This window comes from Eleutherodactylus coqui, chromosome 1, assembly GCF_035609145.1.
Source record: "Eleutherodactylus coqui strain aEleCoq1 chromosome 1, aEleCoq1.hap1, whole genome shotgun sequence".
Classification (NCBI taxonomy): Eukaryota; Metazoa; Chordata; class Amphibia; order Anura; family Eleutherodactylidae; genus Eleutherodactylus; species Eleutherodactylus coqui.
The window spans coordinates 378,302,642-378,542,884 of NC_089837.1; the positions used below are offsets into that span (position 1 = coordinate 378,302,642).

At 43.6% G+C, this 240,243-nt stretch overlaps 3 protein-coding genes and 1 long non-coding RNA gene across 7 annotated transcripts; 2 read left to right on the forward strand and 2 right to left on the reverse strand.

The window, feature by feature from the left end:
* Positions 1-693: 693 nt before the first annotated feature.
* On the reverse strand, positions 694-207,189 carry NF1 (neurofibromin 1). Of its 3 annotated transcripts, none has more exons than XM_066578842.1 (57): positions 206,988-207,189; positions 188,263-188,406; positions 183,877-183,960; positions 179,038-179,228; positions 173,295-173,401; positions 173,133-173,200; positions 172,894-172,969; positions 171,433-171,590; positions 170,900-171,073; positions 170,017-170,145; positions 165,370-165,444; positions 159,035-159,157; positions 151,332-151,466; positions 149,385-149,498; positions 147,635-147,714; positions 145,123-145,246; positions 144,745-144,991; positions 143,058-143,131; positions 142,861-142,944; positions 140,326-140,766; positions 139,984-140,123; positions 135,781-135,903; positions 134,527-134,610; positions 134,325-134,441; positions 131,738-131,919; positions 131,096-131,307; positions 130,449-130,610; positions 128,798-128,901; positions 127,680-127,815; positions 112,940-113,002; positions 98,797-98,955; positions 96,683-96,780; positions 84,759-84,905; positions 84,461-84,607; positions 83,546-83,656; positions 52,057-52,489; positions 51,220-51,560; positions 49,240-49,442; positions 40,590-40,783; positions 39,566-39,706; positions 39,208-39,487; positions 36,785-36,999; positions 34,644-34,705; positions 34,445-34,559; positions 32,175-32,276; positions 30,873-31,013; positions 28,862-28,991; positions 27,409-27,540; positions 26,062-26,197; positions 23,600-23,757; positions 22,981-23,121; positions 22,769-22,899; positions 17,145-17,245; positions 16,517-16,659; positions 14,048-14,094; positions 12,742-12,958; positions 694-4,956 (listed from the first exon to the last, which is right to left on the reverse strand). In XM_066578842.1, exons 1-57 carry the CDS (start codon positions 207,045-207,047, stop codon positions 4,814-4,816), a joined length of 8,379 nt encoding a protein of 2,792 aa, XP_066434939.1. In that variant the 5' UTR covers positions 207,048-207,189; the 3' UTR covers positions 694-4,813. The 3 variants fall into 3 exon arrangements, with proteins under 3 accessions (XP_066434939.1, XP_066434936.1, XP_066434941.1); XM_066578839.1 differs by having other exon boundaries at positions 12,742-12,961; XM_066578844.1 differs by having other exon boundaries at positions 22,981-23,103; positions 206,988-207,188.
* Positions 53,822-60,610, forward strand: EVI2A (ecotropic viral integration site 2A). The gene is made up of 2 exons (XM_066578826.1): positions 53,822-54,049; positions 58,575-60,610. The coding sequence occupies exon 2, from the start codon at positions 58,600-58,602 to the stop codon at positions 59,347-59,349; it is 750 nt and encodes a 249-aa protein (XP_066434923.1). The 5' UTR covers positions 53,822-54,049; positions 58,575-58,599; the 3' UTR covers positions 59,350-60,610.
* OMG (oligodendrocyte myelin glycoprotein) lies at positions 70,491-81,778 on the forward strand. Of its 2 annotated transcripts, XM_066578828.1 has the most exons (3): positions 70,491-70,590; positions 74,898-75,609; positions 80,238-81,778. In XM_066578828.1, exons 2-3 carry the CDS (start codon positions 75,547-75,549, stop codon positions 81,552-81,554), a joined length of 1,380 nt encoding a protein of 459 aa, XP_066434925.1. In that variant the 5' UTR covers positions 70,491-70,590; positions 74,898-75,546; the 3' UTR covers positions 81,555-81,778. The 2 variants fall into 2 exon arrangements, with proteins under 2 accessions (XP_066434925.1, XP_066434930.1); XM_066578833.1 differs by lacking the exons at positions 70,491-70,590; positions 74,898-75,609 and adding an exon at positions 79,214-79,944.
* Positions 207,190-210,859: 3,670 nt separating the features above from the next.
* LOC136578667 (uncharacterized) lies at positions 210,860-214,972 on the reverse strand. Its single transcript, XR_010786649.1, has 3 exons — positions 214,511-214,972; positions 213,302-213,409; positions 210,860-211,549 (listed from the first exon to the last, which is right to left on the reverse strand). It is a non-coding gene; the product is annotated as an uncharacterized lncRNA (long non-coding RNA).
* Positions 214,973-240,243: the final 25,271 nt, after the last annotated feature.

The following is a 240,243-nucleotide window of genomic DNA, read 5'->3' on the forward strand; positions in this document are numbered from 1 at the left end:
GCATTCAATGAATGGCTGTGATTGGTTCAGCGTCAGTCAAATCACAGGCAGCGCTTCCAAGAGGCAAGGATTTTTCAATCCCCGGCTAGAAGAGATGAAGGAGAATAGAGTCGAGGACCGGGGAGGAGATGCGGCCGGGCTGACATCACTTCTAAGGTGATGTATACTGTTTTTTTTTCCCCTGCAGCCAAGGATAGGGCTTTGACAGTAGGATTTTTCTACTGTCAAAGTGGCATTGCACCGCACAAAAAACACGTTTTCATGCGATACGATAGAGAGGAAGGCTCCATAGAGAAACATGGGCTACAAAACCTCACAAGTCATGTGCATATCGCGAAACCCGTGAGGTTTGTGTGTCGGGATGTCGCATGCTACAAAACATCACACGTGAATTAAAGCATAGGAAAGCACGGGCTTAACATACATGCGATTTGTAGCATTGTTGCAACGCGACAATGAAGGAGGCCTTAAGGAAACTTTTGGAGGAAGAACATCTATACAACATCTTAGTACTTGTCACGTTGGTGTCATGGTTCCGTTCTGTTGAGTTTCTATTTCAGTAAAAAAAAGGAAGCCGAAACCTAATGAACTAATTAAGTCAATGGACAATTTTGAAGACCCAACAATAAAATGGATGCCATGATACCAGTGTGAACAGAACCTAAAAGTAATAAAGGCACAAAGACAAAAGAGCAGGTTGAATTTACATTTTACTTCAAAAAAGGGGATGTACATACATGAGGGAACATTGGGTAGAGAACAGTTATGATAAATCATATCTGCTAATTGTATCTAGGTGCCAGTTTGGCTGGCGGTGGCAGTTTTATTCCTGCTGGCATACACTTGCTTACAATATTAACAGGATATTGAGTAAAGGAACATTTGAAATTGTATGGCCTGAAAGGAAAGAATATATCATACACAGTGAGTTTTTAGTACACAGCATCATTTTTTTTCTTCATTTAAATGAAATACTCAACAGCAGGAAGGAGAGAAGTTAACAATTACTAACACTAGAATAATCAAATTTTGTATGTTATACATGTACAGCAACTAACTGCTTTACAAAAAAAAGCAAAATAATACAATATATTGTCACATGTATTTACAGTGTAGTAAATATACTTTTCTGTCAAATTTTACACAAAAAATATTTACAGATGAATGTACTGCATTAAAAAAAGTAATGTCGCTAACACTTAAAAGTGACTTTTTGTGGAAAAGTCGGTTGCATAACATTGGATACCACATGCTTAAAAGGTGGGAAAGTTCCCAAAACTGAACCCAAAAAATCATACAGGCTGCCCACACCCAGCACTGGGACATCATCAAGGTTTGTAAATACAAAGAGACTTTGAACCAAATATGCACATCAGAGACTCTACAGTATGTGACTGCCTCATTATAATGGAGCCAGGAAAAACGCCCATGTTGTACAATTTTGTGTAGGCTTTGTTTTTGAAGAAAATATTTAATTTTTGAGATGGTCACCATCTAGACAACCCCATTATCCACCCCAGGGATCAACTAATGTGGAAGGTGTAACATGATTTGCAACGTTATTACTTTGCTATTGCAGAATGCCGATTTCCAGCTCTGAATGCACAAAATAAATTCTCATGGGATGAAAATGGTAGTAGGTGCACAAAGAGGTCCTAAAGACCAGTTGATTGTATAAACCTGTTAAATTTGATAGACCCTCGTCTTAGGATGGGAGAAACATAAATCAGGTTCGATCTTTAGAGAAAAGTCTTGCTGCTTCTGTGTAGATGACAAGTGCTTCGTTATCTATGGGATGCCTTAAGCACCTTTTGTTGAATAGGGATAAGTGGACATTTAACTAGGAATCTCAAAAAAAAAAGTGACCCGTTTTTAAGAATTGTTGACTTTTTTTTCTTTTTAATTTCCATGTCACTTAAAAAAAAAAAAAACCCCAAAAAAACCACAGAAATCTTGCATTTGTCACTTAGCCTCATAACAATGAAACGTTCTGCCCTGTAGAGATTACAGTAGTCAATCACAGGCAGGATTACAATGACAGGTAACATCTGTACATAGATATGATCTGCCACGGAACATAGAGCTCACCTCCTCCCCCTCCCTGCACAGGTGACAGAATGCCTAGAACACTCTTCCACAGAAGTTAATGCAGACTACAGGATCTATGTCCCATGTGGCTGAGGGTAAATTATATCTCTGATATGAACTGTTAGCAGCTCAGGCAAGGTGGCTGCCCTTGTAACTATGTACAAAAAAAGAGAATAAAGTTTAAATATCAGCTTTTAATTAGCCAAAAAAGTACATTCCCTTCAAAGCTAGTACTGACACAGACTAGTCAGTAATAGGATCTCCTAGACCATCCATTCAATAATGGTAGAAAAGGTCCTGAATGCATTAAAACAACTGGCTCCAGATCAGGCAGCGCAGTATTCTACAATCTCTGATGTGCATGTTCCATTCTCGCATCCATCGCTCCATAATGACAAGTAAACCTGTGTGGTCCAGCTCACTGGACAGTGTTGACCCTCTGAAGAACACTCCACCTGGTGAAATAGCTAGACAGAAGTACAACAGGAATTTGGCAGACTGTTTGCATAATAGGTTTCTGTCCGCAGTTTTCTTTTTCCAGGACTGTAAACAAAATGAAACGACAACAAAAAAATCACATAAATTAGGAGAAAAGGGGAAATAAAAGCTGAAAAGAGAACCGATTTATATCTGTGAAATGCTTTATAATGTGAATAAATGCAGATTATGTGCTATATTTATAGTAAATCCCAACACATATTGTACCATTGTTAGTTTAGCTGTGGAGTTTGATTTACTGAAATACACTTAAATCACTCTATAGTCATTACATAGAATTATACTTTATTTATATTGTATCTTATCTTAAAGCCATTCTTGGTTCTCAGACCAAGATCTAAGTTGTAGAAGAGCATCATTTCATTTTGTGTTTCATTTATACATATGTTCAGCAGTTAATATATTTGAGCCCTAAAAGCAAGCACCTAGATGTCTTTCCCTTTTGCTCAGAATGGTCAAAAAGGATACATTTTCCTCCGACTTAAGAATATACCGGACAGAGTCTTAAGCCCTGTTCTATAATCGGCTCACCTTGGTGTTCACAGCGATACAATGCCGAGAAGCCTGGATATAGCGTTCTCCTCTATTTTGCATGTTACTTGCAAGACAGTATCAAATGATTAGTCAGTCACTGTAAATACTATATGCTAATCCCGAACTAATGTCACAGTGAGAGAATACGTTCAGTTTGACTTGCATGACCCCGTACTAATCCAAATAACTTATATTTTAGGATTCCATATATATATTAAAAAAAAGTTGGCCATCACTGTGATTATGGGAAACACATGTTTTTGAGGGGCAGAGGCTGTCATCCAGAGCCATTATACTGTACTTTTATGTTGCTTTTGGAAAATCAGCATTAGCACTATAAATATTTGCAGCAGATTTGACATTGTATATGCCAATAAGAAATACAAGGATTTTAAATAGCATTTATCTAATATGATTACAGGTTCCTACATAATACAATATGAGACTACTCCTTCAGAACGGCTAAAGTGCATCCAGGATTTCATGATGCAGCTCCTCCCAGACACATCTTGGAAGATTCTGTCAGTTTAAGAAATGTACCGTTTCATTATGACCTCAACAAGGCCTCGGTATTTTTTTATTATTTCAACATTGCACCCCGAAGGGTGAATGTTTACCCCTTTATCCATTGCAAATGATGCCGCAATCATAGTGAGGGCATACATCTTTCCGAAAGACTATGCCCCTAAGTGCAAGAATTCTTTTAACACCTCTCTCTGGAAGGGTTGAGGAAACGATCGTCAAGCAGAAAGGAGTAAAAGCCCTTATACTACTCAGATGCAAGCGATTTACTTACCACAATTTTACCTTGAAAACGACACAGTTTGTCAAATTAATACAAACACATATTTACATAACATTTCAAATTATTCTAATTTCAGAATACATTCTGCCTTTTAGAAATAGTGCATTTTAAGGACAGAACTCACTGGTGCAGTTCAGATGACAAATGGTTCAATACTTTTAAACAGCGCAAACAATGTTTGGAATATAGATCTTATATATTTTCTAGGAATAAAAATAGAATTAGAGAAATTTATTGCAAGTACCCAAAAAATCTTAAATTGGTATGGTGGCCCCTTTTACACACCGACTCATATTTGCTTCTAGTACCATTACAAAAAAAATCCCAAGTGGGAAGTTAATATTAAGGTAAAAAAAATTCCACAGCTAAAAGTAATTTCCAAGGGGGGGGGGGGGGGTTAAATAAGACTCTTTTCCCACCAAAGCCACTAGAAAGGATTAGCTTTACAATTAACGATTTGTTAAATGCAAAACAAACACAAACAGTAATAAAAAAGACAAGGCAAAAAGACTCATGGAAATGCCACTAAATGTTTGAACAGTTAATGCAGTAAAGGCTGGGCCACCATTATCAAAATTACAAAATCCTTCATTCCGAAATTCACAAGTTGTTGATATGCTTGTGACCATGGTCCCCTTTAAAAATGGAAAGAATGGGAAAAGGAAACAACCAAGGAGAAAAAGGCTGAGGAAACCAAACGGTGTTGAGTTCAAGCAATGTTTTCAATGTGTTGATCTTCTGGCGACATGGCTGACTGCATGGGAACATTAAAAAAAATTAAGTGCAGCATCATATTGTGCGCGGGGCCACTGGAAAGCCAACCGCTTAGGTAAGTCTTTTTTAGAAAAGGAACTGTAAAATAAATAAAAAGGGTAATTAAAAAAATCTTCACACAATCTTTTTGATGCTGTGACGTTTGAAGCTGCCAGCACTTCTCTGCTTTTGCACTTGGCTCGCTGAACCATGGCGCGTTCTACCGCTGTTTGAGTGGCCGGTGGTGGGGGACAATTCCACGTTCTCCTTGTCAATTCCTGAAAAGGAAAAACAGAACATGGAAGGTGAACTTAATACTCTGTCTTACTATTCAAATGGATACTAAAGTGAACATGTGCTTTTTAATGTGCAGTGTGATTGTTCTCGGTGAGAGAAACCAAGTAATTTTGCAGATATGGTACCTTTTAATGGCTAACAAAAATACATGATATTACAGCAAGCTTTCGAGTTCTATCGACCCTTCGTCAGGCTGATGAATGAAACTAGTTTGGATGGCACACAAATATAACATACAGATGCAAAGGGAAGGGGGACACCCCTCTTGATCTGTTCACACACAGAAATTTGAGACTTAGAATAACACAAGACAGGCCGAGCAGAGAGATAATCAGGAGTGCATTGCCACAAAAAGGAACTGCAAGACCGTCTCACATATACTGACTGCGGACAGGATACGGATCCCCAAGACACAGCAGGACTATAAGATCCCAGGGACATTCACATGTTCCACGTCCAATGTTGTGTACCTGATCCGATGCAGTAAATGTCCTGATGGGGGGCTTTATATCAGGGAAACAGGACAAAAACTAAGAGCTAGGATGAGATCTCATCGCCACTCAATTGCAGAGAAAAAGACGGAATTACCTGTGGCAAACCATTTTTGTGGTCACGGACATGGCATAAAGCAGATGAGAGTTATCATACTGAAGGGCAACTTCAAATCAGAGCGTCACAGAAGAATTTGGGAGTATAAGTTTATGGCCGTGTTTGATACCCTCAAGAATGGAATGGACCTCAGCCCGGGATTCTTGCATAAGTGGTGAATATGAAAGTTCTGGAGGAGGTCAAGACGGGTGTCCTCTTCCCAATCATTGTTTTTTTTTGCATAAAAATTCAGAAATTGATTGAAGAATGTTGCCATCCAATAGGTGGTGTTTCCATCTTTTTTTATGTGCATTAGAGATAAGAGACATCATAAAACGGTCACATTCCTCAGCTCAGTGGACTGATTGAGTATTTATCTCTCTGCTCAGATTGTCTTGTGTTATTCTAAGTCTCAAATTTCTGTGTGCGAACATTTATTTAGATCAAGAGGGGTGTCCCCCCCTCCCCTCTGCATCTGTAGGTTATATTTGTGTGCCATCCAAACTAGTTCCATTCCTCAGCCTGATGAAGGGTCAATAGAACTCGAAAGCTTGCTGTAACATCATGTATTTTCGTTAGCGATTAAAAGGTATCATATCTATAAAATTACTTGGTTTCTCTTACTGAGAACAATCACACTTTACTCTACTGGCTAACATGGTACCAAACCTTTTTTCCATATTAAATGTACATAACGGCGCTACTTAAGGCTGGAGACACATGAACGTTTTAAGGCCACATTTATGCGTCTGTTATATGGATAAGTGTCCCAGCCCATCTGTGGATATTCTGATCAAAATTCCAAGAACATAGGCATCTATGATGCTCGGGGTTCCAGTCACAATACTCACAGTCAAGCCTGGACACGGATACGTAATACAGACGCATAAATGTGGCCTTAAAACAATTGTTGATCTCCGACCTTAACTAAATATTTATCTAGGAAGAGAAGCTTTTACTAAAATATCAAAGCTACTGAAAACTTGAAACATAACTTTATATAAATATAAATGTCCAGTTTATTACAGGACTTCTTGATGACTACAGACCAAGAAAGAAGGTCTGAACAACTGATGGCATCAACATAATCTGCAGTTTGAAAGGTGAAGGCTTTTTGAATAACTGTACAGTCTGCTGTCCTATGCAAACAATATACACAATTTGTAAAAAAATTAACTATATCAAGCGCCTAGAAGGAGTTGTCATTTTGCAGCAAAACTCGGCATGCAGCTACATCTTAGCCAGATATGTAAATGATCCGACTTGTGATGTGATTAGATGAACGGTCTTGCCACCTGAGACTCTAAAAGTGGTTCCACTCTTGGCCTACATAAAGGTTCTCAGCTGCTACTGGTGTGTAGAGTATCTATTTTTCCGCTTGTTCACTAGACACGCCTTTGAGACACAATCAAAGATTTCACCCAGTTAACAGAGTTTGAGAGGGAGCTCATTATTGGAATGTGAGAAGCTGGATGGTCATGTTGACAAACTGCTTACCACCTGGGCCGTTCTGACCAGACTGCTAGCGGTGCTGGAACCAGTGGATACACGCGCACACACACACGCATGCACAACCTTAGGCCGCCCTCGCAAGAACACTAGTAGAGAGGATCATCCGACAAGCATGAGCAACTCTACTAGTGCAACTGTTTAGTTGCCTGCCATCCGGAGATGGCACCATCTTTCTGTAGCCACATGTGTTGCCTCTCTTGGCAGGGCCTCCAAGAGGCATTTTGAGTAGGATAATGCTCGGCCACACACACAAGGGTGCCGCGGGAATGCCTACACAACATTGTCATACTTCTGTGGTCTTCCCGGTCACCAAATTTAAAATCGCCAATAGAACATGTATGGCGCCATCTGGGACACCAACCATCGTGTTTGCACGATCTAGAGGTTCAATTACTGCAAATGTGGACTGATATGCCAGAGGGCACCTTACAGAACCTGTATGTCTCCATGCCCACCCGTATCACATCTTGTATCCAAGCTAGAGGCGGTACAAAAGGGTACTAGATTCTTTATGCCAGCCCGTATCACATCTTGTATCCAAGCTAAAGGCGGCCCAACAGGGTCCTAGAGCCTTCCTTCAAGTGTTCAGTTTTCCACAATAAATGTTCCCTTTGCAACAATATTGTGATCTCTTATTTATATTAATATTACAAATCACATACAGAAAGTTTCATTTGATTCCGACAACTTCTTCTAGGTGCTCGATTCTTTTTACAATGAGTGTATTTAGAAAACTACTGTGAAAAATATTGACTTTCACAAAACTTATTTTATTAGCAAGTAAGAGAAGAACGTGTGTTGCAACCAACACAGAAAGCGCCAACAGTTAAAGCTAAATGACCCCCAAATTCATGCACTTAGATGATACAACAAGCACATCAGTTTAGGTTTCTTCAGTGGTTCCATAAAAAAAATTGTGAAACATTCCAAGCAACGGCATGCATGCACAGAGACCCATAACAGCCATTGAGGCCATTTTAATAGGCGACTGATGGGCATCTCATGTGGAAAAAATTTCAGCAGGTCTTATTCTTGTCCATTTTCACAGACTAGAATAGGACACGGAATAGTGGGACTCCATGACCATCAGAAAGCACCCTGACACCATCTATGTGATCTCCAATGTTCATTGCTCCCAAATTTTATATCTTTACGGGCGCAGCACGGCCATGGCAGTGTGATTAAGCAATAGCACAGTGCACAAGTTTTCCCCAGATTGTTTCTTTAAAGGTGGTATTTTCATGGAGCGCTGAACAAAGGAGCAGGCGATCCAAATCGCAGATATTTTTGGCATATGCTGTTGATATGCCATAAATCTCTCAAATGAGAATACTTCAAAGTTTAAGTATGACCCTTCGGAGTGGCCCGTGACCAGAAAAGGTTGAGCATTCCTGATATAGAACAACTGTTACAGAAACATTTACAAATGCTGATTAAGGGGTTGACCAGGATTAGAAGACCATGGCTGTTTTTTCCATATGCAGATATTCATTCTTTTCCAGAAGGAAAAAAAAAAGCTGTATCGCAAGTGCCACCTAGAGCAGAGGCAGCTACCTTATAAGTCAATGGCCAACACTCTGGCTCTAAAGGAGAAGAGAAAACGAAAGAAGACAGACTAGTGGCGTAACTAGATTTCTATGAGGCTCAGGACAAACTTTGGAACAGCCCCAGCTCAAGCTCTTTTCTTAGATGCATGTACTACTAGGGTCTATAGAGATATATGCTTCCCCAAAATAAATTCAGATGTGTTTATGTATGTGTATGTAAGTAATTATAGCACAGTTACCTCCATTTATCACAGGTGTCTTCCTCTCTGATCAGATTTGTTTCACTTTTATTCTGCATCCATCCCAGACCACAATGATTATTTCTTTCAGCCACATCTTATCTCTACAGAATTTAACGCATAGACATTTTTGACTCCTTTTTTTCCAGAAAATGTCCACCTTGCTCCACATCTACACAAACACTCTACCCATAGTGATTCAGATAGTAATAGTGCACCCCATGGCACTCCACACTAACCTTTGTGCTCCATACAGTGCTGCTATAGAGTAATAGTGCTCGCACATAGTATATGTGTTTAAACTGCTTTTATATACACTAACAGTGCCCCTATACAGTGATAATGCCCCCCATAGTGACCCCATAAAGTAATAGTGTCACCACTGTGCCTCCATCCACAATAGCATTTCCGTTGCACCTCCTTTGTATGAATGAAAATGAAAAAAATAAAAACTCACCTACTACTTTTCTATGAGGAGCAGGTCTTTTCTGATGCGTGTAGCCCAGTACAGGTGGCGTGATGCAGTGACATCATCACACTGCCAGAGCTTGGTAAAAGTAAGATACAGCAGGGCATGGATTTAGACAGCTCTCTCTACCGCCGAAGTAACTGGATCCGCATACTGAGAACAGGGATCCAGTTGAAAGTAATGCCTGTGGATATCTAGGAGGGCCCCTTTCACCTCAGGGCCTGGTCAAAATTGCACCTCTTATGACCATGATAGTTACGCCCGTGAGAAAGACCCATCCACAGCCAATCGTTATTGGGGCCCCCAATTAGCAGAGAGCAGTGTGTTTGGTTGGCTAGGTGAGATGCCTTTGACTTAGATTTGGGGGGTTATAATTTCCTCTTTGCAGAGACCACCAGAATTGGTGCAGAGAGAATTTGGGAAAAGGAATATGTAGATTAGCTCTCTTACAATAGAACTGAAAATTAATCTCCACAAGGAGAAACAGTATTCCCCCACCCCAAGTCCAGAATCAGTGCTACATCCATCTAAGGAGTTGTGTCCGAAACTGCAGCTAAACGTCATTGAAGTTGTGCTGGTACACCACACACCCCCCTGTTAGCAAGTGTATCCACTGAAGTCAATGGAAGCCGTCCGATCAGTGGCCTGTCCGTAAGTGACATTGCAGACAAGTCACAGACTCCGTGTCTTCACTTAGCAACGGAGTAGGAAAGAACACTTAAAAAAAAAATCTGTACTGTCAGGGTCAGATTCCGCTGCGGGCTCCCTTGAATTTACCTGTAGAAGCAGACTCGCACTAATATAGTTTTCTTACAAGTTCAGTATTTATAATGTACTGAATATAGTGTAAATGGTAATTATATTTCAGACTTGTAGCTTGTTCTATAGAAATCAATGGAGCCTTAATAATATGCAGTTATTTTTGATCTGTATTCATGCCTGTATTTGACTCAAGTCAGACTGGTTGTGAATACTACAAATGGGCAAATAACACAAAAACTGACAATACGCAGGTAAATACAACAAAAAGCACAAACTAGCATTTCAGATCTTGTGACAGGGAATTAAGTGTTAAAGTAGGTTACTAGGAATATGGTGCTGAAGGAGGCAACAGCGGTCGTGTACAGCCTGTAAAGGCCATTTTACACGGGCCGACAGTCATTTCAGCGACTACACGAGCACAGACGTCCCCGTTTGAACGAATTTTGAGTGATAATCATTGCGTGTAAAGGGCCTTTAGGCACATATATCTAGACTGAAACTGTATACACACAAAAGTATTTTTTAATCAAGACCATTTCAATTTCTTTAAGATGTACTGCAGCAATTAAAAACTATCTGAGCATCTCCAGTGCCCCAGAGTCATCTCACCGCACGCCGGCCGGCTTGTTATGAAGGCTGCATTCCTCTCATTCTCTTCCTGCCAGATCAGTGAAGGTCACGTCCCTGTGACGTAGTCTTCACTGGCTAGGAAGGAATCCTGATCTATTGCCGAGACAGCTCGCATGAGCAGTCTCTGCAGCAGATCGGCACTCCCCCTGCTGGCCTGTGACGTAACATACATTAGCTGGCAGGAAGACGACAGCCTGTGAATATACGTAACTTCATAAGGAGGAGAAAAATCAGCCAGCTGGAGGTGAGGTGACCCCCAATCTCCCTCCATGCAAACCCCTTAACACTCCATGACGTAAATGTATGTCCTGGAGTGTTAAGGGGTTAACAATACATAAAGTATGCATGTATATCCAGCATGTGTCTGATTACTAGTAAGACTGCTATTTTAAATGTCCAAGTTACATAGTAATGCCCATAACTTGGCACAAAAAGCTAGAATACAAATGCATAACACTATATACCTTAGGCACTAACTTAACGGGATTGTGCCATGATCACAAATCGGAGTGGGTTTCCCTGCTCTGTATACCTTGATGACTGGAGAAAAAAAGAGCCACCCTGTAAGAAAGGCTCCAATTCTGGCAGACTTTGTGCCGTCTTTGTTGCCGACCTGAAGGTTGTGAGTTCAATCCCCGCTTGGTTCAGATAGCGGCTCAAGGTTGACTCAGCCACCCATCCTTCCGAGGTCAGTAAAATAAGTACCCAGCTTGGTGGGGGGGGGGGGGGGGTAATAAATAAATTACCTGCAGAATAAGTTGGCGCTATACAAACAACAAGATTTATTTATTGAGAACAATACTCTATAAAACTCAAATGATGCCGAGAGAGAAAATGGAAGTTGGAAGCGAGCTGTATTCAGCAGATCACCAAAAGTCCTTCATTTCAGAAGCGTTTTATAGGTCACAACTGATGACAACTTCCAGCATTGTCCTAAGACACTTCAAAGGTTTCTTTTCTTTTAACATGGAGTGGAGCCTTCACCTCTCACACAGAAGCCATCATATGCATTGCTCCCAGGTGTTATAAAGTTAGCACACAAATGCTCATGCCAAGCGCTGAAAGCCTTTGCACATGACTATGAACTCGTGCATGTAGATGGAATAGAGTACCTTGATGAGGGAGCGGCTGCATGAAAACTGCGGATTTAGAGCAAGGCAGAGAAGCTTCACAGACACAGAATGATAAAGGAGGGAAGTAAAAACATAAAAGAAAAAACATGAATGGTGTAAAATAAAAAAAAAAGAAAAAGACAAATGGACGACACAACAATATAATCTACAGCCCATATGTTTAATAACAGGAGCATGGAGAAATGAAATCAAAGGTTACCTGGCGGTACAAGGTTGGGTTATGCCACACATGAAAAAGATGAGAAATGACTGTTCAGACAAGAACGTTTGCAGCACTGTGTAACGTTAAGGCGTATGTTCACCAATGAACACCAATTTACAGTTTTATATATTTATGTACTTTCAACATAAAAAGTGTATTAACTTTGTAAGTGCATTTCTTTAGCATAACAGCCCACAAAATAGTAATCTCCAAAACCAGCTCCGTGCAGACGGTAAACCAGGAATGCTGGGAGATTTCAGTTCTGAAGTCTACAGAACTGTGAATGCAGCTCTGAGATATGATACAAGCTGTAACTCAGGATCAGTACAAGTCCTCTATAGAAATGGTGTTAATTAGAGAAACTACACATTGAATGTTTTCCCTTACTTTTTGTTTCATAGTACATTTTCTTTTAATTCTGGCTTCTATGGTGAAAAAAAATCTATTGTTTATTCAATCACATATAAATGGTTTGCTCGGCATGAACGCCAAATGGCCCCCATATTACAAAATAGTCCATGGGTGTATCTTCTCAATAAGGGCTAAGAATTAATGTTTGGTTCAATGATGAGTAAACCGCTTCCTAAACAATGAAGACACTTCTTTCCACAATCATCTTATCACAGTAACACTAAATGGTCTCTTTGGACAAATATGCCTTTGATTGTATCATGTGCAACCAACCTGGGGAATGCTGGGAAGTGGCAAGGGAGGTCATGGAATTGGACAGGTTAAGGTTAGCAGTAATACTCAGTTGGCTCTGCACAGCAGGAGGGTATGGAGATGTAGGCGTCAGCAGTGACTCCTCACTGGCTTCTTCATCAATAACAGGTAAGTACTTGTCAATCAAGGCATCAAGAAACTTCACTATAAGCTCTGCGTAGTCCGGGATTTGGGTTTGCTGCTGAAACAAAAAAAAGGATAAGAGATCATTAGTTCCATGTGCATTTAGGACTACAGGTGTGGGCAGCATGAAACAGCAAGTACAGCAAGTACTGATTCATATGAGTAGTGCATGGTACCAATCAGTGTAGTTATTGTACTGCTAATAGAGATGAGAGAGCATACTCGCTAAGGGCAATTACTCGAGCGAGCATTGTCCTTAGCGAGTACCTGCCCGCTCGGAAGAAAAGATTCGGGTGCCGGCGGGGAGCGGACAGGAGATCTCTCTCTCACTCTCTCCCGAAACTCACTGCTAACCCGCGCCGGCACCCGAATCTTTTCTTCCGAGCGGGCAGGTACTCGCTAAGGACAATGCTCGCTCGAGTAATTGCCCTTAGCGAGTATGCTCGCTCATCTCTAACTGCCAACCATGCCAATGCAGATATTTGATGCACACTGTTGGTACTGCGTAAATAGGTTGGCGGCTGTTAATGGCAAATTGGAGAAGCTTAAAGGTGTTTTCCCAGGGAGTATACTATTGATTGACTGGGGTCTGAAGCTCAAGACACTGACTGATTGTGCGTCCGCTGACAGCGCTGCAATTACACAGGGGTTAGAGTGGAAATCTCTGCTCCGACCTCTGTGAATTGGCCAGCGCTTGTAACTGCAGGCGCAGCTTGTGTTGATTTCAATGAGAGCTGCACTTGCAGTTACAAGCGCCGGCCACTACACAGAGGTCAGTGCAGAGACTTCCACTGCTTCCATTTAGACCCCTGCGCATTTGTGGCACTGTTAGCGGGCGCATAATTAGCTGATAGGTCAGGGTCCCAAGCCACAGACCCCAGCTGATCAACTATTGATGACCTATGCTGAGGGTAGGTCATCAATAAAATTCTCCCTGGAAAACCTCTTTAATTATATCCTACCAGAATAGTAAATATTATGCCACCAAAAGCTCATTTCTATTCTTTGTTCTATTACATAATCTGAATGGTGCAATTCTACTGAAAATCTAGATTTATGAATAACTCTACATAAATGGCATAAGATTTTGTCATGTCATGCATAGCATACACATTGCACTGAAGTACACATTGATATGCTTTACCTTTGAGAAAGGACCAGCAAACCTCCACAATCCATTAAATCCAAAACCTGCAACAGAAAAAATAATCCTGAGCTTGATATAAAAGCTATTAAATGTCTTATTGCATTAGAAAATTGGTTACAATGATCATTCAATTACATTGGTCTTAAGGCCCTTTTACACAAGACAATTATCGTTGGTGGTAGTTCAAAACCCAGCACTCGCGCAGGGTTTTGAATGTCCAATATAAATGCATGCAGAGGCTGAATGACTGAGCGAGAGTCGTTCAGTTTCAGCATGCTTGAAAACGGAACAAGCAGCCGTTTAGTGTAAACAACAGCCGTTTAATACTGAACAACTGCTTACAGAGAATGGGGAGGGACATGAGGAGAACGCTCTCCCCCAGCCACCCTACCTCCCTGTGAGCAATCCACAGACAAGAACACATGCGCTTTGCTGGAAAATCAAACCAACAAACCAATGAGCATTGGCATTTCACTTTTAAAACCCCTGTATAAGTGAAGTGCATGCACTGATTGGCTGTCGAGTAGCGCCTCTCTACAGTAGAGCGTGTTACTACATGTTCTGTACTGCTCTTTACCTGCGCACCAGGATGAGCTGCACCTCTGGGCTCCATCTGATTGTCTGGTACCTTGTGTGCTGTACAGGACCCTGAAGCAGCTCTTGTCCTCTACATAAAAAGTGATTTGCATTTTCCAGCAGCTCTGACATTTATACTTAAGGACTTGCTTTATTTGTATCACTTATCTGCTTAATTTTCTTTACTCTCCTTTTGTAATAATTTTTGCTGAAATTACCCAGCTAGCTTCAAATAAAATCAACATTTATAACAGACAACACGTTTCAACTCCAAAATAGGATCTTCCTCAGGTATGTGTGGTGCAGCTCCATTTCCTTTTAATTGGACTGCCGGAGATCATTGTCTTCAGTCTCAATTGAAATGAATGGAGTGGTGGTGGTTATTGTCCCATTGGCACTTATAGCGGCCATTACAGTATGCACAGTGAGGACAGACGCTAATGAAGTTGTCATTACCCCAATTAGAGTGAATTACACCTGAATATTATCACTAAAAGCAAAAACTACCAACATCAGGGGCAGGAGACATCAGAAAAAGCTACATATTCTCCCCCCCCCAAAATAATAAAAACAACATAATATGGTAGCTACTCCAAAAATCTACCATAAGCAACCCAAGAAAGGGAGCACAAAGCCGACACTATACAAGCATGTCAATTTTATTTAAATATTCAAACAAGAAAAAGACTAAAACAATAAGCAGGTAAACAGGGAGAATTTCAGTAAAACAGACAGCAGGAAAGCAATAGGTACAGTATTCATCAACAACATAACATCTATTCCAAGGACCACTGGCAAATAATCTGAAATCTATAGCTCAATATGCCACAGGTGTAATAAATATAGCAATAATGCAGCGGCCATTTTGACATGCTTACGCGATGTTATTGTAAACTCATTTATGCCTCACTACTATATTATTTGTAACCATGCTCCTGTGCTTTCTTTACTTTAAATAAAAAATAAATAAAAATGTTCAAAACTAAGAAATAAGGCCGCCTGCACACGGGCAGGAATCCCGCGGTGGGATTATCGCCACTGAAAGCCTGCATAGGAGTGCATTACAATACGCACTCCTATGCAGACGGCCGTGGTTTGGCCGCGCGGCAAACAAACCACGGCATGTCCTATTTCTGTGCGGGGCTCGCAGAGAAACGTCACTGCCCCCGGCCGCCGGCTCCGGTCTGCGCATGCGCCGGCTGCCGGCACATGAAAGTGCCGGGGCCACCAGGCGTGGGTGAGTACGCGCTCCTCCCTGCAGGCACTGGGGTCGGGTCCCGCGGCGAGAATTCTCGCCGCCGGATGTGACCCGCCTGTCTGCAGGCGGCCTAATGCAAGTGGTCCAAAGAATATACCCATGTAACTGTGGACATGGGAGCCGACACACGTTTCACAATCTTCTTCAGGGAGACATTACTGCTGTCCAAGCCTCTGCTTAGATACTTTCCCATATTGCCTCGACATAACTACTGTCAATACAAAGAATGGCGATACTTGTATAGCGGCATGAACGCCCGACATCTATATATCACCCCTGAAGAAGGCGGCGAAATGCGCGTTGGGGCTCACATATCCACAGATACATGGGTATATTCCTTTGACCACTTGCATTATGGCTATATTTATTACACCTATGTGACTTACTAAGCTAAAGGTTTCAGGGCGTTTGTGAGTGGTCTTTAGAATGGGTGTTACATTATTAATGAACATTATACCCATTGTTCCTCTGCTGTATGTGTTCTTCTGCGATTCTCCTTGTTTAGCCGATTATTGTTTTAGGTTTTCATTTAGTTTGAATATTTAGTTAATTACAATTTACATTTTTCTCTCTGTATGTTTTATACCACTTGACTGACTTCTGGGAACAAATTCCAAACACTTGAAGCTTACTTTGCAGGTAAGACGGTTGATACTGTGGAGGAGACTCTTCATGGTACACCACACTTTGTACAATCCCATGTATGGGATTCAGTAAATTTGGGTCTTGACACAATGAAAGAAGGGTGTTGATCTTGGAGTCTAATAAGTTGTGTCTGAAATCCAAGAAGAAGTTAGAACACTTATAGCTGAAGCACTTCTAACACAATGAGGAAACAATTCTTAACCCTTTCATGATCAAAGGCCACAACAACAGTGGTTTATTGGTTCGCTAGGACCTATAGTGATCTGAACGTTATGGCCACTGAAGACTAAAAGGTGTTAATTTGCCTATGAATAGCGTGGTATAGACTATATGCTGTGCCATAATAACTTTATTCTCCCCCCCCCCCCTTTAAAAAAAAAAAAAAAAAAAAAAAAAAAAGGTTGTAAGAAAATTGCTCAAGTAGTAACTTCAGAGGTACTAATACTCAGAATAGTTTATACTTGTGGTGTTACAGAGGTGAATATAGCCTTAAGAGGATCACGTTCTTGTTTTTGACCTTCCTAAAGTCTAGAGACATGATGTTATTTTTTAATCATATTTTACACAATTGAGATAAAACAGTAAAATGACTGTTTGTAAACGTGAGATACTTACACCACAGGAAACACTTTGGGGAAGACCACACTGGCTTCAGCTAAGTATTCATAAAGGATACGCTGATCAAACTCATCTGTAGTGTATTTTACAAGTGTAGCCTAAAGACAAACAATTCAAGTCTCAAATAATGCACAGCCAGAGGCGTAAGAGTTCCTGAACATCAGATATGAGCAAAATCCAAGGCACTACAGCACAAAGTATATGCAAGACGCAAGGAGTGGAAGTGATGCTTATAATAAAACAGGGTAGCAGCAGAACATATAGAGCTGCAACAGACGAACACGTTACGCAATACGCTCGCTCCTGCGTAGAGAATGAGTGTATTTTGCGCTTGTGTCTGCACAAATACTGAGCGTATTCGCACAGGCACTGCTCGTTCACATGGGCGGGTGAATCACCCCGCCCTGATTTAAAAGGTGTCGGTGATCGCTGGCATAAACTGTGTTTAATACATACTCACGTGGGCAGATGTACGTATTTGTGCACCTCCCATAGATCTCTATGGGATTCTTTGCAAACACGCACAAGATAGAGCAGGTCCTACTTTTTCGTGCATGTGCGAAAATGGGCACACGAAAAGAAGTGAGAATGAACCCATTGAAATCAATAGCTCTATTCTCCGCGTTAGGTGGCGTCACACGTTTGTCTGTTTAAGCCCTTAGTCTGTATTTTGTGCATGGAGTTTGGGCAGAGACACCATCCAGATTCTATTCTCTACACACTAGATTCACATAAAACAGCAGCTATATTTTGCTGATACCTCCTGCATGTAAAAAGTGCAGCAACAACATTGCATTAAGGGAATGCTGACAATGTAAAGTTGGACCTTTACTAAACACGCTGCATTAACCCCTTAACGACCAGCCCATACTGTTTTTACGTCCTCCCGAAGTGGGCTTTATTCTATAAGGACGTAAAAACATGTGTCCTGCAGAGAATAAAGCCCCTTGGGCTGTGGACATGACAGCTCCATGCTGTCGGTGTCCGCAGGTAGCCGACAGCATGGAGCTGTCATCCCGGGCTGTTCGGGACCCCCCCCCCCCCCCCCCGGCATTGCGATCGGCGCTATGCAATGGATAGCGCCGATCGCAAAAAAGTAAATAAAACTGCAATAAAAGCTAAAGATTCAGCTGCTCTGATGGATCGGATCCATCGGAGCAGCTGAAATTACTCACCGAGGTCCGCGGCACGGCTCCCCGCTGTCCCGATGCTTCGGGCCCCGTAGCCGTCCTTCTGCGCATGCGCGCTAGGCGGCATTACGTCAGCCGCATGCGCAGAAGGCCCGGCGGCGCGGGAAATTTAAAATCTCCTGGCTCCCGGCTCCTGTAGGTAGCCGGGAGGCAGGAGATGTCAGCGGGGACCGCGGTGAGCGGTCCCCGGTACCGCAATCGCCGTTATACAATGGATAACGGCGATCGCGGAAAAGTGAAAAAAAGTGTAAAAAAAGAAAAGTTTCACCTCCCCTCATGGATCCGATCCATGAGGGGAGGTGAAACTACTCACCTCAGGTCCGCCGATGTCCTCCGGCCGGTGTCGGGACCCCCCGCTGGCTTCTGCGATGTGCCGATGTGGCGCGCATGCGCAGAAGCCGGCGAGCCCGGCAAATTCAAAATCTCCCTGCACCCGGCTGTCCTAGATAGCCGAGTGCAGGGAGATATGACTGGGGACCGCTGTATGCGGTTTCCAGTCATATGATCACCGTTATCCATCGGATAACGGTGATCATATAAAGTTAAAAAGTAAAAAAAAAAAAAAAGTTAAAAAAAGTTTAAAAAGTTAAAGTTTCATCTCCCCTTACGGATCGTATTCGTAAGAGGGGATGAAATTACATACCCAAGGTCCCGGATTTGTTCCCTGATGGGATGTTGATCCGCGGACCTTACCCAAGCTTCGGCGCATGCGCGCGTCAGCATGATGGCGGACGCATGCGCAAAAGTGAAATATTGGCCAAGAAATATAAAATCTCCCTGCTGCTGGCTACCAAAGGTAGCCAAGAGCCTGGAGATGTCACGGGGAGCCGCGGTATGCGGTTACTGGTCACGTGATCGCCGTTATCCTATGCATTATGGCGATCACGTAAAAGTTCTTTAAAAAGTGGCAGTTTCATCTCCCCTCACCGATGCGATCGGTGAGAGGAGATGAAACATCTTCTCGGAGGCTTCCGCATTTGAATCTAGACGCGATTATCCTCCATGGATCCTGCCAGCTACTGGGTATGTGCCCGCCGGCAAAATGCCGGACACATTCGCAGGAGCCGGGGAGCCCAGGAAATTTTAAATCTCCCTGCTCCCAGCGGCCAACGGTCGCTGAGTGCTTGGAGCAGTGACCGGCGGCCTTGCTGAACGGTCCCTGGTCACGTGATAAAGTAGCGAACTAACATTAGGCCGGTCACACATGACCGGAGAGGAATTACGGGTTCTGCATGCGCTTGATCAGCGGTAATCCACGGATCAATCGCATGCATTGGATTACACAATTCCCCCCAATTGGTGGGTCGGAATTACGGAATCCACTCGCAGAAAACAGAACACGGCATGCTATATTTTACCGCGGATATCCGCGACCTAGAGCCCATTGTGCTCTATGACCGCAGATATACCCGCAGCCCATATGCAAATACATTGTGAACGGGCTGCGGGTACCCGGGTCATCTCTAAGTGACGGCACGGGAAATATAAACAAAAAACCGCCTGTGTGAGTAGGTAGTTATGCGCAGTACATTACGCGGCCGTACGCAGGGTCACAGCCGGGCTCACAGCTGGAATCCGCTGCGCGCCTCCGCAAGCAGATTCCGCCTACGGCTACGTGAGCCCGGCGTTATTCAGACCGCTACCTGTAATCCGTAATTTACAAGAAGCCCCGGGAACGTTCGCCTTCCTGCAGTTCCAGGAGCAGCTTGTTGAGCGCCTTCTCTGTGAGACCGCCGCACCGCAGCAAAATTACAAAGCCTCACAGAGCGCCACTTTTTACACCCCATACCCGCCGCTGAGGTTATGAAATACCCCCTAAAATACATGAGAGGAGGGGGGGGGGGGATACCGGGTTTTCTTGCCCCATGTGCCCATCCCAAGCAGTCTCCGTAATTACCCCTGTCTTCGGACATAAAACGCAGTTTATATTATTACCTTTATCTAATATTTAGGGAGTGCCAAAAAATGGGGATGGCGGGGGTGGGGAGGGATTATTTTTAGGAAGTCAATTTTTTTTCTGTATAAGTGGGCAATGGGGCCTTGAATTTATTCAGTTCTGCCCAGAAATCCAGCGGGCATTCCCTCCATTATGGGCCTAGCCATGTGTCCTGTAAGTAGATTAGGGCCTCAATTGGTATGTTTCTGAACATGGGACAAATGGGGGTATCCATTTTGGGGTGAACGTCTTCATTCCTATGTACACGGTCCAAAAAAAAAGTTTTTAAATTGACACAATTGCCAAAAAAAATGAAAATCATAATTTTTTCCTTCTGCTTGGCTTAGATTCATTCAAAAACTGTGAAGTCAAAAAATTCATCATACCCCTAGATAAATTCGTTAGGGGGTCTACTTTTCAAAATGGCGTCACTTGTGGGGGTTCTCCATCGTTTTGGTCACTCAATGACTCTACAAGTGGGCAATGGGGACTAAATCTCCTTCAAGCAAAATTTCTGTTCCGAAAGCCACCGGTTGCTCCTTTCATTTTGGGCCCCATTGTGCATATAGACGTAATACTAGGGCCACAATGGGTATGTTTCTGAGCACAGGACAAACACGGGTGTCCATTTTGGGGTGCAAGTCTTCATTCATATATGTGCGGTACAAAAAAAACAAACTGCTTTTGAAATGACAGAATTACCCAAAAAATGAAAATCGTATTTTTTTTCCTTCGGCTTGGCTTAGATTCATTCAAAAACTGTGAAGTCAAAAAAGTCATCGTACCCCTAGATAAATTCGTTAAGTGGTCTACTTTCCAAAATGGGGTCACTTGTGGGCGTTCTCCATCGTTTTGGTCACTCAAGGGCTCTACAAGTGGGCAATGGGGACTAAATCTCCTTCAAGCAAAATCTCTGTTCCGAAAGCCACCGATTGCTCCTTTCATTTTGGGCCCCATTGTGCATCCAGACGTAAGATTAGGTCCACAATGGGTATGTTTCTGAGCACGGGACAAACAGGGGTATCCATTCTGGGGTGCAAATCCTAATTTTCATGTGTACTATAGAAAAAAGTCCTGTCTTTAAAATGACATATTTGCAAAAATATGAAATTTTAGTTTTTCTCTTCTAAATTGCATTGACTCCTAAAAAAAACCCTGTGGGGTTAAAATACTCATGACACCCCTCAGTGAATACCTTAAAGGGTGTAGTTTTTAAAATGGGGTCACTTGTGGGGGTATCTATCATTTTGACTCCTATGAGCCTTTCCAATCTTGGTTTGGTGTAGGAAAACAAAGTGTTCCTCAAAATGCTGAAAAGTAATGTTACATTTGTACGTCTCCTAAATGGTTAAAAAAACGAAAGTTTTTCCAATGTGCGCCAAAAATAAAGTAAACGGATGGAAATATAAATCTTAGCAAAAATTTCTATATTATGTTTGCACATATTTGAGATATTGCAGTTGGAAATGTGAAAAAATGACGATTTTTTCAAAATTTTCCCAATTTTGGCGCTTTTAATAAATAAACACAAATTCTATCGGTCTTTTTTTTCCGCCTAGATGAAGTACAACATGTGGCGAAAAAACAATGTCAGAATCGCTTGGATATGCAAAACCTTTCTGGTGTTTTTCCATGTTAAAGTGACATATGTCAGATTTGCTAAATTTGGCCTGGTCATTAAGGCGTAAACAGGCTTGGTCACTAAGGGGTTAAGGCTCAGTCAGACAAGCGTGTTTTTGCGCACCTATGTGCGCCAAAAAAAACCCCACCAAAAAACACTCTACACATGTTAAAAATGCGCGTGACCAAAGCTCCGTGTCCATTACTTTCAGTGGTGCCGGCGCCACTGCCGCTGGCCCCATTGAAAACAATGAGATGCTGGCAACCCCCACAGTGATTTTCTGGGAAGGGCTTGAAATATAAGCCCTTCCCTGAAAAATCATCCCTAGCTGGTTTAATAAAAAAAATAAAAATACTCTGCTCTCCACCGCTGTCGGGGCTCCGGCACGCCTTGTCTCTGCAATCCCGGAAGTGTTCTGAAGCTCTTTAAAATCCCCGCCTCCTGAAAGGGCCGTGTCTGACTGGCTAAGCGCTCAACCAATCAGAGGCAGTGCTCAGCCATTCATTAAATGACAGCTGAGCACGGCCTGTGATTGGTCAAAGCGCTCAGCCAATCAGAAGCAGCACTCAGCCATTCATTGAATTCATTCCCATGGGGAGTCCCCTTGTCACTGAACACTGTGACAGTGCTGTCACGGTGTTCAGTAATGAGTGGACTTCCCGTGGGGAATCTTTCCACGTAGCACTAACCTATCTTTTGCAAGTGCAAGTATTTTGTGCCTGTAAAAGATGAACATGTGAACACACCATTGGAAACCAATGGTTCTATCAAATGCGCCTTTTTGTGGGCACAAAAAAAAAAAAAGCTCGTCTGAATTCGCCCTTACACAGTAATGAAATAAAATCATTAAGCAAAACGACAAAAGACATCTTACAAGCACAGTCAGCAACAGAGCTTGGGTTTTCGGATCGGTCAGAACTTCCTCATCCAAGAGCACATTTGACTCTGATACAGATACTTTCCGCAAGTGAGGATGCTGCTGAGGGGATGATATTCTCGGTGTATCTGAAATTGAAGTAACAACTAAGACTTGAGAACAGGGTGAGTTTTACAGATGTCAACATTTCCTGTATGTAACATACTTACCAATATCATAATCGTTCTCTGCTACTCTCCTCATTTTGGGAGGTGTAGTGATACCAGATTCCATCTCCTGCCTTTTAGGAGCCTTAGTGTCAGATATTAAATGGTCAAAGCTTTTTCTTGTGCCTAAAACATGGAGCATAGCTGAATCTAAAGTAAAACTGGATTGTTTTTAAAGCATACACTTCACATAATAAAGGGGTTCTCCAGGAATACTGATGACCCTAGGATAGGTCATCACTATCATGATGGTTGAGGATTTGCCGATCAGCTGTTTGAAGAGGACGCAGCTCTTGGGTGATTGCTACAATCTCGTCACTGCATACCAGGCACAGTACCATTCATTTTGCCTGGTATACCAGCTCAATGTCATCACTTGAGACTGTGATGCTCAACAGCCATGTGACAAACAAATCATGACATCACTGGCTAGAAAAGTGGGCCTCTTCAAACAGCTGATTGGCGGGGTCCCAGGTGGTGAACCCTCATCTATCTGATGTTGATGACTTATGCTTCAGATAGGTCATCAATATTTTAGTCCTGGAAAACCCCTTGAATATAAAAAAAGAACCACACACACAGAAAAAACACCACCACATTCTTGTACTTTAGTTTGACCTACCTAGAAGTTTTTTAGTGTTTGCTTGTGATGGCTGCCCCATGTCTAGACTCATAGACTTTCTTGTCCGTGGGCTAACCTGTCCAACTGTGGGGTAGCTTGCAGCGAGGTGCATTCCAGACCCTTTTGGAGATGACCATGGTTGATTTTCCTTCAGCGTTCTATGAAATTAAGGATATATGTATTTAATTGGAGTAACAATTCTTAAACTGAAACTGAAGTTTGATTTGGATGCCTAAACAAATTTACCTAAAGGGAATCTGTACATTACAGTGAATACGAATTAATACTTTATTCTAATCTCTTGTCTGAGCCGCTGCTCAGCTCTGTGAACTCTTCTAGAGATGTGCTTTAATACGGAAGTAAAAAGGATTCAATTGGGTAGATTGATTAAATCTGTCTAACGAATAAGCAACCAGTCACACTGTAACTTTACTCTTGTACCTATAGTGCTCTTAAAAAATGTAAACTACATCGGGTTTGGTTGTTATAGGCAAAAGGGCAGTTTTGTAGGCTTTTTTCCCTCTAAATTCATATATTTTTATATAAAAATATTTGTAATTATATGTTACTCAAAATTTCCAACTGTTGACTCTTTAGGCTTGCCCTGTGTCCCATTACAGTGATAGCTGGGGGGCTGAGACTCTTGTACAACCCAGCAGCCAGGCAGACTGTGGAACTAATGACAGGAAGAGGGTAGATTTGTATATGAGGGGAGGAGATGTATGGTCTACTGCTACACAAGGGGAGGGTGAGGGAAGAAGTGCCCAACAGTCGTGCCCACGACGATCGCTCTTACTGCAGTTGTTCAGTGAGTGGAGGCGGAATGCACCAGAGATCTCTTCTCACGGCCATCCTCCAATTATGAAGAATGGGTGGTTGTTTAAAAATAAACTCTCTGTTTACACTTAGGGCTCTCTTACACAAGTGTTTTCCACGAGTGTAATGCATTGCGTACTGCTGCACACCGATAAACCCCTATACACTATCTTGGCGTGTACGCGAGTGGAATAAGCGGCAAAATAGAGCATGCTGTATTCTTTTTTCCACACGCATTTCGCACTGTGTGAGAAGCACCGGTGAAAGTAAAGCAAAGTTAGTTACCGTGTATTACACACGCATAACCCGTGTGCACAATACGTGGTAAAAAACGCTCGTGTGAGAGCTCTTAGTAAGAGGGATTCACTAGTCACTGTTTTCAAAGAGTTAAAACAAAGTGACTAACGAGGGCTTTCTCGCTCAGTACCTGAGGGGTCCGCAAGTATTGGTGAAAATTGTTCGCAGAACGATCTTTCAGCCAATAGTTGTCTTGCGTACAGCCATCCTTACTAATTATTCACGCTCTTATGACCCCAGCTAACCTGTACTTCTAGTGATGTCAGCCAGCTCCGTAGAGTGAAGGAAGTGGCGCGGCTCCCATCAGTGATGACTCATTTATTGTTACTGCTCACAACGCCCTAATGTTCAGCGGTGGAAGAGATGTGACTGATCAGGCAGCAGTGTGAGCACTAACTTGGATTTCCCATGTATCAGAACGAAGATTAAGCCATTTTCAATGGGGCAAATCCACATATGGATTTCCTGATAAAGAATCTGCATTAAGAAGAAATATGCCCTTTTTTCCCCCCCCCTATACAAGTATTTCAAATGTGTGCATGGAAAAAAAATGTGTCATATAGACTAGAGGTTGGTGCACTTCTTGGATGCAGATTTGGTAAATAATGGCGTGGATTCCACGTCAAACTATACCATGTGCATGTAAATAGTAAGTCATCACCAATATGCCATGCTTTTTATATACTGGGATAGTTTTTTGGTTTTGTACAGTGCAAAATTGCCCTCTTCAAATGAGGGGGTGAAATCTGCATCAAAAATCCCCATTAGGCTCTTCTGACATTTTGCTCATTCCTCTAAGGGGTTGAAGGGGAAAATAGACAAATTTTTGTGAACCAGTTAATGACAGCTCTCCCTCGAGTCTTGGCTCTATTTGCTCTCCACTTCACTATGGATTTTGGTGTAGATGCCCATTAAAATCCTCCTGTAACACACAGATTTTAAAACAAATTCACACCAAAATCTTCAGCGGTGTGGAAAGCAGGGAAATAAGCCAGGACTTGGGCAGCCCTGCCACTGCCTGGCGCTCATCCCGTGAGTAAAGAAGAAGTGAGTTATCACTAGTGCGCCTTGTGTTTGTATATCAGTTGGATAGGTGTTAGCTTACATTTGCCTGTAATGATAGTGAAATGTCTACTGAAAAGTGGCCTACAGAACAGAAATTCTCAGGCTAATATTAGGCTTACTGGTCACTGTGAAAACTGCTGGATTTCAGGATTTTCATTTATATAGTAAGAAAATAAGTAAAACCAGAATTACTAACAATCCGATGATACGAGAACTTTTTATAGGGAATGTAACTTTATTGTACATTGCTGATGACCGGTATAAAGTATAGATAAGACAATAACCTGCAGGTGGGGTCACTGTGGTGCACTGGATATGTATCCATAGGAACATTTTCCATTGAAACATCTGTCAGCAACAGCGATTTTCTGTGTTTCAAACTGCAGCGACTCCTCACCTCCTCAGACACTGTAAGCAATGCTAGAAATAACCAAGAGAACATCAGTTAGAACACAAGCCTCTAAAAAGCAAAGAAACTTAACATGCAATTTTATTAGTAGTTTTTTTTACAACTATTGAACATTTTTTTTCTCCAATTCCTCAGTCTAAAGCAGTGTTCACATGCAAAGTCTGCCATAGATTGGGATAGGTTTTAGATGTTCTAATTTGCACATAAAAAGATAGGCATTTGTCAATCGCCCATCCATATTGACTGTACTGTAACAAATGTGTCAATTGTGAATTCTGCACTGTGGGAAAATACAGAGATCCAATGATGACATGAGAAAATACAGATCTTATGCCACCTGCAGACAATGCTCCCACTAGAACCAACAGAACTTATTCAAGTCCAGCTGATCTCATTGTGTGTGCTGTTAGCCCAACTGGGAGATGCAGAAGACTCCAATGTAAGCTGAAGGGGAACAGCATTCTAGGAAGTATTAGGAGTCCCAACTCCTGGACTAATCATCCGTGAATTGGGACTACTCGCAATTAGATTAAACTAGTTATAGAGGACAATATTCTTTTAGAAGCTATTGCTGGGCAAATGAAACAAAAACATTCCAGAAACATCAGCTGTATTCCAGTAGATCCAGAAACTTGAATGACTTGGGGCTCATACACACAGTCATAATATAATTTATTTTTTTCATAGCCATGGAGAAGTACGAGTTCTCTTCTGTGCCTCCGATTTAGTGAAATGCAGAGAAAAAAAGGTTGTGGCATGCCTTATCATACACCATATGTATGAACGTATTAGGCCGGTCTCACATGGACGGGTCGGATTCTGCAGATTTTTAAAAAATCTTTTTTTCCCACCCCATCACTAGGCGGTGACACAGGAAGCAGCGACCAATCTGCAATGTCAAATGTCGATGAGCCGCGTGTCGGACAGCTTCCACTGAAGTCAAAGAAAGCCTTCTATGTGGAATCCGCAACTAAAATAGAACATGGTGCGATTCTATTTCTGCAAGCATCTATGCGGGTGGCGATCGTGGATTCCGCAATTTAAATCTGGTCGTGTGAGACTGGCCTTATCCTTAGAAGCACTGTTTCTAGGGAAGAATATCTTTTTTACCCATGGAGTCCAAAAAAGAATATAGAGCAGTACACACAGATCAGAGTTCTCTACCAGAAGAGTCATGCAGGATCTGCACTAAGTGAAACAGCATAAACAACTAAATTCTTACCTGCTAAATAAGCAACACTCTGAGTATTCACTTCAAACTTATCACAATTGCTGTGTTTGTTTACCAGTGCAAGCAGAGTGTGAAGGATCCTCACTGTTCTTGCCACAGTGGTAGGAGAAGGATGTCGATAGCCTAAAAAAATGCAAATGTACTTAGAACCTTATCAGTTTAGCTTAAAATGTAATGGATCACCTATATATTTTTACTAATTGGAATCATACAGTAACAGCTCTTTTCTAATTGTTTGAAATGCATATATATTTTTAAGTTCTATTTTCTGTACATAACTATAGTGTCCCGGCTGTAAAAGGCTGACAGAGGAAGGGGGCTCTCTCTCTCACCCATTAGACTCCCCACGATGTAATTGCGGGGTCCGACAGATTGCTATGGCACTTGGAGGGTTGAATACAGCCTCCGGATCTGCCAGCTACATTGCCTATGAGGCTAAACCTCTGTAATGAAAAATATGCTAACATTTGGTGATATTCAAGTCCCCTAGTTGGACAAAAATAAAGTTAGAAGGGTATAAAAAAAAAAAGTCAAAGCCTATTTCCATTTATCCCATTCCTGGGATAAAAAAAAAAGTCACACATGTGGCATCGCTGGGTTTGTACATTATTTAACTTGCACGGTGCATGTTGTGGAGGAAAAAATGGCAAAAATAGCTAATCCAGTTTTACAAAAAAACAGGTAGAAAGTGCACAAAACTTCACATGGATCAACAAAATGTACCATTAAAAAGTACAACTGTTGACGAAAAAAAAATAAAAATGTTAGGGGTTTATGAATGCAGCGATAAACAAAAAATACATTTTCTTTTTTGAAGTGTGAAAGTTGCAAAAAAAAATACAAACCTATTTGAATTTGGCATTGACATAATCACACTGGCCTGCAGAATTAATTTAACATATCATTTATATTACATGGTGAACGCCGTTAAAACTAAAAATAAAAAACATGGCTCCTGGAATGCAATGACGAAAAAATAAAAAATGGAAAACTAGTTGGTCATTAAGGCTCAGTCACCAAGGGGTTAAAGAAAGAAAAAATACCATATACATTCTTTAAAATGTGTTAAACATAAAAACTTGATTTAAACAATAGGTAATTTTCAAACAATTCCACATACATAATCCCATTATTACAGAGTAACATCAGCTGGTAAAACCTCATATCCAATGCACCACAGTGACCCAACCTCATTGTATAATCTCTTTCTTGTACTCTTCATACTGGACACAGAAACCATGGGTAAAGGCTACTGCCTCTATGAAGCTGACAGTAAACAGTCTATTCCCTTGGTTTCTGTGCCCTCCAACAAAATTAATCCGTGGTCAGCCTTTATACTTTCATGCCGATAGTGCTAATTTACTAGTAATGGTTTTGAGGCATTGATTTCTTCATTAGGCTCATTAACTACCCACTCCGTGTTGCAATCTTAAAATCTTCGTACCTTTTAGCAAGTGTCCAACTAGTGCAAAGTTAAAGTTAGAGTTGAAATTGAGGCCAACAAAATGGTCCATTTGTTTACAATGCCATTCCTCTAGAGGGTTACGGATCTCCATAAACACTTCTTCTGGGCTCTGCAGAAGAGAAAACAAGTCTTCAATTAATATTTACAACTCAATCATGTACATTCCCTCCACAAAGTACAGTCTGCACGCAACAATAAAGGGGGTTTGCCATCACTTAAAATTGCTTCACAACCACTCTATACTTTCTGCCATGTGACTGATGCACCCAATCACAGCAGTTACCTTCTATAGCCCGTGATTGGCTGCAGCAGTCACATGTCCTGGTTAGCAGTAAGCAGAAATGGCAGAGTGGTTGTGAAGCTATTTTAAGTACTGGGAAAACCTCTTTAAAGAGCACTTGCCTTTAACCCATTAGAGACCGCAATATATCTTTTTACTGACCAAACTAATGGGCTATAAACCTGCACATACATCTTTTTAAGGCAGTGGCTTGGCTAACCACAGACAGCCAGACTTATGTTTTAACAGCCAGTAGCAGAGAAACCTCAGATATTGGCAGTTTAACCCTTTACATGCCACAATTAATAGCTTCTGAACTATGTAAATAGATAGACAGAGCCCCCTCCCCCTGTCACCCCACAATGTGATAGCAAAGTACCAATAGGTTCCCATGGCAGCCGGAAGCCTGACAAAGGCTTCCATGCTTGCCATGTAACTCCGCCTGTGGAGTTGAATAGGCTGCTGTCATAGGCTTAGTAGAATGCACTAATAAAGTCTATAAAAACTTGGTATCGCACTAATACTGCTGATCCACATAAAATTATCGTGTTCTCTTAACCAAATGATGAACGCTTTAAAAGCAAAACTCTAAACCGATGGCAGAGTTTCTGGACGTTTTTTTTCCATCCCTCCCCTTCCCCCAACAAATAAAATATTATAGAAAAATTATATAGCACATTATATGTACCCTACAGGGTGCCATTAAAATGTACACCCATTCCCCCACTTCCCAGCCAAAAAAGCCCTCATATGGCTAGGTCAACAAGGTATAGCTTTTATAATGTGATGATGAAAATCCTTCGGTCCTTAAGGAACAAAATAAGCTTGTCACTAAGGGGTTGAAATGAAAAATCATCTCCAAAGAGGAGTTCTCTGCCCACATAGAAGGAAAAATACATCACTTTATTATTTAGGATATGAAATATGAACCCGAAAGTGCAAGATATTTGGAGAGCTTCTAGTAATTGGAAAATGAACATAATTCTTAGCTCTGCAGATGTCTCCGTTCAACTTGTAGCTGGTTTCTTCCTCATAACTATGTACTATTTTGTCCAGTCAACAATAAATACGGGGCAATGCTTTGCTGGCATTATACAATTGACTCAGCAATGACACACTATTTTCACCTGCGCCTCTGACCCTCACTGTCCTCCGCAGTCACATAACCCAAGATTGCAGTGTTTATCGCTGCAGCAAGGCATCCCCTCCGCTGATCACGTGGCATCCCCTCCAGATCGCCCTGCCCCTTAGATGAAATATAATATCGCCTGCCATACATATGCTGTCTGCATCTGCGCTGTAGTAAAGAGCAGACAGTATGTGCACATGGCAGGCGCTACATTGCGTCTAAGGGGTGAAGCAAGTTGGAGGGGAAGCACATGACTGGCAGATGGGACGACATATCACTTGGTGCTTTTGGCGTGCTGTTGCATCTTTTGCATAGATATCTATTTGCATCATCAAAAGTAATGGAAACCCCCGACAGAACCCCTCACAGAATGTTGATAGAACTCAGATGTGAACATCTTTTTGCTGTATTTCCCTTAAACAGAATGAAGTATCCAATGATTCAAGACCGTATCATTACTGGGCAGTGAGTGGTTTTTAAAATATACAGAAACGTATCTAGAAACCTACCGAATGTGAACATGTTTAATAACCAGTCACAACAATACTTGCTCATCCACATCACAATAATATTTAACTTACCTTGTCATTAAATACTCGAAGGCCGTCTAATGTGTGCAGGTTTTGTTCCAAAAGAGCTGTACCCGCTGAATACAAATTAACTTCATCCAGCTGCAGTACTGCCATAGCCACCCAAAAGAGGGCTTTGTGCATAGGGGAATCCTAGGAGGAGGTTGACAAGTCAGTAACTAGTCCCAGGTGTGCTTAGTTAATACTTACGTTAGCCAACAAATACCAGTTCATCCTGGTGACTGCACTTGGTGAATGGAGTTATTGGACAATGACTTAACTACATTTTATAATTAGTTATGTGAACAGTTGTGAAATCTGTGAAAACATATCAATTGTTTCTGCAGTCTTTACATATGGATATTAAAATGTATCAATACAAGTTCTGAAGTGAATCACTTTTACTGCATGCCCACAGCAAAGATGGCTCAGCAGTAACAAGTGGCTATTTTATTGCCAAGCTATTTGAAACATGAGCTTGTAAAAGCTAAAATATTTCTTCACTCCATCCAAACTGTGTAAAGTGAACTTAAAGGGTCACCCAGCATTCAGCAAACTTTTCATAAATGAATACTGCAGGCAAACATAACAAACTTTGTAATACAACTTATCAGAATTTAATGCTTCTTTCCTCACTTAACGGACTCCTCCATCCCTTATACTATTCATTCACGCTAAAAATGGCTAAAATGCGTTTTGGTAGAAAAGGCAGGTTAACAGATCATATTACATGCTGCCCATAGAAGTGTATGGAGGGTGGGGGAGGGGGTGCGAGGAGCTGAGAAAAAGAGGAGCAAAGAGACACAGATGTCGCTGAACTATTAGTGATCTACTGTCTAACAGCTGCTGGAATCACATCTACACTGCTCAGTACTTCTCTGCAATGTTTTCTATGCTGCTACTCTGTATATAAGAGATAGAGATAGGGAAGCAGAAACTCCTTTTCTCAGTGTGCACTGTATGGGAGACATCATAGCAACTAGTCTCAATCCTTAAAGCTCAGGGAAAACGTAGAATTAGAAACGGCACTTGCAGAGGGAAAAACTGGTGAAAAATGCAGTCATAAGGGCCAGAAATAGTGCTATTCCTCATGTACAAACGACAACTTCATTCTAAAAAGTCATTAGAAAGTTCATCTACACTAACTTAATTTAAAAGAAAGAAAGAAACTTCCTATTCAGCGGATTTGGTCTGCTGCAGGTGGTGGTAAACCACTCCTTCACATTCAGAATAACTGAAACAAACCTAAGTTGACAGTATTGTGACTGCTGTAAAAGGCTGCTGCAAAGTATTTCTGTTTAGAACAACTCTTACCTTGTTAAGAAGCGGCTGTAGTTTGGTTAGTGCTATCACAGTGGCTTCTATTAAAACTTGGCTATTGTAATTATCAGGACCTTTTAAGCAGCTTTCGAGTCCCTAAAATAAATATATTGTATCAAAGCAAAATACAGAGGACTAAAACAAAGAATAAAAAAGGAAACTAAGTTACAAGCACAAATTATGTGCAGCTACTGCAGCTTGTAAGTTCTGATAGGCATTTAATATACCCTTATGAAATGTACTTCTCCCTTAGGCCAAATGTCCACAGGCAGATATGATTTGCAGAACCCACGTGGGAGATCAGCAAATCAAACTGCACATAGAGAAGCATTAGTATCCGCAAAATAATTAAAAGCTTGTGGATGTCATTGTGGATCACACGCACGGGAAAAAGAAATCGCAGCTTGTTCCATTTTTGTGTAGATCCCGCACTGACTGCTTCCACTGAAGTCAATGGAAGCCGTCCAATCCGCAGCACACCCGGAACTGAAAAATGTAGAAGAAAGTAGATCCGGCAGTGGGCAGAGAAGACCCGCAGTGGCTCCAAACAAGTAAGAACATTTTTTTAGGCCTCGTGGCTGCGGGCACGGGTGGAAACCGCTGCGGAATTCCACACTTGGAAACCATGCGTGCCCGTGGACATGAGGCCTTAATGTGGTTCCCCCAAAATTATATCAACATAAAGTAGACACACAGTAAATGTTCTTTACTAACTATTTTCTGTGGTTCGATTGTCTTACAAGCAAAAACTAAAAAAAAAAAAAAGAAAAATGCACATTTTTAACAATTTTCTCTCATTTTTTTTTCTAAGTAAAACACATCAATTAAAATGGACAACTAAAAATGTGTAGCAAAAAGCAATCTCAGAGTCACTTGGATATTCTTCATTGCGTTATCTGCGGAGATAATCCGCATGTGGGTAACGCATGAAACGCTTTCCATAGGATAACTATTGAAAGCACAGCCCGATGTACATGAGTGGAAATCCGCTGCGATTTTCCACTATGAACCTATCAATTATAATAGGTTCATAGTGGAAAATCACGGTGACTTTAGTGTTCTGCCGCAGCGGAAATCCGCTTGCCTGTGGGTGGAAAAACACGGCGGAAAAACGCGATGCCAGTTGACAGGCGGCCTTATAGCGTGAAATTGAAGAACCATGAATAATTCACTTTAGGGCAATATACATGCCCTAGCCCATGACTCCGGACAAGGGACAAAAAGCAGAAAACAAAACAGCTTTCTAGCAGGACGTGATGAATAATAAACATGTTAATACATTACCTTTTATTAAGCAGATACACATTAAGTACAGCTCTCCGCTTTATTTTTTTCTGTTCTTACTTTAACACCTTCCCACTATAGGACGTACAGTTACGTCCTGCAAGGTCAAGTATGTATGAAGAGCGATCCCGCAGCTATCTATCATCATACGTCGTGGGTGCAGGCTGTTTATTACAGCAGACACCCGGTGGCAAAAGCGAAAACGGGGGGAAAAAAAGGCCACATCATTAAGGGGTTAATCATAAATTTAACCTGAAAAACTGTTGATGAGGCGTGTATATACAGATGGGAGCTGTGGTTAAGGTATAGTACAGGCTACTTCTGAATCAAATCTGCACCAAATATAGCTTTTCAGAAGACACAAATAATTGTTTTAAAAAGTTTTTTTCCTGATTTAAAACACACTGCAAATCTAGACAAAGTCCAAGATATGATGCTTACTTTGCTCATGGCCGTTTTCATTGATTGTTTTTATATTTCTCTTTCTGTGATACATTTATAGCACAAAAGGTGAGGAAGCTTGACGATTGGCTTGTGAGCGCAAACATTTTGGCCAAAATCCAACTAACACCTTGCATTTATTATGCATTATTTACATGCCGTACGGCTTTAAACACCGGGGGAGCCCAGGGTGACAGTACCAATGTGGTTCACTGTTTGAGGTGCAGGGCAACCCGCCGAACTATTATGGCGTCATTAATAGGTTGCTTGTTTGCATGGTGTACTACATGTATCAAAAGGTCTGCTACTTTGTATCCACTCTGTGCAGGAGTATACACCAAGCAGCCACCCCCTCTATATAGGAGGTTGTGTGTGAGTGGCTGTCTCATCAGTGTCCTCCGCAGGTGTAATTGGCTCCCTCATTTGGCAGTATGGCTGCCTGCATGCTGAGGTTGGTGCATGTTTGCCCTCATGTGTTAGTAAGTATATGGCAGTTTCCACTGATTGTTTTTATATTTCCCTTTCTGTGATACACTTACTTTGCTCAGGATGCGAATGATCTGTTTGATTTGTCCATGAGAAACACGTTTGCTGATGCACCCAAACACTACAAGTGCTCGAGGCTGAAGAGATGGATTATACTGGAATGCAAACCTACAGAGAGAATATTGTGAGGAAAACTAGAAGACTGGCATAAAAAACATAAACTGGATGTATTATGGTGCATGTCGTACTTACTTTTGAGCAAGCTCAGTCCACTGGTCCAACCACTTACAATTTGGGATATCTCTCATGCAGGCCTACAAATTAAACACACATTAGACCCAGCATACAATCACAGAAGGGAAGTAATAGATACTGCATTCATTGGGCGATCTTGATATCATCTGCAGAATGCTGACCAAGGTAACTTACCTACTATTTTGTACTGCATTTTGGGAAAATACTACTAATGACTTATCCTCAGGAGAGGTCATCAACAGTTGATCGTCTGGGGTCTGCCGCTCAGGACCCCCGACTGACCAGCTCTTCCATGAGCTGTGTCTAACAGTGCCACTCAACACCAAATAAGTCCATGAAGCGGAGTATTTTTGCAATACCCAAAACTTCCTATGGACAAGACTGGTGCTGTTTTTGGTAATACTTGATATTACTTTAACTCTTTCCAATCCACTGTCGGACATCTTCAGACATTCTGATTGAAGCCTGTACAGATACAATGTTGCAAAACGTCCAACAGGGTATTCTTATTGTATAATACGGGCCGCTCACTGTCGGAGCTTCTCTGGCATGTCACATACTGTAGTACTGGCTTTAGCCAGCAGATGGCGCCGTTTTATAATGTTGTGAATCCAAAATTGGATTGGAAAGGGTTAAAGCAACTCTCTGGTCTCAGACAAACCAAGATAGTTTCATTGTTTCTCTGATACCTGATGCAGACTCTACATTGGCAGTGCATTGGTAACTTAAGATACTACACACTACTCACACACCAGCCAATTACACCAACGTGTAGCTTCTCAAACTACCTATACACAGTGTGCATCAGGTAGTAAGAGAAGCAAAAAGACCATATCTGTTTGTCTGTGACCAGAGAGTTGCTTTCATAAAACCAAGAACACACTTAATTCTGATTTTTATCCCATTCCTGACATCCACTGTACTCGAACAGCAGAAGTCGAAAAGGTGCCAAATGTGGAGGCTGTGTTACACAACCGACACCTGCCTGCAACAGCTTGGATCAGAAGATGACAGCATTGGCACAATACACTGCAACTGCAGAGTATTGCACAAGTGATCAAACTATCACATGAATGAAGAAAAACCCTGGTTTTATTTCAAGATAAGACAGCAAAGGCAAACAGACCCTCAGTATGCATAATACTGTCCTAACCAACGCGTTACTGAAGAGTTCTTAATCATGGCATTATTCAGAACTCTTCAGTTCGAAACGCGTTGTTAGCATGAATACCAGGGGACGTTTGTCTTTGATGTTTTTATTGGATTTTTAAAAAGGCCTGGATTTTATCCTAAAACTAGGGATTTTCTTCAGTAAAATTTTGTTCCCCATGCTGGTGCCTAGCGCTTCTCCGGGATGGATTTAACTAATCAGGGATGGTGTGAACAGCAGCTACTAACATGAGAAGAATATTTTTTTCCCTAATCACATGGTTAACTCCCCTTGTGAGATCAATCAAAAAAAAAAGTCGAACACCTATTTTGTTGCTTGAAAGATTTTAAAAAGTAATTGATTCTGCAGTGGCCAAAAATCCAAACTATTAAAATATACAGTAAATTTATTTTGCTTGTTGAATGTCAAGGTAAAAAAAAAACACACAATGCTAAAATTGTTTTTAGGCCACTGTGCAAATCCCCCTCCAAAATAGGACAAGTGATCAAAAGTGGTTCCAATAAAAACAACTGCTTATGGCACAAAAACCAAGCCCTCGCACCGCTCCAACAGAAAAAACAGTTGTGGGCCCAAAAAGAAGTTTTGTTTATTGTTAACATGTATCTTTTTATTTTTAAAATAGTAACACATATAAAAACCCTTATAAATTTGGATACTGACCTGCGAAATAAAAACTATGTCTTTTACTGCTCACCAAATGCAGCGAGTACAAAACCCGAAAAACAATAGTGTTTTTTTTCCCCTTTTCTATCCAACTCAAAAATTTTGAATTATTATATTGTACATTAAATTATACTATTAAAAATACAACTTATCCTGCAAAACAACCCCTCATATGACTAGGTCAAGTGAAAAATAACAGTTATAGCTCTAGGAACAGGAATGAAAAAATGACAATGAAAAAAAATGAAAAATTGGCTGTGACCGAAGGGAACAATTCCTCCAAAATACAGAATCAGTATTATACCTCCATGATTTCTAAAAGTGCTTCTGTAACAGTTTCCAATGACGTCAGAGCAAAGGTCTCCCTCTCATAGGAACCAGGTGAGAAAGAGCGGTCCCGATAGCTGGATCGGAAGGCTATAACTGCTGCAGACTTGACTTTGCTGATCCCAAACAGTAGATAGAATTTTGGCAGAGAGAATTCCGTCAGGCTGAGCCGCAACACTTGCTTAGTCTCCTCTGAAGGCAGAAAAATAAACAGGGTGAACACAGCATACATAACATTTAGTTTATCAGATGTGCCCACCAGAATATGAATCTGTACTACATTTCCTATGTATAAGGCCAGGCTCACACGAATGGATCGGATTCCGCATGTAGATCTCCGCAGTGGAAGACCTGTGAATGATCGTCAAAGCGAATTGTGAATGGTCACGTATGAGTGCGGTTTTCCGTGCGAATACAAATTAATGAATGCAAGCAGGAAATGACATCAGAAAGTTCCCAACCCCATGGAAACACCCTCCTATTGCTCAGGTGACATTCCCTTGTGCTGTCGTGGTGAGATGTTCTAAGAGCCTTTAGAACAGGATACTGCTCTCTAGGCTTGGCTGGTTTAGGCCTCATGTCCACGGGGAAAATCAGATCCGCTGCAGATTCTCCATGGAGAATCTGCAGCGGGTCCCTCCTGCCCCGCGGACATGAGCGCTGAAAATAGAAATTTAAAAGCATTTACCTTTCCGTAGCGGGCGGCGAAGGTCAGCTGTTCCTCACGGCCGGATCTTCATTTTCGGCCGGCGGATGAATTCCTGACGCCGGCGGCACGTCGCCGACGTGCCGCGCGCATGCGCCGGGCACATCCGCCGAGCCGAAGCAAGGGAGATGCGGCCGTGAGGAAGAGCAGAGCTTCGCGGTCCGCTGCGGGTGAGTAAATGCTTTTAATTCCTATTTTAGGTCTCCCGCGGATCCGGACGGCTTCCATAGGCTTCAATAGAAGCCCGCGGGAGCCGTCCCCGCGGGAGACCCGCATGAAAATGGAGCATGGTCCAGATTTTTTCATGCTCCATTTTTTTTAAAATGCCTTTTATTGACGATCCGCGGGTATTTATCTACCCGCGGGTGGTCAATGCATCCCTATGGGGTGCGGATCCGCGCGCGGGAGATCCGCTGCGGATTTTAAATCACATTTTGCCCGTGGACATGAGCCCTTATACTACTTATTTTGAAAGTAGTATAAACCATTTTTTTTAAAAACAAACACTAAAGGCCTCATTAAGAAACAACGATTATCGCCCAAAATTCGTTCAAAAGCTGTATTATGAGCGATAATCGTTGCATGTAAATGCTACCACTGTTAGCTTTTCGGCCGAACGATGACTTTTAGTTCAGCATAAAAACCATTGTTCCGCTGGCCAGCTGTTGGCGGGGACCGCATACAGCGATTCTCCACGGGAGTGCTGATAACATTGTTTTCAGTTGCTGTCCCGTGGGAAAACAATGGAGCTGTATGCAGATAACAGACCACCCGCTGTTATCTGCATACAGCAAAGGGAGCTTCATTCAAATGCAAATGAAGCTATTAAGCTACTAATAGGCATTAGTGTCCTTTAGTAGCTATGCAAAGTGATCTCTCAAAACTGTCACTCAAACTGTCTTTTGAGCAATCATCTTTGCGTGTAAATGGGGATTTAATCTTCTGGAGGAAGAGCCCAGAAGAATAAGCAGAGGTTGCAGACAGCAGTCTGGATGCGTATGTTGCTCTGTAGACTTTGTCCTGCATTGTCTGCCCACAAATTCCTGCTTTCTTTATTCCATTTGCATTTGGTCTCCTAGCAACGTGCGTACAAATCCGCATCCGTATGCTTTTTTATCTTTTATTTGTATAGCGCCAACATATGGCAATGTAATTGTGTATGCACTGTGAATTGAATGCATCCAAAGAGATCAATGGAGCCCATACACGCGGAATCCGCTGTACAATCTGCAATTCCTACCCACAAGTGTGAGGGAACCAGCGAAAGTCAATGCATTTTTAATGCTTACGAATCACCGCGTATCATATACGTGGACGGTGATCGCGAAAATGTGTTATTCAAATCCGTTCCTGTGAGACTGGCCTTACTGTACAAAAAAGTATTACACTTTAAAAAAAATTTAAAAAATCAGTTCCATAGCTCCAAATGGGGTGTTTGTTTTTTCAAATTTCTGCAAGCCCCCTTCAGGACAGTGGCAGACATTTCTGCAACAAATATTGCCTAGTGTGCATTCCCCCTAATGCTTCTCCAATAGCTAGTCAAGGGAAGGGCACCCCCAGTAATTAGGTCATCATCAGAACTCCCATATGTACAGGATTTAACTAGATTGATGGCTGCTACTGATTAGATTCCACAGATTAATATAAATCTAAATTATGTGCACAGTTACCATAGCAATAATAAAAGTACATACCACTGAAATGTAGCTGGGAGCAGGTGCACAACGAGTGAATGATATTGATTACAAGTCCATGGGTGGAAGCTCGAAGAGAAAGAGGACCTGTGGCAACCAATAACGTGACAACATGAAAGAGGTAGGGAAGATGAGCGGCCACGTCCAAGGAGTTATTGAAGGACAGCATAAGCATGTATCGGGCCAGTATGGCAATATCATCCCACATGAGATGCTGCTCCAGCGTCGGCGTGGGAGAAAGGCAAGTCTTGTCGATTATTTTACACATCCTTCCAATAACCTGGAAATGAAACCTGATTGTTATTATATGCACAAACCAACTATCACACTGCCTTATATAGCACTGGCACAGACAAACCTTGCTCGACACCAGTTTGACATTGCCAGATGCTAGAGCAACTGCTGTATCTGCCATAACCTCCGCTTTAATGGATCCCAGTCCACCCGTTGCACTGGTTTTTATGAAGCTGTCAAGAACGACATCCAGAAGATCTGTGATCTGGTTAAAAACAAAGAAAAATAATTGCATTTCTAAAACGTTAAAAAATTCAACTCTAAACTATTATCTATATGCTAATAATGTAGCAGCAAAGAACAAACAGTCCGTTAGTAAAATGGATCGGATGCAGTTCTTTCTATATTCTGCATCTTAAGGTGCATTTAAACACAAGGATGATCGCTCAAAAGATGGCTTTTGAGCGATTATTTTGCATAAACTAATACTTGGTACTAAAGGCTATTAGTACTAATTAGTAGTGTGTGAGCCGCCGGGAGCTGTATTAAGAGAAGAGACCACCCGCTGTTCTCTGAATACATTTGTTCTGCCACGGGGCTGACCGCTGAGACAATATAATAAGCGCTCGATTTCATCGCGAGAGTCCGACGAAGTCGCAGAGGGAACAAGCTCCCTTTACATGCCACGATCTACATAGATCATGGCATGTAAAGGGTTAAGAGCGGGTATCGCTGTCCCGATGCACCCCCGCTGTTGCAGCAGTAGGCTGGTTTTCTGTGACAGTCGGCTCCTGCTGTCTGATAGTGCAGGATCTCTTATGATCTCGCGCTATCCCCAGGACGTAAATGTACATCCTGTTGCGTTAAGAACCCCTCTGCCAGGACGCACATTTACGTCCTGTGGCGGGAAGGGGTTAACTTTTTAAAAATGTTCCTTTAATGCACCAATTTAGTTAAGTCGGTAACTATTGGATTGATATTGGCAGTCATCGTGACCACTCATACGAAGAGGGGTGACTCTATAGGAAGATTAACACCATCAAATTCACACATGGTTTAGAATCAGTCTTTGAACCGTTCAAGCAGTAAATAAAAGTTATTTGCAAAGAATTCATGTGATTTTCCATGAGTACCCGCCGCTTGCTTACCTGTCCCAAACTGCCCCAGATTTTTGCTTGTATGGAAGGATACATTTGTTTCTCATTTATGGTCATAGTAATTAACTTGTCCAAGATTGCACTGACACGTTGCCGCTTAGCATCATCCGTGAGTTTACAGAAGCGGACAAGATTTAGTAACCAAGGGGTCATGTACTCCAGACACAGATGTTTCAGTTCAATACCTAGAACACAAATGAAGTTCTGTAAGGGCTCACCAATACAGGTTTTTGATATTCCAAAAGCGCCCTCTACTAGAAAGCTCAATGTAAAGCAATAACACGGTCAATAAATAGGAGAAAAAAAATCTTATTTCCATAGCGCCAACTTGCATTATTTGCATCTTATAAGGTGATGGTATGTTACTAGGATAGGCTATCAATTTATGATCTGACCCCTGAGATATCCACCTGGCCAATGTTTTGCCCACCCGCTGTGCAGGCAACTAAAGCATGACCCCCTTTCAGCACTGCGGCTCATCATTCTCAGTATCGTAAGAGGTGTCAGAGGTCAGTCCGTCACGGATCATAAAATGATGGCACAACCTTGCGATAGGCCACCACTTTTTAAAGAATTATTTCCCTCTTATGTTGAGATCAGGAGAGTGGGCTTTAAAGGGGTTATTCACTCTTTAAAAACTGATGGCCTACCCTCTGAATATATCAGGATCTCCTCAGGCTACCGATACCCGATTGGTGGGTGCCACTCTGGAACCCCCGCTGATCAGCTGAGTGAAAAGGGCCATGGTGAGCTCTGCAGCCTCTTCAATGCTGATCTCTGGGCACGATTCGGTCAGTGCTCAGAAGGTCATATTTTTCAAAGTGGCTGTTCTATTTGTTGATTTGTGCCAATGAAGTGAATGGGACAAGCCTGCAGTACTCAGAATGGCCACTAGTAAAAATACATAATTCTGAGCACTGACAGAATTGTGCTCAGATGTAAGCATTGAAGAGCTTGCAGCGCTCACAAAAGCATAATGGCCCCTTCAATTAGCTGACCTACAGGAAGCCCAAGTGATGGTCCCCCACAATCAGATATTGATGGCCTATCCTAAGGATTGGCCATCAATTTTAAAAGGCTAAGCCCTTTAAATCGGTTTTGCTGAAAGCAAGTTATAATTCACAACCAAAGCAAGTGAATGTGTTAGGCCACGCTCACACAGGCTTCTTTTTACAGTGTTTAGTGGGTGTTTGAAACCGCCGGCTAAAAACGTTGTACTGAACCTGCATTGATTTCAATTGGGTTTCTCAGATGAACGTTTAACGCGTCTCTAATGCGTGCTAAATCGAACGCTATATGTTCCATTTTCGTGCATTCAGCGTGTTTTTAACGCACCACATAACTCATTGCAGTGATGGCGTGCATTAAAAAGGCCATTCTAAAACGCTGCATTTACAAATGCCCGAGACAGTGCAACTATCATCGTGCTGTATGTAGCAGACCATATTGAATCCACATAATTCTGTGTAAATTCAGTGCCGTGTTTTGTTGATAAACCCCCCCCCCCCCAAAAAAAAACAACAAACTCTGCCATACTAGGCGCTTAGAAATCAATGTATGTGGGCCTGTGCCTAGCAGTTGGAGGGTCCACCCTATGTAATCCATTAATTCTACACAAGTTTATAATTGTACAAGTCTTTCTTTAGCAGGACTGGAGATATCCCAGGAGCCAGGTAGCCATTGGGCCTAAAGGTTTGCTGATGGTACAGTACTTTTTGAGCAGTTTTTAGTACTCTCTGTGAAAGTCCTTTTTTGGTTGAACCACTTAAAATTAGGCACTGCAGTCATCCAACTGGCACTTGCGTAGTGATTTATCCATCCTTGTTATGAGCCAAGGCCACCATGCTCAAAACATTCCTCTGTATAAAATAATAGTCAACAATTAAACTATGGTGTACGGTATGAAAACGGACTTATTCTGACCAAATGTAATTCGTTCCATTAAGGAGAACAAGTATATAAACTTGCTTTAAAGCTTACCTAAGTTTTCTAAAACATGACAGGCTCTCCTTACCCTCTTATTTGCTGCTGTTTGCATGCGGTTTCATGTCTTTAAGATCTGATTTTCAGGTGATCTTCCCCAGTTATCTGTTGCCCTGCTGTTTGCAATCCACTTACAGGTGGGAAGGTGGGTGTGTAGCAAACTTAGTATTCTGCCAGTAGTTCACTGTTCTGCAATTGTTTACCTCAACTTCCTACGGTACACTGCACAGTCTGTGGTGCAATGAGCAGGGGGACAGTAAATGAATCCTGGCCTTCTGCTCTCCCAGGATGACTTATGCCCTATTTACACAGGACGAGTTGTTGGGCAACGATGCTCGACACTCGTCCCAGCGATGCTCACTCCTGTGCTGTTACAAGAAAGACACTTGCTGGCATTGCTCACAGCGCTGCTGGAGTAGAGGCGGATCAGGTGGGGGAGTGTTCTCCCCCCGTCCGCCTCCATTCATAGTAAGCAGATGGTGGTTCAGAAATGAACGACTGCTGTTTACACTGAATGGCACGTCACTCAGTCGCTGCATGCATTTACACGGGATGATTATCGTTCAAATTCCCGTGGGAGCGTGGGAATTTGAATGATTCTAAGCGATAATCGGCCCTTGTTCAGAGAGATTCTAGCCAGTTGATTAGTACCCAATTAATGTGCGTACATGAACACACACCCTGAATAGCAAGAGATTGTGGAGATACTTATCACAGTGTCTGCAAAATTATTAGTGTGAGTGCAGGGGAGGGCCCCTGTGAAAGTAACTCCTCTCCATGTTGCTAAGCAAATGTCCCAGTGTCCTTGCTAAATGTACCAGTACTTAAAGATAGTGGACTGCAGAGAAGATGGAAGGGAAACCCATAGTGGCAGCCATTTCAAACATGATGTACAGTGGTAAACGAATTACATTTTTAATGTAAGTATGTTACAGAAATGATGAGAGTAATACAAGCTAGCAAATGTGCAGAAGTTGTCTGACAAGTTAGTGACCCTTTAAAACCTCTCAGTAGTTCATTTAATTCAAAAGGTTACTTAATCATCAGAGAAGAAAATACATGTGCTTCATTTCCATTGTTACAGATATCATTCAAAATATCTTATCTAGTGTTCCATAAAGGGAACCTGTCACGTCTCCACAGCACCATAAATTAGTTAATGCTGCTGTGGGGACGTGACAGGTTCCCTTTAAATGACTGTGAAGTCTTTTTACATGTTCTACAGCTGGATATTGTTCCTGCCTATAGGTTGACAACCCCAAGCACTGAAATTCTGGACCACTGAAATGGGTATTTATTTCTTTTAAAAATTCTTTATTTAAAGACCTGCGGTAGGAGTGAAGGGACAGTCCTCCTTAAAACAGAGCAAACAGTAGAACCTAAATGGGAACAGGGGCAAATAAGCCCAAAGTAGAAGACAGAAAACAGAAGAAAAAGACAGAATGGAAGAAAGAGAGAGGAGGAAAGGAAAGTAGAGAGGGGAAAAAGAAGGAGAGAATAAAACAAAAAGAAGGAGGCAGAGAAGAGGATATAGGACCATGGCAGGGGTGGTGTGTCATACATACACAGTGGGCTGGCTCATGCAACCGAAGCTTGTAGAAAGGCAGGCGAGAGCTGAAATTTCATCCAGTTAAACCAAGTTTTATAAAACAGAGCACAGGAGACATGATTAGTAGACGCAAGATCCTCCATATACATGATTTAATTCATTTTGGATACCCACAAAGACATGAATGGAGAACTCTTTTTTTCACACATTAGGAAAGCGTAGTATAGAGCATTTACGTAGCCAAAGGAATCTCACACTGATGGAGAAGGGCCTGTCCAAGTGGATCGAGCAAACTGCTAATACATGGATAATATTTTGGACCTTGTCCCAGAAGGGTCTGAAGCCTGGGCAAGACCAAAAAATGTGAAGAAAAGAACCACCTACGCCCCCGCAATGCCAGCATATTGGGTTTACTGAGGACACTATGCAAACGGGTCAGAACTCTATGACACAGAGACAAGACCTTGTAATTGGCTCCTTGGAATGGAGAACAAATAGACGTCTTATGACGCCAGAACAAGCTTGAAGCCACTGTCCTAGGGACAGGAAGAAGCAAAGATCAGTGTCCCACCACAGAAGAAACCGAGGGACAGGGAGACTGATCCAGGGAAGATTGCAGTAGCAAATAGGACAAGGAAAAGGTATGCCACAGAGGACCAGAGTGTAGACAGAGTTCTTCAAAGGCAATCTTAGAAGGCGAGAGAACGGACCTGGGAGTCGAAGAAAGTGATGCAGTTGAAAAGCTCTCCAAGGGCTGGGATTCAGACATTCAAGCAAGTGAGAGCCAATCTGAGCCCACCTCCAAGAGCAGGATTCTAAAGCAAATGGCCATAATCCAAATTTGGAAGATAGGGTCTTCTACTCCAGTTGGAACAGAAAGGTTACCAAGGAACGGACAAAGGGATGAAGGCAAGGAGAGAATATGAGAGTGTATAAGTGCATTTGTGCAAAGAGCAATAGTCGCATTAATAGTGGGATTTTCTTTAATGCAAGTAGTTTAGAGGGATGCAGCCAGGAAACAGCTTCCAGGGAAATCATTGAGCAGCTTTGTTTCTGCAGAACCCAAGGTCAGGAAGGACCATGACGGCACCAATCCAGCACATTAGACTAATGGGTAGCTAGATATTAAGATTTAACCTTAGGGAAACCTATACCACCCTGTTCCTTTGACTTACAAAGCACAGATCGAGCCACTCTAGGTGACTTATTAGGCAAAATAAACTTTCCTGGGATCGAGATCAATGATTTGAAGAACAGGTAAAGCACCCTAGGGAGAATATTCATTTTAAAGATGACACAGAGGCCGAATCAGGTAAAAGTTCCTTTTGACCACCTGGAACAGTCATCTTTGACAGACTTCAGCAAAGGCGACAAGTTTAACTGGAAGGCGAGGCTGGGGTTTCTATGAAGTTTAATGCCCAAGTAGCGAATGGACAGTTTAGCCCATCTAAGACTGAATGATTCTCATACGGTGCGCCTTAGATGTTCCAGTAGTGATATGTTCAAGGCCTCCGATTAACTGAAGACAATTTTGAAATTAGAGACTAGGCAGTAAAGGAAAAAATCCAGCATTAGAATGATGAGGGAAATTGAGGGTCCGGAGGTAAAAAACAGGACATCTTCTGTATAGGCTTCAACATTGTAAAAGGAGTCAAAAACAGAAATTCCTGTTATGCGAGTTATCAAGACAATATAGCAGAGAAAGGGCTCAAAGGTGAGAACAAACATAAAAGGGGAGAGGGAACAGCCCTGTCAAGTGCCATTGCCTGTGTAAAACTCATCCGGAGGGACACCATTAACCCAGACAGAGGGGCAGCTATATAAAAAGAAAATCCAGGTCAGCATTTTATGCTTCAGGTCCACAGTCCGAAGAGTCTGTCCCCATGAAGACCCTACTGACTATCAAAGGCATTCTCTGCATCGCTGGAAAGACGCACAAGAGACCTGCTCTAAAACGAGCCTTATGTACAAAATTGAGAGCCTTAGTCGTATCATCACAGGCTTTCCTGGCAATCAAGAAACCTGTCTGGTCTGAGTAAATGACGCCCAAAAGGAGAAGAGCCAGCCCAGCAGCCAAAATGATAACCCTAAACAAAGGGTTTAGGGTTATCATTAAGTACAGATATGGGTCTGTAACTAAAACACATAGAAGGGCCCTTACTGGATTTATGGATAACAATGTGAACATGTAGAGCGCCCCTTGGGAGAGCTGATCCTTGAGCAACTGTATTGAACAAGGCCAGAAGAAAAGGGGATAAAATGTCAGACGAGGATTTATAGTAAACAAAGTGGAAAGCCATCCGGGCATGGAGTCTGTCCTGAAGGAGAATCTTTGATGGCGGCCAAGAGTTTTGCATCAGTGATGGGAAATTCTCTACTATGTTCCTAGGTTGAAAGAGAGGCATGCCCAGGCTGCAAATGTAGACCTGGACCCGCACACAGAGGTTGTGCCATAGAGTTTCAGGATTAGAGGCAATGACCGAATACAATGAGGTATAGCAATCCTTATATACTGCAGCTATACCCACAGAGAGACAATTATGGACTCAGTCAGGTGCAAGAACCTCAGGGATATACTTGAGGTTTGCTGGTCTCTCAGAGCTTTAGCGAGAGACCTACTAAATTTGTTTCCAAACTTGTAGTAGTGGCGTTGACACTCAGCAAGAGTGGCCTTGGATTTATGAATTAAAAGCACACATAGTACAGACCGTTTTTGAGTGAGAGAGTGCTTATGTTGAGTTTGCAGACTAGCGATTTTTGCAGAAAACAAGACCCCCGATAGCTACTTTCCTGGAAAAATAACATTGCTATCCATCTTAAAATGCGATTATGCGGATTCAATTGTTTTTCTTTAAAAATGTGTTATTGTGCAAAAGTAAAAAAAAAAAAAAAATCTATATAAACTTGGTATCGCAGTTATTATGCTGATCCAGATAAGAAAGTTATCATGTTATTTTTATTGAATTGTGAACACTAATAATAAAATCCAAGTACAATGGTAACATTTTATGATAGGTTTTTCCATCTTCCCCATCCCAAAAAAATGTAACAAAAGTTATAAAATACATGTGCCCCAGAATGGTGCCATTAAAAAAGATAGAACTTGTCCCCCAGAAAACAAGGCCACATAGTGCTATGTCAGCGAGTTATGACTTTTGCAGTGCAACAATGACAATCGCTTGGTCCTTAGAGCAAAAAACAGGCTGATCATTAAGGGATTAAGGAGGATCAGCAGGATGGAGCACTTTTCAGGGCTGTGAAGTCCCTTAACCCCTTGAGTGGCACGCCCGGAAATTTTCCAGGACAAGCTCCACTGCCGATAGTGATATAGCCCGGAGGATTTCCGGGCTATGTATCACTATGGGAGCTGCAGAGCACACTGCCACAAGCTGTGGCAGTGTGCTCTGCCTGCACAGACCCACAGAGAACATAGCAAGGGCTTTGAAAAAACAGCAGAAGATATTGCCGATATGCCGGCAATCTCCTGCTTCAGAGTCCTGCTTTGTTTATAGGTTGCCATAGAGACCATCGGCTTGTCAGAAGCAAGCCGATGGTCTCTGTGGCAGGGAGAGCTTGGTGCTTGGCTGCCAGAGGACAGCTAGGTACCAGCTCTTACAGCAGAGATCAGAGAAAACCTCTGATCTCTGCTGTGTTAACCCTTTACATGCTGCAGTCTATGTGACTGCAGCATGTAAAGGGCTGTCACCGCAGCATGTAAAGGGCTGTCACCATCGGACCCGCGGAATGTGATCAGGGGGTCCTGATGGGTCCCTGTGGAAGTCCCCTAAAGGGACAAAAAAAAAAGTTAAAAAAAAAAACGTTAAATTATTTTAAAAAAATTATAAAAACACTTGTCTCCCTTTACTTGGTAAAAAAATCAAAAATAAAATCACACATGTGGTATCCGTGTGCGTCGTAATGACCCAGAGAAGGAAGTTAATGCATTATTTAACCCCTTAATGACATGGCCCCTTTTTTTCTTTTTTCCCCATTTCTTTTTTTCCTCCGCCCTGTTTAAAATAATCACAACTTGTCCCGCAAAAAACAAGCCCTTATATGGCCATGTCAATGGAAAAATTAAAAAGTTATGGCTCTTGAGATGCAACTGCAAAATTAGTTGAAATTCAATGATTAGACCATTTTAAAAAAACCTGCCCTGGTGGGCACGACAGGGTGGTAGGAAACCCGCCACTCAAGGGGTTAACATTCAGACCAGAACAACTCACAGAGGACATCATGTGAACCACTTCATGATAGCACCAGGTTACCATGGAGGATATTTGCTCTCTCACTCACATTCAGGCACTCTGGTGTTTCCAACTACGTAGTGACCAGAGCAGTAACGCATCTAATCACACTATGAACCAGCAAAACATTTGCTAATTTTGCAGCAGTTTAGATTTTTTTACTTGCACCTATTTAGATTAGAGATTTTGGCTCGATTTAGTTCTGGTACACACATGACATTATGGCTATGTAGACAACGGCATAAGGGGTGTGTATGAATTCTTCGCATCCTGAACTTTTCTTTCCGAAAGTATAGCAGATCTTAAGCTCAGCCTGGGTCAGAATTTAATTTCTTTTTTTTGCTTTTACACAAAATGTTATGTTTTGATGCAAAACTGCACAAACTGCCCATGAACATTGAAGTGTTGGTTGGTATTTTCACATCGTGCTAGTTGTCTTAAAATATATGCCTACGAGGGCATAATAAAATTCTTCTTTATTTCTATAATTAAATTTTAATTTATGAGCATCAAAAAGTATGAAAGTTCCCCAGCAGCAAAAGGTTTTAAGGCCAAGTTTATCTTTGCAATATTTTTTGGTGATACAATGCATCTCAAATGAAAGCTGAAATAATTTTAAAACAGGTCATGATTAGAAATTACAAACAAATCTCGCAAAATTTAGCTTGACTGCGAAAACTTTCCGTAACAAATAATTTTAAGCCATTAGAAACATATTATCTCAAAAAACAAACAACAAAAAAAACGATTGTAAAGCTATTGAAATGGCAAAGACTGTGGCATGGAAAGTTAAATTATGCTGCATATGCAAACAGGACTGGAATTTGTACTACTACTAACACGATCAAGATGAAGTACTCACTAGATTTGCTGAAGCCAGAAATGCACTCTTCCAAAAATTCTAGGGTAAGATGTGGTTCATTAGCTGCCAACGTCTTGCTAATGGAGACGATGAAAAGTGTATTGTTGGCTGGGATGCAAAGACCCGAAGTCTCCAGTAACTGCCCTTCAATCTTTAAATTAAAGGTACATGTTAAGGCACACAGAAGGTTATAGGCAGCAGACCTGAAAAAAAATACAGTACACAAGTCAATACTATCCAGAAATTTTTTCAACAGAACTTTGCATAGGTGAAATAAATACACATCTAATTACATGCAAACATTTATAAATACGTACGCCGCAAACAGTTTAAAGGAAACCTGTCATATTGCACACACTGTCCAAGCTGAAGGCAGCAGCCAAGCAAATTGATAGTTTTGTGGGGAAAGATTCATTAAAAGCCGCCTGCAGAGGGCGGGTCTGATCCCGCTGCGAGAATTCTCGCAGCGGGACCCGATCTGAGCCCCTGCAGGGACCACTGCCGGCGCATGCGCAGAGCAAAGCCGGGGCGCCGGGTGAGATATTTCTGTGTGGGCCTCTGCGAGACCCACACAGAAATATCCGCCCATTCTAAACTTAGGAGGTTCAGGTAGCCAAACCTTTTCCCACAACCTATCTACACACGTGTGCGAGCGCAGAAGCCTCTACTCACATCTGTGTCATCTCATACATCAGTCAGATTACTTGAGAGCTACTTAGTCCCCGTTCAAGCAAAAAGGACCAAGCTACAATACAAGGCACAACCACTACACAATGTACAGCGCTGTACCTGGTATAGATTAAAATGACAACAGTGTTTACCCCAGCATCACTGTTATTTCAATAAGCTGACCAGCACGAACCCCAAGCGGACCCCCGCCAATCAACTACTGATGTCTTATGCTCAGGACAGGTCATTAATAGTGTAGTGGTGAAAAACCCTTCAAAGTTTAAAGCCATTAAAGCTTTCCCGTCTCATCTGATAATGGGCATGGGGAGATGAAAAGGCACGCTGGGTGCTACAGCGGAAATCTAACATTGGTCATATTCTAATTAATAGGACCTGAGCACAATACCGATTAGGTCCGGTATAATTTCCTTAGTCACTATACCGCTCAGTCTGCAGTTGCATTTCTCCAAATCTGATGTCAGATTGAGCGGCATTACTTTAGTAGATGCAAGCATGAACATGTCCTGACAGGTCAAGGGTTATTTAAGGGCCGTTTCACTTACAATGAATTTCGGACAAATGCTGCAGTTTTTTTTTTCGCGCCAAAACCAGAAGTGGATTCAAAAGGTATGGGAAATATAAAGGAAGGGCTTATACTTTTATGTCTGAATCCACTTTGGCTGAAAAACCTGCATTAAAAAATGCTTTGGTGCTTTAAATAAATAAAAACTACCATGTGAAACCACTCTTAGAGCTCACTGACACGGGCGTATCTCAACCGTGTAATACGTAGTGCTAAAAAGCCCTTTGATTTTCCACACCTGTGGCTTTTTTTCAGTGAGCCCCTAGGGTAGTTTTAGAAGGCATGGGGTGGTTTCAGAATCCCATATGCACACTCTGCCATAGACTTGTATAGGGCATGGCGTACAGAAATCTAGCTCTTTCCAGAGGGAAACACCGCAGAAACCAGGAAGTGGGCGAGTATAAAAAATACATCACCCACCTCCAAGTCATCTTCTCCAACAGCACCACAACTTAGTTTATGGTGCTCTGGCAAGGTGACAGGTTCCCTTTAAGAAAGGACTTGTACTTCCTGCTGAATCCATGTCAGATTTGAACTAAAATAAAAGCTGCCACAAAACCTGCGTGACGTCACTAACAGAGTTCTGCATAAATCAATCAAGTGTTTAAAAGCAACAAAACTGAAACGGCATTTGCAAAGAGACTAAACAGAATACAGATATCGCTATATTACTTTTTACTATGTGTAAAGATACATATACAGATGAGAAAAATAAAACAAATGTCTACCGTAGACTTGGATCGGAACTCCCCAAGTTAAGTAATGCAATGTTGAGTAGTGTTCCCGGGACATCCTTTGGACGGATCTTAGTGTGTTGGGGAATAGAATCTGGTTGGGACAGTTCCCATCTAGTCCGTATGTGAATTATAGACTGGACGATGGCTTCACACTCCTGATGCATGAATGTGAGTGGGGTTCCTTGGTTGGCAATGGTTAAGGTGAATTGATTTTCATCCACTAAACAGATTTCTTCAATTTCAGACGCATAGTAAATATCATTCAAAAACACAGACTGTCCCAAAACACGCGTCCTCTCCGCCGATGTGACCTGGACAGCTGTAGAACCAACCTATAGAGACAAAAAAAAGAATCATACAATCAGTGAATCAAAGGTAGATGAAAATATATACTAATAAAAAGGAATGTTATTGCCAAGAGAAATGTGCATGAAGTCTGTACGTTTGAGCTCTGGCCCTGATCACGTGACGTTGACATCACAGGTCCTGTAAGCACACGGCTGCTGTCAGGCTCTGCATGTTTTAGGACCTGTGAGGACATCCCCGTCATGTGATCAGGAGCAGAGCTCAGAGCCCCGGTGACTGATCACATGAGGGTGACATCACCACATGTAAATCACACAGACAGGTGGTCGTTAGCATTTTGATATAGTTCTAGATCATGTATGAGCTGTAACTTATGCTAACAGTAGCTTTCTACTACACAGTTCCTACAGCATCTTCAATTCTATAAGTGTGGAACAGAAGTATGTAAACAGAAAATGTATAAACGCCATCCCATTCTTCGAAGGGTTACAATTACAATTAATTATATAAACCACCACTTACTTTTATGGACACTTTAGTGTCTTTGTGGGCCAGTTTAAGTGCATTATGAAACAGCTTCAAGTCCTCTTCCAATGCAAGTGTGGCAGCTGGGAGTTTTTGCTGATCGTGTTCTATGTGCTCGGCCAACTTTCCCGATGGATCAATGAAAATCAGCCTCTTGCTGCCTTTTAGTCCAGTTAATAGCCGCTCGTGGTATTTTGTATATTCCCTCACCCAGGAGTTACAGTTGTAGATATAAACGGCTGTCACATTTTCATAAGCAAAGCCAGGAAAAACCACAAACCATTTCGAAAGGAAGTCTGTCTTGAAACGATTGCTGGGCCCAGCGTGTGTGAGATCTACCACTATCTCATATGGCTTGGCGTAGTATGGCTTTAAAGTCAGAAGGACATGGTAGATCAGTAAATCACCATTAATTTGACCTGTCTTAAACCTGAAAGAAACAGAAACCAGAAGTTATAAATAAATAAAATTAATCTTGTTATTTGTATAGCGCCAAATTATTCCGCAGCGCTTTCAGGTAATTATTATTTATTACCCCCCACCAAGCTGGGTACTCATTTTACCATCCTCGCAAGGATGGAAGGCAGAGTCAACCTTGAGCCGGCTACCTGAACCATGCAGGGGTTGAACTTGCAACCTTCAGGTCGTGAGCGAGAGCTTAGAACTGCATTTCTTCTGCCTTAGGCCTCATGTCCACGGGGAAAATCAGATCCGCTGCAGATTCTACATGTAGAATCTGCAGCGGGTCCCTCCTGCCCCGCGGACATGAGCGCTGAAAATAGCAATTTAAAAGCATTTACCTATCCGTAGCGGGCGGCGAAGCTCTGCTCTCCCTCACGGCCGGATCTTCATTTTCGGCCGGCGGATGAATTCCTGACGCCGGCGGCACGTCGTCGACGTGCCGCGCGCATGCGCCGGGCACATCCGCCGAGCCGAAGCAAGGGAGATGCGGCCGTGAGGAAGAGCAGAGCTTCGCGGCCCGCTGCGGGTGAGTAAATGCTTTAAATTCCTATTTTAGGTCTCCCGCGGATCCGGACGGCTTCCATAGGCTTCAATAGAAGCCAGCGGGAGCCGTCCCCGCAGGAGACCCGCATGAAAATGGAGCATGGTCCAGATTTTTTCATGCTCCATTTTTTTTAAAATCACTTTTATTGACGATCCGCGGGTATTTATCTACCCGCGGGTGGTCAATGCATCCCTATGGGGTGCGGATCCGTGCGCGGGAGATCCGCTGCGGATTTTAAATCTCATTTTGCCCGTGGACATGAGCCCTTAGCACTCTGCGCCACAGTTATGAGGTATGCACTGACTTGATCATGCACAAAGCAGCTATGTACTATTAGAAGTGCTTGTAATACACAAGGACTCCACTGCTTATTTTGTATCATTCCGTTTTACCCATATACCCAACCACTTCTCACACATACACACTTTTGATTTATATATCTGCAGGCTCATTTAATTGTATACCAGCATTTCATTTCCTGTTAATCACCCAGTACACAATCCAATATATTAAACAAAAGGATTAAAGAGGAAGGAACACCACGTAATTATGAGAAATGGTAGCACTGTGTCATTGTGCTATGCATAGAACTGTGATTTTTAGAGAGTAACAAGATCCTACTTGCCCCCCACTTCCCTAACCTATAGCTATTGACTCAGCACTGACACACAAACAACTCCTCATAATCCAATCTTCTCTGCTAGCTGTAAAAAGGACAAAATCCATTTAACAACTTTCCGCCATAAACGTTATCTAGTGGATGACAACACCTACAGACTATTTACTCAAGGCAAGGGGGTAGGTCTTTATTCTAGGCATTGAGCATGAGCAAAAATGAAACAGGAAGCCTGTCATATCTGTGGTTTTACACTAAGGAAACAGCAAGAAGGCAATCTACAGAGCACTAAATATCAAGAGCAAGGAAGACTGTGAATTCTATGCATCGCGGATTGACCAAAGCGCTAAGCGAAGACCACCATTGAGGTGAGCAGAGATTCTATCATTCCTCTGAGTAATTATTTCAGTCCGTTAATGATATATCTAGGCACCTCGTTAGGAATCAACTAAAGTTCGGTATTAGCCAGTAGAGCAAAATGTGATTGTTCTCAGCGAGTGAAACCAAGTAATCTTGTAGATAGGATACCTTTTAATGGCTAACAAAAATACATGCATTCTTGTTAGCCGTTTAAAAGTATCCCATCTACAAGATGACTTGGCTTCTCTTACTGACAACAATCACAAATCACTAATTTCAACAATCTGTAAAATGAATCTATACTGTCTGACAGTATAAGGGACAACAAGCTAGCAATGCCAAATTTCATGGCTTGTTAAAATCCAAAATCAAGTTAGTAAACCGAATTATTTCATATTAATGAATGACAGAAACAAACATGCATCAGCGACCATAATGTAGCAATCGCTACAAGTAATACCAGGTGTTGTAACTATTACTTGGTCAAAAAAAGTCATCTTCAGAAAAGAGGCAAAAGTCATTGGAAATCAAAAGAGATCATTATGTGCCACTAAGGCCTCATGTCCACGGGGAAAATCAGATCCGCTGCAGATTCTCCATGGAGAATCTGCAGCGGGTCCCTCCTGCCCCGCGGACATGAGCGCTGAAAATAGAAATTTAAAAGCATTTACCTTTCCGTAGCGGGCGGCGAAGGTCAGCTGTTCCTCACGGCCGGATCTTCATTTTCGGCCGGCGGATGAATTCCTGACGCCGGCGGCACGTCGCCGACGTGCCGCGCGCATGCGCCGGGCACATCCGCCGAGCCGAAGCAAGGGAGATGCGGCCGTGAGGAAGAGCAGAGCTTCGCGGCCCGCTGCGGGTGAGTAAATGCTTTTAATTCCTATTTTAGGTCTCCCGCGGATCCGGACGGCTTCCATAGGCTTCAATAGAAGCCCGCGGGAGCCGTCCCCGCGGGAGACCCGCATGAAAATGGAGCATGGTCCAGATTTTTTCATGCTCCATTTTTTTTTAAATGCCTTTTATTGACGATCCGCGGGTATTTATCTACCCGCGGGTGGTCAATGCATCCCTATGGGGTGCGGATCCGCGCGCGGGAGATCCGCTGCGGATTTTAAATCACATTTTGCCCGTGGACATGAGCCCTTAGAAAGGGTTAACAATTAACATATATTTCAGGAGTTCAGAGAAGCAGCGTGATAATCTTTGATTAAAAGGAAGTAGTATCATATTTAACACATTAACTGCTGGGGACAATTTATCACATTTTATGAAGGTTCTGTCTGGACTGGAAAAATATTTCGTAATACAGGGGAAAAAATGGTCCATTTACACGCAAAGATGATAGCTGAAAATTCATCAGAAACTGACAGTTTTGAGCGATTATTTTGCATTAGGTACTAATGGGCTAATCAGTCCATTAATAGCTAACTAGTTTCATTTGCATGTATTTAGAGAACAGCAGGCGGTGTGTTCGCTAAATACATCACTTTTGTTCTGCCAGGCTGTATACAATGCTATCAGCGCTGCCCACGGAGAACACGGCATGCCATTCGTCTTAGGGACCACAGATTTTATGCGGAGCTGAACTCCGTGATGGACGAAGAGTGCACAATATGTGCATGATGGGCACACATTTACACTCAACGACTATCGCTTAAAAGCCATTGTTTGGACCAATTTTGAGCGATAATAGTTGCGGGTAAATCAGCCTAAAGTCTAATTAAGTGTTGCGCTGAACCTTGGTTTTTAGCCCCGCAGGCGACTCCAACAGGTGAGTAATTTCCTGCGAAGTGCCCGGTTGGCGGCAACATGTACATGGGACAATTATTGATAGAATTCGCTGCATTCAGTGAGAATTCAGGCGATATTGCCTCGTTTAACCCCTTGAGTGGCACGCCCGGAAAAGTTCCGTGACGAGCTCCACTGCTCATAGTGACATAGCCCGGAAGATTTCCGGGCTATGTATCACTACGGGAGCTGCAGAGCACAATGCCACAAGCTGTGACAGTGTGCTCTGCCTGCACAGACCCACACAGAGCAGTGCAAGGGCTTTGAAAAACCAGCAGAAGATATTGCCGACATGTCGGCAACCTCCTGCTTTGTTTACAGGTTGCCATAGAGACCATCGGCTTGTCAGAAGCAAGCCGATGGTCTCTGTGGCAGGGAGAGCTTGGTGCTTGGCTGTCAGAGGACAGCTAGGTACTAGCTCTTACAGCAGAGATCAGAGAAAACCTCCGATCTCTGCTGTGTTAACCCTTTACATGCTGCAGTCTATGTGACTGCAGCATGTAAAGGGCTGTCACTGCAGCATGTAAAGGGCTGTCACCATCGGACCCCTGGAATGTGATCAGGGGTCCTGATGGGTCCCTGTGGAAGTCCCCTAAAGGGACAAAAAAAAATAAAAAAAATGTTAAAAATGTAAAAAAAAAAAAGTAAAAAAATTATTAAAAAAATAAAAAAAACACTTGTCTCCCTTTACTTTGTAAAAAATCAAAAATACAATCACACATGTGGTATCCATGCGTCGTAATGACCCAGAGAAGGAAGTTAATGCATTATTTAACCCCTTAATGACATGGCCCCTTTTTTTCTTTTTTCCCCATTTCTTTTTTTCCTCCCCCCTGTTTAAAAAATCACAACTTGTCCCGCAAAAAACAAGCCCTCATATGGCCATGTCAATGGAAAAATGAAAAAGTTATGGCTCTTGAGACGCAACTGCAAAACTAGTTGAAATTCAATGATTAGACCATTTTAAAAAACCTGCCCTGGTGGGCACGACAGGGTGGTAGGAAACCTGCCAGTCAAGGGGTTAGGGCAGCTTGCCTTGGAAGAGCAATCTGCACTTTATATAGGTTAAACGAGACAACCAAAAGAAGGGGGAGACCCCATCTGTGCACTCCAGTGTAAGGCCATCTATATACATAGTGTAATCGCTGCGGGTAATCTGCAATGGAAAACCCTCAGCAATTACGCTGAAAAAGTGCAGTGGCCAAATACGCACCTAATCGGTGTGGACCTGGCTGCAGTTTTTTAGGTAGATCTGATCAGGAACTTAACCCTTGTATTTCAAGGATGGAATTCCATAGCATAAATCCGCAGCACAAACAGACCTGTTTGGGCTTGAAAAAAATCCCAGCATTTAAAAAAAAACAAAAAAAACCCGCTGTGGATTAATTGCCGAAATTTTCCGCAGCCTGTGAAGGACATTTTTGAAATCTCTCCCATATGCCTACTTCTGTAAACTCTGCAGAATTTTCTGCTACAATTTCAGCAGCGCAAAATCTGTAGCATATCTGCCGTGTGTGAAGATTGCCTGCGGGTGCTATTACACGAGCACCAGCATTCACGTTTTCCCAACAGTTGCTGGGCTGGCTCGGCAATTTAGCACTATTACATAAGCATTAAAGGCTAATATAATAGCAGCCTGATTCCGATCAGCATCAGGTATATTGCTGAAACCTCTCTACAGCAACTTGGAAATTTCCCTCAATCACAGACAGTACAGAGTATGACCACAATAACCCACATCAGATACACCTACTTCCGCACAGACAGATACGTATTGTCTGTATGAATAACTGACAGTCCAGCAGCAGACCAAGAGTCAAATACATTGTATTTCAGGATGTTGCATAAGGAGACCTAGAAGACGGAGGTTGTGTGCAGTCATCATTGGTTGAATGTTCTGAACTCAATTCTTGGCCGGCATCATACACACTAGTGGTCCATAGTTATAGGTATCATAAGAGATGCCGAAGCATTAAATTAAGTCCTACCTACTTGATTTTCACATTTTTTGTTTTGTTATACCTGCAAAGGTACCTACAAAGTCAAGTCCAAGCTTTTGACAAGAAAAGCTTAAGCAAATCTCTAGGGATCTAGAATCATTTTTGGAGCTTTACGCTTGCAAACTTGTATGTATCATGAGTTGTTGGCAATGTTCACCATGGTAGTATGAATAAACTGGGCCAACTGAAAGGTGTATGACCTATTATTCTATTTCCGATATTGTCAGTCAAGGCCAGGATTGGATCTGGTGGTGTGAGGTCAGAAGTGCCTGTCCCAGAGCCTCCTCTAGAAAGGCTCACATGCTTAAGCCCTAAAATAAAGCATTTCTTAAAACTTTAGAGAATATTCAGTTGAGTAATGATTAGAGATGAGCGAACGTACTCGGATAGGCACTACTCGTCCGAGTAATGTGCCTTATCCGAGTACCGCTGTACTCCTGCAGAAAGATTCGGGACGCGCTGCGGAGCGGGGAGCTGCAGGGGAGAGCCGGGAGGAACGGAGGGGAGATCTTTCTCTCCTTCTCTCCCGGCCGCTCTGCCCCGCTCCCCGCTGCGACTCACCTGTCAGCAGCGGAGCGCCCCGAATCTTTCTGCACGAGTACAGCGGTACTCGGATAAGGCACATTACTCGGACGAGTAGTGCCTATCCGAGTACGTTCGCTCATCTCTAGTAATGATGCTTCAGTTCCTCGGTGACTTTTGCTTCAATATCTATTATGTTGATTATGTTTTCTTTACTTGGCAGATAACGAGAGAGTTAAGAGAGCCGCATGAGGAAGATGCAGTCTTCACTGCGTCTTGTGATACTCTTTCTTTATGTCAGTTGTAAAGCAGAAGTAGCCAACAGCTATTTGCAGAGCCCCACTGATAAAGCAGTAGTAACTGAAATGAAGAACACATCTGATGCTCCAAACCATTTCCTGTCATTGCATGAAGGCAATGCTACGAACACTACATATAAAAGGCTTCCGGAACTGAAAGGGCAAGATTTAACTACAAGTAAACCCACTTTGATAAGAGTTCCTTATACAGTTATCCAACAAAGAACAAGTAAGGAACCAAGAGGAACCAAAAGGAACCATACTGTCAAATCCCATACCCCAAACATCACGGCCAATGCAACATGTACTGTTAACGAGAAATATAAGACTGGCATAATAATATGTGTCGTTATAATTGCTGTGTTAGTGTTCATTGTTGCAATGTTAATCATATGCACTGTGGTGCTAGTGCAAAAAGTATCCAGTCTAAAGGCAAAACTAACGCAATCAAAGCGCCAGGCAAGAAGCAACGGAGACTTTCTAAGCGCATCAAGCATTTTGTGGCCATCAGGAATGGAAACGTGGCAGAGGAAAGCTCAAGAAGCCAATCTGACCATGGATGAGATTTCCTTGGGAGATACTAGCACAATTGAAAAGGAGAAACACAAATTGATGGAAACTCCTGCGCTACAGGCTACAGAAGAGAACATTGACTTACAGAGTGCAACAATGACAGCCATATCCACAGTAGAAGTGTAAACACATGCAATTGATCACATTCACATTACCAAGTTGTATCACATCCTCTTAATCTGAAGTGGATGTATGGTGTTACATCCATCCATCCATCCATCCATCCATCCATCCTGGCTGTTATTTACAGTGTGATCATAGAAAAACATTCAGATTGCATTTTTATGACAAAAAAGGGCTTTGTAAACCACATATAAGACATATATAAGTGTACATTCTTACAACCAACTCTTATTATTCAAATGCATCTTAAAGGGGGTTTCCATGACTTTTCTATTAATGACCTATGCTCAGGACAGGTCATTAATAATTGATCAGTGGGGGTTGAATTCAATGGGAGCTACACATTCCATAGCAACCCAGGTCGCTGCAATATGGACAAAGCAGTCTGCTTACGGCTGTCGGCCATGACAGAGGGCCCAGTGATCAGCAGGGATCCTGAGCGGCAGACTCCCATCAAACTACTGATGACCTATCTTTAGGATTGGTCATCAAAAAGCAAAGTCCTGGAAAGCCCCTTTAAATAAAACACTAAGCAATTTTGCAAATACGCTTAACAATATATTATGGCTTTGTGTATATAGCTACTATAAAAACCAGTGCATCTCAATGGTTACAGTCTATACTTCTCTTCCTCACCAGCAGGGTACTAGTGTAAAAAAAGCTACATTGTACAACTGCAGGATGAGACGACAAGCATGGTTTGTAGTCTGTAACCATGGAGACAAACTGCTCCGCATAGGAGCTTTATACACAAGACAGTAGGATATTGATTATCAGCATCTGAAAAGTTGTTTTATGTTTTAGATGCATTGAATAAAAAAAGCCTTTTTTTCTCTGTACTAGCGATAGTGCAAAGAAAAATCGCTTTATTTTGCAAGAGGTACTTAAAGAGGTATTCCCATCTTGCCCTCGTAATTTCTTTACTGGCTGTGTCATGTAGTCTAAAAGGTTGACTGGTTTTACAGGAACAGCCGACCACTGTTACATTCTTCCAGTAACTTCAGAGATGCAGACCCTGGATGATGAGGATGATGATGAGTCGAGCCAGAATGGAGTCCTTATTAAAGGGATAGATATGTATGGCACATCCTTTGGATATGCCATAAATGTCCAAGATGGAAATACAATTTTAACTTTAAACCATTGGTGGATATATCCATCATGGGCTGCAAGTGTGGTGTGTGTTCATGAAGTGGGCTCAGTAGTCGAGCCTACTCCACGCCTGGCGGATATCAGCTGTATTAAATGTATGTATATTATAAAAACTGCTAATTAAAAAATACATTTAAAAAAAATTACTCTTATTTTCAGGGGGAAAAAAAGGGCCACACATGTATAGGAAGGTCTTAAAAGGGTTGCCTGGTCTGCTAAAATTCTAATCGATGTTAGTGCGGGCAGTATGTGATACACGCGGTTCATTTTGGATGCAGACCCCCACCTGTTCCTAATGGTCATGTGACAAGGAGAGCCGCATTCATTAGTTGTAGCAGAACATCCTGTCTTCAGATCATGTGACCTCCCTCCAGATAACCCAATCCCTTAGACAGAATGTGACACTACCCATGCTCTTTAACCCCTTAAGGACCAGACACTTTTTAGGGATTTTACACATGTGGTGGTTTAACTGCCGTGTATTTTTTCCTTCAACTACCAAAATTATTTTTGCTGCAGTTTTTTTCTGTGACATATAGGGCTATATTTTTAATATTTTTTTCCCCGTTTTTTTGTTTTATTGGAGGTAAAAGCTAAAGAAAAAAGGATTTTTTTAATATTTATACTTTTTAGCTTTAATATATTTATGCTAAAAAAGTATGGGAATGGGTTCTTCATTTTGTTTCGGGCGTTTTGATATATAAATATTTTGGGTTATGGATTGCAGGGTGCATACGGCGATTGTTGTGGTTGGCGTCTGCTTTGGGTTATTTTCCTTTGCATGTATATATTTTTATTTTATTCTGTAATTTTGTTTTACTTTTGAATGTAATTATTATTTTTTTTACCATCTATGTCCCTCATGATGCCATATAAGACCTCTGGGGGACAGTCACAGTTTTTTTTTTTTATCTGACACTTTCCCACTGCAGTTGGGGCATCCATAGGAGCCCCAGTTATAGGAGAAAACATCCCCTTCGGTGACATTAGTCACTGGCAGAGCTGGTCAGGGTCTAGTATGACCCTTCAGCTCTGCTGTAGCAGGGAATCCCAGTGGTCACGTGATTGCCGGCTCATGTAGTGGAAGTTATACTTCCACTTTCACTCTTTAGTACATAGCACTTATTGAGAGCTGCATCTTAAATACCTCTCCTGCCTTTTCCTCCAGGTTATCAGCTGTGACTAACAGCTGACAACGAAGCGGGGGTTTTAAATCTCCACCACATTTTTACTATCGGCTGGGTTTAAAGCCCAGGACCAAGCGTTGTAAATTTACTGTGCTTGGTCCTTAATGGGTTAAACAGCTGAGGCATACATAACACGCGCGGTCACGTACCGTCTAAGGGCAATTTGGAGGGAGTGAACATTCATCTCATTTTACATTTTATTACACATTTCCTAGACTAGCCTCAATTTATATTTTCAGGTAACTGGACAACCCTTTTTAAAGGGGTTGTCCCGAGGCAGCAAGTGGGTCTATACACTTCTGTATGGCCATAATAATGCACTTTGTCGTGCCAGAGAGCGGCTCCGTGTAGCTCCGCCCCGTCACGTGCCGATTCCAGCCAATCAGGAGGCTGGAATCGGCAGTGGACCGCACAGAAGAGCTGCGGTCCACGAAGACAGAGGATCCCGGCGGCCATCTTCAGCGGTAAGTATTGAAGTCACCGGAGCGCGGGGATTAAGGTAAGCGCTCCGGTAAACTTTCTTTACTTCCCTGCATCGGGGTTGTCTCGCGCCGAACGGGGGGGGGGGGGGGGGTTGAAAAAAAAACAAAACCGTTTCGGCGCGGGACAACCCCTTTAAGTCTTATGGGGTCTTTTTTTGTCAGATTCTGTACAAATCTAAAAGAAAAAAATTTGTGGTATATTCCATTGCATGCTATATGGCTGAGCTATTCTCCCCTATGAGCACGATCGATTACATTTATCACTCATCGTTGATCATCCCCTGAATTTACAATGGATATACTGGAAACAAGCTAAGTTTGACGATAACTGACCCATGTAACTCTTTCGCTACCAGCAGTTTTTGGACATTCAGTGCCTCTTGCAGCCAGGACAAGTCACACTTTTGATATGAAGACATAAAACCTAAAATTACTAAATAAAAAAGGTCAGAGTAAACCCCTATACGCATGTAATTTTCGGACATCTGAAAATGTCATTCAGCACTCGATACACACAAGGACCTCCAAGCAAATTTGACCAAAGTGTATTTTTCACAAAAAAAAAAAGGATTTCAAATTGATACTAGACAAAAGACTAAAGGGATAGGAGAGTACTTAAGACTTCACGCAAAGAGAGTTTCTTTATTTTATATCCATAGGATTTCGATAAAAAGTAAAACCATTTGGATATAAAATAAAGAAACCCTTCATTAGCATTAAGCTTGGTGTACATGGTTTAACCCTTTCCAATCCAATTATTTTTTCTCAGCCATTCTCCCCAGCTCCAAATAAATTGGAGCTGGTAAGAATGGATGAGAAAAAATACATTTCTCCGCACCCTCCTGATCTGACAGAGTTCAGGAGGGTGCAGATGCTCACTGCACCATGGGGGGGCCTGCTTACCTGTCCGGCGTCTTCCGCATTCTCCCTCTGCCTCCTGGCTTGGCGATCATGTGACCGCTGGGGTCAGGTGGCACCCAGCGGTCACATGATTGCCGAGCTGGGAGACAGGGGGGAGAATGCAGAAGACGCCGGTCAGGTAAGCAGCCCCCCCCCCCCCCACCCCCATGGTGCAGGCTCCCGGCTCGGCGTTCATGTGACCGCTGGGGGTCAGGTGACACCGGCGGTCACGTGATCGCCGGCCGGAATCTTCGTGCATGACATAGGGCTAATTGAGCACTATGTAATGTGTAAAGGAGAAGGCAGAAAAGGTTAAAAACCCTTTCTGCCTTCTCCTCGGGGGTCCTCGATGAGGACTAGTGCAGGAGTGCATCTGCACCCGATGTGTCTGATGATCGGGTGCAGATGCACTCCTGCACTGCAGTATCGGGCCTGCCCCGACATTGGAGCTGTGGAGGGAAGTTATGATGTCGGGGCAGGCCCGACATTGGATTGGAAAGGGTTAAGGGGCAATTTGGTAGAGGCCAGGAATCGCCAGCACACAGCAAAATAAATTTTTACAGTAAGATGAATGTGGCTGCATGTTATAAAAATTGATATTAGTGGCTAAAAGTGTGACCCATGCTTAAAAAGAAAAAAAGGAAGATGCATACCACCTCCTAAAAATTAAAGTTCAACGGGACCGATACCACATATCGTGGATTGGAAGAGTGAACTCCATAAAGATGTCATTCCTTCCCAAACTTCTCTATTTTTTAGAGCTCTTCCAGTTCAGGTTCCTGGGCATTTTTTGAAAACACTTCAACAGATGACCCTCCGCTTTATCTGGAATAACTTTATCCCCAGAGTATCACGTTCCACTTTGTACAGACATAGGCGACAAGGAGGTTTGGGAACCCCACAGCTTACAAAATACTACCAGGCAGCCAAGGTGGCCCAATTAGCCTCCCTACATTCCACCATTATTGCCCCTCTTTGGCTTTTCATAGAGGCCATGGAAATCCACCCCCTCACGATAGATTCACTATTGTGGATTCCCCGACTCATAGGCCCGCAATGTCTAATCCAATTATAAAACTTTCTCTCAGAGTTTGGGACACCATAAAATACTCCGGGAATCTGCAATCCACTCATCTACCCCTGCTACCACTCTTACGTAATCCGCTATTCCCACCAGGTCATGACTCCCCTTTAGCTTTTCAAAGTTGGACACGGAGAAATTACTAAGGTTCACCATTTACTCTCTCGGGAAGGCGTGACTACGTTCCCCATCCTACAGAAAAACAAGAACATACCATCCTCGGAAATATTCCGCTATTTACAGTTAAAAAACTGGCTGTCCTCCTTATTGAAAAATACGAAATCTCCGCACACCCTCACCCCCTTTGAATCCTTTTGCCTTAAACACCCGCAGGCAAAAGGTCTCATCTCTCAAATATACTCGAATCTTATCTTATTCACACTACATACCACACACAATCTATATATATAAAGACGAAAGCCCTGACTGACTGACTGGCCAAAAGTTCTCCAACTTCCCGATGGCGTAGAAACATGAAATTTGGCACAAGCATAGATTATCTCCAAAATAGGAAAATTAATTGGGTCCCAACTCGATTATTCAATTCTAGCGCAAAAGAATTGGCGTCGAAATTTTACATACATAATCTACATCTCTCACTTCCCAATGTCATAGAAACTTAAAATTTGGCACGCGCATTGAATATCTCATAAATAGGAAAAGTTAATAGGTCCCAACTCGATTATTTAATTCTATGCGCAAAAGAATTAGCGTACAAATTTTACGTACGGAATCTAATTCTCTCACTTCCCGGTGTCATAGAAACGTGAAATTTGGCACGAGCATTGACTATGTCATGAATAGGAAAGGCTAATGGGTCCCAACTCGATTATTCAATTCTATGCGCAAAAGAATTAGCGTCTAAATTTTACATTCGGAATGTATTTTTCTCACTTTCCGGTGTCATAGAAACGTGAAATTTGGCACGAGCATTGACTATGTCATAAATAGGAAAAGCTAATGGGTCCCAACTCGATTATTCAAGTCTATGCGCAAAAGAATTTGCGTCCAAATTTTACGTACGGAATGTAATTCTCTCACTTCTTGGTGTCATAGAAACATGAAATTTGGAACAGGCATTGATTATGTCATAAATAGAAAAAGTTAATGGGTCCCACCTCGATTGTTCAATTCTAAGCGCAAAAGAATTAGCGTCCACATTTTACGTACAAAATCTAATTCTCTCACTTCCCGATGTCATAGAAACTTGAAATTTGGCACGGGCATTGATTATGTCATAAATAGGAAAAGCTAATGGGTCCCAACTCGATTATTCAATTCTAAGTGCAAAAGAATTAGCGTCCAAATTTTACGTAAGGAATCTAATTCTCTCACTTCCTGATGTCATTTTATATAAAGGAAACGTCGCATGGTTGCCTCCCCGTGGTGTTTCCTGGGTAACGCAAAGAACCATACAAAATGGTGAACATATTTTTTTCCCGGTATCTCTAAAGTAACCACGACTTCATAAGATTTTCTGTGTGAACACCAGATAAACACCAGTACCAAATTAACTCGGGCGAAGCCGGGTATATCAGCTAGTTATCATATGTAACCAAGTGGGAACGGGACTTGGGGGACGTTCTAAGTGAAGAGGAGTGGTCCCAGATATGGAGATCTACCAATCAAGGGGTCCGTAACATATTAATGTTGGAAACTTCATATAAAATCCTTTTACATTGGTATTTGGTCCCCACTCGAATCGCGCATGCGGTCCCTGGCTATTCTAAAGAATATTTCCGGGGTTGTCCTTCCCCCGGAGACATGCTCCATATATGTTGGTTCTGCCCCAGAGTCAAAAGATTTTGGATTAGAACATACTCTCTAATCTACTCAGCAACATACCATAACCTGTGCAAAAATCCACGGGAGGCTTTGTTGAACAAAAAGATTAAGACTGTATCCCCAAGTTCCAGTACTGAGAGAGGGAATACTCCCCTACCCCACCATCCAACCTTCCCCCTTGAAATACTATTTGGCCCTGGCCAGGCCATTGTTATCTATTGTATAATGTTCTTCCCGAAAATAGCACTGAAAACTGTGTACTAAGATAACACTTGATTACTTTGTTATATACTCCTTTTCAGAAGATACAAGGCTCGTAGCTACATTCTTGCATATGGTATGGAGATCTTTCCATAATGCTGTGCCTTTGTATGTATAAATGAAAACTCAATAAAAATTTTTGTTATAAAAAAAAGTTCAACATTTGTAGAGATTACATATATCACTTGGGCCTATGTCCACATGCACATATCTTTATAAAATCTCAAAAACTGGAAAGGGCAAACATTTGGTTTTTAGCTGAACATTTTAAAACAGTAAAGCCCCATTTAGATGGGACGACTGTCAAACAATGCCCGACACCCTTTCCCACATGTACTGGCTCCTGAGCTTTTGCACAGGAGCAAGTATTGTAAGGCTCACAGCAGGGAGGCTGTAAACCATTTCACTACCATGTGTAGCCAGGAGCAGAGAGATGTCACCAGGGACGTAATACTTTGCAATAGCTCATTAGAGAAAAATGCTTTTTTCTCCACTTATCAGCCCCCTCACCTCCTGTACTAACTATTCACACTGAAGTCAATGAAAAACTCTATACACAGCAGTCTGTACACAAAGATCAGGTTACAGATGCTGCCGATAGAGGTCTACGGAAAGCAGAAGGGACGCATCTGCAGGAAGGGGGGGGGGGGGGGCGGAGGTATTTTTTTTGCATCTCAGGCTATTTTGGGCATAAGGATGCAATGATTTTAGGGGGATTTTCATTTCCCCTTTTGAAAAGCCATAACTTTAGGCTGCCTGTCCACGGGCGTTGCCTGTCCCAGAAGCAGGTGCTGGCAGACGGTCAGCCTACCTGATAGATAAGCTGACCGCGGAGAATCAAGGCAATTCGAAGCATGCTGCGAATTGACAGCCGCGAGCGGAGAATTGCAATGGTTTTCCACTCGTCGACAGGGGGGGCGGCGCTTTCCATAGCAACGCTATGGAAAGCTTTAGACAGCTTGATTTGATGGCGATTTACCACTAGCGGAATCACGCCCGTGGACAGGCAGCCAAAGTTTTCCGTCAACATAGCCATATGAGGGCTTGCTTTTTCTGAGCAAATTGTAGTTTTTATTGGTGCTTTTTTTGAGTAAATATACTATATTGTAAAACTTTTAGTGATTTTGTTTTGATAGCAGGTGGAGAAACGCATCAATTCGGCCATTGATTTTTTTGTTTTATTTTTACAGTGACAATCATGCTGCATAAATGACATGATACATTTTCTGCGGGTCAGTATAATTACAACTATAACTAAATTCTTATTTTTTTAGGTTTCTTCACATCAAAAACCCTTTGATGGAATTTTTTTTCTACATCGCTTGTTTTTTGTGACTAGCTGTAGTTTTTATTGGTATCATTTTCGGTACTTTTTTGATCAATTTTATTGTGTTTTTTGGGAGGCAAAATGAAAAAAAAAAAAGGAATTTTTAGGTTTGTTTTTTTACGCTATTTGCCATGCAGGATAAATAGTGTGTTCAATTTATCATCACGGATATGAAAATACCAAATGTGGGATTTTCATTTCTTTTTATACTAATAGGGGAAAAAGCTCACGAAAAGTTTTTTTTTTTTAAGGGCACTATTTTTATTTATACTATTTATGCCCCTGAAGGGAACCTGAACTTCTGTACTGCAATGCCTTATCGCTTGTAATAGTGATCATAGGTAGTGACAAGCATCTGGCGTCCTGTTGCCATGGCAACCAGTCAGCCCTCCGTGATTACATTGCAGGGGTCTGATGACATCACAGATTGTGGCATGTAGGGGGTTAACACCGGGAGGCGCTGTCCTTTTGTACCCCTGCAGTTGCAGCGGGAGGTCGGCCATCGGGAACAGCCAGCTCCCATTGCAGGATGGCACTGGCTCAGCTTCTGATCCCACACCATTCACAAATTGTGTTAAGTACCACGCTGCCATGACATAACCTTACGTCCTGTGGAGTACAGAGAATCTGTCCCCACTCATGGGGGCTACATTATAATTAGCAAGTTCCAATCTAGAAAAAAGAAGGCTCATAGCAAACAGCAGGCTGCAAAGGGTGGGGGGCAGGTAGATAAGAAGAGGGATTAACCTCCAATAATCAATTGGTCATCAATGATTCATATAAATAACTATGGTTAAGGAGGGGACTGATTGGCAAATGAGGTAAAAGAATGGCAAACATAGCTAGGTTAAGGAGAGATTGTATCAAAGACCAGTAACATCTAGACCAGTGTTACCCAACTCCAGTCCTCAGGGACCACCAACAGGTCATGTTTTCAGGATATCCTATAGTAAGAACACCTGTGGCAATGTCTGAGGACTGACAATAATTACAATAATTGCACATCACCTGTGCAATACTGAGAAAAAAACTGAAAACATGACCTGTTGGCGGTCCCTGAGGACTGGAGTTGCGGAACACTGATCTAAACAACACATCCATTGTTGCCAAGTATTAGAGAAGGCAGTCATGGTATCCGTCCACATTGAATGAATCTTTTCGAATAAGACAATGGTAGATATTCTATCGACAATAGCAGAAAAGGCCGGGGTGGGGCGATTCCATCTAGAAGCTAAATGAATCCTTCTAGCCATGCATACACGTTGGATAAGCTTGGTATTTAAATCTAGGAGGGTGGTCTCCCAGAAGGAAGACTGTTGGAGACCTGGGAACCAGACCTATGAACAGGCCATTTAACATATTGTGAACCTGGGAGCACAACCTCACAACTACGGGGTCGGTCCATTAAATATGTAGAGGAGAGCAGACATCTGAGCAGCCTTAACCCTTTCCAATCCACTGTCTGACGTCTGAAGACATTATGACTTAAGGCTGCACAGCTCCAATGTTGGAAGACGTCCGTCGGGGTTCTCTTACTGTATATTGCAAGCCTCTCTGCTGTCAGAGACTATCCAACGTGTCACCTCATGCAGTACTGGCTTTAGCCAGCATTTAGCGCCGTTGTATAACAGCAGAAAAAGAGTAAGCCTCCTAGGAAAACCACGATACAAATTGGATTACAAAGGGTTATAAACACAGAGGCGAACAGGAGTGATAGCAAATATGAAGTCAGTGGAGGACTAGATGGGTCCTATGAATACTTTTCTGAACATTTCACAGAAGTGTGACTTGATGACTGCCCTTGCACAACAGTGGTGCCATGTATCAGACTATCTAAAGACAATTAAACCAGCAGGTCTGATTCCCGGCTCTGCATATTGAAGCATCTTATGTTGCAGAAGCTGAAGAGTGGGGGAGGGGGGTATTTGGAAGGCGCATACATGTTTACAATAGCTAGGATTGATCGTATACGGTTCCCTTTTACAATACGGAATCTGCCTGCAGAATCGGATTCTACTGTGTCAACCTGAAAAGGAAGAGAGGGTTTTTTAGTCTTTTTTAATTGTCGTCAATGGAGGAGTACACATAGAAAGTCTTGCATTTGTATCCATTATTTGTTCCGTTTTCATATGCGCATGCAGTGAAGGATACTAGAAAAACATTCACACTAGAAGATGGATTGGTAAAAATGGATGGTAATGACACCAAACTGATACAAATGGAGGCTAATACTTTCGTTTTGAACTGATACATCGGATTTAAAAAAAAAAAAGGAAACCGTAGTTCATTAGCTACTGTTTTAGATTAGCATCCGTTTTTGAATTTATTTATGTTATTATAGGTGGATCAGTTAAAAACAGAAACCCAAATACAGGAGTACAGGTCAATGTAAAATAGCTGCTCATGTAAGTGCAATTCTAAAATAAATACAAAGGGTGTGCCCATCTCGGTTAAACATGGCTGGATGGATGAAACCAGCTGAGCACAATACGCCGTTTCGGCAACCCCCATATAAGTCAATGGGAGTTACACAAAGTTTTCTGCACAAAGTGTCCCGTTTAGGCTGGGCCCCTTGACTCCACTGACCTACTAGATCATAGAATGGACTCCCATATGCTGCAGAACGACAACCTTATAATAAGGGTTTGTGGTAGGTCCCCTCCAATATCAGATTGATAAAGCTCCTTTTCACAAACTAAGTACATGAAAAAGCTTTCACAAGCTTGCTCCACACCATTATTAGTGCCCTGTACAAACCCATGAACCACACTGCTAGCAGAAAAACGTAGAGACTGAGGAGTTTATACAGAAAGTAGATTGGAAAATTGAGAAACTTCTATGTACAGCGAATATCCTTTACTTGCGAAAACTGAAATACCCTTTCAGTAAAGCACGTCTTGACAAATTTCTAACATCACAGATCATTGCACTTCCTGCATTTCTTACCGTACCTACTTCCGTTTTTATGCCCGACAGTCTATATACACAGCACTAAAGCAACCAACTTTTTCTATTCGCCTTAACGTTTTTCTACATATGTGGAGCTGAGAAAGCCACCGACAACTGCTGGTGAGTACATTTTGGCATGCATCACTATACAGAAATCAATGAATCCAGCTAGTTCACGGTAATTCTTATTGCTATGTAGTTTACTTTAGGCGACCCTTGGGGCTTGGATAAATAAAGAGGACTCTGATTGCCTGCTGCACACTGTGCACTAGTATGCATCAATAGTCTAAGGCCCTGAACGATAATTATAGTTCTGATTTCCACCATCTGCAAATGCCAGCAGAGACTCAACGAGGAATGATAATTCGTTCGTCATTCAGTTTCTGCAGGCTTAAAGCTCAAACAACGATCAACCTGTGTAAACAGGGAGTCGTTCATCTATGGGTGACTGCCTGTTCACTGTGAATGGAGGCGGGGGGGGTTTGAGCGATCTCCGGGCCGCTGTATATCCATTCATTAAGAGATCCTTGGTCCTGTGTGAAAGTACAAGAGCAATTATCGTTGGGACGACTGTCAGGCACTGAAGTACCTGATAGTGGTGCTGTGTGAAAGGACCCTAAGACACTACATGCTGCTTTGACCTGCCAGCAGTGCTCATGTGACACCACCGACTAATCAAAGCAGCTGTAGTGTCTTAGGGCTCCTTCACAGCGGCGATCGCAATACCACGAGAAAATCGCGGCAAAATCGCAATTGTGTTCACGTGATTTTTGAGCATCAGCGATGCTTTTAATTGTGAAAAATCATGCAGCACTGCCATCTGCCATAAAATCGCACAATTGTATTGCGCAATAGTGAAATAATGCTATTCATGGTTAGAACTTCATTGTGGTGTTGTTTCATATGTCTAGCTTACATTGGAATCCAGCATGTTAAAGGGGATTGTGCCACAATTAAAGATTACATTTCTCTATTCAATCAGAAAAACAAACATTCTTTCAATTGTAAACACATTAAAAAGAGACATTATTGTGATTTGATGTCATCTGGGCTGGTCGCTCATTCCTGAGTTTCCTTGATACTCACCCTTGTTCGTCCCTATGGGTTCTTCTTAGAGCCAGCATCTGAAGCTGCCAATGTGCAAAGTGGGCAGTTTCCTCGCTTACTGCCATCACCCCTCGACAGAGCGGAGGAGACCGTTCACTTACAGAAGCTGGATCAAAAAAGAGCCCATATGGGCGAACAGATGCATGTATCAAAAAAAACACTCAGCCAGAGAGCTAGCGAGGCCGCGGCTGAAGAGCTGCGCAGTCCGCCAGCCCTGCTGACAAACACAACAGGTCCATTTTAACCCTTTAGTGACAAAACCTGTTTGCGCCTTAATGACCAACTACTGGTACTGGAACTAATTGTATTTTTTTTATTGCATCATTTTTGGATAGATATAATTTATTGTATAACTTTTTTTTAATCAATTTTTATTGCATTTTTTTTTCTAGAGGCAAGATAAACACAATCTGTAATTCCGGCTTGTTTCTCATTTAACAGGGTACATCGTGCAATATCAATACTACAAGACAGTGTCTTATATTAATTTTTTCTCCAAGAAATGTCACTTTAACTGTATAGCTGCCTGGACACTATTTTAATTGACTTTTTTTTATTAACTGTAACTAGGGCTTACTTTTGGAGTAGGGCTTATATTTCAAGCATCCTCAAAAATCCTGAAAAATCATTCTGCATCCTCAAAAATCCTGAAAAATCATGCTAAGGCTTATTTCAGGGAAACAGTATATTGTGTGTGTATGTATGTACACACACACACTGTATATAATGTAACCATGCAGTGCTAGTGTTGGCCGGCAGGCGGCCTACGGGTGGGCTGCAGAAAGAATCTCCAGTAAGGAAAGGATTCTTTTAGTTACTTAAAGGGGTTGTCCCGCGCCGAAACGGGTTTTTTTTTTTTTTCAACCCCCCCCCCGGTCGGCGCGAGACAACCCCGATGCAGGGAGGTAAAGAAAGCTTACCGGAGCGCTTACCTTAATCCCCGCGCTCCGGTGACTTCAATACTTACCGCTGAAGATGGCCGCCGGGATCCTCTGTCTCCATGGACCGCAGCTCTTCTGTGCGGTCCATTGCCGATTCCAGCCTCCTGATTGGCTGGAATCGGCACGTGACGGGGCGGAGCTACACGGAGCCTGCATTCTGCACGAGCGGCTCCATAGAAGACTGCAGAAGACCCGGACTGCGCAAGCGCGGCTAATTTGGCCATCGGAGGGCGAAAATTAGTCGGCACCATGGAGACGAGGACGCCAGCAACGGAGCAGGTAAGTATAAAACTTTTTATAACTTCTGTATGGCTCATAATTAATGCACAATGTATATTACAAAGTGCATTATTATGGCCATACAGAAGTGTATAGACCCACTTGCTGCCGCGGGACAACCCCTTTAATGTGTAGACACAGGTGTTTGTCTATATGCAAGACAGAAATACCATAAGCTGCTAATCTCAGGGTCCACTTGGTCCCTGAGAAAGGTCCACGGAGAGACCTAAGAGCGAGCTCTTGCCGGCTGAACAGCTACAAACCTGATAGGGGTGGTCGCCCCCTAGCTTGACACCCTGGAAGGGTATAACGTGTTAGACTTTCATGCTATGTCTTCTAACACTAGGCCTGTGAGGTAGATAGGATTAAAGTGTTCTTTAGCTGCCAGACGGCCAGGGACTTGTATGTATTCGTGTATACTGTGATGAGTAACAGCCGTATGAAGATTGTATTACGACTGCTGTTGATTTACCACAAGAGGACAGATTGACTAAACTTCTCGCCTGGACATAGTTTACCGCAGTGCGGACATCCATCTGGTGGGGGATAGATGGTGATCCCACACATACATACATTATACATACATACACTTATGGGTTGTTAGCTCGTCGGATCACTTCTTTACTCTACCAAATGGATGTCCGCACACCAGAAGTTTACTAAATCTGTCCCGTATTGTGGTAAACCAACAGCAATCATAATGCAATCTTCCCACAGTTGTTACTATCTATATCACACACAAGATCTGCACAGAACTGTTTAAGTGGTGTAACAATGAGAAAATTTACTTCCAATGGTTGAAAGTACTAATCGGGAGGGAGGCGACTTTACGTGATGTAGGAGATATTTTTGGTAGCCATTTTGAATTTTGCCATATTGAATTAAGCTAATAAGGTATTTTTTTCCTTTAAGTGTTACTATGGTCTAAGATCAGGTCCTACTTTATGACATAATGTACATTTATACATACAGTAAAATATTTCAAAAGTTCAAAGACACTTCACAGTTTGAAAGACCCCTTACCCAGCATGTGAAAACGAGTTCTCAACAAAGGGGCATTTGGGAGATTAAAATAATCCACCAGATATCCAAAAGGGTTAAATTGCAGAAGTTATTTGCTATACATTTATTAGAGATTCAGCTAGGCTATATTAACTTGATGTTATTATGTATTTATGCTAATTACAATGTAGTGATTGGTCCCTATAGTTTTTCATTTTTTGTATCCTGAGACCAGGAGCTCGTGTGCAGCTCGAAACGTGTAAGCATTGCTCTGTGTTATGGACTTTTAACAGATGATATAATAAAGACTTTCCTTGTATTAATGCATATAACCAGGTCTGTGGAGTAGAACAGTTGGAGTCAGTTTTAAGTGAAGTTTAAAAAGAAAAAAAAGTAGCGATTCTCTCAGTCTTCAAAATGAAAGTATTAAATATATATATAATATTTTACTAGAAATTTGTTATTCGTAACTATTATACACAAGCCATTAATGGGCAAAAGTGAATTGTGGAATCGGCGCGGGTCACCCAATGCGAATGATCCGCTGTTCAATATGCCCATTGACATGCATTGGGCATCCGCAGGTAATTAAATACCTGCAGATGTAATTTTATCCCGATGTCCGGATCGTGGAAGTCAATGGAAGCCGTCCGCGTGGCGGCACAGGCGCAGCTGACACTGTGTCCGTGCCGCAGATCCACGGGAAAGCAGGACATAAGAAAAAAAGAATGCATGGCGCATGCACGCAGCAGGCCGCCGGCGTCTCGAGTGCATCCGCTGTGCAGAAGAAAAAAGATCCGGCTGCGACGGAGGAGACCCGCGTCACGTCCGGATAGGTGAGCAAATGTATTTTCTGGCCTCATGTCTGTGGGTGCGGCAGGAATCCGCTGCAGGATTATGCACTGGGAAACCATGCGTGCCCGTGGACATGAGGCCTTAGAGTTTGCGTTATCAAACGCACAGCCCTGCATATAAAGAGGTCACTTGCAAAATGATTGTTATGTATGTGTCAAAAAAAAAAAAAAAAAAACGAGTAAAAACAGCTAATGGAGTGAAATACTTGAAAGAACTCTTAATAATTTTACCCATTATTTTCAGATGGACAAAGCACCACAACGTGGGAATGGCCCTGCAGAGGACGGATCAGGCCAGTACCTCTGGCTGGCTGGCGCATTTGTTGGAGGGTTTTTAATACTTATGCTAATCCTAATAATGGGCATTATATTATGGAGGCATATTAAAAAGCAAAACATGTCAATTGACCAAAACTGGGCAGGGCCGGCCCCACTGGCAGATGGAAATATGCAAGAAGATGGAAACTGTATTAACAGCAGCATCTTCGGTAGAAGTATGTCGCTCTCACATACTACCCTAATAACTAGTGATGAACACCAGACTGCACAAGAGGTTCATGGAATGTGGGGGCCAATGCAACATGAACATAGTATGGAAAAAGAAGAAAATGAGAAAAAGTTATCTCCTCTTAACACACCAATTGTACCAGCTGCGCCAATGGAAAATGAAAGTCTTGCAACTGAGGCCAAGATATCTGCACAAAATACTGGAAACAGCTTAAGTGATGACACATTTCCACCACCTCCACCGGATCTTCAGGAATTTCCACTACCCCCAGAACCTACTGAAGAAGAGGTAAAAGACGACCACCCAGAGACCCTTCCAGAAATACAGTCACAGCCAGACAGAAACAGCAATCAAGAGCCATTTAATCTCCAAATGAGTGACATGGATGCCCCTCATATCACAAACATGGACGACCAACATCTCCCACCACCTCCGCCAGACCTTTAAGGTAAACCGGATCGCACATTTGTAACTTCACTTCATAATGTATGATGCAAAAAGAAATCCATTGATAAATAAATCAGCCCACATAAGGCTGAATGCACACGGCCGGGTTGGAGTCCGCATGCAAAATCCCGCAGTGGAATCCGACCCGGTGCCTGGCAGGTGACCCGAGTACCTGTGCGCAGTTGTCTTTTCTGTGCTGTGGATGTGACCGCTGCGGATCAGATGGCTTCCACTGACTTCAATGTGAGCCAGCCGCGCAGAAACCGTGCTTAAATAGAACATGCTAGGATCCTCCCTCCACAACCAGAAATCACAAGTGATTTCCACTCGTGGACATGGAAAAGTGATCTTTCACAGCGTGTCTATGGGCAATATTTGATGCGGAATCTGGAGGCGGATACCCGCTCCAGATTCTCCAATGCAAATATGCCTGTGTGCATTGAACCCAGCAGCCAACTAGAGCACTGATGTGTACAACATACACAAGACAGACACACTTCAGCATTTGGTTGTGTTCACACCTAGAATACTCTGCACCCTTTATCTGTTGCAGCCTGAAAACCACAGAAAACAAGAAAAAAAGGGAAGATACAAACTAATGACTTTTGAAGAGAGATGGCGGTTTCATAACTGCGCTCGGGATTCCGCTTTCCTGCTTCTGCGCCAAACAGACCTCGTTGACTAGAATGAGATCTATTCGGTTTCCGCTCAGCTGCCTAGCTTTTAGATGGAAGGAAAAGCATTTTTGCATTTGGCATTTCGAGCCAGATCTGCGGCGGAACCGCCGACCAACGCAGATGTGAAACCGGCCTAAATTCGCATGTTGTGGCTATTGTTTGTACAGCTATAAAGATGCTGTGATAATCTTATTACAATGCATTTATTCATAGAGCTCAATTACAGTTGTCAAGCCGAGGAACAGAAGGGAAGCGTTAAGAGAAGAGAAAAAGCGCAGAACACGTATCCGATCCACATTACTTTACGGCAGTTTCAAAAAGCCGCATGAAATTGAACTGAATTCTTAACAAGTCTACAGGGGGGATTTAGCAACAGCTTTTAGCAACGTATTTCCACTAAAATGAGCAAATTTTAAAGTCTCTGTGTTTCATGTAAAGTGGGGTCTCGAAAAATCAGCAGATTTACCCTAAGGTGCTACAATCATGACATATATAAATATATATACCTCCTCCTAGGTTTATTCCCATGAGGTTATAGTCTGCATCATCCAGGTTTTTCCTCTAAAGAAAAGAGCCTGAAATTACCTTTAGGGCTCTATCACATGGCTGTCTTGAAATTGGGTATACATGCATGTATTATGTATGTGTAATAAGCTGTAGCAAGCAGCCATAGACTTACATTGTGCCGCTCACACATTACCGAAATACACGCACAAGATAAATCGCATCATGTTCTATCTTAGCGCTCCTGGGATTGGTGTCCCGCAGCAAACACACAGGGTTCATTGCGTACTTGCTGCATGCTGTGCGTGCATATTTCGTGGGCAGCACATCGCAAATTACAGCCGTCTGAGCCCGGCTTCAATGGGGTTGTCCAACAAATGAAGTAATTTCTTGTTTACAGGATACCCATCTGATCAGCAACGGTTGCCTGCTGCAGCCCATAACGATCACAAGAACAGGGGTCCCGGAGGTCCAAGAACAAACAGAGAGGTAGTCACAAGTGCACATTACCTCTCCAATCATATCAATAGGGTTGTTGGAGAAATCAGATTGCTTGAACTCTTATGTGGAGCAGTCCCAAAAAGTGAATAGAGCGTTAATATGCACAGGGGATCATTGCTACATCCATTGTGAAAGCTTTGGGACCCCCAGTCTCATGAACGGTGGGGGTCCCGGTGGTTGCACCCCAACTGATCAATATTACCCCCTATCCTGTGGATAGGGAATAACTTTTATAGGACAGACCCTTTAAAGTTGAACTCCAGTTCGGTCTGTTAGGGAATGCTTACATTGTATTTCGCAAATGGACAGCTTTACGTAGGGCAAAAGCAAGAGGGAGGGGGGGGGGGGGCTTTTGGAAGTCTCAATGAACCATGATCCTCTTTCTATCAATGCTGTTGGAAGTAAATACGCAGACGTTAGTGAATAACCAGCCTTTGCACTGCCAGATAAAACTGGGCCAACAGGCTCTGTCCTATAGGAAGGCAGTAGACTAAAGCTCTAGTGATAGTCATTTCAATGTTGCTACAATTCTGTTATCGGCTTTTTCCCTCTATCCTAGTTTTCATATAGAGAGAATGCCAGGACTGAATACAGCTATTAGCCGCTGACATTTTATGAGACGTGAAGAGCTGACTGTTAGGCACTATATCATCAGATGTACTACAGGCTTGGGAGAGAAAATGGAATCTACCATCACTGGTGGTAGCACTGATGAAGATGGAGTGCTGTCCAGTGCCCAAATTGCTTAATCAATATGGTGGCCTACAATACAGACTGATGCATCACCAATTTAGTCACCTATTTTTATTGCCTAAAATATAACTTTTATGCAACAATCCCAAAACATATCTAACAATGTGAACTTCAGTACATGAAAATGACCAGTGAGAATGGGGCGTGTTAGCCAAAACTGGTAGCCTGACAGAATTGGCTTGCGACAGTGCCGGAGAAGTACTGTGTTTCCCTGAAAATACGACCCTCTATAATATAATTTTTTTGCACCAAAAGAGGTGCTAGGTCTTATTTTTGAGGGCTGTCTTGTTATACTTACGTAGCAGGCTCTGTCTGGGTCCCTTTCCCTGCTCTCTGAAACTCCGATGCACTGTGCTGCGGCATTGATTTGCCAATTCATAAATCCCGCCTCCACAACATGATAGCTGTGATTGGTTCTTCGACCGCTGCTCAGCCAATCACAGCAATCGTATTGGTTCATCTGGCGCTGCATTGATTGTTTCTCAAGTGCTGCTCAGCCAATCGTCGCCATTGCTTCTTGGAGGTGGTATTTATGAATCTCAGAACCAGGAAATGATCCTCTGTGGGCGGCGGCGAACTGCAAGAAGTGTGTTGGAGCTCCGAAGGGCAGCGGGAGGGACCTGGACCGAACCTGCTAGTTAATGTTTTGTTTTTCCTTAATGTAATGCAGCTAGGGCTTATTTTCAGGGGAATGGCTTATATTTCAAATCTCCCCGAAAATTTCAATAAATCAAGGTAGGGCTTATTTTCAGGGAAGGACTTCTTTTCGGGAAAAAACAGGTTATCTACTGTTAAAGAGGAACTACCATCTAACCCTTCCCCCCATAACACTCAGCAGCAGGCAGCCTCAGAATGTAAAAACTCGCAAGTTATCTTGAGATTGCACGTTAAAAAAGAGCTATTAAATACTTTATGAAAGCAGTAATTGATAAATAACATTAATCAATGTTTTGTCAATCAATTACTGCTCTAAGAGCCAAATAGCACTCTTAATCAGAACAAGACATCTCGCGTCCCAAGATTATCTAGGGGCTCATTCACACAGGCGCACGAGGACAATGCTGCCAGTCTCGCAGCGTTCACTGTGCATGCCTGAGATGACATCATGGAGAAACGCAGTGCAACTTTTTTTTAAAATCTGTATTAAACCCTGCTCTCTCACAGGCATTGCGAGGGGGCAGTGTTTCAATATACAGCCTTCAAGGGCGCCGCATGAAATGTAGAGAAATAGAGCATGCTGCGATTTATTTTTCCTGTGTTTTATACGGATGTCCCCTCGCAGCTCCAATGCAGGTGTGAATGGTAGAATGAAAGTCCATAGACTTGCACTGCCTCCATTCACCTCGTGTTACATGTGCATAATACGCAGTGAGTTTATGCCTTTGTGAATGAGCCCTAATGCCACGGGAAAGAGCGATTTGCCATGCATTTCTAGTATAAACATTAAAGCGCATTTAGTAATAAAGAATAATAGTCATTTTTTATTGCGCCACAATTCTGCAGCACTTTACAAATCAGAGGGAGTATTTAGCTTCCATATAATTAACAGTGGAAGGAATAACTAAAGCTATTTCTGAGCAGCACAAAGTTACTGATCCTGTCCAAAGTGTGAGAATTCCAGCATGCATCTCCCCCTCCCAATGACTGCTAACAATTAGGCATCACCCTGCCTGCTGGATTGGCTAGGACATACTCCCAATAAATTTGAGTCAGCACTAGCTCCAGCTCTGCAGTCCTGCGAATAGCTGATCAGATGTATGCAGAGCTCCAGCGCACAGTAGCACAATGCAGCTGAAAGGCACAAGCAGCAAGCAACTATAGGGGGACAGCTGGAACAATGCCTGCCAGTTCATAACTGTCTACATTAACTATGTATTGATTCTGGATGGGAATACCAAGTGGTAAGTCTTCTTTATGACTACAATGTTAAAGGTCATAGAACGTACTGTGCATGCAAGCAATTACTGTATCATTGCTGCAGTAACATTAAGCAAGTGTGCTTCGGGACATTAACATCCCAGAGCAAAATGTAATATATATGTTAATACACATGCTAGTACCTATAATAATGCAAACATTAAAGATTAGTAAATAGCATTTTAATGAAAGCATGCTAAATAGAACATTTCTCTTAAACCTAGTATTTAATGCAATGTTTGCAGTGCCAATGATAAAAGGTTGCTTTTAATTACAGGCAAAGATGGGATATCAAACACCACCCTCTCGAGGACTTCTAATTATATTGTGTTCGGTACCTAATATTTTCTGCCTCTGCCCCTTTAAGTGCTCATGCTCTATAAAGGACAGAGATGTGGACTGTTCTGGCAGAAGCCTGACTGCATTGCCATACGGACTGCAAGACAACATCACGCAGCTAAATGTGTCTTACAACTACTTGTCCAATTTAGACCACCAATTGTCTCGATTCACCAATTTAAGAGTACTTGACCTCTCGCACAACTTGCTCAAGAGCCTACCTTCTCACCTGCCAAGATCCCTATGGGAAGTGTACGCGGCACATAACAATATAACCATGCTCCATAAGCTGGACACGGCTTACCAGTGGAATATGAAGGTGCTAGACATCTCCAGGAACAGCCTGCAGAGGACAGTCTTCATTAACAATACTCTGATCAGCCTGCAGCTACTGAACCTCAGTCATAACCAACTCTGGACTGTTCCGACCAACATGCCAAGCAATGTGTTAACAATTGATTTATCCCATAACTCTATAACTCAAATCCTACCCAGAACCCTGGTGAGAATGCCTAAACTACAAACCCTATACCTGCACAATAACAGATTTACCTATATACCCAACCATGCTTTTGACCAAATGGTCCATTTAAAAAAGATCACTCTGCACAATAATCCATGGTCCTGCAAGGACACCCAAAACATGGACTACCTGATCAAGTGGGTGACTGCGAGGAAAAATGACAATCCTTGTGCCAATGACACCACGGAAGAGATTACGGATCTCCTTTTAACCCCATATGAAGCAACTAGTAAGGCAACTACTGATGACATTCCAGCACTTCCTACAACTCATTCTCATTTTCTAGAGGTTCAAGAAGTAAAACTGCACAAAATAGTACAATTCTCAGAGGTTCTACCTACAACCCCACTCATCACCACCGAGGACCTTTTGCTTGCAAGCACAGAAGATTCGCAGTTCACAGATGAAGGCTCTGCAGATGGGATGATCCATTTAGATTTCAACAACTTCGGAAAAGAAATCGATAATTTCATAAGCTCCAATGAAGTAGAGGAAATTGAACTGTACAGCCCCACCATGATTGTGGGCACCGATCAGGTCATATCAGACGTGAACAGTGATAATGATGTACCAGACAATGGTCCAGAGGTAGCCAAGCCAAGCACAACTGTATCGGTGGAGATACACAGTACAACTGTAAAACTCAATTATGTACCTTCGTCTGCGGCACGGAAAGCTGCAGCCCTTACAATCCCCTTTTTATTCGTCCCTCTAACGCTTAGGATTGTATAAAGGCATGCGTGTAACAGGGCAAGGTAAGCATTATGCTGATTTTTAACATGAGCCTGGCACAAATTTTAGCAATGTAGTATCCAACTCTTTCAAAGATGTCAAATTTGTAATACCAGCTTAGCTTGAATACTGAATGAGAATGAATGTCAATGCACCAAATCTCTGAACGCTGCTGCTGTTATGCATCTCTTATACAATAAATGCTCAAGACCCATTTTATAAAATTGCAGTTGAATGTTTCCACTTAATTGTTTGTTTTTTTTCTTCTCCATCATACTTGTAAAATAATATAACTATTTAGAATAAAATTTATGTACATTACAGGCATAGATTTCGACAATTATCAGTATCTTTCCAATTTCAATGTCAATGTTGTGTAACAGAACAAAAACTGAAAGTGAGGATGAGATTTCACCACCACACAATTAAAGAAAGATAGACCAAATTACCTGTGGCCAAGCACTTTTCTAGTCACGGACACAACATAGAACATATGAAGGTTACTATATTAAAAGGCAACTTCAAAACTTATCATAGAAGAATTTGGGAGTATAAATTTATAACCATCTTTGACACTCTCAAGAGAGGCATAAACATCTCAAGTGGGTTCATGCATTAGTGGAAAATATGAGAAATCTGGAGCAGAGATAACACGCTGGCCTGGTGACCCCCTAACACCAATTTAGAGACCATAAAACTTTCACATCATTATCAGTGGACTATTTACTCCTCTACTCATCCTAGTCTGGTATTTTTTTAAGTGAAAATTAATCACACCATTTCTGTGTCCTTTTATATGTAAGGATTGTAATAATGTATATTTCTCTGGATCTATTCCATTTAGCCTGAGGAAGAACCCCGAGAGGTTCAAAAGCTTGCTAAAACATCAAATATGTTTGTTAGTCATTAAAAGGTATCATTTCTACAAGATCACTTGGTTTCTCTTATTGAGAACAATCACATTTTTCAAATTTCTATAAAGAATGACATTTTAGACCCGAGGTTCTCAACCACTGGTACATGCAATGTCTCAAGGGGGAACTCACACTTAACAGCTGCAGCAATGTGCATAATTATAGCCCTTGGGATATTTTGACGTCATTTACGTAGGGGGTTTAGAAACAATGAAAAACTTTGGGAGGTGCCGTGACAGACTCCGCTGCGATATTCCGCTGGCGGAGTCCATCATGGCCGTGGGCATGGGCCCTTAGGCTGCATTCTCACATGGCAGAATCGCTATAGTCATTCTGCAGCAGAATACCAGCAGCAATTTCGCAAGAATTGCATGGTGGCCAGAAACGCACCTAAATGGCGTGGATTTGGACGCATTTTCACTTGCAGAATTCAACCCTTATATTTTAAGGGTTGAATACCACAGCACAATTCTGCAGCATAAATAGACGACATGCTGTGGATTCAGAATCTGCAGCCTTTTACAGAACTATCTGCACAGTAGCAAGGTGGAACTATAGTCACTATGGAAATAATATACATCACCTCTTTAATGGGACAAGCCTGCAGTAGTCTGAGAGGATGCTATAAAAGATGCAGCATTCTGAGTACAAAGAGGATTGTGCTGAGGTGTAAGCACTAAAAAGGCTGCAGACCGCACAATACCCCTATGGCTCCTTTAATCAGCTGATCAGAAGAGGTCCAAGAGCGGACCCCGACACTCAGACATTGATAGTCTATCCTGATGATAGGCCATCATCTTTTAAAGCCTGGGTAACCCTTTAATTTTGATGCTACTTATGGTACCTTTATTAGAAACTTTGCTGCAAGAAACAGTAAGGAGGAATAAAATATAAATTTACACAACACATATAGACAACAACGTTTCCAATTAGAAAGCCCAAAAAACCACATTGTAACCAATTTCCTTGTAGGCAATAAGGTCCTGCATGGTGCACAGCTTCATCATATCAATAAAGTATGGAAGCAAGTCTATTCTGCTGTATACATAGTGTTTTTTCCACAAATATTTTACTTACCGCCTTGCAATGTAGTAGAAAACCGGATTTCCAGCCTTTGAGGTCCCTGCTTGGTAAAATATGTTTAGAGTTTTTAATGCTTTAAATTCTTCTTTTTCGTGTACCTGATGCCTATAGAACAGAAAAATATTTATATATACACACACATTAAATGCAACCAATTTAAAGGAAAGCTGTCAGGTAAGTTTATGGGCTTACAGGACAGAGGTGGCTGAGGTTGGGGGGGGTCTTCTCTATACTTACTGGCCTCCCTATTCCCTTGCAGTCCGCCCTGGAAGCCAGCGCTTGGTCTGTGCATTGGACTGATCTCTACATTCAGTGTGTGTGCAAAAACATAGTGAACCGTGTGAGTGCACTGAATGCAGAGATAAGTCTGATGCGTAGACCAAGCAGTTGCTTCCAAAGCAGACTGCGAGGTGAACACGGAGGTCGGCAAATATATATTTAAAAAAACACCACACCTCTGACCTCAACAGCCCCTGTCCTATGAACCCAAAAGCTAATGACCCTTTTACACACTACGATTATCATTCAAAAGCCATCTTTCACTTTTCTGCCGAACGATGATTTTATGTTCGGCATAAAATCCATCGTTTGGCAGAAGAGCTGATAGCAGGGACTTCACTTTGTCTCAGCTGTCAGCCCCGCGGCAGAACAAAGAGACCGTGTTCAGAGAACAGACCACCTGCTGTTCTCTGAATATAGCCCACACGAATGGCTCACACGCATTAATAGGTTACAAATTGGCATTAGTACCAATTAGAGGTTTATGCAAAAATGATCACTCGAATGCCATCTTTTGAGAGATCATCTGTGTGTAAAAGGGCCTTTAGTTTATTATGCTCATATGACCTGACAGTTTGCTTCTAAACAACAAAGTTAATCATATGAATGATGATGGAACATATCCGGTACCTGGTCATAAATTCTTCAAACTTAGAACTTGTGAGATTCAAACTTGACCAATGTGTGTCAGCAACGGGTTTGTGTTCTGGGGGTCCAAGATAAGCAAGCAGAGTTGCCATTTTGTCAAATGGTCGCCTACCAACAGCTTTATGATCCCTTTAAACATAAAAATTAAGAACATGTACATGGTACAGACCAAGATACAGTTGTAACACAATGTACCAGTGCCAAACACAGTCTTGATCAGACATGGCTAAGCTCCCACTACTTTGTGCTAGGTACATGCGAAAAAAATATGAGATTGTACCGGTTACTGGAGAGGTACTGTCCAATCTTCTCTTGATTGTTCCAGAGTAACCGATGTAAGGCAAGAACATTCCCATCCGTAATGAAGGAGAGGCTGTGATTAACAGTATCACTGGGAGGGCAATTATTCGCAATATCAAAGAAAAACCTATTTAAAAGGAAAGAAAGTGAAGTCTTCTTGGAATTTGTCATTAAAGGGGTTGTAATAAAATCTTAAATGATTCAAGACTGCAGTGTAGGAATCTGTCTCCTCCTGAAATAGGATGTCCTCCTAAGGGCTGTTTGAAAGCCCTTTTACATGGGCCAACAGTCTTTCAAACGACTGCACGAGCGCTGATGTCACCGGTAAGGTCGTCAGCACTCGTGCAGAGCATTCAAACTGAAAGACTTGCCGCTAGCTTCTCACTCAGCACTTCAGATCCTATGGGAAGCGCTGAGCGGGGAGTGTTTACATGGAACGACAAGCCAGTGCGCTAACAAGGTTTTTTAAGCGGACAATCGTTACATGTAAATGGGCCTTTACACAGAGGTTTTTGTGGCCGTTTCATGCGTTTAATGTTTTTAGAGCCAAAGCCAGAAGTGTATTAGCAAGGAATGGAAAATATAAAGGAAGGACCTCTACTTCTCTTCCCTGCTGGATCTACTTCTGGCTTGTGCTGAAAAATTGCATCAAAACCCACCAAAAGACTGCCCCAAAAACCTATATATGAAACAAGTATAGGTATGTCAACATGCAGCAAATTTCCCATAGCAGAAAATTAACAAAAATCCCATTAGAATCCACATGCAAAAAGCGGATTTCGATGTGGATTTTAGCCTTGCATTTGCAGCACAAATTGACATACTGTGGATTTAATCTTTTCTCCTTAAGGAGAGTACCTAGACGGTGAGTGAGGAGACTCAAATGGCCATGCATGCTCCTCTGGGTAATATGCAAATAAGGGAGATGGAATAAAACCTCCACAGTGCCACCTATTGGAAGGCAGCATTCCTTCAAGCCAAAGTCAGACTTTTTATACAAGCCTGGTTACAATGACCAGGAATTAAAAGCAAAGCTAGACTCCATTTTTAATTGCTTTTAATTCCCGGACATTGTTACAAGGCTTACAAGGCTTGTATAAAGAGTCTGACTTTAGCTTGAAGGAATGCTGCCTTCCAATAGGTGGCACTGTGGAGGTATTATTCCATCTCCCTTATTTGTGGATTTAACATCCGCACCACAGATTAATTTATTTTCTCATTCTTGCTACTGGGACCATAAGATACTACAGTTTCTGCAGCCCATTTCACGCGGAAAATCTGCAGCATTTCTGCTACATGTGAATGCAATCTAAAGGAGGTTTTACTGGTGAGCTTCACCCTACATTGAGCTGATCACCAGAGATCGGGCTGCTGGGACACCCAGCAAACATTTTATCACTGGGAGACACTGCAAGCACTTACACATTTCTACAGGGAAAATGTGGCATCACAAGACATCAACTGAATTCAATGGACCTCCTAATAGGTAACATGGCCAAAGGTTGTCAAACGAAAAAAGACTTTAACCCCTGCAGCTCCTTAGCTTATATTAAAGGGGGTGTCTGACACTTAATATATATTTCAGCCCCTTCACTCCAAACTATATTTTAGCAATACACCTACCAGTAATACCACGGCATGCAACCCGTGACGTCACCGGTTCTCTGGCCTTGTGACATCTCTTTAACAAATCACATAGGCTTCTGATGTAGAAGCCCTGGCTCATGTATGGGACATCACTGATGACATCTCGTTTTGGGGCCTCCTATTAGCTGCAGTGGTCATGAGGGTAAACAACCACGCAAAAGCTGCAGACGAAGTCAACAGACCGACCAGAGGACTGGAGCAGCAGTGTGTTAGAGAAAGGTGAGCTTTTTTTTATTAACATATTTATATTTTACCTCCTCCACTGCTACCAATATACATATCAGAGGATTCCTTTAAGTATATTGTATAGGTATAAGTATGGACAGATTTGGTGCCCATACACACTGATTAGTTTTTTGTTGTTTATTTATAATTTCACAGAATTGCACCAAAAAAACTCTATACTTTCCCAAAAGTGCAGCAAAATCAAATCGTATGCGAACACAGCCGAACACACCTACATGAGCCATACTTTACAAATCAAACAATATTTGGTAAAAATGACCAAATCTAATCTAACTGGAAGTCCCATTGAAGTGAATGGAGCAGTGGTGTACGTGCACAACCACCGCTGTCATACACTTCAGAGATGAGTCATGATTGGACTCTGTCAAACAAAACCTGTCATGTGACAACTAGAGATGAGCGAACGCGTTCGTCCGAGCTTGATATTCGTGCGAATATTAGGGTGTTCGGGATGTTCGTTATTCGTGACGAACACCATGCGGTGTTCTGGTTACTTTCACTTCCTTCCCTGAGACGTTAGCGCGCTTTTCTGGCCAATTGAAAGACAGGGAAGGCATTACAACTTCCCCCTGCAACGTTTAAGCCCTATACCACCCCCCTGCTGTGAGTGGCTGGCGAGATCAGGTGTTCGCCTAATATAAAAGTCGGCCCCTCCCGCGGCTCGCCTCAGATGCGGTGTGAGTTAGATGAGGGACAGTGCTGTTTATACCGGAGCTGCTGTAGGGAAAGAATTGGTAGTTAGTGTAGGCTTCAAGACCCCCCAAAGGTCCTTATTAGGGCCACTGATAGCTGTGTGTTGGCTGCTGTTAGCAGTGGGATTTTTTTTTTTTTCTCAAAATCGCCTCTGCAGACCGTTGCACCTGGCATTAGGGACAGAAGTGCTGCATAGGCAGGGAGAGTGTTAGGAGTGAGTGTAGCCTTCAAGAACCTCAACGGTCCTTTCTAGGGCCATATTTATCCGTGTGCAGTACTGTCCAGGCTGCTGTTGGCTGTGCTGCATTTTTTTTGGGCTTCTCAAAATCGCCTCTGCAGAGCATTGCACCCTCCATTGATACTGCAGGGAAAGAATTGTATAGGCAGGGCCACAACACAGTTATTATTCATAGAATATACGCAGTGCTGCCTGTTGGTGGGAAAAAACTGAAAACAAATCTATTTGTCCAGCCTGTGTCCGTCCTTACGCCTGTGTAGACGTGTGAGCTGCGTGAAAAACATTGCTAAATCATACGCAGCCAGCTACGCTTTACTGCTGGGTTCGCCATTTGCTTTCCTTAATTGGGAAAAAAAAATACCTGCTCTCCAAGAGTTATAATAACTCTGCTACCCTCACGTTCTGTGACACATAAGCAGGGACACAGCGCAGTTATTAAACTTCGCAGGTTCATTGAATATACGCAGTGCTGCCTGTTGGTGGGAAAAAACTGAAAACAAATCTATTTGTCCAGCCTGTGTCCGTCCTTACGCCTGTGTAGACGTGTGAGCTGCGTGAAAAACATTGCTAAATCATACGCAGCCAGCTACGCTTTACTGCTGGGTTCGCCATTTGCTTTCCTTAATTGGGAAAAAAAAATACCTGCTCTCCAAGAGTTATAATAACTCTGCTACCCTCACGTTCTGTGACACATAAGCAGGGACACAGCGCAGTTATTAAACTTCGCAGGTTCATTGAATATACGCAGTGCTGCCTGTTGGTGGGAAAAAACTGAAAACAAATCTATTTGTCCAGCCTGTGTCCGTCCTTACGCCTGTGTAGACGTGTGAGCTGCGTGAAAAACATTGCTAAATCATACGCAGCCAGCTACGCTTTACTGCTGGGTTCGCCATTTGCTTTCCTTAATTGGGAAAAAAAAATACCTGCTCTCCAAGAGTTATAATAACTCTGCTACCCTCACGTTCTGTGACACATAAGCAGGGACACAGCGCAGTTATTAAACTTCGCAGGTTCATTGAATATACGCAGTGCTGCCTGTTGGTGGGAAAAAACTGAAAACAAATCTATTTGTCCAGCCTGTGTCCGTCCTTACGCCTGTGTAGACGTGTGAGCTGCGTGAAAAACATTGCTAAATCATACGCAGCCAGCTACGCTTTACTGCTGGGTTCGCCATTTGCTTTCCTTAATTGGGAAAAAAAAATACCTGCTCTCCAAGAGTTATAATAACTCTGCTACCCTCACGTTCTGTGACACATAAGCAGGGACACAGCGCAGTTATTAAACTTCGCAGGTTCATTGAATATACGCAGTGCTGCCTGTTGGTGGGAAAAAACTGAAAACAAATCTATTTGTCCAGCCTGTGTCCGTCCTTACGCCTGTGTAGACGTGTGAGCTGCGTGAAAAACATTGCTAAATCATACGCACCCAGCTACGCTTTACTGCTGGGTTCGCCATTTGCTTTCCTTAATTGGGAAAAAAAATACCTGCTCTCCAAGAGTTATAATAACTCTGCTACCCTCACGTTCTGTGACACATAAGCAGGGACACAGCACAGTTATTAAACTTAGATAATTCATTCACTAGAGGCAGTGGGGCCTTTCGTTTTCCAAAAAGGGCAAAAATTATATTTGGCCTGCAGTCTTGCGCCAATTTATTTCCTGCCTGGGAAATCTAATCACTGGTAATACAGCATGCTGAGGGGTAGGGGTAAGCCTAGAGGACGTGGACGTGGACGTGGCCGAGGACGCGGAGGGCCAAGTGAGGGTGTGGGCACAGGCCAAGCTCCTGATCCAGGTGTGTCGCAGCTGTCTGCTGCGCGATTAGGAGAGAGGCACGTTTCTGGCGTCCCCACATTCATCGCCCAATTAATGGGTCCACGCGGGAGACGGTTATTAGAAAATGAGCAGTGTGAGCAGGTCCTGTCCTGGATGGCAGAAAGTGCTTCGAGCAACCTATCGTCTACCCGCAGTTCTGCGCCGTCCACTGCTGCCAATCCGAATCCTCTGTCTGCTGCTCCTCCTTCCTCCCAGCCTCCTCAGTCCACTACAATGACACCTGCTCAGGAGCGGGAACACTCCCAGGAACTGTTCTCGGGCCCCTGCTTAGATTGGGCAGCAGCGGTTCCTCTCCCACCAGAGGAGTTTATCGTCACTGATGCCCAACCATTCGAAAGTTCCCGGGGTCCGGGGGAAGAGGCTGGGGACTTCCGCCAACTGTCTCAACAACTTTCTGTGGGTGAGGAGGACGATGACGATCAGACACAGTTGTCTTGCAGTGAGGTAGTAGTAAGGGCAGTAAGTCCCAGGGAGCAGCGCACAGAGGATTCGGAGGAAGAGCAGCAGGACGATGAGGTGACTGACCCCACCTGGTGTGCAACGCTTACTCAGGAGGACAGGTCTTCAGAGGGGGAGTCAAGGGCATCAGCAGGGCAGGTTGCAAGAGGCAGTGCGGTGGCCAGGGGTAGAGGCAGGGCCAGACCGAATAATCCACCAAGTGTTTCCCAAAGCGCCCCCTCGCGCCATGCCACCCTGCGGAGGCCGAGGTGCTCTAAGGTCTGGCAGTTTTTCACAGAGACGCCTGACGACCGACGAACAGTGGTGTGCAACCTTTGTCGCGCAAAGCTCAGCCGGGGAGCCAACACCAACAGCCTCACCACCACCACCATGCGCAGACATATGATGGCCAAGCACCCCGCAAGGTGGGACGAAGGCCGTTCACCGCCTCCGGTTTGCACCCCTGCCTCTCCCCCTGTGCCCCAACCTGCCACTGAGATGCAACCCCCCTCTCAGGACACAGGCACTACCGCCTCATGGCCTGCACCCACACCCTCATCTCCGCTGTCCTCGGCCCCATCCAGCAGTGTAGTTCAGCGCACCGTTCAGCCGTCGCTTGCGCAAGTGTTCGAGCGCAAGCGCAAGTACGCCGCCACGCACCCGCACGCTCAAACGTTAACCGTCCGCATCGCAAAATTCATCAGCCTTGAGATGCTGCCATATAGGGTTGTGGAAACGGAGTCCTTCAAAAGTATCATGGAGGCGGCGGCCCCGCGCTACTCAGTTCCCAGTCGCCACTACTTTTCCCGATGTGCCGTCCCAGCCCTGCACGACCACGTCTCCCGCAACATTGTGCGCGCCCTCACCAACGCGGTTACTGCCACGGTCCACTTAACTACGGACACGTGGACAAGCACAGGCGGGCAGGGCCACTACATCTCCCTGACGGCACATTGGGTGAATTTAGTGGAGGCTGGGACAGAGTCAGAGCCTGGGACCGCTCACGTCCTACCCACCCCCAGAATTGCGGGCCCCAGCTCGGTGCTGGTATCTGCGGAGGTGTATGCTTCCTCCACTAAAGCACCCTCCTCCTCCTCCTCCTCCTCTGTCTCACAATCTAGATGTGTTAGCAGCAGCATGTCGCCAGCAGTCGGTGTCGCGCGGTGTGGCAGCACAGCGGTGGGCAAGCGTCAGCAGGCCGTGCTGAAACTACTCAGCTTAGGCGATAAGAGGCACACGGCCCACGAACTGCTGCAGGGTCTGACACAGCAGACCGACCGCTGGCTTGCGCCGCTGAGCCTCCAACCGGGCATGGTCGTGTGTGACAACGGCCGTAACCTGGTGGCGGCTCTGCAGCTCGGCAGCCTCACGCACGTGCCATGCCTGGCCCACGTCTTTAATTTGGTGGTTCAGCGGTTTCTGAAAAGCTACCCACGCTTGTCAGACCTGCTCGTAAAGGCGCGCCGGCTCTGCGCACATTTCCGCAAGTCCCACACGGACGCTGCCACCCTGCGCACCCTGCAACATCACTTTAAGCTGCCAGTGCACCGACTGCTGTGCGACGTGCCCACACGGTGGAACTCTACGCTCCACATGTTGGCCAGGCTCTATGAACAACGGAGAGCTATAGTCGAATACCAACTCCAACATGGGCGGCGCAGTGGGAGTCAGCCTCCTCAATTCCTTTCAGAAGAGTGGGCCTGGTTGGCAGACATCTGCCATGTCCTTGGTAATTTTGAGGAGTCTACCCAGGTGGTGAGCGGCGATGCTACAATCATTAGCGTCACCATTCCTCTGCTATGCATCTTGAGAAATTCCCTGCAAACCATAAAGGCAGCTGCTTTGCGCTCGGAAACGGGGGCGGGGGAAGACAGTATGCCGCTGGATAGTCAGGGCACCCTCCTGTCTATTTATCAGCGCGTACAGGAGGAGGAGGAGGAGGAGCATGAGGAGGAGGGGGAAGAGACAGCTTGGGCCGCTGCTGACGGTACACCGGCTGATTGCCTGTCATCCTTTCAGCGTGTATGGCCTGAGGAGGAGGAGGAGGAGGAGGAGGAGGAGGATCCTGAAAGTGATCTTCCTAGTGAAGACAGCCATGTGTTGCGTACAGGTACCCTGGCACACATGGCTGACTTCATGTTAGGATGCCTTTCTCGTGACCCTCGCGTTGCACGCATTCTGGCCACTACGGATTACTGGGTGTACACACTGCTCGATCCACGGTATAAGGAGAACCTGCCCACTCTGATTCCCGAAGAGGAAAGGGGTTCGAGAGTGTTGCTATACCACAGGACCCTTGCGGACAAGCTGATGGTAAAATTCCCAGCCGACAGCGCTAGTGGCAGAAGGCGCAGTTCCGAGGGCCATGTTGCAGGGGATGTGCGTAGATCGAGCAGCATGTACATCCCAGGCAGTGCAACAGTCTTTAAGGGCCTGGCCAGCTTTATGGCTCCCCACCAAGACTGTGTCACCGCTCCCCAGTCACGGCTGAGTCGGCGGGAGCACTGCAAAAGGATGGTGAGGGAGTACGTAGCGGATCGCACGACCATCCTTGGTGACGCCTCTGCCCCCTACAACTACTGGGTGTCGAAGCTGGACACGTGGCCTGAACTAGCCCTGTATGCCCTTGAGGTGCTTGCTTGTCCTGCGGCTAGCGTGTTGTCGGAGAGGGTGTTTAGTGCGGCTGGGGGAATCATCACAGATAAGCGTAGCCGCTTGTCAACCGACAGTGCCGACAGGCTAACACTCATCAAGATGAACAAAGGCTGGATTTCCCCAGACTTCTGTTCTCCACCAGCAGACAGCAGCGATACGTAAGCAATACGTAGGCTGCACCCGCGGATGGAAGCTACGTTCTCTCTCACCATCCAAAACGGGGACATTTCTGCTTCATCAATCTGTGTCTAATATTCCTCCTCCTCCTCCTCCTGCTCCTCCTCCTGAAACCTCACGTAATCACGCTGAACGGGCAATTTTTCTTAGGGCCACAAGGCTCACTCAAATAATTTTTCTGAACAATTTTTATAAGTTTCAATGCGCTTAAAAGCATTGGAACTTTAACTTGAACCAATTTTTCGTTACACTGGGCTGCCTCCAGGCCTAGTTACCACTTAAGCCACATTAACCAAAGCGATTAATGGGTTTCACCTGCCCTCTTGGCTGGCCATGGCCAATTTTTGGGATGTACATTAGTACTGTTGATACAGCAATTTTTGTGGGCCCTCGCCTACAGTGTAATCAAATTAATTTTTAGCCCACCTGCATTACAGCTGACGTTACCTCAGCTGTGTTGGGCAATGCAATGGGATATTTTTATGTACCGCCGGTGGGTTCCAGGGAGCCACCCATGCTGTAGGTGCACACTGAGTTTTTAATACTTCTGTACACTTCTAAAGAACCCGTCTGACTGGGGCATGCAGTGTGGGCCGAAGCCCACCTGTATTACGCACGACATTACTACCTCAGCTGTGTTGGGCAATGCAATGGGATATTTCTATGTACCGGCCGTGGCTTCCTGGCACCCACCCAGGCAGTGGGTCCACAGGGAGTTAAACCTACATGTGTCCACTTGTAAAGAACCCCAGTCTGACTGGGGCATGCAGTGTGGGCCGAAGCCCACCTGCATTACGCACGACATTACTACCTCAGCTGTGTTGGGCAATGCAATGGGATATTTTTGTGTACCGCCGGTGGGTTCCAGGGAGCCACCCATGCTGTAGGTGCACACTGAGTTTTTAATACTTCTGTACACTTCTAAAGAACCCGTCTGACTGGGGCATGCAGTGTGGGCCGAAGCCCACCTGTATTACGCACGACATTACTACCTCAGCTGTGTTGGGCAATGCAATGGGATATTTCTATGTACCGCCGGTGGCTTCCTGGCACCCACCCAGGCAGTGGGTCCACAGGGAGTTAAACCTACATGTGTCCACTTGTAAAGAACCCCAGTCTGACTGGGGCATGCAGTGTGGGCCGAAGCCCACCTGCATTACGCACGACATTACTACCTCAGCTGTGTTGGGCAATGCAATGGGATATTTTTGTGTACCGCCGGTGGGTTCCAGGGAGCCACCCATGCTGTAGGTGCACACTGAGTTTTTAATACTTCTGTACACTTCTAAAGAACCCGTCTGACTGGGGCATGCAGTGTGGGCCGAAGCCCACCTGTATTACGCACGACATTACTACCTCAGCTGTGTTGGGCAATGCAATGGGATATTTCTATGTACCGCCGGTGGCTTCCTGGCACCCACCCAGGCAGTGGGTCCACAGGGAGTTAAACCTACATGTGTCCACTTGTAAAGAACCCCAGTCTGACTGGGGCATGCAGTGTGGGCCGAAACCCACCTGCATTAACCCTTTCCAGTCCACTGTGTGACCTGTGAAAACATTAGGGTTTAAGGCTGTACAGCTCCGTTGTTGGTAGACGTCCGTCGGGGTTCTCTTACTGTATATTGCCAGCCTCTCTGCTGTCGGAGCCTATCCTACGTGTCAGCTCATGCAGTACTGGCTTTAGCCAGCATATAGCGCCGTTGTATAACAGCAGAAAAAGAGTAAGCCCCCTAGGAAAACCATATACAAATTGGATTGGAAAGGGTTAAGCACAACATTACTACCTCAGCTGTGTTGGGCAATGCAATGGGATATTTCTATGTACCGCCGGTGGCTTCCTGGCACCCACCCATGCTGTAGGTGCACACGGAGTTTTTACTACATCTGTACACTTATAAAGAACCCCAGTCAGACTGGGGCATGCAGTGTGGGCCGAAGCCCACCTGCATTAAGCACGACATTACTACCTCAGCTGTGTTGGGCAATGCAATGGGATATTTCTGTGTACCGCCGGTGGGTTCCAGGGAGCCACCCATGCTGTGGGTCGACAGGGACTTCACAATAGGGAGTTGTACCTGTCTGTGTCTATGAATTAAAAAGCCCGGTCTGACTGGGGCATGCAGACACCTTGACAGAATGAATAGTGTGTGGCACATAGGTTCCCCATTGCTATGCCCACGTGTGCAGCTCCTGATGGCGGTGGCACAGGATTCTATTTCTCATTGCTTCTGTACAGCATTGTGGGCTATCGCTCCGCCACTTTTAAAGAGGGTCGCTGCCTAGCCGTGCCAACCTCTGCAGTGTGTGCCTGCGGTCCCTCGTCATGGCAGACGCAATTCTAAATAGACATGAGCGTGGTGTGGCATGAGGGCAGCTGAAGGCTGCGCAGGGACACTTTGGTGTGCGCTGTGGGGGGGAGGGGGGGCGGTTGGGCAGCATGTAACCCAGGAGAAGTGTCAGTGGAGTGTCATGCAGGCAGTGATTGTGCTTTGTTGGAGGTAGTGTGGTGCTTAGCAAAGGTATGCCATGCTAATGAGGGCTTTTCAGAAGTAAAAGTTGTTGGGAGGGGGGGGGCCCACTCTTGCCGGTATTGTGGCTTAATAGTGGGACCTGTGAACTTGAGATGCAGCCCAACATGTAGCCCCTCGCCTGCCCTATCCGTCACTGTGTCATTCCCATCACTTTCCTGAATTGCCCAGATTTTCACACATGAAAACCTTAGCGAGCATCGGCGAAATACAAAAATGTTCTGGTCGCCCATTGACTTCAATGGGGTTCGTTGTTCGAAACGAACCCTCGAGCATCACGGGAAGTTCGTTACGAATAACGAACACCCGAACATTTTGGTGTTCGCTCATCTCTAGTGACAACCCCTTTAAATGAAATCTATACAATGCTTCATTTCCTCTACAAAGGCATTATAGGGGAACTGAAAACTTGCTCCCACGCTCTCCCACAGAGGCCAACTGAAGGCAAGCAACACGGCCTCCAGTGATTAGATCAATCAGGAGACTGCTAACTAAAGGGACATCTTTTAAAGCAGAAAATGCCCTTTAGTGGGCATGAAATATATTGCTGTCAACTGGCTATTTGTTTTAGGAATAACTAAAATCTGGAAGTATAACTAGAGACACACAAGGGCTGAGAAGAGAAACATACAGGAGGAATAGCAATCACTGTGTATAGAGCATCAGCTCATAGTCCCACTATTAGCTAGGAAAGGGCAGCATGTACACATGACCTTTAAGAGCTGGGATTTAATTAAAGGAGTGTCCAACTCATTAGATGAACAAGACTGCTATATGAATCACACTCCATGAGTATCGAAATGGGCTCAGAAATCACAACTCTTACTTTAAAACATGACATCAGTGTATATGTACACTAGATGATATACCCATGAATAGCAGTCCTGGAATGTACAACAGAAAGAAGCCCGGCACCGCACTGTTATGAAAGCTGTCCAGAAGAAAGTCTGTGTTGCCCATAGCAACCAATCACAGTGCAGCTTTCATTTTACCTCAGCAGTATTAAAAATGAAAGCTGAGCTGTGATTGGTTGCTATTGGCAACAAAAATGACAGGGGAAATCTATGAGTTTTCAATTGCGCCAGTATTTGTCACCTGATGAAGAACGGCCATGCTAAATTTAACCCAAATTGGACCAGAATACGACACAAACAGATTTTGCGTTTTATATATAAAAGATATAAACCCCATCATTGCATCTTACAATTCAGAAGAGAATTGGAGTAAAATTATGTGAATGTCATTTTCGGACTAGAAAGCCCCAATAGGAATAAATAAAAGATGCAATGGAAATAACACTGGTAAAGAGGCCTAGCGGTGTGACCAGTACACGGTATGTGAGAACAATCCTTTGTTACCATCCTCTTGGCCGCAGCTCTGAGTAATGGGAAGTTATATTAGTTAGCATTAAAAACCATTCAAAGGTCGAAAACAGATTTTTTTTTACCTTCGTGCAGCATCAAAGTTGCTCTTTACGAATTCATTGAACGGACGCATGTGCTCTTCCTTCGTAAACAAGACGTGATTGGCAATACTTTGGAGAATCTGCATTACAGAATAGTTGATAATGTACCAAACTGAAAATGTTGTTTATTTGGCTGACACATTCCCATCAATCCTGATCCCATCAATTAGATTGGCTGACAATCTAATTCACCCTGCCCGAACATGCAGATCACACACACATAGGACGGCCAGCTTCATAGGAAGCCAATTAACCAATCAGAGCAAAAACTAAACTAATCATTAATCCGCAATGTACAAGCCACAGACTGGTCCAGGTGGCCAAACCACGCCCGGTACTTCAAAGTCACGCGGCTATTGGCATCTGCAGACGGGCATGGCATGTCCAAGTGTAGACAACCAGACTATGTAACGTTACCCTTAGGCCGTTATTACATGGCAGTATTTTTGTTTGCGTGTATGAGCACACTGTGAAAACCGCATAAAAAATGGGTTTTTCAAAAAACACATATGCATCGATTTTACATGTGCTTTTGGTGCATCCTTAAAAAAAGCAGACCTAAAAGCACGCAATATAGTAGCCTTAAGGGCTTATTCCGATGTGCGTCTATCGGCTGGATTTTCACGCCCGGCCGATATACGCTGTCTCTGCAGGGGGAGCAGGTGGGCCGGAAGCTAGTGCACTGAGCTACTGCCCCCTCTCAGCCCCTCGCATAGGGAGGGGCAGAAAGGAGGCGGGGCTAATTTCCACCCCATCTCGCCCCCTCCCATTGCAAATAGTGGCGAGGGGCAGAGAGGGGACGGGAGCTCAGTGCACTGCTCCCGAGCCGGCCTGCCTCCTCCCCCTGCAGAGAGAGACAGCATATACAGGCCAGGCGTAAAAACCTGGCCGATATACGCATCTCGGAATAAGCCCTAAGGCTGCGTTCCCAGCTACAGGTACTGGCTTACACCGATAGGTAGGAGGTGGCAGCCAATAGAAGTGCGATTTTGCCATTAAGGCCAACTTATGCATCCCAACTATGAGTGCAAGCATTCCCCATCATTGTGCACATTGCCCTCTAGAGTGGGGACAATCTATATAAGGAGGCCCAGATTTTATTAAATTTCTGTATGCATTTATTGATTGCTGTAGAGCAATTTAACATAAGGAAAAATCTTATTTAACCATTTAAAAACAAAGTGCAGTAAATTTACGGTAATTGGTCCTGGGCTTTAGGGTGCATTCAGACGACAGTATATCGTCCGGGTATTCATGCCGGCCGATATACGGCGTCTCTCTCTGCAGGGGAGGAGGCTCGAAGAGCCGGAAGCAGTGCTCTGAGCTCCCGCCCCCTCTCTGCCTCCTCTCCGCCCTATTTGCAATGGGGGTGGAGATAATTCCCGGAACTTAGCCCCACCCCCATCCCGCCTCCTCTCTTTTCCCTGGATTTTCAGGCATCTTAAATATATAAGCCCTACTCCGAAAATAAGGCCTGATTGCAGCAGCAAAAAGAAAAAAAAGAAAACTACAATAAATCACCTAACAGGCGCTGTCAGCTCCTCTGCGTGTCCCCTCAGCAGCTCCAGCAGACTTGCTTGTAGTTTTCAACCAGCACTTCCTGGTCAGAGGTTCAAAATCCCCGCCTTCAGGAAGCGCTGGCTCGGATTGGTTCTCAAGTGCCATGGCTCAGGCAATCAGAACCAGTGCTCGATGAACCAATCACAGCCATCGCATTGAATGGCTGTGATAGGTTAATTGAGCGCTGCAGTGATTGGTTGTTAAGCGCTGTGGCTCAGCCAATCACAGCCAGCGCTTCCCGGAGGCGAGGATTTTGGACCTCCGAACCAGGAAGCACTGACTGAAAACTACAAGCAAGTCTGCCGCAGCTGCAGAGTAAACGCATGAAGGAGCTGACAGCGCCTCTTAGGTGATTTTTTTTTTTTTTTAATGCAGATAGGGGTTATTTTAGGGCATAAAGTTGCATCACACTGCATGGAAACCGCATTTTCATGCAATGTGATACAACAGAAAGGGAGGTATAATAGGGAAACATGGGCTACAAAACATAGCATTAAACCTTAACCGTATGTACAAATAATAAAGCAAAGGGATACCTTAGACATTAACTTCAAGCCACGTTCAATTCTTGGTGGTGGTTTCTTGTCCAATATCCCTGCTTCATAAGGAGACACGATGGCCGGATTAATGAACCTAAGGAACATGGCACTTCCAACTGCACCAATGCTGTTCTGTGGAAACCTCTGGCTTACAACCTGCAAAACAAGACATAGCAAAGATGGAATATTTAGAAAGGCATGAAAACTGAGACAGTATTAGCAATAGACAGCTGGCTTTTCAACATTGCAAACCATTATTAAAAGCAACATCCTGAAATGTTCATTACTTCAGGGGTGGATCATGTATAGTGAGGCACTCAAGCCATGGTGCAGTTAATAAGCAGGTGTCATTTAGGAATTCTACCAATGAGACGCAGTGAAATTAGTCCACTAGTAGATCAATCAACAGAAAACCATTAACTAGTGCAGTGGAGTCCAACTTTTGGCCACGTTCATGCTGCGTTTTTCATTTTAATTGCTTTCTCTTTTTAAATCAAAAAAGGCCCATCCTCGATGCTTTTCCTTTTAGTGTAAAAGACTGACCAGTAAGAAACTCTTAGAGGTGCATAAAACACGAAAATCAGGAGCGTTCTTAAAAAAAAAAAAAAAAAAAAAAAAATTAAAAAAATAGATTTGAATAGATAGAGCCTACGGGTGCGTTCACACGCCACCGATTTGCTTCGGATTTTGCTGTGTATGTGTAGCGGATTTCACCCTTCCAATTTGAACTCCATTGAAAGGCTGAAATCTGCTGCAGATCTGCAGCAAATCAGCGACGTGTGAACTAGATCAGGCAGGTGGATTACAGCCTTGTAAGATCATGTCTTCCAGGCTCCAGTGACCCCCATAGATGATATATCCCCTCTACCAATACTACCTATATGAAGGCATATAGCAGCTATTTGACTGACATTTAGGATGGGCATTGTATTCTATTTCCCCTAAATAGTTAAATCTAGTGTGGCACAGATCACCCTGCTGAGCACCATCAGGACGTTTACCGGCATTTGGAATACTGAGATTTACGGTCTATTTAGTTCTGATGAATATATGAAGATATGGGCATGAAGACAGATCTAAATTGCTCGTTTGAACTCTGCACATCCTGAACTTTATTTTTAGGTGGTCTTCTGCTTTTGACTTTTCAGGCATTTTTTATTACAAAACTTTACATTTTGATGCAAAATTGCATGAAGTCACCCACGGTTGAAAATTTCACAATGTGCCACGTGCTTACTTTAAGAAATTAACTAGGTATAGGGGTACAACCTAATCCAGGGTTTGTGTTTGAGTGAAAATTGTACTGGCAGCAGAAGCAGTTTAATAAAATGTTTTTACGTGCAAATTTTGTCATCTTTATATCCACACTAGTTATTAGTATTATGTACAGCAATAAATACTAATAAGTAGTTCTACTAATTCACTTATAATATAGTGAATGGCATCATCACATGTAACTCACTGAAGGACCTGTGATGACGGTTGGAGTTGGTCAAAATATTGAAGGACCTGTGATGACTTCACAATCATGTGATCAGGGGCAGAGCTCAGAGCTCCATTGATTCAGCTGCTCATTGAGGTGAAATCATAGCTGAGATGAAGGACCTTTGATGATATCACTGTAATGTGATCAGGGGTGGAGCATGTAACTCACTGACGGACGGACAAGTGGTCATTAGCACTTTGATTAATAAATTCCCAAATATGTATGGTGAATGTCAGGCGTCACTGTATAGAGAAGGCTCAGCAGTCGTCGACTAACACAATTTTTGTGCAGTGTCTGCATGGACGGCTTTCCCTGAAATCAATAGAAAACATCCAACCCGCGGCTCGTCCGCAACTGACAATGGGGATAGGTCGCGGGTACCTGCGTTATTGCACAGCGGCGGTGCGGGACAAGCACAGGTTTGAAAAAAACAATCTGTACTGCACATGTCCAATGGCGTGCCGCTGCAACCATCCATCAGATGAATATGAAAGAAAGCAGGTACACAAAGTCACAGGCCACGGTTGGAGCCAGATTCCACTGTGGGCTGACGCATGCGGAATCCGACCTGCTCATGTGCAGACAGCCTTAAAGGGGTTGTCCCACAAAATAAAGTAAAGTTAAACACTTCTGTATGGCCATATACATGCACTTTGTAATCTACATCGTGCATTAAATATTGGCCATACAGAAGTTATATACTTACCTACAGGGGTGGCGTCCCAGTCTCCCTGGCGCCGACCGAATCCTTCTCCTGGCTCGATTAGACGCGCTTGCGCACTCTGCCTCTTCTGTCCCGTTGAAGGGGCCGCTCCAGCGTGCTCGCGTCGGACAGGTCGTCTAATCGAGCCAGGAGAAGGATTCGGTCGGTGCCAGGGAGACGGGGACGCCAACACAGGGGGGGGGGGGGGGGGGGGGATTGGCAGACCCCCTGTAGGTAAGTAAATAACTTCTGTATGGCCAATATTTAATGCACGATGTATTATTACAAAGTGCATGCATATGGCCATACAGAAGTGTTTAACTTTACTTTATTTTGCGGGACAACCCTTTAAGCAGTGCCTAAGACATGGATTAAAGAGCTATGGTAAAATATAAGGTTATTCCCTATCCACAGGATAAGGACAACTTTATAATTGGTGGAGGTCCAACCACTGGAACCCCCACTTATTCTGAAAACATGGGTTCTGAAGGTCCACTAATGAAAAGAGTAAACTCCACCATTATCCCTGGAATGAATAGAGCAGTGGGGCTTATGCACGTCCTGCACTCCATTCATGCAGGGACCATCGGGACCCCCATCATTAAGATCAGTGGAGGTCCCAACAGTCAGCCCCCACTGATCATAAAGTTATCCACTGCCCTGTGGATAGAAAACAACTTTAGTTTTTGATACAACCCTTTAATAGAATGCCTGCAGAAATAACGTATTGCAATACTGAAGTATTGCTGTACGTTGTAGCAGTGATCACATGATCGCTAGTTAAAAATCCACCAATGCAACAAAAAAACAAACAAAAAAACACTAAAATAAGATTAATTATTTAAAAAATTTGATTTTTTAGTCACACTGAAGCGCTGTGAAATATGTTGGCGCTATACAATTATTCATTACATTAAAAATAAAATTTAAAAAATGATATCACCACATCTGTAAAAGTCCAATTTATTAAAATATCACACGATCAAGTCCTATGTACCCCAAATCGATACAAATAAAAACTGCAGGTCACCCAGAAAAATGAGTCCTGACTGACAAATATAAGCTTATAGGGGTGAAAAAATGGCAACAAATCATTTTAACTTAATTGTTTTTTTGTTGTGCTACTCGAAAAGTACAAAAACAACTGAACAAAAATTTGGTACTGCACTAATCATACTGATCCACAGAATTTAGATAATGCCATTTTTACAGCATTAATGACCGCCCCCTCGCCAATATGGCAAAATTGTGCTTGTAGCTATTCGCCCAGTATATTTAAGTGAGCTACTGTTATCTTGGTTACTTATTCCTTTCTATCTGATAACCCTAGCCTTTTCCCCTCAGATGGTCATGTTATTTTAATTCTGACCTGATTTACTTGGAGTTATGCTGTCTGAATAGAATCAATTTCAGTCTGAGTGATGTCATTACATGCACCCTACCACAAAAACTACCTAGAGGACGACTACAGACACCCCCTGTCATAGTTAGTGATGATCACACAGGTATAATAGAGGAGATCATAGCTTATCCTCCTGTGTACTTATGAGCTGTAGCTTATTTAGGTGAGTATAATAAGTAATGATAATTAAACTATCCCCCCAGCAGGCGGAAACTGAACAACCTCTAGCTAACACTGTGCTGATGCATCATGGGAATGATTTGAGTGTTAAAAAAAAAAAAGACAAAAAACAAAAAAACTCAATCAAGATGGTGCATGATAATCATCAGACAGAGGGCTGCATTGCATGAAAGTGGCTGCACCATAGGATTATTGGGGTGCACAAATGCGATCCAGATACCCATGCAATTGCACAATGAACTGAGCAATTTTGAGGGGAACTCAACACACCGAGGACTAATTAAGGGAGCACAGCCTGTAAAATCATGGCGTGAGTTTGTCTGGCGTTAATGTGAACGGTCCACAGCAGCGCAAAAAATAAAGAAAAGTGTGCATATACGCACGCGGTACGACGTCCTTCACTGCGCAAAAAGTCAGGCTTTTTACATGAAATGATTTCTGTTCAAGTCGTTGAATTGGGTGAAAATGCATGATGATTCAGTGTAAACACGGCCAACAATTGAACGATAAGCAAACAAATTAATTTGTCATTCATTTTATGCAGGTATAGAAATTATTTTTCGTCTCCCAGTTCTTCCGTGTAAAAGGCAATTTTTCAGTCATTCACAAACCATTCCCAGGCATTTCCAGACTCCCCTGACAGCCCAACGACGGGCCCAATTTAGTAGAGGATCAACCATTAACCTACTTCTATACAATGCGTGTGGCCACCTTAAGACTTTCCACTCATTACTATGAAAACTCTTTATATGGCGATTCTTTTTGCATGATGCATGCACAGCTATTTGTAAAGTTGGCCAAAGACAGAAAAAAAAACAAAAAAAAAAAAAACTTTTAGACTTGAAATCAAATTGTAAAAATGGTTGTCAGCACAAAATATACGGATTTAGATGGGAAAAAAAACAGCGTTAATCATGCCGCATAAATTACATGCTAAATTGTTTCTGGTACAATTCCAACAATACCAAAACTTTTCAGGTTTTCCCGACTTTTGCACAATAAAAAAATTTTACTTTGGATTTTTTCTTTTTACATCATTGCATTTCAAGCTCAATAACTTTTTAACATTTTTCCATGAATGGAGCTGTTTGAGGGCTTGTTTTTCTTTTGGTGATGAACTGCAGTTTTTATTGGTACTGATTTTGGGTACATACGAGAAAAAATCCAGGTGAATTTTGGAGTGCATACTCCGAATTTGGAGGAGATGCGCCATACCTCGGACCAGAAACCTGCCAGCACCGGGCATTCCCAAAATACATGTAATAGGGCCCCTTGACATGTGTCGCACCTCCAACAGAGAAGGGAAACAGCGGGCATCATTTTATGAAGTCGGGAGGGCACCCTGTACCAATGTGAGAGGATTTTGAAGCCTGTCTCCTGAGTCTTGGTTGAAATGATGAATAAGGATTTGTGCAAAGGTGTATATTTTATTTAGCTGTTTAGGTGTAAATGATACTGACAAGTCCCTTTCCCAGACAAGAACCTCAAGAGTAGAACATATTGTAGCGCGAGAGCTGGCCTCCAGGGGGATGTCTCCCTGTATCCAAGGTAAGGCAGTCAGGGGTACGGAAGAGAAGGTTTGTTACAGCGAGATCCACAGCTTAAACTCTGTGTGCCTATGTCAGTCGATCACTTGCAGTAGGTGGGAGGCCTGATGATAGGCCACCATACCGGGAAGGCCTAGTCCCCCCATCTCTTTGGGCCTCGACAAGGTGCTACGAGCTACGCGGGTAGGTTTGTCGGCACAGACAAATCTTGAGAATAGGGAATAGTATAGATGTTGGAAAAATAACCTGGGGATGTGGATGGGTACGGCTTTGAAGATGTACAATATTCTGGGAATGACATTCATCTTAACTATTGAGCATCTACCAAACCATGAAGAAAGGCCTTTAGTCCAAGAGGTAAGATGCTTTTTGATCTTATTTAGGAAGCTTGGGTAATTGGCGGCATAGAGAGGAGGTATCTGTTGTAAGATAGACCCCCAAATACTTGATATTGTCACAGGACCAGCAAAAGGAGAATGATAAGGATACATTGAGTGCAACTGACTTAATCTTGAAATTCGATAACATGCCATAAAGGAAAAGTGCGAAAATGGGTTATTTTTTTGTTGTTTACACTTTTTATTTTTTGTTTTATACATTTTTTGTGTGTTTGTAGAGGACTTGAACCTTAAAAGCTCTGATCACCATGATAATGCATTGCAGAACAGAAGCACTCAATGCACTATCGCTCACAATAGCCATGGCAGAGTATGGTGTCCGGTTGCCATGGCTACCCATCGGCCCTGCGTGATCGCATCGCTGAGTGCCGATTACATCATCCTTTACATGCCGTGATGTACAATGATTGCAGTGGGAGGCTGGCTATCAGTCACGTCTCATCCTGCACCATCCACAAGACAAAGCGTCACCCAGATAGGATGTAAACTTATGTCTTGTGGCGTTAAAGGGGTTTAAAGGACTTTTACTGGATTTAGATTATTCATGCCCTATCCTTAGGATAGGTCACTGTTACCAGACCAGTGGGCATTTGAACTCCAGTACTTGCCAGTTGTTTGAAAGGGCAACAGTGATCATGTGAGCTCTGCAGCTTCTTCCTTGGCCTGTGTTGTCAAGTCCAAGGGTCACATGTACTTTTTTGCAGATCAGTTCCATTCAAGTAAATGAATGAGCTGCAATACCAGACATAGCTGCACCACTATATATGGTGCTGTGCTTGGTATACAATTATGAGTGCTAAGATCCATTCAATGAGCTGATTGGCAGAGAGTCTGACACCTGCCCTCATCTGGATGTGATCGATATTGATGACCTATTTTAAGGTTAGAGCGTTAGTATCCAAGCCCCATAAAACCCTTTAAAATACTGCATTTTTGCTTGACTGTAGGACACAAAAAGAGAGAGGAGAGAGTTTGTATTCTAAACACTTAATAAATTCAGTTCAAGATTAGGAATAAGCACCACCTCCTCAAAAGATCAAAAGGAAGTTCTGCCCTTACATATACATTGGTATTTAACAAATCCTCTGAAACAAAAAATAATAATAATAAAAAATGGTCCCAAAAAATGGTGCTGTCCAAAGCAACTAGTGTTATTTCCATTTATTATAATTAAAGTATCGACTGGTGTCCAAAAAGTTGCAAAGAGTAATACTGCATTAATTTACAATAGTATTTTTAGGTACATTTTCCCCTAAAGAAGTTGTAAACTGTAAACTTATAATATATTACATATCATTAACTAGCAGCAATGTATAGATTTGAAATTGATCACACCCTGTGTACAAAGCTAGGAGAGATAGCTAACAGTAGAGAAGAGAAAGAGGGGATTCAAAATTATCTAAAAAAGATTGAACAGCGGACAGCGACTAAAAGAATGTTATTTAACAAGGAGAAATGTCAAAAGTGCATACAGAATGGGAGGAACTGGGCTGAGTAGCAACACATGTAAAAAATAGATCACACAGTGAACATGAGTCAACAGTGTGATGTAGCAGCAAAAAAGGCAAACACAATTCTGGGATGTATTAACAGAAGCAGAGAGTCTATATTTTGCAATTATCTTCTCTACTCTTCCTTAGTCAGACCTCATCTGCAATACTGTGTCCACTTATAAAGATATTGACAAACTGGAGCAAGATCAGAGAAGAGCTACCAGGATGGTGAGCAGTTTGCAAATCATGTCTTATGAGGAACGGTTAAAGGATCTGGGAATGTTTAGCTTGCTAAAAGGAGAGGAGACCTAATAGCGGTCTACAAATATCTGAAGGGCTGTCACTGTGCAGAGGGATCAGCCCTATTCACATTTGCACAAGGAAAGACTAGAAGCAATGGGATGAAACTGTAAGGGAAGAGACACATTAGTGGAACAGATTGCCACAGGAGGTGGCGAGTTCTCCTTCAATGAAAGTCTTCAAAACAGAGGCTGGACAAATATCTGTCTGGGATGATTTAGTGAATCCTGCACTGAGCAGGGGGTTGGACCAGATGACCCCGCGGTCCCTTCCAACTCTACGACTTTATTGTATACTCTCTTTTTATGACAGATTACTGGAAACTCATTGTTTGCTGACTAGTTTCCCATGAGCAAAGGTTTAAATAACAATGATTTTGGGGTTTTAAAAGGAACCTGTCAACTTGACTGTGCTGTCCAAACTGCAGGCATCATGTTATAGAGTAGGAAGAGCTGAGCAGATTGACATAGTTTTATGGGGAAAGATTGTGTAACTTGTATTTTATGCATATTCTGAGCTTAGAGAACCAATGGGCAGTCCTATCTGTGACTGACAGCTGTGTGCATGACTGTGCATGCAGACATAGCTGATCATGACTCATAGACCCAGCTTACTGGACCACTAACCTTAAAAAAAGCTGAAATATAAATGACAAACAATCTTTTCCCATAAAACTATATATCAATCTGCTCAGCTCCCTCTGTTCTATAACATACTGCTGGCAGAATGGAAGTATTTTCAACAAGTGAGGAAGAAATGTCTCCCACCAGTAAAGGAGCATCATGGTTGCCTATCAACAGCCAAGTGGAACTGTTAGGCCTCATATCTACGGGTGGGTCGGATTCCGCATACAGGAGCCCGCAGCAAAATCAGACCTTGCCCGCCGCATTGCTTACCAATCCGGGTCTTCGCTGTGGATGTGTGTCTAAGCACTAGCCGGCGTGCCGCCGCACATACGCAGTAAAGATGATTTTTTTAAAAATATCCTACTTACCCCGTAGAATCCACGTCCCATCCGCAATTGAATTGCGGACGGGCCATGGATCGGACGGCTTCCAGCAGCTTCAATGGAAGCCGTTCGCGTAAGAACCGCAGCAAAATGGAGATTGCTGTGATTTGTTTTCCAGACCAAGCTGCAGAAGCTTATGTCTCCCAATGGGTGGCTTGAATTGCAGATCATCCACATGGGTGCCCCGCACAGACTCCGCAATTCAAATTGGATCATGGACATTGGGCCTAAGTGTCACCAAGAAGCTTTTTTTCACATTTACCAATCATGCCACCAATAGTAATTTTTTTTTAATGACTTATTACCAATATAGGAAAAAAGACCACCACACATGCATGGAGAATTCAACTAACTCCATAAGTCTGCAGTATTAAAAAAAAATAACAAATTTGAAACAAACATTAACTGGAAAAATAAGGCAAAAGTCAATACAACCCCTCTAAACTCCAGTGAGTCATTATAGCCAACAAAATTAGGAAAAATCTATAACTTATAAAATACATAGTTGTTAAAATAATTAACACAATTAAAAAAGTCACACCAGGATGTAGCCAAACCAGCAGGAGCGCCTATAAAGACATGGGATGTACTACGCTGCTTAGATAATCACAAACATAAACTAGCACTTTATACAAGATGTACAGAATGATAGAACACACAAAGAACTACCATACCCAAGTTTAGACTGCTGTAATAGAATGTTGCAACCCCAACACGCATTTCAATGAAACCTTCACTAGGGGTAGACTGTGACTAAAACCGGTTTTAGCATGGCGTTTCTAACACAGCGATAAAGCCGGTTTCATGCGGCGTGATTCTCACCAGAGATTTGTGCATTGTACATCCTATCTTTGGGCGTCCCCTCGCATTGCCCATTGTTGTCAACGGGGCCAGCGGCAGCATCGCACCACGTGCTAGGTGCATGTGAAAACAATGGCAAAACACTCTGCAATCTGTGAGACTGGCCTTAGAATATCATACCCTGTTTCCCTGAAATTAAGACCTATCCCGAAAATCAGACCTAGCACGATTTTTCAGGATTTGGGGGGATGCAGAATGATTTTTCAGGCTTTTTGAGAATGCTTGATATATAATCCCTGCTCCAAAATTAAGCCCTAGTTACAGTTAATAAAAAAGGCAATTTAAATAGTGTCCAGGCAGCTGTACATGTAAAAAAGTGAAATATTTTGGAGAAAAATTAATATAAGACACTGTCTTATTTTCGGGTAAATACGGTAATATGCACCTAAAAGTGCTAGTTTATTTTTGAGATACATCAAATACTATTAAAAGGCATCAAACTTGATACTATGTACTTTAGCTGTACAACACTGTTTTTTTCACAGTGCATTCCAGTATATAGGTTATGTCAGATCTGTGTTCAATAACATTTTCATACTTTTTTCCCTTACTTTTGTTGACCATAATGACTCAATGGTGTTTACTGATGTAATATTGATGGCAGCATGATCAATGATGACAGTTTTTATTTTCCCTTTTTATTGGGTCATCCTTGTTTTCAACCCAATCATGGGGCAGTCAACAAGCAAAAGCTTCTGATAGTAGAAATGCATCAAGTTATCATTACACAAAGCAACTATCATTCAGATGGTCGCTCAGAAAAGTCGTTAAAAAATCATCACTCTGTGTAAATGTAAATGAAAGATGTACACTTCATTACTTGCTTACCAAAATTTTGTTTGCAAATTGTTCAAATATGAACAACTAACTTTACACAAGACTAATTTTGAGCAATCTGTGACTTTTTTGGGGTAAGCTGAAGTTATATGACTAGCAACTTAAAGGGGTTGTCTCGCAGCAAACATCAAAATTTTACATTACCCCATTCCCCCTGTCACCCCCCTGGCATAAAATAGCAATTTAAAGCGGTTTTTAAACCGCTTGCTACTCACCAATCCGACGAAATATGAAGTTTAAAAAATCTTCTGCCTAAGATGGCCGCCGGTCCTTTCCCAGGGATGCACTGCTGTTTTCTCCCATGGTGCACCGCGGGTCTTCTCCCATGGTGCACCATGGGCTCTGTGTGTTCCATTGCCGATTCCAGCCTCCTGATTGGCTGGAATCGGCACACGTGACGGGGCGGAGCTACGCGATGACGCTTAGAAGGGGGTGGAGCCAGAATGCCGCTCGTGCCGGACCGAACAGAAGGGGAGAAGACCGCACAGCGCAAGCGCGTCTAAAAATGCCAGAAGACATCAGAATTAGACGGATCCATGGAGACATGGACGCCAGCAACGGAGCAGGTAAGTGAATAACTTCTGTATGGCTCATAATTAATGCACGATGTATATTACAAAGTGCATTAATATGGCCATACAGAAGTGTATAACCCCACTTGCTGCCGCGAGACAACCCCTTTAACTCTCAGCTGTTGGTGCCCGTGTTAATACTGAAGGACTAGCGTTTGAATTAGCTCTTTTAAGCGATTATTCAACTAATCGATACCTTAACGTTGACCATTTCCCCTCTGGTGTTTGGGATTATATAAGAAAATTAATAATTAACTGCAGCGAATAATATACTTCACTGCTTTACGTCAGTATGGAGACCTGACAGCATCTGAGAGCAAAATGGGTTCACACTGGTGTTATCTGCTGTTTTTTAAAAAATAAAGATGCTTATACTTGCCATGCCTAGATCTATGATCCCTCTCTCTTTCTCACATGCTCTCCCACCATGGACCCCTCTCTCTTTCTCACATCCTCTTCCACCAAGGACCCCCCTTTCTTTCTCACATGCTCCCCCACCATGGACCCCCCCCCTCTTTCTCACATGCTCCCCCACCATGGACCCCCTCCCCCTCTTTCTCACATGCTCCCCCACCATGGACCCCCCCCCCTCTTTCTCACATGCTCCCCCACCATGGACCCCCCTCTCTTTCTCACATACTACTCCACCATAGAACCCTCTCTCTCACACATACTAGTCAACCATGGATCCCTTGTTACCCTCAGGTTAGCAGTAGTAGGGGTGAACTTTTCCCTTCCTCTCCAGTCTTTTTTACAATCTTAACCCTGAGTGCGACAGAATCTATGACATGTGACCATGATGTAAATAAAAATACTCTGCCAAACTTCTAGGTACAGTTTTACTGTGGTTTTAATGCAGATTATGTAAATCCAACCAACAGTTGTGCAAATCACAGTAAAATCAGCCCGATTTTGCACAAATCATAGTGAAAATACAAAGTGTAAACATATATCCTCCTGAGGCAATGAGAGCATGTGGCCTGGAACTAGTGCTACAATGATAATCCAGCCCTGGATACATTTATATGGCCTGGTATCTACACCATGGTCTGACTATACCCATTGATGTGGCATTCTGTCATGGTTTATGTTTTTACACTTCCATCATTTACATTCCATTGTAAGCACAATACTTAGACCTTGTATCTATCATTATCCAGTGACAGGTAGGTGAATGTCACTTTGCGTAGATTCTTGTATACAGTTTTAGCCTGTGTTCACACACAGCGGAATCCCGACGTAAATCTCGAGGTTTGGCCGCAGCTGAAAAACCGCAAGATTTGCGCCTGGAGAAGTGCTGCTTCCAAACCCGCGGCGGGTTTTGAAGCGGCCTGGCCGCTCGCTCTTACGCTGTGGTCGGCGCTCCCATAGAGGCGAACGCGGCCGCAGTGGAAGAAGAAAAAAAATAAACATGCTGTGGCCGGCGAATCCGCGCTGCAGCGGGATTAGCGGCCGCAGGCGGATTTGCCAGGGCGAAATTTTGCACGGAATTTCCGTGGCAAATCCGCCCCGTGTGAACTCAGCCTTACAGTGGTGCTTTTTAGAATATATTTTTACTCTTTTGCTTTATGCGTGCCAGAAGAGTGTTTTATAGCTTTATAGTGTTTATTATAACTATTTGGAAGCCTGACCCACCATCTGTCTTCTGTGAGTTACATATGTTGCATAGGATGTGTGGCACTATCCAATACTTATTAAAGGGAACCTGTCACCAGTTCCCAGCATGTAAAGCCGTCCATATCAGCATGACGGTAGTGCTTTCCAAATCTGCTGCTTGTATAAGTGAAGGCAGCGGCATATCTTGGAAAACGATTTTCAAAACATCCCTGAGCTGTATGGGGACGCAACGGTCTGATGGGCGGGCCAGACTCCTGCTGAGTTCTTCATGTTGGTATAGACAGTTTTACACACGCTGTTTACTGCTGACAGGTTCCCTTTAACAGAGATGCCTACCCGTCCCTTTATACAAACGCTTGTGCTGCCAGGATTTTGTTTATGTCTTTTTTACTACGTTTGTGTATGTTGTAGAAAAAAATTCCTTTGCCTGAAATAGATCAGACGGTGTTACACCGGTCATATTCTGTGAGCAGCTTTCCTGCAGCATTGAGTTCTATCAAATCTCCAGCGTTCGGACCACATTCGGATCATGAGTGATCATGAGGACAGACGTTAGCAGTCCCCGGGAGTACACCTATATATTAAACAGGGAGGCGCATCTTTTTCAGATGATGGAGTTTTTTTTCATGCGGATCATGAAATTCTTTGGCTTTGTGGATTGACATAGAACGGTGAATATATTCGATTTCCAAACTGTAAATAGTTTTTTTTCTATTAATGAAGAAACAATGTTAAACAATGTTCAGAATTAGTCTAACTGCACCACTAATTGATTCTGACTGACGTGAACCAAAAAATTTAAAAAAAAAAATCCTAGGGAGCTAATTATTGCTAATAAACTGTATAAATATGCTAAGATTATTAACAGACAGAGTGGGTCAGTCTAAATGGAGAAGGCAGGCTTCAAAAAGTGCACAAAACACAAAGAAAAACTGCTATAACCCTGTAGGGGATTTTTCTCTAAGTCACAGCATGAAACTAGAGGAGGCTCTAATTCTGTCTAAAAAGTCACTCTGATAGTTTCTAAAGATCGAACCCATTTCAATAAGTCATTCACTTCAGGGGTCAATAGTAGAACATTTCAAGTCATACTGCATTTTCTTGCATATCCGGCATTGATGCCAACCACCTGCCATGAATCATCTCACAGGGCACTGCCCGCGCTGTGCGAAAAAGCACAGAAATAATGCTTTTCAAATACTGTACATAAAAAGTACTTACCTTGGGAAGAGTGCTGAAAAAAATTCAAGTAAGTCTATAAAATCATATTAAATAGGACATCTTAACACCCTTCTCCCCCCTCCCTTTTTTTTCCTTTAAGAAAAAGGGTAACATTCTAGAAAGAACAAGCTTTGAGTCCCAAGCATCTAGCAAGTAGCAGTCCCCACATTTCCTCAAGTGTAGAACAATACAAACCATCCCCATTCTTAAAGATCAATGCTCCTCAAGCAGTAAAGCCAAAAGTTAAAACAACCCTCTTATGTCAAACGCTCACACAGAGAAGGCGCAAAACGCTATAGAATTTCAGTGTGTTAATTGAAATGAAAGCTATTCTGTGCCAGAATTAGTAGAATGATTTTGACAGTGAAGAACTGGAGGCTGGAGTGAAGATGTTTTAATAGCGGAGAAATAGAGAACATAAAAGGTTTGTTTAGGTTTATTTTTTTGCTTCAAAAATGGTCAATTTTTGTTTCTTTGGGGAGAAAATGGCTGATAGAAAGTTCTCCAGACTTACTGATTTTTTGTTTTCCTTTTTTTCTTTAACGGTAGCTTTATTCAGTAGGGAGTGGCAAGTTGCCTACAGGACAGAGATGAGCACAAACAAGTCACAGCACCAACTACATATAGCAAAGTAAATAAAAAATTGAATTAATGGAAAAAAAACACAATGTGGACTCACACATACAACTTCACAGAAAAGAATGCAACACATAGTAATGGAATACAGGTCATGAACACTGTGGTAATTCTCAAGCTGCTCCCAAAATCAGTTCTACTATTTCTGGTATCCTAATTTGAAAGGCAACAAACCAGCCAAAAGATAAATGGCATTAATTTAACAACACTGTAGTATAATATTAAAATATGTATAATTATTTTTTTTTTTTTTAAGTGAGCAACCATAGAAATTAAAACTGAAGAAAAGACAAAAAAAATATATGGCTTTAAAAAAAAAAAAAAACTGTAAAACTTACTGTAAATAATTTCATGGTTTGAAAATAGAGGAAATTATAATAAAATATTGGGAGCTAAAAAGTATTTAGTGCAAAATCAAAGAATTTTACCTGTATGTAGCAAGTATATTTTTAAATCTTTTTTTTTCATTACATAGTCGCAGTCAAAAGTTTGGACACACCTTTTTATTGCATGTTCCTTACTGGAGTGTAAAACCAGAATGTTTTAGCATTTTAGATTCTTGCTTTGATGACAGCTTTGTACACTCTTGGAATTATCTCATTCAGCTTCATGAAGTAGTCACCTTGAATGGTTTTGAACCAACAGATATGGCTTGTCAAGAGTTAATTTGTGGAATTTCTTGCCTTCTTCAGCTACATTCACATGGGCAGGCACCAGTGAAACTCTGCCCGATATCATGCTTGCCAACGTGTTTTTACGCCGATGCAAGGAGTTTTCATTCAAAAACGCCACGCATCACTTCTGTGAAATTGCGATCCTCACGCGTCAGAAGATCACAAGTGTTTCCCATTAATTTCAATAGGAAACATCACATTGCACTCACATACACATCACAGTGTTAGAAGGTCACATTGAAAACAAAGGGCGAGACATTCTGAGGGAACGTTAAAAGATAGAACATGCGGCGATTTTCATAATAAAAAAAAAATATCGCTCATGTGAAGTCTATTCAAAAGAGTGGAATTCATATTCGTTTGAGTTTTGTGCGTCTCAACGCACAAAACTCAAACAGAGATTCTCGCCGTGTGAATAAGCCATCAATGAGTTTGAGGTTGGGTTGGTACATAGATCCATACATTGTTTAGCTCTATATAACCATGTTCTAATCCAGATTATAGCAAAATCACTCAGCTCAAGTAATGGATTATTGTTTCTCTTTACTTAAAACAAGGTCGGTTAATCCAGAAGATGTTAAGAACTTTAAAGGTCTCCTTAAAGGGGTGGTCCCGCACTGAAACGGGTTTTTTTTTTTTTGCATAGGCCCCCCGTTCAGCGCAGGACAAACCCAAGGGATGTGTTGAAATTAAAAAAAAACATTTTACTTACCCGAATCCCCCCTCTGCAACTTCTTCCTTCTTTTCCTCCAAGCTGACCGCCAGGATCTTCACCCATGATGCACCGCGGGTCTTCTCCCATGGTGCACCGTGGGCTCTGTGCGGTCCATTGCCGATTCCAGCCTCCTGATTGGCTGGAATCGGCACACGTGATGGGGCGGAGCTACGCGATGACGCGTAGAAGGGTGCGGAGCCAGAACGCCGCTCATGCCCGGACTGACCAGAAGGGGGAAGACCCTTCTGCGCAATTGCGTCTAATCAGGCGATTAGACGCTGAAATTAGACGGCACCATGGAGACGGGGACGCCAGCGCGGGGAAGGTGAGTATATAACTTCTGTATGGCACATATTTCATGCACGATGTATATTACAAAGTGCATGTATATGGCCATACAGAAGTGTTTAACTTCACTTAAAGGGGTTGTCCCGCGATGACAAGTTAAGTCATGAAAGCCATCAAAGGCTATGATGAAACTGGCTCTCATGAGGACCACCTCAGTAAAGGAAGACCAAGAGTTACCTCTGCTGCAGAGGAGAAGTTCATTAGCGCTTCAGAAACAGCAAATTAACAGCACCAAAGCTCCTCCGATCAGAGCCTACATAAAAATTCTTCACAGAGATTAGTACCAGACACACCTCAACATCAACTGTGCAGAAGAGCAATAATTAGATGTTTATGATCATATTGCAGCAAAGAAGCCACTGTTATTGATACATAAACAAGAGGAGCATTAATTGGGCCAAAAAACACAAACAATGGACATTAGACCAGTGGAAATGTGTACTTTGCTCTCATGGGACAAAATTTGAGATTATTGTGTTCCAGCCACCATGTCTTTGTGAGATGCAGAAGAGGTGAGTGGATAGTTTTTACATGCGTTGTTTCCACCATGAAGCATGATAGAGGGGGTGTAATGGTGCTCCACTGGTAACCCTGTCAAAATGTATTCAAAATCAAGGCACAGTTGACCAGCACACTACCTACCATAGCATCCTACAGTGACACGCCATTCTAACTGGTTTGTGCTTAGTGGGACCATCATTTGTTTTCAATAAGACAATGACCCCAAACACATCTCTCCAGGCGAAGTAACATCCGTGTCGGAAACCTCCAACCAGAGGATCCGTTGCTGAGCTGGCTCAAAATACCGGAAGAAAAAGTGCTGCAAACAACACTTTTTCTTCCATCCAAAAGGCAAGCAACTGGGCGGGAAGCAGGTGCACCCCATTAGAGTCAATGAGGTCCGTCCGACACTGTTGGGTTTTCTCCAGAGACCGAACCGGTTGGCCGTGAGGATTCCCCTTCCCGAATAGAACAAGAAAGCAGAATCCCTTCCGCAGATGTGAAACCACCCTCTCAGGGCTACTTAAAAGGAGAGTGATGGACTGCTACATCAGATGACATGGCCTCCACAATCAATCATTTGACCTAAATCCAATTGGGATGCAGCTAAAGAAAAGCCGCCATCAAGAGCTCAGCATCTTTGAGAACTCCGACAAGACTGTTAGTCACCTGAAATGGTTTTCCATCTCATGAAGCTGATTGAGAGAATGCCAAGAATTTACATAGGTGAGGTCTTCAACAAAATGGAAAATGAAAAAGTGTAAAAAAAAAAAGGAAAGAAAAAACATTTAACGAAAAGATGTGTCCAAACTTTTGGCCCGATACTGTATTTCATTTTAGCATTTTGCCAAATTATTTTCACATACCAACATGTTCAGTGCTAAAAAAAAAGTTCATGTAAGCACTAGGGAAGTGTGACCCCCTCTATGCAAACCATCAAGAGACACGGACAGGATTCTAAATTCAATCCGTTGTTTATTAGAGAAGAAATTCTGAAATCCATCTCTGGTCGAAACCGTGCTTCAGGCTGCAGCTCTGCGATCGCCCATGTTTTACAATAAAGGTCTCTGTACAAACAGAAGTCCACTACATGCTCACCAAGTCAATGCACGGACAGCAGATTTACACTTTTACATGAATCACAAAAAATAGGACACCTATGATGAAGTCAGGACACGTCTACCCATATACTTTGTCAACGAAGCCTAAATAAAAGGAAGGAGTCTAAAGATTTGCTTTCATAGAGAATCAACTGTGTTACAGCAAAATATCTGGGACACACAGATTTCTTTATATGCATGCATAAAATCATGTATACAGATTTACAAATACACAGAAATAAATATATGCACATACTCCTTTCCGAGGTCCGCCATATACGTACAATAGATGCTAAGGGTCAAAGTATAGCCTTCCATAGGAATTAAGATAAGTAACAACCAAATGCCCTTGACTACTTGATCAACAGAAGAGTGACCATCTCGATAAGGGCTCCTTCATACTGGTGATAAAATCGTGCAAGATTTCTGCGTTGCGAGACGCACAAATATAAAACCCATTCTTTTGAATGGGTTCACTCACATTTTACGATGTTTTCCTGCATGGCACCGCATTGCGATGAAGAAACCAAATAGCAGCATGTTCTTTCTTTTGGTGATAATCGCCACTTGTTCGATTAACCAATCGCAGCCATTCATTGCATAATATCATTGAAAGGGTGTGATTGGTTCATCGAGCACCTCGTCAGCCAATCAGAGTCGGTGCTCGATTAACCAATCACAGCAACTGCATGCTGGAGGCGGAGTTATCAAGCCCGCTACCAGGTAAAAATGCTCTGTTGGCACTCAGGACTACACGGCGCTGCAGCCCAGTGCGAGGGACCCGAACGTCGGCTGCTAGGTGAGTATTGCCTTTTATTTTTTTCATGTAGTGAAGCTAGGGCTTATTTTCAGTGGAGAGCTTATATTTCAACCTCTCCTCCCCCCCCAAAAAAAACTAGGGTAGGGCTTAACACTGTAAAACATTGCAGTATATTGTAACTGCAATAAGCTGATCGCTAACTCAAGTTCCCTGGGGACACTATAAATAATTTTTTAAAGAGATTCAAAAAACTTTTTGAAATGTTCAGTAAATTAAGTTTAAGTCAAACATAAAAAAAACCCCAAAAAAACCTTTACACAATCAAACTGACATTTATTTAAAAAAAATCTATAATAAATCACATAAATTCTGCAAATTCCTAACTAGCACAACATGGAAGTCAAAAGAAGACAGCAATCTTTTAGGGCATTATTAATTTTTTTTAAGTAGTAGAACACTTAAGACTATATAAACTTGGTATTGTTGTAATCATACTCCCTCGAAGTACAAAGACAATGACTTTACTGTACGGTGAATGCTATAACCCTCCTTCATCCCCCCCCCCCCCCCCAAAAAAAAGTGGAATAGCTTTTTTTCCATTTCACCTGATTTAGACGCCACTTCCAATGGGTGTGGACGATCATCCAGTGTGTATTTGGGCCTCTGCACTCTTTGATATCAACTGCCCGATCCTTTTGATCTTGGGGAAAAACGCCACTACTAGGGCTGTCTGGAAGCAGCTTTCTCCGCCCTCTACTTTCAAAACACGCACACTCGGCTGAGCATGTATATGGCGATATTGGCCAAGATAGCCATTGGATGCACTAGCACAACCTTAGATCTTGTTCTATAGCGCAGAACTGCATTATAATGGGTTGTTGGACTTTTAGGCCGTATGGATATCATACCCGAAGATACTTCCGGCAAGAGCGGAGAGTAAGTGGTCACATTTTGTTTTTGTTTCTTTGCATGACCATGTGTGGTGCCTTTTCGGAGATGGGTGTATCTTTACCAATCTTTGGGAAGTGAGTAGAAGTCAGAAGGAGGCGACTTCTTGTAGTAATTGAATATACTGAATAAAAAAAAACTGCAGAGCGACTTTGCATGATTCAGACATTTACTATAACCCAATACTTTAGTTTTTAAGAAAACTACAAAGAATTTACTGTGTAGCCCAGGTCCCAGCTTTATATATTACGTTATCGTGGACTCAATTTTCAGTTACTTAACAAAATAAACTATGATGCTAATTATCATAACAGACATTTAGCTTTTTGCTGCTCTACAGTATTACCCATTATATGCACAATGGTAGTCCCAATCAACTGAGATCATATTACAGGAAAGGATGATATTTAAGGACACACTATTCATGTAATATTCATCACAAAAGGACCTGTTAAAATTCCCATGTCGTCTCAATAGTCTGCGTTTTTTGAGTTGTCAGCAAAACTACCTGGCTTCTGTTAAATGAATACAAGCACTGACTGTCAGTACGACCACAGAAGCCTATAAAAAATCTGTATTTACGATAAGACCAGAAAAGAAAAAAAACAAACTGCTTCCATGATTCCCAAACTATTTCAAAACCTATTAAAACAATGTCAGACATAATTTAAGGGTCTTCTAAATGTTCCATAATGGACAAATACAATTTCAACTCTTTTGCATAAATGAGACTTCTGTATAATTTTTTATGGCTGTATAATTTTTGTTTTTCGGAAATTGAGGGTTTAAACATAAGAAGCAGAGCTAGGGCCCGTTTACATCGGCGTTACAAGTACCGTTTAGAATCTCCATAGCTGAATTCTGTTAATCCCTTCCCGCTATGTGACGTACATTTATGTCATGCAGCATTGGGGTACGTATGAAGAGAGGTCATGGGGCGACCTCTCTTCATACAGTACGGGCATCAGATGTTTATTACAGCTGACTCCCATGGGCAATAGCTGCAATCAGCCACACGACCAGTCGCGGCTATCAACCCTTTAAATGCCGCTGTCAATTCTGACAGTGGCACTTAAATCCCCCAAACGATGTCCGGTGGTCTTGTATGCCCCCCCCCCCCCCCCCACAGTGAGATCGCAGGGAGTCATGAGGGTGTCATCGCAGCCAGGCTCCTCCTGAAAGGCCCCAGGGCTGTCTTAGCAGACTGCCTATCAAGCCATCCCTGTGGGGTGGCTTGATACGCTGCCTGTCAGATTGCAGTATGATGTAATTCTATAGCATTACATCATACTACAGGAGCGATCAAAGCATCGCTAGTTGTGGTCCCCTAGGGGGGACTTGAAAAAAAAAAAGTGAAAATCAGATCAATAAAGTTTTACTAAGTGTAACAAAAAAATAAAAGTTATAAAAGTTTGTCACCCCAACTTTTTCCATATCTATAATAATAAATATCTAAATCATGAAACAAAAATACATATTTGGTATTGCTGCGTCCATAAAAGTCTGATCTATCAAAGTAATGCGTTATTCACTCTGCACAGTGAGCATAGCGACGTCGATGGCTAAATAAAGGAGTTACGATTTTTTTAAAAGGTGGGGAAGGAAAAAACAAAATTTTTTTTAAAAAGGGCCGCGTCATTAAAGGGGTTGTCTCGCGAAAGCAAGTGGGGTTAAGCACTTCTGTATGGCCATATTAATGCACTTTGTAATATACATCGTGCATTAAATATGAGCCATACAGAAGTTATTCACTTACCTGCTCCGTTGCTGGCGTCCCCGTTGCCATGGCTCCGTCTAACTTCGGTGTCTTCTTGCTTTTTTAGACGCGCTTGCGCAGATCTACCTTCTCCATTCGGCTCGTCTCGGCATCACCGGCATTTTGGCTCCGCTCCCTTGTACGAGTCATCGCGAAGCTCCGCCCCCGTCACATGTGCCGATTCCAGCCAATCAGAGGCTGGAATCGGCACATGTGACGTGGGCGGAGCGTCGCGATGACGCGTACAAGGGGGCGGAGCCAAAATGCCGGTGATGCCGAGACGAGCCGAATGGAGAAGATAGATCTGCGCAAGCGCGTCTAAAAAAACAAGAAGACACCGAAGTTAGACGGAGCCATGGCAACGGGGACGCCAGCAACGGAGCAGGTAAGTGAATAACTTCTGTATGGCTCATATTTAATGCACGATGTATATTACAAAGTGCATTAATATGGCCATACAGAAGTGCTTAACCCCACTTGCTTTCGCGAGACAACCCCTTTAAGGGATTAAAATACACAACGAAATAGGGCTGCATGGAGCTCTATTCTGTCCTTTCAAATCTTGTGTGATTGTTCTCAGTAAGAGAAACCAAGTAATCTTGTAAATATGAGACCATTTAATGTGTAACAAAAATATATGATGTTTTAGCGTGCTTTCAAACCTACACAGGGTTCTTCCTCAGGCTTATCGAGTAGATCTCAAGAAATATGCATTTAAACATACATATGAACAGGCACAGACCTTATGTTACATCCACTGGGTGCACTAAAGCACCGCACCCACACGGACGCAAGATAGTGTCCCAGTAAACCCGCAAACACACTCACAGTATTTGCAGGGACAACGTACACCAGTCCAAGCATGGATAGAAGGACACCTGTTCCTTAATAATCAGGAGAAGTGGGGAACCCCTGCCTAGAAGCGGGGTGATCGTCCCAATAAGGACGGCCCCACCGTCTTCATCTGGTACCTGACTATCCCTGATTAGGAACCGGGAGAGATGCACAAACCACAGGACACGACACTGTTCACACACACAGACATACAAAACAATACATGACATCAGACGTCTGGAGGCCACCCCTGTCAAAGGGGAAGGGAGAGGGGGTCCGCATAAGAGGATGAGACCTCATCCTCGCCTTTCAGTTTTTGTCCTATTTCTCCAACATAAAGGATGAGGTCTCACCACTACACAATTAAAGAGAGAAAGACAGAATTACCTGTGCCTGAACATTTTTCTAGTCACGGACACAACATAGGACGCATGCAAGTTACCATATTAAAAGGCAATTTCAAATCTCTACATCACAGAAGAATTTGGGAGTACAAATTTATTACAACCTTTGACACTCTCCAGAATGGAATGAACCTCGGAGGGGGTGATCTACAGATAACACACAAGCCTAGTAACCCCCTAACACAAATTCAGAGACCATAAAACTTTCACATCCTTATCTGCGGACTATTTACGTATTTACTCCTCTACCCATCTTGTACTGGTATTATTTCAAGTGCAAATTAATCACTTCATGTCTGTGCTTTTTCATTCTGTTTTTGCACTGATTTAAGGGCAAAATAATCACACCAGGTCTGTGCCTGTTCATATGTATGTATAAATGCATGATTCTTTACATCTATTCCATAAGCCTGTGGAAAAACCCTGCGTAGGTTCGAAAGCTCGCTATAACATCATGTGTTTATGTCAGCCATTAAAAAGGTATCATATCTACAAGATATCACACTTTGCTCTACTGGCTAACACGCTACCACCAAACCTTTTCCATTTTTTCAAATCTAGTGAAACACCAGTCGGAAACCAAATGGACCCCATTATAGTCAGCTCAGCGCCATTCAGTTCCATTATATACGTGTTCTATTTTCCTGCTCCCATAGTGCTTACAGATCTCCAGTTTTATTATGTAGCTGCCTCAACAGACAGAATTGAGTGGTTCCACCATAAGCATATTAAGCTATAGGGGGTTAAACTGGAGTCCTCCCCAACTCATCTTTTCCTTAGACAAGTCAGCACATTGAACCAGACGCTACATGTGATAGTGTGGTAGCTGAGATTTGGATAAGAAACGCAAGTAAGATGGCAGATGCCATAAAATGGAGGGCGTAAATATGCCTATTTTAGGAGGAGGAGATGAGACAGCAATTGTAATGTTAAAGAGTTACTGCACCTGTGTAATACTGTAGTAAACCGTAACTAATCAGTTTGCTTTTAGATAACGAAGGAATGTCTGTGTGGATTGTATAAGAGAATATGCTTCCTTTTGTTGGTTTTTCAGTCTTTTTGAACACATGTACTGGTACAATAAAGTGTCTATGCTTTCTGAAGAAACAGCCCGATTATTATTGGAACCTGCATCAATAGCACCATTCCTCATAGCAGAAATAACATTTAAAATATGCATGTGTACTGTCTTAAAGACAGCAGACAGCCCTTTAACACCAAGAGTAGGCAACTGAGATCTATCCAGCCAACTAGCTTATCCAACCGCTCACTTTTTGCCATATCTATAAAAGGTTCTTTAACTGGTTACCTAAGATTAAAAAAAAACATGGGCAAAAACAAAAAGAATTACTCAACTGTTAAACGGCCTACCAGCCAGCACACCTCAGAAGGATCTGCACCGTCATCTGCCATCCATAGTCCACATGACCGTTGCAGACAATCACTGGCTTCAGCAGCAATTCTGTCAAGTATGGCATGTGACTGCCGAAGCAGGAGCATCCAGGTCCACAGCAGCTGCGCTGGATGGTTAGGGAACATTTTAAGAGAGGAGTGCTTTTTTTTTTTTTTTAAACTTCTACTTCTTGACTATCTATAACATTTTTAAACTTTGAAAACCCTTTAATACATCTCTCTGAAGCCTTAAATTGAAGTAATCCCCGAGGCTGCCCATTGCACAACTAGCATCCTGCAGTACATTCTGCTAAAACACTGTTAAAACACACATTATCAACTGTGTTTTCATAGAACTTTCACGCCTTGACAGACCCTATGTATCAATGAGGGGCCACTCACATAATCTCGTTGATAGATTACCTATTCTTACAATCTTTTGACAATGACACACATTGCTACCAAACTAGCTGGGAAAAAGAACTGAACCACTCCTCCTCCTCCAATTGGACTAGAGCATCCATCTTGTATCACAAAACCTCTCTAGTCTAAGGCATCAATAAATGACGAGATCCTAAATGTATGATACAGGTTTCCAACTCTACATCATACACTTTATCTGACAGTTTCAGATCTATGTTGGCTTGGGAGACTATGGTGGGAAGGCCAACCTCTCCATGCATTTTGGGCAAAAGTAGTGGACCTTATTCACATTAACATGCGTGTGCCTACATGTAATGAACTATTAATCCTACTACCCTCTATGCTGCTAGGTTCACTCTAACACAGAGCTCGCGACACTGCTTTATTGCTACGAGAACAGTACTTCCCAAGACTATGGAAAAGCAGTCATCCCTCCACTAGAACAAACTGGCCTAAGGAAACACATCACCTCAAATGCATTAAAGGGAGCTAGTCACCTTAAAAACGCACCCTAAAGTAAGTTTATGAAACTAAGGGATGCATTATTTTTTAACACTACCACACCACCCTCAGCCGTGGCCTGGATGAAGCGGCACCGTGACTCGAGCCGTTAAATGCAGACCACGCCAACCTTGGCTCACGTCCCAAACGCGCTTCATCCGGCGTTGCTCTAGGTGCGCCGGGCGGCTGTGGAGAAAGTTAAAGCTGCCCGCAGACTTCCTCCACTTCAAATTCATGCTTGAAACTTATAACCTAGCCCTTCACCATTCAAAACAAGTTTATTTCACCTCCCTTGCCTCCTCAGTATCCCACAACCCCAAACAACTCTGAGACCTTCCACTCCATCATCAGCCCCAAAGAACAGGCCCCTGTGACAGACCTGACTGCTGGAGAACTAGCTGCCTATTTCAAAGAAGAAGAAAAAAAGCGACAACATTCGAAAAAACAAATTCTGAAAACTGCATGGCTAGCCCCAATCCCAGTTTCCTTAGCACTGTTCCCAGAACTTACTCACTTTCTATGTTAGAACCAACGACAGAGGAAGAAGTCTCCAGGCTCCTTTCCGCTGCCTGCACCACCACCTGCGCTAGTGACCCTCTCCCCTCTCACCTCCTCCGGTCCCTTTCCCCAGCTCTTATTGCTCACCTCACCACAATCTGCAACCTTTCCCTAACCTCTGGCACTTTCCCCTCCTCATTTAAACACTCCATCATATCCCCTCTGCTTAAAAAACCAACCCTGGACCCAACTGATGCTGCCAACTACCGACCAGTCTCAAACCTCCCCTTCATCTCCAAATTACTAGAACGCCTGGTTTACTCCCACCTTACACACTTTCTCTCTGACAACTCACTCCTCGACCCCCTGCAGTCTGGTTTCCGCGCTCTAAACTCGACTGAAACTGCCCTTACAAAAGTAACGAATGACCTGATGACTGCAAAGTCGAGAGGTGACTACTTCCTACTACTCCTCCTTGACCTGTCTGCTACATTTGACACTGTCTCTTCCTACCTCTCTGACCGCTTTTTCAGTGTCTCTTTTGCTGGTTCTATCTCCGCTCCACTTCCTCTCGCTGTTGGGGTACCCCAGGGCTTGGTCCTTGGTCCCCTTCTCTTCTTTATCTATGCTGTCCCAATTGGACAAACCATCCACAAATTAGGCCTCCAATATCATCTCTACGCTGACGACACCTAAATATACACCTCCTCTCGTGAGATCTCTGGACCATTCCTCCAAAATATCACCGACTGTCTGTCCACTGTCTCTAACACTATGTCCTCCCTTTTTTCTTAAGCTAAACCTCTCTAAAACTGACCTTGTCTTTCCAACTTCCAACCGACCTCCCCTCAACATCTCCATTCCAGTGTCTGGCACCATCATAACCCCCAGACGGTATGCCCGCTGCCTTGGGGTCACACTAGACTCTGACCTCTCTTTTATCCCCCATATTCAATCTCTGGTCCAAACATGCCACATGCATCTCAGAAATATCGCTAAAATACGGCCGTTCCTCACCATGTAAAGACACTCGTGGTCGCCCACGTCCACACCTGGCTTGACTACTGCAACTCGCTACTCATCGGCATCCCCCACACGAGACTCTCTCCAGTCCAATCCATACTAAATGCGGTAGCTAGGCTCATTTTTCTATCCAGCCGTTACTCAGACACCTCTGCACTATGCCAGTCGCTGCATTGGCTGCCCATCCACTGCAGAACTAAATTTAAACTCCTCTACCTCACCCACAAAGCTCTGCATGGCGCTGCACCAGCATACATCGCCTCCATCCTGTCAGTACACCACCCAGCGCGCTCACTCCGATCCGCTAACACACTCAGACTAAACACCCCTGTAATACGAACCTCACATGCTCGCCTACAGGACTTCACCTGAGCAGCACCCATCCTCTGGAATGCACTACCCCAAGGCATCCGGACAATTCCCGATGCACAAAATTTCAGACATGCCTTAAAAACGGGACCTCTTCAGGGAAGCATACCAAATCTCCTGACCTCCCTATGGTGCCCCACCCCGTTTGCCTTCTAATAACGGATTTCCACATGAAATCCCCTATTGCCTGTGTTCCCCATGCCTTTCTCTCCCCTCCCCCTTGCACTTCCTGTACCACCCCCAACATATTTGTGTCAAACCAAATGTACCTCACATTGTAATTGTTGTATTGTTTTGCATTTATCCATGCCTGAAAGCGCTGCAGAATAAGTTGGCGCTATACAAATAAAGATTATTATTAATGCTTCCCTGGTGAAGTCCATGCACGGTCTGAAAATCTACTGCGAGTGCTGTGTGCGTGCACTCCAATAAAAGTCTATGGAAAATTTCGTACACAGCAGTCTGAAAAGAGTTACATTTTCAGACTGTGCATGGACTTGACTGTGGGACAGTGGGAGAACAGATGACTAGAGAAAAAAATAAATATCACCCCCCCCCCCCCCCCCCAGCACCATAACTTAAAGTCATAAGGTGTAAGGCTCCCTTTAAGTATCTGTCTGAATAAAATGCCAGCACATGGCAAGAGTAGATGGCTTTTGCTTCATCTTCTATATGTAGGTTTTACTCTGACTTAACAAAGATAGTATGTATTTATTTTTAACAAAGAGTTGTTAAGACCCCCGTCCTGTGTTGGATTACCCTTAGGCCTCATGTCCACGGAAAAAAACAGGCCCGCTACGGATTCTCCATGGAGAATCCGTAGCGGGTCCCTCCTGCCCTGCGGACATGAGGCATTAAAATAGTAATAAACTCACCTGCTGCGGGCCGTGCGTGTCTTCCATCCGTCGCAGCCGGAACTCCTTTCTTCGGCCCGGCGGATGTGCTCGGCACGTCGGCTGCGTGCATGCGCCAGGCACATCCGCCGGGCCGAAGAAAGAAGTTTCCGGCCGCGAACGAAGGAAGACCTGCATCTTCCAGAGCAGGTGAGTTTAATTCAGGCACGGGTCTGCCGCGGATCCGGCCGGCTTCCAAAGGCTTTAACAGAAGCCTGCGGGAGCCGTCCCCGGTGGGGGACCCACGCCTGAATGGATAAAATATAAAAAAAAAAATTATTTTTTTTTAAAAAGCAGCACACAATAGGTATTAACGCATTTTTAACAAAATATATTTATCACACATGGTGAACACCGTAAAAATCATTTTCGGCTCCCAAACAACACAATAAAAAACAATCCAAAATTCCCATGTACTGTACCCCAAAATGGTACCAATACAAAACAAGACCTCACAGAGCTTCGTCGCCAGAAAAATAACAATGCTATTGTTTTTAGACTGTGGCAATGCAGATTTAATAGTTTTTCTTTTAAAATGTGCTTTTATTGTGCAAAAGTAGTAAAAGATAAATAAATCTCAGTATAGAGTAATTGTGCTGATCAAGATAAGAAAGTTATGTTATTTTTACCAAATGGTTAACGCCGTAAGAACAAAACTCTGAAGCAACAGAGGAATTTCTAAAGGGGTTTTTCAATCTCCCCCACCCCAAAAAAATGTAATAAATGTTATACAATACATATACCCCACAGTTAAAAATACAACTTGCCACCCCTCCCCCCCCCCCAAAAAAAAACAAGCCCTCATACTGCTATGTCAACTTATGACTCTTGCAATGCAACGATGACATTCGCTTGGTCCTTAAAGCAAAAAGTTGGCTAGTCACTAAGAGGTTAAAGAAAGTGCAATACTGCAGAATTATCAAAAGGTTTACAGGCCTAATTTTGGTAGAGACTGAGCTAAGCATATATAAACTTTACAATTAGTCAGAGGTATAAAAAAGGATGGGTGCAATTACAGTACATCAGCATGTACAAGACATTCGTTTAAGGCAATAAATTACACATAATGGCAGCACTTCCAGATTTCTGTACACAAATCAAGCCAGGACACATCTCGTCTTCTGCATTTTACACTTTATAAGTATAAGATGTATGTCGCTGAAGGCATGCGCCCACGGAGGGGAAAGGTCCACCTCCAAGTAGCGTGCAAGTCAGAGGGATTGAATTAACAGAAGTTTCCTCGAAAATAAAAAAAACGGATACGATTCAATTCTGAACCTGCAAATGTAACCGAGCTGAGATTCTTGTATAATAAGCATTAGTTAGAATCCATACAAAAACACAAGAGGAAACAAACGAAAAAAAGTAAATAAAGAGAAGAAAAACTGTGTCAAATATCTGGACAAATTAAAAGAAAAAAAAACAAACAAACACATCTGGTGTTTGACTTTAGAACGGCGCACATGCTGTTTTGCCTACCTGGTACAAACAATGGCACACACTCCGCAACTGAGTCGGGAATTCATGAGTAGAGTTTATAATGGCATGAAAGAACTTCTCAGTCATCTGCAGAAGACAACGTTGATTTTCTTCAAGGACTTCAACTCCATCCAACCTTAAAAGTCAATTACAATACCAAAACAGAAGAAAAGATTCATTTTTCTAAAGTCATCAATTGAATGTAACAGATGGTATGGCATGACCAAGTACAATAAGTCCTAAAAGGGGGTCTGTCAGCAGATATACGCTAAGCGAATGACTCCCAGCTCTTGGTAGGGCACTTAAAAACATGAGGACACAAAACACTGGTATCCCAGCAGAACATCTTGATTGCAGAACAAATTAACTTTATTTTAGTATGCAAATTAGGAGTAAACAACAATGAGGGCAGACTTAATCCCATCAAGGGCTTCAGGTCTCCTTGACAACATTGTCTCCCCTTGATTGACAGCAACAGCTTCTTTGGACAATAAATATGGCAAACAAGTGGATATCATTGACAACAGTAAAGGCTTGTGCTGTCAATCTGTGCAAAGGGAAAGGTGGGAAAAGGGGAGCCAAGATAACGGGAGCAAGAGAAATTTCACTGGCGGATCACAGAAAAATTAGGGCTTCTCTGTGCCACTTTGCCTTCGGAAGAAAGGGAACCAGCAGAGAAGGTGATCGGGGGATTCTGTTACCCTGCATACCCTCAAGTCCAAAAAATTGCAGCAAAAAGGTCTGCCTCCTACAGACACTATGCTAAAACTTATTAGGTCAGTGTCTACAGGAGGGGTATAGCTGGTAGGAGGAGTTAACTCTTCTTTTGGTCCGCCTCCTAGTGGCAGGAGCTATAACCAGGGACACACCCAAGACCTTGAATGACACAGCCGAGGAATTACTTTTCTAAGTTCTGTAACCCTTCAAATAATAGGAAATGTTTAGACATTTTGTCCTTCAATAGTCTCTAAAATAATGGCAATGTCTGCCTGATGCTAACTGGTGCGTGTCTAATTAAAGTCACATGTTTCCACATAATAGAATTATTTTCAAGCACAGTAAAAGTAGTAAAAAAATAATATTCCACACCAATTTATTTAAAAAACAAAACCTCAAACCTTGTAGAGTCGACCTCAAAACTGACATGCTGCCACTCTGGAGATGTAATGATTACTCTCAGTAGGGGTTCCAATAGCTTCTGAAGGTAGGTAGCCCCATACACCTAATGACAGAACGTGAATAACTGCATTAAAAAAACTGTACAAATTAGCAAAGTAAAAACTAATATTCTTGACAGGCACCATGAATGTAAGCCATTTTAGTCAGTGAAAACACTTGAGCTTTACATTTGTTGATTTATAATACTGCATAATGATTTGTAAGCAGTTACACAGGAGCAAGGATTGAATCCTAAAGTGTAGACCAGCTAAAGGTACCCTTACATGGGCAATTATTACTTGAATAATCACTGGAAGCAGTGAATTTGGGCAATAGTCGTCTTGTGTACACGTGACCACCGACAGTGCACCGAGTGAGAAATCACTCACTTGTCGGAGTTCACCTAAAAACCAAGCAACTATTTGCCAGTGTAAACAGGCAGTCATTCATCAAAGTACTAATGACCACTTGTCCGCGAGTGACTAAGTTACATGCTTCACCCCTGATAACATGAAGGTGACATCATCACAGGTCCTTAATCCCATCCACAATTTCACCTCAGCGAGCAGCTGAATCACCGAAGCTCTGACCTCTGCCCTTGATCTCATGACCAACTCCAACTTTCATCACAGGTCCTTCAGTGAGTTACATCTGATAAGGTAATTCACTATATTATAAGTGAGTTACATGCTTTGCCCCTGATCACATGACTGTGACGTCATCACAGGTCCTTCATCCCGAGTTACATGCTCCTCTCTTGTTCACATCATGTGACGTCATTACAGGTCATGCAAGCACATGGCTGCTGTCCGGCTAGGTGTTCGTTAGTATTCAATAGCAACTGAGGCCACAGGGGGTTTGTAGGAGATGTAGTCCGTCCATAATCAGCACAGGGATGAAAGACCTGTGATGACGTCACAGTCAAGATCAGGGGCGGAGCATGGAACTCACTGTGTGTAGAATCTGTGATGACGTCACCGGCATGCGATCGGGGGGGAGCATTACTGTGACGTCATGACAGGTCCTTCATCCCAAGTGCTGTGCTGCTTGTGATCCCTGTTGTATGGGATGAAAAACATATGTAGCAGAGTTTTATGTGATGTACATTTAGCAGTGCTGTGTGTGTGTGAGACAAGCATGTGGCACGGCTGTGTGGCGCATTGCGCCCCCAGAAACACCAGTACTATAATTTTTTTAATAATTACTAGTCTATGAACGACTGCCTGTTTGCAGTGACTTGAGGCTGGTTGACGAAAGAGATCTCTGGTGCACTCCACCTAAACTCTATGAACGACTCTCTCTCCTTTGTGCAAGCAGAGGAATGAGTGTCATTCCGTGTACAAGTACCTTGTAAAATTTTTAAAAATGGATGCCTCTGCTATGAAAGCAGGTGACAAACCTGCCATGTTGGCACACTGAGATGCACGCAAAAAAAGAGATAGCTTATAGTTTGAGAGGTCTGCAAGTAACATGTAATATGCCATAAGACTTGAAGACTTTAGTCAAAGGATGACACAGCAGGGCAATCATTTATGCTACAAAGAAAGTGCAAAGAGACCATTGTGCTGTACTAAAAATGTTCAAGCAACATCTAATAGGTTACATACACACCTTAAAACAAAAGGTCATAATTTTACTAGCCAAGCTGTTTCCTCTGAAAAGCGTCTGCATAGAGTCTGCTAGCTCGACCTCCTTAGAAAACATGTTCCACAGAAGCTGATACAGGAGATGTCTGGAATCAAAGAGCGTCACAAGGACACGTGCGAGCTCATCCTGTGGAGGGCAAAGGAACAAAACATAGAAATTCAAAGTCCAGAAAGCAAAATTAAAGCAGACAGTAAAATGAGATCCATTAATCTATACTTAAGATATTGTGAAGTTATAACCAACCCAAATAAAGACATGTAAAAAATAATACGTTTTCAACAAAAATATCATTGTTCAGCAGTTTTTATGCAGCCCTCCAAATTGAAGATTCAAGGGTATATTCATCATTGTACTCCAAGCATGCTCAGAGCGTTGAAAACCTAGAAACAAAGACTGATGAGAGGCGGAATACAGCCAGCCAACAGTGGGAGAGATATTGCTGACCGCAGTCACTGCGCTGTACTACAGTCCTGGTTTCTAGGTTTTCTACACCCCAAGTATGCTGAGAATGCAATGATGAATATGCCCTAAGAGACATAGCTTATTTCAAGTTCCATATACTTTTTTAGGAAAGATCACAAACACTACGAAGCAATAATGGTCAGACTAACCCACTGTGAGCAGGGAACGACGTTAGCTAGAGCCATAGCAATGGGTAATTCCCCATGGTCACCCATCATGGTGACCAATTCTACCAGTCTTTCAAAGCGATCAGCCAAAACAGTTTCAGCCAACGTGTCAAATTCTGTCCCCTGTTGAAGGATTTTTGTAAGGACTTCCATAAAAGTAGCTCTTGTCTGTAGATCCTTATGATAGCCAAGGCCTAGAAATACAAATGTTGCCGTGAGGAAATAAGCGCCACATAAATCTATACACAAATAATGACTCATTGAACATTAATGGGGTTGTCAGAGTTTAAAAAAAAATAATAAAAAACAGGTCCCTTATGTCAGAAAATAATAAACAAGCTGATACTCAGCTCTCCCAGCTCCCACAGATCCGGTGTAAACAATATGTCACAGGGCAGACTGAGTTGCCGGCAAGGAATGTACAGGGAGCCAGAAGAGATGAAAAAAGTTAATTTACTATTGTCTGCCATGGGGAACCTGTTTTTTTTTTATATTCTTTTTTATCTCTTTTAACTTTGTTTTATTTCTGCTGCCTCACTGAAACACTGGGTCTATGTAAGAGTTTCTATATATGTTCAAAACATACATTTTTAAAGACAACATAAGAAAATGCTGGGAACTCACCTATAGAATGCATAAGGCCGCTGTCTACATTGGCATTTAACAGATTTGACATAGCCAAGACCGTACAATGTCTTAAGGAAGCCAATCGCCGTGACATTCCTCTCTTCCGGCCCCCAGTCTGGGTCCCATCATCTTCTACCTCACTACAGTCATTTAGTAAATTCATGAACAGGGTGAAATATCTAAGAAGAGGGACCAAAAGTTTGAGTCAAACAATGGGCCCAACTGCAATACGAATACATTAGGAGATTACATTAACTCTAACATATGCTCTCACGTGCAGAGTAGGTCCCACATTGAGTTTGGAAGATTTAATATTAACCCCTTAGTGACCGCCCTAAAGTGTTTTTACGTCCTGCTATTGCAGGACATGTATGGAGGAAGATAGCGCCGCTATCTACCTCCATACAGCGCGGGCGTCAGCTGTTTATTACAGCTGACACCCGCGGGCAAAAGACACAATCAGCCGTTTGGCGGATCGCGGCTATTAACCCTTTAAATGCCGCTGTCAATTATAAGAGCGGCATTTAAAGCCCCCGAACGATGCCGCCCCCCACGGTGAGATTGGGGGAGCCGTGCAGGTGTCACGGCAGCCGGGGGCCTTCTGAAAGGCCCCAGGGCTGCCTTAGCAGACTGCCTATCAAGCCATCCCCGTGGGGTGGCTTGATAGACTGTCAAAAAACAGAATGATGTACTGCTATAGAATTATGTCATACTACAGGAGCGATCAAAGCATCACTGGTTGTAGTCCTCTAGGAGGACTAAAAGAAAGTGTAAAAATAGGATCCATAAAGTTTTAGTAATTCTTACCCCCCCAAAAAAGTAATAAAAGTTCAAAAAAAACCCAGCTTCTGCCATATTTGCAATTAAAAAAATCAAAATAATAAACCAAAAATACTTGTTTGGTATCGCTGCGTACGTAAAAGTACGATCTATCAAAGTAATTATTATTTACCCCGCACGTTGAACGTTGTCGGGAGAGAAAAAAAAAAAAGAACGCCCGAAATGCACTTTTTTGGTCATCCTATCTTTGAGAAAAAATGGAATAAAAAGCGATCAAAAGACAATTGTATGCGAAAATGGTACCAACGGAAACGACAGGACGTAGCGCACAAAATGAGCCCTCATATAACTATGTCGACAGAAAAATAAAAAAAGTTATTGTGCGCAGAAAATGGACACAGAGTAATTTTAAAAAATTAAATATCTTAAAAAAAATACAAGTAGTACAGCAAAAAAAACACTATACAAGTTTGGTATTGTAGTAATCGTACTGACCCATAGAATAAACTTATCGGATCACTTTTGTTGCAGTTTGTGCGCCGTAGAAATAGGACACATCGAAAGACGGTGGAATGTCGTTTTTTTTCCATTTCTCTCCGCTTAGAATTTTCAAAAAGTTTTTCAGTACATTATATGGTACAATAAATAGTACCATTGAAAAATACAACTCGTCCCGCAAAAAACAAGCCCTCATACAGCGACGTCGATGGATAAAGGGGCTACGATTTTTTAAAAAGGAGGAAAAAACGAAAATGAAAGAGGAAAAAAGCTCCGTCACTAAGGGGTTAATAATAAAAATAATCTTTATTTGTATAGCGTCAACTTATTCAGCAGGGCTAATGCAATAAATCGGAAAGGAAGCTCCATAGAAAATTTAAACAGAATTTGATTTTTCCCACAGGTTCCTCTTGCAGTTCTCCTGGTGTGAACAATTCCCTAATGCATTCCCAAAAAACTTGTTTGCAACCACACATTTTCTATATTATAAGGCTCTAATTTAAATGAATGAGCCACCATGTAATTTATGGATAGGTTAAAGGGCTTTTCCGAGACTCCAATATAGATGACCTTTTTGGGTCAACTTTTTTGACCTATCCAAAAAGTTAGGGATCACCACTTGGAATTCCAGCCGATCAGCAGAGAACTTTATTGCATACCAGGCACAGCACTGTACATTGCTGCTTCGGCCTGCCTCGTAGAGCAGCTCATTCCAATTCACTTGGAGGGGTCTAAGCTGCTTTCAGGCCATGTGATGTCAATGGCCTGAGAAGAACACTGTGGTCTCTTCAAACAGCTGATCAATAGGAATCCCATGCGCCACACCCCATAAATCAGATATTGATGACCTATCCTGAGGGCAGGTCATCAATATTTTAGTCCCGGGAACCCCCCTTTAAGCTTTCCAGTGTGAGCATTGGTATTTTCAGTGGCTCTGCTCCCTGGCTAACAGATGGGATTCCTGAAATCACAAAGAGAAACAAGCTGTGTGTGAGAAGACATGGAGTTCATCTGACAACTACAGGATAGTAAAAAAAATGGAAACTCATTGGAATTGAGCTTTCCCTTTTCCTACAGAAATAGATTAGGTTGCATAATTGTCAAACATTCTGGTGGAAGAAGCGGACCTTCACAAATCCAACCTGAAAAAGTGAATTATGTTTCCTGCAAGGAAAACCATCTGACATATTAGCAGGGATTCCAATTCATTATTACCACAAAGGAACCCCTGAAAAAGGTTTCCTCTCCTGCCTCAAAGAAATCCCCGGAACCCCCGAATCATTGTTACAATAAACAATACACCTACTTGAGAAACAACTGTGATTTGGCTTCCATCAACTCTACTCCATCTCCTTCCTCAGGTTGGAGAGGTAGTCCAGCCAGTAGAGACACCACAGCCTCCATGCTTGCCTGATCTAGGTCTCTGTAGAAGACATAACATTATGGATCCAATCTTCACAATAAACGTGTGTCTCTTTACAATAAACTCTAAAGATAAAGTTCCGTACCTGGTCAGGCATTTAACATCTTCATCAGCAGCTTGGTTGGATGTTCCCATTACCCAGTCAGTCAAATATTCTACCATCTTATTTCTAAATGCACAGAAATAGTAAACATTAGAATGTACAATATTTATTGGGATATTGCCAACATATCACCACCTCAGAGGAGGAAGCTACCCTATGAGAAAATACCAGACCTTTTAACAGGCCTTGCAACATGACAACATGCAAGCCAAACCCTTCATCAGTGCACAGTAGGTTAGCTAGGCTAGCCTTCTCTTACTCCATGATGCTGCTGTCTATAAAGCCGCTTTTACTAAAGTAGTAGGGATGAGTGTCCTGGCTCAAACACTGGTCCACTGACATGAACTCAAAGCATCATAGAGCCCTATGAAGCTGTGAGTTTGGGACAAGCACATATGGAAATATCATCATCATGGAAGACAATAGAGAAGTACTGAGCAGTATAGGTGCAATTTCAGTAGCTGTAATTCACTACTAGCTGCCGATAAGTTTGTGTGAATCTGTATCCCTGCAGTAAATCACGCCCCTCCACCTCTCTATGAACTTCTATGGGAAGCATAAGTGTTCACCATCCTCCACTTCCTGTTCCTTGTCTTATCTCTGTTACTAGAGACAGGCATAGGTTGACAACAGGCAGTGAACAGGAATTTAGAAGAAAAGGAACACCCATTGTGGCCAGCATTTAAGAGGGATTTTTCAGCACAAAAATGTAATTTGAGGTAGTGATTTGCACATTTGTTAGTTATCACATAAGTGCAAGTTGTTTAAAAAATTAGTGACTAGAGATGAGCGAACTTGCTCGTTTAGGGCGTTTTCTGCACTCGAGCACTGTTTTTTCCGAGTAACTGACTACTCGGACGAAAAGATTCGGGGGGGGCAGCGTGATGGAGCGGGGGATAGCAGTGGGGGCTCTCCCCCCCCCCCCCACCTTCCCCCCCCACTCCCCTCTGCAACCCCCCGCTCACCCCCGAATCTTTTCTCCCGAGTAGTCGGTTCCTCGGAAAAAACGGTGCTCGAGTGCAAAAATGCCCTAAACGAGTAAATTCGCTCATCTCTATTAGTGACCATTTAAACTTCTATCACATTATGTAATACGTCTATACTAAAACATTAATACAAGAGTAATGTTATAACATTTAACTAAGATAGTATGCTTTCATTTTGTGTTTCCCAATTTGCCCTGCACCTCTTATCTGAGGTTTTGCTGCACTATATCGATACAACTCTAGTACTTACCTGAATTTCATTTCTTGACAAAAAGAAAGATCGTCCCTTCGTTCCATCATCACTTCCACAAGTTGACAAAGCTTTGTCTTTATCTGAATGGCATGTACCATGTTCCCTAGTACACGAACATACCTAGAAAAGATTTTTTGGCACGTAAGACTACACAAATACATTTACGTTTATTACGGCCAGCTGCACACAAACGGAAGCCCGCAGCGGAATCCGGCCCCGACCGCAGCCGGCATTCCCGCGTACCTATCTTTTCTGTTCTCTATCTGTACTGCGGATGGTCGAGGCAAGCCGCCGTCAGTCATGCGCAGTACAGATTTTTTTTTTTATGTTTATTTTACCCACGCCGTCGCTAGGCGATGACGCGGAATCTGCAAACTTTCCACAATGTCAACTGCAGATCGACCGCAAGTCAGCAGCTTCCATTAACTTCAATAGGAAGTTAAAAATACGATATGCTGCGATTTTCCCTCGCTCGCGAAAATCGCAATTCAATTCCGCGAGTGTGCAGGAAAAAGCGATTTTCAATAGCATGTAACGAATGGTATTTGCAGTGGATCCGTGGTGTGGATCCCGACTGCAGATTCCGCAATGCAAATCTGTTCGTGTTCAGCCGGCCTTACACAGAAAATACTGTCTATGAAAGTGTACAGGAAGGTCAGTCCCAACAAACTCCCAACACCTACCAAACTACCATCAACTTTATTTTTCATAGCAGAGATGGGGATCCACAGCTGTAGTTACCAGCAACCTGGGCGGTTACCATGAAAACAGCCAGTGATTTGGCGCAGCACAGTTTGCGTAGCTACCACTGGGGTGGACGGAAGCTACGGAAATAGCGTAGAAGAGCGTGCTACGCTGTTACCGTAGTGCTCATGCACTTGCACTTCAAGAGCTACGCAAACAGCACTGCATTGAAGAACTTGCCCGTTTCCAACATATGGTCGAAAACAGGAGGCCCTGGAAAGCCGAGATGGAAACACCCTTTTAACAGCCTAACTGCTTTTGCCAAAAAGTTTTTTCTGTAGTAAATTTCAATGGTTCGCTTCACTATGGGTGAAATAGTTTAGCATACTATAATTTCTCGTCCATATCATTGGGGGACACAGCTTTGAGATTGGGTATATAGCACTTGCTGACACTAAGCAGACAAACAAGTTGGCTCCCCACCTGCTATATACCCTCTGCAGGAACTCAGCTATTCAGTTTTTAGCTTAGTGTCTGTAGGAGGCAGACCTCTTCAATCAAGGTCTTCAGGACTACAGGGATATAGGGACAGGCCAGGCAGCTCCCTACCTGTTCCCCACGAGGAGGGCGGACAGCAAGTGTCTGTCCTCTTCCAGGAAGCAATTGCAGGTCGACTGAGCAGCATTGCTCTCTGATCTACCCTTACGCAGGAGGGAGAACGGCCAGACATTGCTGTCCGTTGTCTGCACTACCTGAAGAAGAAAAGGTGGCATGGCTGGGGTCCACTTCGTTGCCCGCCAGCCATAGGTCCCCCGGGAAAGCTGCCGCTCCCCTCAAAGCGGGGTATGGGGAGCTGGTCGGGGAACCCTGCTGGAGACAAGGAAGGAAGAAAGAAGATACATGAGTAAAAAGGAGTAGGTAAGAAAATTGCTTCCCTTGCTACCCTGTCCCTGTACAGGAGTCCCCTCCTGTGTCATGCTGCCTGACAGGCTGTGCATTTGTTGCATGCGGGAGGGTATTTGCTGCCATGCTGTGTGTTGCACCATCTGGCTTGTGTTATGCCTACACTGGCCGCCTTGGGGCCACATTAGAGCTTGCTGCTGGGATGGTTCTGTTTTCTCAGGCCCCTTTATGCTAGGTCTCGGAGCATGCTGGATGCCTAGGCACCCATTAACGCTAGTCTCGGTTAAAGAGCCAATTAGGCTTCTTTACACATACATGCGGCTTTCCTACCACTTGGGTACTACTATTGAACCTCCCAAGGTCAAAGCTGTGTCCCCCAATGATACAGACAAGATAGCTAGATTTTGTAAGGAACTTACCATAAAATCTCTTTCTCGTCCTGTTCATTGGGGGACACAGCACCCACCCGATAGGGGTTCTCTTTTTGTTTTCAATGGTCACACTGGTGCCCTCCTAAATTATTTTAAGCACTACTGTTTCTAACAAGCCCCACTGGGGCGCTCCTACTGCTTGCATACAAAATTGATTAGCTGAGTTCTTGCAGACGGTATATAGCAAGCGGGGAGCCAACTCATTTGTCTGCTTAGTGTCCGCCTACAATCAACAGGCGCTATATACCCAAGGGCAAAGCTGTGTCCCCAATGAACATGACGAGAAAGAGATTTTACAGTAAGTTCCTTACAAAAATCTAGTTATTGTACTTAGTCTTAAAAGGAAAGGGGAGGCAACTCATTTTAAGTGCTTAAAAGACTATCTTTCACAGATTTTTTTTTTTACATAGCAGTGGTTACATTGAGTTAAAAAAAATAGTAATAAGTTTTAGACTGCAATCTCCATTTGTCATCATTCTCAGACCCACTCAGGGCTCTTCCACACTGGCGATAGATTTTCCTGTGATGCAAGAGTGAGTAAAAACACATGATTTTGAAACCAATGATTTGTAATGGTTTCATTGTCATTTGTGATGTGTTCACTCAAGCCAAGTTGCGATTAAAAAAATCTGCAATTTCGCCCATTGATTACAATGGGGTTGCCGGCCCCAATGAAAACAATGGTAGAAGATTGCGCAAGAGCTTTGGAATCCCCCATAGTGGGGAGGAAGGGGGGGGGGCATATCTACAGGGGATCTCTTACAGGTCTCCACATATTTAGAGAGATAAGTGGCAGGGCTAGAGTGCTTTCACGAGAGCAAGGGGACATGTAGTGGGGCTAGAGAGGTTCTCATAGGGATTCTTTTCTAACCAAGAGGTGATCCGCCCTCTAACCACGCCCCTCTCTAGCCCCAACCCCACTCTCTGGGAAGTCCTCTAACACAACCCCCTCCCCCCAACTCTCCAATTATTGGGAAATATGTAAGAGATCCCCTGAAGCTCCGCCCTCCTCTCCTCACTATGGGGGATTCTAAAGATCTTTCGCGATCTTCTCCCATTGATTTCAACGGGTCCGTCACTGCCGCCGCCGGCCCCATTGACATCAATGGGCGATATTGAGGATTTTTTTTTTTATCACCAGTTGGCTTGAGAAAACACATCGCAAATGAGAATGAAAGCACAGAAAATCATTGTTTTCAAAATCATGCGTTTTCATCATCTCTCACATCACAGGTAAATCTATCACCACTGTGGAAGAGCCCTTATATTTACTTTGCAGCCTGCTCCTAGGTTTTAGACTTGAATGTACACGGGCGGATTTGAATTGTGGAATCAGGAGAAGGAGACCGCCTCTGGATTCCGCAGCAAACACGGCCCATAGCCTGCAATGCAAAAAGGATCCCTCATGCACACAAGCAGAAAACAATTGAGGTTTCTGCTTGCCAATGAAAAATCGCAGCATGCTCCAGTTTTCTGCGGATTCCGCATGGACAGCTTCCATTGAAGTCAATGGCAGCTGTCCGACTCGCGGCCCATTTACAATTGACATTGCAGACAGGCTGCAAATTCCACGGGAGAAGAATACTGCGCTTGTCCGACAGCGAGCCATGCAGACCATCCACAGTACAGAAAAGAAGAAAATACAGGTACACGCAGATGCCAGCTGGGCACAGGGTCAGATTCGCCCGAGTGCATGCAACCTAATACATGGGAAATGTGATAACGATCACATTTTGCATTCCCTTAACTAGCTCTCATATATCAGCCCAGCTTAATTTTTGGGCTGCTTACTTCTACAGGCATTGAGGAATACCCTATCCCTTGAGTGTCAGACACTGATTCTGCATAGTTTCACTTATCTGCCCTCTCTGAAGACTGAGAGGTTTCCTCACCAGACCCCCAGGTCCACACCCAGATCTGCAACTTCCTCATCCCTGTTGACATCTTTAACAATGCAGTGTTGTTCGAGCAGTGTGCCATCTTATCGATGCAGAAGCAGCAGAACAACCACTCATGTGAAGAAGTTATAAAGTTTTAACATCAGAAAAAAATGGTAGGAAACTTTTAATGAAGACTATTTATAAAATGGTTTAACTTTACATTTAGGAAGCAAAATCAGTTCAAAAAACCAATTAAAATTTACATCAGACTAATAAAAAAAGAGTCTTGTATTGCGGATTACCTGACTAGATTTAGCATCATAGTCTCAAGACTGGCTTGCCCCAGATGTTCTGAACTGCCTTCTGTGTGATTGTCAAGCAAGTTCTTCAGAATAGTAATTGTCTGTTCAACAAACTGGGTATTGGTGTCATTCAGTAAAACCTATAATGCAAAAACAAAGCAAAACCAGGAAACCTCAATATATTAACAGCTTAACAGGAGAGACGCAAAGGGACATGCAGAAGTGTATGCACAAGAAGGGTGTAGGCAGATGGACTGCTGCTTTCTGGATAAGACTGCCAAACTAAGATGTAACTGTACACATGTGTAAAACACATTAGAGCATTAGAGTCGTCCTCCTTACCTGCCCCTGGGAGTCAAAGAACTTGCTGATATTGTTCTTCATTTTGTTAAATAACATTGGATATAACGCAGGGCTTAATTCTAAACCAACCAAGTCTTTAATGTTTGTTCGTATCTGCACTCCAACTTTCTCATTGTTGCACACCATCAAAGATAAAAGCCTGTCGAGAAACTTGCTGACAGGAGTTTCTGCGTTTCCCTCAGTAGACACCATTGAGATGACAGAGCCTTTGCGTTCATTTATAGCCCCCATGGGTGGACTGTATGTGACAAGTCCAGCATTGCTGCGATGCTGCAAACAAACTCCACCAAGGGCAGACAGAAACCCGGTCATGTTTATCCACTCCTGAAGAGAGTCCGTATCGGAAAGATCTATAGATCCTCCTCCGCTCACATGAGACATTCGCCTCTTCACAATGGTTTTATGAAGGCTTTCTGCGACCTGGAGGCAAATGCATTAGAATGAATCATAAGCAGACAGACATAATATAAACTAGTCTGAAGGCGAAGGAGTAACTGAACTGGTAAACGCACTCTACAAAAGTCCCCAACAGAATATACATAGAGAAGGTCAATTCAAGTATCTGAAACAATGCACAAACAATAATAAAGAGGACCCGTCACGTCTTCCAAGAGGCCAGCTTTAGTGAAGAAGTGGATTCCCCAGAGCAGTTTTGGAGCATCTGTTCTTCTAATTCTGTGTTACACCTTTACCCTGTTATTCCTCCTAGTAATTTAGGAATACATTGCCATCTGGGTGACAGCAGTTAGGAGCCGACTGTAGCAGTCTGTGTAGTGACACACCCCTTTAACAAGAGGAATGGTAACACCCAGTTGACAATTTAAGAGCCATTTACATTGGACGGTTATTGATTAAAATTAGTTCAAACGAATGAAATTAAGCGATAATCGTCCCTACAAGTGCAAAAAGACTGTTTACCATTTGTTCACCTCTCGCTATTGCTGACTTTCAGTTAGCATAAAAAGCAAGTATCGCTGGATTCTCGCTACATGTAAACGCACTCTTCTCAGTGCTTCACATAGAAGGTGAGGCGCTGAGCAAGAAGCCCGCGATCCAGTGGTGAAGTCTGCCTGTCTAAAACGCTCGGCACAAGCACAAACAACCTTAGCAGTGACATCAGCGCTTCTGCAGTTGTTTAGATGACGGTCGTCCCGTCTGAGTTATTTCATGTGCACTGGAAGTATTTATTTACGAACAGCCATGTCAGGTTTGATGAAAGGTCCTCTTTATTAACCCTTTCCAATCCAATTTGTATCCTAGTTTTCCTAGGGGTCTTACTCTTTTTCTGCCGTTATACAACGGCGCTATCTGCTGGCTAAAGCCAGTACTGCATGAGGGGACACGTTGAATAGGCTCCGACAGCAGAAAGGCTGGCAATATACAGTAAGAGAACCCCGACGGATGTCTCCCAACATTAGAGCTGTAGAGCCTTAAATCATAATGTCTTCAGAGGTCAGACAGTGGATTGGAAAGGGTTAACACAATGAGGATGCCAATATTTTGGGCTTCAAGAGGCATGATAAATTTTTCCAGGATCAGTGGCATTGTTAAGGCCCATTTACACGTAATGATTATCACTTAAAATTTGTTCAAACGACCGAAAATGAGCAATAATCATGTAAACGAGCACATTGTGCAGTTTTCGTTTGAACGATGATTTTTAAAGTTAACTTAAAATCCATCCTTCAGCTAGTGACAGATAAAGCAAACATTTATCTCTCAGACTGCACACTGTTACCTTAACGGCAGTCGTCAGATAACATTGTAATCTGTTAGCAGAGCAATTCAGCTGTGTGTACAACTGGGTGTGTAACTAATCCCAGGCTTTGCTCTGCAAACAGCTCCTGGAGGTCCTTTTACATGCAAATGAAGATGTAAAGTGTTAATGGCCATTAACACTTTCTGCAAAAAGATCGCTAAATCTTTGTTGTTTGAAAGATTATCTTTGCGTGTAAACGAGCCTTTACTGGCACCATTTTGAGGTACATATAATGTATTTAAGAGACTGTACTAATTTCTTTGGACAATTGAGTAAACCGTTAAATATACCATTACCTCTTTCCTAAAGGAAGGGGCAGTTTAAAAAGTTATAGAATTCATGGAGCCACATCATCAATTCAAAAGCAAAGTAAAGACTGCATGGCAATTCTATTCTCAAAACAGTGGGCGTTTCATTGGTCGAACCTCTGCTGATCATATCCTAGGGATAGGTCACTGTGCATATCCCAGTGATAACATCATTTGTCAGAAGAATCCGTTACCCGAGAGCTTTATTTAGTATTGAACACTAGACATTCCAGCAAAATACATCTGTGACAGTTAGATTAATGACACATACATAATATCAAATGCCAAGAAGTCCCCTCAGATGCTAAAATCTCCAGCCAGTATGTAGCGTTATACCTTAAATACGGATTCTGATCTTTTTTTGTTTTTGTTTATTTTAAAGTGGAAATTATAGTACATTTCATTTTTAAAAATTCTAAGAAAAAAGTACAATAACCATTTCTCTACCTGACCATCTTCCAGTTTAGTCTTTGGGAAATTTAAGATTAACTTTGTTGCTTGCTCCCATTTTGCATATGTGTCTTCCCAAGCCTAGAAAGAAAGAAACATTATAGTATTTGGAAGTGTTACAGAACAAGTCTAACAAACCAACACATTGTGAACTACACTAACATAGCTTAGTACTGTATGGCAGAACATCTCACCTCTGTGTTTCCAGCTGTTGGATGCTCTATTCTCCTAAGTAAGGCCATAACGCGCTTCTGTAGAGCTGCTCTGCCTAAAACACAGCATAGAAAATATCCATGGCAGTTACTCACTGAAGAGAAGAGGTCTGCTTTCCATTTGCTAGAAGGACAGGTTATGGGCCATTTACACGGGACGATTATCGCTCGAAATTCAGTCAAACGAACAAATCTGAGCGATATTTGCGCAGTGTAAATGCACGGAAATCGGTCACAGGTTTTCAGTCAGCTTAAAAACCATCGCTGGATCGCAAGCTTTTCATTAAGTGTAAATACTCCCCGCTCAGCGCTTCACATAGCAGCACGCGATTCAGCGGTGAAGACTGCCAGTGTAAACGCTCTGCACAAACACTGATGGCCTTAGTGCTGACATCAACACTAGTGTAGTCATTTACTCAAATATCTGCCCATGTTAAAGGGCCATTAGTGACAAGAAACGGTTACCAAATCCCCAGATAAGTAAGTTATAAATCAGATCTACGAAAAAAAACCACAAATCTTGCCAAGCATCGTCATATCCCATCAAGCAGTAATAGGGGGGGTATACTGCTGGCATGGTAGCCCATGAAATTGAACATTCGTTCTTTGAGGAGTATGGATGATGGCAGACACTGGAGTGCTAGTCAAGAACACCATGTAGCTTCACATTTGTGCAAAGCATTTTGTTTCATACAAAACCCTCTCTCCAGCTTAATTAAAGCATTTCCCCAGATGAGGAGAACAGCCTGAGAATTATTGGGAATAACCTTGAAGTACCCTACCATTTCATTATACTGCACATTCTAAAATTAGGCATGTGGCAATGGAGGGGGACAAGTTGGACAGTACAACTGCTAAGGCCCAATGTGCACTGGCGGATTTGAATTGCGGAATCCGTGCAGGGTGTCTGCGTAGAAGATCCGCGGTTCAAGCCGCCGATAGGAAACCATGGGCGTCCACACTGAATTTTGAAATGTGGATCTGGTTTCCGGATTCCACATGCAGATAATAAAATCGCAGCATGCTCCATTTTTGTGCGTTTCCCGCACAGACGGCTTCCATTCCAGTCAATGGAAGTTCTCCGATCCATGGTCCATCTGCAACTGACATTTCAATGGGCTGGTTCTCATTTCCCTTTTTTGCATGCGTGGGGGGTTGGGGGGTGGGGGGTGGACAGCATATTCCACTTCTGTGCACATCTGCGCACCAAAATGCCCCTCCAGAAGTCTAGAGAATTCGGAAATGCAAGCATAATCCGCAGCTGGGATGCGCAATACACTCTGCAATTCAGAGAGAAAAAACACCTGGAACTCATCGAGCTAAATAGCCATTTAAATGGGGCATGGTTGTGTCCCTTGCACAAAAAGACACACCCTGAAAGTGTAAAAAGTACAGTAAAATGTACCTGCTACACATGCAAAAAAGGCTCGCTAATAGCGCAATACATTGCGCTGAGTCGCACGTAATTGTGTATACGCCCACGTGAAGCCGCCCTTATTACTGACAAAAGAAGCAGACAGGTCAGGCCTTGGAAACTTCACCATCCAGCATGCTCCCGGCATCTTTAGAGGGAGTTCTGAATGATTAAACTTTAGACATTTCTTGTAATAAATGACCAATACTACGTCCATCCTTAATACACTAGTGCTCATCCAATATATGCCCCTACCAGTTGACATCATGTTGCTAACAGATGCAAACTCCATGAATGTGTTGTAATTTGGCAAGAAATTGTGGACAGACACTTCATCCACCCCACAGCGGATTTCAGCCTCTTCACACAAGCTCCGGAAGCAGGACATCGCCACAAGAACGGCTTCAATATCTGGGCTCCAGAGAAACATGTAGAGAGAAACTTCCAATTTAGTCTGAGCTTGCCGGCATATTGGGATTCCACTTCCAGCTGCAGCACTTTCCTAAAGGAAGGGGCAGTTTAAGAAGTTATAGAATTCATGGAGTCACATCATCAATTCAAAAGCAAAGTAAAGACTGCATGGCATATCAGGGAGACTTGCATGAAGCACCAAATGACAAATCTGAAAAATACCTTATACTTGAGAAGAAATTTATTTCTGCATATCAGAATTTCTCGCAGCCATTTAAGGACTTCTGTGCTGTTGAGCATTTGGTGGCCTGTCAGCTTCTTACAGATGTAGAAAATCATTTGAGAACTAGGAGAGAAACAGAATTTAAAAAAAAAAATCAGATTATAAAATAAACTATCCACAGCCAGAATTTAAAGGGATTATCCAGATAGCAGCCGCCGGGATACACCGGGGGTGGGGCAGAAGCACTGCTCCAACCCCTGCGTAGCAGCCGGCAGTCATAATGGCAATCATTATAATTCCTGTCTGTACAGAGATGTATATAAGGTATATAAAGCAAATACTAATAAAAACAGCCACTGTACCTTATATAAATTCCTCTCTCCCCAGGAACGGGCACGGGTCAACCATGGAATATGGATACAAAACTCTTACATAACCCTTATAGACATATTTCTGAGATATCTAACAATCTTGCCAAGCATCATCGTATAGCATAGAGCAGTAATAGGAGGGGTATACTGCTGGCATGGTAGCCCATGATATTGAACATTGGTTCTCGAGGAGTATGGATGGTGGCAGACACTGGACTGCTAGTCAAGGACGCCAGGTAGCTTCAAATTTGTGCAAAGCACTTGGTTTCCTACGAAACCCTCTCTCAAGCTTAATTAAAGAATTTTAGATTTTAAAGGGTTTTTCAGTTCCAATATGATTTTTTAGTGACAGAGGCACCTGTTTAAAAATAGCAAAACTAGCGATACTTGTCATTCGTGCCTTGGGAATCCTGGGCTGTAGCCCCGCGGTCGTTTTTGGGTTGGAACGGCAACTAGATAACGGCTGCAGCCAATCAGAGGCCTTAGCAGACAGATGTCATTCTCCGGTCATATCTGCTTACAGAATCGGAGCAAATATGCCAGGAGATCGGTGCCTGGGTGCTGAAGCCATCAGGTGGTAGCTATTCCAAAGCAAAGACTGGGAGGACCGTGGAGCTGCAGCGCTGAATGGCCAATGCTGAGGATGGGCAAGTACCACTGGTTTTGTTATTTTGAAACATGCATGTGTCATTAAAAAAAAATCATATTGGAACTGGACAACCCTTTTACGTTCTCTATGGCTGGGAGGTTCCGTCAGCGCCCAATAAAAGGTCATCAACTTCCTCGCTTGTAACAGAATGCAGGATATTGCAATAGTCACTGGAATATCCTCCATTTCTAAGGTTATCAAACCTAACAGGCACACTGTAGAGCGAAACTATAAACCTCCAATACAAGGCGCAACTTTTCCCTCTGGTAAGAACCCAAAGCTACACATTCCCATAGCATGTGCATTAGATGCGCATCCTCTATATTACAGCGTGGACAATTGCTGTAGAGCAAGCAGAATAGATGTAATTGTTGAGCCTCAAACATGGATAACTTAGACCTACTAACAAATCAATCATAGCATATAAAGCCCATAGTAATCTATAATTGGTCCACGTTATTAAGGCCTCTCTCCTCCCAAAACCTAGGCTCTTCTAGTTTGGTATAATTGATCACTACAAGAGTTTCTCAAACGAGGGTGACTTGAGAACACCCAGTCTCCTGTCATTTTCACGGCCAACATAGGATACCACTTTTGTAAATTAGCAATACCACCAGTTTCCAAGGTCTATAAAGGATTTTCCATGTACGAGGGGCCCTGCTGCCCTTACCCAGATGATACTGACCTGATAAGCGCCCAACCGCCTAATCCGTGCTACAGGGTCTTTACATAGAAGCTGAAGATAAGGCAGCAATCTAGAACCAAAACCCATCTTTTTAAGTACAGTTCCACTCAACAGTACTAAAAGGCTTGGCAGCATAGGGGGAAAGGACTAAATGTGGAGCTGGAGCTCATCTGCAAATTTAGGAAAAGGCACAGAAGGTTTATTGCGGTTGATTTATTCGGTATAAAGCCAGTTTGATCTTTGTGAATAACCTGTGATATTCTCCAACCAACGTATTTGTATGCACTTTAGCTAACAATCTGACATCTAATGGGAGCGACGAAATTCACCAGCATGATTCTAGGAGAGTATGATCCTCCCTAGGGTAGGCAAGACTACGAAAACTGCTTCCCTCACTGAATCTGGTCGTTGGCCCTTCTCCAGCGCCTCCTGGAACACATTTAAGAGACGTGGTAAAAGAACAGCTTCAGGGTTTTTTTCCACCCGGGAGCCCACCTAACCCAGTGATTTATCTCATTGGCAATGATCAGTAGTTTATTCTCCAGCTTCTCAATGGTTAGAGGTCTTTTAAGCGCAAATCTGACAATTTGAGCATCGCTACTGTAGAATTATTCTATTCAATTTCGCCATTCAGGGGTCTAGAGTAATATAATTTACTATAATATATGCTTAAATTGCAAAGGATGTCTACACTATCCTTAAGTATACTTCCAGCTTCTGATTTGTTAGTGGAAAAACATTTAAATAATAATAAAAATAATTAAAAAATGTAAAAAAAAAAAAAAGAGCTCGAACTAATGTATTACCTTATTTCCCAAAACGTTTCTACTGGTGCATCCGGATTCCACAGCTCAATACTGTCTGGTTGATGTAGAACCAGCAATGCCTATTAGACAAAGAATACATTCATTACGACAAAATGGGGGTGGTTCTTTGAAGCTGAATTCAGGTGCTGAAGAGGTATTCCCATGGCAGACACTTATGGCCTATCCAGAGAATGCGTTTGATATATGTGGGTGTCTGCTTTGGATAAAAGAAAAAAAAAAAGGTTTGGTGCGGTGTTAACCAGTAGAGCAAAATGTGATTGTTCTCAGTGGGAGAAACCAAGTAATCTTGTAGATATGATACATTTTAAAAGAGATGATGTTATAGTGAGCCAAGTAGGTTGGAAAGCTCGCTAAAACATCATGTTTTTTTGTTAGCTATTAAAACGTATCATACACGTTTCAGTCTAATCTAAATCACTAAAAATTGTCTGGTCATTTGGGACCGAAGCATTCTGGTTGTTACCGAAGTAAATGATCTCAGAAAGGTGCCATCCTGTAGATACAAGATTACTTGGTGTCTTTTGCTGAGAACAATGACATTCAGCTTTGGAAGTTATGAGTATGTTAAACCTCATGCCACATCCAAGTGAGAATAGAGGTTGCCACGCATGTGCATGAATATATTTACTTCCATCAGAATTGAGCGAGTTCCATGTGCCATAAATGTCTGATCAAAATCAGACATTTGAGAGCTTTTTAGTTCACAGTTGAGATGTGGATCCTTAAGGCCTCATGTCCACGGGGAAAATAAGATCCGCTGCAGATTCTCCATGTAGAATCTGCAGCGGGTCCCTCCTGCCCCGCAGACATGAGCGCCGAAAATAAGAATTTAAAAGCATTTACCTATCTGGCGCGGGCGGGGAAGGTCAGCTGTTCCTCACGGCCGGATCTTCATTTTCGGCCGGCGGATGAATTCCTCACGCCGGCGGCACGTCGCCGGCACGTCGTCGACGTGCTGCGCGCATGCGCCGGGCACATCCGCCGAGCCGAAGCAAGGAAGATGCGGCCGTGAGGAAGAGGAGACCTTCCCGGTCCGCTACGGATGGTAAATACTTTAAATTCCTATTTTAGGTCTCCCGCGGATCCGGACGGCTTCCATAGGCTTCAATAGAAGCCCGCGGGAGCCGTCCCCGCGGGAGACCCGCACGAAAATGGAGCATGGTCCAGATTTTTCCATGCTCCATTTTTTTTTAAATCCCTTTTATTGACGATCCGCGGGTATTTATCTACCCGCGGGTGGTCAATGCATCCCTATGGGGTGCGGATCCGCGCGCGGGAGATCCGCTGCGGATTCTAAATCTCATTTTGCCCGTGGACATGAGCCCTAAGGCTGCAATGTAAACATGCAGTATAACAAGGGGGAATCAACACTGGCCCTCCAAATGAACAGTGCGCCAGTTTCCCCAACAAGTCGTAAGCTAGGACACTCGTTTCATAGATAGGACGTTCCATCCAGAAAACTGGTATAAATACATTGATAAACACGACCCAATCGATGTGCCTGGTTCTTGTTTACTTCCTTAACAATCAGAGTGCTTTGGTCCCAAATGACCAGACAATTGTTAGGCATTTAGATCGGACTGAAACGTGTAAACAGTTATGTCCTGTCTCTCGCCATAGGTTTTAATTTCAATTCTCAACAAAGTCCTGGATTTTATAGTGGATGCTGGATCTTCTTGCTGTTTCTTCTTAAAGAGCAATGTAAGTAAAATGAGGAACTCAAGCTCACCTCCATGGCCTCTTGTGCTATCTCCGGCATGTTTGTCTGTGGGACCAGCTGCACCAAACCATTGATTAACTCTGCAGTGCTGTTCTGTGTGTCAGGTCCTGCTTTTCCTGCGTTCTGGAAACACAGAAAAATAAAGAAAATTTCTAGATTATGGCTTCACCTCTCATTGGATGCAAAAATAACCAGAGTCAGCAAATATAAAGTTCTAGATCAGTGTTCCCCCAACTCCAGTCCTCAGGGACCCCCAACAGGTCATGTTTTCAGGATTCCCTCAGTATTGCACAGGTGATATAATTATTGTCAGTGCCTCAGACGGTGCCACAGGTGTTCTTACTATAGGATATACTGAAAACATGACCTGTTGGGGGTCAATAAGGACTGGAATTTGGAAAACACTGTTCTAGATACTTCAATAAAATAATTACATGCGTTTAACTGAAAATAAGTCATTATTGTCCAATTGTTGGGAGATTCAACCCTCGGGCCTCCTCCTGATTAGCAGAGTGACTGGGTTCTGGGGGGTCCTCCAGGAAGCACTGTGTCCCCCTCATTGTTTACACAGGCACAGCAGTTTGCCCTTATGGGTGTATGTACCTAGTAAGGCCCCCTGTCCACGGGCGTTGCGAAGTCCCGTGGTAGGGAGCATGAGCCACCGCCAAATCTCCACTGGTCAGCCCTATCTGATAGATAGGCTGGCCGCGGAGAATCGAAGCAATTTGCACCATGCTGCAAATTGCCCGCCGCGAGCGGAGAATCGCAATGATTCTCCGCTTGTGGACAGGGGCCGGCCCTTTCCATAACAATGTTATGGAAAGTGACGGCCGGCGTGATTCGCTGGTGGCTTACCACCGGCGAATACACGTCCGTGGACAGGGGGCCTAATGCAGCTCAGTTCAATTTACTTGGGGAATTAGTGATTATTACAGATATTGAGGAAGAAGCCGCTTTCTCCAAATAAAATAGGCCAAAATTTCAGATCTACTACTGATGGATGAAAAATCTAACAAATAGGAAAAATTATCTAATTTTGGAAAGATCTTTCAGACAGAATACCTATTAAGTGCTGTATACACTACATAGTCTGTTTGACTTTTTAATGTACCATATTGCTGTCTCAAAATGACATAATGCATCCTGTGAAGAATTTGTCAAATTAACAATATGAGCAAAAATGTCACAAGTTTTGGCAATGCCTGATTTACGCGGAAAAATTATATTTTCTATTTGCGCATCGCTCATGCCATTTTTTTAAAATAGCGGGCAGCTTAGTGGGAACTGGCATGCGTCATAGATTTAATTATAATTTACAAGACAAACTCATAGCTGGCACACATTTCTTTTTGGACACACAGACAGCCCAAGATGCACATAATGTAATAAGAGACGTGCATCTTTATATTATCCACATTGGCATAAGATGTGCCTAATATGTTAAGATTGGCAAGTAAAGCACCAGACTCACCTGATGATCATATTTGCCTTGGCAGTAGCTGCCTGACACTGGTTGCTCCAGTAAAGCCTATAGTTAACTAGAATCCCCTAAACCACGTCAGTGTTACCCAATGGTTTCCTATTTAGGGTGTAATGATGACATGCATTTCCTCTGCCCATGTGCATAACCTTACATTTATCAGTGTTGAACCTAATTTGCCACTTTTCTGCCCAAGCCCCCAACTTCTCCAGATCCTTTTGCATTTAGAGCAGTGTTCCCCAACTCCAGTCCTCAGGGACCCCCAACAGGTCATGTTCTCAGGATTTCCTCAGTATCGCACAGGTAATATAACAATTGTCGGGGGTCCCTGAGGACTGGCGTTGAGCAACACTGATTGAGACAACACCTGACAAATACTACCATATTACATATATTTTATATCCATTGTAATGTGACTTTTTATCACAGCCATCAAGATACAAAGGCAAGTGATCTGTGCAAAATCAGTTACTTACATATAAAAGCAGCTTTGGGTCCCCATGGATGAGTTTGACCATAGACAGCAACAAGTACTTATAACTTCGGGTCTCCAGGTCAGTGGGCTTCTCTTTAAATTTAAGGTATGGCATTTTCTCTTTAAAGGTAAGACTCTGAGGAAAAATTCCAGCACACTGTCAACAGAAGGAATTATATACTATACATTTGGCATAAAACGCAGCTAGGAAACATACTCTCATTATCCCATGTGTACAGTAAATAAAGCTGAGCTAAGCAGGGGGTCTCCCACCAGTCATGACGAAAATACAACATTACTGCAACTTGTGTGCATTGCTTCCCTATAGGGGGAAAAGTTTACGATTATGGTAAAAACCGTCACACTGTAATACTACATGTGGTCTATTGGCAGCTTCTTCATAGCGACACAGTGACACTTGCTAAGCGTTGCAGTAATGCTACATTTATACCGCAAACTTGTATTGCAGTGGAGTTATGCCCTAAGAAAAAAAAAAAATCTGAGTAGCTCCTAATTGGCGAATCTTTAAGAACAAAACGTCCGATTCCCTTCCTGATTATGATCTGGTTGGATAAAATTGCGCAGCCAAGAACACTGCATGTCATGAGATGGTGCAAGCAACAGTGTCAACTTTAAATGTATCCGTAATATCTGCCCCATAAACACATCCAGCATACTACAACCACACTTGTACTGTATAAGGGGAGGTTCACAGTACCTCGGCACGCTGACGATTTTGGTTCAGTTTGGGTTCTTTTTGTTGTTTTTTTAAAGTTAGGTTTAACGTAAAATACAATAAAACGTCACAATGTTTGTCGGTATGAAGCTAGCAAATAAAGAGCAAACATTGGATTTCACCCAGGACTGATCATACATGGTGCGGATTTTGGCCCGGATTCCCCATCCTCATTTGAATAGATGAAATCTATGCTTAAATTCCCCATCATAGATTGAGATGCCAGAGAGGATATAACATCTGCACTGCAGGTCAGCTTCTACTGCAGATATTTTTCTGCAGTGTGTGGATAAGACTTCCAATCTACACTGCTGGTAAAAATGTGGTGAATGTTCTGGAAGCCATTCTGCTACATGTGAACCTACCCTTCGAGTACCTTCACACTCAGGGCATCCGCTGCGGCCAGTCTACAGCAGGAAACCCGCAGCAAACACGCTGGAAAGCTGCATGTGGTGGGGATCTGGCCACGGTTTTTGCTGTAAATCTGCTGCGGATTCTAACCTTTGTAAAGGCCCATTTACACGTAATGAGTATCGCCTAAAATTTGTTCAAACGACCGAAAATGAGTGATAATCGTTACATGTAAACACGGGCATTGTGCACTTTTCGTTTGAACAATGAATTTAAGGTGAACTTAAAATGTATCATTCAGCTAATGGAGATAAAGCAAACACATTTATCTCTCAATAGACCGCATGCTTTTCTATTACACTAGCTGGGAGATAACATTGTAATCTGCTGTCAGATGTGTGCACAGCTGGGCATGTGATTAATCCCACGCTGGGCTCTGCAAACAGCTCCTGGAGGCCCTTTTACATGCAAATGAAGATGAGAAAACTGTTAATGGCCATTAACACTTTATGCAAATAGATTGCTAAATCTTTCAATCTTTTAGTCATTTGAAAAATGACCTTTGTGTGTAAATGGGACTTTATTCAAGGTTTGAAATCTGCAACATAAATAACGCAGCACAGATAGGCATGCTGCGGATTTAGAACCTGTAGCATTTTTTGCAAAAAGGGTGTGGCTTCGTTGCAGAAAATATCGGCCCCATGTGCAGGACATTTTAGACATCTCCTTCACATGGCTTGTACTGTAAATGCAGTAGAATTTCTGCAGGAAAATTCACAGCATTTACGGTGTGTGCGAAGCTGGCCTTAAAGGAAAAAAAAACATGTAAAGGAAATGATCATGTGACAGATCTGATCCGTTCACATGGGATGTAAACTGAAATAAAAAACTGTTGTGATTTTTTGGGATCAACTGTACACAAAAATGACCAATGAGAACTTCACCTAGCGTGCAAAAGAAAAAATCCTTAAAGGAGATGTCCCGAGGCAGCAAGTGGGGTTATACACTTCTGTATGGCCATAATAATGCACTTTGTAATATACATTGTGCATTAATTATGAGCCATACAGAAGTTATAAAAAGTTTTATACTTACCTGCTCCGTTGCTAGCGTCCTGGTCTCCATGGTGCCGACTAATTTTTGGCCTCCGATGGCCAAATTAGCCGCGCTTGCGCAGTCCGGGTCTTCTGCTGTTCTCTATGGGGCTCCGTGTAGCTCCGCCCCGTCACGTGCCGATTCCAGCCAATCAGGAGGCTGGAATCGGCAGTGGACCGCACAGAAGAGCTGCGGTCCACGAAGATAGAGGATCCCGGCGGCCATCTTCAGCGGTAAGTATTGAAGTCACCGGACCGCCGGGATTCAGGTAAGCGCTGTGCGGGTGGTTTTTTTAACCCCTGCATCGGGGTTGTCTCGCGCCGAACGGGGGGGGGGGGTTTAAAAAAAAAAAAACCCGTTTCGGCGCGGGACATCTCCTTTAATTCTAAGGATTTCAGGCAAAAACACATAAATTAAATCTATAACAGCACTATACAAAATCATAATAAAAACCAATGAAGTATACATAAGGTTCCATTCAAACCGTTGACAGGATAATCTGTCAAAAAAAAAAAAAAGTGGCATGCAGTGCTATTTTTTCCGGTACATAAGCATCCGATGGAACCTATTACAGTTATTGGGGTCTATCAGACGCTGTTTGTGTCTGTCACATAACAGATCAAACATGCCAATTTTCACATTTTTTGTGAGAAAAGACAAGAACTCATTTTGACGGAGGTGTGAACAAAAGCATTACAAGATGTGTTATGGCCTTTTTAGAGGAGCAGATTTATCGTTGAAATGAGCAATCAAGCGTCATCGCTCGCTCATGCACTCAGACGAGAAATCGATAATTCTTTCACATTCGCTGTAGAAGTGACTGAGAACAACTGAGCGATTGCTATTTAAACCGAACGAGAAGTGAAAGTCAACAATGATTTTTGTGCATGAACAAAATGGACGAGGTAAAAGCGAACGATTACACTGGCCAACACGTATTTTGGTGCAGAGCGTTTGATAGCTGATATAAGGTATATTTCCTGTGCTAGGTTTTCATATATGCCATCCATTTTCCTCTATCAGCCCTAGTTTCTGTGTTATAGGCACTGACTGAATGTTATTACCCTATTCCATATTACACATATGATGGATATAATTAAACAAATACCGTACAAATTAGGCTGGGGATTTGTCGTGGAAATTGCGTCCGGAATTTCGCCGCGGCAAGTCCGCCTGCGCCGCTAATCCGGGGATTAGCCAGCTATGTGGATGAGATTTCTCAGAAATCTCGTCCACGCGGGACGGCAAATCCGCCACGGCAAAGCCGGCACTGCGGCGCGGATTCGCCGGCCGCAGCATGTTCATTTTTTTACTTCTTCCGATGCGGCTGCGCTCTCCTTTATGGGAGCACTGGCCGCAGCGGAAGAGCAGGCGGCTAGGCCGCTTCAAAACCTGCGGCTAAGTGCCGCGGGTTTTGAAGCAGCGCTTCTCCCGGCGGAAATCTCGCGGGGTTTTCGCTGCAGCCAAACTGCGAGATTTCCGCTAGGAATCTGCCCCGTGTGAACTCAGCCTTTTACAATACAGTTCTCTTCTACAATATTGTGATGCAAGGAACAAAACAAAGTGGACTACAACAATTTATTACAAATAATGAAAATATAACCATAAATGAAACAGACATTAGTTGAGGAAACTTCTTTTATGGGACATTCGTGAATGAACTCTGGTAGGAGAGTCTCTTTGTAAATTCCAGCAGTAATCAGCCATCATATGTTTATCACATCGTCACTGATAACGATCTTCCATGGTCCTAATGTCTTGGTGAAATCTTTCACTTTGTTCTTCACTGAAGTCACCCAAAGTATCTAAAAAACGGTCCAAGTGGCTGTGAAGGTGGTGAACCTTAATCACCTCACAGCCGTCTCACACAGACCCCCACTGGCAGAGCCAACAGCAGCTTCCAGGACCTGTGATGCCACCAGTGTGGGAGTAGTCAACGATCACACAGTACCTGTGTGTGTGTGTGTGTGTGTGTGTGTGTGTGTGTGTGTGTGTGTGTGTGTGTGTGTGTGTGTGTGTGTCCTAAGGGGCTGCAAACAAATTTTCATGTAGCGCAGGAAATGCGTCATATTTGGAAAGATTACACCAAGGGGCTAGATCTTGTATGGAAATTATTTTTGCAGTTGTGGGGAGCACGATTTAGGAAGGATGGCGTGGGGGGGACCAAGCTGAACTTTTGCACCCGGGGCCCTAAACCTTTAGGTACGCCCTGGAACACAACGATTGTATAGCTACAACACCCCACAACACCTCGAGCGACAAATGTACACAACCATTCCTCACTATAGCTGATGAAGAGAACCTGTTTGCATATTTGTAAATAATAGGCCAAATATACACTAAGGCCCCCTGCATGTGGGTGGAAATTCCCTAGCGGGAAATTCTGCAGTGGAATTTCCCACAGAATTTCCGCCTGTGCCCACCTGCATAGGATTGCATTACAAACCGCAATCCTATGCACACAGCCACACACAAACACGCACGGAAAACAATTCGCGGCATGTTCTTTTTCTCTGCGGGGCTCGCAAAGGCCCGCACAGAAAGGTCAGTAGTAACAGGCCGGCTCCCCTCTGCGCCGGCAGCTGGCGCATAGCAGAGAAGTAAGACGCCGGGAGCGGGTGAGCTGCAGGTCTCTGCAGGAGCACGGGTCCGCATCCCTCTGCAAGAATTTTCGCAGCGGGATCTAACCCGGCCGTCTGCAGGCGGCCCAAATCAGTTGTAAAATTCCCGGCTCCAAAATTTTTTTACATTTTGTTGGCCAGTGTCATCGTTCGGTCATTGGTTCATGTTTAGACCAAATAACTGTTAACTTTCACTTGTTTGAGCAGTAATCATTCCATTAGTGTTCCCTACAGCAGCGAACCAGTTTGCAGTTTTCATTTTTAAATATCAGGTTTCGAATTGTAAGAAGTGATTTGCTTGGCTGCTTAAAGCATCACTGACACTTCTTCCTGGGAAACCTTTTAGACCCAATGTGCTATGTTTTAGAAGACTTGATAACGTAAACAAATGTGGTAGGTATTGAATTAAGAACATCTGAATGTAAAGACTGTAATAATGTAATGTTCTTAAAGGGGTTCTCCATTAGTATTAAAAAAAAACCTTAATAGTCCATGACTTTTCAAATAACTTGTGCTTATGTAATAGCCAGAGTGATAACTAGCAAAAGTGTAAATCCCCATCTAAAAAGACCTTTTTTGTACTGACAAATCACTCTAAAGTGTCGGTCACTAGGGCATGTCCCTTCCTTCTAATTTTTTGCCCACTGCCTGTTGTCAAGTGATGTCCTGTCTCTTGTAACAAAGATAAGACAAAAAGTGGAGAATGGTGAACACTTGCGCTGCACATAAAGGTCTATGGAGAGATAATGGTGGGGGTGGAGTAACAGACTCACACAGACATTGCTGTTCAAGCTAAGGGCGAGTTATTTACCATCTCACAGCTACTGGAATCACATCTACACTGCTCAGTACTTCGCTAGTATCCTAAATAAAGCCAGAAAGCAGAATCTGCTGTTTTCTCCATGTGCAGTTTATAGAACACATCATAACATTTACATTCCGTCCTCTATTGCAGAAAGCTGAAAACTAGATATTCAGCTTGTACAGGTGGAAAAATGGTGAAAACACAAAATACAAGTCACATAATGCTCAGAAATAGTGCTGTTCCTCATGTAGACACAGCAGCTTATATGGAAAGTTATCTGAAAAGTTACTTTAAAGATGTTGTATTATATTCTGTAGCGCTTCAGTAACCCAAAAAGCACATCATCTCCGAAGGTACAGGAACTCTATGTTCACATGACAACTGTGCAACAAAACCCTACGCATACTTTCCGTACTTCTAATTTCTGATTATGCTTCTATCTGCCTATGTGCAGCCGTGGTCCCTGGAATCTACTTTTGGGGACGGAACTGCCAGATTAGAAAAAAATAAATAAAAATGCAACACTTGTACAATAAACAAAAAAGCTATAAAGCTTTATTCAGTGAATAATGCAATGCTTTAACCCTAAATGGCTTTTTTTAAGCAAGCAATTTGGGGGCTAAACTGCTACGAAGAATAGATTAGGTGTCTGTATGTGTGCTCTTTTTAATTACATTTCCTAAGGAGAACCCCTTTATATAAAACATGGATTAAAAAAAACACTATTTAATCATCAATGGACATGCCTCAGGGAAAGAGACTATTGACAATGAATAAATCATCAGTCGCATGTGGTGTTCAGTCTACGTAAGGGCAGTCACTGCAGTAGTAGAAATAGGACAATCTTTTCTTTAAAAAAACATAATTAAAACATGGAATCAAATGTTGACAAATAAGTGCAGGGACCATGACTAAAGTACAGCTATGTAGTTTTTTGCACAAAAAGTACTGACATACGGTATATAGCGGCGTGCCTCGTTACATAAAAGCACTAGTAAAGACATGCTGCTTGCTGTATTTGAAATGAAATGACGTGACTATCGTGGTAACTATACACAGAAAAGTCAAGCAAAATCAGAAGCCTTTTCTGCGGTAGTTACAATGGGTCATACTTACAGCAACAGAAGCCCACTGCCATGCAAAACAGTGACTGGTTGGCATCTGATCATGTGACCGACAGCAGCCAATAAAAACAAAGCAAGCAGAAGACAAAGCACCACCAATCAATGACAGTTGCCACATACAACACCCACTCCAAGACGATCATATCTCAATAACATTAAATCTATTTCAAAGACTTGATACTAAAAGACGATTACGTCTACAGTTACCGGTATCTTTAGAAGAATCTGATTGATAAGAAAGAATGGGATAGAAAATGGGTTGACTGCTGCCAAACTGCTAGTCGCCATCTCTGCAAGCAGCATGGTGACAATCCAGTTTTTAGCTTAACCCCCGTGTGGTACCAGTGGCAACGGACAAGCCTGGAGCCAAGTGGACCTCATGGTACCACACGAGGGTTCAAGTCCAAGTCATGGTTAACAGCCTGGTTGCTAGAGTTAAACCACTTAACGAGAAGTCTGTCCAAGCACATTAGGCATCCAGCTCAGGCCAAATTAGCAAAGGGTTGAGAATAGAGAAGGGGCGGACTACACCTCCCTCTTTATGCCATGTTAATTATACTTTAAATGTGAAGTAAACTTAAAGAATACCCAACTAAACAGACAATAAATCTATATCATATGATTGGAATAAATTGCAAACGGAAAATTAAATATCTGTAGAATCCAGTAGCATCTCAGAGAGTAGTAATAAAACGGCTCTGGATCACTATTAATTTCGAACACATGCTCCAAAAACGTGAACAAAAATGTATGAACTGGGACAAATATCACATAAAACCAACATTTTACAAGCCTACAGCATTAAAAAGGAAAAAAAAACAATGAAAACCTTAAAAGCATGAACCAAATAAAGAATGCATTTGTCTTTAGTGAGAAGATATGAGCTAAGGAGAAATGATATGGCCACGAAGAATATGTAATGAAGGCTCCGAACACAAAACTAAACCCACACACTTAAAGGACATAAGTTACCGGCGTCAGACGGATTGCTGTATGTAACTGCATGACAATTTTTAGCGTTTCAGCAAACATGCTGCGGAGTTCTCCTGAGTAGCAATATACAGCATCGATCTTGGGCCACCAGTCCAGTGCAGACTTCAGGGATGAAACAGGAGAGATAAAAGGCAGGGTTACATTCTTCGAGGAAAAGAAAAATCTAATAAGTAGATAAAAACCTAATAAAAGAATAGCACCTTCCTCAGCACAGAGATTCATTGCTAAACCCACTCATTATCTTTTACAGTGGTTTCACACAGTGTTTTTTTTTTATCTTAAAAAAAAAACAAAAAAAAAACAGCATTTTTTTCTGGCAGTTTTTTGAGCCAAAACCGGAATTGGATTCAAAAGAAATAGGAGACATAAATGAAGGGCTTGTATATTTCTCCTTCCTGCTGGATCCACTTCTGCCTGTGGTTTTAAAAAACTGCGGTGCCTTTCTTCCCAAACCATGCTGTGACGTCACCCTAAGGCCGGTTGTACATGGGTGGATTTGAATTGCGGAATTTGCGATTGTCATCTGCACACATGATCCGATTATGCGCACATTGAACGAATAGAACATTCACATATCGTCTCACATGATCGGACAGCTATTGCAATTTCTGCAAGCGAATTTAAAATCGCAGCATGTTCTATTTTTCGCTGTATTTGCATGGACAGCTTCCATTTAAGTCAATGGAAGCCGCCCGACCTGTGGCCGATCCACAATTAACATTGCGCTAGGCCGCGGGTACCTGCGTCATTGCCTAGCGACAGTGCGGGAAACACAAAGATTTAAGAAAAAAACAAAACACTCTTCTGCGCATTACCGATCGTGAGCCGCCATGGTCATCCGCAATACAGCAGAAAGCAGGTACGCAGGGTTGCCGTCCGCAGTCAGAGGGGATTCCGCTGCGGCTCCCGCATGCGGAATGTGACCCACTCATATGCAGCCGGCCTACGGAGGCATTCATGCGTAGCTGATTTGCTGCAGATTTTATTGCGGATCTGCAGTAGATTTCACGCCTTCAAATTGAATTTCGCTGAAAGGGTGAAATCTGTAACGTTTGAGCACACCCTAAAAGTGCTCCAGAAGTTCAATTCATGGCCATTCCATACTGCCAAAAAACTTCCACAAGTGAGAGTAGTACTTTGTAATTCCAATTTCCAATCCCACTAAAAACTGCAGCCTTTATTCTGTCTTTTGTTACAAAATAATACGATACAACCAGGTCTATTTGACCATTTGCTCGTATTCAGAATTTACTAGAATTGGGATTTATTCCAGGGTTCTCATGTGTCTGTGCAGAGTACGGTATCAGCCTTTAGGCACCAGATAATTTGTGTCACTGATGACAGTTAACAGGCTGATGAGTCAGTGGTATCGGATACAATGATGTGGGCATTCTGCTGGCAAGCCCTTCTGTGCAGCTGGTAAGATTACTTCCTGTCGGGTCCTATTACTCTAAAAGCTTCCTTACAGTGAGATCATTAATGAAGCTATGGAAACTGCAGGAGACTGAATTCTGATACTCATACTAGCACTGCAGATCCCCAGTTACAGTATATGCAGGCAATCATAGCAATAGACTATGAAATTATATTATATATACACATATACATATTCACTCATTGTCAAAGACAAAACAAAAAAAAATCAAGCACCTAGAAGTAGTTGTCGGAATCAAATGAAACTTTATATTTGATTGTAACGTTAATATAAGTGATGACAATATCAGAGCAAGAGGATAATTTATTGTGGAAAACCAACCCCTTGAAGCCGTGTTTCCCAGCTCCAGTCCTCTATGCACCCCAACAGGTCATGTTTTCAGGATTTCCTCAGTGTTGCACAGGTGATGTAATTATTGTTGGTGCCTCAGACTAATTACCACAGGTGTTCTTGCTATAGGATATCCGGAAAACATGACCTGTTGGGGTCCATGAGGACCGGAGTTGGGAAACACTTCCTTGAAAGGAGGCTCCAGTACCCTGTTGTATCGCCTCTAGCTTGTATACAAGATGTGATACGGGCAGGCATGCAGGCTCCAGTACCCTGTTGTATCGCCTCTAGCTTGTATACAAGATGTGATACGGCCGGGCATGGAGGCTCTAGTACCCTGTTGTACCGCCTCTAGCTTGGATGTAAGATGTGATACGGGCAGGCATGGAGGTTCTAGTACCCTGCTGTACTGCCTCTAGCTTGGATACAAGATGTGATACGGATGGGCATGGAGGCTCAAGTAGCCTGTTGGGCCGCCTCTAGTTTGGATACAAGGTGTGATACGGGCAGGGATGGAGACTCTAGTACCCTGCTGTACCGCCTCTAGCTTGGATACAAGATGTGATACGGGCGGGAATGGAGGCTCTAGTACCCTGTTGTACTGCTTCTAGCTTGGATACAAGATGTGATACAGCCGGGCATGGAGGCATACAGGTTCCATAAGGTATCCTGCAGCACATCGGTCCGCATTTGCTGCCACGGAAGTGTGACAATGTTGTGGAGACATTCCTGTGACCCTTGTGTGAGCGGCCGACCATAATCCTGCTGGACAATGCCTCCTGGAAGCCGCCATGAGAGGAACACATGTGGCTGCAGGATGTCCTAAACATATCGCTGAGCTGCCATTGTCCCTCATACCACTACTAGTGGCGACCGGCTGTCATAAGCGACACCTTGGGTGGTTGCATGGTTACCTGAGCAACTGTACTGCCCAGCATACACTAGTCTGTCTTCAAACCATGTAAGGATTAGCCTGCCGACCAGACCTTACATATTACTTCCATAAATATATGTGTTAACATAAAAGTCACTTTACCAAGCAATTTAAGTTCCACAGGATAAAAAGGAAATACAAAACCATATTTCTAAAAAAGAATAATTAAAAGGGTGTTGCCATAACAGTTATTGCAGATTGCTAGTATATCCAATAACGTTCTGTCCAGTGAAGGACCCAACTCTGGGACCCCGGCCAATGCTAAGTGAAGGGGCTGCAGAGCTAGTTTAATGCTACAGCCCCTTCACAGTCTTTTCCTGCACAGTGACACTTGGGGAGTTGTGTAGGTAGAACCTGGGAAACAGCAGCAAGATTAATACGGCGCCCCCTTCACTCTCTAGACAACCCCATCTCATAGTGGGAAACCACCTTTTAGCATTCAGTTTTATATGAAAAGCTAATTCAGCTATTAGTAAAAAAAATTCTTTAAAAAAAAAAAAAAAAAAAAAAAGATATGTAATAGAAGACAAATCAAGCAAAAAAAAAAAAATAATTGTGCTGCAAGGAAAAGAAGAAAAAAAAAGAAAAATTAGACGATAGCTCACCTGGGGTTGTTTCACAATGGTGAGTGTGACGCGCATGTAATGTAGCGGAGCTGTGTGTGGTGTGCGTGACATGCATGTAGCAGAGCTGTGTGTGTGACATGCATGTGGCAGAGCTGGGTGGTGCATTGTGCCACCAATAACACTAGTGCTATAATTTCCAATAAGTACTAGTCATTTCAGAAAAAGCTGTGGGCGGATGTTGCACTCCTAGGTTTCTTTTGTTTCCCTCTCAGAACGCTCATCCAATGTACCCTGTGCAAGTGTGAAAACGTACTTCTAGGACACCAATTCCTATTTGCTGGTCTCTACAACTGCAGGAATTTTTCACGAGAGAGCCCAGGTTGCCTGACTAAGCATGTGTGACCACCACCCAGGACACATGACTTTGTAGTCCTGAGCGGGAATAAAGAGAGCACCAGGGGCCGCATAACAAGTATGTAATGGCAAGATCTACCCACAGGAGCATTTTCTAAAAGTGATTGTAATTGAAAACTTATTTTTGTGTGATGTAACATAATAAAATAATAATTATTTGTGGGACAATCCCAGAGGTTTCCTGGTTTTATGTTAATAAATCCTAATCATTGTATAATGCAACTTTCTAACATCCTTTGTTTCAATTCCTCATTATTTTAAAGAGTTTAGTTTGCTACGAGTAAGGCAGGGCTAACACAAGCGTACTTCATGGCGTGCTGCCTGCAAGATATACGTGTGGCATAAAGTACGCAATGACATTGCGTACTTACCATGTGCCACCAATCGCCAAGTACTATCTTGGCATGTATGTGCACATAATATGCACCAAAATACTATTTGCTGCAATTTTTCTTGCGCACATATTTGTGTGAGCGGCAACGTGGCTGCCTATGGGAGATTGGTACAGCGTATTCCGTATTTCCACTCTGTGTAGCAGCATCCTTAACACTACATGCACTGCTCCCCTGTACAAACATTCTTCTATGCACAAATGGGAAGATGGCTAGGTAAGAATTTTCCCTTACAAACCATGCAACAGGATTTGGTCCTTATACACCCTTTACTAAGAAAACCAATACAAAATCTAAATTGCCTGATACCACATGCCCGCTCTTTGCCATAAATTTAACCCTAGCTTTCCAGATTTATCCTGGAGAAGCCCATCTCTCAATCACCTCTTCTGGGACAGTTACCTCCTCCTATCCTTCTGGCTATCAGCAGGAAAAAAATTCACGCAATCAGCAAAACATATGCCCCACATGTACACCCCTATCCAAGACAAAACTAATATTTTATCAGATTATTAACATACTGCGTGGCAACTTTAAATCTCTAGGGTCACTCCACAGGCAAAATATGTACTCCACACTCATTAAGGGGGGTGTACGAAACTTATGCATAGCCCTGGTACCCCTAAAGACATCATCTGTGTGGTGAAACATTTCTGGTGGACTGCACTAGTGGTGATTCCCTATGACTGCAGCCTAGGGTCACATCAATATATAGATATGCAGATTCATATGAGAATAGAGATTTAAATATTGACACTGTGCATCATTTTAGGTTTCATGCACACCCCTAATTGGGTGCCGATTACACATTTCATTTCGGGAATGACTCTGGAATTGTAAAGTGTCCCTAAAATGTCTTAACAAAGTTCTTAGTATTATAGTTTTACGTTGGATAGGGGAGTATTTATTGGGCTCAAGTTTTTCTGGTTGAGGCAAAGTTTGTATTTATTGGCCAATTGTGGTGCCCTTCATCCTTCTATTATCTATCTGGCTAGAGGTGAACTTACTACTTCAGATTGTTTTCTCCAACGATATCCCTATGGATCCACTAACCTACATATTAAATGTTCCCCCGAGAACGCTCTTCAAAATTAATGACAAGGCTGCTCTTCCATATTCTTATGGCAGCCAAATTTTTTACTGCGTTTTTCTGGAAACGCTCTGCACCACCTTCTCTATTGGACTACTGTACCCATATGAAAGGGGTTTTCCAGGCAAAAACTATTGATGACCTATCGTCAGGATAGGCCATTAATAGTGAATCGCCAGGGTCCCAATGCTTGGGATCCGCAGCCCACTTTCTGTGCTGCGGGGCAGAACAGTGTCATAAGGGACAGCAGTGGTAAAGTGGCATTTCCGGCTTCTTTCCCATTAAAGTCAATGGGAGCTTAAGCCGGCTGTTGCACTTCCGCCTTCGATACCAGGGTTGGGCACGGAAGTGTAATAACCACTACATATCCCATTGACTTCAATGGTAGTCAAGCCAGCTATGCCACTTCTGCTGCTGTTCCCTAGGATTCACAGACGTTCCCTATGATGTACTGACAACAATCCAGCCAATCAGAACCTCCTCATCTCTGAGGGTCTCATTCAAGAGGGTTTCATTCCATAACTGTTAGATTATAAACTAGGATTGTAATATCACTAACTATTTATCTTTCTACAGATCAGCACAGGGACCCCTTCTCTCGACCTTGTATATTTACTTTGTATCATTTTCCTGAGAAGTCGATATACTTTCTCAAAGATATTACTGTTATAGGCCGCATGCACATGGGCGAGTCGGATTCTGCGAATGCAGAATTCGGCTCAGGCAGCAGCGGTGTCCACGCGTACCTGCTTTTTCTTCTTTCTGTACTGCGGATGGTCCGCACTGCTCACTGTCGCACATGTGCAGTACAGATTTTTTCCTAAACTCCTGCTTTTTCGGTGGAATCCACGGCCCATCTGCAATGTTTCCTGCGGAATTTGCAGGAAAATGGAGCATGCTGCGATTTTTCATCCCCGAGCGGAAGCTGTAATTGGCTTCCGCTCATCTGCATGAAGAATCACTTTTGCATTGCATTCTATGGATGGCATTTACTGTGGAATCTGGAGGCGATCGCCCGCAATTCAAATCCGCCCATTTGCATTCACCCTTACTCATGGCCTCCTTGTAACCATTACTTTAATTTTTTTTTTTTTTTTTAAGTAGTTGAAGAAAAAAAAAAATTGTATAACCTTATCAAAAAGTAAATACTTACGTTTGTGATAATTCTATGCAAAGAATTAACCAGCACAAAATGAAATGTTGAAGGCGAAGACTGTGCCAAGCAGATCTGTAAAGAAACAAAAATATTCCAATGTAATTAGAGAGGCAATACAAAAACATTAAAATTTAGAAAAAAATTCTATGAGGTTATAATACTTGAATGATTTTAAAGGGTAGTCCCATTGTCAAACAGGTGTAGCTTCCGTCAATAAGGGAGTCAAGTCTGCGTGTACTTAGAAAGAGCTGTTTCATACGAGCATACTGTAACACGTAACGGGGATGGGACATGCTACAGATGGCATTACAACCATCTCATCAGTAATCCATCATTGTTTCATGTGCATTTGCCTCCATGTTTGCTGTCAATGGTTTATTTTCTACAGGCAAATACTAATCTGTATTTGCTCAATTGAAAATAATACCAATGAATGCAAACATAGTGGAAAAAATGTATCACATACTACCTTTTTAAAACAAGATTGTGAAAAATAAGGCCATATGAACAGATACAGATTTACATTACTGCCGTGTTATGTTCTTCAAAATAAAGATTGAGAACGTGCCGATCCGAAGGAAGCCTGAAAGGTACCTTTACACAGGACGACTGTCGGGCACGAGAGCACCAGACAGCCATCCCACGGACTACCAGGACTATCGCTCCTGTGCTTCACACAACCGAGTGGTGGAACAGATAAGCGCAGTGTAGTGGATTACAACACAGCGCTACCTCTACATCAACTGACAAGCTGCTGGGAGATGAGCTGGGCTAGATGCCTAATTGTACTATGGGTAGGTGGGTGGGGGAAAACTGATGTCAATGGAGAGCGCAGCATGACAAAATAGTACTACAAGGTGCCAGATCCTAGGCCATGAAAACGGGTTTGATGGTCAGCATTTCCACAAACCGCAAAATTTTACCGCAATTTGTGCTGCGTTTTTAAGTGCATGTTACAGCTTTTGACAGCATTTTTTTTAACGCAGCCCATCACTGTCAAGGGTGATGAGGTGTGTTAAAAACCGGTAAAACGCTCAAAAATAGAGCAGACAAATCTTGGAAATCGAGCACCGGTCTGAGGGGCCCCACTGAAATGAAATACCGGCGTTGTATCGCAGTTAATCATGGTAAAATGTATCCTGTGCGAGATCGGCCATACTGACGGATTTTGCTAATCTGTCAATCTTCTAATCTGTAATGCCTTGGAAAACAAAGCAAGCATAGAAGAAATCAGAGATATTTTATGAAACCGAATTACAAAACGTCCTTTCCATTTAAAAATAAATAAATAAAAAAAAGTGTGAAGGCGTACATAGCCTCCAAGTATAAAAAGTAGTAATTAAATAAACCACCCAAAAAAAATATATAAAACGAAATTTTAAAAATTGTTACAATTGTTTTTGTTTTTTTTTTAGTTTTAGATATTTTTTTCGGGCGATTTATTTTATTTCTACTTTTTTTTTTATACTCATGGCCTATGTACACCTTGCTTTGTTATTTGGGTTATACACAAATCAGTACCACAATGTACTCTATTATTGTAGAAGAAGAAAAAAACCTAAGAATTTCGACATTTCGTTTTTCTTTTACTACTCTGCTTCAAAAAAAAAAAAGCAAGAAAAACAAGACCGAGTACAAAGTGATCAAAGAGTTGCAAGCACTCTAAAATGGTACCAATGAAAACCGCAGCATCTCTTGCAAAAGTTAAAACGGAAAAAAAAAAACAATGGTGGAATTGTTAATTTTCCATTTCTCCCCAGAAAGACTTAAGAGGTTACCCAGTCACCGAAGCACCATTGCCCCTAACTAAGGCCGTCTGCAGACGGCCAGGTCAGATCCCCTGCGAGAATTCTCGCAGCGGGACCCGACCCGCGCCCCTGCAGAGACCAGTGCGGCTCTTACCTTCTCCCGCAGCTCCGGCGCTGTGATGTGTCGGCTGCCACCCAGCCGGCGCATGCGCAGAGAGGAGCCGGCCCGTCCTTACTAACATTTCTGTGCGGGCCTCTGCGAGACCTGCACAGAAATAGAACATGCCGCGATTTGTTTTCCACGTATTTTCACACGAACAAATTGCGGCCATCTACATAGGATTGCGTGTTGTAATGCAATCGTATGCAGGCGGGCACGGGCGGAAATTCTGCGGGAAATCCCACCGTGGAATTACCGCCCGTGTGCAGGGGGCCTATCTGTGTTAAAGGGAACCTGTCACATCCCTACAGCACCAGAAGATAAGGGGGCACAATCTGAGATTAGCTGGGGAAAATATCAGGAAGCTCAGCAAATATTAGCTTAGTGATAGTGTAGTAGATGCTTGGAACAAACTTCCAGCAGGAAAATCAGCAATAAATGAATGTGAGCGGCCAGGGATAAGAGTAGATCTATCCTTCGAGAGAAATAATATAAGGGCCGGCTAGATGGACCATGTTGTCTTTAACGACTGTCAGTTGTCTTTGTTTCTAAGTTACAGTGCTGTTAGGGGGTGAGAGAGAGTTGGGTGATGTATTTATTTGTTTACTCACTTGCGCGATCCAGTGAGCTCACCTGGTGAAGATCGCGTGGCACAGGAAAATCTGACTTTCAGAGTCCTGTGGGCATGCTCCCCCAATACAAGTCTACAGGACTTCCAGGCGAGTATGCACCTCTTTTTTTATTTTAGCTCATGCCCAGCCCTTAAATATGTTTATAGTAAAACCACACAACCCCTTTAAGGGGGCCGTGAGGTTACACCGCGCACTTTGACTACATTAAAAGTCATTGCGAAATTTGTTATAAGGACGAATGATGAAATTCAGTTCTTGAGTAGAGATTTGGGGGAATGTTTGCAGCTTTGGTCTCCATTTTAGTAGTGAAAGACTACAGTTCTGTCTAGGGTTCATCTGGACACAGTTTTCAGTGATCCAGATAGTACCCGGGGATGGAAAGGAATAAGTGAACGAGCCAAAGATGACACTTATGCTGGCTGAAACTGAATGACGAAAAAAACGAAAAAAATCGTTCAGTCGCTGGCTCAAATTTAAAGCGAACAATTATAGTTCACTTTCGCTCGTTTGAATGTTTTGTTTTTTTTTGTACGGAAATAATTCTGTCTAACATGTAGCATTCAGGTGATCATAGATAGAGGTAGATGATTGGTTAAATGAACAAATCGCATGGCAAACAATCATTTTGTGAATGCAGACAGACATTTTAGTCAAGATTGGCCATAACAGATGTTCAGCCTATCCATACATGGAGTGTCTCCAGGCAATAGACAAAATCTCTGTGGGAACATTCCTTCAATCAATCATTGTTCGTGGATTAAAGATTGGTTGTCCAATTATCAGAAATAAAAATTCAGACACGGCAGACTTTATTCCAGATGACAGATTCATGGGTTGACTAAAATGATCTTTTATTGTTAACTTTTACCTGACTAATAAACGTTTTGGTTTAAATCAGACATCTTCATCAAATTTAGTCTAATATGCATCGACGCCTTAAACAATCAGGATCTCCTATTGACCCTCAGTCTGAAGTGTCTACAAAATGTGATATGTAAAAGCTGCAGAAAACCAATAGAGCAAAATGTTTAATCAAATCCTATTGCAAAAATGCTTGTCAGCCCAAAAAACATGCGTTTACTGTATTTTTCCGTGTATAAGACGTGTTTTTTTGACGTTTTTCCGGGTTAAAAATCTAACTGCATCTTCTACACAAGGGGGCTGGGTTTAGCAGGAGGTTTCTCTCGGGTGTCTAATACTACTTACCCAACAGCTGGCGGTCAGGTCACTCACACTGGTCTCCGTCGCTGCTGCAGCAGTTCTTCCTGGAAGGATTGGTTAATCCCGTGCCGAATCAGCCAATGAGAGCAAGCGCTGGATTAACCAATCGCAGGCATTGAATGACATCATACAGTATCTGAAAAAATGTCCCCAAAAGACGTCCATAGCCTTCAAATACTTAAAGGGGTTGTCCCGCGGCAGCAAGTGGGTCTATACACTTCTGTATGGCCATATTAATGCACTTTGTAATGTACATTGTGCATTAATTATGAGCCATACAGAAGTTATAAGAAGTTATTCACTTACCTGCTCCGTTGCTAGCGTCCTCGTTTCCATGGAGGCCGTCTAATTTTCGGCGTCTAATGGCCAAATTAGACGCGCTTGCGCAGTCCGGGTCTTCTTCTTTTCTCAATGGGGCTCCGTGTAGCTCCGCCCCGTCACGTGCCGATTCCAGCCAATCAGGAGGCTGGAATCGGCAATGGACCGCACAGAAGCCCTGCGGTCCACCGAGGAAGAAGATCCCGGGCGGCCATCTTCAACCGGTAAGTAAGAAGTCACCGGAGCGCGGGGATTCAGGTAAGCGCTGTCCGGTGTTCTTTTTTAACCCCTGCATCGGGGTTGTCTCGCGCCGAACGGGGAGGGGGGGGGGGTTGAAAAAAATAAAAACCTGTTTCGGCGCGGGACAACCCCTTTAAGAAATTACATAGAATTATTTTTTTAAAAATCAGATATTACAATATTAACAAAATCCTGATCTTTAAGACCGCAGCTACAAGGGAGGGGTGAAACATTCACTTCATATCAGCTTAATGATTAAAAAAAAATTTAAAAAAATGAACGTCTGTTATAAATGCAAATTGAATAAACATCACAGAAAACATACTTTGAAATGCTGGTTGTTGTGAGGGTTGATCCTAAAGCAAGAGACAAGGCAGTCAATCATAAGATCCACATCTGCATTCTGGTTTCCTGCACCTCTAGAGAAAGGTTTGCTGGGATTGAACAGCAAATTCTAAGACAACAAAAAGTGCATGTTAATCATTTTTAAGACAATCAGCAGTAAATAAATAGAAATTACCAGAGAAATTTAAAAGAAATCTGAAAAAAATGCAACAGTTGTATTGAGAAACAAAAATAAAATAACTAGGAAACATTGTTCATTCATAGATAGATAGATAGATATAAAGATAGATAGATAGATAGATAGATAGATAGATAGATAGATAGATAGATAGATAGATAGATAGATAGATAGGAGATAGATAGATATAACAGTTTAAAGTATTATATACAAAGAACTCTTTATACATGGGGAATGTACAGTGTCATAATAAATTAGTTGCCGGCTTCTACACAAGATTTCTCCTTCACCATCAGGCACATTAAAAGACGTGTGCCTTTGCTAGCACGCAGCTGACCAGCATGCGTCTTTTAACATGTGTCTGATGTTGACTATTTGAAATAAAGAATCAAAGGAGAAATCTCGTGTAGCAGCTGGCAACTTTTTTATGCATTGGATTTATTGTTTGTTGCTGGCCAAGACTCCACACAGAGATCCCAAGGAGCAGTGGTTTCCTAAAGCCCAGGATGACTGTGAGCCTTTCATATCCTTTTTGGAGCTTTAAAGTTCAAGTGTACATTCCCTGTGCATGAAAATCAGTACAGCTTGAGTTCATTGTGCACAGACAATACATTTCTAAGATAACATGAAAGGAGGCTATGAAATAGTTGTGAATAGGTCAAAAGTGTAGTACAGTCACACTTACCTTCAAGTCAATGACTAAAGATTGGACAAGATGAAATATGACTGAATTATCCTCCCAATTGACATATGTGGAAGCCTTGCACAACTTGACACAAGCAATTGCAGCACTTTCAGTCAGTGGTTTTCCTACTCCATGCCCAGTTAAAGCTTTCCTGAGGTTTTCAAGAAACAGTTTCTGCAAATATAGGGTTTTCAATTATGAAAAGCCAATATAGCTTATAGCTTGTGAGCATGATGGACTGCATGCATGTATAGAAATGAGTTCTACAGTAACCCAGCTTTGTAGTGCATATTAGGCATAAGTGGTAAAGAGATTAGAGGTGACTTGTATCACAGTTGTCTGAGGATACTATACCACTTTAATTAACACTTAGCTCATATGTCAGGGAATTAATACAAAGTATCACATCTACCTACTTATTTTTCAAGATTTTCAAATTTTAGGTATGTTTTACATTTCATTGAAGGGTACACAATCTAATAATTGTATAGAAAATGCAATAAACCACAGGGATAAAGCTTTACTCCCCTCACCTTGTTCATTTTGTTTTCTTCTACAACTTCTTTAGAAATGTCCTGGATAATTTCAGGACACAGAACTAGCAAAATTATCTGCAAGGGCCACACAGCTACTTTTCGTTTGTTGCTTTCAGCAAAACTGTCCACCAGGTCAAATAACTTTTCTGCACAGTCTGGAAGAGGTCAAAATAGAAAAGAAAAAGTTATAATCGCTAAAATACATAATATTCAGAAAAACATCTTTAGATGAGAAAGCTACATTTGTGAAGGAGTGACAATTTAGCTTTTCTAGAGCATATGGAACATAGAAATATTTAAAGGCACCACGATAGGCTGGACAGAGCCTGTGAGCCCACGCCTTTTAGAGCAGCCATCAACTGGGTGACTAATGTTGCGGCTTGCCTCCTGTGATGTAGCAAGCAGGATCGGATGAAGAGCGTGCTACTGAAAAAATCTTATCGAAGAGGGAGAAAAGCTTCCGTCTGGCCCTAAACAGCAGCCAGGGACGGGAGAACGCGGAGTCTACCATGTAACCCAAGAAGAGCATCGCTTGTGGGGGGCGAGTAGTCTACCATCCAGTGGATAAGAGAGTAAGAGATTAGGAGTGAGAGGAAGGAGAGAATATTTACCTAACATATTCTCACAACCATAGAAGAGACTCCTATACTCAAGCAACATGCTTCCCTGAGCTCAACTACGCTTTGCAGAGGGAGTGTGCTCACCGCAGGGGACATGCTATGGCTGGCAGGGCATGGTCAAACTGGTGTTAGACTGTACCTCCTTTTCTTCTGAAGGTCGGACTTACAATAGGGCGTTGGCTCTACACAGTTAGCCCTCCTCAGTGGGGTAACAGGGAGAATCTAGTGCCTCCCTTGTATTCTCGAAGGAAGTCATAGAAAAAGTACCGAAGACTGGTAACCGAGAGGTCTGCCTCTTATGGACACTAAGCTAAAACGGATCAGCTTGGTGGTTGCAGGAGGGGGTATAGCTGGTAGGCAGTGCTACCACTTTTTCTGCTTGGTGACAGCCTCTATACCCATGTGAGCTTGGTCACGGCCGAGAAAAAAAAAATTGACTTGGATATTTTGGGCTACAATCAGTGTGTAAATTCTTTAGACTGCCTTAACACGCTGCAGAATTTCCATTTGCCAAATCACTGCAGAAATTCCACAGCATTTACAAAACAAGTCATAAGGAAGAGGATTTTGAAATATCTCCTTCGCATGGTGCAGAAAATTTCTCCAACGAATCTGAAGCCTTTTTGAAAAATGTAGTGGATTCTTAATCCCCAGCATCTTTATTTATACTGCAGACTCAGGCTGCGGAATTCAACCCTTGCAATACAGAAGTTATATCCTGCAGCAGATCTGCAATCATAGTATGACCAAATCGGCACCACTTAGATGCAAATTCTGCCACTGTGGATTTGCTGCGGAATGCCACATGTGATGATGGCCTTATTCTAAGGAGCCTTACCTGCCATATCAGTCTGAGGTCTCTGATACAATTTGGTGAACTCATCAGGATAATTCTCTACCCAATTCCAGAATGCCTGCAAATTGAATGCAAACTTGATATGATTATTCTGTTAAACAGTCACACCATTAGGTTTACTACAAGTTACCCTGTTTGGGCAAAGACAACAGTTTTTCAAGAAAAAAAAGCACTTAATACATAACACTTATTAATACTTATTCACAATAACAGAAATCTACCTTTTCAAGGCTGTTGATCACCGCCAGCTGGGCCACCTTTTTCAGTGATTTAAACTTGAAGACTGTTTCTAAAAAGGAATGAGTCAAGGCTTTATTATAGTAACAAGGAAATCTGCATTGTTTTACAGCAGCCAATGCATACTGTGCTCCCATCCCACTAACCTTGTAAAAGTTTTTTAAGCTTTGCACAGTCCACATTGATGTACTGTATTAAATCTATATCATGAACATCAGCATTGTCCTCTGAGCAAACGGTCAGTTCTTGTAGCCTTCAGAAAAAGAAAGGAGGATGTAAACAAAATCTAGCTATGCCACACAATCCACAGAAATTCTAGAAATGTTCTAGGGTAGTAAAATATCCACCTCAACACAACCTAAACCACTCCACATTATTCTATATATGTTTGGAAACTATTCTGGTCTACAAAAGACCAATACAACTGTATGTAGGAACCACCGAGGAAATATTTTGAATTATGGATTTGACATCGGTGAGAGAAAAGAGTAACCAAACAGCCCATTTACCCCAGGATTACCAGACACGTGTTTGCAATATCTTATAGTGCCAGGCTATGGGGCCATAGGAGATCTAACAAAACGGAAAGCACTTCCACTAAATGGAATGGGTTGAATTGATGACCCCAAACGTATTTCAGTGTAGCAGTCAACATGACACCACAATAAATTTAAAATACTGTCAAAGTTCTTTACATAACTAATTACTACCAACAATAATATAGGGTTGTTTTTGTCATTTGCACTGGCGATGGAAGCTTCCATCAATCTGTAAAACATTAAAAACTCCCATCTATAGATCTGCACTTACTAACTGCTTAAAGCGGTTTTCCAGGGCGAATACTACCTCAGAATAGGTCATCAATAGTTGATCGGATGGGGTATGTTGTTTGGGACCCCAACCAATCAGCTCTCACTGAAATCAACGAAGGCTGTGCCTGCAGTTACAAGCGCCGGCCACTACACAGAGGTCGGCACGGAGACTTCTGCTCCAACCTCTGTGTATTTGCAGTGCTGTCAGCATGCACCCGCTCAGCTGATCGGTCGAGGTCCTGAGTGAAAGACCCCAGCAGATCAATAGTATTCTCACTGGAAAACCCCTTTAATACCACAGATATTTTAAACCTTCCGGACAAAGACATGCACATAAGTAATGCATTATAAAACTTTTGTTTCTTGTATCCTTGTGAAATTCACATTATTTTCTGGAGACAGACGGGCAGATTTCTGAAAACTATCTAAAGGGTCTCTTTGTTGCCCTTTGCATTGCTAAGGTGAACAAAAAGTTTTTCTTTACGATCGTTTCATAAATATCCCCGAGTGTCTTCTTTATAGTGTACATATTAAAAAAGAAATGAAATCCACATTGGAAAATTTATAAAAAGTGTAACCGTTGTAAAATAAAAAATAAGGTATTTGATTCATAAACTTCTTGGAAGTTGAAAGCCAGAAATGTAGCATAAAACACAACTGCACTTTTTTTTTTTTTTTTTTTTAAATTGCCTACTATGTTTTACGGCATAAAATAAATGTATGGGTGAAAACTTTGAAATCCTAACAAAAAAAGAAAACATTTGTTGTCCAGATAACTAGAACTCTGACCCACCCCCCTCCAGTCATTTTATAGGGGTTCTGTGCATTTTAACCCTCCATATTTTTTATAGTAGTTACCCAAACTAGGCTTTTAAAAAAAACTGCATTTTAGCCCACAAATGGGTCACTTTTCAAAAGCAAGATTTGAAGCACCATATGACGTCAGCAAAACTGACAATGCTTCACATTCTGCTAATTCTCTTGTGTACGACGATACCTAATGTGTGTATCATCTACTTATGGAACAGGAACGGCCCAAAACAGGAAGAGTTAAGTTTGACTTTTGGAAACTTTTCATGCCAGGGATTATTTTAGGGCATTTTACAATTTACCGTATATGACAATGTCACAAAAGAACAGATACCAAAAACTTTTCTCTATGGGTGTCTAAAACCACCATGTTATTTTTGGCCAATTTCACATCTGTACCCTGACTGACTTCTGCTCCCTCTTGAGAGCTGAACAAAAATACCTGAACCGTCAGATCTGGCACATGCAGCACCAGACCCCATTGACTAGAATTGGGTACATCTGGCTTCTGGTGGCCCAAAAAATAGTCTCAGACAAATCATCACAGCTTGCCGTGTTATACTGCCTGGGATTTTGTGCCAAAGCTTCTGAAAGAAGCCTGTGACATAAATGTGAATGTTGCCTAAAATTACATTTCTTCACAAATGTTGCATGACACAATAGTAAAACAGCACAGTTTCACATTCTGCTGCTTCTCTTGAGTATGGCTTTCCCTGGTAAGTTATGTGGATGAAACGCACTGCCTGAAATATAGGTAGATCTTTTTGATACGTGAACATTTCTGTTATATTGGCAGAGGCTATACGAGAGATTCCGCTAATATTCATCTATGGATATAATGGGTATTTAATTTATATGTGGACCCCACCACCTCCCCCATTGTGTTCAATAGATTTTTAATAAACAGAAACCTTTGTTTGATTCTGTTCCATTTGGTTTCTGTTTTTTTTTTGTTTTTTGAACAAATGCTGCTGCAAACTGCATTATTTGTTCAGTTGAAAAAAAAATGGCAATCAAATGGAATTGAAGCAAACTGAAAGCTTCACATCTTAATTCAGTTTCATTTCAATTCATCAGCTGCATTTGGAGTCAGGAGACTGAAATTAAAGGTTTACAACAATGAACTGAAAAATAGAATTTTGCCCATTTGATCATTTTTTTGTGCAACACAAAGATGTGTGTTGCAATCTGTATCATGTGGATGATCACTTTTACAACCCATATTCCAAAACGTAGGGACAGTGCGTAAATAAAATATTAAGAAAAAAAAAAAGAATGCAATGATTTGCAAATCTCATATAACCTTATTTTATTCACAATAGAGCACATTTCTGGATCTAGCAAAGACGACCCGGGACAGCTGAGCAGCTAGAATCCTAGACGAGAATTGGACAACATTAATCTTCCCAAAACCAGCAATTGATCTCGTCATTTGCCAGATGTTTACAGACTGTTGTGTAGCCTTCCGTCTTCTTACAATTGTAGACATGGCCCTGGCCCAACTTTTTTTTTTAGATGTGTTGCTGCCATGAATTTTTGAGTTAATTATTTTAAATGAAGTGGAAAAAGGTCTCACTTTCCAACTTCTGTATTCTATGTTCTGTTGTGAATAAAATATGGTCATGAGATTTCCAAATCGGTGCAATCTTTCTCTTCTTTACTTTTACATTTTACACGGCATCCAAACATTTTGTGACATTGAGGTTTGTATATTCCAGTGGTAGAATTGACTTTGCAACAGGTATGGCTGTAGGGGCTGACCTGATAAATCCATGGCCCCCATGAATTTACTGTACTCCATGATATACTCTATCAGCAGTTGCAGCACATTCTCATAGTTGTGGCAGTATAGAAAGTGGTCAACATGAACACATCCTTGTGGCCATTCCTTTTTTTTTTATTGCAAGGATGTTTCCTCTGCAAACCAGCTTCATTCTCCCTTTCTCAGGCACTAGGGCCTGTGGTAAGCCCCTTTGTGTTTCTGCAGATTCTTCCACAAGTCCCTATATAAACCACATATCAGTGTATAGTAGTCAGTATAACTGGTAGCCCTTACTGAATAGAGGCCACATCAAATCCCAGACCAATTTGTCAGTGGCTCCAGTGTAACTGGAACATCCCCAGAGGCCAAGGCTGTAGTCTCTACCTTCATAGATTCAGTAGGCAGAAGTATACCCTGTACTGTTCAAGGTTTTCACATCTTAACTCTGTATTTTTCTCTTTGGGGAATAACCCTGTGGAATGAGAGTCTATCCTTAAAATACATAAGTAGTTCATCCACTTATAGTTTTTTTCAGGGCTATAATGGTTACCAAGGCCCTTATTTTATATAGGAGGTCACAGTCTGGCTCATTACTGGTTGGACCTGGCAGTTGTCATTAAAATGAAAGAAGCGCATTAGCACTTCATACCTGTTTCCACGCATAAAAGCAAGGTATATATAGGTGTGGCGTGTTGCCCAATAGGATGAGAATGAAGGCTTTTCATTACCTTATGTTGAGGATGAGCCAATAAAAAAAAAAAGCAAAGCCCACAACTACACTCCTTGTAAAAAAATAAATCGTAACGTTGGTTCTTTATAGTGAATTAACGTTGATATAAGCGATTACAAAAATAGAGCAAAAAGGATATTTTATTGAGAAAAACTGATCCCTTGAACGGAGGTTCTAGTATCTTGTTGCACCACCTCTAGCTTGGATACGAGATGTGATACATTCAGTCATGGAGACTCAAGTACCCTGTTGTACCGCCTTCTAGCTTGGATACAAGATTTGATATGGACAGGTATGAAGGCTCTAGTACCCTGTTGTACCGCCACCTAGCTTGGATTCAAGGTGTGATACAGGCAGGCATGGAGGGCTCTAGTACCCTGTTGTACCAACCCTAGCTTGGATACAAGATGTGATACGGGTAGGCATGGAGGCTCTAGTACTCTGTTGTACCGCCTCCAGCTTGTATACAAGACGTAACACAGGTGGGCATGGAGGATCTAGTACCCTGTTGTACCGCCTCCAGCTTGTATACAAGACGTAACACAGGTGGGCATGGAGGATCTAGTACCCTGTTGTACCGCCTCCAGCTTGTATACAAGACGTAACACAGGTGGGCATGGAGGATCTAGTACCCTGTTGTACCGCCTCCAGCTTGTATACAAGACGTAACACAGGTGGGCATGGAGGATCTAGTACCCTGTTGTACCACCTCTAGCTTGGATACAAGATGTGATATGGGCAGGCATGGAGGCTCTAGTACCCAGTTGTACCACCTCTAGCTTGGATCTAAGCTGTGATACAGACAGCCATGGGGGGGGGGGGGTCTAGTACTCTGTTGCACCGCCTCTAGCAAAATATGATACCGGCAGGCATATAGGCATACAGGTTCTGCATGGTATCCTGCGGAATATCTGTCCACATTCGCTGTAACTGAGCCCCTAGCTCTAGCAAATTCGTACGCTGTTGAAGTTGGTGTCCCACGTGGTATCATACATGTTCTTTTGGTTATAAATCTGGCAACTGGGCAGCAATGGAAGTGTGACAATGTAAGTGGAGACATTCCTGTGACCCTTGTGTGAGCGGCCGAGCATTATCTTGCTGGAAGCTGCCTCTTGGAAGCCGCCATGAGAGGAACATATCGCTGAGCTGTCATTGTCCCTCATGCCACTACTAGGGGTGACCGACTGTCATATGTGATGGCCCCCAAACCATCACATCAGCAGTGGGCAGTGTGCCGCTTGTATTCTGTGGCAAAGAATATTTTGCAGTACTTCAGCAACATGTCCTGCACTTGTGGACCCTGCAGTGGCACTTTTGAGCTGTTTGTGGTTACAGAAAGCATACCGCTATCCTTGCCATCACTGGTAGAACGCAATTCCACTCCAGAACACAATTCTATCTCCCTTCCTGTATTGTCAGCCAACCCAAGTGAAAAATAAGTATAGAATTGAATAAATGTGCTTTTTGTGTGGTTGACATATGCAGAAGCACTGGTCCTCATCTCCCCTCACACAAAGCAAGAGATGTGAGGAGAGATGGAGAAACGACCTGGAGAATCATGTGGTTCACAAGGAGTCCTCCACATGGAAGATAGAGCTCCTATCTACACAATAGAGCAAGCTCTAGCCTGCTGGTCACGGAGATTATAGAACATAGTTGACCATAGTGAAAGAGTCCAAAATATATGTACGCATGAGCTGGGATACACAACACAGGGAATAACGCATTCTAACAATTCACATAACTTTTTGATACTTCTCTATCAAATTTCACACCTTGTAGAAATACGACTAAAAACCGCATTAAAATTATTGCAGCTTAAAGAAAACAGGACTCCTGATGCAGAAATCCGAAGCTCCGCTGCATGCTGGTTGCCCTCTCGATGAGTATGAATAAAATGGCAGATCTCAGGCAGCAGCTGCTTGACAAGCATCGTGTCATCCAATCGCATACAGTCTTTTGGTTGCTAAAAAGTAGAGAGAAAAAAAAAAGAATGTTAAATCTTGTTAACACATACATATTAATTTGTTTTAATGGCAAATACAAGCACTACTGCCTTCCAATATGCAGATTTCTCAAGTTTTGGACATGACAAATGAAAAGCAATTTGTAATAATATCCATGGCATTATATTTTCGTTATACTAAAGTGCGAGCTTTACAGTGATTCCTAATAGTGTTTTGTTGTTTTGGGGTTTTTTATTTTTTAAGAAAAAAAGCCAGTTATTCATGCAGATTTTTTGAGCCAAAGTGAAAAGTGGATTCAAAAAAGAAAGTTATTAAGGAAGGTCTTAAACTTCTTTGCTTGCGGGATCCACATCTGTCTTTGTTTTTTTCATGTAGTTTTTTGAGCCAAAGTCAGATGTGAATCCAGCAGGCAGAGAAGTTTAAAGTTCTTTAATATTTTTCTTTCCTTTTTGAAGCTACTTGACTTTGGCTAAAAAATAATCTGCAGGAAAGAGTTTTTAAAGAGAAAAGCCACAAACACAAAATTTAAGTGTGTAAAGTCACCCTATGGGCTCATTTCACACAAGTTTTCAGAGCAGACAGAATTAAGAACAGAATTCAAGCGTCCATTTTTGTTTTTTTTCCAGATTGATTTCAATGATTTTTGAAAGAATGAAAGCGCTAACAGCATGCATAAAAGACTGATCTACAGGTGTACATGGGCAGACAGGAGGATCTGATCCCCATCTCTCCACCTCTCCTGTGACCTGTAAGCTCTCCCACAGCCCCCCTGATTCATGGTGTAGTTGAAGAAAAACCTGACTGAAGAGGGACATATATCAACGAGCAGCTTTATCTCTAGATAGGGCTTATCTAGATTAGGGATCTTGGGCTTATTTTAAAACCAAATGTCTTGGCTTTAAAATAAAACCTAGCTCAGCTCTACCTATGATCTAGCTTGAGATACAGGCTGTAGAAATGCAGTCAGGACCTAGTACTGCACTTGGAGCTGTAAATATATGCAGATCCCACGTCAACCTTATGCATCTATGGCCATCTGCACATGACCGGGTGGAATTCCGGATGCGGAATCCGACTCTGTGCCCGGCCAGTGACCCCGTGTACCTGTCAGTCGTCTTCATTATCTGTGCTGCGTATGGTCCGGATGGCTCGCCGTCAGACATGCGCAGTACAGATTCTCTCGCGCCGTCGCTAGGTGATGCATAATTCACAACGTGTCCGCAATGTTACCTGTGGATGAGCCGCAGGTCGGACGGCTTCCAATTACTTTAATGGAAGCAGTCTGTGAAGAGCCTGCACTGAAATAGAGCATGCTGCAAATTTTTCCTACTCGAGTGGAAGAAAAAGAAAAAAAAAGAAGGAATAAGCGCTTTTCCATAGCATGCTGTGGAAGGTATTTGCTGCGGAATCCTGTGTGCAGCCATCCTCCCGTACCCAGGCATTTGCAGAAACGTAGCATTTTTCAACGCTGCGTTTACTGCTGTTTCAGCCTGGTTTCAGCAGCGCGGGCATGCGTTAGGCCAGCGTTTTCAGCACAGCTGAAAACGCAGCCAAGGATGCTGGAAAAAAATTTCAAAAAAAAAAAATCAATACTCGACTAGCAGGTGGAATCGAGGTCCCTGCTGCTGTTCTTTTTAGGTCCGGGCTGGCTGTCGGGCACTTGTCAAGAAGACAGAGAATATTTTGCTACCTAGTAATAGGATTTGAAGACCCTGCCTCCAACAAGAGTTTGCTCTGATTGACTGAGTCGGCTGAGTAACAGCTGGCTCAGCCGATCAGAGCAAGCTCTCACTGGGAGGCAGGGATTTAAATCCCCATCCCTAGCAATAGATGCTTTGCTGGATTGACAAGTGCCTGGCAGCATGCACAGACTACGGAGTACAACAGCGGGTACCCGGACGGCACCTGTCGAGTATGGATCCCCCCCCCCCCCCCCCATGTAGTGTAGCTAGGGAGTTTAGCGCTTCCAAAAATGCGGTACCAAGTTGTGCTGCGTTCTCGGCAGCGCTGAAACCGTTGCCTATTCATTTCAATAGGCAACGCAGAGCCGAAAGCGGCCAAAGATAGAACATGCATTGCTGTGGAAGACGCTGCGTTTTCATGCTTCTATGAGCAGCCCCATTAAAATGAGGGTTTAGTGCTGCGCTGAAAAAGCAATGCTAAGCGCTGTGCAAAAATGTCTGTGTGAGGGAGGCCTTAGGCCGCCTGCAGACAGGTGGGTCTGATCCGGCGGCAAGGATTTTCGCCGCGGGACCCGACCCGAGCGCCTGCAGGGACCAGCGCGTACTCACCCGCGCCCGCGGCTGTTTGATGTGCCGGCTTGCCGGGCAGCCGGCGCGTGCGCAGGCTGGAGTCGGCGGCGGGTGAGTGATGTTTCTGTGCGGGGCTCGCAGATAGGACATGCCGCGGTTTGTTTGCTTTCGCGCGACCATCTGCATAGGATTGCGTTTGTTAACGCAATCCTATGCAGGCTTCCAGCGGCAGAAATCCCGCGGGAAAGCCCGTCGCGGAATTTCCGCTCGTGTGCAGGCGGCCTTAGGCTGTATTGTGTATAGAATAATTCTTGTCTTTAAAAACAAGACCAAAATCAAAGTTCTATCTACAATATAGCCTGAAATGGTCATTGTTAGCAAAAACATCTCATATCCTTGGTTACTGAAGTGCCACTGTGCAAGGGCGTATGAGATACATTCTTGGCAGAGAAAGGGTTAAGCAGTGAACAGAAACTGCTTCTATTCAAATATAAACTATTAAAAATATTAAGCAGTTGAGCTTTCGGCTGCACAATTTGCACCATGTGTGCATATACCCAAAGGTGTATGGATCATATCCCAGTAACATGCAGTGAACATTTAGGAAGGCTGCAGAGCTCATTTGAGGACAAACTTGCAATAGAATTAAGCATTTTTAAGTGGACTTATACCTTAAAGGTTAGTTCATTGGCTTAGTTGTGATTCAACTAGTATCAATCCAAATTCTATTCTACTTTATAGCTGATACTCCGTTCAAATATCAGGAACGCAACAATGTATTATTAGGCATAGTAGAATGAATAGAAGATTTAAGATAAGGTCTTGGAAATTTGGAGGAACAGTATAACATAAGCAGAAAGACGGAAGGGGTGTCCCAAGGGAAGTTCGTTCAGGGTTATTCAACTAGGAAACACCTGCAAAAGCCATCTCTGCTGTCTGGCAATGACAAGATCAGCTGCGGCAGGATGGCCAGTAAGGGAACATCTTGTACTTCCGGACGCTCTTCCACTCACAAATGCAAACAAAGGGAAATGTAAAATGCATTTACAAATGTGCTACGTGTGGCCAGATATGTCTTCTAGTGGAGGCAGCACTCATGAAGTCACCTTTACTCAATCCCATGGCAAGTGCTTATCTTGATATATCAACTGTTTAATGGAAAGATTCAACTGGTTTCACGGGGCCTCGGATTGTTGCTAATCACATTATGACACGAGTTACCCCTTCACAATTAGAAAAACGTGTTTGAAGGTGATCAATTTTTTTCCTATTAGATTTACACAAAAATGAAGTTTAAAAATGGCTTTCCAAAAACATGTCTCTTATCTCAACATTCGTAAAGGTCCATTTACGCTGGACGATTATCGCTAAGACTTCACTCATCGGCGATCGTTTTAGCGATAATCGTGCGTGTAAATGGGCGCTGGTCACCCGCATTTCGGGCTCTTTTCTCTGATCATTACAATCAAGTGAGCTTGATTTTAGCAATCAGCTTTATCAGTCGTTCTCCACGGGGAGTGCTGATAGCATTGTTTCCCCATGAAGAACAAAGCATCTGAGATTTAATAGCCTTGGGTTATTAGTCTGAGCTCAGTGAAGGCTTCATTAACATACATAATTGGCATTTAGGTAGCTGAGAAGCTACTTAAATGCCAATTATTTTTTACGCAAAATAATTGCTCAAAGCTGTGAGCGATTATCTGCTTGTGTAAATGGGCCTTAAAGGGGTTGTCCCGCGAAAGCAAGTGGGGTAAAGCGCTTCTGTATGGCCATATTAATGCACTTTGTAATATACATCGTGCATTAAATATTGGCCATACAGAAGTTATACACTTACCCCTCCAGTGTTGGCGTCCCCGTCTCCATGGCGCCGACCGAAGCCGCCTTCTCCCTCGATTAGAGGCGCTTGCGCAGTCTGCTCTTCTGTTCTGTTGAATGGGGCCGCTCCGGTGTGCTCGCGCCGGAGAGCTGGTCTGCGCATGCGCAGAAGACCTGTGTGGCGCGAGCACGCCGGAGAGGCCCCATTCAACAGAACAGAAGTCACCAATTTATGCTTGTCTACAGTCTCTATCCTTCAGTCTATTGGAAATTACAAGGTTCTGGTCATATCACAAATATGAAAATGTATTTGTATGCGGCTCAATATATGCGACAATAAGATCCACCAGTTCCGTCATTGTGGTTTGCACCCTTGTACGTTTATGTGTTGTCTATCACGTCGCCCCAAATTTTACTTCTATAACAATAAAAATGGTTTTTAGAAGTGAAGGGCTTTCCATTAATTTCCAGACTCTGCCCGGATAGTGTCCAGTTGTGGGTGAGCTGGCTTCACTTTTTATTCAGAGGTCAGTGCACATTTTCATAGCTGGAAACCTTTTGACTTCTGTATACTCACCCCAGCGAGACATTTTTCCAGTGTATCCAATATAATCAGCTGAGACAAGTATAGATTCTTTTCAGCAGCTTCTCCAAATATCCTCTGTACAAAAAAAAAAAGAAAAAAGACAGACATTATATAAACAGCTGATTTAGGGCTTAGTCACACTGGCAAGCCAGCACTGCGACAGTAAGAATCAGATACAGAAAACCATTGAAGAGCGGATGTACAACCATCCATGTGCCGTCCAATGTACACGGGGCCAAAACTGCAAGGGCTAACAGGACATGCTGCAATGTGTTTCACCACAGAGACCATGAGTCCACGTGCGAAATCACATACGTGAATAGCCTTTCTTGCCATTATGGGTGCTGACGGTAGAATACACGGACTGCACACAAACACCCATGTGAAGAAGTGCTAGGGTATGCACCGATCAGCCAGAACATTAAAGCCATAGACTGGTGAAGTGAATAACATTCATTATCTTGAGACATTGGCACCTGTCACAGGGTGGGATGTAGCCGGTGGCAAATGAACAGTTTGTTCTTGAAGTTCATGTGATAAAAACTGGAAAAATGGGCAACCTTAGGCCCAATGTCCATGAGCCGGTTTGATTTGCGGAATCTGCGCGGGAGTTCTGCAAATCAAGCCGCCCATAGAAAAGCGAAAAATAATTAAAGCATAAGGATTTGTTTTGCGCAACCTTTAGTCCAGAAAACAATCGCAGTATGCACCACTCTTGTGTGGTTCCCGCAGGGATGGCTTCCATTGAAGTGAATGGAAGCCTTCCGATACATGGCACACATGCAGCTGGCATTGCTGACGTGGCGCGGATCCCACGTGAAAGCAGGAGATTTTTATTTTTAAAACTGTACTGTTCATGTCCGACAGCAAGCCTGAGGACCATGCACAGCACAGCGAACCCGGAAGAGGAGACATCTGTGAAGGTGCCGCTGCCAGGAAAATACAAGTGCACAGGGCTCACTGGCCACAGGCAGGGCAGGATTCCGTGCGGAGAATATCGGACCCGCTCGTGGACATTGGGCCTAAAGGACCTGACTGACTGGAGTCAAATTGTAACTAGGACAGAGAATCACAAACAAGGTGGGTGTTGCGAGGGGTTCAGAGTATGTAGTGGTTAGTACCTACCAAAAGTGGTCCAGCACAATTGGTGAACAAGGTACAGAGTCGTGAGTCAAGACTCAAGGACGTGTGTCAGGAGCAAATGCCATCCCATCTGAACGGATATAAAAAACTACTATAGTACAAAGTTCATTCTGGCTACGATAGAAATGTGTCAGAACACATACTGCATTCCCTAAAGATTGCTGTGTATGGGGCTGTACCGCTACAGATGGGTCCGACCCTTGTGCACTGCTGAAAATACCTACAAAGGGCACATGAGTATCAGAACTGGAGCATGGAGCAATCTTTCTGATACATTATGTGCAGGGTCCATAATCCCAAATACTGCCCATTACGTCCTATGGAGACCCACTGGTTATTTTCTGTTGACACATTCCCTTTAAAAGGGAACAAGTTACTTGGTTTAAAGGGGTTTTCGACCGATCAGCTGTTTGGGCATATGCCATCAGCGTCGCAATAACACAGAAGTCGGAGCGGAAGCCAGCACTTGTAACTGCAGGCACGGCGCTCATTGAAATCAAACAGTTACAAGCTCCTGCCACTACTAGGGACGTCAGCGTGGAGACCTCAGCTCCAAATACAGAGGTTGAAGCACAAGCCTCCGCGTCAACCTCTGTGTAGTGGCCATCGCTTGTAACCGCAGGCAGGGCTGTCATTGAAATCAGCTTCTGCTCCGATCTCTGTATTTGGAGCAGAAGTCTCCGCGCTGACATCCCAAGTAGTGTCCAGAGCTTATAACTGAAAGCATGGCTCCCATTGATCACAATGAGAGCCGTGCCTGCAGTAACAAGCGCCGTCCACTACACAGAGGTCGGTGCAGAGGCTTCCGCTCCGACCTCTATGTTATTGCGGCACTGACAGCATTCGCCTGCACAGCTGATCGGTGGGGGTCCTGAGCGGTAGACCCCAGCTGATCAACAATTTATGACCTATCCTGATGATAGGTCATCAATAGCATCTCCCTGGAAAACCCCTTAAGTCTTCTTAGCCACCATCACTCTATTACACCAACGAGAATAGCTTTAAATACGGTAGATGCTCCTTAATAAACGGTCAGTTTCAGCATTATGTAAAGTATGAGCTATGATATGCTGAGCGCTGTATGATAATTAGGGTTAGATAATCATGTCGATGGCGATGTCACTAAACTGACTAGTCATGCAGTCCAGTCTTCAAACCCTCCCTTCCAGCCAACATAATCTCCCTCTGCAATTCTTGGATGCATCATTGCCTTGAATTCCAGAGTAATAAAGGCTACAAGATCCTGAACTTAGTCCATACAGAAATAATACAGGTCCTGAACATGGAAGTGTAAAGGACATCTAAGGGCCCTTCCAGATGAGCCAATTTATTGTTTAAATGAGAAAATTATGTCAGAGTTCGCTCGTTCACCTGCGCAGTCTGTTTAAACAGGTACATACATTGTAGGCTCAAAAAACAAGAAATTGTTCAGTCCTTTACTTATACATCAAACGTGAAAGACTGAACGAGCGCTGTTAAATGGAACAATAAGTGAACGAGTCCACAAGGATTTTTATGCCTGCATAAAATGGACCAGTGAAAAGCGATTACTTGCGCTCACAGTAAACAGGCAGTCGTTCAAAGATGTACGACTGCCTGTTCACAAATACCAATTGTCGTTTGATTTGTATGCTTGCAGAAACTGAATGACAAATAAATCATCATTCGTTCTTCAGCCACTGGCAGTATTTACGCTGACAGATGACCGTTCAGATTCTCTTGATCCAGCGAGAATCTTGAATGCTAATCGTTCAGTGTAAAATGTTCCTTTTTTGTGTTGCACAAGTCTCCATACATGAACATTATATGTAACTACTGGGAAATACAGTTTTCTTCAAATTGCAGAAACATGCATCTAAAAACAAATTCACTTTGTGATCAGTACATAACATGTGTATTACTCATAGACAAAGTCTTCTGCGCAATCTTAGCCTCAATATTAAAGGCTTACTTATGAACATCATAGAGCATAGAATACAATGGTCGAGTTGAAGGGACCTCCAGGGTCTTCTGGTCCAACCCCGTCAGTGCAGGATTCACTAAATCATCCCTGACAGATGTCTGTCCAGCCTCTGCTTGAAGACGTCCAAGGAGAACTCGCCACCTCCCATGGCAACCTGTTCCACTTATTGATCCCCCTCACTGTGTAATATCTAATCTGTGTCTCCTCCCTTTCAGTTTCATCCCATTGCTTCTGGTCTTTCCTTGTACAAATGAGAATAGAGCTGCTCTCTCTACAGTGTGACAGCCCTTCAGATATTTGTAGACAGCTATTAAGTCTCCTCTCAGTCTTCTTTTTTGCAAACTAAACATTCCCAGATCCTTTAACCGTTCCTCATAGGACATGATTTGCAGACCGCTCAGCAACTTGGCAACTTCTCTGAACTTGCTCCAGTTTGTCTGTGTCTTTTTTAAAGTGGGGTGCCCAGAACTGGACACAGTATTCCAGATGAGGTCTGACTATGGTAGAGTAGAGGGGTATAATTACCTCATGTGATCTAGACTCTATGCTTCTCTTAATACATCCCAGAATTGTGTTTGCATTTTTTGCTGCATCACCACACTATTGACTCATGGCTACATCTTTTTGAATCCCCCCTCTCTCGTCTAGTTTTAGCTATCCCTCCTAGCTTTGTATCAATCACAAATTTGATCAATTTCCCATAATTTCCCTTCTCCAGATGATTTATAAAAATGTTGACCCCCACTGGGCCTAGGACAGAGCCTTGTGGTACCCCACTTGATACATTCTTCCACTTGGATGTGCAGCCATTTATGACCACTGAGTACAGTCACTCAGCCAGTTGTGAATCCTTATAATCTGCCTTGTCTATTCTATAGTTGGTCATTTTTTCAATAAGGATGGTATGAGATACTTTGTCAAAAGCTTTACTAAAGTCAAGCTATACTATATCTACCGCATTTCCCTAATCAACCAAGTCGGTGATTCTGTCATAGAAGGAAATTAGATTCGTCTGGCATGACTTGTTTGTTGCAAACCCATGCTGGCTCTGGTTAATTACTCTATTCTCATCCAAGTGCATTCATGGTGTTTTAGAATTTGTTCAAAGATCTTTCCCAGTATAGAAGTCAGGCTCACAGGCCTGTAGTTTCCTGGATCCATCTTCTTCCTTTTTTTTTTAATATAGGGACAATATTTGCCTTTTTCCAATTCCTCAGACTACAAACAATCTCAATTAAATCAACTCTAGAAGTCATTTGCCTCAAACTTACCATGTTGTTTACATTTTTTAAGATGTGTGTAAGTCCACTTATGACCAGAGAGAATTTGTACTTTGAAATGTTTATGAGACACTCTTTGTTGTGCTCCATGCTGACTTTGGTGTGTGTATTCTGCTGCCCGGCTTTAATTGGAAGCTGCGGAAGAGAAGAAAATTGTTTTAGAAAAGGAAAACATACAAAAAAACCCTTAAAATTAAAGCAGAGTTGCATATGTGGCAAACGGAAAACATCACAAAAAGAAAAAAAAAATAGGGCTCTTTTGTAAAAAGGTACACAACATTCACACGTAGTGTATTAGTACCAGATTTTTAGTGCTTATTTTGTGTCTAAAATCTGCAAAGAAGTACAGTACAATGCATCATTTACAGACGGCAGAAGTCTGCGCCCATTAGAGGTCTGTATATTTTTACATACACCACACACGCCTATCTCTTGCGCATTTCAAGCCTTTTCTGAAATGTAATTTTAACATGTTTGTAAGGCTGCATGTCCCCGGGCGATGATCCTAGCGATTCGCCACTCGCGGGATCTAAATTGCGGCATGCCGCGATGAGCTTATCTGTTCAATAGGCTCACCGCTGAGACCTGTGTCAGCTCTTCCCCATCATACCCCGCCACGGAATATCGTTAGTGATATTCCGCCTCAGCCGTGGACAGAGGGCCTTAAACCTGTTAAAGATCTTTCCCGTTTAAAATCAAAGGCTCACGAGAAAACACACGCTTGAATGGCCCTCCTCTCGCATGTTAACTTTTTAGCAGCTATTTATTTAGTTATAGCCATTTCTAGCTGAAGACAACCAATATGAACACTACCGAAGCAACAATGTGCGTCGTCAACGAGTTTTTACAATCTTCTGAATGCCAAGATGTGCCCAGGTATGCAGGGACACACGTCAACGAGAAACTCTGCTTGTCACATTTTTGTTTAAATCCTTATTAAATAAAGGTTACACTATGTATGGCTGCAAATCCTTAAATGGGAGTCACCAGATTGTTTGGATTCACACGATCCAGTGAGAATGTGAAGGATTGTCACTCAGTGTAAATGCATGCACCAGGTGGACCGCATGCAGAAAACCGTACAATGGCTCCTTCAGTGTAAACAGACCGTCTTTAAACATCCAAAATCCTATTGGGCTGCTTGGCAGCATGAAGTAATAAATGGGGTCATACATCTATATAAACTGACATATGACCCGAGGCTGCCACGCCAAATTTGCCAAGATATAGGGCCAGTGGGTTGACTGCCCTATGGCCTCCGTCACACGGGCGACAAAGTTGCGTTGCTACAAATCACATGTATGTGAAGCCCATGCTTCCCTATGGGTTCCTTCACATATTCAATGTTTTGTAGCATGCTACAACCTGACACAAAAACCTCACGGGTCTGGCGATATGCCCACGACGAGCGAGGTTTTGTAGCCCACGTTTCCCTATGGAGCCTTCCTCTCTGTTGCATCGCATCACACGAAAACACGGTATTCCTGCGATGCAACTTTGACAGTAGTATATCCTACTGTCAAAGCTATAATCTAAGCCCTAGTTGCAGAAAAAAAAAAAACAAAAAACACTTACATCACCTTAGAAGCGCTGTCAGCCCGTCTGCATCTTCTCTTCTGGCCAGGGATTCAAAAATCCCTGCCTCCTGGAAGCATTGGCTGTGATTGGCTGACGCTTAGCCAATCACAGCCAGTGCTCGATGAATGGCAGCCAAACACAACCAGCGCTTCCGGCAGCCGGGGACTTTTGTTTTTTTTTAATTCTTTATTTTCTCATTTTCAATTTCCATTTTCAGTTACAATAACACAAAGAAAGAAAAGTAAGGCATTTTCATTGAACATCTTTAAAGTCGGGGACTTTTCAATCCTCGGCCAGAAGAGGAGAATGATGATCAGTGCAAGGACCCGGGGAGAAGCTGCTGCGGCGTCCCAGACAGCGCGGGAGAGGTGATGTATACTTTTTGCATTTTTTTTTCCCTTCAACTACAGCTTATTTTCAGGGTAGGGCTTATATTTCAAACTCCCCTCTCCTCATGAGTGTGAGGCCTCATTTTTCGCAAGACATCCTGTCATTTCCGTTGGTACCATTCTGGCATACATACAACTTTTTGATTGCTTTTATTGCATTTTTTCTTGGAGACAGGAGGACCAAAAAAGCGCATTTCTGGTGTGTTTTTTTCTAATGACGTTCACTGTGTAGGGTAGTGCATTACTTTGCTAGATCGGACTTTTACGGACGCAGTAATACCAAATATGCATTTTTATTTTATTATAAATATTTTTTGAACTTATTAGGAGTTTTTTTTAACTTATAACTTTTTTTATTAATCTTATTTTTACTTTCTCTCTTAGACCCCAGAGGGAACAAGAACTTGTGATGCTTTGATCGCTCTTTCAGTATGATACAATGCCATACCATTACATTATACTGTGATTGGGTATGGCTTGATAGGCATTCTGCCATGACAGCCCAGGAGCCTTTCAGAAGGACCCCACTTGCCATGACACTCGCACGGCTTCCTGCAATCTCATCACGCGGGGGGGGGGGGGGGGGGGGGGTACAGGACCCCCGAAAATCAGCTGAGGGATTTAAATTAAATGCTGCTGGCATTTAACGGGTTAACAGCTCTGATGAGCTGCTTAACTGATCGGAGCTGTTGCCGGCAGGTGTCAGATGTAAGAAACCACCAGAACCTGCGTTGTATGAAGGAAGATAACCCGCGATCTCCTTTCAAACACATCCCGAACATGCAGGACGTAACAGTACGTCCTGTAGCATTAAAGGGTTAAATAGAATGCTACATGCCCAAATGAGCTTAGGCTGGATTAACATCTGCATTCTTTCAACCATTATTAAAGGGGTTGTCTCACGGCAGCAAGTGGGGGTATACACTTCTGTATGGCCATATTAATGCACTTTGTAATGTACATTGTGCACTAAATATGAGCCATACAGAAGTTATTCACTTACCTGCTCCGTTGCTAGCGTCCCCGTCTCCATGGCTCAGTCTAATTTCGCTGGCTTCTTGCTTTTTTAGACGCGCTTGCGCAGTCCGTGCTTCTGGCTGGTGAATGGGGCCGCTCGTGCCGGAGAGCTGGTCACCGCGTCGTCATCGTAGCTCCGCCCCGTCACGTGTGCCGAGTCCAGCCAATCAGGAGGCTGGAATCTGCAATGGACCGCACAGAGCCCATGGTGCACCATGGGAGAAGACCCGCGGTGCACCATGGGAGAAAACCGCAGTGCATCCCTGGGAAAGGACCGGCGGCCATCTGAGGGAGAAGATTTTTATAACTCCATATTTCGTCAGATCGGTGAGTAGCAAGCGGTTTAAAAACCGCTTTAATTTGCTATTTTATGCCAGGGGGGGGGGGGTGACAGGGGGATGGGGTAATGTAAAATTTTGATGTTTGCCGCGAGACAACCCCTTTAATGGATCTTTTTTCTCTTTTCAAAACAAAAATAGCATATTTAATGTTAAGGTTCTCGTTCAGTTTCAGTCGGCATAAAAACCAGCAGCGGCTCGTTCACTTTTCCAGCAGTTCAAACAACGTTTGTTCCACATAGGAATGAGAAATGCTGAATGATAAGTGAATGAATATTGCATGGAGAACTACTGGAGGTGGTGTCTAGGGGCAATGAAAGGCAGAGGTTATATGATGTTTAGAGGGGTGCGAAGCCCCGACATTTTCATAATTGTATTTGCAAAGACTAACGATTTTAAGGAGGATTTGTCCATCATCAATCTACTTGTGAATTTCACAGCAATTCCAAGATAGAATTATGTATAACTTGTAGATATGATGGTGGATTTGATCAGATTACATCAAAGAGGATGAAATCTGCAGTGAAAACCCACAATAGAAAGTTAGCATTCTGTAGATCTTAAAGGGGTTCTGACACTGAACTCCGAGATTCTGCGTGTGCGCAGTGGAGACGCGGCCCGTCCTGACTCCTGTCAGAGGGCACCTCTACACTGCGCGCGATCCCGGAGCGGCGCCGCTCGTGGAGGAAGAAGCAGAAGAACAGCGCCTGCCGGGAGATGACCCCCCCCCCCCCCCCCCCCCGATGTCAACAACAACAGGAGACAAGGTAAGTATTATGTTTTTATGTTTTAGCAGCCATTAAATCGTTGGGTTCCCTGTGTCCATTAGGCAGACCAGGGAACAATGGCTGCTAAAGCATAAAAACATTATTCATGTCAGAACCCCTTTAAAATCCACGCTGCGGGTCAACTTCTGCACGTAAACTTCAGTAAAATCCCCTCCACATGCCTGCTACAGTACAAGGCGGCAGATTTCCCCCTATAAGTGACAGCAGAGGATGTAGCTCTGAAACAGAGGGGAAAAAAATTTTCACATAGTATCAGTAAGAAAAAAAAGTTGTTTTTTGTTTGTTTTTTTTTATAATTATGCTTGAAAAGTGGAAACTTTTATAATTATTTTTGTAAACAATGACATATTTGATGGATTGCTGTGAAGTGCCTGCAGGTCTTCAGGAGCTGAAAATCCATCAGAATAGGGACTACCACTAGTATAATACATGGTACAAATATCAGGTTTGTATCACCTTTTGGGTAGATGCTACCGTGGGCCAAACCCTGACCCAAATTTCCTTTTGCGGAGAATGACAGATTTTGAGGCATCCTCCGAGCAAAGTTTTCAAGCTGGCTTTGGAACCAGAAAAGTTCACGATGGTTCCATTAAACGTGGCATAAAATGTTGTGCAGGACCTCCATTTTTTTAGCTTTTAGGATCACGTAGTTCCAAATGTGTTGTTAACTAAAAAATGCCATTTGGTTCACTGTGCGCACCTGCAGACACCCCCCTAAACGGAGGGGGGCTAACTGAGGAACCATTAGCTGTAGGAACATACAACTTTGGGAAACTTCTTTTTATACCATGGGTGTGTAATACACAAATGTTGAACACAATCTGAGCTTTGAAGGTGGGGAGCATTAGACCACTTGACGTGATATGACTGATGCCAAGCCATCAGGGGAGCCTTTAGTGGAAGCTGGTAATTTTTCTTTAGGATCAAATTATCTCAAATATAATGATCATTTTTTTCTACAAAGGGCACGGCCTCGGGGACAAAATGTGCCCCTTCTTACACAAACCTTGGAGAGATCCAGGACCATCGTGTAACCCTATATAAGATTTATTGATGACATCTTGTTCATATAGGAGATATGGCAGAGCTCAAGGATAGTGATTGGGGATTAGAGTTCTCCAGCTCAGTAAGGAATATGTTAGGAAGGTTTTCTAAATACGAAAGCCTTTTTTTTAACAGACAGACACCAATATCTACTTAAAATTTTGCTAGTAGCCATGCAGGATCCTGAAAAACAAACATCCCGTACGGCGAGTTTAAAAGGATACGGAGGAATTGTTCTTCGGTCAGTGCACACAAGGAGCAATCAACTATCCTGAGGAGGCATTTTGAAGAAAAAGGCTTTCCCAAGAAGCTGGTGGATGCAGCCTATACCAAAGCCCTGATATCCACCCTACCCCTGCTACAGAGAATGTAACCCGGAAGAAGGATAGGAGCTACAGCAAAACCACGCTTATAACCAATTACAATCACCAACATGTAAGTCTGAAAGTTATTTTAAGGAAATATTGGAATATCCTTAGGTGGTGACCCTTTTTGGGGGAAATGATATTTCCACAAAACCTCTGGTGGTATCCTGCAGGGGCAAAACCTTGAAGAATGTCTTAACCCCCTTATGTCCACATCCAGCGATTTCACACAGACAGTAAAACCTCTACTAGCATTGACATCTACTAAGGCTGATCTCAAGTAAGGCCATTTTTTTTTTAAGCGAAAAATTTGTCTCTAGTAACAATGGCTGCCTCTAATGGGATCTCCTGCTCGGCGTCTCCTCCCCCTGCTGCTAACGCAACCCACCCTTCTCCATCATCGGCGACTGGTAATACACGAGTACAGTACAATCGCACTTCAATATAACAGCACAGAGAACACAGTGATAACGCTGAGGACAGAAAATGATGTCACCTGCAGTCCTATGTAACAGCACAGAGAACATAGTGATAATGCTGAGGACAGATGTACTGTACTACAGCAGAGGTCACCTGAAGTCCTATGTAACACACACAGAGAATACGGATAACACCAAGGACAGATGATGTAGTAGATGTGACCTGCAGTCCTATGTAACAGCACAGAGAACAGAGCGATAACGCTGAGGACAGATAATGATGTCACCTGCAGTCCTATGTAACAGCACAGAGAACACTGATAACAGATGATGTAGTAGATGTGACCTGCACCTGATGTAACAGAACAGATAACACAGGAAGGCTGCCTGTCCATGGGCGATTTTTCACTGCGTTTCCCGCAGCAATAATCCGGCCGCGGGGAATGCAATGAACGCTTTCCATAGACTACTACGGAAAGCGCAGCCCCACTGTCCACGAGCGGAGAGTCAAAGCGATTTAAATCGCAGCATGTTGCGATTCTCTGCGGTGAGCCTGTCAGATAGGCTCAGCGCGGAGAGCTGTCGGCTCTACCCTGCTCCCTGTCGGCAGCTCCCGCAGGATATCGCTACGCTGGTGGACAGGAGCCCCAACAAGTTCAATAACATGCTAAATGTTCATTTATTCTTTACAATAGTCTTTTATATTCATTTATTATTGTTATTGTTTTGGGTATTCAAGACCATATTTATTCTCCATTAAAGGTGGTTTGGTGTGTTTTTTTTGGAATGTGTAGAACAAATTAATTGGATTTACATTGATTTCTATGGAAATAATTACCTCGAGTAGCAACGGTTTCAGGTAAAGCCGATTGCTTTCGGACGGATTACCAATGTTAGTAGAGGTTTTACTGTACATAAAAACACGAGTGACACTTGGGGATCGTACAAGTGTTACTCTGCACATCGACTGATATTACAACATTTGCAATGTCAAAGAAGTAGACATCACCCCTGGAAACCGCATATAAATAACGGACCATCTCACTTGTAGTTCAGCCTACATTATCCATCTGATTGAGTGTCCATGTAACCTAAGATAAATAGGACGGACACCACTGAATCACCAACAGTCCAATACAAGAAATGGTTTCCAAAAACACTTCTCTAATTATCAGAACAGAAGTTGTGGGCTTGAGGGTTACACATGATAAAAGAGTGAAATATGGGAATTACTCCCGTTTAAAGACAAAAAGATGTTCTGGATCTTCAGGCTAAACTGTTTGGTACCATATGGCCTGAATGAAGGAAATTACCCTCCAGAGACCCCCCCCCCCTTCCCCAACCCATTTTTTTTTAATAAATAATGTTTTATTATAGGAAAATTTTCACAATTTAATTTGCAGGATATTTAAAATCCATCAAATGAACCCTAAAATTTAAATACATTATAGATTTTTTATTTATTTATATATATATATATATATATATATATATATATATATATATATATATCATTTCTTAACATCAATGTTTTTAATATATTTTTATACTGTTAAAAAAATATATATTTTATTTATATTTTACAATCTGGATGTCCACCTTACAAGAATAACCTATCAGTGATGTTTTTTCCCTGACTAGGTGATACATTATAGCGATTCATCCAACCCGAATCGTGATGCGCAGACGGCGTACTTTAAGGTCATCACATTCTTGAGAACCCTCTGTAACGTGATTTTAGTGACAATCCTTCACTTCTACATGGTGGAACGCAACGTCACATAACGTCAGAGCGTCATCGTGCTCACTCGGCAATAAGGACATTATGATTCCAGATACGGTTACGATGGTAAATTTTGCCTGCTTAAAGTATAGGGAGCTTCGCTCCATTCTCTACAGACCATTTTATTATTTTGCATAATTGCTGCTTCCGCTTATGACATCACTGGGTGGGCGTTGGAGGAAGAGCGCCGAACCAATGGACATTTATTCTAAAAGCTTGACTAAGGGGGCCACAGTACAGCCCCGAAACGCGTTGCACCTTCGGATACTCCCTGCATGTTTGTGTGAAATTGGAGAAATACTCTGGACAAAACCCACTTTTCTCCGCCGTGAAACGACTGTGAAGTCTGAAGGACAGAGACCTCCCACAATAGTAAGTGTATTTATATCTATAAAGTGATCAAACAATCGCAAGTCTACTACGGAGACTAAGGTCCCCTGTCCATGGGCGAGGCGGAATGTCGCTAGCAATATTCTGCCGCCGGGGAGTAGGGGAAAGAACGGAAAGTTCTGTGGTGAGCCTATCTGACCACGGATCTGATAGGTTCACCACGGAGAATCACAGCAAATCGCGGCATGTTGCGATTTGAGTCCCGCGAGCGGAGAAAAACATTTTCCCATATTTATAATTTTAAAAAAAATCTTAATCTAAAACATATTTGGTATCACTGCATTAGATCAAGTCTGATATATCACAATAACGCAATTGTCCTGCATGGGGGACATCAAAGAATAAAGAAAGTTCATGGCAGAATTGTGCTTTTTTTGGGCACCCCATGGCTACACCCACCCCGCCCTCCATTCAGTGATTGATGGCTGTCTTCCTATTACTGCCAATCAGTGGCTGGAGGGCAGGGTGCGTGTGGCTGGCCTGCAGCTTATAGAAAGGTTTCTCCAAAACTACTGCACAGATCCAGACAACAGACATCACTGTGATCAGGGTGAGAGGCTAACTACCTTCTGCAGCTATTAGGGAGGGCTACAAAACGATGGTGACAAATTATCTCCTCCTTTCTCATTACCACCTCTGACTAAAGCTCCATTAGCATGGGACAAACTGTCAGGCAAACGATGTTCGACAGTGCGCTCCAGTGGTGCTCGCTTCCGTGCTGTTACATAGGAGCGAGTATCGCTGGCATCACTCAGAGTGCAGCCAGGAGGCGCTCTGCCCCCGCCCGCCTCCATTTACTGTAAACAGACAGCTATTCAGTACTGAACAACTGCTGTTTACACTGAGCGGCCAGTCGTTCAGTCTCTGCATGCATTCATACGGGACGACTATCACTCAAGATGCCGCAGGGATGGACAAGTCTGAACAATAATCGCCCCGTGTAAAAGGGCCTTAAGCCCTACTTTTACTGCATGTTTATTAATCACTTAATTGACAAACAAAATTTATTTTGTGCAGCCACTAAGTTGTTAGCCATTTAGATGCCATAGTCTAAGGTGACCCACTGTATAAGAGGCCCGATAGAGGGGGGCAACCCACTGGCATCGGCTGCAACGCGATCGTGGAGTGCCGATGGGCTTACATGGTAACCCAGTGAAGGCTGCCGGGGCTGGCTAGCATGGATGCCTACAACACCCGGCCTACTGCAGGGCTTCATAGGCAACATTAAAAATCACTATATGATGCAATACTAAAATATAGCAGTATATAGTACAAGTGATAAAATGGCCATAAGTTCAAGTCCCCTGGCAGATTAAATGAAAGTGTACAGAAATGTTTAATAAAAAAACACAACAGTACAAAAATTCTCATAAACCGTCTAAACAATTTTTTAAAAAGGGTCTATTTTTATCACCCGTTCATAAAAGTCCGCACTATTAAACTATCACAATATTTAACCCACACAGTAAACATTGTTAAAAAAATATATATAAAAAGTACAAGATGCCAAAAATTGCAGTTTTTGTTATCCCAGCTCTCAAAACAATTGAATAAAAAGTGATCAAAAAAGTTTTATGCACCCCAAGGCGGCACTAACAAAAACTACAGGTCACCACGCAAAACGAGCCCCCAGTCTAAAAATAGATTTTAAAAAAAGTTATTGGTCTCAGAACATGGCAGTGCAAAACAACTTGTTTAAAAAAAACAAAAAAAAAAACGTTTCTTCTCTAATAGTCGTAAATCAAAAACACAATATAAATTCAGTATCACAATAATCGTACTAATCCACAGGGTGAAGTACATAGCAATTTTTACTGTACAATGAACGCACTAAAGTAACACCCCCTGCATTTAAAAAAAAAACAAAAAACGGCACAATTAATCTTTTGGTCTCATTCATATCACCCTACTTAACATGTTTTCCTCTACATTAAAAAGAGTGCCATTAAAAAAATAACTCTGCCTAAAAAAAAAAGGCCTCATACTGCTATGTCAATTGAAAAATGTTATGGCTCTTAGAAAGAGAGAAGAAAAAAATGAAATAAAAAAATGTAAAGAAAAATGAAAAATCGGTGGGATTGAATTGGTTAAAAAGACTAAGCTTATGGGCTGAAAGTAGATGACCCGCCAAATCCAAGGATGTGTAATACTTACCTCCCCTGTCGTGCCTCTGGTATGTCTTCTGCTGCAGTGTATTGAGTGGTGCTGCCCAGTAGTCCCTCCATTCTAACTCTAGAACATGCGGACCACTTAGCAGCGCCGCTCGATGTATTAAGCAGCGACTTCCAGCGCGGACACCAGAGAAATGAAGGGGGAAGTAAGTAACACATTTACACCCCCGGACTCCGCAAGTCGCCCACTAACGGCCCAAAAGCTGAGCTTACAGGGCTAAAAGTCGTAGACAGAGCCCCTTTAAGGCTTTAGATCTTCAGCTTGTGCTTTTTTTGTTCTCTACATAATTCTTGTCAAGTTCATTACAAACAAAGAAACATTTGAGTCAAGTCTGCGGCCTCAATCGTGAGCAAATGGAAACCCAATTGCTGTGTGACCGCGGAAGAATGCTTTCAGGGCCCATTCAAACAAAGTGTCAACTGTGTGGTGCCTGCTGCAGGGTGCTGCCCGTCTACCAGGCTCCCGGAGCTCACAGTGCTGACCGCAATGCCAAGCAGGCTGCTGACTGCAGGTGCAGCGGTGGCCACCGGGACAGCAGGTGCGCAGGAGACCCGCGAGAGTCATAAGTGGATTTGCTGCAGCATGACCATGAACACAATCCCATTCATTGTGAAATGATGAAAATCGACAGCTTCAATCAACATGCTGCGGATTTAAAGTCCACTCCGCAGGTTAATTCATGCCGCAGCACCTTTTCCTGGAAGATTTGGATATGGTTTTCTTGAAGTCTCATCCAATTTGCAGATTCCGTAACACGTTCCGTATTTTTCAGATCCAAGTGTAAGGACCTGTAAACTTCTAACGTCTTGCAGGGGCAGGTAGTCCAGTTGTAAAGGTCTTGGCGAAGGCAGCAGTTGGGAAAGTTCTTAATATCGTTGAAATCTCTATAGAACTTTTCGGCCGGCTGCACACGGCAGAGCCAGATTCCGCATGTGGTAGCCCGCTGGGGAGTCCAGCCAGCGACCCTGCGTATCTGGTTTCTTTTATTTTATCTGTACTGCAGATGGTCCAGACGGCTCGCCTTCGGACATGCACAGTACAGATTTTTTTTTTTTTAAATGTCATTGCGGAAGGGTTGCGGGTCGGACATCTTCTATTGACTTCAAGGAAAGCCGTCCACTCGGAATTTGTGTAAAAAGGGAGCAGAAATCGCTCCATTTTGTGCAGGAAGAATCACTTTTCCATAGCAGGCAACGAGCGGAATGAGTGTCAGGTATCATGTGATGGAACATGACGAACTGAAGTCAACGCAAGCCACCAAGATCCATTAGTATTCATCCCAATGAGGATCCATTAAAACAATATGGCTTCATCAAGAACAGAAGGCATAATGCACAACAATTCAGAAGTATCGCTATAGAAACCATGAAAGGGACTGCGAGTCTTAAACTACAACTAGGAAAAAAAAGTTTGTTATCTGAATGAACTGCGCTACCCGAGACAATCAGAGTAAATTGGCAACAATGACAGTTTCAAAGGCTATAGACACCTTTGGGGGCAATTATTTTTCACTTAAAAATAATCTATTTTGGGCTGACAATCATTTTTCCAATAGCCTTTAATTTAACAATTGTGTACCATTTGTCTTCTACATATACACACACACACATATATATTATAAGCTTCAGCTCACCTCACAGATCGGTTCCATGAGGGGAGCTGACAGCACTCATTTCCGTCCTTCGCAATGGCCCACAGCGTTCTGGTCCTTTCAGGACCTGATGTCGGGCGCATGCGCAGGAGGCCGGGAGCCCAGATCTAAAATCTCCCTGCTCCCGGCTAGCATGAGTAGCCAAGAGCAGAAGGATGTCACCGGGAACCGCATACCGCAGTCGCCGGTCACATGATTGTCATTATCCAATGGATAACGGCGATCATGTAAAGTAAAAAAAAAGTATAAAAAAAAAGGGGGGGGGGGGGGTTAAAAATTTTCATCTCCCCTCACAGATCATATCCATGAGGGAAGATGAAATTACGTACCTAAGGCCCATGGATTTATCAGCGGACCTTTCCCCAGCTTCTGCTCCCGTCATCAAAGTGGTGGACGCATGCGCAAATCCATGGATTGCCGGGGCAATTTAAAATCTCCCTGCCTACCAAACTTAGCAGAGAGCCTAGAGATTTCACATGGGGCCGCGGGGATGTGGTCCCTGGTCACATGATCGCCGTTATCCAATGGATAACAGCGATCATGTAAAAATTAAAAATAAGTTAGTTTCACCTCTCGTCACGGATCCAATCCATAAGGGGAGGTGAAATTACTTACCCAAGTCCCCCGTCATTGTCCCCAGGAGGATCTTTATCCACGGACCTTTCTCCAGTTTTGCGCATGCGCCCGTTGGCAAAATGGTGGACACATGTGCAGGGGCTGGGGAGGGACCAGGAAATTTGAAATCTCCTTACTACCAAAGGTCGCTCAGAGACTGGAGCAGTGACCGGTGGCCTCATTGAGCGGTCCCTGGTCACATGCTAAAAAGATTGCGATTTACCATTACGTCGGTCTCTCACAACCGGATAGAAATTGCAGATTCCACATGCGTTTGATCTGCGGTAATACGCGGTTCAATCAAATCATTGGATTACACAATTCCATTCACATTAGTGGGTCGGAATTACGTAAGCAACTTGCAGAACGCAGCAGGCTCTATTTTACCGCGGATATCCACAACACAGAGCCCATTGTGCTCCATGGTCACGGATATACCTGCAGCCCATACATAACTACATTGTGTACAAGCTGCAGGTACCCCCGCATCATTGCTAAGCGACGGTGCGTGAAATACAAGCAAAAAAGGTGTACTGCGCATGACCGCCTGTGTGAGTACGCAGTTATGCGCAGTACAATGCGCGGCCGTATGCAATGCCACAGCCGGGCTCACAGCTGGGATTCGCTGCGGGCCTCCACAAGTCGATTCCACATCCGGCCGTGTGAGCCCGGCGTTATTCAGACCGCTACCTGTAATACGTAATTTACAAGAAGCCCCGGGAACGCTCGCCTTCCTGCAGTTCCAGGAGCAACTTGTTGAGCGCCTTCTCTGTGAGACCGCCGCAACTTAGCAAGCTTACGGAGACTCAGAGCACCACTTATTACACCCAGTTCCTGTCGCTGAGGTCAAGAAATACCCCCCCCCCCCCCCCCCCAAAAAAAAAAAAAAGCATCCCAACCAGGCCTCCATAATTACCCCTGTATTCAAACATACCACATAGTTTACATTATTACTTTTATCTAAGATTTTTAGGGAGTCAATAGTTTTTCTGCACAGGTTGTGCCCTGAAATCCAGTGGGTGTTCCCTCCATTATAGGCCTAGTCATGTGTCCAGTAAGCAGATTAGGGCCACAATGGGTAGCTTTCTGAACACGGGACAAACGGGGGGATCCATTTTGGGGTGCAAGTCTTCATTTATATGTATGCTGTACAAAAAAAAGGTTTTTAAAAGGATACAATTGCAAAAAAAAATAAAAAATATTTTTTTCCTCCTGCTTTGATTCTTTCAACAACTGTGGGGTTTCACCAAAAAAACAAGTTGCACTGCGTTGTGTTGCGTTTTTAACATTAGAAAGTCCCATTGACAATCACGTTAACAAAAAACGCAATCGCAAGTGTGTGGGAGCCCTAAGGGGTGTCGTCTTTAAAATGGGGTCATTTGTAGGGGTATCTATCATTCTGACACCTATGAGCCTTTGGTTTCCAACACAAAGCCAAGATTGCAAAGTGTTCCACAAAATGTTAATCAATGTTAAATTTGTACATCTCCTAAATGGTTAAAAAAAACAAAAAAACACAACTGGTTTTTCCAGTGTGCTTCCAGAAAAAAGGAAACAGATGGAAATATATATCCAATCAAAAATCTGTACAGTATGTTTGCACATATTTGAGATATTGCAGTTGAAGATTTTCCCAATTTTGCCGCTTTTAATAAATAAACACAAGTTCTAATGGTCTATTTTCACCACCTAAATGAAGTACAACATGTGGCAAAAAAACAATGTCAGAATCACTTGGATATGCAAAACCTTTCTGGTGTTTTTCCATATTAAAGTGACACGTCAGATTTCCAAAATTTGGCTTGGTCATTAAGGCGCAAACAGCCTTGGTCACTAAGGGGTTAATCCCCACAACAAAGCAATGTTGTCCTCATAAATTGGCAAATAAGAAGGTTCAGAAGAGCATAGAGAAACCATCAGTCCAGCTTCACCAACACACCCATTGAAGAAAAAAAAAAAATGCGGACGAGTTAAAGGGGCTGTCTCATTATGCTAACCCCTTTAAGGCTGGCAGTCAGCTGCTCACCAAGATTCCAGCTTCTAGGAAAGTTGTGGCCATTCTGCTTCAGAGGTTGCTGCAGGGAAAATGTAGTATAAGGATGCGCTCACATGTGGCCAGTTTTGGTGCACGTCAGCACCATTTAATGCGGATTTCAAAAGAGATCTACAGCCGATTTCCCCCCTTCAAGCGTTAACGGGTTGGTTAATTGGGATTTATTTTTTTTAATACCTGCAAATCTGCTAAAAATAATAAAATTACTGGCCTCCCTACTCCTGACAATCCAGTGCTGCAGCGCTTGTGGTCCTCCAGGTCTCTGTTTACAAACAGCTACCACCTGACTAATGCAGCCAATCAGAGGCCGCAGGGCATCAGTGCTTAGATTCTGGGAGCCATGCTACTGGAAGATCGTGTGAGCAGTGCAACCTCTGCTGGTGGCAGGGGTCAGGGGGTAGCCGTTCGGAACAAAGACCAGGGGGAACCACAGGACCTGCAGCGATGGATCACCGGGAGAGAAGACAGAAGAGTTCTGCTTCTTTTAACCCATTTGCAGCCATTTTTTAGTTTTTTTCACATGCTGACAACTCTTTTAGCCCCTTAACCCTAAAGGGCGTATGTGTCGGCACAGTTTGTAGAGTGGACCTGGGAGTCGTGCCCTCTCCATACACAGCGAGGGTGGGCTGGCACCCGTCTGCAACAGCCACGATGACTGATAACTTCAGTTTTAGATGTTTACCATTTCAATGGCCCTACAGAGGGACCAAGCTCCCCGTCTCCCCCCAAATGAGATGGCATCATTGGGGTGCATGGCAGCCGGGAGTCTTGTGAAAACCCCCAGGGTTGCCATGTATTTCTGCCTATAGCACTGCAGTATATAAGAAATTAGATGATTGCCAGTTCAAGCAACAAAAATAAGTTGAATTACCAAAAACAACAAATTTCAAACTTCAAAAAATCCCTTTTCCCGTTTCTATCAATTAATAAAACAAAAAAAATATATACAAATGTGGTATTGTCACGTCCAATGTACTAGAATGTATTTATCCAGCACAAACACACTTTTGTTGGTCACCCTCACAAAGTTGCCCTAATGTATCCTCCCTACAGATTAAAAAGTCATTCTCATTATGAAGTCTCTGACAAAAACAGTGGAAAACGGGATCCCTGCTCTCAGGATGGGAGGGGGGCTCAGCAGTGAGACCACCAATCATACTTGGATCACCTCTCCTGTGGGATGGTGGTATCTTGGCACCACACTATAAATGGCATTTAGGGCTCGTTCACATCAACGCTTTGCCTCCAATTTTTAATGGTTCCATTTTTTGTTTTAATGAAAAAGATACCAAAAAGTAGAACAGTTTGTTTTAACGGATCCAGCAGACAGATCTGTAAACCAAAGCCACCGTTTACGTCGGTATTACTACGTGTCCAATGAAGAGCATTGCCCTTTAGCAAGTGTCCACTTAGGGTTTATATTAAAGAAGCGGTCAAAAAACCATGTCAAACATCAAGAAACCAAAAACAAGAAGCAGCACTGGCATTCCATTCACAATACAGTGGAATGGAGAATCCGCATGTGTCATCTTCACAAGTAGCCGGGTACGAGTCTGTGACGTGCTGCACATTCTTCTGAGGCCCTAATGGGATTCGATACGCTGGGTGTCAACAGGTCAATGACATTTTCTGAATGATTCACTGTTTGGCGAGTGTAACTAGAAGCGGGCCACATGGGTATAATGCCTTCCGCTGGTCTGGCGCTATCGTAGTACCAGATGCTACATTGTGCTCAGTTATGGGGCGCCATAAAATGTGGAACATACAAGCTTCCTGACCACCATTGGGCAGCTTCCAGACCAGGCCAAAAATCCAAGGCCCTGTAATACGACAGCCATAATTCTGAGTAGCTGGAGGAGCAAGATCTCCACGACTACCTCCGGCGTCCCCTCATGAAGCTCTTTTACCCGGCCCTGCCATTGGTGGAGCATCCTGACGGGCACGGCAACAAACGTCTCACATGTCATTTCTCCAATCAATTAGTGTTTGCTGTAGTAATACCGGACCCGTTTTAGCTTTCTTCACATTGATGCACGCTCATTTAACCCCTTAAGTACCAAGCTCTTTTGGACCTTAAGGACCAGACACTTTAGGGATTTTACCCATCTGGTGGTTTACTGCCCTATTTTTTTTCCTTCAGCTACCAAAACTAATTTTGCTGTGTTTTTTTCCCCGTGACATATAGGAATATTTTTGATATCTTTTTCACTGGCTTTTTTCCCCCATTTTTTAGTTTTATCAGGGGTAAAAAGCTAAAAATAAATTTTTTTAAATTATTTTAACATTTAGAGTTTTGTTTTTTTTATTAAGTATATTTACAACAAAGTACGGGAGCGGGTTCCTCATTTTGTTTCGGATGTTTTGATATATAATATATATGGCTTCAGATTAGAGGGCGCATATGGCGATGGTTTTGGTTGGCGTCGGCTTTGAGTTATTTTCTTTTTAATGTATAGATTTTTATTATATTCCATAACTTTGTTTTACTTATTTATGTAATTTTTTTTGCCATCTATGTCCCCCATGACGTTATACAACACCTCTGGGGGACATCCACATGTGTTTTTTTTTTTTTATTTGACACTTTCCCACTGTAGCTGGGGCATCCATAGGAGCCCCAGTTACAGGGAAAAACAACTCCTGTAGTGTTATTAGTCACTGACCCTGCAGCTCTGCTGTGCCAGGGGATCCTGACGGTCACATGACTGCCAGCTCATATAGTTGAAGAAACACTTTCACTTTTTAGTACAAAGCGCTCATTGAGTTCCATCATCCTTGGCCTATAAAGTTAAATAAAAAGTAAAAAAAGGGACCATTCCGTTTGCTTTCCCCTTTCCACTCCTCTATCTGCAGCTTATCTCCCAAAGACAAAGGATCGGGCATTTTCAAACGCAAGACGCTCTATAGCCTTTAACCCAACATCGGCCAAAGTGGAAGAAGCAGGAGGCCCGAGTACATCTCAGATCGGGCAGAGCGGGGGCATTCACACCTCCATTACGGCTGGCAGGTAGAATTCCATTTCTGCTGTTTTTGGAGCAGAGAAAACTGAATTAAAAAGTATTGCCGTTTTAGATTTGTTTAACTGCGCTTCAAAAAAACGTAATAGACGCACGAATTATAACTGCCAGCATTAAAAGAAATGTGAGTGCACCCCTATGTGTTTATGTTTACAGGGACGCATCCCCTATATTACAAAAACCAGACGCTGAGAAACATTTTACTATTTTCTGATTTTTATCAATTTCCGGGACATGACTGTAGGAGCGCCCACTGCTGCGGGGCTAACAGCATTCAGAAAGATGTACAACCGGCACGTGGACCATAGGAGCATGTCATGTAGTCGGGAGAGCCTTGGCCCTGGGGTGGTGGGGGCGCACCCCACGGGAGAGCTACGGGGCGCTCCCTACGGGAGAGCTACGGGGCGGAGGGGCGCACCCCACGGGAGAGCTCTGGCTTTAGGTAAGATAGACATAAAAGTTTGATTGACAGTCGGCCACTTCTTGGTTATACATTCCCTTTGGAGTAAAAGACTTCTAAGTTGCTCCTAATGGCAAAGTTGGGAGGGGTCCTGCACCGGTCCCTCTATAAGGGTGCGGGGACCTGTCACGTTCTTCAGGGGCCCCACTAACCCTGTGATCATCCGTCAGGTCATCACATGTAACCCCACAACACACCTGTCCGTTATGACGAGGGGCACACAACATGCCGGTTACAATCCGCTCAAGAACCCCCAGATATTTCGTCTCTTCTGCTATAGCATTTCACGCACCGCGAACCCCAAAGACGAGCGAGTCAGCCAGGCCGCCCGCTCCTGCGGAGATGGAGCCAACAGCACCGACCAAGAGCCTCCGCACCACGACCTTCAGCCTGTCCGGCCGGATGGACGCAGTCACTGGGATGACAGGCGGGGAGCGCACATCACACACTACAAGCACCAGCATGCCCATTCATAGCAGGCCACCAGGAAACAATGGCAGGCGGCAGCACGTGACTCCCCCCAGTCCGGCACAACATCCTGCAGTCCGCGGGCCGCACACATCACAGCAGCAGCCTCCTCCATAGCAACACTCCCTCCTCCTCCTCCTCCCGGTACCCAGGGAGCCAGCCCACCTACCTGCTCCTCGAAGCGGTTCACCACGGCCTGCACCCACTCCACCGGCTTGTGAGCCGCCATCGCCCCGGCCCGGGGTCTCCCCCTTCCTCCTCTTCCCGGGGATCACAGGCCGCCGGAGGGGAGGTGATGATGATGACAGTAACAGCTGCTGGTTATTCCACCTCCTCCGCTTCCCCCTTCCTCCACCTCCGCCGCCACCACCACCGCATCCACCACCTCCTCCCGCCGCCCCCTCCTCTCCTCCTGCCCGCTATCGCGCTCTCCCCTCGGCCATCACCGCAAAGACGCCATGACACCAGACCGGAAGTGCGATCACTCTGCTCGGCCCCGCGACGCATATTACCAAAGGAGGCCTGAGTTCTCCTATGGGGCCGATTCAGCCAATCAGCTGGCTGGAATCGGCACCACGTGACACAGCGGCGTGCCCGCGCATTGCCGTGCACAGGATTGTGCTGCCTGAGTTCTCCTGTGCGGCCGATTCAGCCAACAGCGGCGTGCCCGCGCATTGCCGTGCACAGGATTGTGCTTTGCCCGCGCTTTCACATGTTCAGTGCCTTGCCATGCACTCGTGTGGACACAGGATTGTGCCTTGCCCGCGGTTTACATGCCACTCGTGTGTGGCACAGAGAGTTATTGATTTGGCAGGTATTTTTTGTGCTTTTTGGCAGGTATTTTTTGTGCTTTTTGGCAGGTTTTTTTTGTGCTTTTTGGCAGGTTTTTTTTGTGCTTTTGCCAAAGGTGATTATTTCTTTTGCGCACGTGGATTTGCCAGCGGAAGTTTTACATCTTTTGCGCAAGTGGATTTGCCAGCGGACGTTTTACACAGGACTACTAAAAGCCAAGGTAAGCTGCTGCATCTGCTCATTTAATTGCGCTCTTACTTCCCCTGCGCGCATTGGCGGAGAGGCGGCCAATTCTGCATGCCGCTGCATTGTCCACGAGCGCGATCCCCAGCATGCCGCTGCATTGTCGCCGCGATCCCCAGCATGCCGCTGCATTGTCCACGAGCGCGATCCCCAGCATGCCACTGCATTTTCGCCATGCCGCTGCATTGTCCACGAGCGCGATCCCCAGCATGCCGCTGCATTCTCCACGAGCGCGATCCCCAGCATGCCGCTGCATTGTCCACGAGCGCGATCCCCAGCATGCCGCTGCATTGTCGCTGCGATCCCCAGCATGCCGCTGCATTATCGCCATGCCGCTGCATTGTCCACGAGCGCGATCCCCAGCATGCCGCTGCATTGTCGCCGCGATCCCCAGCATGCCGCTGCATTGTCGCCGCGATCCCCAGCATGCCGCTGCATTGTCGCCGCAATCCCCAGCATGCCGCTGCATTGTCGCCGCAATCCCCAGCATGCCGCTGCATTGTCGCCGCAATCCCCAGCATGCCGCTGCATTGTCGCCGCGATCCCCAGCATGCCGCTGCATACATGGTCGCCGCTGCATTGTCCACGAGCGCGATCCCCCAGCATGCCACTGCATTGTCGCCATGCAGCTGCATTGTCCACGAGCGCGATCCCCAGCTTGCCGCTGCATTGTCGCCGCGATCCCCAGCATGCCGCTGCATGCATGGTCGCCGCTGCATTGTCCACGAGCACGATCCCCAGCATGCCGCTGCATTGCTATGTGTGGAGACGCGGTTACCAGAGATTTGTGCGCTGTGCGCTGCTACGTGTGGAGACAACACCCAAGATTTGTGCGCTACGTGTGGTGAGTACGTCACCTGAGATTTGCGTGACGCCACCTGACGCAACCTGTCTTTTTTTGCAGATTTGTGCGCCTTATTGCAAAATAACGTGTGGAGAGGATCCTGACGTTTGGACGCGTTTCGAGAAGAATTTCGCTTCGCTCGGACACCATCTGACATCACTCAGCGAGGTAAGCTGCTGCATCTGCCAAATTTTTCATTGCTTGCATATGCTCATGTGTACATGCATGCGTGCCTGTATGCGTACATGCCTGTATGCGTACATGCATGCATGCCTTATGCGTGCCTGCCTGTATGCCTATGTGCGGGCATGCGTGCCGTATGCGTGCGGGCATGCGTGCGGGCATGCGTGCCGTATGCGTGCGGGCATGCGTGCCGTATGCGTGCGGGCATGCGTGCCTTATGCGTGCGGGCATGCGTGCATGCCTTATGCGTGCGGGCATGCGTGCATGCCTTATGCGTGCGGGCATGCGTGCCTTATGCGTGCGGGCATGCGTGCATGCCTTATGCGTGCGGGCATGCGTGCATGCCTTATGCGTGCGGGCATGCATGCCTTATGCGTGCGGGCATGCATGCCTTATGCGTGCGGGCATGCATGCCTTATGCGTGCGGGCATGCATGCCTTATGCGTGCGGGCATGCATGCCTTATGCGTGCGGGCATGCATGCCTTATGCGTGCGGGCATGCGTGCATGCCTTATGCGTGCGGGCATGCGTGCATGCCTTATGCGTGCGGGCATGCGTGCATGCCTTATGCGTGCGGGCATGCCTTATGCGTGCGGGCATGCGTACATGCATGCCTGTATGCGTGCGTGCATGCCTGTGTGCGTGCGTGCCTTATGCGTGAGTGCATGCCTTATGCGTGCGTGCCTTATGCGTACATGCATGCCTGTATGCGTGCGTGCACGCATTGTGCGTGCACGCATTGTGCGTGCACGCATTGTGCGTGCACGCATTGTGCGTGCACGCATTGTGCGTGCACGCATTGTGCGTGCACGCATTGTGCGTGCACGCATTGTGCGTACACGCATGCCTGTGTGTACACGCATGCCTGTATGCGTACACGCATGCCTGTATGCGTACACGCATGCATGCCTGTATGCGTACACACATGCATGCCTGTATGCGTACATGCATGCCTGTATGCCTATGTGCGTGCATGCATGCCTTATGCGTACACGCACGCGTGCCTGTATGCGTGCATGCCTTATGCGTACACGCACGCGTGCCTGTATGCGTACACGCACGCGTTCCTGTGTGCATGCATGCCTGTATGCGTGCATGTATGTATACATGCATGTATGCTCACCCACTTACTCAGCCACCCCCTCTCTCTCTCTCACACACTTGCTGTGTTAAATTCGTCTTATTGGGCGAAAAAGACATAACATTAGATTTGAGCATTTAATTCCTTTTTTTAAGCAAACGTACAGGTTCCATCCCAATACTGCACCAACCTTCGGAGAAACATACCAATTGTCCAAATACGATGTCTTTATCTATTAAAGTAGGAGTGAAGAAAAGCAGGGACAGTGCAAGAACTAGGAAAACCCACGGAATTAAGCCAATTGCAGGCAGGGTTAATTTTTTTTTTCTTCCTCCTTCTAGGTCAGCTGATACGTTTTGGTCAGAATACTGCACTGTGGTAACCGTTTCCGGTGCTCACAACCACAGAGTTGAATCACCAGAGAGCCAAAAGTTCCCAGATGTTGGCTCCGGAGGACGCTTAAAAGCTGGAAATGGCCCATCACCTGCTATGGAAATCCATCATCAGGATCTGATGGAGCAGTACGATGAAAATTGTCCGGTTGCATGTGATGCTGCTCACTGTCCCTCGTTAGTCGGTTCACAGTTTATACACTAAGCTATTTATCCCCTTAGAGAACAAGCCTGTTTGCGCCTTAGTGACAGACCGAACATTTGGAACTTTACATGTGTCACTTGACATATCATAAGTCCGTAAAGGTTTTGCATATCCAAGTGACTGTGACATTTTTTTCTTCCCCTTGTTGTACTTCTGTTAGGTAGTAAAAAAGGACTGTTAAAAGTTGTGTATATTTATTAAAATTGCTACTTTGCACAATTTTGAATTTTCATTTTTTCACATTGTCAAATGTCATATATAAAATAAGTGCCAACATTCTGTACAAATCTCTGCGAACATATAGATTTCCATCTGTTCACTTTATTCTGGAAGCACGGTTTAAAACTTTTGTACATTTATTTTTTCCATCTAGGAGACGTACAAATTTAACATTACTTTTCAGAATTTTGAGGAGCACTTAGTTTTCCTACACCAATCCAAGTTTGCAAAGGCTGCTAGGTGTCATAATTAAGGATGAGCGAGTATACTCGCTAAGGCACTACTCGTTCAAGTAATGTGCCTTAGACGAGTATCTCCCTGCTCGTCCATAAAGATTCGGGGACCGCTGCGGCTGACAGGTGAGTCGCAGGGGAGATAGAGAGAGATCTCCCCTCCGTTCCTCCCCGCTCTCCCTCACGGCGGCCCCCGAATCTTTAAGGATGAGCAGGGAGACACTCGTTTAAGGCACATTACTCGAACGAGTAGTACCTTAGCAAGTATACTCGCTCATCCTTAATTATGACACCTAGCAGCCTTTGTGACATAGACAAAAGGCGGCTGTGTTTATGGGTCTTTTCTGTTTAATGCATTGCAGTAAAATATTGCGCAGTTTTTCAGGATCCTCCGTCATAATTATTTTTTTTAAAAAGCGTATTAAAAACAAGGGAGTCACTGGGAAAAAACAGTGCATTAAAAGAAGGGTTTAAAGATTGCTGAACGACGAGGGTCTCTTCACTGTCTGCCAGCCTTCCCGTTCTCAAGGACGTCAGATCTGCAGGAAATGACGAGAAATCAGCAGGTTAACAGTCACATCCCACCAGTATTACTGATTCCTAGATCCGCTCAACCCACTTACAATGACCACTACTCCCCCAACCAGGTCAGAAGAATTATGCATGCATCTATACATGCATGCGTGCGTGCATCTATGCATGCATGTGTGCATCTGCATGCATGTACACGCATGCGTGCATCTATACATAAATGCATGCATACAGGCACGCGTGCATGTCCGCATACAGGCACGCGTGCATGTCCGCATACAGGCACGCACGCATGCCTGTACGCATACAGGCACGCATGCACGCACATAGCCACGCATGTGTGTACGCATACAGGAATGCGTGTACACAGAGGCATGCGTGTACACATAAGGCATGCGTGTACACATAATGCGCGCGTGTACGCATAATGCGCGCGTGTACGCATAATGCGCGCACGCATACAGGCATGCATGTACGCATAAGGCATGCACTCACGCATAAGGCACGCACTCACGCATAAGGCACGCACGCACACAGGCATGCATGCACGCACAAGGCATGCACGCACGCACACAGGCATGCATGCATGCACGCATGCCCGCACGCACAGGGGCATGCACGCATGCCCGCACGCACAGGGGCATGCACGCATGCCCGCACGCACAGGGGCATGCACGCATGCCCGCACGCACAGGGGCATGCACGCATGCCCGCACGCACAGGGGCATGCACGCATGCCCGCACGCACAGGGGCATGCACGCATGCCCGCACGCAAAAGGCATGCATGCCCGCACGCATAAGGCATGCCCGCCCGCACGCATAAGGCATGCCCGCCCGCACGCATAAGGCATGCACGCATGCCCGCACGCATAAGGCATGCACGCATGCCCGCACGCATAAGGCATGCACGCCCGCACGCATAAGGCATGCACGCATGCCCGCACGCATACGGCACGCATGCCCGCACGCACAAGGGCATGCACGCATGCCCGCACGCACAAGGGCATGCACGCATGCCCGCACGCACAAGGGCATGCACGCATGCCCGCACGCACAAGGGCATGCACGCATGCCCGCACGCATAAGGCATGCATGCCCGCACGCATAAGGCATGCCCGCCCGCACGCATAAGGCATGCCCGCCCGCCCGCACGCATAAGGCATGCACGCATGCCCGCACGCATAAGGCATGCCCGCACGCATAAGGCATGCCCGCACGCATAAGGCATGCCCGCACGCATAAGGCATGCCCGCACGCATAAGGCATGCACGCATGCCCGCACGCATGCCCGCACGCATAAGGCATGCCCGCACGCATAAGGCACGCATGCCCGCACGCATAAGGCACGCATGCCCGCACGCATAAGGCATGCACGCATGCCCGCACGCATAAGGCATGCACGCATGCCCGCACGCATACGGCACGCACGCATGCCCGCACGCATACGGCACGCACGCATGCCCGCACGCATACGGCACGCATGCCCGCACGCATACGGCACGCATGCCCGCACGCATACGGCACGCATGCCCGCACGCATACGGCACGCATGCCCGCACATAGGCATACAGGCACGCACGTACGCATACACGCAGGCACGCATGTACGCATAAGGCATGCATGCATGTACGCATACAGGCATGTACGCATACAGGCACGCATGCATGTACACATACAGGCATGTACGCATACAGGCACGCATGCATGTACACATGAGCATATGCAAGCAATGAAAAATTTGGCAGATGCAGCAGCTTACCTCGCTGAGTGATGTCAGATGGTGTCCGAGCGAAGCGAAATTCTTCTCGAAACGCGTCCAAACGTCAGGATCCTCTCCACACGTTATTTTGCAATAAGGCGCACAAATCTGCAAAAAAAAGACAGGTTGCGTCAGGTGGCGTCACGCAAATCTCAGGTGACGTACTCACCACACGTAGCGCACAAATCTTGGGTGTTGTCTCCACACGTAGCAGCGCACAGCGCACAAATCTCAGGTAATCGCGTCTCCACACGTAGCAGCGCACAGCGCACAAATCTCTGGTAACCGCGTCTCCACACATAGCAATGCAGCGGCATGCTGGGGATCGTGCTCGTGGACAATGCAGCGGCGACCATGCATGCAGCGGCATGCTGGGGATCGCGGCGACAATGCAGCGGCATGCTGGGGATCGCGCTCGTGGACAATGCAGCGGCGACCATGCATGCAGCGTCATGCTGGGGATCGCGGCGACAATGCAGCGGCATGCTGGGGATCGCGGCGACAATGCAGCGGCATGCTGGGGATCGCGCTCGTGGACAATGCAGCTGCATGGCGACAATGCAGTGGCATGCTGGGGGATCGCGCTCGTGGACAATGCAGCGGCGACCATGTATGCAGCGGCATGCTGGGGATTGCGGCGACAATGCAGCGGCATGCTGGGGATTGCGGCGACAATGCAGCGGCATGCTGGGGATCGCGGCGACAATGCAGCGGCATGCTGGGGATCGCGGCGACAATGCAGCGGCATGCTGGGGATCGCGGCGACAATGCAGCGGCATGCTGGGGATCGCGGCGACAATGCAGCGGCATGCTGGGGATCGCGGCGACAATGCAGCGGCATGCTGGGGATCGCGGCGACAATGCAGCGGCATGCTGGGGATCGCGGCGACAATGCAGCGGCATGCTGGGGATCGCGCTCGTGGACAATGCAGCGGCATGCTGGGGATCGCGCTCGTGGACAATGCAGCGGCATGCTGGGGATCGCGCTCGTGGACAATGCAGCGGCATGCTGGGGATCGCGCTCGTGGACAATGCAGCGGCATGGCGAAAATGCAGTGGCATGCTGGGGATCGCGCTCGTGGACAATGCAGCGGCATGCTGGGGATCGCGCTCGTGGACAATGCAGCGGCATGCAGAATTGGCCGCCTCTCCGCCAATGCGCGCAGGGGAAGTAAGAGCGCAATTAAATGAGCAGATGCAGCAGCTTACCTTGGCTTTTAGTAGTCCTGTGTAAAACGTCCGCTGGCAAATCCACGTGCGCAAAAGAAATAATCACCTTTGGCAAAAGCACAAAAAAAACCTGCCAAAAAGCACAAAAAAAACCTGCCAAAAAGCACAAAAAATACCTGCCAAAAAGCACAAAAAATACCTGCCAAATCAATAACTCTCTGTGCCACACACGAGTGGCATGTAAACCGCGGGCAAGGCACAATCCTGTGTCCACACGAGTGCATGGCAAGGCACTGAACATGTGAAAGCGCGGGCAAAGCACAATCCTGTGCACGGCAATGCGCGGGCACGCCGCTGTTGGCTGAATCGGCCGCACAGGAGAACTCAGGCAGCACAATCCTGTGCACGGCAATGCGCGGGCACGCCGCTGTGTCACGTGGTGCCGATTCCAGCCAGCTGATTGGCTGAATCGGCCCCATAGGAGAACTCAGGCCTCCTTTGGTAATATGCCCCCGCGACTGCTGGGGAGGAGGAGCGCATGCGCACAGCACGCTCACGGCGAGCTGCTGCCGACCAGGGTGGGTGGCCGCGGCTCCGGGCGGGGGGCGTGGCTTGTCGGAGACTGCATTAACCCCTTCGTTCTGTGAAGGTTTTTTGTTTCCACAGCTCTATGGCACATAAGGTCCAATGCTCTTCCAGGGAAAGGAGATGAATGCGGTGTATTGCTCTCTGTTAGCAGCCAGTTCTAGCTACACAGGAGCTATCTGCCTTCATTGGGATTACTGACAGGCTTATCTCTCTGCCATGCTCACCTCACTACTATACCCTGAACAACTCTCTTCAAAAAAGTCGCTGAAGCGAATAAACGAAGGGGTTTACACGGAGCGCTTATTCCTCATTAGGCCGGGCTCACATGTAGATAGCGCAGCGTCTGCACACAGACGATTTGCATCGCGGAATCCGGAGCGGGCGACCGCCTCTTGGTTCCGCAGCACATACGTTCTATAGCATGCTATGGAAAAGTGATCCTTCCTGCACACGAGCGGAAACCAATTGCTGTTTCCACTCATGGAGGCACAGAGGGCTTCCACTGAAGTCAATTAACATTGCGGAAAGGTCACAGATTCCGCGTCCTCACGTAGCGATGGCGCAGGAAAATCTGCACTGCGCATGTCCGACGGCGAGCCGTCCGGACCATCCGCAGTACAGAAAAAGAAGATGACTGACAGGTAGGCAGGGTCACCGGCTGCTGTCAGGGCCGGATTCTGCATGTGGAATCCAGCTCTGACGTGTGCAGGCGCCTTACCGCGGTGTGGACCTGCGTGTGGCAGTGATTCATGCCTGCGTATAACGGCATATCTCACGCACGCTGTCCAGCGCAGTCTTCCTGCTTTAAAAAAATCCTTCTCTGTTGCTTAGCGGCATTGCGTATAAATACCGCACGTACACCATGTAATTGTGTATGTACAGCGCTTTGTACGCACCCATAGAGAACAATAGGGCTCCATCGCACGTAATACGCTGTAAAATAGAACATGCTACGTTCTTTTTTATTTGCGCATTTGTTGGTAATAATAAAACGCTAGTGCGAGTGTAACAGCGAGAATCAAAGTCATTGAATTGCTGCGATGTACCGCATATTATACACACGTACATCACACGCATAATACGTAATTCAGATACGCTCGTGTGAGCTTGGCCTCAGCAGTTCAGCAATGTAGCGTTCGTAGGGGCATCTACATGCAAATTAGTTAGTGAAAATCACGGCGGCAAAACGTGACGAAGTGAAGCCATTAATTTAGATGGTTTTTATTTTCACGGGCTGGTTTCTTGCGTGATATGCCCACACGTGAAAAAAAATAGGCCTTGCCTTATCTTTCTCACATGTAGTTTTCATACGTGCGAGAAAAATAGCACAGGACCTATCTTTCTGCCTTTTTTTTTTCTTCCGCACACAATAGCGTGATGTTTGAACATAAACAAAATTACTTTTGACTTATTCATGTACATATGCGCTCGACTGAAGAAGCCCTCATAGCGGGGTTGTGTATGTTTCATCGCCCATGCGCAATTTATTGCGTACGGACTGCATTGCATACGCTGCCCATAGAAAAGAACAGGACTCCTGCTGCGGTGAAATAGAGCATGCTACGATATTTTTCTATCTACACACAGTATTTACACGCTAATGTGAATGGTTCATTGAAAGTCAATGTACTTTGATTGACTCCATTCACTGTGTGTAACGCGGCCGTGCATCATGTGTGTAATACTGCAGAGATCACGGCCGTGTGAATGAGCCCTAATGTGCCGTCACAATATGTCCATGTCAGTGAGCCTTTAACGCCTGATGAGTAACAGCATTCAGTCACAGAACATTTCTAATCAGAGTCAGAGAAAAACTGTTTCCCATCGTAGATATTTGTTATGGAGGCCTTCTGACTATCTAATGAATACATCCTAGCAATCCGCACAGCTGCCTATGCCCAAGTCTTGTGCAGATCCAGAGTGGCCCACTTATGTACTGGCACCACCGATGCCACTATTTGCACTTCATTGGAGGAAATTACAGCAGTTTGCCTCTGACTGGCGCTAGAGATCATTTGTGTACAGTTGTCTGTAGGACCCAACTTCCCCACACATTGATATCAGTGGACCCCATATTGCAACAATGCAGAAAAGGAGATGTCCTGGGCATTTGGTGGAGACACTGATCAAAGGGCATCCCAACAACAAACACCCTGAGATTGGGAGGGAATGCCGAAACATTGACAGCCTGTTTTAGCATGCATGCGCGATATCTCACTGCTTGTATTTCATATAGTATATGAAACAGTAGCAGCGAGACATCGGGCATGCGCAGTCGCAAGAAGAGGAGGATCCAGACGTCTGGAGGTGACGTGACCCTGGAGACTGGAGGAGCCAGGAGAAGATCCAGTAAGAAGACTGCCTGGGGAGGAATAGGTAAGTATAGAACTTTTTTTCTTTCTAATAACAGAACCGCTTTAATACAACTGGCAAGTGGGTGTCATCTTCAAGGGAGGGGGGTGAAATTTTGGCAGCATAATAAAGTTTCCAATGATTGGTTCAGGCAACCCCCAGCAGCATTGGGTAAATAAATATAGCCCCCTTTGTGGAAGCGACTCCTTCTAAGGTATACGGAAAGCAAAAAACAACTAATAGGGAGAAAGGGAATTAAGATGAGACTAGTAAAAAGAGAGAGGAGAGAAAGAGAGAGAGAGAATAGGGTGTTCAGAGAGCTATGTCCACTCTCAGGTTTAGTTATACCACCTATAGAATAGAGCCATCTAGGATCAACCAAGGGAAGAAGGCTGAGTCACGAAAGTCGATCCACACAAACTGGGTGGAATAAAAACCCATAAACTATGAACCCAGGTCAGAGCATCTAAGTTCCTCCATGTATTGCAGAGAGTCCATGGCTCTACCCATGGCTCAGTATCCTTGAAATCACAGTATTTTGTTTTCAGTGTCTGGGAATAATCTGGTGCATAGCCATTATAAAATGTCTTGAGTCTTTTTTTGAATTTTGAGATTGGGCCCAGAAACATGGATAGAAGAGCTAACTCTGGTGTTATATCAAGTGAAGTTCTACATAAGGCCTTATAAAGTCTAGCGATATCCTCACAGAGAGGCACTATAGGGGAACATTCCCACCATATGTGCAACATCAAACCAATCTCTGTTAGGCATCTCTGACATTGGTTTGAGCTGGAAAGAAATATTTTGAGTAGTTTCTCTGGGGTCCTGTACCACTTTGATACTATTTTAAAATTTAGCTCATGTAATCTATTGGAAATAGTCATCTTACAAGACATCATCTATGCTTCGGTCAAGAGTTCTTCAGAAAAAGACCTACCCTATTCTCCCTCCCAGGCCCCCAACCATCTGGAGTTGAAATCCCCCATCTGCTCCCTCAGCAGCAAACCGTAGGATACTACGTGAGTAGGAGCTTCGAAAGAAAGACATAGTTTTTTAAATAGAGTAAGCTCCATAGATAGGATAGAAGAAGGAGGGGCAAGAGCTTTAGCATAACTACATATTGGGAAATATTGTAACCAGAAACTCGGTGGCAATCTGAGGTCTCATCAAGAAGAGTTCTCATCCTCATGGGTCATGTAACATCTCTCACCCTGGGATACACTACCAGTGGAAGGAATAATAAGTTGGTGTTTGACATGGTGGACGGAATCTGAGGGTTCCCCACTAGAGGGGTAATAGGAACTGAAATTAACACAAAGTGACCTATTTTATTTGTCCTGTTCTAGGAGCTCAATTTCTCCCAATCCAACCCCCTGGGGATCCACAAAGCTCCATGAATCTGGAAAGGGTTCTGGCTGTGCTCTATGGCCACCCATAATTTCGAAGTAGAGTGATGGAAAATTGATGCTTTGTGTTATAGATCTAGTTCAGGCAAGCCCACACCACTGAATGATTTAGGACGAGTTAAAATTCTATAGCTGAGGCGCAGTAGGAATTTTGCCAAAAGAATTTAGTGATAAGTTTTCGGAGCGTTTCAAAGCCATATTTAGGTAAATCCCAAGTGATAGTCTGGAATATGCATAAAATCCTAGGAAGTATATCGATTTCTAGGGCATTGATTGTGCTGAACCATGAAAATCAAATTTGGAGCCATTCTTTTATTTCTTGTTCACGGGACAATATAAAGGGTTTATAGTTTAGTTCAAAAATTTGGTCTGGGTTGGGAGGGATCTGAATCCCCAGGTATTTTATAGAAATGTCTTTCCAGTGAAAAGGGAACAGATCCTGGTAATGTCTAGCCTCCTCTTGGGGGATGTTGATATTCAAGATATCTGATTTTTGTGTATTCACTTTGAAGTTACTGAGGCTACTGTATCTGGCAAATTCCTACATGATAACTGGAAGGCCTATTCTGGGGACAGGAACATAAATCAGTACATCATCCGCAAAAAGGGATAATTTGTGCTCCTGTTCTATATTTATTCCTTGTATTAAAACATTACATCTAAGGGCATTGGCTAGGGACACCATAACCAGGATATACAGAAAGGGAGATAGGGAACAGCCCTGTTGTGTCCCATTTCTGAAAGGAAGGCAGTCAACAGGCATCCATAGATTTTCATCTGAGCCGGGGGATCTTGGTAGAGGGATATAATCCAGGACAATACCCTTGGACTTAATCCTATTTTGGTAAGAGTCTCCTCAAAGAAATGCACATGAAACCTGTCAAAAGTCTTCTCCACAGTGCAGCGTCCCAAAGGGTAGCTGAGGACATGGGGCAAACGCTGAGGAGCTGGGAGGGTAAAGCTGTCACTTGTCATGGTGGCACTTACCAGACTCCGCCCCGAAGAGACACACGCAGCCTTGGCCAGAGCATCGCTGGGCTTCTTCCAGACACCCCTAGGAGAGGGGTGGCCAATATTCATGTCGAAGAACTTTAACTTGTCACGTGATCCACACACACTTTAGTGTTTAAGTACCTCAGTCCCTGGGAACGGCCAGGGCCTGGTAAAATTTTAGTAGCACTCAATAGAGCTATTGTCTTCCGCATCGGTCGCTGCCAGGCCAGGAGCTCCCCTTCGACGTCCCATCTTTTTCTTCTGTCCACAGCTCAAGGAACATGCTTCCTAATTCGCTAGGCAACGCCCCCCTACAGACTGGATTTTAATTCCTTAAATGGCCTCTGTCAGCACCTTTGAGCAGCATAAACTATGTTATGGTGTTCAAAGATGGTGGAGCACAGAGCCTGGGGAGGTACATGTATGTTTTATTCTCATCAGTCCCCATTCCTGCACTATGTCCCTGCAAACTTGGCGCATGCACACAGCTTATTTTTTTCAGACTATTCTGTGCTCAACAAAACTGTATAAGGGATGCTGATTGTCCTCCCTGGTAATGGGTTAAATGACGTCGTCAGTATTGACTGGAGCATCTAAAGCTAGTACTGATTACAAATGTGGCATTTGATTGTCAACTGCTTTACACAACTGGCACCTGCTAGGTATAGAGTGCTCCAACTTCCCCTGACTACCTATGACATGTATGTATGTGTTGGAGTACTCCTTCTAATTTAGATTCAGCAAAGAGGCTACCGGCATCTGAGTTCTCTCAAATTAATTAATGATGATCATCGGAGAAAGAACAAAATATATAAATTGTGCGAAACCACCACTGTCCTCTTTCAGCTCGGAGTTAGCTTCATTAGGCCCCCTGCACATGGGCAGAAATTCCACGGCGGGATTTCCCCACAGAATTCCCGCCCGTGCCTGCTGCCATAGGATTGCATTAGATAATGCAATCCTATGCAGACACCCGCGATTTGACCGCGTGAAAACACGCGCAGAAAACAAATCGTGGCATATCCTATTTCTGAGCGAGCCTCACAGAGTTCTCGCAGCAGGATCCGACCTGGCCGTCTGCAGGAGGCCTTAATATCGCAAAGTAGAACAAAGAAAGGTATAGTGTCCAATCACTGTGGACAATGCCTGAAAAGTAGCAAATTATTAAGTACTGATGAATGAATACATAAAGCGGCGTGTGCTTATATTATATACATTTGATATGAGCAAGAAAAGTGGATACAACGACTAAGTATGGTGTTCAGGAAACACTCAAGGTCCCACTACAAGGACATGCTGCTTCTACGAGCTTCAGACTGAGGGCTCCTTCACATGAGCGTATATTGGCCGCCGTTTTCACGGCCGGCCAATATACGCTACGATTTGATGCATTGGATTCCAGTGCATCAGATCACATGGCTGTATTCCAGCGTGGTTAAAGCGCCTGGCCAGCCAATATAGCCTGGCCAGAATACGTCGGCGGCTGCATGGGCTCCTATAGGAGCCAATGACAGCGGCTGGAGAAGGGAGGTGGGAAGGAGTTTAGCAGCGTGACTGCTAAACTCCCTCCCTCTTCTCTTCTCCTCCCTCCTCCCCTCTGGCTGTTTGCAATAAGAGTGACGGGGCGGAGGGAAGGGGCAAGAGCTTGGCTCCGCCCTGCCCCCTCTTATTGCAAACAGACGGAGGGAAGGAGAGAGGAGGTGAGCCGCAAAGGGTGAGGGAAGGGCAATGGTATAACGGCCTCGGCGTATATGCGCTGGGCCCATGCCGTTCACGTATTTTTACGGTGTCGGCGGGCACATGTAAAAACGCCTACAGCCGTGTGAAAGAGGCCTGAGTTATATACTTGAATAACAAGTGTAACACAGAGATCATCTTAATACTTTTACGTCTTTCTCCATTTAGATTACACTTTTATTCCCAAACTAGGTATATCCCATGGGCTAGTCACACAGGATTTTAGATATGATGGGGTGAGCATTTTCACTTGAGCATTCCCTAGAATACACAACTTTGGTAACTCATTTTATTTGTTTCTTGTATACAAACCATTAGGATGTTAAATGCAGCATAAACAGCTAAACATAGCAATAATATTTAGAATAAAGCTTGAACTATATCCAACACAGTAAAAAAATCTCGACATCTAGATAATTAGTGGCATCTGTAAATTTGTCTCAAATTTGCATAAGCATTGAATCAAATTCAGAAACAATTCTTATAATTCTAATAAATGCCTCAGTCCTCATGCAATCATTCTTCCAGCTGCATACGCTCTGATGAGTAAAGGTAGGGCTAATGATTCTTATCCAGCGAATGAATATAAAGGTCTTATGGCTGTCAATTGGAAAAGACTGCTTCGCTCCATAAGACTGCCATATCAGACACACTTTTGGACCATCTTAGGCTGCGTCTTAAGACATAATGTACATTTGGCTGTATCTCTTTGTGGGAGATGAGTCATCTTCTAAAAAGAAGAGGTGCTCGTAGGTATTGGACTGGCATCATTGAGAGGTTTACTGTTATGGAAAGCAAAACAAGTAAGATTTCTGCGACAGAAATGCAGCTTCAAAACTTGCGCCGTTCAGCGCGTGTTTTAAAGCGGCTTCACCACCTGCATTCCGCTGCGGCCGTCTCTCCCCATAGAAACGAGAGATAGCCCCAGTGGAGACAATAATAAAATTGACATGCTGCGGTTTTGATTTCCGCGTGGCATGTCAGTTTCATCGCGGCTTGGCCGTAAGTGCTTCTCTGCGGTTTCCGCCCAACTGCCCAGCTTTTGAAAGGAAGAAAAAGCGCTGCATGCCTATTGCCTCATTGGCAATTTTTTGCAGCCATCATAATTTCTAACTTCTTTATATTCAGGTAGAGGCCCATTTTTTCACTTTTAGTTTTAATCTTACATATCAGCTGCTTCAGACCAGCTTCTGTTTCTGCAAGCAGAGTTGAACCTGGCATTACAGACTTTAATTAAAAAAATGGTCTGCACATTATTTAATGTATTGTTCCCTACACGTCATTGGTGTCAGGTTCTCTTTAAGGGATGCACTTTGTATTTCCTCACAGTAATAATACCCATTAGTGACTCCCTCACAGAAATAGTACCTTTTAGTGACCTCCTCACAGTAATAGTTCCTCTTACAACAATGTCCCCCTTAGTGGCCCTCTCACACTGCTGATGCCTCCGATATCTCCCATGTCTGGTGCGTCCTATTCTCTGGACACCTCACCCACCATCATGGTCAGGTTAAGCAGAAGAGAACACAGCTGAGGCTGAGCACATCTTCACTCCCTTGTCCCTACACCATGCCCGCCTTGGCAGTGTCTAGGGGCTGGCAATTGAGGTAAGTCACTCTCTGGGATAAGGGCTGCCTCTCCATCCTGTTCTGGTAGCCCTGGGACTCTCAGTGTGTACGATGTGTCTACTGACATCAACATGGGCACATATATACTGCATACTGCAGGAGTCACAAAACTGGGACATACATAGGACATATAGAACCTCCAGTGATCCCATGTGGCGTCTTCTCTGATAGAAGTTGTCCACTTTCCCTTTTCCTCTCTATCTGGGTCCAGACTACCATGAAGGCTTCTTCTAGCAATGACTTGTCTCTGAACACTCTTGTTATCCTACTGCTACTCCAAATGAACCTTTTAGTGCTCTTCCATAATACTAGTTTCAGTTCTGTGACTCCACAAAATAATACTGCACCCTCTGTGGCGGCCCCACTTTTTTATATTGACCCAATTTGTTATCGTGTCCCCTCCGTGCCTTCAATTTTTATTGTGCCCTCACTTTTTGTAGTGCCCCTTCTGTGGCCCCACTTTTTTTTAGAGTGACCCCTCTGTGCCCCCTTTGTGGCCTCACTGCTATCCTGTGGGGGCACCCCTCCATGAGTAACAGATTTCTCAGACTCTAGTGGCAAACATCCCAGTTCCTGCTTTCCGAGCTTGGGGAGGAGTCAGCCTATGAAGAGAGCATGGTCTCCAGCGCTAATGTCTGAGTAATCAACATGACTTTACAGCTGCTGCTTGCTGGATGGAGTTATTCATGCAGCTGGGGTCCAGTGGTGGGGGACAGAACATGTGATATGCCTCCCTGGACAGTTGAGAATCAAGGATAGTTGAGAGGAATTACCTTATTCCCCAGTTACGGTAGCAGACGAATTACAGCTAGCCTGATACACTATGTTCACACATTCAGAAATAAATGGGAAATCAAATCTACTGACATCCAACATCCATTGTAAGTGAATGAAATATGATGTGTATAAGAAAAATCTCCACAAATAGTTCTGCGGGACAGAACCGCCGCTGAAAGTCCCTGGCGCAAGAAACAACTTCCAAAGGTTTTTATTGAACTGTTAGGACATATGACACAGTACTACATGTTTTAACCCTCTCAGGGGTCTTCATTAGGTATCTGCTGAAGACCCCTGAGAGACTTGAAAGCTGCCGTTCTATCCAGCAGCACCACTGGTGATGATTTTTCTTCTACACATCATTTGATCCAGTGGATTTTGAGGTGTTCAGGATGTCACCTCATCTTGTTCATCACGACTTGCAGCTGGTGGACCGAAAAACAATTATTTTTAGACATCAGGCTTTTACGGTGGTTGACCAGGTGAGAAGTATAAATATCTTTGTAGATTTCACAGAGTATGATGACTTCATCTTTCCATGTTTTTTTCCATTTTCTAGAGTCGTAAGATTCAAGTGAAAGAAGTATTTCATGCTTCATTTACATGCAGCAGAAAAAAATCTGTGCAGAATATTGACTCATGCTCATTATTTGCATATATTCCACATGGAAAATCCACAGATGTTGTTGTCATTCAATAGGCCTAATCCTTATGTGAATTTGCTGGCACATCTGCAGCAGAAATTTTGAGTGACAACTTCCGATTCCTGCAGCAATGTCTTTAAAAAAATACATGTCAGATTTGATTCTGGCAAATTCCAAAAGTTTCAACATACCCTTTGGCTGGAAACACATGGTCTGGCTGGTCCTTCACAGCCAGAAAACAACCGCCTGCAACAACAAATGGCCACACAATTCTGCAGGTAAACTGCACAGCCATTGGCAACCACAGGCGGGCCTGGCCTGGTTGCATTCAGACAGCCATACCATGTATTTGCAGCCTAAGCAGTCTATATACATAGCCCTGTCTCTCTTATTTAGAGATGAGGAAAATCCCTCTGGCTCCTTTTCAACCCCTTCTGCCTCGATTAGACACGCGACGTCTTCGGTCGGCGCCATGGAGACGGGGACGCCAGCACCGGAGGGGGTAAGTGTATAACTTCTGTATGGCCAATATTTAATGCACGATGTATATTACAAAGTGCATTAATATGGCCATACAGAAGTGCTGAACCCCACTTGCTTTCGCAGGACAACCCCTTTAAGCCTTGAGTGACAGAGGAGAAAAACAGCAGAGGATCCTGGCAAGCTAATGTGTTCTGACAAATTCAGGGGATTTACAACTTTTTTGAGCTGGGGAGGAGGATATTGTTCAATACAATTAATAGGAGATGTAAAAGGAGAGTTCCTTCCATGCCCACAAGCGGAAATCAACTGCGATTTTTCAGCTTGCAGGGGAAAATCACAGCATGCTCTATTTGGTGCTGGAAATCGCTTGGACGGCTTCATTGCAGTCAATGGAAGCCGCCTGATCTACGGCAATTCCAAAATGTCATAATCGCCGACGTGATGGCGCGTCATGCCCTGCATTGCGCGTTCATGCCAGCGCGATGACCGAGATACTCACAGCGGATCTGGACAGGTGAGTATGTGTCTCTGGCCGGGCACCTGGTCTGATTCCGCTGCAACATTTCACAGTTGGAATTCCACCCAGCCGTGGGCATTTGGCCGAAAGTGGGCCCTCAGGTTAAATTCTTCGGGGAGAACCAAGGTAGTAATTGTTCTATTCTAAATTTATGCGTTCCCTCTAAAGATGATAATACCTATTAAATGGGTAAAGATCTTGTACGACTCTCCAGTGGCCAATATTAAAACCAATGTCCATGTTTCTGCCCAGTTTTCCCTGGGTAGAGAAACATGACAGGGTTGCTCTCTGTCCTCGGGCTCGTTTGCTTACGCTATAGAGCCCCTTGCAATCCAGGTCTGGACATCACCAAAAATAAAGGGATTCAGACTGCGCAATTATGAAGAACGCATAGCGCTGTATGGGATGAACCCTTCTCTTTCTCCAGGACCCGTAGTTATCTCTTGACTCTGCACTCACTATTTTTGATGCATTTGGCCTGCACTCTGGCAATAGGGTTAATTGGGACAAAACCCACCATGTCGCAGTAAACTCAGCAACAGCCAAGCTTCCCCTGCCAGCCCCACTGAGCTGGACAGCTCAGACAACTTAACTGGGTATAAGGGTGTCGGCGGAGGTTTCTGCCTTTTGTGACCTTAATTTAGCCCCTCTTCTGGACTAGGCGGATGGAATGGTGGTGCGCTGGGCCTCTCTCCCGCTTACCCTAGTAGGCACAATTAATTTCATAAAATGAAACAGCTGCTAAAAATTTTGTATGTCCTGCATAACTCCCCTGTCCGTGTTCCAAATAGCTTTTTTACTATGCTCTGTGGGATTATACTACGCATTCTGTGAAGAGGTTTTCCCTGCAGGATTAAACTAGAGACCCTGTGTCTCCCGGTGAGCTGTGCAGGTCTAGCCTTACCCCACTTCTACTACTATTATCTAGTCAGTCAATTGGTGTATGCTGGGTGGTGGTTGTCTTCATCAGATTACAACCCGATGGTGGGCCTTGAGCGTAGGGTGTCGAGCCTTGGCCAGCTGATGGATGGCCCCTCCTCTTCTACTGTCACCCTACCTGCTCCTATGCTGGTAACACTCAAAGTCTGGCACAGGGCCTTGCAGCTGGTCCCTGTAGAGAAAATTACGTGGTCCCCGCACACTCCCCTGTGGAATAATCCACACCTGCCGTACCTGCGACGCTTCACTGAGTCTGCATTCTGGAGACTTCATAGGGTGAGCGTCCTGTCTGACATTGTCAATGAGGGCATCTTCTGCACGTTCCTACAACTGCAGAAAAGTCATAACTTGCCTGAACATTCGTAGTTTAGGCACTACCAGCTAAGACATGTAATCGGGGCCCAGTTCTGGGGCCTTTCCATACCACTGTTCCTGACTCGGTTAGAGGGCCTGGCACAGATGTGTAACTTCGTGAAGCCACTGTCTAGTTTCTATGCCCAGTTAATTCAGGATCTTTCCCTGGTAAGGGAGAGGGTCATCTGGGAAGTGGGTCGCTGATATTCTTGATCTGTTATCGGGAGAAGATGAGGACAGACTAGCAGGTTCTGGCCCCCTTTAATTAGCGCTAGAGACAGACTTATTCAGGTCAGGTTTCTGCATCGTATATACTACACTCCCTCCAGACTGCATGTTATGGGTTTGCTTCCCTTAGCGACTTGCCCATGATGCTTAATCACTGATGGGACCATTATGCATATGTTCTGGAACTGCGGTGTCCTGCACGAATATTGGAGGGAAGTTCTCATATTCATGGAATCTTACCTGGGGGCCCAGGGGTGTGCCTCTTTGGGCTTGTTGGAGATCTGCCAGTGGCTGTGACTTCTATATAATATCGGAGTATGTAGATGATTTACCAATAACTAGATATGAGGAGTGGGGTGGGGATAGAGTTGGTTAAGTTGTTTAAAAATTGAAAACCTTAATAAAGAGCATTTGATTAAAAGATGATAATACTGTAGATGAAAAACTCACATACTCTTTCAAGAGTTTTATGTTTTTGGAATCTCTAAAAGGTAGTTGTTAGTTGTTACTCCTCACAAGTTACAGCAATCTACAAAATTTTTAATTCCCGGGACATGGATTTAAAAGAACATTTAAACTCTTCTGACCTAGACAGTGTCTTACCTGACCTCCATCTACATTACTGTATTTGGCTGGCCACCTTTATTTCCTCTAGTAAAGTCTACTAGCTGTCCCTTCACCAAACTTTAAACACTACCTAGATACTGTATTCCCACATTATGTCCTTTACTGGAAGACCAATACTCTATCCTAATTGATTGCTAGCCCTTCACCATCTAACTGTTCAGGTCTGGAAACATCTGAATTGATATGTTTCTAAACACATGTTAATGCAGACATGTAATTATAGCAAAGTCCTCTCACAATGCTACAGAATGTGCAAAAAAAAACAAAAAACAAGTTTGGTGATGCATAAACCAGGAGAACAAAATGTTATTGCTCTCAATAAAAGAAACTAATTAATCTTGTAGGTATGATACATTTTAATGACTAACAAAAATATATTGTGTTTCAGCAAGCTTTTGAATATATCAAGCCTAATGAAGAGGCCTTAGTAGCCTGGAAAGCCTGCTGTAACCTCATTTCTTTTTGTGAGCCATTAAAAGTTATCATGCAAGATTATTTTGTTTCTCTTTCTGAGAGCAATATCAGAATCTCCATATCTGGTTTGCTTTAAACATTCAATCACATGGAGATCAGATTTCCCAAAATATTATGCTGCCTTGTGAACAAGGTTTTTGCAACTCAGACATGCCCTTAATGCCAGATTTCCCCATGCCTGAGTTCTTATATTGCACTACCCACTGCTTACCTTCCCACGCATAGTCAGGGTTCTGTTGTCTTTCCAGGAATTTACCACTAGTGGCCGCTGTTTCACACCTCTAACTATGGTGCTGCACATTTTCTTCTTGCCACTGCAGTCTGCTGTTATTCCCTAAATGTGCCCTTTAATAGGTTGATCAATATTGCCTCTTTCAGAAGCCATCTTGTTTCCTATTTGGTCCTAATTAAAGTTTTTTTCTGCCCTCTTTCTCACTGTTGACCTATCATTTGGATAGGTCATCAGTAGTTGATGGGTGGGGGTCTGCCACTCGGGGCCCTCGTTCATCAGGTGATTGTCCGGTCCACTGTCCATGTTGTCATAATTGGAGAGGGAAAGAAGTGCATGAGCTGCTCCCCTCTTGGTCAGGCTGGAAATAATGTCCTGACCAGCAGGAAGTGCCATAGCACCACTCTAACTCCTTTCCTGTGGCACAGGGAGCTCTCTTTTCCAGACTCTTCTCATATTCTTGTTGATTATCTACCACATTGTGTTCCTCACTAGCTACCTCTCCAAAGACCTCTATCAAAAATCTAAACTGTGCCTAGCTGACCTTCTCCAGGCAAATGGATTACGATCAAGACTCACCAGTATTGCAAAAGCCACAGAGGAACAAGCATGAATATAAAAAATTCCAACCTGCTCGAATGAGGTCCTGCAAAAGATTAAATCTTTGCACTTATTGGCTTCCCAACCATTAATAATAAATGGATCCAACTGTTTATTCACCCATGCTCTCTTACAGCATTCCTTGACCTCTTTCCACTATGTCACAGATTGGGCTTACTACATAAAAACATCTGACCACATTATACACAAATATTTTTTAGGAGAACAACTGCCCTAAAGTGGATGGATCTCTGGACCTCTATTGTATTATTATGGAAGTCATTGTGCAACATGCCAGAGGGATGAGCCCAGACACTTGACTACTGTTCAGAGTTGGGAGAGATAAGTGTTGGCTTGTTACAGCGGCACTTACCAGGCTCTGGTCTCTGAGGGATATCACGTAGCCAAGGCCAAAGCAGGATCACAGGCCACCTTCGACACCCCTAGGATAGGGAATGCCAGTAAACGGGTTGATGGGTGTAGTAGCAGTTATCACTCGTGACGCCATTGTTCCCACACACCGGTATGCTGGAGAAAAGAAAACAGAGACTTTTGTATCATACCTTGGGTCCCCAGGAGCGGTTAGGGCCCGGTATAACTTTACTTAAAGGGTAAAACTTTACAAAACAGGTATTCAAAGCAATGCAGGTACAATTCTCTTTAAGTGCCAGCAGGCTAGAGCTCAGAGGTCAGGGAGGATACGCAGGATGAATCTGGTCCTACAGTCCACGTTATCTGTAAAGTACCGCTCCTGGAGTGGCAGCACTCCAGACAATGAAGGGGGTTAGGGATCACTCCAGAGACACTCCAGCAGACAATTATTGACAGAAAGGCTTAAACAAATATCACCCCGCACTGCAGGCACGTGGATGTGTCAGTAGCGTACCTCTGTAGGGTGATCTGGACTCTGGACGGCAGCACAGGAAAAGCCTGTAGTGTGAATTAGTACCTGAACATTGGCTTTCTATATACAGGGTTTCTGGGAATTTCTATCTCTCTCTGATGGTGGGTCTCACTCCATTTACATCCAGACTTCACTCGCTACGGGATATCTCTCCTCTTCCTCCATCTTCATCTACATGGAAGCTAAAGGTGCTTCCATGTGGCTCTGTGTTAGCACTCTCTCCAAACTCCTTTCCCACTCTCAAGCACTCCTAATTATACCTTCACTCATACCACATGACATGACAAACTGATACATGAACATGCATGCAATAATTTTACTAGAGTTAACCTCTCAAGCGCCGCAGCTGTGCAACTCACACATTGGATATGACAGGACAAGTTTTACACAGTGCATCTACATAGGACAAAACATGTATGACATTTATGGAGGGGACCAGGATGGTGATCTGGGCCACTACAGTTTCTCCCCTACTTAAAAATGAAGCCGCCCCTGGCATCTCTAAAGCAGAGTGTATATATCCTGAGTTGGGCCATATTGAGTGTATTACTTTCAGCCCCTTTAAGAACACACTGCTCAGTCATGGAGTTTGCAAGGCGAAACCTGTAAACACAACTTCTACCCCTGGTCACCAATGTGTTAGGATGTACCCACCCCCAGTGTACTCTGACTAAAGGAAGTGTCATTTCTATGTGTGGCTTCTATTTATGACAGTGTGTAAAGGACTGTGACTTGCAAGTACATTAGAGAAAAACCTACTAGGCTGGACAGAATCCAAAAAGCAGTACTTTGCTATGAAGGAAACCCCTGCCACACCTATCAAAGCTGTCATAGTTTTGCTTTCCGCTCGTGGAAGCTGCCATAGGATTACGTTAGAAAACGCAATCCTATGCAGACGGCCACTATTTGTCCGCGCGAAATCACTCGCGGAAAACAAATCGCGGCATGCTCTGTTTCTGTGCAGGGCTCGCATAGCCCCGCACAGAAATGTCACTCCCCGGCCGCCGGCTCCGCTCTGTGCATGCGCCAGCTGGCTGGCAGCCGACACATCGAGGAGCCGGAGCCGTAGGAGAGGTGAGTGCCGAGCTGGTCCCTGCAGGGGCTCGGGTCTGGTCCCGCTGCGAGAATTCTCGCAGAGGGATCCGACCCAGCCATCTGCAGATGGCCTAAGTTGTAAATATTTGCTTAGGTCAGAGTATGATGGAACTGGTTAAGTAGGTACATGAGTTTATCAAAATAAACACCGAGGATTGCTAATGCTTATCCCAACATCTGGGATTATTTTATTAGAAAGGGGTATAATGAAGGCCAAGTTTGAAAAAAAAAAAGTATCCATTCTACCTTTTTAATAACACCTTTTGTTACAAGTGAAGATGGTAGAGAACCAAAAAGAAAAGAACCACAGCACTCACACGACCCCCACAGAAAGGACTTTTTTTAGGGGGGGAAGACCAAATTCAAAGACCTCCAGTGGTCAAAAAATGCCAAGCCAACTTCGGGGCTATGGACCTATGCCCCTTCAAAATTACAATAAAAGGTAGCAAAGAAGTGGCAGCATAAGATGATGCAAAAAAAACTCTTTAGTTAAAGGAACATTTTTATTGTTTCGTAGTTAAAAATAGGCAACGTTTCGACCTAATGAAGGTCTTTCTCAAGCCATTAACAGATGAAACAAGGTATGGTATCCATAATCCGGAACATGGATACCATACCTTGTTTCATCTGTTAATGGCTTGAGAAAGACCTTGATTAGGTCGAAACATTGCCTATTTTTAACTACGAAAAAATAAAAATTTTTATTTTAAGATGGTAGAGAACAATTCTTCTAATGAGGGACAACGGAAGTTTTCCAATTTTACAGCTTTCCAATTGCAGAAGACCCCGCCTCCAGCAAGAGATTGCACTGATTGACTAATCCAGCGCTAATCACAGCCAGCACTGGATGCAATGAATGAATGTCTCGCGGCTCAGCCAATTAAAGCAATCTCTTACTGGAGGCGTGGTCTTGAAACTCTGTTACCAGCAAGAGGCACAGACAAGTGCCTGGAAGCCTGCAGCAGGGCCTACTAGGTGAGTATTTGATTTTTTTTTCCAGCCTTCTTGACTGCGTTATCAGCTGTGTTGAAAACGTAGCCAAAACGCTGGCATAATACATGCCAGCGCTGCTGTTTACCCCAAACGCCTGTGTGAGGGAGGCCTTATTGTATATCATCTCCTGCAGCTAGTTTATGTTTAAGCTGTTTTATTGGTATTAGGTAACATAGTCATACAACATATGGTGCAAAGATTTATCTTGCTACACACAAATGCAACGCCTGTATATATTGAACACAGCACATCGGGTATCCATATGTGATGAGATATCAGTCAAGTAATTGTGAGTTGTCTAGAACTGAAAACTTAGGAGGAAGCCCTTAAGGATCCTCCGGTTGCTCATATAATAGATATAAACACAAACATCATATCCATAGCAACTGCAATCTTATATTTGCCAGTATAGCCTTAAAAAATATGACCTTTAACAGACATTAGGTAATAAACAATCTCTTAATTGTTGCAGCAGTGCTGGGATTGCTGCCGGGTTGACGGAGTCTGGTGCTAGTTTTAGACATGGTCTTGCACCCTCTAGCTTAGTAGGTGTGACACAAGGTGCTCACATCTGTGGATAATTAGCTAGCTATTTAGCTGTGATGGATAGGAAGCTAAGGTGCTGTAAATTGTTATTTGCTCACTGTCTGAGCTGGCAGTTAGTGGCTCCTGTGGATGGCGTGGTGTCCACGGTTCCTTACTTCGACTTGATCAGTCTGCCGTGTCAGGCAGGGCCCTCTCCCTTGTTCGTTAGGTGTTTAGGGAAAGACTTCCCATTTATCATTTGTCAGTTTGTTTTGGCCGCTGCACTGTGAGCAATTATTGTGCACGTCTGCAGTTGCTGGTCCAGCACATCCTTTGCAGACGTAACATTAATAAAGGAAAAATGGAAGAAATAATAGACATCCAAAGAGAGAGAGAGAGAGAAAGAAAAAAAAAGAAATAAAGGAAAGAGAGGGAAGATGGAGGTGAGAGGTTCCAGGGAAAGGGGTAGTAAAGAGGAGGTAAGGGGATAAAACATATCCTGTCTGGTGGAGTTCATTTAACTCAATATTTGAGACTGCCTTGATCTGGCTACCCTAGGAATTCCTGGAACTCTGCTGTCTCCAAGAAAAGGGTCCAAGCTGACCACTTTCCCATGCATTCCCCGTACTCTGGGTAGTCTTTTGACATTAATTTCTCCATGTATTTCAATTGACACAATTCCTAAACAAATTCAAGTGTCGATGGGGGCTGTGTATTCCGCCAGTGCCCAGGGATTACGGCTCTCGCCGCTGTGAGAAAATGGCGTAAGGAGCCCTTTTTAATCACTGACAGATTTCCTAGGACAATGGAGAGCAGTGCATGCTGTGCTGACTGAATGACCACTCCATGTGTCATCTTTCATACAGGCAGAATACATCATTCCAGAAAGACTTCAGATCTGGGCATTCCCACCATATGTGGAGCATCATCCCCATATCACCGTTACACCGCCAGCACAGGTCTGAGACTGATAGATATATACGGTGGATTAGAACTGGGCACCTATACCACCTGGAAAGGATCTTATAGTTCTTTTCCTGGGCGGCGCATGCCACCAGTATCTTGTGTGAGAACAGATATGCCCTATCCCAATCAAGGTCCAGTACTGAAACGGCCAATTCTCTCTCCCAACCAAGGACAAATGAGGGGGCATCTGGAGTGATGATACTCAGTAATAAACTATATATCTTAGAAAGGCCATAGGAGGAAAGGGAATCCTGCAAGAACAAGTTTTCAAATGCTGTGGGAACATCTCTCAGCTGAAAGGGTTTTGTTTGTGAAGTGAGAAAGGCTGATAGTTGTCTGTGTTCGAACCAGGAGAGCATCTTGAATGGCTGGCCTGAAGTGTGAGCAATGAGGGTAACAACCCCCTGATGGCCACCTCTGCCAGTCTTCTGTTATCTGATGCCTTCCAACACAGGAACCTATGTGCATGTAGACCGGGTGGAAATGCCGGGTTGTGAAATAAGGGAGCCAAGGCTCCCCTACCCTACGTATTAGGAGACTCTTTTTGGCCATCAACCCGTCCCACACATCCAGGCAACTCTCGGCCAGCGGGGAAGACGACATACAGGAGGGTCTGTCTTCAGGAGACAATTAAGGCAGATCCTGTAAATTAGTTCCAATCATGGCTGTCTCTACCTCCACCGACTGTTTGGTAGTGGAACAGAAGCGCTATTCGAGAAGTCTAGTAAGTATAGCTGCCAAATAGTATAGTCTAGGGTCCGGGCTCCTACCCCTCCACGTGTTTTTTGGTCCTCAATCCCCCCCCCCCCCATACAAATCTGCGGAAGGCTGCTTGGGTTTGCTTGAAAAATGATTTTAATAGGAAGTATATGGAATATGTAGAGGAAACTGGGAATTATGTCCATTTTAAGAATGGTGATTCGCCCAAACCAGGCTAAGTGTTTCCTAGAGTTGGTGTTCAACTCTCGAGTTGTTTTCTCTAACAGTGGGGCGTAATTTAATTGGAACAACTGGGATGGATCAGCAGGGATGTAGACACCTAAGTACTTTAAGGAGAAGGATCTTCACCTATAGGGAAAGTGACTGGTTAACTGTTCGACCTCCTCTGCTGGAAGAGATATGTTTAAAGCCTCGGTCTTGTGCATGTTAACCTTAAAATTGCTAAGCTGGCGAAAGCTTGCAAATTCTCTCAAGGTGATCGGGAGAGAGGTTCAAGGCTGTGAGATGTACATGAGGAGGTCGTCAGTGTAGAGGGCTGTTTTGTATTGCTCATGCCCAATAGTAATACCACGTACGTCTGTGTTATTCCGAAGAGCCATGGTTAAGTGTTCCATTACAACTACATATAGCATCGGGGAAAGTTGGCAGCCCTGTCTAGTTCCATTTTTAATGGAGAATAATTCAGATAAGGGGCCATTGGCCCTTACCTACGCTGTAGGATCAGAGTAAAGGGCCATCACTTTCCCTAGGAACCTGGTGTTGCAGCTTGCCGGTCGCGACAGCGTCGTGGCATGGTGGCTTCGACCCAGGCCAAGACCAGTCACCTTGTTCTGCAGGACAAGTGTTAATGCACCATGTGCAGAGACTGCTGGTGCTGTCTTTCTTTGCTGCATGGATGCATGCTGGATTAGTCATGCCTGGGAGTAGAATAGAGGTGTGATTTTCTATTCTTTCTGCCAGTTCCCAGGTGCGGAGTGGCTATATATTCTCATCCCTCTCTTTGCTCAGTGCTGCTTATTCTGTTCCATAGTCGAGAACTTGGCTTTTGGAGCTCTGCTGTGCTGGGTGTTTTGCTACTTGCAAATAAGTTGCTGCAGGTTCCTTTTCAGTTGTATTTCTGCTTTTAATTTCTGTTTTTCTTTGCTGTTCAGTTCATATCTCTAGGGGTCCCTCCAGGTACAATCAGGCCCCAGGATGAAGACCGTGGGGCCATCTCTATCGAGACTATTTCTCCACTTCTAGGCAGGGACCCCTCACCCCCCCCTGCTAAAATCTGGGACCGCTTTTGTGGGGAATTCAAACTTCTTACATTTAGGGAGCATAAATTCAATGGGGCCATTATCTAGAGTCGTGCTTATCCCAACTGCCCCTCCCCCCCTCCCCAGTGGTGGTGCCCTCCAAAGAAGAAAAGGGGAAAAGCGAGGGAAGGCTGGGTAGGTAGGAGAGAGGAGAAGTAGAGGGAGAGAATTGAGAGAAGAACAGAAAATAAAAAGGGGGGGGGGGGGGGAGAAGGAAAAAAAGTGTAATAGAATACAAGAAATTACTGCAGAGACCTGCAGAAATATAGGCCAATTGGGCTGGCAAAATTGGATGGAACGATGGAAAAGAAAAATCAGTGTCTGCTACTCAAAGCAGTAGATGCGGTTCCAGAGTGGAGTACAGTCTTTCTACGGAGAGTGCTTTCCCCCAATCCCAGAACCCACCACCATGAATCAGCAGGGGTAACCCTGCTCGACCTTGACAGTTAGTAAACAACTGCACCCCCAGGCAAGGAGTGAATTAAAACTATTGTAGGTAAGAACTCAGAGTCCAGAAATCTGTAACTGGAATCAACAAGGGTCAGGATGATGACCTTCTGTCTTCAGACAGGCAATGTATTTGCGTCTTCAGTAGATCCCCAAGCCCTGCAGCGGTAGGCTCATCTTGGACGTGGCGGTAGATTTTCCCCAGTGAAGCCCGACGGCAGGCTTAGCCATTCTGGAATGGAGAGGTGTGGCAGACTCAGAGTCTTCAGGAATCCGGACAGCTCCGCTGGAGTTCGGAGGATGTGGGTTGAGTCGTGAGGTGTAGTTTAGGTTATGGGCTTTCAGGGACTCAAGTAGCAGACATAGAGTGTGGTGTTTCTGCAGAGTGAGGTGGGATAGATCTTGAAGGATTTGAATAGGGTTGCCTTTATATGCTGTTGTTGCCCCGTCTCTCAGTCTCCTGGAGATTGCTTCTTTTTGCAGGTAATGGTGGACCCTGCAGATCACGTGCCTGGGGTGGTTAGTGTCTGTTGGTTTGGAGCCCATGGCCCTATGCGCTCTATCCAGCTCTAGGGGTGTATCCGGGGAAACTGCTAGAACACTATTGAAGATGGTCTGAAGAATATGTGAAAAGTCGTTAGGCTCAATTGTCGATTTTGGTTCTCAATGTCATCTATCATATCTCATAGGTAACAAAGTTGTACTGAATGGGTGTCTAATGTTGTTTGGACGGAGTCGATTCTGTCAGAAGTTTTTGTATCTCACTTTCTGTGTGTAGCACTCTATGTTCTACTGTCTGTACTTCAGATCAAAGCAAGGAAATTTCTGCCCGACACAAAGCCTCCAGGCAACCTATATAGGCTTCCATGTCGATTTGATTGGTATCGTAATGATGCGAAAATGCAGGTCTCGGAGTTCTTTCATAGTACAGCTTACATCTGTTGTGCTTCTAAAGCACCGTGGAGCTGGAGAATAATTTCATTTTGGGTTTCCCCTTTGGCTGCAGGAGGGGGCAAAGCCCTCTCATTTATGAGGGGACCAGAGGTCTCTCTGTCAAGACCAGGGGTCCCAGGGAGAGCAGGGACATCCTTTGGTCGGTCCTGCTGTCTCTCAGCCTCAGTAAGGGGTGGGGAGGTTGCTCCAGGGACTGACCATGCAGCCCCAGACAGATGCGGAGCTGGGAGCTGTGTTTGGCACTGAGCTAGAGGCTGAACAGCACACTGTATCTGGCACTGAGCCAGAGAGTGAGAGTGAGCAGGGAGCTGTGTCTGGAACTGAGCCAGAGGCCGAGACAAGGGCTGTGCTGGGAGCTCCAGCCACATGGAGACTGCAGGGAAAATGGTGGTGCCCACTACTGGGGCCTGGACTGCTTTGGGGCTGTGTCCTGCAGTCTCTCTGCTCACTGCCACCCTGCTGGTTCTCATCAGCTGTTCCTCTGGTGGTCTGTGCACAGGATGAGAAGGGCGGGTAAATGCTGTGGCTGCATCATGCAGCGTGGTGGCTGAGCTGCCCCTCCATCCGGGGGTTACTGAGAGTCGTCTGTTGCTCTCACCTGGAGGCAGCTCCCTCCCGACCTTGGGTGCAAGTATGTCATCGGTGGCTGGGGAGCTCCGGCCACTGTCCACTGCTGCTCGCTGTAAGGGATGGGGAGATCCCCCCTGTGCCATAGCTGCATCTGTGGCCTGTGTGTCAGGCCATTCAGGGGCCCTCTCCTTTGCCTTTGTCATAAATTTGCAGATCCCGCTGAGTGGTGTTCTGGTGACCCTTGGACTTTTTCTGCTTGCCCATGGATCCTATCCTCATTGTTGCCTGTGGTTTTCAGTGGGTTTTCTGGGACCAGTAAGGCCTCATGTCCACGGGGAAAATCAGGCCCGCTACGGATTCTTCATGTAGAATCCGTAGCGGGTCCCTCCTGCCCCGCCGACATGAGGCCTAAAAATCAGAATAAACTCACCTGCTCCGGACCATGCGGATCTTCTTTCTTCGGCCCGGTGGATGTGCTCAGCACGCCGGCATCGTGCCACGCGCATGCGCCGGGCACATCCGCCGGGCCGAAGAAAGAAGATCCGGCCGCGAAGAAGGGAAGAACCGCATCGTCCGGAGCAGGTGAGTTTAATTCTGGTACGGGTCTCCCACAGATCCGGATGGCTTCCATAGGCTTCAATAGAAGCCTGCGTGAGCTGTCCCCGCGGGAGACCCGCGCGAAAATGGAGCATGTCCATTTTTTTTCCCGCACGCGGATCCGCGCCTGACGGGAAAAATGACATCCACAGGTATTTAACTACCTGCGGGTGTCCAAAGCATCCCTATGGGGCGCGGATCCGCGTGCGGGAGAAACACTGCGGATTTAAAGCCCGTGGACATGAGGCCTTAGGGAACTCAAGCTGAGTACTTGTTCTTCCCTCCATAGCTAGGCCACGCCCCCCTGCAGCTAGTTTAATTTCTTAAAATTTTATATTTTTATTTTTTTAAATATCACCCTTTTGTTTATATTAATTAAAATCAGATAGAGAAACGCATTACATTTTTGCCTTCTGTTTTCATTTTTTATTCTCTTGTCTGTACATGACTCTGGGGGCTGCCATCTTTCTTGAGTTGCATTTAACAGCATTTAGAGCTTTTAGGACTCTACCCACTTGTGTTCTTTTAACGTGATTGTCAATTGCACTTTCTAATGTTAAAAATGCATCGCACAAAAATCGCAAAGCACAAACTTGTGATGCGTTTTTAACATTAGAAAGTCCCATTGACAATCGTGTTAAAAAACACAGTGATATCGCAGCGTTAAAAATATGCAAGTGGGTAGAAGCTCTTAGGGAGACGTTTTACAGCAGCCTCATGGGCCATTCAAACAATGGATAGGAGGAAACCAATTGACATGCTCTGTGAGCTGTGCAGAAGTCATTTTGCAGGGACGGGGAGTAGATGGTCACAGCTTATATCTATAGTGAATGGTGGATCCTGCGTTATCTACATATAGGTGTTACCTTTTAATGTAATCCTGCTTGTGATGTCAGTGAGATAACTGCTGCAATGCCTTCTCTACAGATCAGCAAGTGTCAGCCTATTATCAGGTTTTGTGGTCAGTGTGAAAAAATACAAGATTTTAGGATTTTTCAAAAGAAAAAAATCACCAAAAATTCTTAAAAAACATGTTTTAACACAAATATGGTTTATTGAACAAAAAACACATATTATTGTACATAATATAAAGTAATTTACATGCAGCATAAAATAAAAGTGTTTTATGGTGGGTTCCACAGTGAGAATAAATGGACTCACATACACACAGGCCAAATATTAATCAAGTTTACATAAAGTAATAAAAGTAGATATACTTGTAAGCTATCAATAGACATCCAAGATATCAAGAACTATATCATCATGTGAGACATATAAGATCAAAAGATACAAAAAAGAATATACAAATAGTGTATCAGCAAAATACTGAGAAGTAAAAATATTACACTTAGCCTCCATGGTAAATTAATCTGGGAGGAGAAGTCAATGTTCATCAGCCCTAGGGGTTTAGAGTAGACTTCACCAATCCCCATTCCATGTTAGAATCCCCCTGCTTTTGTCTGCTGTGAACCTATAAACCATGGACGCTACATAATATTATACTTCATTAATATCTAATGAAACATGTTATAGCAATTCTGTCAAGTGTAGTAAGGGCTAATGCCTACGGCTCAATGTTCACGCTGCAGAATTCGACCACGGAATTCCGCAGCATAAAATAAACCGTGGCATGCTCTAATTGCCACGGAAAAACACGCGGCCGGCTTCCATTGTAGTCAATGAAAGACGGCCATCACGCGATACTTCTGCTGTGAGCACAGAGGAAGTATCGTGTGATTACACATCAACGTACACCGCCGGCCGCGTCATCCCCCACTGCCTGTGCGTCATGCACTGTACTGCGCATGCGCGCCTGCTCTCAGATGGGATTCAAGCTGCAGATCCAGAGAGGTGAGTATGGGGTCTTTGGGGGGCGCCATGATAGACTCTGCTGCGATATTCCGCTGGTGGAGTCCGTCACGGCCGAGGGTATGAGGGCTTTGGCAAAGTTTTCCTCTTATCTATTAGAAAAACACTGCACAGGTCAGAAGATTTTACATTCCTTAAGAAATGCAAGCAGTGTTCAATTTATCTGGCAATACCAGCTTAGCCTGCAGGTCCCAAACAGGTGTGTGCAGTGCACCTGTCCATTAACATCAGGGTTTAAGAATGTTTTTAAGTGTCAGC

Coding starts and splice junctions, on each gene's coding strand:
- EVI2A (XM_066578826.1), top strand. CDS start 58,600: ATGAGGAAGATGCAGTCTTCACTGCGTCTTGTGATACTCTTTCTTTAT.
- NF1 (XM_066578839.1), bottom strand. CDS start 207,047: ATGGCGGCTCACAAGCCGGTGGAGTGGGTGCAGGCCGTGGTGAACCGC. Junction 145,247..147,634: donor GAAACGTTTTGGGAAATAAG/GTAATACATTAG, acceptor TTTCTCTCCTAG/TTCTCAAATGATTTTCTACA. Junction 84,906..96,682: donor AACTTTGATGCTGCACGAAG/GTAAAAAAAAAT, acceptor CCTTTTAAATAG/GTTTTTCTTTGATATTGCGA.
- OMG (XM_066578828.1), top strand. CDS start 75,547: ATGCCCCTCATATCACAAACATGGACGACCAACATCTCCCACCACCTC. Junction 75,610..80,237: donor ACCTCCGCCAGACCTTTAAG/GTAAACCGGATC, acceptor TTTTAATTACAG/GCAAAGATGGGATATCAAAC.